A 252,236-nucleotide genomic window follows, 5' to 3' on the forward strand; every position below is an offset into this window, starting at 1 on the left:
AAAAAATAATAAAAATCCATTTTGTAGCACTTAGGAGGGCGCTAGCAGCACTGTGTTTACCACAGTGTCATATTGCTACGCGTGCAAGCATATACACGTCATAGTGAGATGCGAGCTATTAGCGTAATGCGGCACTGTCCATCGCGCAGTTCCACTGTTATTTATATGCAGTTTGCGCCAGTAGTAGAGTGTTCGTAGTGTTTACTCCAACTCTTTAAATATTTGGACATTACAATTAAAGATATAAGACTTTTTATGGTTTTTATTTTAGAACATTATTGGGATTATTATAATGGATTTTATTTTTAAGTAATTTTGAATTATACCAAACTGTATAATTTTATCGATAATAAACAATATTTTTTCATGTTTAATTTTTTTTATTTTTACCATAATTTTGATATTTTATCCAAACACCGCCACGATTTCAAGCCACGAGCTGCCACTGTGTATATCGTAGGTGGATGCTGTTTTGTAGGATATCTAGCGATATCAGATTATCTTACTTTTTTTTTTTTAAATTTTAACCAGAGGTCGAATTTGAATACACAAATAAATAAAAAGGAAAGAATAACTTATAGTTTTATTTTCCATATAAACATCTCCTAAATTTATAGCGAAAATGCAATATGTAATTAGAAATGTCTTTATTAATGTTAATAAGTGAAATCTTTGAATAGTTATGGCCCATCGGAAACTGTTTGATGGCGATATTTATTTGTAAAAAGGACACCTCTAAGTTAGTTCTTTTTATTTCTGTAACGTAACCTTGAGGGGGGGGGGGGAATATTGAACTTTCCGACGACGTGTTCACGCCTTAAAGAACGTAGTCTTGTTTACAACAAGCGATTTTTATCTCACCGCCATGTTGCTTATTGCATCAAACAGAAGTGCGCTTGCGCGAAGTTGAATTAGTGTGATTGGATAATTAAACAACTGCTGCATTGCTTAAATCAGAGACGTGCGAACTGCATGTATATGGTGTAGAGCAGTGATGGCCAATCTATAATGCAAACGTGAAAAGTGGCGCATTGGATCCCAATGATAATAATAAAAAAGTAAGCCTATTTATGCAAAAATATTAACCGAAAACCGATTTGTAGGGAGAAAAACCTAAAACTTTCACTTGTTTGATCCTGAGGCGCCACGTGTTTTATGCGTGAACATTTGCAGTTTTGTATTTTTTTGAAAATTAAGTCTTGTTTTTACTTTCAGTTACCCATCACAGTGAATACGAAAATGAGCAAAAGAAAAACAGAAGGTGATAGTAAGCGGTGGGAAAATGAGTTGTTATTAATAGAAATTCTTCAGGAAAACTATTTGTGAAAACGCTTTCTCATATAATAAAAGACACGATCTTAATAAGCACTATAAAACCCAACATCAGACTGAAATAGAAGAAAAATTGAAGGTAGTGCTTGGGCCCGAGTTACTGAGAGAGAGATTTTTACTGGGAGTTTTGTTAACAGTGTATGAATTCGCGCGTGAAAAAAATGGCGCATGAAAAGTAAAAGGTTGGCCACCCCTAGTGTAGAGTGCCATGGTCTTATTATATAAAGCTTCTAGTAAAAATAAATTTAACAATATTTAATAACAAATAAAAATAGAATTAAATATAAAAAGTAACAAATAATTATATTTAAGTTATTTATGGAATTTGTGAAGAAGTATTTCCATAAGAGACATGAATTGAGTCTGTCGTTTCTATTCAGATTCCGTCGATGTAGCAAACAACTCTCTTGTATAGACGATTATTCTTTTTATAGAAATCCTTAATTTTCTTCCAAAGAACCCCAGGATCTGGTAGTGACAACATGCTCTGCAAGTCCACATTGCTCCGTCTCATGGAACTTAACGTAGTCTAAATGTTCATCACGAGCACGACTAACAATCTACCTGTTTGGCCAAATTCCAACAGAACACACTGACGAAATGTTTGATACACTCCAGGGTGGTCTAAAGGCAGATGTTTATCTTTAGAGCCCAGAAAAGTAGATATCTTGTTGATAGGGCTGAAGGACACTTGTAGGCCCAATGGATCTAAGTGGTTGAGTTATGCCTTCGAGGCACCTTTAACATAAGGAATGGTAACACGACGACCACCTCGGCATCGCTATTTTGATTAGAAGCAAATGACAAAAACTCTGTAATTATTAATTGTTAAGTTGACATACGATTCAGTAAAGGCATTATCACTAATGCTTTTACCGAATCGTATGCACGTCAACATACGTGTGTCAACATCGATATGTCAACATACGAAGATGGACTTGATATCATTTATTTCTTGTAAGGGCAGCAATTCAACGGAACAAAGAAAGTGTTCTGAATGCATTGAAGTCTTAATGTGCTAGATTTTTGACAATTATGATGGTGTGCAAGAGGATTAATGTAAAGTCCAGTGTGTGTGTGTGTGTTCTCTTTTTCAATACTAAGAAGTGAAGGTTACCATGTGGTTGACAAAGCAACAAGAAATCTAAAAAGGCAATCCGTTTGTTTTCTTTTAACTCAAGAGTGAACTGGGTACGATGGTGAAAAGTGTTGATCTTATTGACGAACACTTGTAGGTCTGTATGGGACTCACGCCAAACTCGAAAACCTCATCGACACGTGTACCATAAGGATGGCTTAGGAAGGAGGCTATTAAGTATACGTTGTTCAAATCTTTCCATGAAGTGATTAGCTAGGGTGGGCAAAAGAAGACCACCTATTGACGTGTCAGTTCCCAAAATTTGTTCGAAAAAGAGAGTTATGAAACCTTTGCTACATCGAACAAATCCAAATAGAAACGATGGACTTAAATCGTTTATCTTATGGGAAATGGTTCTTCTTCAGAAGTTCGGGAATTAATTTATTATTATTATTTAATTGTTATATCTCTTGTTAAATTCATTTTTATAGGAACCCTAATATAATTAGACGATGACGCTCTACATCATGTAGATACAGTTCGCGCGTGCCATTGTGCTAAATATATCGGTTTCTGTTCTTGTTGTTTAATTTGAAAGTCATACAGAAGATACCCTCGATAGTAGGGAGAAGATTTTATACTAATAAAAAAATATATATACATAAGTTAAATTCGATTTATGTCATGTATTAAATATTAAATACCTACTTGTGTAAAAAAAAAAAAAACTACAACATCACCCAGTAAACGCAATGCATCCCTGCAACCTACCGTGTGTGTGTGTGTGTGTGTGTGTGTGTGTGTGTGTGTGTGTGTGTGTGTGTGAACTAATCGTGCAAGCTAATCTAGAGAGGCACGAGCAAATTACGAAATATATTGCAGCGCTTTCTACAATACATCTCACAAAAACGGATATATATTGTAGCTAGCGGTAGTAATGGAGTTATCAAATATCACCTTCAGATAAGCTTTCTGGTTTCCAGTTGCAGTTAACTTCCTCAATTCTTGAGGAAGTTAACTGCAACTAGAAACCAGAACAACATGAATTGGAGCAACGTGATGGAACTCCCAAATAATTGTACACTTCGAGTTTAATAACCACTGGCCCATTTATGAATGTTTAACCAAGCAGAACTAAATTATTATTATTATTATTATTATTATTATTATTATTACTACTACTACTACTACTACTATTTTATTCGCAGAATGGCTACACACTCAAAACAAGACAGTTAAACAACAAATTTAATGTAATTATTCTGTTTAGTTAAGTGATCTTGTTGCCTGAAGGTATTGCTTTGTCCATTCCCCTATAGCAGGGGTGTTCAACCCGTCGATCGCGGAGCGATTTTTGGTCGATCTCTTGTGTATTCCTCCTTACAAATTTAACTAAAACTGAAAACATGATATTTTATTATCATTATTTTGTATTATTTTAATTCGCTTTAAGTGTATTGCTATTGTTTATTTCTTTTTCGTTAAAATTGTCAAATCAGTAATTTTCTTATAAGTCCTGGTAAATGAATTAATTTGGATCCGTGGAAGTCAAACAGCCAGCCGAGTGAATACGATATTAAGCAAAGTGTAAAAACTCGGTTGCAGCTTAAATATTCCAAAGCACATTACATCCATTTTTTTTTTTACTTAGGTTAAGTCCCATGTGAATATTGTAAAAAAATAAACTTTGTCTCGGTGTAGTTTGTATTAGATGTTTTTGTAAAAACTCTTTTGAAGCTAACTGTATATACTGCTTTAATAAGAATATGGTAGAGTGCTAAAAACAAAGGCAATGTTTTTGTTGCCGAAGCTGTACATGGCGGCATTAGAAAGATTTTATTGAAACTTGTATGTATGAGAAAGGCTTGCAGGCTCTAAGTGTAAACATCTCTGAAGTCATTCAGAAAGAGTTCAAACAACTTTCCGATGGCCGGCAACTGACAATCAAAAGAAAGCGGAGGAGAACAAAAGGCGTGCCGAACTTGAAACTTAAGATGAAAGACTCATTCCGATTCTTTGGGGGTTGCCAAACTTCATGCGAGGTCTCAGAGGAAGCCTAATAAAAAGGGACTGAAGCAAGCAGAAGGGGTCCCGCTTCTAGAATTGCTGTCAGAGAGGAGGCCGCCCGGTCCAGAGTCACCGTCAGAGAGACTACCTGGATCCACGTTGCTTCAGAGAGGAGTTTCCCGCTTCCAAAAAGGAGCTTCTCGGTTCGAGTCGTCGCTAGAGAGCGAGACTACTTCTAGGCCGCAGAGGTTTCAAATTGCCGAAAGGAAGAGTTCCAATTAGCAAAGAAAAGTTTCCAGGCCAAGTTAATGTCAGACATTCACCAGTGTGTTGCGTTTTCATTACAATTTGATGAATCGAACGACTTCATTGATATTGCTCAGTTAATGGTATTTATTCGCATGGTATTTCAAGATTATTCAAGTAAAGAAGAACTTTTGAAAATTATACCATTATTGGGAAGGACTAGGGGAGAAGACATTTTTTCAGCATTTGATGAATTTGTGAAACAACACAAACTTCCGCTTTCTAAACTTGTGTCTATTACTGCTGATGGTGCTCCTGCAATGATGGGTAATAAATCAGGCTTCATTTCATTATGTAAAAACGATGACAAATATCCAGATATTTGTCACTCTATTATTCACCAAGTACTGTGTAGTAAAAAATTAAACACAAAAGATGTTTTGGATATTACATTTAGAATTGTAAATTCTGTTCGAGGAAAAGCCCCGCAACGGCGGTTATTTAAATTACAGGCAGATGATGATAGGGAACTTCTGTTGTTCAATAATGTTCGCTGGCTCAGCAGAAGTCAATTTTTAGAAAGATTTCTTGTATTAATTAACGATATAAAAATTTTTCTTGATGAAAAAGGAGATATTGATCCACAATTGAGCGATAAAAGAGGGTTGTTACACCTATCATTTTAGTAGATTTCAGTAAGAAATTAAGCAATTTAAATTTAGAGTTACAAGGTAGAGATAAAAATTTAATTGATATGTTAAGTGCAATAAAAACTTTCCAACAATACTTACTTTTATTAAAGAAAAATATAAATGGCCGCGAATTTAGACATCTCCTATATTTATTGAAATTTTTTGAACAAAATCAAGAAATGCTTCGCTATGATTTAAAAAAATTTATTCTTAAGTATAAAGAGCTAATAAGCTTCATTTCGGCAATGAAAACATTACTTAAATTAAGGGGATATTAAATCCCACATAGTTTTAAAACCGAATAAGAAACTCAAAGATTGGAATCAGAGAGTTTCTTGCCGAATATAGTAAACTTAAAGTATCGGCGACACTAGCGTTAGCCAATGCAAGTGATCCTAGTACGTAGTACAATACCGGACGACTCGTTGCAAAGGTGGGGGGAAGTTCAGATCGCTATTCTTAGGTATTTTCCATAATGTAAAAACACATTTCCTAGGAAATGTATGCTGTTATTACATTATGGAGGGAGGTCACTACCCAGACCGGTTTCAGCCTTTTTTGAGGCTTCATCAGTGAGTAGCTAGGCCTAATACCAAAGTGTATAGCGAAAAGAACTTATATACTCTGCGAACGAGTTTTCCAGACAGGTGCAACCATTAAGTTTTCCAAACTTAATGGTTTGGAAAACTCGTTCGCAGAGTATATAAGTTCTTTTCGCTATACACTTTGGTATTAGGCCTAGCTACTCACTGATGAAGCCTCAAAAAAGGCTGAAACCGGTCTGGGTAGTGACCTCCCTCCATAATGTAATAACAGCATACATTTCCTAGGAAATGTGTTTTTACATTATGGAAAATACCTAAGAATAGCGATCTGAACTTCCCCCCACCTTTGCAACGAGTCGTCCGGTATTGTACTACGTACTAGGATCACTTGCATTGGCTAACGCTAGTGTCGCCGATACTTTAAGTTTACTATATTCGGCAAGAAACTCTCTGATTCCAATCTTTGAGTTTCTTATTCGGTTTTAAAACTATGTGGGATTTAATATCCCCTTAATTTAAGAATTTATTCGTGAAATAGAATTAGTTGAAGAAGAAATAAATTCAAGATTTAAATATTTTAATAAAACTGAAATGATTGTATCTTTTATCAATAATTCATTTCAAGAAAACTTGAACATCACAGAAATTTCCAATAAAATTAGTGTGCTGTTTGATATAAACCAAGCTGAAGTAGAACTTGAGATAATAAACATTCAGAATAGTTTACATTTAAAATCAATAAACAATGAAGTCATTTGGAAATATGCACATGAAAAATTCCCAATATTCCCAATGATATTGCGCGAAAAATTGTGTCGTTTTTAGGATCGACATACTTGTCAGAATCCGCTTTTTTAAATATGACCGTCATAAAAAAATCAATTAAGAAACCAAAGTACAAATGATCATTTGGATGGTTGTCTGCGATTGGCCATTTCAACTCATATCAACTTCACTATGAAAATATTGCGAGGTCCAAACAATGCCAAATTTCACGTTAACTTTTTTTTTTAATCAACCAGCATTTCCTGTAACTTGTGAGTTTGTAATCAATTGTTGTTTTTTCTAACTTATGTTTTCCAAAATAAGAAATAAATATTTTATTCCAGAATTTTTTTGTTGTATTAAAATAATTAAAAGTGATAAATAAATTTTTAAATACACAAATAAAGTTTTTAGTTGTGTATTTTTTTTAGTTGTTTATTTTGAGTTGTTTATTTGTGCGTAATCAGATATCAGGTTGGGGGAACGTGATCGATATAAGAGAGTAGATCGCCGAATCACTTTTTATAGAAAAGTAGCTCGCGTAGTAAAAAAGATTGAACACCACTGCCTTATTAGACTCCGCGTAAGGATTTCTGATAGCTCATTGGTAGGCTACGTAACACGCATGCTATTTTACAAGCGTAAGATGACTTGACCATGTTAAAAATATTTACAGTTATTTGTATGAAGTGATTTTTGTGTTCGAATATGTTTTGAACATAGTATACATAAAATACGTACATAAGCGTGTACCTAACACACTTGTGTATATGTTTTATGTGCATAAGTGTATGTACACAGTTATGTTTAAAACTCAGTACGAGTTAAGTGTGTACATAACATACACACTTAACGCAAGTGCACATCATATAAAAAAATAGCAGAAAACCATAGGGCATAGAAGTTGACTTATATTTAAATCTGTTCTAGAGCTTCTGTAAGTAAGTCTAGTGATGAAAATTATAAGGAAAACAAACAACTATAATTCAAATGCTGTTTTATTTTATGCACAAAAATATTAAATGATTTACAGTAATTAAAGAAGTTTTGTTAGTTCATCACGATCAAATCTCCTTCTGAGATATAGTAAATTATATGTTCATATAACTGGGAAACATTGTATAGTTTAAAAAATACGATATATTCACAGTGTAACTGCTTCTTAGGCTATTTTATATTATTCTAAAAATACGCAGTAAATCAGGACACGAAGAACCAAATAATACATTAAATCCATTTCACACTGACTCTTAATGTTGATCCATTTTGTACAGATTAAACTACAAGAAAATAAAAAAATCTCGTATGGTTCAGCAGCACCAAAGGTTTTATTCTATCACCATCTTCGTCTATAATGAAGAACCAATCACAGATTTCTAAACACTGAGCACCTTTTGAAGAAATAACAGCGCGTATAAAAAACGACATTTTTCACTTATTTGAACAGGTATTGTACAAGGTTACCATAACAACACGAAATAGACGTTGCCTTAGCGACGAACAAAAATTTCACTCAGAGCTGCCACTTGGCGTCGCATGTCGTTAAATAGAAATAAAAGTTAGTGGTTGCACAAATATGGCGAAAGAAAAACAGAATCAAGCTGCAATCTCCAGTTGCTTCGATCCAAGAACTTCTACTAACTCTCTGGAGCTGAAATTCACGACCAGTTTTCTTGGTCCGGGACGCATTGGCATTAGACGTTCTGTGTGCTGTATACTTTCTCCTGGACGAATTTCCCTGCAAGTAAACAGATACAGATGTCTTTTTAGCAGTTTTCATAATTAATCAGTGAAAAAGTGTTTACAATTCTAGTATAATAAAGTAAGAATTTAAAGTATTTTAAAATTGGATTATTATATAGTGGTCTAGAAAGTTTACTTTGTTATATTAATGTTAGTTTTTGGAGCCTCCATAGCTCAGTTGGTGTAGACGAAGCCCTTTGGTCTGACAGTGATTCCCGTCAGTGATGTGAGGAACCTTTATCTAGTCTCCTTCGAAAGGTGAGTCAACCGGTCTCATACGGAGGTAGAGGGTTTTCTCCGTTTCGCGGGTTTTTCAACCTTTAAAATAGGCCAACCGGTCCCGTGAACACACATGGCTCAGCCATAAAATATACTAGGCGAGGAAGGCAATGGGAAACCACCTTGCTCATAATCATTTCCCTAGTATGGTAGCATAGAGCTATCCCCACCAACCGTATGGCTGAGGGAATAGGGATATTAGTTTTATTTTGAAAACTTTTGATGTTAAAACTTTTTGCTGTTTTTTATGTAATTATATTACAATTTAACAAAATCTGTTGTGTGTTGAATGATTGAATTGCTCATTATAAATTACTGTAACCCAGTTATGCAATAATCAGGGGTAAATGATTGGGGGCACTTTCTTTAGAAAGCTGTGTTTTCAGAAAGTCTTAGACGAATATTATTACTTAAAATGGGCCATCAAACAGTTCTAACTAGTAGTGTCATCTGAAAATGCCTTTGTATTACATTTACGAAGTACGCTTGTCATGTTTAAGATGGCGTCTGTGTCTGCTCTTTGTTTTTGTTTAGCTTGCAGTTTTTTTTTTTTCCGGAGACACTTGCATTTTCTGTTATGTGAATTGCAATGTCAATATTCTGACGTAAGAAATCGCAGAGAATTTGGGATTTCTTACAAATTTCCCCTTATAAGTTTGTATTGCTATCTAGATGGTCAGTGTTTATAATATTATGTGTAATATATGCAGATGTTGATCGCGTTGTATTTTTATTATTTTTATGTTACTCTCACCCATGAAAGGTTGGAAAGCTATAGCACATTAGTACCGAGGGCGAAGAGTTTTATATTTATTTTATTATTATTTTTTTACCTAATCCGGGAACCTTGCTCTAGAGACCAAACAGGGAACTTTTTCAAGTCACTTCAGGCCTCCAGTACGCTGTGGTCTTACAGGGGGGGGGGGGGCGATGAAATTCATCTCCTACCTAAGGCGCTCACAAACATTCATACCCAGATGGAACTCGAACCCACAGCCTGTTTGGAGAATGGGTATGCTATCCACCAACGAGGTTGGCCAAAGGTTACAGAAATAATAATAATAATAATAATAATAACCTTCCTTTATTTCCATAAATAAAGAACGGTTTAATAAATTAAATATTTTAATTTATTAAAAATTATTAAATTAAATTAAATTAAATTTAATTTAATAAATTAAAATTTCTAATTTAAAAAGATAACGAATCAATTTGTTACGCAACGTACCCCTAGAGATCAGTATTACATAGTAGCAATACTCCCCCTAGTGGTATTTTAATTTTCTTAATAAAATGCAATCTTTGTAAGCATGCTCGTTCCCATTATAGCTAATCCTAATCTTACCAATCTCTAACGCTTACTAATCTCTAAGACATGAAACGTGAAGGCACCAGAATTAAACTACCACTAGATGGCAGTATTGCTACTATGCTTGTCGATCTTTAGTGATAAGTAGCAAATCGTTTTGCTATATTTCTGGTTGCAAAATTTAGACAACTGGATAATATCAATTGATGTCAGTCACAGATAAACGAAGAACGAGAGAGAGGGTATGCGCGTGTGTACGCTATCACGTGCTCCTTGTCTCATTTACTAACGGTTCAAGGTAAACAAAAAAGCAGTGTCCAATTCCATGCATGGTGAATTGAAGTTTCCTTAGGATTTGTAGGAAACTTTGGAGCTTCCTATTTGTAGTTTTTCATTTTGAAATTGTCACCATTACTTCCTTTATCTGGATAATTAGATATGAAAAATATTAAGCGATAAGGTCACTTAAATTTTTAAAGCCTTGCTTCGTCTCAAAAAAAAAAAAAAAAAATCATATATTAAAACGTTCGCTTTGTTTTCAACACGTTTATATTTTCCTGTTTTCCTTTTCCAGACCTGATAAAATCAAAAACTAGAATTCTACTTGCCAACTGAATATCGGCAACATTGCTCGATTTCATTATTATTGGCTCCAAATAAGCGATGGATTGAGTAGCCCACGAAACGAGAGTGGCAATGTGAAGATTATTTTCCACCCCCTCCTTCCTCCGTTATACTGTACAGATTATCTTCGAAATATTTTTTCTTTCAAAAGTTTATGAATATTTTTCCCTTTCTTACCTAAACTTTGTCCTCCGTGGTGCAGTGAGTCCTGGTCCCTCAATAACAAATACACAGTCTCTCAGAGTCAGCTGGAGGGGGTTGGTAAAGTAGATGGTCACTTCGAATGGTTGACTCACACGAAGGGAGGGTGGAACCTGAAAGATAAGAAAAGAAAGAGAAAGATTAGCAACTTGTTAAAATAAAAGAAGGTGGACCTAGCTATTCCAGAGACACAAGTGAACGAATCCTACCTCCAATCGTAAGGTTGGCTTCTCCACAGCAAAATCATCTTCTTCAGCCCATGTCTGTTGGGTTTCTTGGACCGATGCGATGGCGTAGATCTTCATCATGGAGTAATCAACTAACTTGTCATAATAATCTTCTGCGGTTACTCGAATAGCCAACTCCTCCACTGTGGAAAAAAGAATGAAAGATTGTAATTTCTTTCTCTATTTTTCTCTCCAGCCACACGCAAGCACATGCATCGCTTTGCTCATTCATATCCAGCAATTTGTTCTTAATTACATAAGCAACTCAAATCCCGAACTGCTGTAGACCGTAAATTATGTAAAAATCTTTACCACGGACATTAAAAGTATAGGAAATATTTTAACGAACAAAGAAAAGGTGTTGACATATACTTGAATCATTTCTTACATCATTGAAATAAAGCGGCAACACGTGGTTTTTATTTCAGTGATTTTGTACGTTGAAATGTGAACTTATTTGAAGTATAAGTGCATAAAATGAACTAATAGCAATGCGCGGATGATTAATCTCTTCTATCTTTCTATTCTTAATTAATTAATAATACTGAGTTCTGATTGTCTTTCGCTTTAATTTGTACCGGCTTTAGTAAAAAGTATGAACAGAAAGGTAAACACCTTCCTCTTAAATACTTTCTGTTAATAAATTTATCCGATTTAACAATTTATAATCCGATCCCTAACACTTCATTGTGGACCTGCAGTTGGGGAAGTGTATACAATACTACTTGTTTTATGTTGTATCAAAATTACTGCATAATGTTGAAGTATTGAAAAATAGCATCTAGAGAAGAGCTAACAGTAGAATAGCGTAGCTATTCTACTGTTAGCTCTTCTCTAGATGGGGGGGGTCCGCCCTGGGGGCGCTTTGAACCTTATCCTATACGTCGTTTTGACTTTTTGTAGTATTTTTGGTATGTATTGAGAGGGGAGGCAAACTCAGGGATCTCCCTGGACGGCAAAAGCTCTAGTCACGCCACTGGCTAACAGACGTCAAAAGAGATGTCAGTAATAGGATGTCCATCCGATCAACCCTCGGTAACAGATGTATCACACAAAATGAACTGTGGACAGTATTATCAGACGGTGGCAATGCGAGAATGCCATCTTAGTGAAGAAATGCAGAAGGTCCTCGGAAAGGAGTTCAATTCAAAGTGAATGTGATCGACCTGGAGGTCAAAGAGTGTACATGAGTTCATGTTATCATTAGGACATGACGTAGAGTTCTCTCGTTTTTTTTTTTTTTTATTATGTTTGTATGTTTAGCTTGTGAGTGACAATCCTTTGGTACATAAAGTAAACCTCAACTATGACAATCAACAGCACTGATGTATGTCACACTGACTGGTCCAGATAGCATGGAAAGTACGTAACGATTTATTCTTTAAAATAAAATAAAAAATTAAATTAACTGAAAAGTTAAATAAATTATTTTAATTAAAATATGAATTTTAAAGCGGCAAATAAAGAAAATAATTAAAAACTCTGTAAAGAACTTTTAAAAATACACTGCTCAAAACAATTAGAGGATATTCTTGTTAAAACTATTCCACGCTAAAATGTATAATTTGTTAAATTTGCAATAAATATCGATTATTTAAACAACATCTCATCAGTTACACCCTACTATAAGTAAGAAACATTTATTCATGTATAACGTACCCAATAGTTATAATTATTTGCAGAAATTTATAATTATCCAACAGAAACTAAAATATCTCCTAATTGTTTTGAGCAATGCAGTTGAAGAAATAAAATGAAAATAAATGTCCGATGATGTTCCCAATCGTGACAACCAATAAATGAAATAAAGCACACATCCTCGAGCCACACTTACCTTGTCCTGGTTTCAGGGCGAAGGACCCTCGCTGTCTTCTCACCTTCCGTGCCAACACCCCCGTATAGTAAACGGTGCTGGCAGAAAGCACAGCGGAGATGGTTCTGACAGCCGAAGATTTGTTTTGCACTTTGACCGTGACGTAAAAAGGCTGTCCGATCATAATCTTGTCGATCTCCAGCAAGTCGAAGAACACATCCTCGGCTTCCGGAGCAGGAAGGTTGTAGATGGCGCTGCGGGTCGTGTCGTTTCCTCCAACACGTGCAGCGTTCAGCACGGCGAGTCGTTCCTCGACTGTACCTACACGAAACAAAATACTGGGGATGAGTTGGTTGCATTCCTAGCTTTTAAAACGCGGAAGAATTTTCTTAAAACTAAGATGAGGGGAGAAGAAGAAGACTGCTGAAGTCAATCCACATGAGAAGATCACTTAGGCTTTACGAGAGATAGAAAGATGAATCATGGACAAAGATCAGAGCCGAATTTAAGGTTATTGGTGCCACCAAGCAATAACTTTGAAGTGGCTGTCTCTATTGATTTTAGGTTATAATGAGACAAAGACCCATCGTAATCTGAGACGCTTAGCTGTATCTTCTCGAGCTTATTCGTAAATCGGGCCCTGACAAAAATCATCTGAATATACTGACTTATAAGACGGGTATTGTCAAAAATCTCTAGTGCAAGAGATATCTTGGAAAATGATTTGTTATTATTATTACGTGACACCTCAGGGAAGCCATCGAGGGAGCATCACCACTCACTCAATCCACGATCTACAACTACACCAACGCCATCTATCGCCCACCACCACTTTCCCAGACAATCACACACACACACACCCATGCCAAAAGCGGGATTCGAACCCGCAGCCTTTTGGCTGGAGAGCGGATTCGCTAACCACTCGGCCAACCAGGCCCTCTCGAAAGAGTTTTTCTCTAAAGAACCAAGATCTATTCTTTCTCATTATCAAGACATTCATTAACAATATCAGTAACATATGTAACCGGCGAGACGATACTTAAAATACGGAAGGTTATACACCCTCTGTCCAAAAAGAAACCGAAGTTTTCGAAAATAGAAGAAACGAGTGGCGCCACCTGTTGTATCTTTCTGTTGTCGAAAGCGGTAACCTTCGTTAGTGTTGTGTCAACTGTTTGTGACATTTGTCTCATTAGAAACCAAGTTATAGTGCCAGGAGTGACACTGTGTGTTGACGAACGGTCGGCAAATGAGTTTCAAACAGAGAGCTGCGATTGACTTTTGTGTTAAACTTGGTAAAATTTTACGGAACCGCATCAAATGCTTCAAAAAGCATACGGAGATTAATGCTTATCCCGTACTCAAGTTTACGAGTGGTTTAAGCGATTTCAAAGTGGTCGTGAGACGTTTGAGGATGACGAAAAGCCGATCTATTCAAAAACTGGACTGGGCGAAATTAATATCTAAAAAGTGCGTGCTTTCATCAAAGAAAACCGGAAATCGTCCGTGAGATTGATTGGAGATGAATTGAGGATTCCAAAATCAACTGTGCACAACATTTTGATCGAGAGTTTGGGCCTTCGTAAGTTGAATTCGCGATTTGTTTTCCACAAGTTTACCGACGACCAAAAAATATATCTTGAACAGTGCAAGAACCTCATTAAAACAGTTCGTAAGGACTCAAAGATCGTTACTGGTGACGAAACGTGGTGTTTTGAGTATGAGCCCGAAACAAAGCGCCAGAGTGCTGAGTGGAGACCACCAGAAGAGGGGCATCCGAAAAAAAGTCGCTTGGAGAAGTCAAAAGTAAAGACAATGCTTGTTTGTTTCTACGATTCCAAGGGCCTTATCCACAAAGAATTCCTCCGCCTGGGCAAACGGTCAATGGTGAGTTTTGAATCTCGAAGTTTTGAAGCGATTGATAGCGAGAATTCGTCGTGTAAGGCATGGATATCGTGACGAAGTTTATCCGCTGTTTCGACTCAGATCTTTCAAAAAAAAAGTGGAAGCATATTAATTTGGTACTCGAGAAAGTGTAATGTTTTTGCCAACAAAATCCAGTGATAAAAAAATTAGAAAGAACAAAAATTGACTCTCGGCTATTTAGTACAGTTGGTAAGGGCAACCACTATCAATCATCCCTCAGAAGCAATATCGCTAAAACTCCTTAGTAAAGAGCTTCCTGTCTCTACAAATAAAAACTTATTTCCTTCAATGTGGTGCAAACAAGAGTGTGCAAATTAATTTTACATGAGAACATCACTTGTTACTTGAGGACTTAAATATCGGTTACCTAATCAAAAAACCACCGATCTACTGAATGGCGAAGCGGGATATTTTTGCATTATGCTAGCATAGTGCAAAAATATCACGTATCAGAAATCTAGAATAACTGATATACAGGAATTAATAAAAGTCAGTATGATGCTCTCATAAGAGCAATGTGTTTATTAAAATAAAAGTTATAACTGAACTCACCTTCTTGATTCTTATATTCGCCGACGATATTTTCCGCATCTGCATCACCCTCGTCATCATCCATGCCAACTCGCTTGGTCAGGATGAAGGGACCAACACTACAAAGCAAATAAACAAAAGAAGAAGAAATCATTTGGGGTTAACTTTGTTGTTTTATCAGTTCGCAAGTGATGATTTCAATGCCAGGACTAAATTTGAAATAAACAATGAAATAAAGTAAGAAAAATCTATCATAAAAGACATAAATATACATACATTTAAGTATAGTTAGATTTGCGGAAACAAGATGGCGTTAGTTGTCTTCCATATACTAGTTGTGACACCTGCATAAAAGCTCTTCATTTAACGCACGCCTTTCATAAACTCGCCATAAAATGAACAGCGGGATAAAATAAGCCAATTTATTAATTTGTGTTAAAACTTCGCTTTTTTTTTAATCTAATACAAAGAATTTTCCTTAAATGCGTGTGATTACTAGTTATCTTAATAATTGTCTTAATAATGACGATAAAATAAAATAATTCGAACCTTCTCGTACAGTTCTTTTTTACTTTATTAATTAATCAATACACGGATTTAGATTATTATAACAATGAATTGTATGGGGAGCCTGTGTAGCTCAGTGGATGTGGCGTTTGCACACCACCGCGCTAGGCCGCACGAAGGAAGTCTTGGTTTCGAGTCTAGTCGGCGACTAGAGGAAATTTTTCTAAGCCTTTTTTCGACCGGTTCCCGAGTTAGTCGATCTCTGGCACGGGCAAGCAGGTTTTTCCTCCCGGAAACTCGGGTTTTTCGTCCTGTAAACTCAAGAAAATCGACCGTAGAACCCACATTATTTCAGACATTAAATATATTGTGTTAGGGTTAGAGACCACGAGATGGCGGCACATTTCAGCCGTCTCTCTTCACTGCGTACCGCTTAATTAGTGATAGCCTTGGGCCATCTGTCTCTGATTGGGTACCAGTGGAGATTGAACTGCCCACTCAGTCTCCAAAAGTTAGATAGGGCTAAATGGCCTCGCCTACTCCCGTATATACGGGAATAAAATGGCGTTAGCTGATTTTTTTTTTTTTTTTTTTAATTGTATGGTAATTACATGATCATGTAAAAAGAACGGTAAGAGAAGGTTTCTAAATATTTTTTGTCGTCATTATAAGATAATTCACCTCAACAAGCATGTAGTTGAGAAAGTTCCATTTTTGGATCGATTTCAGTTCACGCAAGAGTGATGGAAGTTAGTTCGATGTGAGCATCCACAGAAAAGGCACGAATTTTAAACAGATTGCTGTGAAAAATGATTGGAGTGTGTCTGTGAGTCAGACGGAGGTCATCAGCAGAACATATTTTGAATTGATATTGGATTGATAGCTACGAGAATGGAAAGGAACTTTTCTAGTGGTATAGAGGTAATGTCAAGTTCTCTGGAGGTTGAGGAAATTATGAATAGGATTAGATTGTTTCAGGAAAAGTTAGTTTAAGCCAGCCCATGAAAAGAAATAAATATTCTCAAAAGTAATGGAAATTGAACAGAGATCTTTCTTGAGAGAAATAAGACTGCACTGGGTTTTTATAGCACTGATGTTCACGAGGTTGTCCGTACCCCCACTGAAGAATAGCAGGAGGATTTTGGACATTGGTTACAGATGAACTTGAACTTGGAAATGTTGGAGCACTGAAAAGCTTGTCAGATGAACATTAGCAGTTCAGGTGAAGTCTTCTGCAAATCTATAGATGTATTTGAGGTCAGGGTGAAAAGTAAATTTACGTGTAAGAGAAAGAAGATGGACAAAACTATTCAGCCTTGCATAGTTGGCATTGAAGGGGGAAAATTGGAAGAGATGAAGCCAGTCCTGCACGACAAGTAATGGACAGAAGAGGAAAATCCAAAGTGGATGGTAGACCCTAAGGTAGTATTTCGTGAAAAATTTTCTGCCTATATTTTTATATATTTTTGTTGAAGACAAAACTCTCAGACCTCTTTGAATCAAGTATTTCCCATGCCACTTTTCTTACCTATATTTCTCACTCTTCAGTTTGACCAATCCGCCTTCGATGCTGTCGTCCACCTTCCAGTGCACAATATCAGCATTGACTTCAGCAAACACAAAGGGACAGTCGTACTGATGTCCGATCTCCCCACGACGAATAGCCTCTAGAGACGCAGGTCCCATCTGGAATACCTCTAAAAGAAACAAATACAATACTCATGAGTATAAGTAGGACAGTGGGGAGTTTAATTTTCGTCATTATTTCCTGCTAGATAGCTTCAAATGGTAACGTGAAGTTAAAGGTAAAGTTAATACGTAATTAACTTTCCAGATGAATCTATTATTTGTCAAAAAAGAAAACAAAGTTTACAGGGTGACTTTAGAACAGCACAGTTCGATGCAATGCAGATAATGCTTGAAAAAATTATCGGGTTTTAAATATTACTAATAAGCAAACAGTTGTTTCGTGTCAGAGTGATGACCTGTGTCACTGCTACAGAATAAAGAGCTGTTTGAATGATGCCAGAGTCATACGTACCTCCACTAGTTTCTTGAGGGGTGGCATCCACTGCTTGCCATCCTCCATATCCCTTAGGCAGATCAGGTCGGGCCATCCAACAATCATTCCACACGTGGAAGTTCCTGGAATTAACAAATCAATCAATAACTAAAAAAATAACGAAATCAACTGAAAAAGAAATTCTTCAAAATTAAAATCAATTGGATCGTTTAGGACATTTGGACCTCTTGCAGTGGATGTAGCCTCTGCAAGATTTCTCAATCAAAAAATGAAATAGCTAAGCGCACAGATCGTATAGTTTATCATCTGTCAACGAAACACAACCCAGTCGAAGAATAAAATTAAACATACATAACACACTGGACACATAGCCTTACTTGTTTCTGATGTACTTCAAACAACAAAAGTATTGTATTCATTTATTTTATAGCTGTTTCGTAATACATATAATGCTTACCAGATGGAGTCACCTGTCATCTCTTCGATTTCTTCGTTGTCTTCATCGAAATATTTATCTATGGTCAAACTACGATCAGTGTCGTGAGCAGAAACGAAGTTGGTTACTGTTCGACAAGGGATTCCTAAGGCACGGCAAACTAAGAAAAGTAACATATTCATATTTATTAGTTAACTAAATTATAATTGATCATATGTATTACTTGTAATTTAAAAATAAACATATTTATTGTAAATATTCGTCTAGTACCAAATATTAATAAGAGATGGCGCTACATAAAGAAAGGCTATAACACTCAGGTTGGTGCAGGAAATGTACAGAAATGTGAAGACAAGTGTTCGGACCTGTTTGGGACAGACAGAAAGTTTTCAAGTAACAGTTGGCTTGCATCAAGGGTCAGCATTAAGTCCGTTTCTGTTTAATATTGTGATGGAGGTGGTAACAGAGGAAGTGAGAGAAGATGCACCTTGGACAATGTTGTATGCAGATGACATCTTGCTGTGTGTAGATTCAAGAGAAGAAGCGGAAACTAAACTGGAAAGATGGAGAAAAGTACTGGAAGAGAGAGGTATGAGACTGAGCAGAAGTAAGACAGCGTATATGTGTTGCACAGTGGGCGGCGCACAGGAGACAGATCTGGAGCTGGAAGGAAATGTCATCAGGAAGGTGAGAGACTTTAGATACTTGGGTTCGACAGTGGAAGAAGATGGAGGAGGTGAGAAGGAAGTGGGATGCAGGATACAAGCAGGTTGGAGGAACTGGAAGGAGATGGCTGGAGTGTTATGCGATAAGAGGGTGCCGATCAATCTGAAAGGCAAAATTTATAGGACAGTAGTGAGGCCAGCTATGACATATGCTATAGAAACTGTGGCCCTGAGGAAAAATAACATTAGCAGGATGGAAGTAGCAGAGATGAGAATGTTTAGGTGGATGTGCGGTGTGACCAGAAAGGATCATCTGAGAAATGACTATGTCAGGGGAACAGTGAAAGTTACGAACTTAGGAGCGAAAATACAGGAGGCAAGGTTGAGATGGTTTGGTCATGTGATGAGGAGGGAGGACGAATATGTGGGAAGAAGGGTCATACAGATGGATGTGCAAGGAAGGCGGAAGCGTGGGCGGCCAAAGTAGAGATGGAGGGAGCTGGTAGAAGAGGACTTGAAGATGAAGAACTTGGATGTGGTGACAGCCCAAGACAGGAAGGTGTGGAGGAGACTCATAACAAACAGTGACCCCACTTAAGTGGGAGAAGCTGCAGACGAAGAAGAAGAAGAAGAAGATAACACCATGCGAAATAAAGTTGAAACTGAAATTTTAAAACTGTTTATTGAAATCAACAAAGAAACATAAATTGCACGTAAATATAGGACGAGTTGGAGCTGAAAATTTAATAACACTTAAAATTAAGAAAACAAACATAAATTGCACATAAAATGGTAAATAACCATCAATAATATTAAAAACAATCCTAATGCGAAGGATGAGCCCGGTGTGCTGCTACCAATTTATTGATATTTGGCTCAATATCTGTCAGCAGCGTTCTTAAATCACCGCGACAGCTATTTGCAGTCGGTTTCATTTTTTGTTAAAAGATTATCGATCGCAATGAACCCAGTTCCATTAAATATGATGATGGAAATGCGATTAAAAACTTTTTACTACAGCCCACAATCCAGGATGAAGTATGGGCATCTGCTTTTGCAACCAGAACTGTTGGTACCCGTTTTTGAATTTTAATTTCAATTCCTAATTTGTTGTTACTTGTATTAGTTTATCTTTGTAATTTATCTTCTGTGTTTGTACTCGAAAACGTGCCCAAAACCTAATCGGGTATTTTCATTTCAAGAAAATCTTTAAATCGTTGGTTGAAATCCCAATGAGCAGTCTACAAGTGCTGACAACAGCTGAGCACGTCTTCATCACATTTTTCCACTGTTGATAGATTTGGAAACGGGCTGAATTCCCCTCGTCCTAAATTTCGTTTGTACAGGACAAGTTTGGAGACAAACGCGGAAATAACAGCTTGTGTTTTTATTAAATTCACCTCATCTCTTTGGAGCTGTAGATTTGTTTCATTAAATGTGTTAAACAAGTCGGTCAAATAAGCTATGCCAATTATTTTTTACAAGAAATGGTATTAAAATACTCACGTGAAACCTACTGTTTAATTGGAGCAACAATCGTTTGTTTGGTGTGTAATCCATGTAAGGTACCGACTGGGTATCGAATATGCACTAAAATTTTTATGCACTACACCAAATTGCTAACTGCTTGTCACACAATTCAGAAACAATCTAAAACTGATTTCATACGTCTCAAGTCTTTATAGTTTATACAGTGAACAAGTCATAACATGCATATGCTCCTGACAACGCGTATTTGACTTGTAAAATCCCGATCACTTGAAAGTTCCCTCCCGCTAACACTTTGCATACTAAGATCTATCGTCGGACTTCAACTCCGATCGGCTGTAACTTGCATTTGGTACGTTTCCTTGGAAAATAAAGCAACCACTACGACCTTTACTTACGTTATACAACAGATATATCATCAAAATTTTCGATGCTATTTTTTTTCAGCACTTAATTTTTGTCGTTTATGCTTTCACCGTCCCCTTACTTCAATTCAATTCATGAGGCCCAACCCCCCCGGGTCGTTTCAGCGCCCCCCAAGCGGCGGTACTCCCCACTTTGGGAACCCCTGCTCTAGAGAATTTTTTAACTTTGTTAGAAATATTGAACAATTTATTGTAACTTAATTTATAGCCCAAATAATTTAATCTATAGAATTGCTGAATAATTTTATTGCTATTGCTATTTTAGTTAAGATGGGTAGTTTTCCTTTGAATGCCATAGTTTTCGTTTTTTTTTTCTTAAGCGATTGATCTATATTATTGTTTTATTATTAAATTCAATTTTATATACAGATTTTTGCAGACTGTCCTCGGTTGTTTCGTATATAACTTAATCATGTACAAAGAGTAACGTATCCAAGATAAAATCATTTCCTATTTGAATTCCATTTGAATGTGAAAAACAAAGGATCTTTCGGAGTTCGATAAAGGTCTTATTGCGGGTGCCCGTCTGGCTGGAGCTACGATTTTTTTTGAAAGCAGCCGAGCTCACTGGTTTCTCAAAAGATGAGCTATCCCGAGTAAAATAACCCACATGCTTGTCTAAGAGGCGTAAATGGGGGGTTCTAAGACAGTCTATCAGGAAAGAGATCGTTGTCGTCTGAGAAGGCTTACGGACAAACAGAAACTTCTTGTGTGCAGCAGTTGACCGAAGCATTTAACGAAGGCCGTTCTCAACCCATATCACACCGAACTATGCGCAGGGAATTGAAGAGGATCGTTATTGGCAATCACATGCCTACATGAAAATCGTTGTATTAAACGGAAGTTTCTGATTCAGTGGGTGTATGTGTAGCTCTTTGAACTTCGCTAGCAATAAGAGAAGAAAAGTAAACTAAATGACTTTAAATTGAAATTTTCAAGTGCAAATGAAAATGGATTATACAACATACACAGGCAGATTCTCTATTACTCTTGGTTGGAAAATATTCTTCTAGACAGCATAATAAGAAGCGAATGAAGAATTTTTTTCTTCTTTCCTACAGTCTCTACACGCCAATACCCCAATAGCACATTAGTTCCACCTGTAGTTAAGAAGCCTGTTGATGTGTTCTTAAATAGCTGGAGAGTAGTCGAGTCCTTGACAAAACAGTAGGAAGAAAGTTGTTCTGAAAACAGAAGTAAATGGAATGAAAGAAGAGGAGAAGTTACTTCAATAAATGTGAAGCTTATCTGTGTTAGAGAATTGTGATGAGCTTTTGTCTAGAAAAACCATTCATCACAAGGAAAAAGGTGCGATCTTGAATGGAGATGTAAATGTTATTGAAGGTGAGGGGAAGTGACGTGTGATTACCCACGTGCTTAAAATAATTTGTTCACCTTCTACTGGAACCAGAACGCATTCTTTTAGGTGCGTTCAACAAAATTGCTATCATCTATTTCGATTACTTCTTTGTACGTCATCTCTACGTTTCCAACAGCTGCAGAAGGATTTTATTCACATTTATTATGTCGAAATGTTTACTAAACTTTCTCGATCCTTCTCGGTTTTGGCTCCATTTTTGTGTCAGAAAAAGATTTAAAACGATTTCTAAATCAGGCTTCAAATATCACTAAACTGTCTACAGTTTATTGTTATGATGTCTTCACCACAAAGTCTTTAAAAAGGCCATAGGTTTAATAGTTGTGATAACGGTAATATCTCCAATAAGTTTCGTAGTATTTTTATAATTCTCAGTCCATTTTATCAAATTATACAACGGAAGTCTTTTATTTTACATACTTTCTTATATTGCTAACAATATTTGCATTTATTCCCATTCAATGAGCAGCCTTGTTTTCTTTGTTTTTCGCTCTTTGCGTATTGGTTCAAAATCCTTTCTTCAAAACGGCACCAAGCGAATGATCATTATGGTTGACTTTAATTTTCCAAACATTGATTAGGCAGAAGAGAAATCTCATGATCAGAAAGAACAGAAATTTATTGAATTGTTGGGAGATAACTTTCTCAAGCAGCATGTGAAAGAAGGAACTCGAGGTCAAAGAGTGTTGGATTTGCTCATAGCATCAGAAGGGATCTCTGTCAAGAATATTTACCATCAATTGGTGAGAGGGATCATGCTGTTCTTTCTTGGGAAGTATCTACTTGTATTGAAGCTCCAATTAAATCAGGCTACATGCTGAATTACAAAGCTGGAAATTATGATCAACTTAGAAGAATACTATCTTTGGTCCCATGGTATCAGTTACTGAATGGAAAAAATGTCAGCAATGCATGGGAACCTTTGAAAAAGTGCTTGAAAGAGGCGGTATCTGAATGTATCCCTAGTGTTCGAAGAATAAATAAGTTGGGAGTGAAATGGATGTGCAGCCTTATTAGGCAAGAGATCCACAAGAAGAAGATGATGTGGAAAGAATTTCGTGAGATTAAGAATGAGAGGAGTTATTATTATATATATATATATATATATATATATATATATATATATATATATATATATATATATATATATATATATATATATATATATATATATTGTGAGGACAGCTAAAACGGAGTATGAAAAGAAATTGGCCATGCAAGCTAAAGGCAATCCAAAAGAATTTTATCGTTATGCCACAAGCAAAAGAAAGAATGAATGTGGAAAAATAACTTTATTGAATGCAGATGGTACACGAGTGTCGGAAGCTAAGAAGATTTTTCAGTTAATGAGTGCTCACTTTGCTAAGATATATCAACCAGGAGTATGCAGCATGGTGCATGGTGCTACTACTACGTTAGATGAAGAGCTACGGGTTCATGAAAATGAGGTTGAAAAGCTTTTGCATAACCTGGATAAGAATTTGTCAATAGAGACAGATGGAATATCTGCCCGTTTGTTAAAGGAATGTTCAGCTGAATTGGCTAGGCCTTTCACACATTTGTATAACTTGAGTCTCAGCTCAGGAATGATACCACAGGAATGTATGATAGTTCAATTGCACAAGGGTGGTGCAAAAACTGATGTGTATAACTACCGACCTATTAATATCTCTGGCGTGGTAGTGAAGATTTTAGAGTTGGTAAGAACTCGCATACAGAAATGGGTAGACAAGCATTCTATACTCTGCAGGGATCAGCATGGGTTTACTAAAGAAAAGTCATGTTTTAGCAATTTGCTCATATTTTATAACAATGTTACGGCATAGTTTGATAAAGGGAATGGATACACTATGATAATGTTGGATTTTTCTAAGGCATTTGATAAGCTGTTGTGTAAACCACGCGATAGGCTTTGTGTAAACTGGAGAATATGGGACTAAAAAATAATCTATTGACTTGGATCAAGGGATGGTTGACAGACAGATATCAAAAAGTGGTATACAGTGGGTGTTACCTTAATTCTACCAGATTTAAGGAAACCAGTGGTGTACCGCAGGGTTCATTCCGTGGGCCATTATTGTTCAATCTGTACATTAATGACATCAGGCAGTGTCTAACATCAGGTGTGCAATTGTTTTCCGATGATGCGAAGAGAGGAAGGGCAATCAGGGATGTTACTGATATTCAGCACTGACAAAATGATTTGAATAGACTGGAAATCTGGGAAAACGAAAATGGCTGTCAGTTTAATGTTAGTAAGTGTAAAGTTCTGCACTTTGACGTGATTAGAGTTCCAGCGGCATATTATATTAGCGGAGTTATGCTACAAGAAACTGAAGAGGCAAGGATCATGGTGTATTGATGGATAAGAATTTAAAGTTCAAAGGTCACATAGCAAACATTGCAAATACAACTCAGAGGATAATTTCTATGCTGAAGCGAAACTTGACATGTAAGAATAAGGAAGTAATTTTGCCTCTTTATAATGCTTTGATAAGACCACACCTGGATTATTATGTGCAGATTTGGTCTCCTGGTTCCAAGGGAATAAAGAAGCTGTGGAAAGGGTGCAAAGAAGTGATACAAAGATTACATCCGTATTATAGGATTTAGATTATGAGTACAGATTGCGAGTATGTGGATTACAGACTCTGGTTAAAGGAGAAAGAGGGGTGATATGATAGAGGTCTATAAACTTTAGAATGGGTGTTATAGCATTTCAACTGATGAAATTTTTCGTTATATGGAAGGCGGGGAGAGAACACGGGGGCATCCATGGAAGTTAAATTTATTTGCGGTCAAGAAAGGGGTAAGAGCTAGGTTTTTCTCCCAGAGAGCAGTGAGTGAGTTAAATAATTTGCCCTTACAGGCAGTGCGTGCATCTAGTGTGAATGAATTCAAGGGAAGGTATGATAGCTGGGTTGGGTAATTTACAGCCTCCCTCGATGAGTCCTTGACTCCCTGGAGGGCTTAGATAATAATAATAATAATAATAATAAAACACAGTTAGTCATTATGAACCCTCTTCGTCCACTGCCCCTCCCCACCCTCCGAATGGCTATAATTACTAGTTCCGTCTATGAAAAGCTGAACTCTTTCATGAGCGAGTTACTGTCCAAAGTGCGTTTTACATTGCACACCACCAAATATATTCTATTTGTGTAAATGCTCACTATGAGCACCCTATCAGTTAGTGCTATTGTACCTCTGTCCTCTAGCGCAGTGCTTCCCAAACTTATGGATGTCAAGTCCCCTTTGGAAAAATTGAAATATTTCACTTCCCCCCTCGAAAAAAAATCGTAATACAGACATATATTATTATAATATTTATTGCATTTATATTCAATACAGTTTATATTCAAGATTTTGCGTTTGTAATCTTTTTTTGTATTTCTTATCAATACCTTTGAAATGAAACTTGTATGTTTATTCATATATTTACTAATATTCATTAATCGCCGAAATAAGCAGGAAGCAAAATTTGTGAACCAATGTGTGATTTTTTTTTATTAAAATATAAAAAAGAACAAAAGAGAAATAATAAAAATTAAATACGTTTCTTTTAAGATTAAAAAAAATCTACTTAGTCTTAAAACACTTTAAATTTGTTTTCATTATTTCACGGCCCCCCTCAACAAAACTTACGGCCTCCAAGGGAGCCCCGGCCCACAGCTTGGGAAGCGCTGCTCTAGTGCACACCCTTCGCATATTACAGAAACAGCAGTATCATCAAGAAACAGAACTGTCTTGCCCATGAATTGACCGAAGCGGTACAATCGCTGATTTCGTCTATGAAAAGTTGAAACTTTTCATGAGCGGATTACTGTCAAAATTGCATTTGTTTATTAGGTCGCATACTACGAAATGCCATTCGTTTATAAATGCTTGTTCAGTGGGCAAATCGAAAACGACGCCACAGGTAAATGGGAAACCCCACGTAGGCATGACGTTTTTAAATGGTGAACATGGAACTGCTTCTCACTTTTCAAAAATGAAACGAAAATAAGTAAATCTTCTAACGCGATTTCAATCCCAAAGGGGAAAGACACTTTTAGCCCACTCGGTCTCTACTTTTCACTACAGCTAGATTGAATGCACTCCTCCACCCCATCGTGCAAAATATCAAAGTTAATGTTGTTAATAGCACCGTTCTCATTACTCAGTTTAAATAAACGAAACAATTGTAAATGATCGATTCTTACAAGTAAACGCAACTTGCGTCGATGAGCATGCGAATGAACAACCCTCACGAGTACTCACCCGTAGTGCTAACCCCCGCGAAGACCCAACACTGTCCGTACTTCACGGGCTCCAACCCTTCTCCCAACAGGTACTTCTCCAATATCGCAGCACTTCCGGTCCACATCCAAGGTGCGATGCCATCCTCGTATTCTCCGGACCAGTTGCCCACCAGAACTCCCTTATCCTCGTCCTCACTGTTCACCTACAAACAATCATAAAAATAAAGCTTAGCTGTTATTCTCTGCGAAAAGAAAGCAATAACTTAATCTTTCTATTTATATTAAAGTTTTGTACTCTAAAGTTAATGAATTTGAGTAATTTAAATTACATTAATATCAATCTAAGCATCCTGGTTGTCGTTTAATTAAATTGACTACAGTTTTGAGATTTTTCGCACACCAAAATGATTTTTTGTTACATTCAAATTTAACAAATGTATAATCATCTGCTCGCTTAATGTGGGATATCCCAGAAACCTTTGGTGTTATGACGTAATAAAATTTCTTTGTTAGTACATTTTATGTCGAGTTTTATGACAATTAATAATCGAATTAAACGATTAACATTTCTGACCTAAAGGGTGAAGCAAAATGCTTCTCATACTCCCCGCTATCTGATAGGGAAACAGTGAGCGGAAAAGTTTATGAGCCAATTGCTCGCCCTGAGCAGGCTGGAAGATTAAACATCAGAATTACATGGCTTTTGGTCTTTTAAGTTTGAAGTAATCTGTTGTCTCGTAATTTGCAGCTAGTTGAACCAATTTGTTAGGATGCATAGATGCTTTTGAAAAGAACTTTGTTGCTATAGTCTGCAGGAAAGTGTAAATGTAGGGGACATCTGTGTCCCGATGAAGTTGCAAATTTCTGACCAACCGTGGAGAGTTTAGGATCATTCGTAGACATTTATTTTGCACTCGTTGTAACTTGAAAATATTAGTATCAGCGGTATGGCTCCAAGCCGGAGAAGCGTAAGTGAATATAGGACGAACCATCAGTTTGTAGATAAGTAGTTTGATTCTGGTGTTTAACTTACCGTTCCTGTTGATTAGAGGATAGAGTTGAGCAATGGCTTTTGAAGTCTTTACACAGAGAGCCTTGGTAGGGCAGCTGAAAGTTAGCCTTCTGTCCAGTAGTACACCAAGGTATTTGACTTCTGTTTGCCACGGGATTTTTGTGTTAAACAGGAAGATGTCCCCTTTAGGAAGAAGCCTGAGCAGGCTTGAAGATTACCCAGAAGAGCATGGCTATGCTCTTCTGGGGATTCACTTGCAGTCTCCATTTGGAGAACTATTTTTCAATCAGTAGTAGGTTTTCTTGCAGTTTTTTGATGGGAAGATGTGGCTGTAGAGATCTGGCTAATATTGCTGTATCATCCGCGTAGAGGGCCCTGATAGATGACAATGGATTGTGTGGGATATCAGCCATGTACATGGAAAACAGAATCGGTGCTATTAAGGATCTTTGTGGGACTCCAGCAAAGATACCTTTCTGTGCTGATACTGTACCGTTGATCTTGATTTGCATACGCCTGTCAAAAAGGTAAGATTTAATTAGGTGACCCATTTCCATCGGTATTCCAATTGAGATCAGTTTAAGCAGTAATCCGAAATGCCAAATTTTATCAAATGCACTGGCTATGTCAATTGAATACAATTGATGCCAATTGTATTCAATGGAGATGTATTCGACTAGTCCATGTATCTGTTGTGTGATACTATGGAATTGACGAAACCCAAACTGCTCTTTAGGAAGAATGTTTAACTTGTGTGTACGGAGGCTTGGAGCTGGTAAGAATAACTTTTTCTGCGATTTTACCCAATAGAGCCTTATATGAATTTCGATTATAAAATCATTTTACTTCATAAAAAAACAGAATAATATTTTTGTTTTATTTCTTTATTTGTTTTTATTTAATATTTAGTTTTATTTATTTATTTTGATTAAGGAAATAAAATAATTTTAAGAAACATTTATTAAATCTTATTAATGTTTATTATTAAATATAAATAAATAAAAGGAAAAGCAACCCTTAAATAAATAAATAAAATTGTCTTATTAATAAATTTCCTTGTGATCATTACATTTAAGTAATAGATATTATTAAATAAAAAATTAAACACTGAAATAATGGCAAAACATCACAGTTCATTCCGAAGTATTTTTAAAGCTATGCTTTCAGTGGAAACTTTTTCCACCGCAAGACAGACAAATCGGCCAGAGAATACGCTGCCTCCAACGCCTTGTTAATTGCTTCAGCCGTAATTACAATCTTACATGGCTATTAGAAGACAACAAAAATGTCTTCCCTTACCAGTTTCGATATTCCTCTGACCACCGTAACCGGGCTTGCTCTTCCAGTGCTGTCGAGACCCGTGTTCTCCAATATGAACATGGCTGCTGGCAGAACGCTGTCTGTAAACTGGAAAGAAAGAAGAGGCAGTTATTCTTCGGCGATTTAAAACTGAATGAGCAGTAAATAACACGCATTCTGCAGGAATTGCAGTTAGATTAAACAACGTGTAATGGAGAAAATGTATCATTCTAAAATAAACTTGGAATGGTGGAGTAAATGAAAGTTACAAAACTCATAAGAAACTTATAATGTGATTCCTTCTGTTTCGATTATTATCCTGCTATTATGTTTCCTTAATTTTCATTGACTTCTCGTAGTACTCTTCAAGGTCAGACGTAACACCAAATGTTAGTATTACGTTCGTATTGTTCACAATAGATGAAGCCACAATCGACCTATCTTTTGTTCGCGTTTTAAAGATTGGCAGGGAAAAGAAAACATTTTGATTTTTTATAAAGTCAGTTTTTACTGTCATGAAAATGAAAAGATATTTAATCAGATTATCTTCTACGAATCATGGCAACTGCACAAATAATTCAGAAAGGAATTTTGTAGTTGAAATTATGCGCTTAAGTTAATAAAAATGAATTCTTTTTTACTATAATATTATTCTATTCTCTTATATTATCTTCTTTAGACTTCCCTCGGAAACGCAGACAACAATCACGTGGTCTGAACTAAAAGACAAACAAATATGCGTGCACACATTAAAATATGAATAATGGCTCATCTTTTGAGAAGTATTGAATAGCGAATTAATAAACAGGATTTTGCTTGAAGAGTAGTGAATGAATACTATTCATTGAATAGTATGCATTTCGGGAGTGGATAGCGAGTACATTAACATTAAATATATTACAAAAGAAAGGTATCAAATACATTAGACAGTTAAAAAAAAATCGTCCTCCCATGATGAGTCTTTACTCTTTGGAGGAACCTAAAAATAATACTAATACTAAAAGCAAGTCAAGAACTGCAGCAAGTTACATAAGAGAATCAACAATAGCAATATGTAAAAATAAATACAACAATTTACTTGAGGGCGCTGTAATCGGCTTGTGAAGAATTTGTATAAAATTTTCAATTTCCTATATTTTGATTTTTTTTTTTTTTTTTTGTCAATAAGCATCTAGTTATTGAGATTTCTCAATTTTTTTAAAATATTCTCTTTTTTTTTTTTAGAAATATCTCAGTTCTGCAAGATTAAGTCGTTGTGTGTATGTGTGTTAAACGAATATATATATATATATATATATTATTATAAAAATTATATAAAAATATATGTAGTCTTTTACCTACTCACTGCTCTAATATGAGTATACTGTATATTTCACATAGATTATATGAAATGAAATATAGTGTATACTTCATTAGACATATGGAAAATACGAAAAGAGTTGTCTGTTGTAATTTCGTCACCCTTCAAGTCTAGAGATCGTCGGTAGAATAAACTCACCTATCAACAATGACTAAGGTTGAATATCGGTTGTCTGCTCATTTCCAAAATTTACCGCTAAAAACCAGAATAAAAGGAAGTTCAAGAATTTATTTATTTTATTTATTGCATATTTAATATAATTTATTAATTTTACTTTTCTTCAGTTTCGAAAACAAAGCAGGGTTTCCACTTCGAAGCAAAAGGGCTTAGTTTGGTTATACTATTGGGAAATTAGGAAAACCGAAGTAGGATCCGACATCAAGAAGTATAAAGATTAAATATATTCTCAAGAATGAAGTAAATGTATTTCTTTCTTCGATAAAATACAATTGATTAAATAAAATTTCTTTAGGAAGTCCATAAATAAAAGCTACCTGTCCATAGATCCATCTGCGACCTTTCGGTTGGCGCTTGGTGCCATAAAATATCTTTCCCACGTCATTTAAAACATATTCTCGTCTCCATTCTTCATTTTCCATATATACAGAGTCCTCTAGAAGACAAATAGACTTCATTGTTTAAAGTATTGAGAATATTGACAAAATATTGAGAATTAAGTTAAAAATCGGACTAATTTTGTTTTTATTTTCCGTCGCACCTTTGCACCAAGGGTTGAAGATAATGTAGACATTATCGTCACATCTTCTTATCTCAGTGGGGGCCGCATTCGGTGGGGAATCGGGTGAGTAAGAATTGATCTGCATCTTCCACACCCCCACAGCCACTGCAGCTGGAATCTGGATGTGGACTGTGAGAATGGCGCCGCTGTGATGATGGGTGCGTACGTCCCACAGGTGCTTGTCTTTGGTGAACGACTTCTCCTGGCTAATTGGTAGAATGATCATCGTCCCCTTGCTGATCGAATGAGGTTCTGGCCCTAAAAGTTAAAACAAAATGACGTTCATGCAACAATCTAGAATAATTAAATAAATAAATCCGCAAACATCTTTTATTTCCCAAGGGTCGTTTAGCCTTAACTTACTTTTTGAGGACTGGTAGGCAGCCAACTGATATATTTACTCAATCACTCGCTGCTGGTCCATGGTTAACAATGATTTTAATTGATACTCAGGGAGGAGAGTAGGGAAGACGACTGCTATCATCACTTGGTAAATAACCCTAACAATATATATTTCATACAGAATAAAATAGGTGGAGTTTTAAGTTCAATTTTCGAGAGTGAAACTCATTGTGATTTTTCCACCGCGTTTGTCAACGCGGTGGAAAAATTTTTGTTGCAAATTAATTCAACTGTTTGGAATTTCCTTAAATTCACAAATTATTTATGATTGGGGTTTTATATTGCAATAGACCACTGATTTATGTGTTTTACTCACGCTTTTAGATCATCTACACAATTGTTCAGATACTTATTTATCAAATTACTCGTGAGAATAACTGCTTAGTGAATGGTCATGAAGACTGTTTAGATGTACTGTTTAGAACAATTGTTCAGATGTACAGGAAATCATTTTGTTCGTATTCATTCATAACAACTCGGATGTGAACTTATTTGTATTCAGACAAACTAAGCATATTATTATAATAGGGTTTAATTAAAAATAATTAAAATAATTAAAAAGGTTTAATGAATTCTTCTGAATGATTTGTGAGTGAATCGAAGCGTTAGATAAAGTGTTTCGGTGTACATTGACCACAGACATGCCAAGTATGTGTTCAGGACTTTTTAGGCCTATTTCCAGCATTGGCAATCAACGCCAAGTTTCTTTTAAAGAGGAATCACGTGGCTACTTAAGACGGGGAAAAGAGTGGGGGGGAGAGGGGAGTAATACTGTAATCAAGAAACATCCTCTCACTCACCCGGAGAGGGGATAGTAGAAGGTTTTTTTAATTAACCTCCTTAACCTTGTGAATAATTTCGCTGCATGTGTTCCTGGTCTTGTAGCAGATATAAGAGACAAGAATGCAGTTTCCACTTTGGTAACTCCTCCAGATAATCTCATGTTTCTTAATCAGAGACGCGGGAATGACAAAAACAACTTCACCTTCTTAAATCACACTACTTGGGGATGTCACTCCGAGTGGAAACGCGTTCTTAAGACACGCGTGGCATCCTCAGTTAAGGAATGCTGTTTGCAGATAAGAGACAGATAAAAGGCACACAAGAACAGCTTTTGGAACGAACTTAATTACATGCTCGCCAAAGTACTTGATTAATGAAGTCATCAGCAGCTACTTTGTTTAATCTAATAGCATATGGAGGAACCAAAAATATTGAAATAGCCTTAATGCGTTTAATTCCGACATCCTGGCCCCCAAAAAAGCATTTCTCATTTAAAAAAAATGCTTAAAAGTATGAAGTTATATAGTTTCAAATAAAGGAATTTTCGGGGGGGGGGGGAGTGAGTTTATTCTACTCTTTAACTCTAAATATCTCCGTACCTCACTCGGTATAGGCGAAGCCCTTTGGTCGGCAAGAGCTGGGTTCGATTCCCATCCATGCCACGAGAAACCATTATCTGGTCTCTTTCGACTAATGATGAGTTAACCGGTCTCATACGGAGGTAGAGGGTTTTTTTTTCACCCGGAAACTCGGGTTTATCGTCCCCCCCCCAAAAAAAAACAGGCAAACCGGTGAACACACTCCGATCTACAATCAACAATGCATACTTAAAATCCCTCATAGGAAGGCTCAACCTGTTCTGAGGGACAACTAGGGGAACCCCACACGACAACAACACCAAATATAGTAACTCGTATCTCTTAATGCTAACTTTTTTGAAATCAGGCAACAGATGTTTTAGTTTTCATTATTATCGCAGTTCAATGAGTTCAATTGATAATTCTAAATAGTAATGTTTTTATGCACTTCTAGCGTGAGTTCTATGGTCGATATCCCTGCGTTATGGCATAATAAAACCAAAGTACCTTTAGACGATATATGATTCTTATCATGTACGATACCCCCAACCCTGCTTACTGGAGGCTCGAAGTGGCTTCTTTAAAAAAAGTCGGGTTTAATCTTTAAAGCGGTGTTTCCAGGTTATCTAACCCTTGTCCCGCTCATGATTTACTCATGTACTGTACTCCTACACGATTGCACTAACAATAAAAAAAAAAAAAAATGATGATAACAAGAATGGAATCCGATTGTCTCTGGTTGTAGGCGTCCAGAGCCTTAAGTTCTTCCACGGACACACATTAGGTAGCGTGCTGCAGAATCAGAAGGGCAGAAACGTCTACATTTCTGTGCCAAAAGGAAAACCACACTAACATGATACGTAACAAGGAATTGTGAATTGGTTATTTCGACGACCATCCCAAAATATTTCAACATTTTTATTTGATGAAAACACTCACCAAACGTGAACTGTAGTTTCACTTTATCCTTCTCTGGATTGTAGTTTCTTTTGAATCGGATGGCCACGTAAAACGGCTGACCCCTTCGCAAGATAAGGGCTGGATCGGGTCCGTCCACGAGGTCGTACACGTCTGTGTGATGTTCTTTGGCATTTTCTCGGGGGTAAAACTCCACCGTTTGCACCTGGATGCCCCGATCTCCGACTGCAAAGGAAACAGAAATGAATAATTAGTAAATATAGAAAAAGAAAGTAAGGGAGGGTGTGGTTTGAATGATTTTTAGTCCACTCTTCCGTGAATCTTAATTGTTTTCTAGATGGAAATACCCCTCGAGAGCTTAAACGTCTCAATCCCATCCCCCTTTTACCTTCTATCAGCCATACCTCTGCGGACTGTTACTTCAATTGGTCCTCATAGCTAAACCTTCCACAGTCTTGAAATTATTTTTGTCAATCGTCCTCTGCACCCTCCGGAGACAACATTTGGGTACAATAGTCCAGATGTGGCCTGATCAGGGCCTTATTTGCAGTAAGATAAGTTTGTATATTGTCCGTAGGAATTTAAATTAAGCAGATAATCAAACGTTTCGTTTTTCTGGACAATTATCAGGAATCCAAAAACTTAATAAAATAAAGATTTTGTATCTACTCTTTTAAAATAATTCCGAACAGAATAAGTTTGCAAGTGAAGACCACCACCAGTTGCAAATTTGTGCTCGCAAACACAAATCCATCGTTTATATATTTTTTAAACGATGTAAATGCTCAGTCGGGCAATCATCTGAAATGTATTCGCCATTTTCAACGAAATAATTTTCGATTTTATTTTAACTGAAATAAATGAAAATCTTTGAATTGCTTGAAAAATTTCCTCATAAGTTTGGGAAGTAATTCAGATTGAAAATTTATGCTATCGTTATGTAAAAAGTATAAAGATTATGCTTTCTTTACATTTTGAAAAATTATGGAGACAACTACCGTGTTAGAATAAAACTTTAGTTCAATATAAACCGAAATCAACACTCGACGTTTCGACCTTCATATCAAGGTCATCTTCTGGAGCATACACAATAGATACAGAGAAAAAACAGGCTGCACTACAATCTACATGGTTTGCTAAAGTTATTGACCAACTGTTACTACAATTATTGGCCTGACATCTGGTGAAAAAAAAAACTTTACTACATCAAAGTCCTAATTATTATTATTATTATCTATTAGGTTACAAAACTAAATTGGGCTGGAGAGCAACATGTTTATATATATATATTAAAAAAAAAACTATGTGATTATACATATAAATGTCAACCAATTGGTATGGAATATTTTCCAAATAAAAGCTGAAAATTGCTTCAAGTCCTAAAGTATGCTAGATATTAAGCAGACTAAATATGTGCCATCCAAATTCTTGAAATTTTTATGCCACCATTATTGTTGAGATTAGGGTGGTTAATCAGAATTTCACAGGCTTCTTTAAATTTTCTTTCATACCAGGTTTTTGTATGATGTAAAGAGCGGGTACTTTTCCAATCAATTTGGTGTAGGGTCTTGAGAGCGTGATCTGAGAGGCCTGCTTCACCAAAATTGTTATATTTAATGTGTCTTTTGTGTTCTTTTTTCCTTATAGGGATTGTACGTCCAGTTTCACCAATATAAGGTGAGTTACAGGTGCAGTAGATGGAATAAACTCCAAGATGTGCCAGTGGGAGGAGAGGATCCTTAGAGGAGTTGAATATGTTTATATAATTTTGTAGGTGGTTTAAAAGTGGCATTGAGATTATAATGGTGTAGGATTCTGTTAATTTTTGTGATGACCCTTTAATGTATGGGATGGCTATGGTTTTAATGTAATCTATATTCTTTTTTGTCTCCATAATTTTTCAAAATGCGTAAAGGATTATCGAAGTATGCGTCTTCTTCTTTCTCTGTTTCTTACTATATTCAAGCAAAAAATATCGAAATATTTCAAATCGTACGAATAAAGGAAATATAAAAATTACACGAGTATATTTTCGATAACGATAATACCTTTGAGTTGGGAAAAATCCGAGTTCTAATCCCATCTATGACACAAAGAACTTTTATTGGGACTGTTAGAGTGAAGATGAGGTAGCTCGTGTCACACGAAGGTGGGGGGCTTTTATCTGCGAACGAGCAGTTGATCGAAATCACCAAACTCTGCAAAATATACGAAGCCGAATGATTTGGTCTTGACAAAGCATTGAACCGAAGGTAAGTTTAAAATGAGGGACGAATTATACGCCTTGTTTCTTACCTAAACAAAAACAGACTCGCATAAATTATTTTTTTTAAATCATATCGGATGGATTGTTTTTGAATTCCTGCTGAAATAACCGAAGCTGTCTTGTAAATATAAAATAATATTAAGATCTTGGGGCCAGAAATGTTTTTAAAAATCATTTATAAACTCATCCCCGATGAATTTAGGGGAGAATCATCATTTGGCAGTTCTAATTTCAAGGCAAAACACATCGATGTTTACGGTTCGAAGTAGAGCCAACTTTCACTTCTGATCGTGTAACCCGAGGAGGAGTATTTGGGTTGTTTCGGGAGTATTCTAGTAGACAGCGAAAAAAAAAAAAAAGTATTGAAAATAAGCTTTTCGATGATGATTGGAGAGCGATGTTCATCCGTTTTTCCCTTCATTGTACAAGAGAGGGTGCAGAGCGATACCTCGAGAATACGCGTTTGACTTGGACAAGTGTGTTCTAATATTACGAATATTTTACATAATATTAGAACATTCCCCTCTCACGGAAATAAAATTTTTAAATATATAATAATGAAGCGGTTATATAGAGAATATTTTACGTAAAAATATCAATTTCTATGGTGATAAAAATTACTAAATTATACTTCAAAAATTAGAAAAGCATAAAGTTTAAAAAATTATTACGTAGTAAATACTGATTTGTTACTTCAAAACCAACTCCACGATCTCGATTTTGTAGATGATATCGCCTTACTTTCACAGAAGCACCCACATATAGAACAAAAAACAACAACACTTGTAGAAACAGCCAAAAAATGTGGTCTTAGGATAAATAAAAATAAAACAATGTTGATGAAAATAAATGCAAAACAAAATAAACCAATAACAATAAAAGAAACACCGCTTAAAGAAGTAGAACAGTTGATATACCTGGTTCAATAGTATCAATAAAAAAAGGAACTACTGAAGATATAAATAGAAGGAAACAGCTGGCTTATTCAACTTTCAACCAATTTAGAAATATTTGGGAAAACAAGAATTTGTCTATAAAGACTAAAATGAGAATATTTAACTCAAATGTAAAGGCAATACATGGATCAGAAACGTGGATGCTAAACAAAAAGATAGTTAACAATGTCCACCTCTTCGTTATCAAGCGTTGAAGAATGATTCTGGGAATATATTGGCCCAAACAAATATCAAACGAAGAACTATGGCAGAGAACAAACCAGAAACGCACGTTGCAACAAATACGTGAAAGGAAATGGAGATGGTTGGGGCACGTGTTGAGCTAAGAAGATAAAATAATAGCAAAACAGGCTCTAGATTGGAACCCCCAAGGTAAAAGACGACGAGGAAGGCCAAGAGAAACATGGAAAAGAACAATGCTGAAAGAAATAACAAACATTAATAAAAACTGGAACCAAATAAAAGCAGAAGCAAAAAACCGAGTCCCGTGGGAAATGGTGGTGGAAGACCTTTGCTCCCTGGTGGAGTGGAGAGGATTAAGTAAGGCAAGACCGATTTGTCTGTTGAATGGGCATTTGTTTAAATACAAATCTATCCAACAGTGGATACTTTCTCGTAGATAGGAGCGTCCTCTATATGTTTAGCTAAAGTAATGAATTGAATTGATAAAAAATAAGCCACAACAACTGAAGCACGTGTTGAAACATAAATTATAACTTCACACCAACAGAAATGAGAAAGAGCGAGTTGGTGGCGCGCTAGGATAACAAAGTCCCAAAACGTTCGCCAACACATTGAGGATGGATGCAAATCTATTTATAGACTTCTAAAAACAAGTCCTATTTTAAATGATGTATGGGAAATGTGCGTAGAAATCCTCCATACAGTTGTATTGAACCATCTGCGCCAATCTACACGTCGATCTTTTTTTGTTTGATGGAAGTTCCATTCTTCTTACGCAAATCTCCTCAACGGGAACAACATTCGCAGCTATCGGGGTCATGCGAGACAGGTCTCCAACAAAAGAGCACGTGTTACTCCCGAGGGGGAAAATCCCTCTGGGAAAGAAAAAAAAAATGAATACAAACTGACATAATACTGACCTGGTTGGTGTCCACGCCGTAAATCGCCGCCCACACGACGCCGACGTTCCCATTCGTTCCTCATGTTGGCGTTCATCCGCCTTCGATGGGCTTCATCGCCGACGGACATGTGTCGGGCGTAGCGACCCCCGTCGTGGCCCACGTAAACACCGTGAGCGCTCATCCCGTAGATTGGAGTGCGGGGTACTAAAAGATGGCGACGACTTTTAAGGAGCGAGAGAACTGCAGAAAGTAAAAAAAAAAAAGAAAAAGTAAGCGAGTAAGTACGTATAAGTGGCGCCGCCTGTTGGACAATTGCGAAAAAAAGAGAACGTTCTTTGATGAGGAATATCCCCGATGACTCGTTGATAAATTACGCAACTGCCTGTGAAGGAGGGGGTGCGGATGTCAGAGCGAGAAAGAGAGAGAGAAAATCTTCTCTGACTGTGAGTTGGAAGCTGTTTATGGAGTCCTAATGAGCTCTCGTAGAGCATTTTTTTTTCTTTTGAATTGGGCAAACACTAGATTTTATAAGAAATTTTATTTTGGTTTTCATGCTATTTTTATTATGCTATAGTGCATGCAAACCCATAGAGCATTAATTTGCAGTGGGTTCCGAAACCTCTGGTACGTGGAATAAGAGAAAAAAAGTTTGAGTCTTCACGATATAAGCATCGTAGAAAGCGCATTTTGTATCGTGGGATACGCAAGCGAACTTGTATTGAAGCTGATTGCTCTAATTACACAAACAGCTGAAAGTACGAATAGTGAAGATTCCACAAGCCAACTTTCATTTGAGTGCATCACATTAAATACGAAATAAATAAATAAATGAAACTTCTTGTCAACATAATACACAATGGCTCTCCTAATCCCAATTTTTAAAGATGCAAAACTGATCGAGTTTATGACAATTATAATCTCAATCCTGATAGAGGGTTATAATTTTGATCCATTTGAAACCGAGATCCATATATTCTAAAGAAACTGCAGTACTAATAAGATGAATTCGAGTTTCTCGTTTGAAGTGTATTAGCTTTCAATCCGATTTCAGTTATATAATTCTACTGCCGGTGCGTCACGTGCTAGTGGTGTGTTACCGGTTGTGTAAGTAGCCCTCAGAAAAGTAACACGTGATTTTGTTCGAAAGACCCGGGTTCAAATCGTCAAGGAAACGAGGCAAATATTTTCTAGGCTCTTTATTGAGAACTGAGTCAACTGGTTGTTTCAGAAGGAAGGGAATGGGATTATTTTTCTTCTGGCAACACGCTTCTAACCAATCAACGCATACATGTGACGTACTTGTTCTACTCCTCTTGTGCACTTTGCTACTCCTAGCTGTAAGTCGTTTTTTAACTTTTATCTCTTTTTTGTTTAAAAAATGAAATTTGTATCAGCGTAATAGTGAATTAACTCGCCCATCTTAGCTTATATACGCAATTTTCCTAAAAAAGACATCCGGCAGATTGTCATCTTTGATTCCCTTATGAGAGCCTCATAGCGCAGTTGGTTTAGATCAGGGGGTCGGCAAAGTGGTCGATGTGGCTATCCAAGGGGTCGATAATGTCTAGGGGTCAAAATAGGGGTCAGTAAACACCTAAAACCGATTTTGAGAGTAACACCTAGTAAACATGCAACGCCAACTGGCTAATCGGTTGAGCCAACGAGGGAGAAGGACACGCCCTCCCCGATGAAGACATCCAGAACGGAGACAACCAGGGCTAGTGGCATCATCGCCCATAGCTATCAGAGTGGTGTTCACTGATCTGATAACTTTGAATTCACTGCGTAATTTTTTCAAAGTTATAGCGCCCATGATGGTGGCTCCTGATAGCAAGAAGAGGTGCCGACAGTATTCGCAAGGGGATTTAAAATTTGGATATTTACCATCAATTACCAATGAAAAGGGTGAAGGATTATTATTTTTAAATTGGGAAATTTATTAGTGATAACATTTATTCATTTATTAACATGATGGGGGCAGATGAGGGATTCCATGAAGGGGTCGATGGTCTAAAACGTTTGCCCGATTCCTGGTTTAGACGAACCCCTTGGTTGAAAAGACAAGGATTCGAATGGCGAGTTATCCGGTCTCATACGAAGGTAGAGGGGTCCGTATGAGACCCTAAAGGAAGGACCTCTTGTAATTCACTCAAACAGGATGGCCCGTAAGTCGCGAAAGGGTTTAAACATTTGATAGCTTTTTTTTATTTATAAATTATTTTATTATTTTTGTTGGTGTTGTAATGAAATACAGAACCTGGTTTTTTTTTAATAGTAATGAGGGATTTATGGTGATTCGATAGGAAATTGAATTATTACAAAAAGTCCTTTAGCAAATCCAAAACAAAATTAAGAGTGGACAGAAATAGCCAATTATCTCAAAAAGCTATTGACGTCAACCAGCTGAAATCAAGACTGAAATATGGTCTTTATTCGTTCAACATAGTAACAGTAGCTTGATGACTAGTAATAGCGACAATTTATGCAAACCTACTTTTCCTTCAGCCAAGTATAATTCCCAATACAGCAGGACACGTGATAAAACGGATGTGGGACAAATAAGATCTAATCTTTCCCTTAAGAGCATGATACGATGACGCTGATAGCTCAAGTTTCCCTTATAAGAAAATCAAACACGCGGCAACGCGACAGCGGGGGGTCACAACAGTAGGGGACGGAAGCTGGAATTTCCCTTTCAAGAGGGGGTGGGTGATATAGCTGAGCAGTGTTCCATGTTTTTAAACAAATTCTCGTGAAGGTTTTCGAGTAATTAATTCCCTTGAAACCCGATATAAAAGCCCAGAAAAACATTAAAAGGAAAAGAATCTAAAGTCTTACAGTGTGGTAAAGAAGCATCACGTGTACTGGAATGGATATCCTTGTTTTCTAAGCAATTTTTAACACTATCAGAATAAGAAAACTGCATTCGATTTTTAGCTTCATGAGAATCAAAATTACTATAGTACTGCTCTTTTTTTTAACTGGATCAGGATCTCTCGTGAATACCTGCAATGAATGCAAATACCATCCAGAAGCAGACTTGGATAACTTTTTTTTTTTTTTCAAAAAGTTGATTCGCGTGAAAAGGGTAGGATGCGAATAACCTTAGTTCTTTCGGTATTCGAACCCAGGGTTTTCCAATTGGAAGCTCTCTTGAATATGCAAATAAGCTCTACATTTCGTTAAGGTTATGTACATATTGGATGGATTCTGATCCAATTGGAAAACCAGTTGCAGAAGAGAAGAGAGTAGTAACACCCAAATTCATGCATATAGTCACTTCTAAAACAATTCAGGGACAATGCTTTGAGAAGTCGGTCCCTTAATGTGTACGCACATTCCATACAACTTTTGGTTACAATAGCTAAGATCCCCCCCCCCCAAAAAAAAAAATAAAATATCACTAAATTTTAATAGACCTTCCTTCAAAGCACAGACTCTTTATCTGCAGGTTAGCATATCAACAAAAAATGAATGGTCACATGATCTCTAAACCCTTGTACAACCTCCGCTATTTTATATTTCTAGAACTATTAACCAGTTACTCTAGAGATGTTCTCCTTCAACTCTGACCTACCTAGACAAGATCAGAATATTAACCTGCAGAACCCTCCTGGGAATGTCGTGAATATTTGCAGACACCTTTGGACAGTCCCAGGAAGAACAAAATCGGACACCAGCCACGAATCTGCGGGTCAGCATTGTGACTGGTGTTATTAATTCCTATGTTATTAATCACGGCAATTTCCTTGAGACGCAGAAGGACCTCTAATTGAGAAGCGCAGTTTTCCTCTACCATGGCTGGAACCAGGAAGGAAGACGTTGGCTGACGGAAATGAGCTTTGTGGGTGGACCAAGCCCTTCGAGATAGTAATATCTGCATGTTACGTAATGAGTGTCTCCCGAAGAGTCCTGAGTGGTGGACACCAGGGGGCTCTGTCGTCGTTAGTCATTTTAGTGGAAATAGCGAAGATTGTAAAATGGAGAAAATTGGGGAGAAAAACGACTTTAACATTCTATCATTTTTCATATTAACGAGATGACCTTGTAGGTGTTTATGTTGTGGTTGTTGAGGGGAGGGTCTTGAGGGATGGTCAACAGGAAGAAATAGTCATTTACTGCCTGAATAGGAGGCACAAAGAATGAGAAATGGATAAAATGAGAATTTAATGACTATTCCGATTATATGTTGTAACCAGTAATTTATCTCACTTAAAAAAAATCTCCCAAAGTCATGTAATATCCTTATTTGGAAACTGTGAAACAATTTGGCATGGTCAGAACAGGAAAAAAAAAAAAAAAAAAAAAAAAGCCTCTATGCTACCAACACAAAATGTAAACTTAAAAAACCAGTGAAACTGGTTTTTTACACGCAGTATCTCGCACGACAAACCTTTTCGATTGTCTCTTTGGTTTTCCTTCATCGTGTTCTGATTATTTCTGGCATTATTTAATGGCCTGTTAATCTACCATTACAAATACGCAGTTGTGTAGTCAAGAAGAATCTATTTTGATTTATTTCAATGAGTTTTATAAATCTCTTTCGTTGTTTAACAATTTTTTTTTGAAAACGAGACAAGCCCAAACAAGATCTCTTTTTTTTTTAATTGATCTTCAAACAAACGTAATAGCACTGTGAAACAGGTTTTAAAGCGCGTATAAACGTTGTGCAAAGTAGGATTAATTCACAGGAAGAATGGTTGCTAAGGCAACACACTTCCCTGCTTCCTTTGCGCTATGCGTATTTGTTGTATAGAATTTGATATGGGCTTCATAAAGAAGTGTGTTTGACATTTCTTCTATCTACGTATTGGTTTTCATGCAGTTGATTTATGCATGAGATCCTTGTAGTTTGAATGAGTGATTAATGATGGTGTTGTAAGGCAAACCGGGTCTTCTTAATGCCACCGACTGTGATCATGTCTCTAGATCATGGTTACTGCGTAGAAAACATGATACATGAAAGACTCATTTTTTGTTTGTAAAATAAGTAATGTACCTACGGTGAACGGGCTGGTTAGCCCAGTTAGAAAATCATGAACCAAATCATAACCCAAATGTAGGATACTCAATGCACTAAGGCATGATGAAAGTGTTACAGAGACTTCCAAGGTTTTGTAGAAAAAGAAAAAAAAATCTAAAATAAAATTAGTTCAGTCTTTTAAATGAATCATTTGTTTTACCAAAAACGTTCTCTGTAATTCCAGCTATGCCTACTTCACTATACCATGACTGAAGGCGACAGAGAGATGGATGGACGAAAAAATTTTAGTGCAGTTTTTAGTGACAAAATTTTTGTCGACATTCTTTGACCGACGTTCGTTCATAACTTCAATACTGGAGTTATGAACGAACGTGAATTCATATCAAACACACTCTTAATACTCAAATTCACATATCAAATCCCCTAAAACACATTTGCCGAAAAAGGCAAATGATATCCCAAATGAAAGATCAGTAATGTGGGAAGAATTTGATTTAAATGGAATCTCAAAATAACAAAGTTGCCGATCGTAAATAGGACAAAAAGTCCTTCATACGATGAAAGACATTGTGTCAGACATTTTCCTGGCATGAGCACGTGCGAGGTATTCCAATACAGTATTAAATCAAGATTATATAAGGGTATCTGATAGACGTGATCAGCGTCAACCTATGGCCTAATTTCGATACTTTTCTAACAGCATAATCAGTGAGGTTAGTCTTAAGGAAACGGAAAAATATCTCCCACTAAACCTCGGACGAATATTACATAAGTATAAGTCCTTATAGAGCCTCCTTGAATATAGACGAAGGAACTTTTATCTTGTATCTTTTGACTAAAGGTGAGTTAACCGGTCTCATACTGAGGTAGGGGTTTTTTTCACCCAGAAACTCGGGTTTTTCGTCTCTCGGATCTACATTCATAAAATACATACTTAATCCCTCATTAGGAGGGCTCAACCAGTCCTAAGAGTGAGTGGAAGTACGGGGGAAACTCATATGGATAAAATGAACTAGCCTTCATTCCTGAAAGCGTGTAGTTTTATTAATGCAGTAAGAAAGCTATTATTCTGCATGTTTCGGAAATACCGTGATCACTGTACATTCATAACTATTCTCACACAAAAAGAAGCTGACAAAAACAGATATCTGAAAGAAACAATAAAATAAATTAATACTTGTTATTTCCACCAGGAGCCTCTGTAAGTGTACATCTTCAACAATTGTCCATATTTTGCGCAAATCAACTTTTATGGTTGATGTGGTGAAGTGTTCTACAATGTGCCATTTTACTGTACGAGTATTCCCCCCCCCCGTACACTTCTAAGATCATATCCTTAACATCGCATTAAAGAGCTCTGACTCTGCCACGATAGCATTTAGTTCAATTAGTCTATTTTTTAAAAAATTATGCTTTCACCGCAGGACTTACATCCCATAAAATATTTGGCGAGCTGATTGCAGTGCAATAGAAGCCATTCGTTTTTTATACAAGGGAGAAAATTACGAATTGAAGTAACCGGAAATGTCTGAACGATGGACATTATGGTTATTAACAGCTGTTTCTTTTTGATCCTGCGTCGTGGAGGTTGTCAGTAACTCAGCGACAGAGTCAAGTATTCGTGGTTAAGACGCGGGCAAAGTGTTTGTCCCAAGTGTCCATCCGAAGTGTGATACACCACAGAACGTTCACTTGAACTTTGGTCTGAAGACGGAAATATGAAAACATACAGTGCTTGCGGTGTGTGTGTGTGTGTGTGTGTGTGTGTGTGTGTGTGTGTGTGTGTGTGTGTGTGTGTGTGTGTGTGTGTGTGTGTGTGTGTGTGTGTGTGTGTGCGTGCGTGCGAAAGTGCATCAGGAATTCCACTTCTCCCGTCTGGTTGCCAAGGCCTTTTTATCTGTCTCGCCGTTTTGTGACTGGTTCCACTACAAATGAACGAGGCTATCCTAATAAGCACATTGGGAAATGAAAAAGCCATCTCTGATCACACTCACTGCCTTCAAAATAGTCCCAATTATCATCACTTTGTCATTTGACCACATAAGTGTAAAATCACAATTTTAAACCTGACTCTTTTAGAAGACTCTATCATATTACAAAAATTCGCAATGCGGTGGTCTGAGGAGTGGTGTGGACAAAGCAATGGTTTCGAGGTGGTCATACAGAGATTCACGAAATCGTAGATAAGAAAATGAGTATATGCATGATCTCAGTGTTTCTGAAAATCTTCGCAGATACGCCATACTTCACACTCGAAACCATCTAACATCTGAGAGCACTGTTAGGCTGGATTGAAATAATTTGTGTTCTATAGAAATAACAAACCAGCATTCAAAACGATGACGATCTTTTTACGCTTCTACGTCTAAAAGGATGGCTTCGTAGTGCAGTCTTAAGGACGGTCCGACATTTGCCCTTTGATCAAAAAGACCTGGGTTCAAATACTGTGCAGAATGGAGGGAGAATTCACCACTTGTACCTTCTATTCCAAGCTGTTTCGATGAGTAGAAAAAACCTGTCCCTTTGGCATTGAGATGGCTGATTATTTACTAAACTAATTGCCCCTGAAGGTTTGTAAATATTAAATCGACTATTAAAGTATTAATTAAGCCACACTCACTCTGTAGCAAATCAAGATTAAGATATCAATCTTTCAAAGATCTTAATCTTGGTTCCCGCAATGCTAATGCATATTTTTCACCTATCGGCTGTGATTGTATAAATTAATAACATCCTTATGAAGGGCTGGATTTACGCATAACCTAGCTACAACTTAGGGCCTCACATTACAAGGGCCTCAGCCTCGGTATAAATAATCTAAAATTTATGTAGTACAAGAGTGTTTTAAAAGTTATAGCTTAGGGCCACAACAACATTAAATCTGCCCCTGTCCTTATGAATTAGCACTCTTTTAATTAAAAAAAAAAGCTCTCATTAGCAAACCCCTGGTTTTCCCTCAGACAGCTGTACTTCCGACTATTGTACTGTCCCAACGGTATAGTATTTCGTTCTAGGTTGGCTTCTAACAAAAACAAAATAAAAGGGTAGCACTTTAGTCAAGGTTAAATTCTTCAAAGTAGGTGGCGTTGCTGCCGCATTCCGTAAACGAAATACCCCTCTATGTCCGTGAAATGTTTTATGTAATAGGAAGATCCTCGGTGGACTTCCGCTTTTCATTTGTCAGTTTTATTTATTTTCGGTTGTCACACAAAAATACACCGCTGCGTCGCTTCCTCGAACGAACCTCGCACGTGTGCATGCTCACACACACACACGTCTGGACAGAATATCAGTGTTCGCTCATTTGAATCTGACAGCTCAAAATGGAGCGAGTGCAATCCCAACTTTAACTTATTGTAACCGAAAACTAAAGTTATCTTAACCTTCTGCCATATTTGTTTAAGCGATGAATGAATTTTCGTTTTCGCAAGTGGGTCGAAGTGGAACCGGTGAAGTTCATGTAACGCGAGGGGCCTCTCAGATTTGACCTTCATTTACTGGTGCCTGGATTATGCGATGTGTGCCGTAAGTTTTCCTTCCTCCTTTCGGGACAAGGTCACTTTTTCTGTTGGCAGCAATGTTAAACACGTGACAGAGTCGGGGAGTCTGTGTATACCCGCCCTTGGTGCAATGCTGAGTAAAAATGGGAAAGTCATTACAAGGGAAAGTCTGTTCAGAAAGTATCGAACCAAACTAAACAACAACTTAAGGTATCAAAAATAACTTTATTTTTTTTGTCTGTCTATTCATCACTGTTACGATGCACGAAAATTCCTAAATGAGTGACTTCTAAATTTGAAGAGAGAGAGAGAGAAAAAAAGAAAGAGACCAAACACCTGACATTTTTCCCGCCTACAGTAAGCACTACAACCACTCAAATCTGTATCCAACTTCCCCCATAACTTAAAACATTCCTGGGATTTGTGATTTCGACTTAAAATGGGAGTAGTGTTAAAAAGAACGCCGACTGGATGGAGTTGTTGAGACTTCTAATTCCTGTGGTACTACAACAGCCTTCTGGGTCATTTCCATTGGTAACCATCATCTTCCAAGTGAGAATTTATTTTCTGTGAAGAACTAAAAGTCGTATTGAGAGAAACTGTCTAAGATCGTGGGTTTTGAAAACATGTAAGAGCCTGTAGATACGAAGATGCAAGGCTGTATGTTACGACACAATCACCAAACTAAACTGAATTCTACTTTTGGGAACTTGTGACATGAAATTAAGAGTGATCAACCCGTTAGTAGAAAGTTCTTTCAGTAACTGATGGGGAAAGAACTTTCCCCGTCAATTTCTCCTTTCTTACAGAAAGAACTTTCTATTATCAAACATTACATGAAGTTAAATGGTTTCTCCAAATGGACCACACAACTCCTGTTCGAACCCTACAAGCCAAACCAAAACAACAAAGAATCTATACGTCGAGTTCCAATCCCATATATCTCGAATTTCAGAACCAATTTCAATAATTCTGAAGAAATATGATCTAATAGCTACTTATACTCCTATCAATAAAATATCCACATATTTCCAATCGTCTAAAGATAAACGCTCTACTATGTCTCTTCCTGGTGTATACTAAGTTCCATGTGACTGCCATCTTTCTTACTTTGGACAAATCGGACGCTCAAAAGGAAAAAAGAATACAAGAACATCAATCTTATATGCTTCACAACAAATCCGATAAGTCTGGATTGGCGCAACACGTAATAGAGACAAACCACCAACATTCTCTGGTCTAAAACTCGCCTTCTACACAGATGTTGGAATAAATTCGAACGCCTATTCAAAGAGAGTGCTAAGGCCTTACTTCAATGCCCTAACTGAATAGGAATGACTGCCTATCCTTATCAAAATTATGGGAAAGTTTGATCCAAATAACACATTAATTTTTTTTTAAATTAATACCTTCTAGATACTACGTCTCTCTAATGATATCTTTAATATGATTTTAAAAATCAAGTAGTATGACATTATAAATTGATACATGTAATTTATTTCTTCACTCTTATGTTTACATTTCTCCAGTGAAATGATATCGTGATTATCGATGTAACATCACGTGGCTCGTTCTAATTTTGAATGAGCAATTGTTTGTATTCTACCTTGTTAAAAACTGTTTCCTGTCAAGCCACTAATAATAGTTTGTTATTTTCAAATTGAAACATCTGGCAATATATTAAATATACTTTTCTTGTGACTAAACTTCCATATGGAATATTCAACATTGCTGTCAGTTCAGTTTCCATTGATAGCTGCCCATCACAGAACTTTTTTTTCATATCCATTTAACTTTCCAGCCTAGAATTTATTTTTTTATTCGCATCCTCGAAAGGCTGTAAACTAATTGTACATTAATTAATGCACCACTCAACATTAAAACTGATGTGCTAAAGAGGAAGCGATCCAGAAAAATCCTAATCTACATGAGTTCGATAAGCCACTTCGGATTTTCAGTGTAGTGTGCCATGAAAATCGCCTATCACCTAAAGATTTTCATAGATATCCTTGTCACAGTAGGATTCAAACAGCAGGAGAACCTATCCTATCAGCCGACTAGGCTCACGTGTGGCTGGCCATATGCCAGCTCCATCTGGTTGACCAAATGGACCTGAAAAGTGAAAATATTTGCTTGTAACGAATTTTTAGTGTAGTTGGGGTTCTCCAATAACACCGTGAGTAGCCAAAGTGTTAAACATGGCCTAGGAATATTCTAAACTAAGACAGTCGGAGTGGTAAAGAAAACATATAGAAAAGAGAGTCATTCAACGCCCACCCACGATGTTATTTGTAACCGAAATGCACCCATTAATGAGAAAAGAGTGATAGCAGTCGTGAGTTCACTAAAGGCTTCGTGGAACAGATAAGGGAAGAGAAGAGATGAAAGATGTCTTAATAAGGAGAAAAGTGAAGCTCGAAATTTCGACATATCCGTTAAGAGGAATTGGATCTGTCGAAATAAGCAGCGGAGCAGATCATCAAGGAGCAAATGCTAGTGGGAGATGAATATCAATGCCTAGCGTGAGACCACTGGAGAGGTCCGTGTTTGGTCTCTGGGTTTGGGACTGTACGATGATTGTACTATTTCGGATTGTGCCCTAATAAATGCGCGTGATTACTAAACCTGAGGGCTGACTTCACATAAACTGATATGAACGAGAGGATAAGTGGAGACTGGGGAATGCAATTTTTCCTTGAATGATAGTTTTAAAATTGCCCGTGTTCATAGATGAAATCGGGTGTGATCACGTGTTACCCACGTGATCATGTTCGGTTTTTCGATTGGATTGTTTAGCAAACTCTAAGTACAGTAGCACATTTATCAGAAGCCACTGGTTAGCAAGCGAATGATTGTTGTTGTGTTGTCTGTCGATAGGGTGGTTCTTTAAGGGGTGGGTCCCAAGGTCTTCCTACTAGAAAATCTTCTCCCAAGATCCTTCCTCCCTCATTTCAATTTCGGCAGTCAACTCTCAAATTATCTTAAACTCACCTCAGTAAAAAAAAAAAAAGTACTTACTTGGCCTGTGGAGAAGGAAAAAAAAAAGCACGTGCTCGGAGCGACACTTCCAGTCTCACTGGCCGAGAAATCTCATCGCGCTCCTTTTTAAGTAGAGTATGACCTCACCTCTTAACCTCGTTAAACCGCTTACATTGCGGTCCACGTGAACAACACAAATCAGTCTCCCCCCCAAGATAGGAAAAGGTGGCACCGAGTGCTCACTGCGCATGCGTTTCAAGTGGAGCAATTTCCGATTCATGTTTGCCTTTCGAAAAAAAAAAAAAAAAAAAAAAAAACCTCACCTCAGGATTGCTTTAATTGGATTTCTTTTGTTTATTAACAGCAAACAGATTTGAAAGTATGATATTTTTCATTTATTTATTTATATATTTCATATTTGATATTTATTTAGATGTATACATATATTTTATATTTATTTGAATATATATTTATTTACATTTATATTTTCATATTTTTTTTTATTATTTCTGAATTATTAACAAATAATAATTAAAAACGCACTCAGGTTTACCTCAAAAGAAAATAAATAAATAAATAAAAATAAAAATAAAAACAAATAAATGCAATAAAAATAAGTAAATAATCTCGACGGTGTTTTTAACCAATGGAAAACACGATCTCCCTACGTGCTAAAATGTAATATTTCTCCTCAAAGCAACAGACATCGTGCATAAATTATTCCAATTCACATCCAATACCCGTAAAGAAATAGACCTTATTTCAACTACACACATTAATTCGATAATGCATATAAATTCGTAGTGTTCATGAATGTTCATATGAATTCCAACTAATTAACTTTGAAATTTGATGCTAATACACGCCCTTCTGAACGCTTCAAATGCATTTAAATTCGAAGACAACATAATACACAAGCTCTTAGAAATACACCCTCTACCAAACACAAACCGAACTTTTCTTAAATAGAAGAAACTAGTGGCGTCACCTGTTGTATCTTTTTTGTTGTCGAAAGCGGCAACCTTCATTAGTGTTGTGTCAACTGTTTGTGAGATTTGTTTCATTTCAAGCCGAGTTATAGAGCCAAGAGTGACAGTGTGTTTTGACGAAGGGTCGGTCGTCACGATATTCATGCCGTACACGTCGAATTCTCGCTATCAATCGATTCAAAACTTCGAGATAAAACTCATCATTAACCATTTTGCCAGCCGAAACGAATTCTTTGTGGATAATGCCATTGGAATCGTAGAAATAAATCAGCATTGCCTTTGCTTTTGACTTCTCCAAGCGACTTTTTTTCGGATGCCCCTCTTCTGGTGGTCTCCACTCAGCACTCTGGCGCTTTGTTTCGGGCTCATACTCAAAACACTACGTTTCGTCACCAGTAACGAACGTTTCAAGAAAGTTTGATCCTTACGAGTTGTTTTAATGAGATCGTTTTCAGTGTTCAATTCGATACATTTTCTGGTCGTTGGTCAACTTATGGGAAAAAAATCGCGAATTCAATTTACCAAAGTCCAAATTCTCGGTCAAAATGTTGTGCACGAGTGATTTAGGAATCCCCAATTCATCTTCAATCAAACTCATGGACGATTTCGGGGTTTCTTTGGTGACATCACGCACTTTTTGGATGTTAAGTTCTCTCGGTCCAGATTTTTGATGGCCCGGCTTTTCGTCGTCCTCAAGCGTCTCACGACCACTTTGAAATCTCTTAAACCATTCGTAACCTTGAGTACGGGATAAGCATTCATCATTGTATGCTTTTTGAAGCATTTGATGCGTTTCGGTAAAACGTTTACCAAGTTTAACACAAAAGTCAATCGCAGCTGTCTGTTTGAAACGCATTTTCCGACCGTTCGTCACTCTTGGCACTAGAACTCGGCTTCTAATGAAAGAAATGTCATAAACAGTTGACACAACACTAATGAAGGTTGAGGCTTTCGACAACAAAAAGATATAACAGGTTGCGGCACTAATTTCTTCTATTTTCGAAAAGTTCGGTTTCTTTTTGGACAGAGGGTGTAATCTTTTATATTTGAAAATAAATGTTGCAACAAAATTATAACCCAGTTAAGACATTTATTTTAGTCTTTTAAATTAAACACATTTTCTTTGCAGTTATGTTTATTTATATGAATGGTGGAACGAAGCATGGTACAATATCTAACAGATACTACTACAACAACAATATTTCTGTCTAGATGGGTGAAGCAGGAATGCTTTTCATATTCCTCGTTATCTGTGTAAGAAATTTGGGAGTGGGTGGGTGGGGGATTTTGTGGGCTTTACCCTCGCTCTTTGGAGATTGTGGAGTTAGCTGTGTTCAGCTGAGAGTAGGATTGCCTTGGGTTGTTTATGTTTGCAGTGTTCGGATTCATTGTAGTTGGCAGCTTGTCTGATTAGTGAGTTTTGGCGGTTGCTTGCCTTTGAGAACTTTTCTGCTAGGTCGTGCAGGAGCAATGTATGGGATTCTGGTCTCTCGGTGGATCTGGGTGTTTCTGATAAATCATGGGGCGTCCAATATCATCCGCAGGCACTTATTCTGTATTTGCTGCAATTTTAGAATGTTTAATAGCCCTATTCTGAGGAAGCGTATGTGATCATCATCGGGCATAATAGTAGCTTGTTTCGTGTATCTAGTTAACTGTGGCGCTTGTTTATGGGATAGAGTTGAGCTATGGCTTTAGAGGTCTTTGCACCTATGAGTTTGATGTGGCTGTTAAATTGAAGTTTTTTGCGAGTTGTGCTCCGAGATATTTGGTTCCTGTCTGCCATGGAATCTTTTCTCCGAAGAGCTGGATGTCGTCTTTGATGAAGGTTTTTCTTCTGGAAAATAGCATGGTTATGCTTTTGCGAGGGTTTAATTGGATCCTCCAGTCGGAGAACCGTTTCTACAGTGAAGTCATACTATCCTGGAGTCGTTGGATTGCCAGGTAGTGGCGGAGAGATCTTGCTGGTATTGCTGTGGCATCTGCGTATAAAGCTGTGATGGTCGTTCTCGGGTTTTGTGGGATGTCTGTGATACATATTGCGAATAATAGGGGGGGGGAACTCCTGCCAGGATTTTGCGCCTATTGAGACTGTTCCATTGATTTCTACCTGCATGGTTCTTTCGCAGAGGAACACTTTTATTAATCTTATTAGATTTATTGGCACATTTGCTTTTATAAGTTTATAGAGAAGACCTTGGTGTCAGATCTTGACGAATATCTTAGCGATGTCTAGGAATATCGGGCCGTTGTACAAATTCCAATTATATCCTGTCGTGATGTATACGGTGGATTTGCTGAGCTGTGCTGTGCTCTCTTTCGAAGCCAAATTGTTCATTTGGTATGATTCCTAGTTTATCTGTTGTTGCTTGTAATATTGAGAGGATGGCTGAGATTTCCAGGTTGGAGAGTAGACTGATGGGTCAGTAACTTTGGTGGCGCTGGGGGTCACTGCTTTGCTTCTTTATGGGTATGATATCTGCGATTTTCCATGCAGTGGGAAAGTGCTGCAGTATTGCGTTTGTTATGTTGACTTGGTGCACTATAGCCTGGAAGTAGCTTTATGATTTCGTTGGCGATGTCATCTGGACCTGGGGCTTTTTTATTGTTGAGATGCTTTATGATGTTCGCTATTTTTGAGTAGTAGGGGTGATGCGTTCTGAGTTGTCCTTGGATGGCTGTAAAGTGCGTTTAACCAGTTTATGAACTTTTTAAATGAGGTTAATGTTTATGCTTTCGTATGATGGACAAACTGCCCCTTGAGACTGTCCACGAGAGCTTCGACCTTTTCCATATCAGTGAGTGCAATACAGTATTTGGCCTGCATGGGGGGAAGAGCCTTATGTTTGGTACGAAGGGTTCTCAGGAATTTCCAGATTGTGTGATCCTCTAGGTTGAGTGCTGTTAGCCTGCTTTCCCATTCCTGATTTCTGTGGTTTTGAAGTGCTTCTCTGACTTGACTGTTCATATTGTTTAGGATTTTTGTCTTGTATTGGGGTATCTCTTCCTGGCTTTATTTTTTTGTTCTAATTAGGTCCATGATGTCCTCTGGAAGCTAGCTGGTCGTGTGGGTGATTTCAGTTTTGGTGACTACTGCTAGAACTTTGTTGATTTGATTTGTTAAGTTATTCACAGCTTCATCTATCTCTTCTCTGTGGATGATGGGCGCTGAGCCCATGTGTTCTTGGAGAATTTTGGATAGCTTGTCCCATGCTATAACGTTGGGGGAGAAGAGTTGATCTTGAGTGCCTAGTTTAAGCAGGCTGGAGTTGTGGTCTGACGATAGCTGGCTGATCGTCTCTAGTTGATGCTGATATCGGATGTTTCTGAAAATAACAATGTCTAGTATATCTGATCTGCCATGAGAGCTGCGATGGGGTGGGTTCAGTGGTTCCTGCTACTGCAACTGAATTTTGAGTTGTATAGTTGTTTAGCATGCGACGGTTTCTGTTGATAGTGGAGGTGAACCATTCTGTGTGCTTGGCATTTAAGTCTCCTACTATGATGGTGCAGTCTGTGGAGCAGAGGATGGCATCCGAGTCTGACATCAATAGAGGGTTGCTTGGTGTATTGTAAGCTGCGTATATCTTGAGTCTGCTGGCATTGTTGCTGTGCGCCTCTATACCGGTTACCTCCAGGTTGATGGTTTGTGGGTTGGTTATAGCATTGTGCTTTAGATAGGTTTGATGTAAATAGCGGTACCTCCGCCTCTGGTGCCGAGTGTGTCCGTTCGGTACATGGAGTACCCTCTTAGTTTCGGGTTGTTTGCAGGTCAGAGGTGCGTTTCATTGACTAAAATTATGTCGGGATTGCGTCTGTGTGCGAACTTTTGTAACTGCAGTATCTTGTTAAGAAGACCGTTGGCATTCCAGTCAGCAATCAGGAGGGAGTTCAGTTGATTTTGTTTTTATTCATGACTGAATTGGTTCCTTGCAGGAATCTTTTTGTGGAAGATGGTGACGGGCTGGTTTTACCAAATTCATGGAGCATGGTGGCTAACGAGGCAGTCAAGATTGCTGCTATGTTGGGTTCTTTTGGTCATCAGGAACTGTACTGCTTCTGCATAGGTTTTGATTGAGGTCTGCGTTATCGGGTTTTGGAATTCTTTGTATTGGGAGAAGATTGCTTCGAGTGGCATTGGATGGTGTGATTGGGTGATTCTTACCGCCCCACGATTTTTCGGATGGAGGTTGCAACCTTTATAATTGTCAGGATGAGGCCCGCCGCAGTTGGTACGTCTGGCCGGTGTGGTTCTTGGCTTGGTGTAGGTCATGGTTTCACCGCATTTCAAGTATCTAAATTCCGCTTTGCATGGCTTTTGGGGATGGCCAAGTTTCTGGCTTTGCCCTGATGAAACTCTTTTTCTGAATGGTTCTGTGGCGATTCTGAGACCGCACTGCGGTTAGCTTGTAAACCTGTTTTTGAGTGTTGCTAATTTCGACCAGCACTAGTGACATTTGACTTCTTAGCTGTTCTATACATCCTGCTTATCTTGATTGAGGTCAGAACCTGGTTGATGAGGTCTTTAGTGATCTCATCATGTGAGATGCCCTTGGTGTACCGCTTTTAGATATCTTTCGTTACTTAGAGCGAAGGTGTGGTGAAAAAGTTTAGAGTTGTCCATCATTTTGGTCATCTGTCCATAATCAGCAACAGTGGTAGGTTGGAGTTTTGCCCTTGATCTGTATTTTTGACCCGGGAGTAGGCGATCCTCAGGGAGACCGAGGTCCACTTTTCTTTATCTCGTAGAATTATCGGGGAGGACCTTTTCCCTGTTGCTTAGGACATCTTGTGTAGATGAATCCTCCATGTGGTCATCATCGGTTTTACATCTCTTGCTGGAGTGTTCCTCTCTGTCTGTTGGGGCTCCTTAGGTGGGGAGATATTTGTATTTTCACCCTCTTCACTCTCCTCCTTACCCTCAGGATCGTTTGCTTGTACATACAGGTTTAGGAAACCTGGCCACTCGGTCTCAAACTTCTTCAATAGCTTTTTGAACAGGTCAAGCGCTTGATCTCTGTTCAAGTGCTGCATCAAGTCGCTTAAGTTCTCCATATTAAGCGCGTACAGAAGTCCACCTGCTGGAACCCACAATCGTTAGTAGTTGGTTGGGGTTATTGGCGGCCTCGGAGACGCTTATGAGTTGCTCCGGTTCACAAATGATATCCACAAATTTTAAAATAACAAATTTAGTATTAGAAATACCTCAATTTGTACCACTAGAGAGGTTAGGGTTAGAGCTTATACTTTATAATATAATCATTTGAAGTCCATCAATATTAGATAATTATCATTCTCAATATCAGGAAACACGAAATTACCTGTAAATTCTCGTATTACTCAATTCGCTGTATCAATATTCTTGCAAAAATCCAATCTCGTTTGCAGCATCACGAACAAAAGCTGAACAAATAATGCTCTCTCTTAGAAAGAAAAAAAATCCCTCTACTTTATATACTTTTTTTTTGGCTAGATGGGTGAAGCAAGAATGCTTTTCATATTCCCCGTTATCTGTAGAAGAAAATGTATGGAAGGGGTGTTATTGAGCTATAAGCTCTGGTCTTGGCATGGTAGCAGCAATAACCTAGCCTCAGTTAAAACTTCATTGGCTATAACAGCATTTTCATTTATTACCCTCTGGTCTCATTATTTCGCCTCTAACAGGTACTGGAACTGGAACTTCTTTCGTTGATGGACTGAGTCCTTGACTCTTGGAGGATTTCGGTTTTTTATGTTTGAAACGAACTGAGGGTTTGTAGTCCGCTGCCTGTCGAATTAGCTGATTTGCGTGATTATCTGTGATTGTGAAGAATTTCTATGCAATGCCTATCATGTAGGTCTTGATATCTGGAAGATTGACTTCTTGGTAACTGAATGTTTCTGATGAACCACTGGGCATTAAATGCCATTCTTAGGCATTTGTTCTGAATTGTCTCTAATCTGTTGATGTTTGTCCCCAGGTTGGAGAGGCAAAAGTTAGTTGTGGTCTGATCACCGATTTGTAGAGGAGATATTTTGTTGATTATGCTTAGGAAGCTGTTCCTATTCAAAAGTGGATATTGCCATGCTATGGTCTGACTCGCTTTAGTGGCGACACTATCTATATGTGTCTTGAAATTTAGGCGTCTATCAAGATGAACTCCCAGATATTTGGTAGAATTGTACCAAGGAATGATTTTATTAAACATTTGTATGCTTGTATTCGATTCTGCTTTACGTCTGGTGAAAAGTACTGCAGAGCTTTTTCTTGGGTTGATCGCGATACGCCATTTGGTGTACCAATCCTCCAATTCATTGACTGCTCTCTGCAGCTTGATTGTGGCCGGATGTGGACGGAGGGATCTGGCTATAATGATTGTGTTGTCATCGGCATATAGAGCGGTGATAAATGAGGACAGTTTGGGGAAATCTGTCATGTATACGGAGAAGAGTAGGGGAGATAGCAGAGAACCTTGAGGGACTCCAAACGTGATTCTCCTCTCTGTGGATCTGATCCCATTGAGTTTTATTTTAAATTTTCTGTTATTTAGGTAGGATTTGATGAGTAGAATGAGTGGTAATGGTAATTTCAACTTGGTATAGTTTAAAAATTAGACCATGATGCCACATTCTATCAAATGCTTGAGTTTGGAGTGTGATAATTTACTTGTAATATCATAAAATGGAATATTTAAAGGTGTGGGAAATGTTTTTAGAATTTTAGAAAAAGTTCTCATTCCCAATTTTAATTTATAATCTAAACAAATAATAGAGCTTTAATTATATGTTATAAGAAATAATTACATTTCCATTTTTAAAATAGATGAAATAAATTACATTAACTGTGTGAAAGCAGTGGGCAGGATGTCACATGATCTCAAGCATAACTGACAGGGAGATCTTTCTTTACAACAAGCTAAAACGAGGTCAGGATGTTAATAAGACTCGCTTTTGAAGGTTTTTTTTTTTTTTTCATCTACCTGATTCCTACCCATGAAAGGTCATACATTGGCACCGTAGATAGACTAAAGGGTGATGATTCCACAACTACGGAAATTCGTAAACATTCGGGTACGGTGTCCAACCAGGCCGAAGTAATATCCAATACATAAGATCCTCCTCTTTTTGCGTGAATCTGCAGATCTCGGGATATGGATCTCAAAATTTAATAGAGTCCCGGAATTGAAAATGTCTTGTAATTTATTATTGTTACAGCTATATCTCGTGTGTTTAGTATGTTATTAATCCCAAAAATTACGTACTTATAACATTGGATTGTCAGAGTTGATAATATTGCTGACAGCTCGTGCAATTAATTAGCGTCAATAGGAATACTTATCTACTTACTATGTTCAAAAATCTGAACTTCTATGGGTTTCTATCAACGCATCATGATCCAACAATTTGCACAGTACTCCACCTTTTATTCATTCGACATGATTACATCCCGTATGGTCATCAGATGCTCAGTGATGTACCACACCAGTCCTTGCGAGGTGTTCCTGTTGTATGCTTTTCTGGAGGCTTCAACTCTCTGAAGATCAGTCATTCCACACACATCATCCGTCCATCTCATTGATAGCTTACTCATTCCTCCTTTTTTTCCAGTAACTTTACCTTCTATTACTGTTCTGAGAAGTCCCCTTCCATCCTTTCTATGTGTCCAAAATATTTTAACTTTCTTCTGTCAATATCCTTAAGGAGCCTTAAAGTTCTACTGATTTTTTCTAACAACACCCATTCATTTGTACGCCTTTTAGTATATGATATCCTTAACAGTCTTCTGTAACACTACATTTCAAAAGCAGCTATCCTTTTCCTATCAGACTTCTTTAGATTTGAAGTCTCGCATTCATAAGTCACTGTTGGAAAAATCCTCAACTTTGTTCCCACGGAAATATTTCCATCCTTCCAGATTTTAGACAAGTCTATGACTGTTGTTTTAGCCATTCCCAATCTTCTTCTGACGTCTTCTGAACAGCAATTCTTCACATTAGTAATGGATCCCAGGCACTTAAATTTGTTGACTTCCTCACTTCTTTCTCCATTAAGGTACACTTCTTTCTCAATGGTTTTTTAAGGTACAATTAAGGTACAATTGTTTCTCAACAACTGTTTCTCTTCCCTGGTTGTATTTCCTCTGAGAACCATAACTTTGTTTTGCTAGGTTTGAGTTGAAGTCCTCTGTTATTACTGATCTTGTTAACTTTGTCAAGAATTAGTCCTAGTTTTTCCTTGTCATTACGTATGAGTACTGTATCATCAGCATACCTCAGATTGCTGATCAATCTACCACTTATCCGAATTCCTGTCCTGAGCTCATCCAATGCTTCACGCACGATGTCCTACGCATATAATACTAAACAAGTGAGGAGAAAGTAAACATCCTTGCCTAACTCCCTTTCCAACCAGAAGCCAATCAGTTAATCCATCCAACACATGTTCTTACCGTGGCTTCTTGCTCCCTGTATAAGTTAGCTATCAACCTGATAGTGTATTGAGGAAAACCCATTGATTTTATTACTTCCCACAGTTTAAGATGTTGAACACAATCAAAAACTTTAAAGTAGTCTAAGAAACACATTACCATTGGGGATCTAAATTCTTTATATTTTTGTGATCTGTTTAAGGCGAAGGATCTGATCTCCGGTACCTTTACCTCTCCTGAAATCTGTTCCTCAGGGCATCTCTGCCTCAACTTTGGCCTCAATCCTGTTTACAATGATCTTTAATGTACAGTACTCGAAAGAGAAAATTTACTTTCATACCATATAACTCATACTCAGTGGCTTGAAATTGTGGGGGTGCTGCAAGTTTCGAAATATACATACACATTGTATATTTCGAAATTGTATATTGTTTATTATCAATAAAATTATACCGTTTGGTATAATTAAAAATTACTTAAAAATAAAATCCATTCCTTTAATTACAATTAAAGAAATGGATTTACGATTTTTGGACATTACAATTAAATGATTTAATTGTAATGTCCAAATATTTAAAGAGGCAGAGTAAACACGATAAGCACTACTAACACTCTACTACTGGCGCAAACTGCATATAAACGACAGTGGAACTGCGCGACGGACAGTGCCACATTACGCTAATAGCTCGCATCTCACTGTGATGTGCATATGCTTGCACGCGTAGCAAATACTAGCAATATGACACTGTGATAAACACAGTACTGCTACGTGCTACAAGATGGATTTTTATTACTTTTTATACGAAATAAGAGAATTGTATAGGATTGTTGATTATAAAATTAAATATTACAAGCAAATATAAATAAATTAATAAATATATATCGAGAAAAATTAGGGGTGCTGCAGTTCCGCAGAGCCTATGCACGAGCCGCCCTTGCTCTACTCTCGTATTAACCTCGCAATTGGCCAGCTATCAAGTGAGTCTTATTAGCATTAGTTTATGAAAAATTAGAATACAAATATTTTCCACTTGATTTCGTTAACATGAGTATAATAAGATTTTTAAGGCGCTCATGATTTATACGATGAGAGGTTTAAAAACAGGAAAAAAATGTTAGAAGTGTACACCAGGACTTCCGGTTCTTATTGTAATTTAATTATAAATAGAGTTTTATAAACCAAGTTACACCAAGTTTTATAAACCAAGGTGAATAATTAAAGTTTTGCTTACTTTTTACTTTTTAAAAACTCTTTTTAATTTGCAATGCTGAGATGAATAAGCCGCTTGACAGGCACGATACTAAAAAGAACTTCGTGTTGGCATTCCTTTTAACGTCTTGATTCATTCAATTTTGTTTTCGTTTTTAATGATAACATTTCGGTTGTAAATAAACTTAAATTTATGCAAATATATCCGAACAGTGAGTAATTCAGCAACTCAATTAAGACCTTTAGATTTCTATCACTGCTATCTACGTATTAAAAAGACCCATAAACAGGTTGTTGTTGGATAATATATTTTTTGTACACTTTAAATAGTATGTTTGTAGGTCTCAATTAAAGGGAAATTATATTTCCCCCCTCCCTCTATTACATGACCTCATCACTCAGAACTGGTTGAGCAGTTTTGACAGTTCAAGGGTGCTGCGAATAACCACCATACGTTTGGTGGTCGTTCGTGACATCCTTGAAAACATTTTAGGTTATTTAATTGGTGAAATAAGTGCTCCCTCAAGTGCTGGGATTTCTGGCGAAGATCCAGTCGTTTTTTTTTTTTTTTTCGACATAAAAATTCCTGTAGTATAACTGTTTCGATATTTTTTTATTTCAAAATGATTATAAAAATACGCTGGTCTTTTGTGATAACTTCTTTCAAGTTATCAATTACTACGAGGTATTTAGAGACATATGTTTTGTCGCAAAGCGTCGTGGCTTAGTTGGTTAAAGTTGCTGTCTAGTAAACAGGAGATCACGGGTTCGAAATCCCATCGGTGCCTTTAGGTTTCTTTTTTAACACTTTGCAAAAGTATACCATCCAGGTGGTGATGGTGCAAGAATGGGAGAACTGATGGCTCATACGGGAACGCAGGTGAATGAAATGGAGGTGAATAGCATATTACAAAACCTCAATGTGAATACATCTGTGGGATTGGATGGTATTCAAGCTCAAGTTTTACGTGAAGCAGCAAAGGAATTGTCAGTGCCCATGACCATATTGTTTAATTTAAGTCTCGGCTCTGGGTTAGTCCCGAGGGGGTGGAAAGAGGGGGAAAATAGTTCAATTACATAAAGGAGGGTCCAAGACTGCTGTTGCAAATTACCGACGGATCAGCATATCAGGAGTTGTTGTCAAAGTATTGGAGAAGTTGCTCAAAGAGCAAAATACAGGAAGGATAGATGGAAATGAGATACTGTATGGGGACAGCATGTTTTTGTGAAGGGTAAATCATTCCTCAGTAGCTTGCTCACGTTTTATAATACTGTGAGAGCTGAAGTGGATAAAGGTAATGGATTTACAGTAATACTGCTGGACTTTGCAAAGGCCTTTGACAGGATACCACATGGAATTGTAATCAGTAAATTGCAGCACATGGGAATGGACATAGGGTTCATGAGATGGACCGGAAGGTGATTGATGGAGAGATATCAGAGAGTAGTTTATTCATCAGTGGAATCCAAAAGAAGGCCTGTTACTAGTGGTGTGATGTAGAGTTCTGTTCTTGGACCACTGCTATTTAATTTGTTCATTAATGATATAGGAAAGGATCTGAGAGGTACTGTTCATTTATTTGCTGATGATGCAAAGATGGGTAGAGCAATAGTGAATGCACATGATGTCAAAATTTTGCAGGATGATTTAAAGAGATTGGCAGACTAAGCAAGCGAGAATGGATACCATTTGCCAGTTTAATGTGGCAAAGTGTAAGGTTATGCATTTGGGGGTGAAACATTGACGTGGCTAGAGCTTTTGCGGTCCGGGGCGGTCCCTGAGTTTGCCACCCCTCTCAATACACACCAAAAATACTACAAAAAGTCAAAACGACGTATAGGGTAAAGTTACCAAAGATTATCATTGGTATATCACATTGGTGGAACTGCACTCCAGGAAATTGACGAAGCCAGACACTTGGGAGTGTTAGTGAACAGGGAGTTAAAGTTTAAGGGGCACATAGCAAAAAAGTGGCTAAAGCAGCTCATCAGATCACTTGGTTACTGAAGAATACTTTGACGAGTAGAGACAAGCAGGTTATTGTTCCTCTCTATAGAGCCTTGATAAGACCCCATCTTGACTACTGCGCGCAGTTCTGGGCTCGAGGGTTTCTTGGTGGTGGTGGTGGTGAGGAGGAGGTGGAGAGGATCCAGAGGCAAGTGACCAAGACGGTAGCGGGTCTCGTAATACCTTACGAGAACAGGTTGAAGATTCGTGGGTTACAGAAATTGGGATTTTAGAAGATTAATTCAGAGCAAATTTTTCTGAACTGGTGTAGTGGGAGAATGAGTGCCCTTCCATGGAAACTGAGCAAGAGTGTAGTTAGCAAGGGTGTTAGAACTTGGTTTTTTACATGGAGAGTGGTGAACGAGTGGAATAAGTTCCCAGAATTTGTTGTGGGTGCCATGACTGTGAATAAGTTCAAAGCAGAGTATGAGAGATACTGCGCAAAAGTTTGGATAATCCTTGACATGATGTTTAGGGCCTCCCTCGATCAGTCTAAGGACTCCTTTGGAGTTTCCCATAATAATAATAATAATAATAATAATAATAATAATAATAATAATAAACATCCAACAAAAAGGCAAGCGATGCAAATATCATGGAAGTGTCTGTGCTGCGATTTATGTAGATGGCGCTGTAGAAGAATCTTATATAAAGGAGATATTGCTTTAAGTTTATCTGAATTAGAACAACACACTGAGCAAAGCTGACTACTTCGAACAGAATAAGAACAGTTCATATTCAACCACGATGCTTAAACCTCTAAAAACTAGATTATTGAGGAACTGAACTGCAATCTGTTTCCATACGGGAAAAAAAAAAATACATCTGACAGTAGACTAGCGAACGATACTCCGAGCAGGACTATTGTCCTTGATGGATAAAAGTCGGCCTTTTTAGATGGAAGCTAAGCAGATCGGTGGAAAGCAACGCTTCCCAAGGAATCATCCAGCAAAGAACTCGCCAACGTAAACTATGAAACGTTCTCTCAATGCTTTTGATGGCTTCAGATAACGGGACTCGATACGACTTCTGTGATTGTCCATAGAATACAAGGTGGAAACCAAAACGGAAAACATGGAGGTTGTAACCAACAGGATTCTTATAATTAAGACTGCCTGCCAGTCTTTCGGATGGCAATGGAAACTTGAAAGTAGGAAAAAACAAACTGAGATGTTGCTTTTTGCTCTGTCAAAGCAATTGAAGCTGTGATGCAGGTATATCCGTCTGTCACTTGCGTATTTTTTCTCGCCTGTTTTTCTTTTGGGGGCAGAGGGGGAGAACCTGAATTTCCTAGAGGCAAAAGAACTCCTTTTTCCTCTGGATGAAACCAACTAATTTAATTTCAATTGAAAATTCCTTATAAATTTTATTTTTGTACTAACTGGAATTCGAACTCAAGTTCCAATCAAAGGACGACGTTGCTACCTTCTGTTCTTCTATGGAAGTGCGCAGATACCAACAGGAAATTTTAAAAATGCATCTACTGAGAAAGTAGATAGGAAGATATTACCACATGCCAAGAAAACGTCCCAAATACTGCAAGATTAGTCTCAAAGAGGACTTTATAACAACCTCATCATTCATCATATTGTGCAAAATCATCCAAGAAAAGATTCTTCTAATGGGTTGAAGAGTGTTAGAATATCCGCCACATAGTCGGGAGGTTTTCAACATTTTTAAACGGAAGAGCTGAGGTAGGGAAGGTTCAACAGGAAAGTTTCTGTTGAACCGATTTGAAGACAGATGGTCCAAGATTTTTTGTCCTTTTATAATTTTGTCCAAGGGAACATTCGTCCGGTCGGACATTTCGTCCAATCTCAATTTGTCCCATCGATGTAAACTGACTATTATTGTCACCTGTGTCAACTGACCAACCTGACTAAACATGTGTCTACTAACCTAATCTAACCAAACGTGTGAGGGTGGACCATGCATATTGTCTTGCGCCTATCTCTTTTGTGCCAGCTGACTATTATTAATGATTACAAGTTACTTATAACTCCTTGGACTAATATCAAGAATTGGACAAATAGGATTCGACGAATATGATTGGGCGAAATGTCCTACTGGATGAGAAAAGTAATAGACGAAATCTAGGGATTGGACGAAAGTAATTGAACGAAATGCCCTGAAACCGTTGAACCATCTACACATGAATAAAATTCATAATAACTACTAAAACCAGGAGAGAGAAATCATTGTAATATCGCAGGTACCGTGATTGGGATATTATCAGGAGTATCCATTGGCATTCAACAGTTTAATGTACTCGTTAACAGAATACTGGTGCAAAGATTATCGCTGCTCACCGTGGTAGCTCTTGTTTTGAATTTCCTTCTTGTTTCAAGGTTGGATATTTGAATTGGATAGGAGTTCGGTGAGCTGGAAAAAAAATTAAAATCATGCAGTATTGCTCTTAACCCTTTTTTTTTTGGTGGGGGGGAGAAGGGTCTTTTTAAAATTTCTTTTATGCCACTCATGAATTTGAAACAGCATTAATGTCGCCTGTAAACTAAATTAGTTCATTGGGAACAAGTTAATTTGCAGGAAAAATAAAACAAATTAATATACAAATCTATTAACAAACAGAAATAGGTTAAAACCGTTGGGTGGGATTGGATGTAAACAGATACGACTACATGAAAGAGGTCAATGAAGTCTTGCCCAAACAGAGTCGAGTCTTTCGCGACGCAGTTGTATTTAAGATGCCAAAGGCGAGTTGGAAGGTTGGAATTTGGCGACGATGCCCGTAAACAGGAAATGACAATTGGTGGGAAACATCAAGTGTAATCTTAAACTAATGAGGTCGTGATAATTAAAAAAGTTATAAAATGAAAAGGAGTTTTCTGTTTAGATATCACAAAAAGGGAACTTTGGTAAGAAAACAAGCCATCTATTTCCTAACCTAGCTGATCCCGAAAACTCTAAACTGGACTGACAGATCATTACAGGACACTCACATGTGAAATCCGGATGTGAATCCTGTTTGGAAATTCCGTTTTACTAATTGTTTCATTAACATTATAATACTTAATATATTTATAGGTTCGATTCCGGTAATTTTCGCCGATTCTTTGAAAGGAGCAAGTAGGTTTTTTCCTCCTGAAAACAGATTTGTAATCCGCCCCTCAGGTAAAAAAAAAAAAAAAAATGTAGAATTTGTATAGACTCCTATGCTTGCATGTATTTCATTTCCAATTTGCTTTATTATTATTTTTTTTTTTTATATAGTGACCCGGATCACTTTTTCACTTGGAAATCTGGAAATTTGACCCCGCCAAAGGTCAAACGTCAAAAATCAAAATCAAAATTTTAATTTTTGAGCAACGCCCTATCTATCCACCAGTATTAACAACCGCAATCACCACAAAAAGCGCCACTGTCGCCCTTCATCACGTGACTGTGCTTCTTATCCAGACAATTTTGGTTTGTGTCTTCCATGAGTGTATAACATAAAATTGTCTCTGATAATGCTAACGTTGGCTTGTAAGTAATTAATTTTAGCTAGTAAATGAGTTATTTTCATTCCACGTCTACGTAGTTTCGACATGAATAATAGCATCAGCTACGGAAATTTAAACGTGGAACGGAACTGTTGATCAAAAAAAGAAAAGAAAAAATGAACAGCCACGTTCCAGAAATCCTTGAATTTTATGCTCCCTAATTTGGCCTCTTTGTTAATTTATTGCCACAATAAAAATAACTTAAATTGTTATTAATATACTTTAATGTCAAAACAGTCGGTTTGTGTGACCTTCACAGATGCTAGAGGTCACATTTTCCTTTCCACCGTAACCACAGACCAAACTTATTACGCAGGCATGCTGTTCCAACTTTATTCTTTATGCGAATCACCTGAGAAAATAATTATTCACTTATTGGCAAACGTATTTCCGTTTAATAATGCCGCTGATGTTATTACCATTGCAGTCTAGCTTTTCACTTAAATGCAGTAAACTGACTAATAATGATGGAAATGGTGGTGCATTGAAAGGGAAAATGCTAATTAAACAGTTCGTACTATTTTTATTATTGTTATTATTTTTTATTCTATCTAATTAAGTTTACAACTTCTTCCGTGTGATTAGCTGGACATTCAACAACACTTAAACAAATAATCACGTGATCAGCAGGCCTCATTAATGTTTTAACAATCTCGTCTGCATAAAATGCTAATTTTGTTGTGTCTTAATATTTCGACTTCCCATTTGCTAGGTGTATTCTGGCAGACATTGTGATAAAATAAAACAAATTCTGAGTCCGTCACTATAAGGGTATTTTATTTGATGAATGATTTCTTTATATGTTTATACAAATGGCTTGTTGAAACAAAAATATTTAGATTATTACAGCCATTTGCTGTTAAGTAGCAAGGTCCAAAGCAATTGTCATATGTAGTATTCACAAGAATAAGAGAAGGGAAACAATTTGCAGTTTTTGATAAGAAATAAAGAAATTCAATGTGCTATGTTGAATGATCACAAAGTATTTACAAGAAATATAGTGAAAAAACAGCTAGTAAACGATCATAATATGATATTGGTCATTAATAAACAGTTCATAAGAGGGCGCTGTGTAGGCATACGAACGGTCGCACGGTGATATCGCTGCTCCAGTTTTTTATAGTTTTAAAGTGGTTCCAACTCCTGTTTTAAGTTGAAAGTGCTCCCAAGTAACCCTACTCATCACGCCGAAGACAGTGACATAAAATTCAACGAGATCGTCTAAGAAGAAACCAAATTTTGAAGTGTTGAAAAGGGAACAGAGAGGACCGTGGTCAACAACCAACGAAGAACAAAGGACGTCGCCATCTTTATAATCACGCCTCACCGCCTAAGGGAAGAAAGGTGAGTCATGAAGTGTATCAAATGCCTGGAGGAGTTATCGTCCAACGGAAATAATATAACTTCTACGAAATGCAGTAGGACTCTACACTTAAAATGTGCCGGCTTTTCAGAAACAACCGGGTAACATAAATATGAACCCGATGTAACACGTGAAGAATGGAAGTGTGTAATCTGCAAGAGGAACAAAGAAACGCACGTAAGGCAACCACCTACGATGCAGCCGATTACACCGGAGGCGAAATCAGATGACGAACTGAACAGACAAAAAAACGCAGGTGAGTCCTATAATTTAAACTCTTTAAGTATACTAATAGAAAACGGTCTAGTGACTATAAAAGCCAGCTTAGTAGATCTTGTGCAAGAACTCTTTAAGAAACAGAACGAACAAATAACAAAAAAATCTAGCGAATATGAAGATTTGGTAAAACATAATAATTTAGCAGTTATAGAAGTGTTGCAAACGGTAAAAGACATTAAAATGAGCATTGACGCACTAAAAGACAGGCAACACAATTTGATGAAAGAGACATCCGAACTCCGTCAAGAACTTCATTCTCTAAAACTACAATACGAACGTTTAAATCAGCAACAACATAAAAAAGATCTTGTCATAAACGGTCTTCCTGAAACTGCACCTACAGAAAACCTCAGAGACGTGATTTTAAAATTAGGCCATGTAATTGATATCCCCCTACAGCTTAACGACATTCAGTCCGTAAATCGGATTCCTAGGAAGAGCAAAAACCAAGGCTTCTCACGACCTGCCCCAGTCATAATTCGTCTTAAGAGCAAGTCCACAAGAGACAATCTCATAAAAGCCAGCAGGCAGAAAAAACCAGTTGCCAAGGACTTGAACGCACAGCAAGACAATACACCAATCTTCCTATCCGAATATTTAACACCATTCAACCAGAATCTGTTGTACCAAACACGAAAAGCAAAAATGGAAAAAAATTACCAATTTTTGTGGACCAGAGATGCCAAAATATTCATAAGGAAGTCACAAACTTCAAAGCCGATACAAATTAAAAGCGCAGAAGACATAGAAAGGCTGCCACTGTGAAGAAAAAAGCCTCCTAAATAGTTCAAAAAGAAGCCCGCAATAAAAAAAGAACGTGAACCATCAAGACAGATGCAATAACACAGGATATATCGGCAATTTCACTTTGATCCGACATTTCAGATCATTCATTTGACCTCCCAAAGATCTGCCTACTTCCAACACAGCAACCAAATCAATAACAAATATATGTATATATAACCAGTATCACCCTCAGATAAGCTAATTACAAAGCTTCGAGGGTGCAGTTGAGTTATATCCCAGTAGTAGTATTTATCTAACATTATTCACTTAACATTCTGTAATGAATTCTAGTAGTAAACAGAAAATGTGATAGTAATACTTCAGTTATATATTTAAGTTTAAAATTATATATTTAATTTACAATTTAAATTTAAAAAAATTATTATTATGTGAACTGCAACATAAGTAATATTGTTTAACTTGTGAGTCATTAATAACAAACACCATTACCATGATTATTATTAATGGTAATAATACACACAAAAAAAAAAAAAAAATTATGTATATTCTAAAATCAAAAATTCTGTATAATCCTTATACTAATTACTGTAAATATTATTATTGTATGAAACTGAGACATAATAACTTTTTTTTTTTTTTTAAACAAAAAAAAATTAAAAAAATAAAAAATAAATAAAAAATTACTACTATTATACTCAAGATAACTATTGTATATAAGTATGTGTAAATATTTTAACAGTGAACAAAAATATTATTTATTTAAAAAAATTATTATAATTCAAAAATATTAATAACTCGCCAGTATTTGTCATTCACAATTGTAATGTATTATAAATATTATGTATATATATATACGTGTATATAAAACTATTGTTGTATCTATGTATGTAATTTATCTGAGACAATAAAATGTTTAAAAAAAAAAAAAAAAAAAAAAAAAATTATTATTATTATTATTATTATTATTATTATTATTATTATTATTTTCAATGACTTTTCCATAAAGTAATAAACATTTGAAAAGTAAATAAACAATTTATATTAAATAAACACTTGATAGGTAATACTCCTATTAAATTATTTAATATAGTTATTATATATTTGACTCATTAGTAAGCGTGGTGTTATTTATGAATTATTTGACTTTCAATAATTATGGTGATGAGCCATTATTTTATGTTTTTGTGGGTAGGATTATCATAAAAATAAAATATAAAAATAAATCCAGTAGTAAACGAATTGAAGAGCCGAAATGAGAAAGCCAAATCAGATAAATTAAGGATTTCTTAATTCGTTATTTTTTCTTTCAGGGTATAAAGAGTGATTGTCTGGTGAGACAATGGAGAAAGGCTATGGCGATTAAAAGAGGACAGAATGTGAGGAGATGATGGTTGGCACAAATAACCTGAGAAGCAGTATTAACAGGTAGCAAAAGGATTTAAGATCAGTGTTGTAGATCTTGAAGCAAAACACGTGAAAGGGAGGATAACGAGTGTACTGCCTCGTTTTACGATATTACGGGGTTGACTAGAAGCGCATGATTGCAAAAGAATGTAGAGGAAAAGCGAGTCTGGGATATGTTGATGATTGGAGTCAATTGGATGGCAAAAGAAAGTGTCCAAGAGATGAGTTGTACCCAAACATGAAATGTCATCAATGTTTGAAGAGGTGATTATCCTCGGAACAAATAAAAGTGTCTGGGCAGGGAAACTAGAACTCGGAAGGGTGAGAGAAGGAGAAACAGGCTGCAGGGAAGATGTTTCAGAAGTTCGGCCATTCATTGAGGGTAAATTAGAGAGGATAATAATAGATAGTGCCATTAACAGCACCCAAACAGCTGGCATGAACACAAAGTGTAAAGGGGGATTGGTAGCCTAAGGGGATGCTACAATTTATGTATACTGATGCTAAAAGTATTAGAAATAAGAGGGAGAAGTGTTTAACATTTGTCAGTGTAACCTCGCGAAATGTTCTAGGCCAGCTTTTCCCAAACTTTTCCTACGACGGAGCACTTCACAAACCCTGAAATTTTCACGGAACACCTTGGTTATTTTGTAATGTATTAATTGATAATTAATTGGTAATTTAGCTGATTTTATTATTAATTAATAATTGATTATTAATTATTAATTAATTAAACATCAGCTAAACATAAACATCATTAAATTAATTTGTGCTGATTTTCATTGATATATCCCATTCTGATCACCAATAATTTATAATATTATTATAAGTACTTACGAGTGAATGCAGACTTTTTCTCCTGTGTGCTGGTAGTTTTCCCCTCCTTTTGTACATCCTGGAGATCGCTTTGTAGGCTGGTGGTGGATGAACCACTATCTGTTGCATCACAAACACCTTCAGTAAGATATTTCTTAATACTAAAATTAAACAAAGTCCTTTGTCTCTTATTCGTATTAAAATTTAAATCTGTAGGCCTATTACTTTTAAAAAAATCACGGCACTACGGTTTCGAAACTTTCAACTTACAACACGATCTTGCGAAGAAAGTATTCAGTATTACTAGATTTGAGAACCGGATACAGACTACCTTGATCTTCAATAGTGGAAAAATTTTCTTTATACTTCCTTGCTGATTGGTCACTGACATTTGCTACACAGATGTAATTTCCTTAAGTTTTGAGAACAGAGGATACGCCGCCCATTGTTGTAATCCGCTTGTAGGCAATTTTTATGACCGCTCATAAACAGCGTTTTTCCCTTTCCCAAATGTTGAAAGGTTTGGATGTGTGAAAATTAACGATAATTCATGAATACTTCCACGTTTAAAAATACACGGCCTGGTCACTAACATTTGCTACACAGATGTCATTAGGCGTTCTGGTTCTGAGCTTTTCGACATATTCACGAATATTATTCTCCTCGGAATATTTCCACTATGAAATATTTATTCATGAAAAATGCTTAGAAAACTAAAATGACAAATTCCAGGAGAACTTCTCGCGGAACACCGTTTGGGAACCCTGCTCTAGGCATTAGTAAGTCTTGGCTGACAGTAGGTGACGTATTTACAGGATTAGAACATGAAATGTTTAGTATTTCCTCTGAGGATAGACAAAGATAGGACAGAAGAAGTGGTACTGCTGATGATTGCTTATTGAATTGTACCCAAAACGAATAGGGGATGATCAAGATGTGTGGACAGCAGTTCATTTGAAGTAATTTGCTTCAACCAGATTATTTTGAAGCAAATCTCATATTACGCACATATGTATTCTAATAATAAATATATTAAATATTAATCTTTCTGATAACCGCCTTCCAAATGCGAGAGCGCTGATATGGAATCATTTTTCGACCTTTATTGAAGTCTCATCAGGGGCAGACAGATTCCTGGGTTAAATCAATGCAGAAGTCATATATTTCCATATTCACAAAAATAAATAAATAAAAGTGAACTAAAATTAAATGAAGTAAATACTTTTACATGAGCATAACATGGAATTTTAACCTTGCTATCTTCTTGGGTCTGCTTCACTGTGATGAGATCTCAATACAGGTCGAAACCGGTCTGGGTAGTGACTTATCCCGTAATTTTTGCATTACTTAATACTGAGGCAATTGGTGTGCGATCAACAGCTGCTGTACAAGTAGACTAATCGTGAAGTTTTTTCATGCGAGTGGTCATAATTACTATTTGATTAAAATAACAATATAATTTCTTTTGGAATATAATATCCGTATATTGTAAAATAGATTAAAAACTTTATATAACTAAAATCAATTGAAAAAAATTAATAATAATTGAAAATACTTTTTAACTCATATATATAGAAAATATATTAACTGAATTTAGTACCATTTGTATTTATTTGGACCTGGCTCTCGTGGGATTACTTTCAAAAATCTGTTACGTGGGGAATGAAAATATTACATTCAAAGAACTTTTTTTCCAGTGTTTGCTTTCAAAGTATAGTTACATTTTATGTTTTGTTGTGGCTTATAAAAATGATTTATAATTCATTTAGCAAAAACAAAAAGTTTGTGTTTTTCTATTCATTTCAAAATTAATGGACAAACACATAAGCAGTTTAGACGATAATTTCTGAAGGAGATCTGAACCCAGAGTAATTAAAAATAAGACAACATACCATTTTATTTCTTGTATATGAAAAGTATATGATTTGCATTGAATCAAACACACGCACACACACACACATGACAGAATAAGTAAGACAACACCTATATTATCAACTGTTAAGAAAACAGACGGCACTTACACTAAAAACTTAGCAGAAACTGCAGACATTGTGATAACATAGATACTCCTAAGGAACACTTATTTACAACTAATGAAATGGAGTCAGTATTAAGATCAAGGAGTTTTTCTTGATCAGTCGATCCAAGAAAAACTCCTGGAGAGGACGGAATAACCAGCGATATACTCCTAAGAGCGTTTTTCGAATTCCCCGAATTCATAACAATTTACAACGAATGCCTTAAAAAAGATGACGATTTCCTTTAGTTTGGAAATACCAATAATCAAACCAGGAAATGAAACATCCGACGAAATTAACAAATAGAGACCAATCAGCCTCATAAACGTTCTGGTAAGCTACTAGAAAAACTCCTAATAAACCGAATAATGCACTATGTCTACTCAAGAAACCTATTAAGTAGCAATCAATACGCATTCCGACCTCAATCAAGCACAGTAGATGCAATTATGGAGGTTAAAAAGTTCATAAAAGACAATCTACAGCAAAAAAAAAAGACGTACTATTGATCTCACTCGATGTACAAGGAGCCTTCGATGCTGCGTGGTGGCATCGAAGCCATAATGAAACAGTTAAGAGATTTAAAATGTTCAAAAAAAAACCTTCTCTACCTTACAGTAAACACATGACATTAAAAGCCACAACTGTAACGAAAGAAGTCTAACGAGGCTGCCCGCAAGATTTCTGCTGTGGGCCAGGTTTCTGGAACATCCAGTACGACTCGACTCGCTTTTAAGACGTCCTTTCACTACTGAAACAAAAGTCAGCTTTCACCGATGATCCTGATTCGGGTACGCGATGGCTTACAACTAGAAGTAACGGCCAACGAAGAACTCTTTAAAATCGGTCGTAGAGTGGGCACGCGAGAAGAAAGTTACCTTCAATAGTACCAAGTCTAAAGTGCTTCACATCTCACGTAAAAAAACCAAAACAAGCTGTAACGGTCTTCCTAAACGGAGAAGTTCTGGAGGTAGCCAGTGAGCTAAAATACCTAGGAGTGATAATAGATGAAAGATTTACCTTCAGCAAGCACATTTCATATGTTGCGGGGGAAAAAACCTTCAAATTGTAAACCTTCTAGCAAAGTCGGCAAGGATTAAGTGGGGATTAGGCCAACGAGCGCTGAAAAACATATACCGGAGTTATGCTACCATTAATATCACATGCTGCACCAACCTGGAAACATTCACTAAAATCAAAGAAAAATCGAGAAAAGGTAAACAGAGTTCAACGCCTTATAGCCATACGTATAATTAAAGGATACAGGACAATATCTTTCGAGGCAGCTTGCTATTGCAGCTCTAACACCGACCTGCCTGAAAATACAAGAATTATCTCTAGTATATTATTATCGAATATTATCTCTGATATTCGGTGTAGTGGTTGCGACAGTTGTAGGTGTCCTCCCGCGATGAGTCTTCGGACTCCTTGGAGGTGTCAGGAATAATAATAATAATAATAATATACGAAGTCACTTCCGGAAGATATAACGGAAATTACAATTTGGATCATTTGTGCGCAGGTCTGGTCTCCTGGTTTCTGTTGTGATTCTGATATATTGGAGAGAGTACAAAGGAGAGTTTTAAAAATGATATGAGGATTGTGGAATTCTGATTATGAAGACAGATTTAGGCTGCAGACACTAGCAGACAGGAGAAAGATGGGAGATATGATTGAGACTTACAACTGCTGAAAGGGTCATACAGGATTTCACTTGATGGAATTTTTCAATTTATGGAGGGCGGAGAAAGGACAAGAGGGCATCCTTGGAAGCTGAGAATGAAGGCCGCCAAGAAGGGTGTGAGAGCTAGATTTTTCTCTCAGAGGATGGTGCGTGATTGGAATGGATTGCCATTGGATGTTGTGAGTGCAAGCAGTGTGAATGAAAGAAAGAATAAGTATGATAGCTGGTGTGTGTGTGTGTGTGTGTGTGTGTGTGTGTGTGTGTGTGTGTGTGTCCTCCCTTGAGGCCACATACATGAGTCCCTGCCTCCCTAGAGGTCTCTCTAATAGTAATAATTTTTTTTATTACATATGATACATACATTTACATACAATACATACATTTGATAACATATGATACATACTTTATTACATATTTTTCTTTTAAAAAAAATTCAATCCTTTTTTTATTACAATTATGATTAATATTGTGATTACCTATTTACAACAGGTTTAATTCTGGGTTTTTTTTGTAACAATGAAATTCGTACAGATTTTTTTTTCTTTCATTTTTTCCCTGTATAATGTATTAATAATAATAATAATAATAATAATAATAATAATAATAATAATAATAATAATACAGCATTTATTCATTTAACAATGAATTATATATATATTTACAATTTTGTTTTTTTTAGTATATTTAAGTGCTGTAACTACAGCAATGAAATGTAATTATGGGTTTGGATTTTTTTTTTTAAATCTTGGATGAGATGTAATTTCTCCTCTTTCATCCTCGAAGCTTATTTGTTAAGCTTATCTGAGGATGACAATAGTTAGTTATTATTTATTGGTTTGTTTGCTGTGTTGGGAAGTTGAGAAATCAAACCTATGTTTAATGGATTTGATTTCCACTGCAGCTGTTGATGTGAAATTCGCGCACGCCACGCACGCGCACACACACACACACACACACACACACACACACACACACACACACACACACACACACACACACACACACACACACACACACACACACACACACACACACATACGATAACTTGGAATGGCTTGATGTATCGCTGAACTGTAAGTATAATGAACTGGAATAATAATAATAATAATAATAAACAAAATATATGATTGATGTAAACGAACCCGAAATGATATTTTTAAAAAAAATGCGGTTTGCTGAATGGTAAAATTATTTTATATGCAGTGAGATTAAGAACTGTTATTTCTCTCTCTGTGTGTGTGTGTGTGTGTGTGTGTGTGTGTGTGTGTGTGTGTGTGTGTGTGTGTGTGTGTGTGTGTGTGTGTGTGTGTGTGTGTGTGTGTGTGTGTGTGTGTGTGTGTGTGTGTGTGTGTGTGTGTGTCCATATGTTGTTCGTATAAAATTGAATTGGCTGTGGTGGTCACTCTAATGACAATGGTGTTAATTAATGTTTAATTCACCACACTGTTTACATAAAAATTTCTTTCTGTTCCCTTATGGTTTCGTTAATATTCTCCACCCACCGCATGTCGTTGAATGCTATTTTAATCGATGCAAAAATTGTTCGAACTTTTGCCGCTTGAAATTCAGTTGCTAATTGCTCCAGTCCGCTACCAGAACAGCTTTTCCGTCATCAGGTACAAACTCGTTTTGTCGCTAATGTTCACGATTTTAAGGAGTTATTTACAAATGAGCGATACTTGCTTAAGGCAACTCCACAACTGGTTCTGACTTAATGAGTTAGTTGAGAAAGTTTTTCAGTAAATTGTCTCGTGAGATGTCATTAAGATCCCAGCAAAAAAGTGGATTCTTTACTTGGGTGAAACGAAAACATAACTTGACATCGATAATGGCATTTTGTAAAAGTGCTGCCTCATAATTAATTATAATTATGTGGGATCTTTCCTGATGCCGCAAGGCACGCTTATTCTTTTTTCGTCTTTCGCAAAAAAAAAAAAAAAAAGTAATAGTGAAATAATGTCAACCACTGAGACAAGAGAATAAGAAACGCACGCGTTAAAAGATTCTCAAATCGCGTTATCATCAAAGCGAGTGTCACATTAAGAAATTGTTTCATTTGTTATGTAAATAATTAGCAAGATACAAACCATCATAATAAGTTAAAAAATTGAGCAAAAAAATATGAATTGACTTTAATTACCGAGATGTCATAGAATCGAAAAATAGGCTTAACAAGTGTTCCAGAATAATTAGAAGCACTTTTTGTTGTTGGAGAAGAAAGGCTCCTTTGTCCATTATTTGAATACGTAAACCTCTTATATAAGAAATGATCTCAAAAGAAACTGAGTTAAGAAACTGAATAAAAAGATTGAGGTTAAAAAATTATCAGATATTTGGTCAATAAATATTATCCGATGAAATTTTTTAAGAATAACTACATTTCTGTAAATAATAAAAATACTGTGGCACATAATGAATTACCCTTTAACAAATACTTGACAAGAAATCTCCACTATTTCGTAGAAATATCTATTAAGATATTTCTAAGAAATAGTTTTTAAACATGTTGAAATATATAAAGAGCAAGGCAAACAACTTAACATGTTAAGAAAAGCTGAATTAGAATATGAAAAGAAATTGGCTATGCAGGGTAAAGGTGATCCAAAAGAATTTTATCGTTATGCCGCAAAACAAAAGAAAGAAAGAATGTGGAAGAATAACTTTATTGAATGCAGATGGTACTCTAGTGTCAGAAGCTAATGAGATTGTTCAATTAACGAGTGCTCACTTTGCTAAGATGTATCAACCAGGTGTATGTAACATGGCGCACGCTGCTACTGCTACATTCGATGAAGAGATGAAAAAAAAAAAAAATAGTGTGATTGTCTAGTTTAAGCCGACCCGAGTGTAGTGATATGTCTTTAAACCTTGAGCTCATAATTCAGCTGTGAATTGACATTCAAGAATCAAAGGCCAAAGTGACTGCGCTTAAGTTATCCGTCATGTGTATATTGATCGGGGGGGGGGGTCAAGAGGTATGCAACTGAGACTATATCTATACTGAAGCGACCTCCAAACTTTCCAGGGTCAAGAGCTGCTTCTCTTTGACAGACGCCAACGAGCTCCATTTATAGTATTGAATACATTCGCTGCATGGGGCAGGAAGTAAACTTAAATTAGGGAAAATAAACTGAAAAATATGAATGCTCCGAATCATAACGTAAGAAACATAAAATAATTAAAAACAGTGAAATGTTTTTTGTAATCCTTGCTTAGTTTAGAAATATAGAAATCCGAGACACTAGAAAAATAGTTATTATTTCACTATATGTGGGACAAACTGCCATGGTGAGAGACATATATGATACAACAGAACCAGGTATCATTGGACGAAGAGTAAGACAAGGCTGTTCTCTGTCACCAATTTTGTTTAACATGTATTCCGAAGCAATGTTACAAGAAGTACTGGAGAACTCAGAAGATGGAATAAAGATTGGAGGTAGACAGATATTTGCAATAAGATACGCAGATGACAAGGCATTGTTATTATCAAATACTGAAACAGGACTACAACATCTGTTGAGCAGATTACTGTAATCCTGTATCGATTATGGAATGAAAATTAACATCAGAAAAACAAAGGTGATTAAAATAGCAAGGAAAGAGGCAAATATCAGAATAAATGGGGAAAAATTGAATCAAGTAAAGACATTTAAATATCTAAGAAGTGTGATTAGCAGTGATGGAAGATGTAAAAGTGACCTAAAAGCAAGAATAGCGATGGGAAGAGATGCCTTTAATAGAAAATGGAATTTATTCAGAAATAAAGTGGACAGAAACCTAAAGAAAAGACTAATAAAATGTTATGTGTGGAGTGTTGCCCTCTATGCAGCTGAAACTTGGACATTGAAGAAAGAAGAAATTAAGATTTTGGGAAGCTTTGAGATGTGGACTTGGAGAAGGATGGAAAAAATCAAATGGGCAGATAAAATAACTAAAGAGGTCTTAAAAAGAGTAGAATAAGAAAGAAGTCTGTTAAGGAGGATAAATAGAAGCAAGGGAAACTGGATCGGACATATTCTGAGAGGGAATGGAATCATCACAGATGCCATCGAAGGAAAAATAGAAGGGAAAAGACCCAGAGGAAGAGTAAGGGAAACGATGCTAGATGATATGCTGAATGGAGACACAACCTTGAAAGAGAAGGCTCAGAACAGAAGAGAGTGGAAGGAAAGTTTTTGCTGCTAAGAGAAGAAACTGCTCAATTGTAGAATACTCAAGAAGACCATGAACTCACTATGGGTGATGAGCAACAGTTGAGACCGACTGCCCAGCGATTTCCAAAAATACGTTACAAGTAATTTCCGTTTTCTCCCTAGGGAAGTTGAAAGGAGTTATATGATTGACTTTTTTAATATAGAAATTACGTTACTTCATAGCACCAATTAACTTAATATATTTAAGACGAATTGCTATTTTACTGCAATTTTTTCTTCACTGGCATAACCAAAAACATGATGGTATCAAAAACAGGGTTACAATAACAGAACCCGTCGATTTCACTCCCACTATGAAATTAGAATCAGGGTTACTGCCGGAAAAACTGTATCAAAAACACGAATAAACTGCCCAGTAACTGTTAGATGGATTCCTGTGAGATGTGAAGAGCTCATTGAGATCTCTCGCTCTAATAACTTGGCCGGTCGACCTCTTTCTGCAGAATGAGGACTCAAATTCAAACAGTATTGAACTTCCTTGAACCATTTTCCACTACAGAGTGGTGAGAACTTCTTCAAAATGTTAAACAGTTTCATTTCGTTCGTATGCATAAAAGACATCTTTATTGGAATGCTGTGAGGCGATGTTATCGTGAAAGAAAATTCGAAATTTTCGCCGCCTCCTTCTGAGACCGTCGAAGCCTAACTGCGTTCATCCGAAATAGACAAGAAATGGGATTCCAACCCAGATCTTTCGGAATGTATGTAAATCGCGGATTTCCCTTTTCTGATGGTTTCCTTTTATTAATAAACATAAACCTGAAGACTTTTTTTATATTTAGCTTTACTTGATCAGGAAGTAAAGGCAGTTTATTCTCTGTTATATCTAGAGATGCAAAATGCACAAACAACTTCAATGTGAAATCGGTTCGCAAGCGTCTTGATAGCGTTGGAGAGAAAAAAAAAAGTCTTAGCTGTTTCTCAACCAACACTTTGACTTCGTCGAAAACCCCAAAAAAAATGTGAAAATCATTTGGAGGCTGCGGAATGTTTAGGTTGAGGTTCTTAAAGTCAGGGTTTCCCAAATTGTGTTCCGCGGAACACCAGTGTTCTGCAGAAAGTGAATAAGTGTTCGTGGACCAAGCCGTGTATTTGTAAACATAGAAGTAATTCGAGAAACGGAATACCGCTTTTTATGGCCGGTCATAAAAATAGCCGATTACAACAATTGGCGGCGTATCCTCTGTTCTCAAAACTTAAGGAAATAACATCTATGTTGCAAATGTTAGTGACCAATCAGCAAGGAAGTATAAAGAAAATTTTTCCACTAAAATTGAAGATCAAGGTAGTCTGTATCCGGTTCTCAAATCTAGTAATAGTGAATACTTTCTTCGCAAGTTCGTATTGTAGGGTGAAAGTGCTTGTTTCGAAACCGTAGTGCCGCGATTTTTTAAAAGTAATAGGCCTGCAGATTTAAATTTTAATATGAATAAGAGACAAGGGACTTTGTTTAATTTTGTTGTTAATAAATCTGTTATTGAAGGTGTTTGTGATGCAACAGATAGTGATTCATTCACCTACAGCCTACAAAGCAAACTCCAGGATGTACAAAGGGAGGGGAAAACTACCAGCACACAGGAGAAAAAGTCTGCATTCACTCGTAAGTACTTATTATAATATTATAAATTTTTGGGGATCAGAATGGGATATATCAATGAAAATCAGCACAAATTTATTTAATGATGTTGGCCTGAAGAAACTATAATATGCTACAAGATTTCATTAGTCCAGTGATTGATAACTGATTTAAATGTAATTTTATATTTGTCAACATGTCACACCGTATACATAAGTGCACTAATACTTTTTATGATTATGCCATAATTAATTATTAATATTGCAATGTATGAATAATTAATTATTAATATTGTTATTATTAAAATTATTAATACATTAAATATTAATTATTAATATTTAATGTATTAATTACTAATTAATTAATTATTAATACATTACAAAATAACCAAAGTGTTCCGTGAAAATTTCAGGATTTGTGAAGTGTTTCATCGGAGGAAAAATCTGGGAAACGCTGCTTTGAGTGGTCGAGCATTGTCTGCTTGCAAAAGAAAACACCTCTTCATAGTAAATCTACTTTTACCGTAAATAAATATAGGTTTCATCGTCTATTTTCAGCCATTCCACGCATTTATTACCATGATGTGCTAAGATCCATTCTTCTATAAATCTTGAAAAATTGGCCTCCACAAAAACAAATTCTAACCGCTGTTTCAAAGGTGCAATTTGAAAGCAGACATCGTATGTTTACGTCAGCAGCTGAGGATTTACGATCATAACCTTGCTTGAGAGCGCATCCTGTAGTTATCCTTCTTACACTCAAACTTTTTTTAAAAAATTCATCTAGACAAATAATAGTAAGAATGGTATTTTATAATCATTAATTTTGCTACTTGATTTAATCTTTTTTGCTTAAAAAGATTCCTAAAAAACGTCCTTATAGTTCTGCTGTTACTTATTGAAGAAAGATAAAATATCCACCCAGTACGTGCTATAGTGACATCAGTGTGCTGTTCCTCATAAGTGTGTCCAGCCAGTGTGGCGCCCCCATTTTTGGTCATCCATCTAGTACAGAGGTTTCACATCATTGCGAAATGCAGACTAAAAAAAAAAAAAAATCAGACGAGAAGGCCAAACGGAAATGCCAGCTAATATTGAGAGCTGCAAATAGAGAGGGGGGGGGGGGAGCATGAAAGAGAGAAAAAGGAAGTGGTTTTAAAGAAACTGGAGTGAAGAATGGATTACAAAAACCAAAGAAACGTAACACATTCGCAAGATGATATCATAAAAAGAAATGTAAAAGCAACTCGGACAGGAAATTGTTTTGATGTCATTTATCAGATTAGTCAAGCTGAACTTCTCACTGCTAACGAAGATAGAGCGAAGGAGGAAATAGATACAGATAGGACGACTCATTCAATAGTACGTCACCTGTCAACTGCACATAAAAATGTACTTCACTTGGGCATAATATTTTTATTTATTTTTTATCTTCTACTATTGTTGTTTATAACGTGGACTGAATATCTACTTGTATCCAGCATGCATTTTAATAATTGGTATGGCAAACGTTTGCGAATTAAAGAAACGCATTTTAATTATGTGATGTGACCTTTGACGTCGAATCCGTCCGGCTGATGTTGTTGTTTTTTTTTCGACACTAAAATTTTTAATTACGAAACCTTTTGAAATACCCTCTGGGCACAAATACCTCCTGTCTGGAGTGAAGATAGATTCTTAGCCTTGACAATTCCTCGGGTTGGAGACAGAGGACTCGGGCATCAAGCCAAAAACTAGTACTCAAGATCCCGTTGCAGATAGGTGCTCAAATCCTTGCAGCAATGACATGTAAAATATAATTCAAGTATGGGACACGGTTAGGATTTGGAAAATTAAACAAGGCAGTGTTTTAGAGTATTTTCAATTCATTTTTCCAAGGCACTTTTGTATCTTGAAAACTATGAAATGAATTGCAGAATGGGAGAATAACTGAGAGAAAAACTTCAGCCATGAGAGCCAAAAATACGTTGTCAAGAACTCTAGTATATGTGTATGTATGTATGAATTGCATGCTGAAGAACTAAAGCCAAACTGTGAATTATAATTTGATCAGGAAACATGTGAAGCTAAAACTTCTCTTTTGAGAAGTTCCCATGGGCGAATTCTCCGTGCTTGCTGCGCAAGCTCATTAATTGAGAAAGAAGTACTATTTATTTGTTAATAAATGCATGCATTTATAAGCATTCCATTTAGGCTTTTATTTTTGTAGACAGAAGACGTCTTGAGCTTGCGCTGCAATAATTGAGCTTTGCGTTGTGTATCGAAGGCCGATGCTTGCTCGTCTGGTCAAAGCTACCTTGGCTTGCTCGGTTGTAGGAGCTTCCAGGTCCTCGCTGCATCACTATGATTTCATGCGCGCCATAGCCATTTCCGCTCCCTTCACTTCGTCTTAAACACATGGCCACACACAGTCAAAGTATCTGTAGCCAGTGAGCTTCAGCCAGCCTTTACAAGTGTGCGTGTTGCTTGGGAAAATTAAGTTACAACCAACTTTTTATGACGATGTTATTGACCAGTTCATAGAGAAGAACCGGAGGGTAGAATTTGTATTCAAGTAGCTAAATTGAAAAAGAGAGAATATCATTTGTAAAATAAATGTTGTATTTGTACAATAAAATGTACTTAAATTTCAAAATCTATAGTTTTAAATGGTCAGTAATTCATTATTCCGCTAATCAGACTTCAATCACACCTCTCACTCTCTGAATGATAACAAGAGCAAGCGTGAATTTCAAGACCAGCATTCGCCCCTGGAGGTTCCAGTCGTCATAGCACAATATCGGAGCAACCCTTTGTAAAGATTAAGCTAGAATAATATGAGAAAGTTGAGAAGACAATTTGCGAAATTCTACAAATGAAAAATCAGACGTCCAAAAATCATTGAGGGGCTGATGGCGCTGCCACCAGCCACTGTTGACCATATTATAATAAGCCAAAGTTGACCATGTTATAATAAGCACTTGTTAGGCTAAATTTTTGTTCAGAATTCCACTCATGCGGCGGTTTATTTGTTGCTGTCCGGTATGAGGTTGTAAAAGTATGAGTAATTATGAACAAGACACTATACTTTTAATTTCTTTCCGTATGTTTATGACAAGGATACGCATGTTTTGCATTTGTCACGTCCATGTATGGTTTCTGGAAACCAGCCGCTAGGATTGCACGTGGAGATTTCTGAGAAGGAATTGCACGCTACTTGAGCACAGGGTCACCGAGAAATCCCAATTAGTTTGTTCCCAGCTGGGAGATGCGAACACTGTTTACTGTCCTGCCAATAAGAGAGAAGGAACGAAGTAATTAAGGACGGATGGACAGCTCGTATGACACAGATATCGAGATAACAAGGCCCACTTAAGGTGGCTGGCGGAAACGATTTGGTAACCAACTATGTTGGCCTTTTCTTCCGCGTATACTTAGCTACCACAGACACATGGCGACTCGTGACACAAAAGGTACTTCTGTGACTACACTACGACGACACAAGTAAACGAGTCCTTTCATAAGATAAACATCATCGTTAGGAGGGACAGAATAGTGAAGGTAATGAAGAACCTGTTGAGTAAAGAAGAACACTTTGGATAGTAGCAATCGACCTTTGACCCTGCACGACTTATGAACAGCTCTTTGTGTTGCAATAAGTTACGTCGTGAACCCCCCCCACCCACCCACCCCCCCACACACACACAGTTTCCTACTCATCTGTCTATGGCTATGTATTATCTATCCTATTTCTGATGACGTTTTTTTTTTTCCATTTTAACCACATCATGAAAACAACTTTTGCCATTTCTGAATTCTTTTGTTTTATTGTAATCTTGAGAATTTATTCTTTTTCCTCCCTTAAGTCATTTTTATCTACTTAATGAATTTTAAAAGTCTACATAATAACTTAATACATGAATATAGCAATGAAGCCTTCGTAACTCAGATGGTTGGAAAGATCTGGGTTCGACTCCTGTCTAAGACGAGAAGAGCCCTTAATCAAGGCTTTTCAATAAAAGGTGAGACAGTCGGTCTCTTACGAAGAGTTTTTTTCTCGGAAACTGGTTTGTTGACTTTCAAAACATGTAAGTGGGCACCGTTGCAACTAGGCAGGTGCAACGGGTGCACAGGCCCAGGACAAAGAGGGCCCTGAGTATCAAAAAAAAATAATCAGTACTGTATTTTCATTTTCAAATTTTAAATTTTGCGATTCCGTAACGTTTTTGGTTAAAGTTAAAAATTAACCGACCAAGAAGAAACAACTATTAAATAGGAATTGTATAGGTAACGATTTTTCCAAAAAAAAAAAAAAAAGGAGGGGGGGGGGAATAAAATCTTGCACAGGGCCCATGAAAGCTAGTTACGGCACCATGAACGCACATCTATAGACAAAAATATACTTATATGACAAGGAAAACAACAGGAAGCCATCTTGTTCTACAATAATTCCCTACTAAAATAGCATTGTTACCTCACCAACCACTAGATGGCAGGAAAACACACATAACATTATATAACGACAATACATAAACGTATGTTATGCGGTTTAAAAAATTAGATGGTTGGTTTTTTGTGTCTGAACAATGTTTAGCTGGTCCAGACAATAAAAAGATTGCATTTAAACGTAGTTTACCACTTTCCTTGATCAAAATCATGTTTATGCAAAGTTTGAGAAAATTTCTGCAACGTACAAACGAATATTGTTTTATATACAGACTAGCAAAATCAGAGTGACTCAGCCTGTTAAATAAACCATGTTTTTCTTACATTAATTGATAATAAATAGATAATCTTCATCGCCTGGTGTGAGATCACTGCACTGCTTACTGGAAGTTTGAAGTGGTTTGAAAAAAGTTCCACATTTGAGGTATAAAGAAACGTTTTCGGATTATGTAATCCACCTGTGGTGGATTACATAATCCGTTTACATAATACATTTTGATTTAGAACGTTTTGTGTGGAAATTACATAAAAAATGGAAAGAATCACAATATGAATTTTATGCTCACCAATAATTGTAGAAAATTATGTCGAATTAGACATAATTTTCTACAATTTCTGGTGAGCATAAAATTCTACATTCTACGTGAATTTCTGAAACATATTTAAAATGCAGAACGAAACAGTAGCCCACGCTATGCTGTGTGCATGTGCTTAACTCATTATTGCTTGGGATGCACAAGGGAATTTGAAAAATATATTAAACACACAAACTTTTTTAAACAAAAAATAAATAAATAAACAACACACAATAAATAATATCTATTTTTGATGATGTGGTCATTCCAAATGTCGTACGTGTATCAACTGTTCAGGAAAGGAACACCAACTGGAGAACATGGTGGTGAATTTTAATATCTACCGAGTTAAAAGTTGTACTTACTTCGTATCTTTGCGAACGATTTCACAAGGATATGAACTAATAAAGACATCTTAAATAGAATTGGACAGAACAAGCAGGCTATGAAACACCAAATTTAATGTTGGACAAATAATGCAGATGTGTGATCAATTAAATATACCAAGAGATTATATCTTGGTTTAATCCTTTATCCAAGTGTAAGCAAACACTTGGATAAAGGATTAAACCTGAAGTATTTTCAGGACTGAGGCAACTCGTGGTAAAGGTGGTATAGTATGCCTACAGATACGAGACCCTTCGACACTTCTGCGCATGTCAGAAGGAGAATCCATTCCGATAAGAGGGTAATCAATCCGTATTGTGGGAGGAGTGTTTATTATTACAGGTCGAAAAATTAACTTCTCTTTTATGATCATTGTAGTTTTTAAAGTGGTAACTATTTTGCTTGTATAACAGTTGGAAAGTTTTACGTATAAAGCACGTGATTTCGCGTGTTGGTGACCAATTCGTACATCGCCTTATTTCTTTTCTCCCTTCAGCATGATTGACTCTTCCAAGGACAGCTATCGCTTATGTGGTCGGACTATATGACTTCACGTCACTTGCCTTAGTATCCCACAATGCAAAGCACATCTCCTTGCCTCGGTCCTGAAAATACTTCAGGCGCAAACTTTGTTTGCTTATACTTGGATAAAGGATTAAACCAAGACTATAATTTCTTGGTATCTTTAATTTATGGCATAACCAAGTGAAAAAACTTCCAACAGTAGATGTATAATGTTTGATGACTGATAACATTTAGGAATGGCCCAAAAGACTAAAAACAGGTCGATCAAAAGCATATAAATTTGGCCACCGTATGGACATGGGGAACGTGTTCCATGTGACTAAGCTGGAAAAAGACTGACACAAAATGTACTGTTTTTTTTTTTTTTAAATATAAGTACGACTCATTTTGTTTTTATTACAGGGGACTTTTTCGGGTATATAAGAATCATGAAAACATATAAAGAAACAGTAAAAAAGAGGTCATGGTGCGAACAAGTGTATGTAGGATTTCGATTATTCAACTTCGATGTGAGATTGGTCTATTGTTAATGCATGCTTGAGGGTTTCTGTTTGCGAAGTAGATGGATATTAGCTAAGAAATATTCAAACTTACCTCTTACTAAGCAATGTGAGTTATTTCCATCGATTAAATCAGTGTCCATCCCCCCCGTAGCGTAATAGTCATCCAAGTTCTTAAAAAGCATAATATAAATGTATACTTTAAATAAAAAAAAAAGGTAAAACTGTTTTTAATTTGACTTTCTTCAATGAATTAAACTTTATATCACACTTTGTATATTATGAAACATAAATCGAACTGAACTCGGGAAAATAAAATCCAAGTTAATGCGATCCTTGAGCTTGATGTCTGCTGCAAAGAGGTTTTATTTGAGATACTAATTCAGTCATTTTCAATCTCAAATCCCCGTGGTTTGTAATATCCAGATGATTGCTTCTTTCAGTAGCAAGTCATTGACAGCAACATTCTAAAGCCACATTCAACTAAATATGACGAGAAAGGGCAACAGTATTTTTTTGCAAAACTAGTTGAATTTGGGTATTTCGTTTCTGTCTCTTCCTTTTATGTTGAATAAAGTTCTAACAGACTCATCATTTTGATTTTCTGAGAGTTCTTCTTGATACTGTATTTATGTTGACTGCTGTACTAGTGATGTCAGCTTTTTTTCTCGGAAAGTCAGGGTTGCAACATCGACAATTTATCGCCGACAATGGTGAGATTTTTGAGTATATAGGTGATGAGGTGACGAATGCAACATCATTTTCTAATTGCTCCCCAAAATATTCAAATTTCCCCCCTGTGGGGCGTACGCCCCACGTTGAGAAACACTGGATTAAATACTCGAGATATCGTACCTCTTGAGACACCAGTCAGCTCTGCTGATATTAGATGATTTAGGAGAAAACAATAACAAAGCCCATTTTCGAACTCGAAAAGATCCTTTAATTTTTCCCATTGTGATCGATACTGTTGACTATTACTGATCAGCAGCATTCTTAAATAGTTGCCTGGAATGCATGGTGATGCGAGTGACCAATTATACGCTGCGTGAGTGCCTTTTACCGGCATCTGCATAAAGGTTTCTAATTCATTGGCCGGGGTATTGTATTTCTTACTCGGATTGCAAAACCACTTATCACGTGGCTTGTGATACAACTTTTGGTGTGAATCTGAGTTCACATCAATCACTCACTAATTTATGAATACATAACGAGATAAAAGATAAAATAGAATTACCATAATTATGCACATTTGGGGAAGGTATCACATGGCGTACCAAGAAACGATTAATGTAAGCGGAAAAAATAATCTCAGAAGCGAAACCAGAGATGCAGTTATCAAGGAAAAGGATCCAGTTGCAAGAAATTGCATCTCATTTGCTGTGTTTAACAGAAATGTGTGAAAATGTACAGCTTTAGTTATTAGATCTGTAAGGAAACGTAGATGAGACATGCAAGCGACATTTAGCAGAAATGACAGTTAGTTACATTATGAACTATTATTGTTTCCCCATTTGTTAATACAATGTAAACTTTAAATATCCTTATAATTTAGATACGTCATATGTAAGATGCTTGTGTAAACATGTGGCAACTTCGCTTGCTCCATAATGCTAGACCGCAAGACGAAAGACAATTATAAGTTCGATTCTTGTCGCTGATTCGAGCAGATTTTTCCAGACAGTTTTACAGTCATTTTTCTAGTGCGTTTCTTTCTCTAGGGAAGTTGCTCTCCTGCAAGTAGGGATTTCCCTGGAAACTGGGGTTTTAATTCCGAATGTCAGAAAAATCAGCCGTAGAACTCCCTTTGTTTCAGACTGAGTTCAGTTTAGGATCACGAGATGGCGGCCATTTTCTACTATTCTCTCTCTCTCTCTCTCTCTCTCCATGATGCCTCTAAACTCATTGATAGTTATGAGCTCAGCTTTCGATGACAGCTAATAAGGGAGGTTAGTAGCATTCTTTTCCAGAAGTTAGGGTTGAAAATGTTTAGCCCATTCCCTTTGGGGGAATAAAATGCGTTACTATATTTATATTTGCAAATCATATTTATGGCTATTTTGTCTATTTTTTTAAGGAGTATTCCTTGTGTTACATCATTGGCTTTTTTACTCCAATTTACTATGCCCACGAGCTCTGCAGAGGGCACAGTCGAAACGGCTCTCGCCCCGTAACTCCCACTTTTAATCTTTATGTATTATATTTTATCTTTTTTTTTCATCTTCTAAAGTTTTTTGTACTTCATCCTTGATACAAGGCCATTCGGCTTTTAACTCGCATATATTTAATTTCCACATTTTTAGTTCCCGTATATTTTTATCTTCATATTTTCGGACTCTCATAGTTCCTTTTAATTTCTTTTTTTGTTTCAGTGATTACTGCTATTTTAAGATTTCTTTCATTTAATAGTTGGTCTAATTCTATTTCTTTATATGCTATTCCTCTTACATTCCAGTTTGCTACGTGTATTATATTTTGTCGTTTCCATTTTCGTTTTCCCTTTTCCATTCCAGGGTCGTTTCCCATAGATCCAATCCGATTATCTTTTTGTCAGCTTACAAGTAGGATTATGTTCTCCATGTCAGGGGACTAGCCTGACGATGAAATAGTTCAGTGGTAGGGCTGCTACCTTAAGGCTTCTGAACTCGCCTTCTTCCGAATTTAAACCCATAGGAGGAATAGGGTATGTTGAAGGGGAAAGGGTAGATTATAGAAGAAATATAGTAAGGTTTATAGAGAGGGCATAGTTGTAAGGCCAGAAATGAAAAGACTCCATGGCCCTCGAGTACTCTAATTGCATAAGGGTCATAAAATAAGAAGAGTTGGCTGATAAGGCCTTATAGGAAAGATTAAAGTAAGTGGATCTTCCTCAAAGTAGAAGAAGAAGAGGATAGATCCAGCTAGGGGTTCAGGGAGTGCCACTTCCCTTACAATCAAGATGATTGCCCCTTATGGCGCTATTGGTCCATGAGTCCTTATTCGGTATATTCGGACCACCCCCACTCCCACCCCACCACACGCACGCACCTACATACACATGGTGGGCTCCCCTATTCGCCATCCAGGGGACGCACTCTCTAGGGGTTACAGGGTTCCCCCGAACACTTTGAAAGTGAAAACAGAAAGATTACCAAAACAAGCCTTCAAGTACAAGCTATTAGGAAAAACGAAAACCAGGACGTCCTCTTAAACGATTCAACGATGACTTCTAAAGCGGAACAGGCCATGCTAGGTCTAAATCCTTGTTACGTTTGTGGCGTTTGCACACCACAGCATTTGACCACACGAAGGAAGACTTGGTTTCAAGTCTGGTCGGCGACTAGAGGAAATTTTTCTAATCCTTTTTTCGATCGGTTCCCGAGTTAGTCGATCTCTGGCACGGGCAAGCGGGTTTTTTCTCCAGGAAACTCGGGTGTTTCTTCCCGTAAACTCAAGAAAATCGACGCAGAACTCACATTATTTCAGACAATAAATATATTGTGATTGGGTTAGGGACCACGAGATGGCGGCACTTGTTGAGCTGTCTTTTCACTGCGTGCTGCTTAATGAGTGATAGCCTTGGGCCAGCTGTCTCTCATTGGCTGCCAGTGGAGATTGAGCTGCCCACTCAGTCTTCAAAAGTTAGATAGGGCTAAAACGGCTTTTCCTACTCCCTATATAGGAATAAAAAAAATGAAAAATAAATTTTAAAAAGGCGTTAGCTGTTTTTTTTATATTTTAAGTTAATTGGAGTAAAAAGCCAACGATGACATAATACAAGGAGTACGACTTAAGTAAATACGCATAAATACACATTAATATCTATTTTAGAGGAGTAGCATGGAAAATGTCCAGAAATAATAGTAATTTGCAAAGTAGGCCTGTTTCCAGGTGTGATTTGTAAAGTGCAGAGAGACACGAGAGGCACAAAATAGCATCTAAAGTAAAGAACGGTTTAACCTGGCAACGCTTTCTTTCTATTGGCTCATTTGTAATTTTCCATAATGTGAGAACTGTAGCCACTGTTTGATTAGTTGAATCAGCCCTGTACATTAAATAAGTTAGTTTGTGTGGACAGGCTTGTTTAGATCATCCAAGAACTGAGATTTTTTACATCCACTTCAAACAACTGCCTCGGCCAACGAGGCAATTGTTCGTGCTTTCAAGCAATGGCGTCAGCTCGCACACACAGAGAGAGTAATGATAAAAATAAACATAAATCCCCTTACACGTTTTAATTCTTGAAAAGGAGGAATGAAAACTCTTTTAGCCCTAATTAACTTTTGTAAATCAATAGGCAGCAGACTCAAGTGTTAGTTATCACTAGTAGTTGAGTTTGTGGCTACTGATGATTTTGAAGGCATTGGACGGGGGGAAAGAACAGCATACGAACGCACGGTTAAAAATTCGAGTTTTCAGGAGAATAAAAAAACTGCCAATGCCAAATATCTACTAACTCAATAACCAGCTGAATAAAGTTTCGGAAGTGGGCGACTAAAATCGAACTTATAAAGGACTTTTTGCTTAAAAGTCTAGCTTTCTGGAATAACTTTCACAAATTACTAAAAGTAATTAATTATTAAAATCATGCTGTTATCTTATGGTAAGGTAATTTTAATTATATTAAACAGGCAATAATTTGTCTGATTTAAAAATGTATAATTAGAAAAAAAAAAAAAAGAAAGAAAGAAAGAAAAAATCAGCTGACGCCTTTCATTCCCTTGTAGGAAGTAGTCTATCCAGTAGCCAGAGTTAGCTGGCCCAAGATTATCACTAATTATAAAGGTGGTATCGGATGAAGAGAGATCACGTGTCGCCATTTCATGGTCGCTAATTCTAACAAAATATGTTATTGTCTCTAATAGCGGGAGTTATATGGTCGATTTTCTTCAGTTTATGGGACGAAAAACTAGAGTTTTGGGGAGAGAAAACCCGGTTGCCCGTGCCAGAGATCGACTAACTCGGGAACCGGTCGAAGAAAGGCTTAGAAAAAGTTCCTTGATTCAGTGATTACACTTGAACTTAAGTCTTTCCTCGGGTAGCTGAGCACACAGGATGTAAACGTCACTTCCACCGCGCATTCTAAATACAATAATAATGATGATGATGATCAGCAATACTTAGAGGCCTACGAACTCTCTTGATTGCTTTCGTAGCTATGATTTTAGGATGCGGAGGTGTCTTATTTCTAAACATGTATGTTTGTGTGTTACTTCACACAAACATACTGTACATGATTGTGTGAAGTAATACAAACATGGCGTTTGTGTTACTTCATAATCAGTTCTTCATTCTTCTAGTTGAGGGAGGATGAAAAATCTTTCCAGGAGGACGAACCTTACTTTAAAAACAGATATAGCGGTGACATGATGCACACATGAAGGATGAACAACTAAAAATTGAAATCAAAGATAAAACTAAAAATACGCCTTTTTAAGGTGTTTTTATATTATTTTTGCACATTTTTAGTTTTATCTTCAATTTCAGTTTTTATTTGTTCGTTATGGTTTCAGAGCTCCGTTTACATTTTAATCAATTTTATATTCGGGATGTTGCTTCATATTACTTTTAAGCTAACACGAGGATCCTCCAAAGGTAGGTTAAAAATTACTTTTTTCGTGTTATTTCTTTTTCAACATATGTTTGAAACGTACCTTTCATGTATTAATTTTAACCACAGTAAAAAAAAAAAAAAAAAAAAAAAAAAAGACGATGCTTTTATACTAGGGGTGTAAATAAGAAAATAAGAAAATAAGCAAACGTACTATAAGTACTGATGCTCCCTTATCTCTGCATGTTAGTGTGTTCTTTAGTAACCAAGTAATCGTGTGAACTACCTTGGCTATTTTAGCCATGTGTCCTTTAAACTTCAACTCTCTATCTATCTATTATTCTTTATGATCTGACATTCTTTCTCCGAGCCTTACCTGGAGCTTTCCAAAATCGCTGGCAAACCTGGAATACAGGAATAAGGCTGAGCAGATACACGCTGTAAAATCCGCTTTTTTAGCTGCTATGCCTGATAGCATAACGGAAGAGGGCTCAGCCCTCCTGACTCAGAAGATCCAGCGTCTATCTTTCTGATAAAAACCAACAGTGCATGGGAGAAACCAAACTTGCAACATAAACAAAATCTACGGCACTCTAACACAACAGTCGATCGAAAGCGCTTCATTGAAAAATCCCGTATCATTCCACCAAACACAGTTTCACTGGGATCTGCCATATCGCCAAGAGCCACCAAACCCGACGCAGGTATTCAGTGGAGAATGTGGCACAACGCACTACCCACTCCAACTATATTACGAAAATTTAACTCAAACGTCTCAGATAACTGCCTGTTCTGCTACCGATCAGGAACAGTCCAGCATATCTACTTGGAATGCCCAGTCAACACCCAATTAATCCGTTTGTCTCGGGAAATGGCAACCTACTTTTCAATCTCGTCCATGCAGAGTCAAATAATCATTCATTCTGCAATACCTCTTCATTACTGCGACAGCTGTTGTACACCGCTTCTATTTTCGACATACAAGACCACACAGCACAACAGCTTCACCGAGAGAGAGAGAGAGAGAGAGAGAGAGGCAACTGAGCAACTCCTTGTAGCCTTCAAACAAAAGGTGAGAAGTCGGATCCTACACGAGCGTCACCACCACAGCAAAACAACACCTTAGATCTTTTCCACCAAGACTGGAATCTACGGAATCAACTCCTGACTGAGCAGGGCGACTGCATCATAATCCACTTTCCAACATAGAAGTGACATCATTGCCCCCTCTCCCCCAAAGAAAAAGGAAAGAAAAAAAGTTTTTTTTTTGTGCTCAACAGTGTGAATAATGACCATCTGTTACTTTCACGTAAATATGTAATATTGTCCTGTAACAACTGTTATGTTCTTACAAGATATAGTATCCTGTCAAAATAACTGTTAGTGGCATAGAAAAATGTAATTCACCTTATAACAACTGTTATTCCTATGTAATATACCTCAACAAAGAATGAGCATTCAACCTCTCTGCCTGACACTGCAGAGAACCAAAAACCTGTTAATCCTGAACATAAGATTGTATTTTTAAAATAAAAAAAAATCTATTATTATTATTATAAGAAAACCATTACTCTGAAAAAAAAATTTCATTCCTCAAAGATAGTCAATCATCTTCTTGGGAGTGCTTGTCAGACAAATTATAAGAAATTAGCGGGTTGCTTTTATATGCAAATTCACAAATTCAATAATCTTTCTCGGAAATATATCCATAGATGGCAGCACATTCGCTCTGAATTAGTATAACGGTACAAGTGACAGGAATGAGGGGTTTCAAAATAGTCCTAATTTCCAACAATCACCTTCAAAATACCATATTTAATCAGTCATGCATTTCCCCCCCCCCCCCACACACACAAAAAAAGCGAGTGTAGGTCCACGACGCCACATTGTACGCTACATCCGTAGAGTGCCTTGACCTCTTCACTGAAGAAACCTTGACATGACACTTTATTTTGGGGAGGAAACAGGCGTCAGAACTAGAGGCGAAGGTGGAAATGTCAGAGGACGTTCGGTGATTTTTGCAAACATGTAATTCCATCTTTACACACATCACAGACTGTCATTCAATGTTGATCTTTTTCGCAGAAGAAAATATCTTAAACGTTCCGACACACCTTTGTGGAAACAAATCACGAATTGCATGGCCTTCTAAATCAAATAAGTTGCAGTATTTCTTCAAGCAATACCCATGAAATATTTCAGCGCACGAGAATCCTGCTTGAATATTATATATATTTACTCGGCTATATGACATGATTAAATAAATTTTATGACTAGTAACGGAAATATACGAAAATAAAAAAAATTATTATATATTATTTATTATATATAAATTATTATAAATTATATATTATAAATTATCATCATCATCATCATCAAATTCCTGCCATGTACCCTCAAGGGGTGTACAGGATATGACAGTACTACATGAAAAAATTACATCATTACTAACTTCCTGTCTACACTTTTCCTCCAGATCAGTCTGTTACTTGTCAAGACTCCAACATTATCAGATCTTATATTTCTATCGTCTAAGGCACTTTGTACCGTATCAATCCACCTATATCTTGGTCTTCCTCTGGGTCGTTTTCCTGCCAACCTGGCAGAGAACACTTGTTTTGCTAATCTTTCCTCTCCCATTCTATTTAAGTGACCATAACACCTAAGATTAGCTCTGCTAACGCATTCCTGGATGCTGACAATGTCAAGTTCTTTCCTAATATCCTCATTTTTAATATGATATTGCCATTGATGCCATCTGTTCACGCCTCTAATCTTTCTCAGGACTCTCATATATGCGGTCTCTAGTCTTTGGTCAAGTGTTTTACTTCTGACCCAGCTCTCAGATCCATAAGTTAAAATTGGTTTGAACACTGTCTTGTATACAGCTAATTTAGTGTTCCGACTAATTTCTCTCTTATTCCATATGAATTTATTCAATTGACTTCCCACCATACCAGCTTTGCTGATTCTGTTGTCTATTTCTATATTTAATTTACCATCTTCAGTAAAAATCGTGCCTAAGTAGCTGAAATGTTTTACTTGTTCCACAGGTTCTCCATTCACAACACAGTTGACATTTTCAATGATTCTGCCTATTTTCATTGTCTTTGTCTTTTTACTGCTGACCTTCATACCATATCTATTACAACAGCTATTCAATTTAGTCAGAGAATCTTGCAGACTTGTAGCGGATTTATTTAGAAGTACAACATCATCCACATAAAGCAAAGAGCTGACATTAACATCTCCAATTTTGATATCACATTTTTGATATTATAAATTATTATTATATAAAAGCAGAGCTAGAGACGTCATCTGGTATATAACAAGAAAAGAGAAATACATAAAATATATATTACAAGAGACAGCTATAAATTAACTTGCAAACATATTGCTGTCGTTTGAAGCATTTCTGGATGCCATCGCATTGTTGGGCACGCGGGCAGGATCTCGTGTACTCCAATGCTGGATAGCTGAAGAGTGAAGGCTCGGCTTCTAGTCATTAAATTGATTTAATCATATATATATATATTGTTCAAGAAGAATTTTGTCCACCAGTAACGAAAAAAAAGAAAGAAAATATCCTGATACTGATGTCGTTTCTCTTGTCATGTTTAGGTTTATGTTCAAGAATTGGCCTCTAATTCCATTTTACTTTTTTTTTTTTTATTCTCTTATTTCGCTGGTATTTTTCCATCACAATTCGACAACTCTTTGCAATCACATTACTGTCCACTTTTTCTCGCTTCAGTTCTTTTTAAACTAACAGAGCAGATCATTAATATTCTGTGCTAATTAGAACCCCCCCCCCAACTAATAAATGATCGCAAATTGAAATCCCGCCACTTTGGAATGATAGAGGATCTTCTTGTTTATGTCGCCCTACTCTGGACAAATGACATGAAAAGTTTGAGAAAACTCAAGTAGTGGCTCTTCTAGATCAAGTTTGGAACAAAGCCCTATTGAGCGTCATGAAACATCTGCACAAATTTTATCCATTGATGGATGACGTTGGCAAAGTAATCCAATGTCCACTGAAAGTAGCGGAATCCAAAATGTAGTCACCGATAAACTGGTGAGCCTGGAGATGAAGTTTAATGCTGATTATTATTAGGATATATTAAAGATGAGTACGAAACATTGTAACGACGAAATGCACGTTTTAAGCACAACTGGAGGGATACCTAGAGAAACAGAAGATTTGTTATCTAACCTCTTCAGGATTCTTCTGAAGTTTTCTTGATGAAAGATCGGGAGACATAGTGGACAGTTCTTAATAAAGTGTTGGGAATACTTTTACCTCATCATCAATGTAGGATTTGGGGAAAATAGATGACGCCAGCAAGTCAGCCTTATCTTTGGGAGATGCCACGACAGTGTGGTCTACATGAAAACATCAATGGGAAGAAGTTACTTAAGGTCAATGACCTCAGTAAGATGGACCAGTGGTGGCCCCGCTCTCACATGCACAGCTCATCGTACCTCGACTTAAATGCGTTCATTGTCCCTGCACTCACCACATTCTCAAGCAATGCATTCCAATCAAAACGACTCTCAATGCAAAAAATCTATTCCTCACTCCCTCCTTATACAGCATTCAGGGATGGCCCTCGTTCTTTCCCTGTCTCCAGATATTCTATGAAAAATCTCATCCACGTTAATCTGGCGATTACCAACTTATACGTCTCCATCATGTCTCTCTATCCTTCTGTTATTCTCTGTTCCTTCTATCCACTAGGCTGTGTAATTTGCATTCTTTCAATCTGTTCGCATATTCCACATTCCAGAGGCCAAAAACTGAACTCAGTCAATCGTCTCTGAACCCTCTCCAACAACTCATCATCCTTCTGAAAACCAGGTGACCAAATCTGCGCACGGTAATCTACAGTAGCGAAAATTAATCCGAACAAGCCGAATTTTTGTCAAGTTTTTGGTTTTCAGTTCACAATAATGTTGGTTTTGATTTCGGTTTGGTTTACTATTTTGGTTGAGTGCTGTGTATGTTAACTCTCTCTACGATGTTTATTAATAGTGTTATACGTTTGTAATAATGTAAAAATTGATATTCATATTGTTTTCTTTTTTTTTTTTTTTTTGTTTAACTATAAAATGGATACATCGCCAAGAAAGCGTTCAAAAATATGTACTCTTTCCTGGCACACATCCATGACTCAATTACAAACCGCGAATGAGTGAGGTGTTGATTTGGGTAGTGTTAATGCGATTTTAAAGAGGTTTATGGAGACAGGTGCCTTTTCTTCTGACAGAAAAGGAAAATTACATTTATTCAAGATTGTTTACTAATTAGGAAAAGCAAAATGAATCCAAGATTGTCTGTTGTAGACTTATAAGTCTCAATTTAAGACTTAGCAGCTGATGGAATTCATGTTTCTGCCATGGCAGTCAGTCAAAGATTGTTGAAAGCAGGGAGGACTACCCATAAACTAAAAAAAAAACCAACAACTGTTGACGAACTGAGAAGTGGAAGAAGGCTCTCATATTCTCAGATGAAAGCCATTTCTTTGTCTAAGGAGAGTGGATACCCTATGTTCACAAATCAGTGGCTGAGAAGACACCTTCAAGCTCCTAAACACACAGATGCAAGATGTTCTGAGGCTGTTTTACACGACGGTCCAGGATCATTTGTGTCTGTTGATTGTACTCGTATGATGAAAAATGACCAATACGTAAAAATTCTTTTTATGTATTGGCCAATTCTTTTCTAACAGAATCTCACTAGATTCCACACTTTGAAAAAAGTAAAAGCATTTCTACACAATCACAACATCCAATTTCTTCAGTGGCCAGGTAACTCTTCTAACGATGACCCAGTAGTGTGGGTCACATTGAAAAAGAAACTCGGAAAACTAAATTGTGATACAAAGGATAACTTAATACAATCCATTATAAAAGTATAATTTTGCGATGCAGAAATAAGAAAAATGTGTTTTCTACGTTGGTAGAATCCATGCCGAAGTGAATTAATGAACTTATTAGGAACAGAGGGGAACATACAAATTATTAGGTAAATTTGGAGTTTCATTTTGTACTTATTTTCTTGCGAAATTAAAATAATTCTTTAAAAGGTGACTGTACGGATTAATTTGTTCGCTACTGCATATGGGCCTGATCAAGCCTTGTACAATGGAATCAGAACATCCTTACTTCCCACGTCAGTGTTCTCTGCATTTTTCCCATAATCCGCTGTGCTGTCCTCACAATATTATCAAAATGTCAACGAAATTTCAATTCTGTATCCACCATCACCCCCAGATCTTTCATCTCCTCTAAATATCCCCCCCAGTCCTATACTCTGTATCCCATCTTTTCTTCCCAAATTTTAACACCTTACACTTCTACATGAAACTGATATTCTCATACACTCGCCCATCCAGACAGTCTATTTAGATCCTGTTGCAAAGCTACAACATCAGATCTACTTATAATTTTCCAACTTTGCATCATCTACAAACAACTGTCTATTACTATTTAAATAAACCCTTTCTGATGTTATTTACATACAAATTAAACAAGAACATACCACTAGTGACTTTCCTCTTCTGGGATATCACTACCCCATAGTCCGCGCGGTTAGCCTAGTGGCTTTGCGCTTCACAACCATATGCCTGGGGAAGGAGTGTCCTAGGTTCGATTCCTGTCGACGACGTGAGGAGCTTAAGGATCTTCCTCAGTCTTGGGCGTGGACAGCAGGGTTTTTTCCACCAGTTTATCTGGTGTTTTTCATCCCGCAAGCAGGCAAACCGGTCTGAGGACACACGGATTACAGTCAGGAATACTGACCCAACCATAGGTCTTATTCGTCAGCCTACGCACGTTCCGGAGCCCGGATAAAATTTGGGGGGGGGGACTAGATGGTACCGTGAACTCCCGTAAAAAGGGGGAACGCAGTATCATCACACGAAATTTATTTATTTTACTACCTCATACATAATCTATTGATACCTATCGGACAGCCAATCTCTAATTCCACACACTAATCTGAATCCAATCCCATCTGTTCCAGTTTAACTAGTAGTTTGTCATGTCTCAACCCATCGAACGCCTTCGCAAAATCTAAATACTGTATGTGAATTCCCCTTGTCCAACATATGTTGTTGAGCATTGCTGAGAAGGAATATCTATGCATCTTTTCCAGGTCAAGAGAACTGGAGAAAGGAAGCCGGTCCAAGTTGTAAATATCGAAGGCACCAAAAAGCAACTTCATTGATTGGACTATTCAACTGTAGATTAAAAAGAAGTAACAAAAAAAAAAAGTGAATATTAGAATGAGACAAGGAAATTTTGAACGGATTCAAGACTTCTCTGTCATGGGTTTGTCAGATTTCTCAAATATGCAGGCTCGGCTGTGGCAGAAGGAATTGAGAAATGTATTGAAGAAAACTGATTTGAACAGTAGTAGTTGAGGCAGATAATTGGTGATCTGTTAAAAATAACAGATCAGGTTTAGATGTCTATTGTGGTGGTTCACGTCGCCTGTACTGCAATCAGACCACGAATATTGGTGGTCCATGTGGATTTTTTTTTATCACTATTTTGTCACAGTTCCAAGGAGTCCAAGTACACATCGCTGCAGGGTATTTTACTGTACACACAACTCACTGTCTCCACCATTATTCCGTCAAATACACACAACGCCATCTACTACCCGCAATTTTTTTTTTTTTTTGTCAGTAAATTGTGTATTTACCTGTATGAATAAAACTCGAGTTTCAGGAAGAAAAATATCTGCATCCCCCATATGAAATCAGCTAACTACCTTCAACTGAAAAAGTTCATATAAAGCTTTCTCTCGTCACGACGAGAATCGAACTCGGGTGTTTTCTAATAATAGAAGGGTGCAATGTATTGTCGTGCTTCTTTCCTTTTTTTTGTCATTTTTAGGAATTTTTTTTAATCCACAGAATTGACGATAATAGTCACATTGATTGAACAATATTATCCAAACACCCCTTCGTAACAGGGGATATGACTGTATACACCACAATGGTGTGGTGTATACAGTCACTTCCTATCATACAGGTATAATAGGAAGGTACTGCTTATAAGGAAGCACAGTCTTGCAATCTTCACAGACAAACATTAATAAAATGAGCCGTAATGAACTCAGTGACGTGGCACATTATCATCGAATGTCATGCATCTTTGCAACAACTCAGTTCGGAATATTTGGGCCTTGCTGAAGCTACCACGATAAGTGAAATTATTGTGAAGTGGAAACGCGTAGGTGCAACAACAGAACAATCGTGGCCTAATAGGCCACATAAAATCACGCAGAGGGACTGCCGAGTAAAGGACATATAGGGGCGAAAATATCACCCGCTGAAACACTCGCTACCGAGTTCCAAAATGACTCTGCAACGTCAGCATAAGTTTTTCCCGAGCTGAAGAACATGGAGTTCATGGGCGCGCAGCTGCACAACACAAGCCTATCATCAGCAAGAGCATCGAAAAAAGTTGGGTGGAGTGCTTGCCATCACTGGACTTTAGAACAGTGGAAACTCTTCTCTAGAGTGATAAATCAAGCTTCACCATCTGGGAGTCCAATGAATGAGTCTGGATTCCTACTTTCAATGGCAGGGAATCTTAACGCTGTAGTCTATAATAACATGGAAATAATTCCATCCTTCCCACTTTACAGCAATAGTTTGAAGGTCCTTTCCTGTATCAGCACAATACCCCCCCCCCCTTTTAGCAATTTACGAAGGGAGATGTTTGCATGAATGGTTTGATGAGGGGTATTGAAGACTTGACTGGCCTGCACAGAGCCCTTCTTTCAACTTGCTGGAACACCTGAGGGATGAATTGGAATGCTAATGATCTTCTGGAAGAATAGTAGGGAATTACCACAGCAGCATATCAAAATCTAGTGAAAATCAGTCTTTGTAGAAAATTGAACACAATAGCAGCTAAGGGTGGACCACCTAAATATTAATACCTTTCGTATTAATATGGAGCAAACATCCAAATATTTTTCATCAGATATATATATAGCCTATTAATTTCTATAAATAATTCATCGCGAAAAGAATTTGAAGAACAGGGTAATCCAGTGAGAGTGAGAAACTCACAGGTGTATTACTTCCCATGGAGAAAAAGAGCACCAAATCCCAGTTCATTGCATGGCTTTGGCAGTTGCTCTCCCTTGCAAACCACCATATTCATACTCCCTCCAGGCAAGATTTGGCAGGGTACACAGCAGTGGTTAGTTTTTTTTTTCCCCTGCTAGGTGGTCAGGCCTGTAAAACATGATGCCCCTATTCTTCAGCCGAAAGTACCAACTTATTCAAATACTTTTGCAACATTACTATATCAAAATTTCACATTGTTCTTCCTAATTTAGCATGACTAGTAAATAACTGAATATCTTCTCTCACAGCCTGAACTATATGTGATTTATCATCATCATCATCAAATTCCTGCCATGTACCCTCAAGGGGTGTACAGGATATGACAGTACTACATGAGAAAATTATATATATATATATATATATATATATATATATATATATATGAATATTAATGAATTTTTAACTTGGGGATATTGTATATTAGGAAAACCAAGTAATTTTATAAGCTTGGTTATTTTACTACTAATCCCAAGTAAGCAAACAGTTAAGTTTGCACCTGAAACGTAGTTCAAGTCTAAATATGGTACAATACCAGGGCAACTCATTGTAAAGGTGGGTAAAGCTCTGATCACTATTCTTAGTATTTCCCATAATATAAAGCACATCTCACTAAAAGAACAAAAAAACAATAAAAACTCTTTATGTATATTGATATAATATGATTATTATAACAAAATAACCTGGTGTTGTACCATCTTTAGACTTGAACTACGTTTCAGGCGCAAACTTAACTGTTTGCTTACTTGGGATTAGGAGTAAAAATAACCAAGCTTATAAAATTACTTGGTTTTCCTAATATACAATATCCCCAAGTTAAAAATTCATTAACATCTATATCTCCTCCAGAGATTTTTATTAAAAATAAAAACACCTTGTGGCAACTTGTATAGCTAAAGTTGATAAAGCTCTGTATTACTAAAACCTTGGTATTTAATTCAATCCAATACCCTTGGAGGGTAATGGATGGCAATGCTGTAGCTAATGAAGTTCTAACTGAGGCTCGGCTATTGCTGTTACCTTCCTGCCATGATCAGAGCTTCAATAGCTCAATAACACCTTATCCCTACACTGTCCTCTACAGATAACGGGGAAGATGAAAAGCATTCTTGCTTCGCCCCTTTAAGCCAGTCCTTATAAGGATAAGGACCTTGGTATTTAGGGTCTAGCTACTCACTGAGGAGACCTCAAAAAAGGTTGAAACCGGTCTGGGTAGTGACCCCACCTATAATGTATTGCAGTGTACATCTTTTAGTGAGTGAGATGTGCTTTACATTATGGGAAATACTAAGAATAGTGATCAGAGCTTTACCCACCTTTGCAATGAGTTGCCCTGGTGTTGTACCATCTTTAGACTTGAACTACGTTTCAGGTGCAAACTTAACTGTTTGCTTACTTGGGATTAGGAGTAAAAATAACGACGCTTTGAAAATTACTTGGTTTTCCTAATATATATATATATATATATATATATATACACACACACACACACACACACACACACACACACACACACAGACCATATATATAAATTAAAGGGCATTCCCAGAACAGAACACTGTGGTAACTTCACTAGTCATCTTCATCTTCCAGGACACTGCACCCCATAGACAACTTGCTGGCTCCTATCAGTCAACCATCCCTGTAACTAAGCTACCAACTATCAATCACCATCCTGCTCAATTTCTCATAAGTCAAAAAGGCTGTAAGTTCATTAGCATATGAACCAGTAAGGATATGTTAAAATTAATCTGAATGAATGTTAAAATGTGTAGATCTATTTTATTATAGTTTTAATTGATTTTATTCATTCTGTATAGTGAAAAAACATACTGTACAAATCAGAACATAAAATAACTATTTACACAACTGTACTGAAATAAATAATGAAACACGAGTTAACAATGCCTCTGTGAGCTCATCAATAAGATAAAGGGAACACATGGAACATGGGTAAGTAAGAGTGATCATTCACAACATATTCTTCAAATTCAGAATTTGAAGATATTCAAGGCATTCTAAGGATGCTCACCAAATGCATAACTTGCGAAAGATCTGGGCTTATGAGTGAGGAGAGAGAGTATGGATGTCTTTAAAACTTCTTACATTACATCCAATTAGTCTGCACAATGATGCAAGCCACAAATGTAGCTTGCATCATTCTGTTTGATAAATTTCTCTCCATGTTAGGTTCCATTTCTTCAAACAACTGAACTGCCTTATTTAGAGGCAAATGCCTCTGCCAATGCTTTCACTATAAAATTTGATTGCCTGGTCTCCTCCCTCCCCACCATCTCTTCTACAACTGTCTGTGATTCTAGTTCTATAAGGCCTTCATCTGATGGTTCTTCTTCCACAACTGTTTTACATCTTCATTGTGAAATCTCCAAGTGTCTAGCTAGAGGTACTATCTCAAATGGATGAACATATTCAGCAGCTTCTTCCAAACTCCATTCATGCACTCTGCTGCCACCTCACTCCATGCATCTGCAAGATATATTCTTTCCAAAAGAAGAAGATTTCCTCACAATCAGTAAGCAGCCTGAGAAAAAGCATTTCTTAAATACCCAGAAGGCAATAACACCCTGGTCCATGAGTCAGCTTGTATTCAGTGAATGTGTTAATGAGGGATGATATGACAAAAGTCCTTTGAAAAGGTGTTATAGAGTATCAATTGATGACATTTTTTGTTATATGGAAGGTGGAATAGAATACAGGGACATCTGTGGAAATTAATTTTTTTGCATGATTAAAAAAGGGGTAAGGAGCTAATTTTTCTCTCATAAAGCAGTGAGTGGAACAGTTTGCCAAGTGGAGTGGTGAGTACATCTAATAAATGAGTTTAAAAGAAGGTAGCTGATGTGGGTGATATATGGCCTCACTCAACAAGTTTTTGACTCCTGGATGTCTCAGATAACAATAATAATAATAATAAAATAAGAATGTTAATATTACTGGAAAATTCATGTTGTTAATACATGATTAAGGATGCCTTATTTTTACCTTTTAGAAAATAGTCACTTTTGAGATGTTATATCCAAATTATGATAATGCTAATGTGAAATGGAAATAATAGTCAATCTACCATGATTACCAAAATATTTTAATAGAAAGTTGAGTTGAAACTCAATACAGCTTAATGACTAGGGCTACAATGATACCATCACAGTACAAGGTGCTACAGTATGGCTTTATTATAAGATCATTGATGCTATTAGACATTGTTAAGAATATTCAAACAACAAAAATACATACTTTTTTTCAGCCCTTTCATGGATACAAAAAAGATAACCTTGAGATATATTAATTCAGTGGAGATATGAAAACTCCGACAACCTTCCATTAATTTGAAATCTGACGAGATGGGGGAAATTAAAATGGTAACAAAATACAGCATTCTTCACTGCAGCTTAATTAGGAAATATAAAAATACTTCTAAGTTATGATGCAATCAGATGCGCAAAGAGTCCTGACAAACAGCATAAATAAATATTCCTACATATATACTAACATCTCAATTAAACATTTCCCAATGGACTGACTCGAAACAATTAACAAAAGTCCGCAAAAAAGTTTTTAAAAAAAATTAAACCAATCCCCAGACCGCTTTATCTACACAGGATGCTATACATTCTTCATTTTTACAAGATCCAGTCTAACTGGAGGGTAAAACTCAGTTCACCTGAACAGGTAAGGGTTGTTCTGGAATTAATGAATAGAAGAAGCTAGAAATAAAAGTCCATGCTGTGGTAAATGGAGAAACTCCTTCAGTAGTGTCTGTTTCTTGGAGCTGTCTTGAAGTAGTAGGTTGATTGTTATCAACTTCTGTCTCCTCCTGGACTGCTGGACCCTGATTTAAATACAAAGAGAATGAATTATTAACATTCCTCAGAATTACTTTTATAATTTTTTACTTTACTAATATTTATTAGTTTTATAATTCTAATTATAAAATAATATGCTCACCAGAAAACTATTATATTTGAGGAGCAGACAACAAAGTTATACTTTGTGGATGAACAAGATTTTATGTGAATAGCAAATTCATGAGGATAACAAGAATTTATGTGAATCCCCACTTTCATGAGTTGGATTTGCATAAAAATAAATAAATAAAAATATAAAAAAATCACATAGGTGGTAAACCTACCATATATTAGTACTATAAATGGGATATGGATTAGATAATTCAGAAATCCTGCCTCTTGAAATCAAGCACGGACTACTACAAGCCTGCAAGTAGTGGTCTCACTTAGCATTGAAATTCATCTGCCATCAAAAGATGTTTGCAACATCTATGCCAGTAGTGAGATTCAAACTCAGTGGCTACTGGCTGGAGATCAGAAGTGTTATTTGCTTGATAAAAAAGGGTTAGCATTTAAATGAATTTAAACAAGGAATTGTTATCAAAGTATCACAGACTCACATTATGGTTCCAAAAGAAAAACTTTAGGCTTCCAATAAGCAAGGTGGTGATTTCACAGTGGGCAATGCAATTCATCTACCATTTAAAGGCATTCACAAAACAACATTCATGCCTGCAGAAGAATTCCAAATCCATAGCTTATTGGAGGGCGATGATAAATCCAATAGTATTCACAGCTAAGCAAACCATTTAGTGAATATTCAAATAAAATAAAAAAATAAAATTTAAAATAATGAGATGAAAAGAACATATAATATATATAAAATCAGAAAACATATTTTTCTGACTAAATTTTGCTCTTAAATAGTTCTGAATGAAATCAAAATTGTAAATTATTATTATTACTACATGTTACCTCCAAGGAGTCATGAATATCGACACAAAAATATTGATAAATTTTAGTAGCAAGCAAATAACACTTCTGATCTCCAGCCAGTAGCCTGAGTTTGAATCTCACTACTGGCATAGATGTTACAAATATCTTTTGATGGCAGATGAAATTCAATGGAATGAATTTCAGTGGAGATCCTAAATACTGAATTTCGTTCAATTTTTCTAGGGTAGGCTTCCATATCAGCTAGCAAATAATTTTGCTGTCAATATTATGTTAAATATGCCCAGAGGGAGTCCATTTAATGATATGTATGGAAGCTGCTGAGACCATAATACACAAAAAAGTTGGGTGAGGTTATCCCTGCAGAGAGTTTCGTAAAGAATCCATTTGTATCACTAAACAAACACATGTCATAACCACAGTGATAAGTTTTAATAAGTAAATATTTCATCCTAAGTATCGTAGGACATCGTCAGTACAATTATTGTATATTTCAGCGTACAAGTCGACCTGGCGTATAATTCGATATTGGAATTTTTTGAGTTTATTTGAGTTTTTATAGTATACTCGTCGTATAAGTCGACTCGAAAAATTTCTTTTTCATATTGACCAGTTGACCAATAGTGAACTAAAGTGCAATGGCTCCTTTTAAAAGAATGAAATATGATGCGAGTTTTAAGTGCAAAGTGATTAAATTTGCAAAAGAAAATACTAATTGCGTTGCTACACATCAGTTCGGAGTAAACGAAAAACTAGTTCACGATCGGCAAACTAGTTTTCGCGACATAAAACCAGACACAGTAATAAAATCTTTTAAAAAATGTGCTATATCTAACAAATTAGATGGTTCGGAAGATGATTTTGTTTACAATGTTGATGAAATTGATGCTAAATCTGATGGAGAAAACGAATACAATTTATATGACGATATACCGGAAGAAATTACAGAACCAGAGTACAATGAACTTTTCATAGATTTAGACAGTGAAAATTAAATTTTAATTACGTAGCTACCTACCTATTTTCTTTTGTAAGTAAATAATTATATAACATGTAAATAAATTTGATATAAGTTGATATATTTTTACTTATTTATCCTTTTTGTATATTGCTAATAAATTTAACAGAATACGATACGTACTAGTTTTTTCTTGGAAAGCAATCAATTTTTGACCCGAATTTCTGGCATATAAGTCGACCTAAAAAATGTAGTACTTTTTTTCAATGCTGAAAAGTCGACTTATAAGCCAGAATATATGGGTAATTCAAACAGTACTAGGAATAATATACAGTTAGGGCGCATTATTACAATGGAATCCCAATATTCGTGCAGTAGCGTGTTATAGAATTAAATTAAAATATATCTGGAGGAAAAAAAATTATTTTACACAATTTTGTATGCCAATTTCCCATACTTTAGGAATAGCAAGAACATTATTACGGTTTAGATTTGGTCTGTGAAGTATAAATGTGGAGATTCTTTTTCTGGCATAAATTTGATGCAAGGATGAAGGAGGTTTATTTTATCTAGAAACAGGTGTAATTCGTGTTGGGAATGACCCCAGACAGCAAAGACGTCATCGACATACCGTAGCCAAATTTTTGGTTTGGGTTTAAATGTGAAATTTTTTTCTTCAAGTTATTCTAGAAACAGGTTTCCTAAGTTCAGTGATAAGAGAGAACCCCATTGCTGTTCCTTCCTCTTGCTTGTAAATTTTTTCTTTCTAAGTGAAGTCATCAAACGTAATAACAAATTTGATTAATTCAACAATATCAGGTGGAAATTTTTGAGTTAACAAGTCTACCGTTTCCTTATGGGGAATATTAGTGAAGAGGGAGACAATGTCGAAGCTAATTAGCATGTCAGTTTCCAACAGTTGAATGTCTTTTATTTTTGCATGAAACTCTGTGGAATTTTTAATTGACGAGGCTGAGTGGCCTATTGTGAGGACAGAGAGGGTTAGATAAAATAATAGCCAAAACTATCTATGATGCCAAACCTTCGGTTTACCGGTTTATATACGGTTTACCTAAGCTCTACAAGAATAACGTTACACTCAGACCTGTCATGGATTCTATTAGCAGCCCAACTTAGAAGTTATCAAGATTTTTATCGAACCTTCTCCATCCTCACATAGGCCACTCAGCCTCATCAATTAAATATTTCACAGAGTTACACGCAAAAATAAAAGACATTCAACTGTTAGAAACTGACATGCTAATTAGCTTCGATATTGTCTCCCTCTTCACTAATATTCCCCATAAGGAAAAGGTAGACTTGTTAACTCAAACATTTTCGTCTGATATTGTTACATATATTCAAATTTGTTATTACGTCTGGTTACTTCACTTGGAAAGAAAAAATTTACATGCAAGAGGAAGGAACAGCAATGGAGTCTCCCTTATCACCAAACTTAGCAAACCTGTTTCTAGAATACCTTGAAGAAAAAATTTTCAAGTTTAAACCCAAACCAAAAATTTGGCTACGATATGTCAATGAAGTTTTTGCTGTATGGGATCATTCCGAACATGAATTACACCTGTTTCTAGATAAAATAAACCTTCTTCATACTCGCATCAAATTTACACTAGAAAAAAAAACCATAATCTCCACATGGTATATGCTTTCTGGATTTACACATCCAAAGAAAAGAAGATGGTTCCATCTCCACTTCTGTTTATCGCAAGCCCGACATTTTCAGGTTGCTACATTCACAATTCTTCTGCTCATCATTTATCTCAAAAATTTGGCATCGTTAAAACATTAGTAACCAGAGCATACAGCCATACTAAATGGATACAATCTTAAAACAAATGAAAAAATCATCAGTCACTTTTCCACACATCAACTAAGACAAGAACAATCCCACAGGATTCCCATACCTTATGTCAAAGGCATGTCCAAATGTCTTTCAAAAATTATGAAGAAATACAAACTTGCTACTACCTACAAACCCATCAACCAGATCTATAACTTGTTACCTTCTGCTAAAGACAAATTCTCACCTCTGATGCTACCTGGCGTGTATGAGGTTCCATGCTCCTGTAAATTGTCTTACTATGGACAGACAGGATCTATTCATAAACGCATTTTGGAACATCAAGACCATATCCGTCTTATCAAACCACAGAAATCTGGCCTCGCTCAATACGGAGTTGAAAACCCAAACCATAGGATCCATTGGGAAAAGACTAAACTTCTACATAGATCTTTATATAAAGATGAATGTTTATATAAAGTGCTGAAGCCCTACTTCACAGACAAATCTAAACCATAATGATGTTCTTGCTATTCCTAAAGTATGGGAAATTGTCATACAAAATTGTGTAAAATAATTTTTTTACACAATTTTTGTATAAAAAAATTGTGTAAAATAATTTTTGTAAAATAATTGTGCCCTAACTGTATGTTATTCTTAGTACTGTTTGAATTAACTGTACTGACGATGTCCTAAGATACTTAGGATGAAATATTTACTTATTAAAACTTATTACTGTGGTTATTATGTGTGTTTGTTTAGTCATGAATTCTCCACAGGTTTCATTGTATAATAAAATTCATTTGTATATTCCAAAACCCTTCCAATTTTGACTCGGTAAACAACAGTATGAAAAGTCAAGCAAAGAGAAACAGATTTACATGGAAGAAAAGACAAACCTTCCATACTCACTTCAAAAATATACATGATCTTAGTTCTATGCTCAACAATGGTTCCTTCCCCTGCAATCTGCAAAACTACACCTATGTGTCTTAACAAATGTTGAACTTCAGCTTTATCTGCTATTCATCTCAGTTTTTCCCAGCAATGCACTCAACTTTTCATCTTGAAGACTGGATTTTAAACATGTTCATACAAAATATGACTTCTGCATTGCTTCAGCCTTGGTATCACTTCTGGGTCTGACTCCCACTGATGAGACCTCAATAAAGGTCGAAACTGATCTGGGTAATGACTCTGCATAATACACAGCATTATACATGTATGTAAGGATATGTACATTGCATTATAGGATACTAAGGCAACTGATGTGAAGTCATTATGCTCTATATAAACAGTAGTGTGGTTGTGAAGTGACTTCATGTGCAAACTTTGATTGCTTACACTTGGATAAAGGACGAAACCAAGAATATAATTTCTTGGCATCTTTAATTTATTTTCTATGAGTTAGCATTTTTAGAATACCATGCTGTTGAGCTGGATAATGGTGTGAATGTTTGTGCAAATATCTCCTTGTCTGCATGGGTTTTCTATAAACAGAAAAAAGAATAAACCATCAGGAAGCTATGTGATTAGTGTATCTATGAAGGAAAAACAGTCATTAACTTCCTGTTCCATTGTGATGTGGATTTTAGGATGCTGGCTATTTGATGATGATGTGTATGGATCATGTGGCCAAATAGCAAACACATCATCAACATAGCAGAGCCAAACCACTAGTTTGAGAGTGGCTGTATTCATAGCTAGATTTTCTAACTGTTCTATGTAGAAATTGGCTAAAGGAGAGAAAGGGGAAACCAACTGCTGTCCCATCTAGTTGTTTGTATATTGTCCCTTCCCAGGAAAAGTAACCTGCATGTACTGTAAATTTAAATAATTCAAATATATCTGGGAACAAAATGTGACTAACAAATCAAGGGTTTCAATTAACAGTACATTGGTAAATAGTGAAGTAAAATCAAAACTAACCATTATGCCTGAACCTTTTAAGATATGTTTTTTTTTCTAATATACTTTTTAGTGAATAGAATTTTTAACAAAGAAGGAAGAATTATTTGTGAGAGAGGCTAGTAATTTAGCTAAATGTTTAGCGAGTTTGTATGCGGGACTGTTTCTACTATCCACACTTGTTTGCGAATGTTTGGTGCTCCATATATTCTTGGTGCTTTAATATGAAAAGGCGTGAGTTTGTTAACTGTTTCTATTAGCCAGGAAAGTGACTTTCCTCAATAATTTGCGAATTTTATTATTTTGAGAGGTAGTAGAATCATGATCTATGATGTAGTAGCCCAATCTTGTAAAAGTATGTGCATTTTGCATATTATGCTAAATTTTTGGTAATCAACAGCAGCTTAAAAACATATTCCAACAAGTATGGCTATATCAATTTACCAAAAAATCTGGAAGAAAGTCATTTTAAGATCTAATTAATACTTGTATTTTCTCTTTACCCAACAATAGATGGCACCAATTAGGACTTTAGTTCCTTGTGTTGTCTGTTACAATTTTTTTTTAAAAAATAGTGCCACTGTTACACTAAACTGTTGTTGTTTCATGTACCATGACAAACTGTTCTTGGGCTCTGAAGATGCTGGACATAATCCCAATAAAATATCAGCTAATAAGTTAACAAATATTATTTTCTTATCATTCTGTGTTGTGAATCAATACTGTTCAACTAACAAATAAGTAACATAAAACGGATTTCTTCTTCGGCACTACAGCCCATGTAGAGCCTTGGCCTCCCATTTTTGGGTTTCATAACTCACTACGAGGTGGGGTCGTTACCCCCCACGCTCAACCATGTGTAATTGTCTGTGAAGCGTGTGACTGGTGTGCCTGCTTTGCAGGAGGAAAAAACCCCGCAGTCCACGCCCAAGACCAGTTAACTTGGCTATGTCTGAGAAAGATAGCTCCTCACATCAGCGACGAGAATTGAATGCAGGACGCTCCTTTCCCAGGCATATGGATGCAGAGTCCGTAACCACTGAGCTAACTGCGCAGAAACATTACATATATATTTTTATTAGTATAAAATTTTCACCCTATTATCAAGGGTATCTTCAGTATGAACAGAAACTGGTGGATTCAATAATGACAAGCGCAAACTTCAAACATACAGGATGTAGAGTGTAATGGTCTAATTATATTAAGGTTCTAGTAAAAATAACTTCAACAAGATGAAATAAATATATAGGTGTGTGTATACACATAGATAGATATATATAGATAAATTTAATTATCTATATATATCTATCTATCTATGTGTATACACACACCTATATATTTATGATGCATTATATAAGTCTCACAGCTCTCTAAATAGAAACAATGGACTTATATCAACCCACTTATGGGAAATAGTTCTTGTTCATAAATACCTAGAAATAATTTAAATTTAATTATCTATTTCTATATATATCTTCTTCTTCTGCAGCTTCTCCTACTTAAGTGGGGTCACTGTTGATGATGAGTCTCCTCCACATCCTCTTGTCTTGGGCTGTCACCACATCCAAGTTCTTCATCCTCAAGTGCTCTTCTACCAGCTCCCTCCATCTCTTCTTTGGCCACCCACGCTTCCACCTTCCCTGCACATCCAACTGCGTGACCCTTCTTCCCACATATTCGTCCTCCCTCCTCATCACATGACCAAACCATCTCAACCTTGCCTCCTGTATCTTCGCTCCTAAGTTCGTAACTTTCACTGTTCCCCTCACATAGTCATTTCTCAGACGATCTTTCTGGTCACACCGCACATCCACCTAAACATTCTCATCTCTGCTACTTCCATCCTGCTGATGTTATTTTTCCTCAGGGCTACAGTTTCTATAGCATACGTCATAGCTAGCTTCACTACTGTCCTATTGATTTTGCCTTTCAGATTGATCGGCACTCTCTTATCGCATAACACTCCAGCCATCTCCTTCCAGTTCCTCCAACCTGCTTGTATCCTGCATCCCACTTCCTTCTCAGCTCCTCCATCTTCTTCCACTGTTGAACCTAAGTATCTAAAGTCCCTCACCTTCCTGATGACATTTCCTTCCAACTCCAGATCTGTATCCTGGCTGTCACCCACTGTGCAACACATATATGCTGTCTTACTTCTGCTCAGTCTCATACCTCTCTCTTCCAGTACTTTTCTCCATCTTTCCAGTTTAGTTCCCGCTTCTTCTCTTGAATCTGCACACAGCAAGATGTCATCTGCATACAACATTGTCCAAGGCACATCTTCTCTCACCTCCTCTGTTACCACCTCCATCACAATATTAAACAGAAAATGACTTAATGCTGACCCTCGATGCAAGCAAACTGTTACTTGAAAACTTTCTGCCTGTCCCAAACAGGTCCGAACATTAGTCTTCACATTTCTGTACATTTCCCGCACCAACCTGACATATTTCTCTGGCACCTTCTTCTCCCTCCGACACCTCCAGACTTCTTGTCTTGGCACTCTATCGTATGCTTTCTCCAGATCAATAAATGCCAGATGTAGCTCCCGTTGTTTCTCTCGAAACTTTTCCAATATCTGCCGTAACCCAAAGATAGCATCTGTTGTTGATCTACCAGGCATGAAGCCAAATTGTTCCTTTGCAATCTCCACCTCCTTCCTCAATCTTCCATCAAGAACCCTTTCTAGGATTTTCATTGTGTGGGACATCAACTTTATTCCTCTGTAATTTTTACAGTCTTGTGCATCCCCTTTACCCTTGTAGATGGGGACAAGAGTACTCTCCCTCCATTCCTCGGGTATATTTTCCTGTTGGCAAACTTTCGTGAACAGGTCCCACAGCAGGTCAATTCCCTCTCCCCCCCAGTGCCTTCCATGCCTCCACTGGAATCCTGTCAGGGCCCACTGATTTTCTATTCCTCCGTCACTTCCACTCTACTGATGTTCTGCACCATCCCCTCAGAAGGATGCCCATCTTCTCTGTGAGTCCTTGCATTTTCCTCATTCAAAAGTCCCTCAAAGTATATTCTCCATCTGTTTCTTATGTCCACATCCCTCCATAATACTCTTCCTTCAGCGTCTTTGATCTGCCTCACATGTAAGATGTCCTAGATGTCCTTTGCTGCTTTATTTCTACATTTCACTAGTTGGTAAATTTTTCTCTGTCCTTCCTTTGTTTCTAATTGATCATACAGATCTTGATATGCCATGGCCTTTGTCTGTGCCACAACTCTCTTGGTTTCCTGCTTTTTCTCTCTGTCCTCTTCCACTCTTGACTCATCCCACTTCTGTTTTTGCCTTCCTCTTAGCTGTCACTGCCACTTGTACATTATTATTCCACCACTAACTCTCCTTCTGCTCTCCAATTTTTCCAGATGTCTCACCAAGCACCTTGATTGCATCTATATATAAATATATATTTTTTTTTTTTTTTTTATCTTGTTAAAGTTACTTTTACTAGAACCATCATGTAATTAGACCATTACTATCTACATCATGTATGTGCAGTTCATGTGTGCACCACTGTTGAATATACCAGTTTCTGTTCTTGTTTAATTTAAAAGTCAAACTGAAGTTGCACTTGATACTATAGCAACAATTTTATAGTAATAAAAATATATAAGTAAGGTAAATTCATTTCATGTTACTTATTAATTATCATGTCTTACGTTTTCATATGTCACATTATTAAAGGAGAAATCAGTCAAACCACTGAACTGGTTGTATACAGGACAGTGTTCAAACTAATTTTAACTTATGGATCTGATAGCTAGGGTAAAAGTGTGTCAGCCTGATTGGCTGAGTAGTTATGCTAACTTTCCAACTTTTTTATGTCCACTTTCCAACAGACAGGCTGGGTGTTTGAATATCACCTTGGACATGAATATTTTTAGGTGCAAGATGAATTTCTTCAACTGATATGAAACTACTACCCTGCTTAGTGGAGGCCTCAAGTGAATTTGAAAAAAAGTTCCATGTTTTGTAAAAACAGGCTGTCTGGAGTATGTAAAAAATCATTAAGCAATACAAAAAAATTATAACAATTAATAAAAAGAGAAAATTGTTTTGTCCACTCATGATACTAATGTACTATAGGCTTACAATCTTTCCTGAGTGGAAGTCATATTAAAAAGTAAAACACAGTTGATTAAAGATTACAAAAAATCTCTGATAACATACTAAGATCACAGATATGAGAAAAAAATTAGAGAAGTGCACAGATGGCATCAATAGTAGAATCATGTGAAAAATGAAGATATTAGAAAGGAGCTTGACATTTTGCATTCAAGCATGTGTGAGCAGAGCTGATCTAAGTAGTATGGTCACTTAAACAGAATAGCAGAGGAAAAGTTAGCAAAGATGTTGCTAGTGTCACAAGTAAATGTAGTGGTGTTTTTTTCATCAGTGCTGAGAAAAGTGTTTTTAAGTAGCGTATACTGTGGCTCTTTATCATATAATTGTGCTTCATTTTTTCCATACTGGATACAAGTGTCCTTCAATAGTGTTTGTTATTGAAATTTTGTTTATTTGTATTTTGCTACTTGTTTATTCCTACAGCTTCTTCTTTCTAAAAATGGCATGGAAAGTTTCAGCACAAAGATCAAATTCTGCTGATTTTTTCCCAGTGAATGCATTGTGACAATTGCTTTATGTATGCACAGAAAAATGTGAAAGATTTATGGACTTTTAGAGTAAAGAAAAGAAGGAAAACCTTAATGTACATGAAGTATTGATAAGTTTGAGCATTTTGAAATCAGAGCTAGCATCAGGATCATAGTAGTTGGTGAAAATGAAAAGAGAAATGAAGCATCTGGAAGATAAAATAAGCACCTAAAGAAGAGATGAGCAAATGTGAATAAGAAGAAAGAAGTTAATGTTACAAAAAAAAGTCAAAGGATAATCATATATCACTGTATGGAGACAATCATTAGAGGTGTGATCACTAACAAAGTACACAAAACATGCTTTCCTGGTGGAACACTGAAACAAATACTAATGCTTTTCAGAGAAGAGAAGACTGGGTATCAGAATCAGTGGTAGAAGTCAACATGACTGACTTAGATGGTGAAAAAAAGAACGTTGATAGATTTGAAGTTGTTGGGGGAGATAAAGGATAATAGTGTTGTTGGAAAAGTTGTAGTGCCAGATATGACAATAGTGAATTGAGAAGGAGAGCAGAGATAAAGAATAGCAAAAATGGCTGACTTATGTGAGGCAAAGGGGATTCACAGTTTGTGAATCTGTGGGGTGAATTTGAAGGAAAACTGGAATGGTTTAAAGTTGATGCATTTAGAAAATGCTATTTTTTTCTGAGAAGGCGCAAAATCAAAAAGTTAATGAAGCTAACAATCAGAGGATACTTGTGAAGCAGAATAGCATAGTCAAACGGGTTGTATGACAGAAGGGAGATGGATACAAGTTTGAAAATGTGGTATTGTGGAAAGGAATGATGGAATGCATAAAGGTGAAAATGAGCTAGGTATGAATGGCAATCAGGATCAGAGGAAGTGGTCTGACCAAAAAGGAAGGTGTAGTATAATGGCTAGAGTAGAGAATATTGGTGCTGTTAGAATTGGCATCAAAGACACAGGGATTGTTATGTTTGCATGAAATGTAAGGAGTATTTGAATAAGAGAGATGAGTTTGTTGCACTGATTGATATAATCACAAAGATAATCAATAATTCATGAAAAGTGGGGGGGGGATATTGTTAATGATCGCAGAGGAATTGTGTCCACAAAGTGTGGAAGTTGTTAGTACATGTGCAGATTTTGAATCCATGTGATGTGAAATTGAAAAACAGGCTATACTTTGCCTAAGCATTTTGCAATACTAATGATTGCAAAATGCTTAGGCAAAATGATTGACATGTAAAAAAAAGGTGATCGTGATGGGAGACTTAATTACAGGAATACAGAATAGAAGGAGGAGATAGTATATGGAAACAAGGAGAGTGAGTTTATTAATTTTATGAGGGATAAATATCTTAAGCAGCATGCAACTAAAACAACTAGAGGCTTTAGTGTTTTGGATTTGGTGATAACTTCACAAGATGTAGTTGTTAATGAGATTTTAACACACCAGTTGATGAGTGATCGTGAGGTACTTCTTTGGGAAGTGGTGAAACAAGAAAAAGTTACTACCAAAAATGAATACATGTGGAATTATAAAGTAGGTGATTATAGGAAGCTTTGTACACAACTCATCTATCTTAACTTATTGATAAATAGTTGATTACAAAGCTTCCTATAATCATCTACTTTATAATTCCACATGTATTCATTTTTGGTAGTAACTTTTTCTTGTTTCACCACTTCCCAAAGAAGTACCTCACGATCACTCATCAACTGGTGTGTTAAAATCTCATTAACAACTACATCTTGTGAAGTTATCACCAAATCCAAAACATTAAAGCCTCTAGTTGTTTTAGTCACATGCTGCTTAAGATATTTATCTCTCATAAATTCAATAAACTCACTCTCTTTGTTTCCATACACTATCTGTTGATGTTGAGAAAAGACAGTGCATGGAAATTCATAAGGCAGTATCTGATACAGGCAATGCATAACTGCATTCTAAAGATTAGGTGAGTAAATAGAGTAGAAGTGAAATGGATGAACAGTGAAATCAAGAGAGCTGTGTTGGAAAAGAAAAAGTTATAGAGGAGGCACAAGACAGTTGGTGGTGACCAGATCCATTAAGAGTATAAAGTGCAGGCTAGGAAGGTGACAAGCATGGTAAAGAAATAAAGTGCAGTATGAGAGGAGATTGGCTGGCCAAGCCAAGGTTAATTCAAGGGACTTCTTTCACTATATGGCAAGCAGGAGGAAAAATAATTATGTCAATGTTGACACTGGTGGATGGCCTTGACCACTTTGTCAGTGTATATCATACTGGTGTAAATGATGCCATGCAATGTGTAGAAGGGAGACAATTAGGAGGATAGGAAGTGAAAGAATTAGAGATGTATCCAGGTGTTGATTGGGCTAGATGTTAATAAGGCTAGGAATGGATGATATATGGTTATTTAATGAAAGTCTTGCAGTAGGTAGGGTTCCTAAGGAGTGAAAAGAAGGCAAAATAATACGACTCCATAGTTCTAGGACAGAAGTTTCCAATTATAGACCAATCTGTATAACTGCAGTTGTAGTCAAGGTGTTGGAGAGATGGGTCAGCAACAGAATACAAGATTGAGTTGATGAAGATAGCATTCTTTATGATAGTCAGAATGGATTTGTGAAGGATAGGTCTTGTATTAGCAATTTACTTGCATTTTATGATAAGGTAACAAGTATTTTAGATAAAGGAGAATCATATAGTGATATTCTTGGACTTTGCAAAAGTGTTTGATAGATTACCACATGATAAGTTGCCACACAAGCTGCAGAGGATGAGAATAAATAGTATATTAGTTAGATGGATTGATGATTGGGTCTCTAAACGACACCAGCAAATTGTGTATGATGGAGCAGTGTCTCAAAAAGGAGCATGCTCCAGGGATCAAGAATATCTATTCTTGATCCCTGATTTTTAACTTGTTTGTAAATGATATATCATGTGGACTGACTGAGGATCTTCAGTTGTTTGCTGATGATGGAAAGTTGGTGAGAATTATAAGTAGCACTGCTGATGTTAATTCCCTTCAGTTGCATGAACCGCCCATGATGAGCCCGCTGACTTCATGGAGAGTGTAGTAAATATAATAATAAACAACTTTTAAATGTCAGAATAAAAGACTCAGAAGAACACTAAGATCTGGGTAGGGTAATGCAGTTAGAAATGTCTTAAGAGGCCAACTAAGATCCAACAATATTGTGGATCTGACAAATAAACTGATTTGGAGAAAAAGTGATGATAAGAGGTTAGTAAAAATGTAAACTTAATCAATATAGTACTGCACTATCACATTATCATTCATGTACACTCCTAGGATATATATATATATCAGGAAAACTATTATGGAATATGAATTGTATAAACCACAGAATAACAAATTAAGTAATTCTTTTTATATATTTGTTTCTTAGAAAATACCTGTTCTTCCTGATCCTGTGTTACATGAACATCTGACTGGTTAGAGTTGTTTTCATTAGCAGAGTCTTCCCTGGCATTATCTGGTTGGTTTTCTGCTGACTCCCTTTCATTCTGTGCCTGTATATCTCTCTGCCTATTTTCTCTTACCCTTTGTGGTCTTCTTCTTGCATGGAACCTAGAATTTTTTTTTAAATGTCTTAAATTCAATAATTTCATCTTTTAATAAAAGAAAGCTAGAAGAATACCATGAAATTAGAGAACTGAGTGGACCAGTGCTAAAAATGGCTTTTAGTAACATATATGTTCATATTGCAACCCACATTAATGAAAACGAATTTGGGTTCAAGGCACTTTACATGTACTCATCTGGTTCTGTCAATGTTCAGAAAAATTAACCAAAGTTTCTAGAGCAACACACACCCTGTTACTATTGTAAGACCAGTTAACCTTCAGCTTTAAGATGAAAAATTGTAGATGTTTGTGTAATTGTAAATGATATAGGATTTGAATCCAGGTTTTTCTAACCAAGAATGCATTGCTCTTCCAACTAGGCTATCAGAGAAGCATGTAATGAAAAAAATAAAAAGGTATGGATTATAATTTTCATCATAGTCTTCTACATACTGCAATATTAGATCACCTTATTCAAATTCCCAAAATATTCATTTAAAGTAGTGAAATGAGTATTATGGGAATCTAAATAAGATGACAATCTTAACAGGACAATGTGATAAAGTCATATGTTTACAGACTGATTTACCTATTTGCAAATGGAGGGGATTTTCATTCTCTTGAAATTTCATTTCAAGACAATGAAAGAGAACTCTGTCACCTCTGCTAACCATGTTTAAAAAGAGATATATGAAGTTTTTTGAGATTAACAAGTTTATAACATATGATTTTTTTTTATATAACTCTTACTCATGAAAGTTGTGAATTATAGTAATTTAGTATACTTGCTATAGTAAGTATACTAAATAAAAAAACAAATAAAATAAAATAAAAAATCCTCCAAAGTATCTCCAAATCCTCTAAAGTAGCAGTAGGATTTTTTATTTTCCTTTTTTATTAATCGTATAAAAATATGATTAATAAAAATGTAATATATATATATATATATATATATATATATATAAAATCTAGAAACCCTGCTATAGAGACATACAATATATAGTCCTACAGTATGGAGGATGGTGGTGGTGGTAATGGTCTCCCACCAGGTAATGAAATTTATTTTCACCTAAACACAATCACAAATTATGCTCATGGCAGGATTAGAATCTACAAGCTAAGAATTATAGACAAGTTAACACAAGAATATTTTAATATTTGCCAAATATTTCAGTCTAAAACTAACAGACTATCTTCAGTGGCTACATAGGAACAGTTTTTAACAAGGTGGAATATACTAACAATTGATCATTCAAAAGTAGAACGAGCCGCGTGATGTTACATTGCTAAGCATTAAAAACAGGAAAAATTTCATCTGAGTGATGATTAAATTATAGGTATTAATTCACAATTACATATAATAATCTTAATTTATAAATAACAGACTAATGTAGGAATTAAAAGTCTCAATTAAAAAAAAATAAATGTGTTATCCTGATTAAATCTTCCCATATTTTTGATAAGGATAAACAATCATTTCAATTCAAGTCAGGGCGTTGAAGTAAGGCCTCAGCACTCTCTTTGAATAGGCATTCAAATTTATAGTGACATCTGTGTAGAAAGCGTCTTGGACCAGAGGATGTTGTGGCTTGTCTCTATCCTGTGCTGAGCCAATCCAGACTTATCGGATTTGTTGTGCAGAATGTATGATTGATGTTCTTGAATTCGTTTTCTATAGAGCGTCCTGTTTGCCCAAAGTAGGACAGATTGTATTTACAAGGAACTTGATACACACCAGGCAGATACATAGTTGAGTGTTTATCTTTAGAAGAGGGGAAATAGGTGGATAGTTTGTTAATAAGTGGCTGTTAAATCATATTTCTTCTGAATTCTTGAAATTGGTTTTGAAATCCAGGAAATATATGGAATTGGAACTCGACGTATTGATTGTTTGTTGTTCTGGATTGAATTGTAGGAATCAAACAGATGTTGTGTACTTTTTTCGAAGAAGCCATTTAATTTCATGTGATGTTTGATAGTTGAAAGTTCTTTCTGTAATTCACGAGGAGTTGAACAATTAGTTCTAGCTCGTTGGATTAAACATTTTATGATTCCTGTTTTTTAATAAGGATGACGAGCAGATTGTTTGAGAATATAATGTCCAGTGAAAGTGGGTTTTCTGTAAACTGTTGTTGTTAGAATACCTGAAGGTGAACGGATGTCTATAAAGGATAACTTGTTGTCTTTTTCAATCTCCACGGTAAACTTAATACGAGGATGTAAAGAATTGAGTCTGGTCAGTCAGGAATCTCTGTTATGAGGCCACACTGAAAAGATGTCTTCTATATATCTCACCCAAAAGGATGGTTGAGGGAATATAGATGAAAACAGGACGTCTTATAGATGTTCCAAATAAAAGTTGGCTAGAGCAGGTGAAAGTGGACTTCCCATGGCCATTCCTTCCACTTGGTTGTAGAATCTGTTTTGACACAAGAAATATCCAGAGTGCATCACGAAATCAAATAATTTTATAACATCTTGATAACTAATAATTAAGGAATTGACAGCATACACTAGAAATATAAATTAAATAAACTTTAATATATACTTTCCGATATTTCGGCAAACATCACATTGCCATCTTCTTGGGAACTTATTACAAAGACAAGTGCACACAAGTACTACATAACAGCAAATGAGAACAGAAGCTAGGAAGTTAACGTTTTCCTAAAGTCCTGAGTGCCCCTGGTGGGCTATATTGGTAGTTCTTGGCCTTTGGGCTGAAGTTCTTCTGATAAATGTTTCCCAAATTTGGAGCAGTCTCATGCATCCAAATTTGTTGAGGTTTGGCATGTTCCTAAGGGCTGAGGCTGATTCCATGAATAGTCTTTCATATTTGAACTTGCTGCAGTGTATTACTGTGGCTTTCTTCCATCTTATTCTGTGGCGAGTATCCAGAGCGTGGTCTGCAAGCCCAGAGTGGCTGTACTTGTGAAATCGGATGTAATCCTTGTGTTCTGAGATTCTGATATTTGCTGTCCTGCCTGTTTGGCCAAAGTAGGACAGTTTACAGCTGCAAGGGACCTGGTATACACCAGGTAGATCTAAGGGAAGTGGTTGGTCTTTAGTGGAGCGGATAAGGGATGCCAATTTTCTATGTGGTCTGTAACAGGTGGTCAAGTCATGTTTTTTTAAGATTTTGTTGATTTTTTCCGAGGTGCCTCGGATGTAGGGAATGGTGATGGATCTAGAGTAATCTTTTTTGTGAAGGGGAGGGGGTGGTGGGTTGTGGATAACTGGGTTAAGTATTTTTTGGATTCTTTTGGGAGGGTAGCCATTGGCTGAGAAAGTGTCACGAATGTGATTTAGTTCGGTAGTTAGGGCTTGATCATTAGAACAGATTATTTTTGCCCTGTTGAATAGTGTCTTAATAACTCCATATTGTTGTGAGGGGGGGGGGGGGGGTGATGGGATTGTTGGTGAATGTATGGGTGGGTTTTCTATAAACTGAGAAAACCAAGGTTCCATCAGGTTGGCAGGTGACTAGTGTGTCTAGAAAGGGGAGGTTATTAATTGCCTCTTTTTCCAGGGTGAACTTGATTCTTGGGTGTTGGTTGTTTAAGTGTGTTAGGAAGGAGAGGAGTGAATCTGGGCCATGTGGCCAAATAGCAACAGTTTTTAACAAGGTAGCGAAGCCATATGGTAGGTTTTTGTGGGGCTGAGTTTAAGGCTTTCTCTTCTAAAGTCTCCATAAAGAAGTTAGCCAAGGGTGGGGAAAGTGGTGAACCCATGGCTGTCCCCTCTATTTGTTTGTAGAATTTTTCCTGCCAGACGAAATAGCCTGAGTTCATTGTAAACTGAAATAGGGTTGAGATATCGGGAGGAAATTTAGCTTGGATTAGCTCTAAGGTTTCTTTGAGGGGGACATTCGTGAATAAGGAGGAGACATCAAAACTGACCATTATGTCATTATGTTGGAATGTGAGGTTTTCTATATTGGCTTTGAAGTGGGCTGAGTTTTTTTATGTGTGATGGTGTGTTGTCAGTACAGTGTGAGAGCGCTTTGGCTAAATGCTTGGCTAGTTTGTAAGTGGTATAGCCTGCCAGGGGGCACCATCAGGACTTTAGGAAAACGTTAACTTCCTTGCTTCTGTTCTCATTTGCTGTTATGTAGTACTTGTGTGCACTTATCTTTGTAATAAGTTCCCAAGAAGACGGCAACGTGACGTTTGCCGAAATATCGGAAAGTATATATTAAAGTTTATTTAATTTATATTTCTAGTGTACGCTGTCAATTCCTTAATTATTAGTTATCATGTATAACAAGCGTATAAGCCTCTCAACAAGAATTTATAATATCTTGCAGGAAGATGTTAGCAAGTAATTGTAAAGTCTCTTTGAGAGGTACATTAGTATATAGAGATTCTACATCGAAGCTCACCATAAGATCAGTAGGTTGTAATGAGATATGTTTTAATTTATTTCGGAAATCCGAAGGTTTTCAGAAAAGAGCATTATTTGCCTATAAACGATTTCAATAATTTCGCTAAATATTTGGCTATGTGATAAGTAAGTGAATCAATACAGGCCACTACAGGATGAAGAGGAATATCTGTCGTGTGGATTTTAGGTAGACCATAAAATCTAGGAGGTCTTGCGAAATGTGTTTTTAGCCTTTCTATCGTGTCTGCATCCAAACTTATTACCTCCTCTAGAAGGGAATTTAATTTCTTCAGTTGCCTATTGGTGGAATTATGATCAAGTTCTTTGTATGTTGAGCAATCTCGAAGTAAAAGAGAAATTTTTCTTCTATAGTTTGAAGAATCCATAATTACTGTCACTTTTCCTTTGTCTGCTTTAGTAATAACAAAGTGACTGTTGCTTCTTAAGGAATATAACGCTTTGATGTTAGCAATGTAACATCATGCGGCTCATTCTACTTTTGAATGATCAATTGTTGGTATTCCACCTTGTTAAAAACTGTTCCTATGTAGTCACCGAAGACAGTCTGTTAGTTTCAGACTGAAATATTTGACAAATATTAAAATATTCTTCTGTTAACGAGTCTATAATTCCTAATCATAATGTCACAAGTGTCTCTCAAGAGTAAGAATTTACAGGCTGTTGAGTGGAGAGCAGATATGCTAACTACTCAGCTAACCAAGCCTGCTAATAGTGTGAATACTAGACATCTTGTAAGTAAAACTGGATAAAGGAAGAAAGCTACATAATAATTGTAATTACCCAATAGATTTCTGTTCAGGAACTGATTACTTATTACTGATACCACACTCAAAGATATGTGCATAAATTTATATAGAGAATATATACAAGCAAAGAGAACTCTTATTGACTATGTTATTGTTGAAAGTGATATTTTCACAATGGTTCAGGATATATACATTTGAAATGGGAAGTGATCATCACTTTGTTTTGGACAGGATACATACAAAAATTCTAAAAAAAAAAATCAAAGTTGAATAGCTTTTAGAAGTGAACAGCAGAATCAAATATACAAGTATTACTGGAGACAAAAAAAAAGTTTGAAAACAAATTCTGGAAACAATACTTTCTTCAAACTGAAGAAAAACAGAACTTCATAGTGGACTAAAGAAATTAAAGAGGCAATCCTAGAAAAGAAGAAAGCATAGCAAATGTTTTTAAGAATAGCAGGTACCCTTGAAAGGATATAGAAAAATAGATATGAGATGGGATAAACAAAACTCACAGAAACTTTGGTAAGAATATAGATAACAAATATGATTATGGTGGAAAGTAGAAAATGGGAGGGGTGGGGAGACAAAGCTTAGAAATTGAAGGAATAGTCCAGTAAAAGAAAATCAGAGATGATAAATTTGAAGGTAAAGATAATCTGGATGTTAGCATTAATTACTTTGAAAGATTATCATGAAGCATGCTGATAGGTAGAAAAACTTAAGAAATCTGAAATATGGAAAGGCAGCTAGAGTAGATGATATTTTACCACCAAAAATATGGAGATATAAACGTTTTGCAGTGATTACATAGCATATGCAAATCTTAGTCAGATGAACAATTCTAGATGATTGCAGCAGGTTTCTTATAGCATTCCATCTATTAAAAAAAAAAAAAAAAAAGAGCACTAAAACAATGCAAGAATTACAGAGCAGTCTTTAAGAATAGATTATGTAAGACATTCAGAAGGGCAATTTCTCTGTCAATGTATGCTTGCATGAATCTTACATGACATGCAAGCATGCCGGAGAAGAGGCTATGAAAATGTGTGAAAGAGAAATTTCGGTAAAATCAAGCAGAGTTCAAGCCAAATATAGGTTATCAGATTCTTCAAAAGAAAAACTTAAGCATCTATGTTTACTTGATGAAACGATGTTCTCCTCTGATGTGGTATCCTCATTACCAACATACCACTCACAGTAATTCATTTTAGAAATTATGGATTTTACAACCATGTTATAAATAACTATTTTAATTTCCCGAAGTTTCTATAAATAAGAAAGAACATTTCTCTCATGTTATCTTAAATAGAATTTAGCTTTGATGTAGCTTCTAAATAATTAATTAATCTGTAATTTTATCTTTATTTTTTTTTTTTTCCACTAGAGTTCATGCCAGTAGAATAACCAGTGATCAAATCACTGTTTTTTTTAGCTTACTGTGCTAAAGAAACATTCATATTCGACCGTCGATATTAAGGTTCATCATCTGAGTATATACAAGGACAAGTTGAGTTACATTTTACACAGTAAGCTAAAGAAAGAATGATTTGATCACCGGTTATTCTACTGGCATGACCTCTAGTGAAAAAATAAATAAATAAATACAGATAAAATTACAAATTAATTAATTATTTAGAAACTACATCAAAGCTAAATTCCCTTTAAGATAACATGAGAGAAACATTCTTTCTTATAGATTGGGATTTTTAGACCATCATTATTGTTCAGATTGGGGTGGTTGATAATAATCTCACAGGCTTTCTTAAATTTGTGTTCATACCATGTTTTGGTGCGATGTAAACAACTGGTGCTTTTCCAGTCAATTCTATGTAAAGTGTTCAGGGCATGATCAGAAAGGCCAGCTTCACCATAGTTATTATATTTAATGTGTCATGAATGTTCCTTTTGTCTGATAGGAATTGTGCTTCCTGTTTCCCCTAGATATGGTAGATTACAGGTGCAATAAATAAGGTATACTTCAGGATGGCCAGCAGAGGGAGTGGGTCTTTGGATGAGTTGCGTAAGCTTTTTAATTTCGCAGGAGGTTTAAAGGTGGCTTTGAGGTTTTATTTCTGTAGTATTCTGTTTATTATATCTGATGTCGCTTTAATGTAAGGAATGGTTATAATTGAATTTTGTTAACAGTGTTTTGGCTGTAACCATTTTTTAGAAAAGTATTGCTGATAACTTTAAATTCGTCTTTCAGTGCTTGTTCATTGGAGCAGATCTTCAAAGCCCTGTTTGTTTAGAGTATTAACGACACCTAGTTTTTGCGTTGGGTAGTGGTGGTAGGAGTTTATGTGTATATTGGCCAGTATGTTTTGGTTTCCAGTAAAGAGTGAAGGAAAGACTGCCAGAAGGAAGACATTGACAAGTGTATCTAGAAACATAAGTGTGTTCCGTTTTTCAATCTCAATGTGAACTGTATGCCTTTGTGTTGTTTGTTTAGGTGGCTGAAGAAAGTGTCTAGTGTCTGGCAGCTATGGGTCCAGATTGCGAAAACATCGTCAACGTATCTAAGCCAGACTTTGAGTTTTAAACGAGAGGAATCTAGAGCATATTGCTCAAAATGTTCCATATAAAAGTTAGCAATGGGGGAGGGGGGGAATAATGGCAAGCCGATGGCTATGCCTTCTTTTTGTAGGTAGAAAACGTTTTGCCATACAAAATAACCAGAACGTAATACATGTGCAAAGACAAAGAGCGGCATGATATCTGGAGGGAATTTGTTCTGTAAAAAAAGACTTGTTCATTGATGGGGACATTCGTAAAGATGGCAGAGATTTCAAAACTGACTAATAAATCATCTTTTTCTAACGTAATGTCTTTGATTATTTTTATGAAGTGTTTTGTGTTTCTGATATAGGAGGGGGAATGACCTACCAACTCCTTGAGTGTTGTCGCTAATTTCTTGGCTAGGTGATAATTCGGGCTGTCTATACCTTCGACTATTGGCCGGAGTGGTGTGTTTTGTTTGTGTATCTTTGGTAGACAGTAATTCTTGGGGAACGAGCATAGTGCGGAAGTAATTTTCTGTATCTTCGGGCCATGTATTAATTGATTTAAGTAGTTTCTCTGTTTTCTTTTTTATTCTATTGGTTGGGTCATAGTTAACAAGTTGGTATGTACTATTGTCTGAGACTAGCAGATTCATTTTTTCTAAATAAGTGGTTCAGTTTACAATAATTGTGGCACTTCCTTTATCAGCTCTAGTTATTACGATGTTCGGATTTGATTTTAATGATTTCACTGTTGTTAATTCGTTTTCATTAAGTTCCTTGTTATTGTTTTCTTATGATTTATATTTAAAATGTTGGCAGTTTCTAAACATATTTTATCTGCTATATTATTTGGGATGAATCATAAGCCTCTTTCATTTTACAAATAAAATACAATTTGTTCAATGATCTGGGTGCTATGGCAAAATTTAGACCTTTGCTGAGTAGCGAGAGTTCATCTTTGTTTAAGGTGTGGTTGGATAGGTTAACGACGTTACTGTTACCTGCAGGCGATTGATGGCTCCTGTTGTTCCTTGCTTCTGGTTTGTTGTTAATGTTCGCTGTGAAGAAATTCGAATATGGCCATTGGTTTTGTCGATCTACAAAAATAAGGCACAGCCATATTTTTGTAAATCGAAAATCTGGCCCCATGGCTGCCAGACACTAGACACTTTTCTTAGCCACCTAAACAAACAACACAAACAGTTCACAATTGAAATTGAAAAACAGAACACACTTCTGTTTCTAGATACACTTGTCACAAGTCTTCCTTCTGGCAGTCCTTCCTTCACTGTTTACCAGAAACCGACACAAATTAGCGGCAACAGTCAACGAGTTGGTAGGTCATCCTTCCCTCTTATATCAGAAACACACAACACTTCGTAAACATAATTAAAGACATTACATTAGAAAAAGATGATATATTAGTCAGTTTTGAAATCTCTGCCCTCTTTACAAATGTCCCAATCAATGACATAATCCTTCTTTTACAAAACAAATTCCCTCCAGATATTACAGTGTTCTTTGCACATGTATCACATTCCTTTTATTTTGTATGGCAAAACACTTTCTACCTACAAAAAGAAGAATAGCCATGGACTTGCTGTTATCTCCCCCCCCCCCCCATTGCTAACTTTTATATGGAACATTTTAAGTAAAATGCTCTAGATTCTTCTCCTTTAAAACCCAAAGTCTGGCTCAGATACATTGACGATGTTTTCGCAATCTGTCCCTGTGGCCACCAGACACTTTCCTTAGCCACCTAAACAAACAACACAAATGCATACAGTTCACAATTGAGATTGAAAAACAGAACACACTTCCATTTCTAGATACACTTGTCACACGTCTTTCTTCTGGCAGTCTTTCCTTCAGTAAACCGACACATACTGGCCAATATATACACATAAACTCCTACGACCACCTAACACAAAAACTAGGTGTCATTAATACTCTAAAAAATAGGGCTTTCAAGATCTGCTCCAATGAACAAGTGTCAAAAGACAAATTTAAAGTTATCAGCAATACTTTTCTAAAAAATGGTTACAGCCAAAACACTATTAACAAAATTCTCTACAAGACCTCAGTTAAAAAACAAATATAAACCAGACTACAATAAAACTATAACCATTCCTTACATTAAAGCGACATCAGATAAAATAAACAGAATACTACAGAAATACAACCTCAAAGCCATCTTTAAAAACCTCCTGCAAAATTAAAAAGCTTACTCAACTCATCCAAAGACCCACTTCCTCCGCTGGCCCAACCTGGAGTATACCGTATTTATTGCACCTGTAATCTACATATAGGGGAAACAGGATGCACAACTCCTATCAGACAAAAGAAACATTAAATATAATAACTATGGTGAAGCTGGCCTTTCTGATCATGCCCCGAACACTTTACACAGAATAGACTAGAAAAGCACCAGTTGTTTACATCACACCAAAACATGGTATGAATGCAAATTTAAGGAAGCCTGTGAGATTCTTATCAACCATCCCAATCTGAACAATAATGATGGTCTAAAAATCGCAAGCATATGAAAGGCACATATTCTACCCACGGAACCTTTCTCTCTAAGAATTAACTGTAAACAGGACTGTAGATAATCCAGAATCTTAAATCTAATATAACAATTGTAATGTTAAAAATAGGACATCATTGTTACTGTAAGAAAATTATTTATAAGAAAGAATATTTCTCTCATGTCATCTTAAATAGAATTTAGCTTTGATGTAGTTTCTAAATAATTAATTAGTTTGTAATTTTATTTGTATTTTTTTTTTTTTTTTTTTCACTAGCGGTCATGCCAGTAATCAAATATATACTCCAGATATGAAGGTCAAAACATTGGGAAATTAAAATAGTTATTTATAACATGGTTGTAAAGTCCATAATTTCTAAAATGAATGCTGCTCACCATGCAACACTGAAAGAAAGGACACTCATAGTAATATTTCATTTTACAAGATTTCCTGAAAGTATAGTTTACCTATTTAAATCTAGAATTAATAATAGTATTTTGTTAGAAAAACAAGTCAGACCAACTGAAGGAAATACTATGATGTCCTATCTCCTCCTACTTTATGGAACATTTGGAAAGTTTTTAGTACTACATTCCCTCAATCTTGCATTTGGCTTTATTTGATGGGTGACATTTTTGAACTCTGGTTACACTCAGAGACTAGCTTACTAAAGTTTTTAAATAAAATAAACTCCTTATACAGCAGCATTAAGTTACTACCGAACATAGTTCAAGTAACTGCCCTCCCTTCTGAATACTTTAATAACCTGTACTTTTACTTGTAACATTGACTTTTTTTTTATTTTTTTATCAGAAACCTACTGTTATTGGACAATAACATCCATCTTTACATCATACATCACACAAAGCAAAGGTGATATCAACACTGCATGGAGCTCACTTCAGCTATTTTACAGAAACCCATCTATTGGAGGGAACTAAGCAAGGTAGAAGTAGAAGGCACTACAATTGCTAATAGATATGACAAGGCCTCCGTTCAGCAAATCCTCGATAAATGTCAACCCTCAACTAGACTACAAATCAGATGTTAAAAGGGATGCTATACCCTACCTTAAAAGTACACTAGAACAGAGAGCATGGGTTCTGTACAAATTTAATCTATATATCATCTTCGAACCATTTTGTAAATCATCTCCCTTTTTACCCACAAAGACAAAAAACAACCAACCTCCTATCTCTGCTTGATGTATACCAAGCACCTTATTCTTGTCAGCTATCCTACTTTAGACAAACTGGCCATCAAAGGCTACATTAAATTGGAATCTCATAAATGTGGTCTGCTCAATGTGTTTCTTAGTAATCCTTAATATACATTCTGATGATGTACTGTAATAAGATATGTTACTAATATGGAGTACTTGCAGAACAATTTGAACAGGCTGGAATTGTGGGCACGTGAAATGGCTATCAGATCAATGTTAATAAATGTAAGGTGTGATTAGATATCACAATGTCTTATTATATTGGTGGGATTATTCTAGAAGAAACTGATCAGGCTAGGGATCTTGGAGTTTTATTAGACAGGAAGTTGAAGTTGAGAATCATATAGCAAAAATTATAAATACAACTTCGAGACTAATTGCAATACTGAAACGAACCTTGACATGTAAAGATAAGGAAGTCATTTTGCCTCTTTACAAGACCTCACTTGTACTATTGCACACAAATCTGGTCTCCTAGTTTCCGTGCAATTCTGATACAGAGTGCAAAGGAGAGTGTCAAATATTATATCAGGATTGTGAAATACTGATTTGAAGATAAATTGTGAATTTGTAGGCTGCAGACACTAGCAAAGCCACTTTAGCAGAACCCAGCCACTGTGGAGGGCAAATGAGTCTTCTCGGTGCCTGTCCCAAGCCTGGATAAATGGGGAGGGTTGGCGTCAGGAAGGGCATCTGGCCATAAAAAAAATCATGCCAAAACCAAGGATGAAATGTTGAATAACAGAGAAAGGACCACGGCTAGGGCGTACCTCGTAAGCGACGCGCAGTTCTGTCACCCGAGGACTGTGAGAAGTGGGCTAGGGCTACTGAACCAAGGATAGGCTCGGCTAAAGAAGCAAGTCCAACAGAAAGAGAGTGTGTGTAAAGGAAGAATCGAGTCGCTGAATGTGGGTACGATGAATGAGAAGAGTAGGGAGATAGTGGACACGATGAGAAGAAGGTAGCTGAAGATCTTGTGCATGCAGGAGACAAGGTGGAAGGGCAATAAAGCAAAGGAGCTGGCGGAGGGATATAAACTGTTTTATAGCGATGTGAATGAGAAGGGAAGAAACGGAGTTGGAATTATCATCGATAAGGAGCTGAAGGGTGGAGTCTGCGAGGTGTACCGGAAGAATGATTGGATTATGAACGTTAAGCTTGAGATGGGAGGAAGTGTGGCTACACCCCACAAGTAGGTTGTGATGAGGAGGAGAAAGAGACATTCTGGAGAGAACTTGATCAAGCAGTAATGGGAATCCCTGATGGTGAGAGAGTGATTGTCGGAGCAGATCTGAATGGGCATGTAGGAAGGCTACGAAGCAGTGAAGAAAGGGTACATGGGGATTGGAGTAGTGGTGAAAGAAATGAAGAAGGTAAAAGAATCATAGAATATGTTGTGGCCTTCGATCTGGCTATAGCTAACGCATGGTTCAAGAAGAGAGTTGGGTATCTGATAACCTATAAGAGTGGGGATAGAATGAGTCAGATTGACTATATTATGTGCCGTAGGAAACATCTGAATGAGGTGAAAAACTGTAAAGTGATTAATGGAGAAAGTGTAGCGGCACGGCACAGGTTGGTTGTGGTAGACTGTGATATAAAAGGGGAAAAGAAGAATAGACAGAAGTGGTGGATACAGAGGAGAAAAAAGTGGTGGAAATTGGAAGAAGAAGGCCCAAGGAATAAGTTTAAAGGTATTGAAAGAAATGAAGTTACCAGAGGATGTGGAAGAATGGTGAGACATTAATAGTCGAAATATTAGAAAAATTGGAGAAGAGGTGCTTGGTATAACATCAGGAAAGGGACCGGCTGAGGATAAGGAGGCATGGTGGAAATGAGGAGGTGCAGTTGGAGATCAAGGAAAAGAAAGAGGCAAAGAAAAAAGGGACATGACTGGAACTAGAGCCGGCAAGGAGGCATATAGATTAGCAAAGAAAAATGCAAAGAGAGCTGCGGCAAGAGCGAAAGCGAGGGCAGTTGATGAGGTTTATGAAGAACTGGAGAGAAACGGTGGTGAAGCTCAGTTGTTGAGAATAGCGAAAGCCAGAGATAAGGCCTCAAGAGACATAACATCAGTCAAGCAGATAAAAGGATGCCTCAGGAGTAGTATTACAAGAGGAGGACAAAATCAGATGAAGATGGAAAGAATATTTCCTGTAAACTACTAAATGAGGAGAATCCAAGAGAGAGGTGTGAGGATGGAGAGGCAAACGAGAGACCGGTGCAAGACATAAGTAGAGAGGAAGTGGATTGGGTACTGAGAAAAATGAAGAATGGCTGTGGGGGCAGACGAGATACCTGGGGAAGCGTGGAAAAGTTTGGGCAGTGAGGGCGTGGATATGTTATGGGATCTGATGAGGAAAATAGCCCAACAGGAAAACCAGAGGAATGGAGGAAAAGTATTCTTGTCTCAATCTACGAAGGAAGAGGAGATGTTCAAGACTGTGGCAATATGGAGGGATTAAGCTGATGTCACACACATTGAAGATATGGGAAAGAGTAATTGTAGGGAGGATATGGCAGGAAACGAAAATAGGTGAGAAACAGTTTGGATTTATGCCAGGAAGAGGGACAATGGATGCAATATTTGCGCTAAGGCAATTGATGGAGAAATATAGAGAGATGCAAGTGGAGCTGCACATGGTATTTATAGACCTGGAAAAGGCATAGGACAGAGTGGCCAGGCAGGAGGTATGGAGATGTATGAGAAAGAAAGGGGTGTCGGAGAAGTACTATGAGGGAACAGAAACTCAGGTCAGGTCTAGTGTCGGCATGACAGAAGGGCTCCCCATTGTCGTAGGGCTACACCAAGGGTCAGTTCTGAGCCCCTAACTCTTTGACCTGGTCATGGATGTACTATTGGAGGATGTCAAGAAGGAGGCACCAAGGAGCATACTGTTTGCCAACGACATTGTTCTATGCGAATCATCCTGAGAGACGCTTGAAAATACCCTGGAAGAGTGGAGAAAGGTACTGGAGGAGAGAGGCATGAAAATTAACCGGGAGAAGACTGAATATATGTCAACGGGGAGTGACGAGGATATGATCATACGACTTCAGGGTGAAAGGCTAATTTCAGGGAAGAAATTCAAGTACCTTGGGTTGGTCGTCAAGAGGAATGGTGACCTGGATGAGGAAACACAGCGCTGAATAACATGCGGCTGGATGAACTGGAGGAAGATGAGCGGGATCCTATGCGAAAAGAGAGCGAGTTGTAAGAGGAAAGCTGTATAAGATGGTGGTGAGGCTGGCGATGCTTCATGGCGCAGAGACGTGGCCTATAACGAAGGCACAGGAAAGGAAGATGGAGGTAGCGGAGATGCGGATGTTGAGATGGATGAGTGGTGTGACAAAGGACAGGATAAGGAATGACTACATCAGAGGGACGGCTAAGGTGGGACCAATTGGCAAGATGATACAAGAAAGTAGGCTGAGGTGGTTCGGACATGTAGAGAGGAAGGGTGAGGAGTATGTTGGTAAACGAGTGGAGTATATGGAGTTGGAGGGAAGGAGGAAAAGAGGCAGGCCCAAGCTCAGGTGGAGGGATAAGGTGACACAGGATCTAAGGGAGAAAGGATGGAGTCTGAAGGACACCCCGGACCGGAGAACTTGGAAGAGGAAGGTTAAAGATCGGTGTGCCGACCCCATTTAACACGGGATAAGGCATAGTGAAAGAAGACCCTAGCAAACAGAAGAAATACGGGTGGCATAATTGAGACTTGCAAACTTCTGAAAGGATTATACAGAATTTCAGTTGATGGAATTTTTTTAATTTTATGGAGAGTAGGGAAAGGATGTAAGGGCATCAGTGGAAGTTGAGAATGAATACTGTCTAGAAGGCGGGTTATGACTAGACTGGAATGGATTGCCTTTGAATGTTGTGAGTGCAAGTAGCATGAATGAATTCAAGAACAGGTATGATAGATGGTGCAAACAGTATAGACTTCTTCCATGAGTTCCCTCTCTTAATAAGTGGCAAAAATCAGCTAATGCCTTTTATTTCCTTAGTAGGCAAGGCTGTTTCATCCCCATCTATGAAATGAGTGGGCAATTCAATCTCCACTGGTAGCCAATCAGAGGTGGCTTACCCAAGACTATCACTAATTATAATAGGTATCTGATAAAGAGATAAGTGACATATGCTGCCATGTTGTGGTCCTAACACAACATATTACTGTCTGAAATAGTGTGGGTTCTATGGGTTTTTAAGTTTCTGGGAGAAAACTCAGTTACTGGTCAAAGAGAGGTTTAGAAAAAGTTCCTCTAGTCAATGACTAGACAAGAACTTAAGCCTTTCTTTGGACAAATCAGAGGATGCAAAAGCCACTTCCACTCAGCTATCATAGACCTTAAAAAGTGGCAAAATATTAGAAATAATTAAATTTTTTTTACATCACATACCGTTTCATTTATATAAGTATGTCTGAACACGCATGCATGTTTCAATTAAAAAAAAAATTAAACTAGAGTAGTTAACAAATTAAACCAAACACTCATATTTTAATTTCGTAAGAAAATAAATACCAAAATTAAACTCCAACTTTATGTAATAATTTATATGTACTCCTCACTTCCTAATAAATTCATTAATTGCTTAGGCATGGACTCTACCAACACCATCACCACAGTTTATTCACAATATGATATAATGTGAAAAGAGATTTACATTAAAAAGTAAAGATTGCAAATTATGGTCTTCCAAGTTTCTCTATCTTGATCTAACTGGTAGATGTCAGATGGAGTTTTACAGTTCAGCATATTGATGGATTTACATATGTACTGCCAAAATTGTCATGGTCTTCCTCTACTGTGATTGCCATCTTCTGGTTTGCACAGGATTTCTACCACCACAGAACACATTTTTCTTATTTCTGCATTTCAAAACCATACCTTTATAATGGACTGCATTAAGTTATCCTTTGTATCATAATTTAATTTTCCAAGTCACTTTTTTATGACTCATAAATTTTCTATTGGGTTAATGTTAGGAGAGTTATCTGGCCACTGAAACAATTGGATGTTGTGATTTTTGAGGAACTCGTTCACTTTTTTTTAAGTATTTCATGAAGCAGATCTTGCTGGAAATGAGTTCTTTGTCTTTCTGGATCTGTGGGACCACTTGTTTCTCCAATATTTTTATGTATTGGTCACTTTTCCTCATACCATCAACAGACATAAGTGATCTGGATTGCCATGTGTAAAACAAGCCCAGAATATTTTTAGTTTGGTATTCAGCAGCTTGTTGAAGGTGAGTGGAGAAGCCTTCTCAGTGGCTGATTTGTGAACATAGGGTACTCACTCTCCTTGAACAAAGAAATGGCTTTCATCTGAGAATGACCTTCTTCCACTTCTGAACAGTCCAATTTTTATACACTTTTGGCCACTGGAGACTCATTTTCTGCATAGCCTTTGTCAACAGTTGTTTCTTTTTTGGTCTGTGGACAGTCTTACCTGCTTCCAACAATATTCCATAGGCTGTCATGTCAGAAACATTAATCCCAAAGTTTACAGCAGACAATCTTGGATTCATTTTGCTTTTCTTAACTAGTACACAATCTTGAGTGTAGTTCTCCTTTTTCACCAAATTTTCTTTTTCTGTCAGGAGAAAAATGGTACCCGTCTCCTTAAACCTCTTTAAAATCACATTAACGGTACCCTAACCAACATCACACTCATTTCCAATTTGTCTGAGTCGTGGATGTGTGCTGAGAAAGAATACAGATTTTTGAACGCATTTTTGGAGATGTATCCATTTGATAGCTACACAAAATGAATAAATCATTACGAATGTTGACCTGTTTATACAATTAAAAGTGCACAACACTATTAATAGTGTTGTGCATTTTTAATAGTGACAGTTAAAATACGCAGCACTCAACTGAAATAGTAAACTGAAACCAAAACTTGTATATTGAACAGAATTTTACACATTATTTATAGACATGCAAATGAAGGTCAATTACTATAAAAATTACCATAATTAAATTCTAAATTAATTAAAAAAATTAACTTACATATGGAGCAGTAATCCAATCCCAGTGACTAACAAAATCCTTCCCATAGAAGAATAAAAATACAATACTACTGCTAAGAGCATAATTCGACTGAACACATAAAGATAATCAATAAAATCTCTATTTGCACGCAACCCATCATCATCATCTTCTTCTTCTTGTAGAGGAGCTTGGACATTTACCGGAACATTAGCTTGAACATTTACTGGAACATTTTGGTTGGCTGGTCTCTCTGGGACAACATTAGGAGTTACTGCATTATTTGTGCTTGCATTAAGGGAATCACTGCTAGGAACAGATGCCACAGTACTAGTAACATTTTGAATTCCAGAAGTCTGAGCACTGAAAAATTAAAATATCAAAATACTAATATAATGTTGATATAAACTGCATTTCGTGTCAAAGTATTTGATACAATACCATGTTATTTTCAAGTTAAAATTTTACTTATGACATTTTCACAGATTTGAATTATGTTCTTTAAACAAAGAAAAATTTCTCCTAGTTTTTTGAAATGTAAAAAAAACATTCCAACTCCTATTCCATTTCCCAAAATGAGTAATTTTAAGAAGTATTTATTGTTATGCAGCTTACTTCAAGGAATTGTGTTGTTTAGAAATAAGTTGTAAATTTCATATACCAACATATAAAAAAACATTCCCTATCCTAAATTAGGCCTATTGTAGAAAACAAAACATTACAGTTCAGCATCAGGTTTTTTTTTTCCACCAGTACTGCTCACATAACTGCATGTTCTTGCCTAGTGCCATGTGCATTTAGGTTTTGTGTTGTCAGTTGTAGTTTTCATTTGATAGGTCATTCATCATCATCAATTTCCTGCCATGTACCCTCAAGGGGTGTACAGGATATGATAGTACTATATGAAAAATTTACATCATTACTAACTTCCTATCTACAATTTTCCTCCAAATCATTCTGTTACTTGTCAAGACTTCAACATTATCAGATCTTATATTTCTATCGTCTGAGGCACTTTATACCGTATCAATCCACCTATATCTTCCTCCGAGTCGTTTTCCTGCCAACCTGGCAGAGAACACTTGTTTTGCTAATCATTCCTCGCCCATTTTGTTTAAGTGACCATACCAGCTCAGATTAGCTCTGCTAACGCATTCCTGGATGCTGACAATGTCAAGTTCTTTCCTAATATCATCATTTTTAATATGATATTGCCATCTGTTCACACCTATAATCTTTCTCAGGACTCTCATATTTGCAGTCTCTATTCTTTGATCAAGTGTTTTACTTCTCACCCAGCTCTCAGATCCATAAGTTAAAACTGAACAGTTTGAACACTGTCTTGTAAATATATAGAGCTAATTTAGTGTTCCGACTAATTTCTCTCTTATTCCATATGAATTTATTCAGTTGACTTCCTACCATACCAGCTTTGTTGATTCTGTTGTTCTATTTCCATATTTAATTTACCATTTTCACTAAAAATCGTGCCTAAATAGCTGAAATGTTTTACTTGTTTCATAGGTTCTCCATTCACAATGCAGCTGACATCGATGATTCTGCCTATTTTCATTGTCTTTTTATTGCTGATCTTCATACCATATCTATTACAACAATTATTCAATTTAGTCAGAGAATCTTGCAGACTTGTAGCGGATTTATTTAGAAGTATAACATCATCTACATAAAGCAAAGAGCAGACATTAACATTTCCAATTTTGATATCATGTTTAATATCACTTTCCTTCATAATGTACATCCTTGTCTCACACCAGACTTAACATTAAACCATTTTCCTGTACTTCCTTCAATTCTAATTGCTGACTTACAACTCAAATAAAGACTAAGTATTGCTTGATATAATGCCCCATTAACACCATATAACCGTAGCGTATTGAATAGCTTCTCTCTTCGCACCTTGTCATATGCCTTTTCCAAATCGACAAAAATTAAATATACATCTTTGTTATATTCCCATGATTTCTCCACTATTTGTCATAAATGGAAGATCTGATCCTGACACCCTCTATTTGACCTGAATCCAGCTTGTTCTTCACCAGGCTTTTCTTTCACATTTCTTCTCAACCATTTCTCAGGTATACTTGCATATATCTTACCAGGAACACTCACTAGGGATATAGCTCTGTAATTCTCACATTCAGTTTTATTTCCCTTTTTATAGATATGGGTACTATCAGAGCTCTACTCCAATCATTGGGAATTTGTCCCTCTTTCCAGGCATTCTGAATTATGCAGTGCAGCCACTGTAAGACTTTTATACCACCATACTTCAGCATTTCTGGCCGAATATCCTCTACTCCTTCTGCCTTTCCACATTTCAAGCCTTTGATGGCTTTTTTTACTTCAAGTATGGATATGTATTCCTGACTGCATGCCTGGTCAGTGTTTTTTTTATTACTGTGCTGTCATCACTGCTTGTTTCATTTAGCAGTTTTTCAAAGTAATTATTCCATACTTCAAGAATATCTTTTTCTCCCATTTTCATGTCACCTTTATCATCTCTAACTCCTTTTACAGCACTCTTTCCTCCATTCCTAAGCTTCTTCAACAACCTCCAGAATATTTTGCCACCTTCTTGATATTTATTTTCTATGTTCTTGCCAAAGTCCTCCCATGACTTTTGTTTAGCTAGTTTTACACACTGTTTAGCTTTCTTACATTTGTCTCTGTATTCTCTAAGGGCACAAGCTGACTTATTTGCCAGGAACTTTTGATATGCTTTCTTCTTTTCCTTCATTGCCTCTTTAACTTCCTGTGTCCACCATGGAGTTCTGATTTTTCTATCCTTTTAGACATCCTCACCACATGCCTCTCTGGCTGAATCAATCAGGATTTTCTTCAAGGCTTTCAACTGAATCTCCAAGGAAAAAAGAAAGATTTTGGTTCCTGTTCTCGAAATCTTTCATTTTTTCTTCAATAAGCAATATTTTAGTCTACAGTCCACATTGTCTGAGAGCTGCTCAACTTTTATTCGTTTTAGAACTTTCTTGCATGTTATTCTTTTCAATATGAAATTCAATTTTATCCTGCTCAAGACTAAATAGTGATCACTTCCAATTTCAAATCCTCTGTACACTCTGGTGTCCTGCACCAGGGAGAAAACATCACTATCAACAATAACAGTCAATGAGACTTTTCTTATTCCTTGCCTCTTCTCTCCATGTGAATTTGTGCACATTTTTATGTTGGAATATGGTATTAGTAATAACCAGTCCATGTCCTGAGCAGAAATTCAACAGGTATTTGCCATTATTATTAGCTTTGCTCTTTTGTCCAAATTTTCCCAAAACATTTTTGTATGTCTGACATTCACTTTCTAATCTGCTATTTAGATCCCATTCTGATATTTGCCCAAATCACTTTACTTAACACTGCCTGCCATTCAAGAAGATGAGCCTCGTATTTTGTATTGAATACTATGGCTACTCCTTCTTTTCCTTGATTGTCATTGCCTGAATATAACATTTTGTATTTATTGCTCAGAAAGATCTCACCAGTTTTTGTCTTTTCTGTTTCAGTCACCCCTATTATGTCGATCTGGTACTTATCTAATTCCTCAGCTAGCTCCATTTCTTTGCCATTCAGGCTTCTTATGTTGATAGTACCGATCTTTAACTCTCGTGATGTTGAGTTGGGGTGTGTTTTCAGATTTGTTCCAGTAGCTGACTTTTCACTGTTTGCCCTGGCGAAAACAATGGGGGCCTTGTTTAACCGGGCGACACCTGAGCCGGCATGAAATTTGTTTATGTTGTACCATCATTTTGTATTTGATAGGTGTATGTTTTAAATTTTAAAAAATCATTAAGTCTAATTATTAAAGTGGTATGTAATTAAATCCTGTATGCTTTTCCCATAGGTAGGGTTTTATTATTATGATGGCAAATTCATTAGCTTAAGAGTTGAAAGAGTTTGCCTTTCATAGTGATTATGTTCAGTGTATGAAAGAGGTACTGTCCAATTCTATTAATTCTAGTAGAAAAATGCTTCTCTCTTCCATCTGGGAACTAGAGTTGATAAGAATTGTACAGAAAGCTCCCAGGTTACAAATATTGCATTTAAAATGTTTATTCTTATATAAGAACTGAATTTTCCATGGGTATAATATTATAAATAATTGTAAGATTTCAAAACCAAGCCAATTCAGAAAAGCTTATCTCATCTTCGTTTTAGGCTCAATAGCCTATCATGCGCTAACTTGGCTTTCTAGAAACCTGATACTTGGATAGGGAATAATCTTATCTGCTTATTGTGTTTTGTCTATTAATTGCATATTCTCTGGATAGTTTGTCTTACCGGTACTCATACAAAATGAAACTGGCTTGTATGCCTTCAGTTAAAAAGCCCAGGTCTTTCCAAAGAGCATATGCCAGATGAGTATGATATGTGATACAGAATGGGTGTTAATTGTGGAGCACAAGTTTTGAGTATGACTAGATGGAACATGAGACTTATTAGTATCAAGACTACTCAGATTTTTGTGATGTCTTTCTGGTGATTGATCAGAGGAAACATGTAGTGAGCAGTTGGTGGTATAGCAGACTTTTTTTTTTGGTCATCTATATAAGATATGAAGAAAAAGAATGATGCCGAGATGTCTATGTTATCAATGGGTAATATCATCATACCATCAGGATAAGGGACAGGGGAAAAAAACAAGAAATTCACTAAGTTCTTCAGAATTTTCACCTATGTGTCAAAGGCATCTTCAGTACAGAACTGAACAGCATCACATACAAATAACATCAAATTAATGGAAGGATTCTTAAAAAGTTCCTCAGTAGCTTTACCGAGGTAACAAAATGGTCCACCAATTCCTAATTTAAAAAGGAAAAAATATACCAATATATTATAATTAAAAGAAATTAGGAAAGGTTAGCAGATTAATAGCAGTTACTATCTCCCATACAGGAAATAAACAAAAGTCATAGATCTATTTAAGTTTAGACAATGAAGTAATTTCACAAGTGTCCTTATAAAGGCATTTCATAAAGAATTCAATCTTAGGTAAGATTTTAGTCTTAGTAGAGATGGTAAGTTCTCCAAGGTCAAATTGTTCAAGCTCAGATTTATGTTCCTTACAACAGACAAAAGGCAGCTCTTCCAGATTATCCAAAATAAAAGAGCGAGGAATCTGGTAGATCTCTGGAATATATACGTGAGGAACTTCACTAGAACCTCTTACCAAAGTAAGAGGTTGTAGTGAAGATTTTTTTGACAAGAAATGCCACACAGATGTAGAGAGGCCAAACTCTGCAACCCACATACCTTCAATTTATCCTCATTAGGAGCATTCCACAGACCTATCACCAGTTTGGTCACTCATCTCCGAATTCTTTGCCTGAATGATATTTCCAGACAAACTGTTTACATCAACTGATTTTGTTTATATGCAAAAAGTCTGTTTTGAAGTTCAGGACCAACTACATTTTGGTCTTTGAATGTACATCTTTCTTCCCAATTTGAATAAATACTGTTTCTTCTGTTGATAGATACTAAATTTCATCAACTCAACTCTCTTGCAACTTCTGGAAATGAAAAATTTTTCAGATAATTTAAATTTCAGTTCAAGTAGAAAATGTATGGTTTCTTGAGCAGTGAATTAAATAGTTCAGATGATAAACTATTTTCAATGCCTAAAAGACCAAAAGGAAAACTAAGAATAAGATGGAAAGATACCATTAGTCAAGATAGTAACATATTGCACATCCAAATTGGAGAAGTAAGTTTTGGATAGGCAGGAATAGAGATAACAAATCCTAAAGGAAAGGCTCAATTTGGGATGTAGAGCCACAGGATGAAAAAATGTAAAATCATCATCATTACCCTGTTTAATGAAGTCTGACGCAACTTGGAAAAGTACTTACCTGTTCTCTAGAGAAAGATTACTTCTATAGAAAAGAATCAAATACTGAAGTGTTTATCTATTGGTATAGCTACTATAGGGGAGGGGAGTGAACATCACCTTATTACAACTATATGCTACAACAGATCTCTCTCTCTCACACACACACACACACACACACACATTGTATACTGTTATTACAGTAAGTTCAAGAATGGGCTTAACCACACTTGCTAAGATTTTAAAATTTTTTTCAGCACATGCTTAGAGACCAACTTCACATACTTTTAGATCACCTCTGACAGTTTTTTTTTAACCACAATATTTTCATCCAAAACACACTAAATGATAAATATATATATTAACCTAATAATAAAACTCTACTGCATTAAAATATACTTACTACCAAAAATATTGATTTAAAAACTGAGCATAAGCCTGTTGCATGGCAACCATATGAGATGCTACATCTGCAGCACTTCCATTGACAGGTACCTGGGGATAATATTGGGGAGTGGCTGTTCTGTAAGAAGTTTAAAACAGTCAGTTAGATAGATAGATATTTTGACACACACACACATGTATATAAGAGTCATCAAGTAACATACCCACCTTTTTATTCATTTATTTATTCTTATGGTGAAAAGAATATAGTGCAACTATAGGTCAATGTCCAGTGCAGAAAGCCAATCCAGGGCCTCGTCCATCGCTTCATGAATGTCCCATGAAATTGGCACCTTGGGGCAGTCGTTCACAATATGAGTGATCATCTGGGCTATGGAGGAACAGTCATAATAAGGATGGTCCGACAGTTTTCATTTGTGTAGTAGGTAGCCACATTTTCCCTGGTTGGTTCTGATCTTGTTGACAGATGACCAAATCTTCTTAGGAAGGGCAAAAACTACAGAGCACAGGGAATCTTCAACCAGGAAGCAATTCGTTGGACCTGTGCTCTCTCCATATGTCAGATATTGATGGTAATGTGGGTGAAGAGAGTTCATCCATCGACCAGAAAGGGTTTCTTGATTTTAAGAAAGAAGACTAGGTGGATCTTTGACAGTCCAGTGCAAGGGAAGGAGCAGGTTGTTCATTACTTTATTAAATTCTTTAATCGAGGCTTGTCTTCTCCATATATTTGGTGGAGAAATATTGGATAGGACAGGCAGTCAGGAGAGAAAGGTGTTTTTCAGTGTCCCACTAATTGTGCACATGGTAGAGTTTAGCTAGGTATCTATGATGTTAGTGTGTGATCCCAGATGGGGGCACAGTATTCTGCTGCAAAGAATGTGAGGGCTAGTGCAGACGACCTTAGAACTTCTTCCCCACAATCCCAAGTTGTTCTAGCATGCCTTGAGATGATATTATTTCTGATTTTAATTTTGTTCGATAGGTTGGTGATGTGCCTTTTATAAGTTAGGCTTCTGTCCAGACTCACTCCAAGGTATTTTGGGTGAGGCTCATGTTCTACCATCTTGCTGCAGAAAGAGAAGTCGAGGTGTCGATTTGTTTCTGCATTGTTTAGGTGGAATGCTGTGGACATAGTTTTTGTTGGATTTGGCTTCAGGTACCACATGAGCTAGTAAGCACGTTGTGCATGCTTATTAGCTCTTGTGTACTTGAAGTGCTCTTCGAGGATGTTTAGGTCTGTGTTCAAGGTTGTTTCCAGGTTGGCAAAGGAGATAGACTAGTGTAGGATCACTAGGTTATAGAGGATTGAGACAGTCCTACTGATCCCCTCCCCGGTCAGTAGTGTTCCCTCATGGTATATTGTGGTGCTTCAGACACACGAAGCCCACGATGTGTAACACTGGTAGCATGAAGCTAGTCTCTAACCAGGTGTCCAAAGGTACCATGCCTCCTGGATCACATGCAGCATCCATGGAAAATACACACCACCTAATTTTAGCATTTAGGATATTTTGTGCTGTAATTCAAAATTTATTTTTAAGATTAAATATTAATACAGTAATCAGGCTATAAAAATTAGTGGTCATATAACTATCTGAGAAATGTAAGTAATATCAATAACCAACATTGCTATCAGTAATAACAATACTGGAGGAAGTTGTCTGGAATTATGACTGAAGCAAAGAAGGCTAAAAGGACAGGATATCATTTTTGTTAATTGCGTAGGCTCTCTGATTGGCTTGCCTGAACTGTAAGAGGAAAAACTTATCACCTCTACGTGAGACAATACAATAATGTTCTAAAGTGGGCCGAAGAAAAAATTAATTATAGTACAAAATTTGTTAGGATGAATTTAGGTGAAAAGCATCTCATCCTGAAGATATTCTTGGTTATAAATACTTCAGAAAGTGTTGGTGTTCAAAGAAATAACTGATTTTTGTGGCCATGATTTCATAACCTAACAGATGTACAGTTACCCATGTAACTTCAAATGATTAGTTAGTAACATAGCAGCAACAACAAAAACTTATGAGTACTATTATGTTGGAGGTTTAATGGACTTTTTACAGCACTCACAAAGAATTAAAGTTTTATCTATAACCAAGATTTATAACCAAGAATTAAATACTCAGCCCCACTCAAACCTTCTATCTGGCTAAGATATGTAGATGATGTGTTCTCTATTTGGCCTCATGGCCCAGACACGTTAGATTCCTTCCTTGGTCATCTCAATAGCCTACATCCAAGAATCCAGTTTACTATGGAAAAGGAAAAGAACAATTGTTTACCCTTCCTAGACACCTTAGTCACGCGCCTGCCTAATGATACACTTGCCTTCACTGTATACAGAAAACCCACACACACAGGCAGATACATTCACAAACTCTCCCACCACCACCCCTCACAACAATATGGCATCATTAAAACCCTTACCAAGAGAGCCCACAATCTTTGTTCCAGTGGAACCGCCCTCACTACTGAGCTTAACCACATACACAGAACTTTCCTCTCCAATGGCTACAGCGAACACAGTATCAAAAAAATAATCAATTCCTCCCCCATTCCCCGTCCCTCTCATCAACAAGAATTTAAAAATGCCATCACCATACCCTACATCCGTGGCACTTCGGAAAAAATAGCTAAGATACTAAAAAAGTATAACCTACACACAGCATATAAGCCCTACCGCAAACTGGCTACCCTTATCCGTTCTACTAAAGATCAGCTCCCTCCTCTCTCTCTGCCTGGAGTTTACAAAGTACCCTGTTCCTGTAAGCTTGCGTACTTTGGACAGACAGGCAGATCAGCATCCATCCGCCTAGAGGAACACAAGTCGTACATCGTTAAACACAACTATGGCCATTCAGGCTTGGCTGACCATGTTTTGGACACCACCCACAGAGTATCATGGAAAAAAACCACCATGCTCCACCACAGCAAATTCAAGAAAGAGAGACTTTTCTTAGAAGCAGCAGCAGCTCTCAAAAACCAACCAAATCTTAACAAATACGGTTGCATTAAGCTTCCGAAGATTTGGGAAACAGTCATCGCCAGAGGTCCCACCTTACATTCCAGGCCACCTACAACTGCCCTTAGAGGGCGCTCCACCTAGATAGGACTTTATTGTCACCCACGTGGTTGGGCTTAGTATTGTAAGTTTTTGTGTGCATGTTACATTAATTGTCTTTGTAATCCCCGTAGATGTCCTAGTGACTAGGACGAAATATAGGAAGTATTAAATTCTATTTTAATTCTTTGTGAGTGCTGTAAAAAGTCCATTAAACCTCCAACATAATGTCCTCACAGCACTTAAGCCTCTACACAAGAATTATGAGTACTATGGTACTATTCCATTATAACTATCACCTTTGATGGTCTTTTAAATCCACTTTTATTGTACACACCTGATTTTTAAATAACAGAACCATGATTCAATAATATTATTATCATCATCATCATCATCTGGGACCTCCAGGGAATCAAAGGCCCATCAAAGAAGGCTACAAATCACCAAAACCAACTGTTACACTTCTCTTAAATTCATTCACACTATATGCACTCACTACCTCTAAAGGCAAACTATTCCACTCAATACACTGCTCTGTGAGAGAAAAACCTAGCTGTTACCCCTCTTCTTGACTGCAAACAAACTTCCATGGAGCCCCCCCCATGTACTCTCCCCATTTTGTCAAGGCCACTGGGCACAACTTCTGCCCATCCAGGTTTCCACCACTCTCACATCCAGATGGTACTGTAGTCACCTCACCAAAAACAAGGCCAACTTACTTGAATCACTCTTCTCTTCCAATTCCTGCACTGATGACCTGGGCAAAGTTCCCTCCACTCCACAAAGAGCAGTTCCTTTCAAATCCAAAGAATCCTTAACAACCTGAGCAAAAACAAGGCATCTGGTTCTGATGGTATCCCACCTATTGTGTTAAAAAATTGTACCTCAGAACTAACACCTATCCAGTATCACCTCTTTAACCTATCCTATTCAACTGGCATCTGCCTAACAACATGGAAACAGGTCCACATCCAGCCCACCCCAAAGAAAGGTGATAAAATTCAATCAATAAACTACCGTCCAATTGCTCTCACTTGTATTCTCTCAAGAATTATGGAGAAAGTCATCAACAACAACTGTTGAACCATCTAGAGACATACCAACTAATCAGTGACCAGCAGAATGGATTCCGCCACACAATCTACGCCTGATCTTCTTGCTTTCACTACTCACCTATGGACTCAAGCCATGGAGAAATTTGGAAAAACTCATGTGGTTGCCCTCAACATCTCACAGGCATTTGATTGGGTTTGACACAGGGGCCTACTCACCAAACTGCCATCCCATGATTTAAAAGACCATCTGCCTTCCCCACTCTGCAACTGGATCACCAACTTTCTCACTGGTCGCTCACTATGTGTCATGGTGGACAGCTTACTCTCCTCAGATTTTCCCACCAATGCAGGAGTACCTCATGGTTCTGTTCTTTCACACACTCTTTTTCTCTTGAATATAAACGACCTGCTCTCACAGACTTCTAATCCTATATATAGCCTTGTTGATGACAGTACTCTATTTCTCATTTTCATTCGACAAACCCGTTAGTGCTCAAGTATTAGAGAATCCTCAAGATATATCACGACCAGGAAACTGAACTCAGATCTCCTAGCTATACCCTGGTGGGGCAAGGACAACCTTGTAAACTTCAATGCCACCAAAACTCAGTTCTGTCTGATCTCTTGCAACAAAGAGCTCATATTACTGAAGGGGGGGGAGAGACACCCCCCCCTTCAGTAATACTGAGATATCCAAACATGACCGGATTTCTCTTCTTGGACTGACTTGCACCTCTGATCTTTCCTGACATAACCATATTTCGACTATAGCTTCTGCAGCTGCTAAAAACTTTGTGTACTTTTCCCAAATTTCCAGCCTATTCAAATCATTTTGTAAATGCTGGATATCAGTAGCATCCCTGATTGCTCTGCCTATCTTCACATCATCGCCAAACAATTGCACATCTCCTGTTAGACCCTTCCTAATATCATTAATGTATAGATTGAACAACACTGGCCAAACCGAACCCTGAGGTACACCACTGGTTACCTTAAATCTGGCAGATTCACACCCACCATATAGCCCTTTTTTTGATATCTGTCTGTCAACCATCCACTGATCCAAGTCAAGAGTTTATATGTTTATATTCCAATCCCATGTTCTCCAGTTTATGCAACAGCCTTTTGTGTGGTATCCTATCAAATGCCTTAGAAAAATCCAACATTATCATAGCGTATCCATTCCCTTTATCCAACTCAGCCATAACATTGTTATAAAATATGAGCAAACTGATAAAACATGATTTTCCTTTAGTAAACTCATGCTGCTCCTTGCCAACTATAGTTTGTTTCTCTACCCATTTCTGTATACGAGTTCTTACCAACATCTCTAAAATCTTCACTACCATACACAATGGGACTATCATACATTCCTTCCATTCTTATGGCATCATTCCTGAGCTGAGAATCAAGTTATACAAACATGTGAAATGCCTAGCAAATTCAGCTGAACATTCCTTTAGCAAACGTGCTGATATTCCATCTATTCCTATTGACAAATTCTTATCCAGGTAATGCACCTCTAACTCTTCATCCAATATCGCAGTTGAACTATGTACCTTGTTACATACACCCGGTTGATATATCTTAGCAAAGTGAGCACTCATTAATTGAACAATCTCATTAGCTTCTGACACGAGTATCATCTGCATTCAATAAAGTTATTCTTACACATTCATTCTTTCTTTTACTTGCAACATAATGATAAAAATTCTTTTTTATCATTATGTTCATTATTATTCTCCCACATTGTTTTAAAACCGAATAAGAACCGCATAATACCCTTAGTATTATACTTTGGTCTAGCTACTCACTGATGAGATCTCAATAAAGATCGAAACCGGTCTGGGTAGTGAGCTCCCACAATAATGTATAGCATCATACATCTCCTAGGAGATGGGTTTTACATTATGGAAAATACTAAGAATAGCAATCAGAACTTTCTCCACCTTTGCAATGAGTTGCCCTAGTTTGTACTACGTACTTGAACTACATGCTTTAGCTTACTCTAGTAGTCGCCGATACGTTTATATATTCGGCATGAAATTCTGATTCCGATCTTTGGGTTTCTTATTTGGTTTTAAAACAATCGAGGATTTAATTTCCCCTTAATTTAAATAATGTTTTACATCGCTGAAATGAAGCCTATTGGCTCTTTATTTTAAATAATTTATGGGTGCACCTTTTTGACAACTGGTATAGCAGAGTATATAAGTTCTTTTCGTTATACCCTCAGTATTATACTTTGGTCTAGCTACTCACTGATGAGATCTCAATAAAGATCGAAACCAGTCTGGGTAGTGAACTCCCACCATAATGTATAACATCATACATCTCCTAGGAGATGGGTTTTACATTATGGGAAAATACTAAGAATAGCGGTCAGAACTTGCTCCACCTTTGCAACGAGTTGCCCTGGTTTGTACTACGTACTTGAACTACATGTTTTAGCTTATGCTAGTAGTCGCTGATATGTTTATAGTTACTATATTCGGAATAAAACTCTTTGATTCCGATCTTTGAGTTTCTTATTCAGTTTTAAAACAATGTGGGATTTAATATCCCCTTAATTTAAATAATGTTTTACATCGTCGAAATGAAGCCTATTGGCTCTTTATTTTAAATAAAGGATTTAAAAGAACTTTTCCATTTGTGTTAAAAAAAATTATCTATATATATAATAAGTTTGCTTTATTGACAATCATTTAAATAGATATTTTATCAGAATTTACCACAGTTAATTTAGTCAAGTGGTCAATTTTGCACATTTCGGTAATATACAGATATTGAAATAGACAGGCAGTTAATTAGAAATTACTGCCAATTATTAGAATTTCTTTATAGTGAAATATATTAAATGTCTATATATATCATAGCATGCTTACCTCTGTGGATAGAACCTGTTTCTAACATTATCTGTATGTGTTTCACTTTCTGGAACTTGGAAGGATTGTGGAAAAGAACCAACATTAGTCTGTTTTAAAAAAAGGAGACCTAGATATTATATTTTATCTGTATCAGAACGTTCATTATTTTATTTACAGAATGCTTTTGCTAATATTAAATCAGGATAAGTTATTAAAATTCATTTTAGTAACTTATCTTATACTGCACAAAAGACAGGTCAATCTTTGCAAGGTTTAATTTGAAACATTTAATCTGGAACTATTAGTATTTTATTACTGCTAGACCTCAAAAGTCACATTAGCAAGAAATCATGTATTCCTTACAGGATATATGATCTCAACAAACTACTGAAAATTCATGACAAGTCTCATTACAACCATACTAAAAGAAATTCACTTAACCAGGGTATTTGCTATAACAAACTATGTCTGTTACAACGAAAGTCGATAATTGTTTTCTGATCCGATATCCACTTTTGGGGTGCTTAAGGGTCAAAGTTATATAACTGAGAGGACACCTCCACATAGTCTTTAAAGGAATGCAGAGAACCGACCAGGGCTTCTGACCTAATGTCCAATCCTCACCTTCTCGTGGTGCACCCTGTTGGGTATCGACCTGGATACTGAACAAACAAGGATGGGCTGGCAATTTGGAATTTAGCCAACCAAACTGTATTCCCATTGGTTAAACCAAAATACAAAATGATGGTACAACATGACAAAATTTTATGCCGGCTGGGGCATCGCCCGGTTAAACAAAGCCCCCGTTGTTTTCGCCAGGAACCAGGGCGAACAGCGAAAAGTCAACTACTGGAACAAATCTGAAAACACACACCCTAACTCAACATCACCAGAGTTAAAGATCGGTACTATCAACATAAGAAGCCTGAATGGCAAAGAAATGGAGCTAGCTGAGGAATTAGATAAGTACCAGATCGACATAATAGGGGTGACTGAAACAAAAAAGACAAAAACTGGTGAGATCTTTCTGAGCAATAAATACAAAATGTTATATTCAGGCAATGACAATCAAGGAAAAGAAGGAGTAGCCATAGTATTCAACACAAAATACGAGGCTAATCTTCTGGAATGACAAGCAGTCTCAAGTAGAGTAATGTGGGCAAATATGAGAATGGGGAACTGGACAATGAGACTTATTTGTGCCTATGGTCCCACAGAAGGTTCTACTAAGGTAGAAGTGGAGGAATTTTTTGAGGCTTTAGAAAAAGCAACTGACACAATGAAAAATGAAAAGTTGGTCCTTGTTGGGGATCTAAATAGCAGAGTAGGAAATGATTGTGAGACATACAAAAATATTTGGAGAAAAGAGCAAAGCTAATAATAATGACAAATATCTGTTGAATTTCTGCTCAGGACATGGACTGGTTATTACTAACACCATGTTCAAACATAAAAATGTGCACAAATTCACATGGAGAGAAGAGGCAAGGAATAAGAAAAGTCTCATTAACTATGTTATTGTTGATAGTGATGTTTTCTCCCTGGTGCAGGACACCGGAGTGTACAGAGGGAGTGTACAGAGGATTTGAAACTGGAAGTGATCACTATTTAGTCTTGAGCAGGATAAAATTGAATTGGAAAGATTAGCAAAACAAGTGTTCTCTGCCAGGTTGGTAGGAAAACGACCCAGAGGAAGACCAAGATATAGGTGGATTGATACGGTACAAAGTGCCTTAGACGATAGAAATATAAGATCTGGTAATGTTGGAGTCTTGACAAGTAATAGACTGATTTGGAGGAAAATTGTATATAGGAAGTTAGTAATGATGTAATTTTTTCATGTAGTATTGTCATATCCTGTACACCGCTTGAAGGTACATGGCAGGAATTTGATGATGATATCCACTTTTTATCCAGTAACCTTGATAAGTATTATTCAAATGGTTACAGGATAAATCATCATGAAATTCCTGATATGTATACTCAAGGGGCAAATTTGGTATTAGATGATACTACATAAGTACATTTACATTATTACTAATTTCCTATCAACTATTTTCCTGATATATACCAGACTTGGTATATATTAGGCCTCCAATATTCCAATCCTTTTTAGTCTTGTAATACACTGCTAACTTTCAAACCTTTCTAACAATTCAACCTTCTCACCAGCCTTCTGATTTATGTAGCCACTGTACAATTATTATTCTTACAATCACCAATCCACCTACATACATTCTCAAATGCATTCCTTTTAAATATTTTCTACTTCTGTTACTAGCAATAGAAAATATTCAAGAGGGATGAATAAATGAAAAAGAATATGGTTTATTGTTTAAAAGACAATTTGGAAGTTAGTCAACGAAAATGTATTTTTATACTGCTGCAAGCAGTATTCATTATGACAGTTATGTAATTAAAATGCATACAACTGAAGCACAACCCGTTAACTAAGACATTTACTCATTTTTGTCAAGAAATGGGGTGAAGCGAAGCTTTTCTGAGTTGTTTGTTGATAAAATGGACTAAAATGCAAAAGTAACATTTGACTGAGGCAAATGAAAAATGAATGATTTATTCTCTCATCGGTAGTCTGAAAAATAATACATCAGTGGTCCGAAAAGTTCTTGGCCTCAACCATAGATGGCAACACTATCGGCACGATTATTTTTTTTTTCTAAGTTGGCACATCTATCATAAGCATCCATGTGAAATTGCAAGTCATTCTATCATGTAGTTTTTATTATAAAGCCGTATGAAGCAAAAGTGTTGTCTGTATCCCTTGAAATGGATAAAACTGAGTATCGTGCAGTGATAAAATTCTTTGTAAAAGAACATTTAATGCCAAAAGAAATTCATTTGAAGTTCATAAAAGTTTATGGGCACACTTCTCCTTAGTTTTTGACAACTAAGAAATGGGCTGCTGCTGAGTTTAAATGTGGCCATACCAGCCTTCAAGATGATCGACGTGAAGGATGTCCAGAAAGTGTAACAACACCAGAAATCATTCATCAAGTGCACGATATGGTATTGGATGACCAGTGAGTCAAAATGCATGAAATTGCTGAGACTATAGGCATTTCAAAAGAACGTGTTGGATATATTTTGCATAAAAAATTGCAAATGAAAAAGATTTGCGCAAGATGAGTGCCACGCTTGCTCACAGCAGATCAAAAACGCACTCACATGAAACTCTCTGAAGAGTGCTTGGAACATTTTAATAAGAATAAAACTGATTTTGTACGTCGATTTATTACTATGGATGAGACTTGGATTCACCATTACCCACTAGAATCCAAGCAGCAGTCAAAACGGTGGACAGAAGCCAGTTGTTCAGCGCCAAAGAAAACAAAGTCGGTTCCATCAGCAGAAAAGGTTATGGTATAGGTGTTTTGGGATGCTAAAGGCATTTTGTTGATTAATTATCTTGAAAAGGGTAAAACAATAACCAGGGAATATTATTCCGATCTTTTAACCAAACTAGACGAAAAAATTCGTGAGAAAAGACTTGGTTTGCAGAATAAAAAAAATCATATTTTCAGGTCAATGCATCTGCCCACAGAAGTGTTTTAGCAATGGGAAATTAAGGGATCTGCACTATGAATCGTTGGAACATCCACCCTATTCCTCAGATTTGGCCCTCTCTGACTTTATCTCTTTACAAAACTAAAACTCTTCCTCGCTGGTCAGCATTTTTCTTCGAATCAAAAGGTGATTGCAGTTGTAGAGGGATAACTTACTAAGATCTTACTAAGAACCACTATAGGGACAGGATAATGGCGCTGGTGCATCGCTGGAATAAGTATATTAGTGTTAAGGGAGATTATGTTGAAAAATAAAAATAATTTCGAAATTATAAATTCGTTTTTTCATTGTTAGGCTGAAAACTTTTCAGACCACCCTTGTAGTATTAAAAAAAAAAAAAAAAAAAATTAAAAACATTTAATATGTGACAGAAGAATAATATACTAACCATGTGAATTTAAAGAGAAATTCTATTTTGATCTTTCATCACTTGATTAAAAAAAAATTATTATTATTATTATCATCATCTAAAAATTCTAAGAGCAGTCAAATGTTTTGAATGGTCATTTTTCAGCTAAAACTCTTAAGTATGATTAGAAAAAAAATTACTTTTGCCCCCTGAATCTCCCAGTTTCAAAGGAATGGGAATGTATTACAGATTGAAATAAATAAATAAATAAATAAATAAATAATATATTAAAAAAAATCAGCTAACACCATTTATTCCCATATAAGGAGTAGGTAAGGATGTTTTAGCCCTATCTAACTTTCTGGAGACTGCAGGGGGGGAGGGGTCAATTTCCACTGGTTACCAATCAGAGATAGCTGGCCCAAGATAACTATCACTAATTATACATATCATCCGGTGAAGACAAGTGACTCATAAGTGTCACCATCTCATGGTATCTAATCCTGACACTATATATTTATTGTCTGAGATAGGTTCTAAAGTCGTTTTTTTTTTTTTGAGTTTAAGGGACAAAACACCCGAGTTTCCAGATGAAAAAACTTGCTTGCCCATGCCAAAAATCGACTAACTCAGGAACTGGTCGTAAAAAGGCTTAGTGAAAGTACCTCTAGTAGTCAACTAGAATCAAACTTACGATGCTCTCTATTCAGTGATTTGGCACCATGCAAGGCACATGTCATTCCCACCGAGCTACACAGGCACACCAGATTGAAAAACAATAGTAAAAAAAAAATAATCAAGTTGGTTTCCATGTGGTTTCTTCCAAATATTACCTAATGAATGAGTTTCTTTGATCTGCATTTGGGGATTACAGAGTAAATTCTATCATGTTTTTGTACTCTAATTCATATGTTTCATTTATTTATCACTAAATGTGCATGGTCAAGAAATTTTCATTAAAATTAATTTGTAATCAACATCTGGGGTACTTAAGGGTCAAAGCTGTATACCTGAGAGGAGACCTCCACATAGCATTTAAAGGAATGCGGACAACAGACCAGGGCTTCTAAATTAATGTCCAATTCTCACCTTCTCGCGGTACCCACTGTTGGGTATCTACTTGGATACTGAACGAACGAGGATGGGCTGGCAATTTGGAATTTAGCCAACCAAATTGTATTCTTATTGGTTAAACCAAAATAAAAAATGATGGTACGACATTACAAAATTTCATGCCGGCTGCGGCATCGCCTGGTTAAACAAGGCCACCGTTGTTTTTCACCAGGGAACCAGAGCGAACAGCAAAAAGTTAGCTACTGGAACAAATCTAAAAACAAACCCCAACTCAACATCACGAGAGTTAAAGATCGGTACTATCAACATAAGAAGCCTGAATGGCAAAGAAATGGAGCTAGCTGAGGAATTAGATAAGTACCAGATCGACATAATAGGGGTGACTGAAACAAAAAAGACAAAAACTGGCGAGATCTTTCTGAGTAATAAATACAAAAAGTTATATTCACGCAATGACAATCAAGGAAAACAAGGAGTAGCCATAGTATTCAACACAAAATACGAGGCTAATCTTCTTCAATGGCAGTCAGTCTCAAGTAGAGTCATGTGGGCAAATATGAGAATGGGGAACTGGACAATGAGACTTATTTGTACCTATGGTCCCACAGAAGGTTCTACTAAGGTAGAAGTGGACGAATTTTTTGAGGCTTTAGAAAAAGCAACTAACACAATGAAAAAGGAAAAGTAGGTCCGTGTTGGGGATCTAAATAGCAGAGTAGGAAATGATTGTGAGACATACAAAAATATTTTGGGAAAATTTGGAGAAAAGAGCCAAGCTAATAATAATGGCAAATATCTGTTGGATTTCTGCTCAGGACATGGACTGGTTATTATTAACACCATGTTCCAACATAAAAATGTGCACAAATTCACATGGAGAGAAGAGGCTAGAAATAAGAAAAGTCTCATTGACTATGTTATTGTTGATAGTGATGTTTTCTCCCTGGTGCAGGACACCGGAGTGTACAGAGGATTTGAAATTGGAATGATCACTATTTAGTCTTGAACAGGATAAAATTGAATTTCATATTAAAAAGAATAACATGCAAGAAAGTTTTAAAGTGAATAAAAGTTGAGCAGCTCTCAAATGTGAACTGTAGACAAAAATACACAAAGATTATTGAAGGAAAAATGAAAGAGTTTGAGAACAGGAATCAAACCTTGGAGATTCAGTGGCAAACTCTGAAGTAAACATTGATTAAGCAAGAGAGGCATGTGGTGAGGTTGTCTGCAAGGATAAAAAAATCAGAACTCCCTGGTGGACACAGGAAGTTAAAGAGGCAGTGAAGGAAAAGAAGAAAGCATATCAAAAGTTCCTGTCAAATAAGTCAGCTTGTGCTCTTAGAGAATACAGAAACGAATGTAAGAAAGCTAAACACTGTGTAAAACTAGCTAAACAAAAGTCATGGGTGGACTTTGGTAAGAATATAGAAAATAAATATCAAAAAGGTGGCAAAATATTCTGGAGGTTGTTGAAGAAGCTTAGGAATGGAGGAAAGGGTGCTGTCAAAGGAGTTAGAGATGATAAAGGTGACATGAAAATGGGAGAAAAAGATATCCTTGAAGTATGGAGTAATTACTTTGAAAAACTGCTAAATGAAACAAGCAGTGATGCCTGGTGAGTGTTTTTTACCAGCACAGTGGTAAAAAACACTGACCAGGCATGCAGTCAGGAATACATATCCATACTTGAAGAAAAAGCCATCAAAGGCTTGAAATGTGAGGCAACAGGAGTAGATGATATTCGACCAGAAATGCTGAAGTATGGTGGTATAAGAGTCTTACAGTGGCTGCACTGCATAGTTCAGAAAGCCCTGGACAGAGGGACGAATTCCTGATGATTGGAGTAGAGCTCTCATAGTACCCATATATAAAAAGGGAAATAAAACTGAATGTAAGAATTACAGAGGTATTTCCCTACTGAGTGTTCCTGGCAAGATCTATGCAAGTATACTTGAGAAACAGTTGAGAAGAATTGTGGAAGGAAAGCTTGGTGAAGAACGAGCTGGATTCAGGCCAAATAGAGGCTGTCAGGATCGGATCTTCACTTTACAACAAATAGTCGAGAAAGCATGGGAATATAACAGAGATCTGTATTTAAGTTTTGTCGATTTGGAAAAGGCATATGACAAGGTGCCAAGAGAGAAGCTATTCAATACGCTACAATTATATGGTGTCAATGGAGCATTATATCAAGCAACACTACGTCTTTATTTGAGTTGTAAGTCAGCAGTTAGAATTGAAGGAAGTACAGGAAGATGGTTTAATGTTAAATCTGGTGTGTGAGACAAGGATATACGTTATCCCCTCTGTTATTCATTATCTATATGGATCACATTATGAAGGAAAGTGGTATTAAAATTGATATCAAAATTGAAGATGTTAATGTCAGCTCTTTGCTTTATGCGGATGATGTTATACTTCTAAATAAATCCACTACAAGTCTGCAAGATTCTCTGACTAAATTGAATAGCTGTTATCACACATATGGTATGAAGGTCAGCAATAAAAAGACAAAGACAATGAAAATAGGCAGAATCATTGAAAGTGTCAACTGTGTTGTGAATGGAGAACCTGTGGAACAAGTGAAACATTTCAGCTACTTAGACACGATTTTTACTGAAGATGGTAAATTAAATATAGAAATAGACAACGGAATCAGCAAAGCTGGTATGGTAGGAAGTCAATTGAATAAATTCACATGGAATAAGAGAGAAATTAGTCGGAACACTAAATTAGCTGTATACAAGACAGTGTTCAAACCAGTTTTAACTTATGGATCTGAGAGCTGGGTCAGAAGTAAAACACTTGACCAAAGACTACAGACCGCAGATATGAGAGTCCTGAGAAAGATTATAGGCGTGAACAGATGGCATCAATGGCAATATCATATTAAAAACGAGGATAATAGGAAAGAACTTGACATTGTCAACATCCAGGAATGCGTTAGCAGAGCTAATCTCAGGTGGTATGGTCACTTAAACAGAATGGGCAAAGAAAGATTAGCAAAACAAGTGTTCTCTGCCAGGTTGGCAGCAAAACGACCCAGAGGAACACCAAGATATAGGTCAATTGATATGGTACAAAGTGCCTTAGATGATAGAAATATAAGATCTGATAATGTTGGAGTCGTGACAAGTAACAGACTGATTTGGAGGAAAATTGTAGACAGGAAGTTAGTAATGATGTAATTTTTTTCATGTAGTACTATCATCAATTTTTATCCCCATTCCAAAAAGGACGGGAGTTTTAGACTGTAACAATTTTAGAACGATAAGTCTTATAACTCACACAGCAAAAATTTTTTTGCAAATAATTTTAGAGAGAATTAGGAATAAAATAGAAAAAGAAATGAACGAGGAACAGTTTGGATTCAGAACCAACAGAGGAACTAGAGAGGCTATAACTTGTCTAAGAATTATTGGGGAGAAAACACTAAACCACGGTGGAAAGTTGTTTTTGGGATTTCTGGATTTTGAAAAGGCATTTGATACAGTGAAACATGAAAGGCTTTTTAACATTCTAGAAAATACTGATATTGACTCTTATGATTTGGAAATTTTAAAGAGATTATATTGGTCACAAATAGCGTCACTGTGAGTAAATGGAGAGGAAACAGGAGAATTCCCAGTGGAGAGAGGAGTCAGACAAGGATGCAAGTTATCACCATTATTGTATAACTTTCGTAGTGAACAAATGTTTAGAGAGGCACTTGAGAATGTAGAAGAAGGAATAAAAATAAACGGAAGAATCATTAATAACTTAAGATATGCGGATGATGTTGTAGTGATGGCAGAAAGTGAAAATGGGTTACATCAAATTATTCAAAGAATTGAAAACTTGTAAAGAGAATCATCTTCATCATCATCAAATTCCTGCCATGTTCCCTCAAGGAGTGTACAGGATATGATAGTACTACTTGAAAAAAATTACATCATTATTAATTTCCTATCTACAATTTTCCTTCAAATCAGTCTGTTACTTGTCAAGACTCCAACAGGATTATATCTTATATTTCTATCATCTAAGGCACTTTGTACCGTATCAATCCACCTATATCTTGGTCTTCCTCTGAGTCGTTTTGCTGCCAACCTGGCAGAGAACAATTGTTTTGCTAATCTTTCCTCGCCCATTCTCTTTAAGTGACCATACCACCTGAGATTAGCTCTGCTACCGCATTCCTGAATGATGATAATGTCAAGTTCTTTCCTAATATCCTCATTTTTAATATGATATTGCCATTGATGCCATCTCTGTTCATGCCTATAATCTTTCTAAGGACTCTTATATCTATGGTCTCTAGTCTTTGGTCAAGTGTTTTACTTCTGACCCAGCTCTCAGATCCATAAGTTAAAACTGGTTTGAACACTGTCTTTTATACAGCTAATTTAGTGTTCCGACTAATTTCTCTCTTATTCCATATGAATTTATTCAACTGACTTCCCACCGCTGATTCTGTTGTCTATTTCTATATTTAATTTACCATCTTCACTAAAAATCGTGCCTAAATAGCTGAAATGTTTTACTTGTTCAACAGGTTCTCCATTCACAACACAGTTGACATTTTCAATGTTTCTGCCTATTTTCATTGTCTATGTCTTTTTATTGCTGACCTTCATACCATATCTATTATAACAGCTATTCAATTTAGTCAGAGAATCTTGCAGACTTGTAGCGGATTTATTTAGAAGTATAATATCATCTGCATAAAGCAAAGAGCTGACATTAACTTCTCCAATTTTGATATTGTTATTTATAATGTGTATTATATATAATATTTCATTTACTAACAATTATTTTTATTTTTGACTCCGAGTGTCCCTATATGTTATTATATTTGCACAAAGAGTTCACTCCAATTGGTGCAATGACTTTAATTCACTCTTTCAGAATCCAACTAATCATTGACTCAATACCAAGTACAAAATAAACACATTTAATAAAACTTAAAACAACATATATACACTTCTAGTAAAAATACATAACTATAATTACAGATTATATGGATCCAAGGCCTTATTAAAAAAATATAAACTTACTCTTAAGACAAAACACTTTTTCTTTCACAATCAAAAAAAATGTTCATAGTCTTTTTCTCTTCCTGTTAAGGCTCTTTTCCAGAAGTTACAAGGTTCTGTACTTCATTTTCAGGATCCCTTTAAAATTCTTTTTTTACTGCCTCACACAAAACAAAATCAAGCTCCTTCCTACTTGAATATATCTTGACCAGTTTATAAAAACTTAGTTTCAAGATTTCCTTTTTCTTTACTTATTCCTTCTTGAAACATATTATTTCCACTATTCCTTTTTCGGAATACAATATGAAATTTCCTTTGACTGCCGCACACAAAAAAATCAAGTTCCATCCTACTTGAATATATCTTGGCCAGTTTATAAAAACTTAGTTTCAAGATTTCCTTTTTCTTTACTTATTCCTTCTTGAAACATATTATTTCCACTATTCCTTTTTCGGAATACAATATGAAATTTCCTTTTAACTGCCACACACAAAAAAATCAAGTTCCTTCCAACTTGAATATTCCTCGGCCACTGTTCTAAAAAAAACTTTCCGAACGCTCTCTTGTTTACCACTGTAACTTGGATACGCAACGCTTTTCTTGTCAGCTGTCAATCAAACATCAAGTTCACTCCGGGAGCATGCGCACTTCGACAACGTCAGAAACTACGCATTGTAATAATATGGCTGACTCGCTGTATCCACCAGCGCTGAAGAAAGTCTTTCACAAACACAAAATTCAACATTTTAAAATACAACAAACTTTCTTATAAGTAACACAAATAATCAATTTAGTAAGTACTTCAATATTTTTACTTCTTTACATATTACTTCTAACATAATATTTTCATAACGAGCACATCACAAGTGCAGACACTGCGTGTATGAAAACAAAAACTAACAAGCAAAATTAATACGTAAAAATATTCAGAATTTTTAATATGATTATTTTTACAATATCATGTTTAATACCAATTTCCTTCATAATGTGATCCATATAGATAATGAATAACAGAGGGGATAATGTACATCCTTGTCTCACACCAGATTTAACATTAAACCATCTTCCTGTACTTCCTTCAATTCTAACTGCTGACTCACAACTCAAATAAAGACTAAGTATTGCTTGATATAATGCCCCATTGACACCATATAACTGCAGCGTATTGAATAGCTTCTCTCTTGGCACCTTGTCATATGGCTTTTCCAAATCGACAAAACTTAAATACAGATCTTTGTTATATTCCCATGCTTTCTCGACTATTTGTCGTAAAGTGAAGATCTGATCCTGACAGCCTCTATTTGGCCTGAATCCAGTTTGTTCTTCACCAAGCTTTTCTTCCACAATTCTTCTCAACCGTTTCTCAAGTATACTTGCATAGATCTTGCCAGGAACACTCAGTAGGGAAATACCTCTGTAATTCTCACATTCAGTTTTATTTCCCTTTTTATATATGAGTACTATAAGAGCTCTACTCCAATCATCGGGAATTCGTCCCTCTGTCCAGGCTTTCTGAACTATGCAGTGCATCCACTGTAAGACTCTTATACCACCATATTTCAGCATTTCTGGTCTAATATCATCTACTCCTGCTGCCTTTCCACATTTCAAGCCTTTGATGGCTTTTTCTACTTCAAGTATGGATATGTATTCCTGACTGCATGCTTGGTCAGTGTTTTTTACCAATGTGCTGTCATCACTGGTTGTTTCATTTAGCAGTTTTTCAAAGTAATTACTCCATACTTCAAGGATATCTTTTTCTCCCGTTTTCATGTCACCTTTATCATCTCTAACTCCTTTTACAGCACTCTGTCCTCCATTCCTAAGCTTCTTCAACAATCTCCAGAATATTTTGCCACCTTCTTGATATTTATTTTCTATATTTTTGCCAAAGTACTCCCATGACTTTTGTTTAGCTAGTTTTACACAGTGTTTAGCATTCTTGCATTTGTCTCTATATTCTCTAAGAGCACGAGCGACTTATTTGACAGGAACTTTTGATATGCTTTCTTCTTTTCCTTCACTGCCTCTTTAACTTCCTGTGTCCACCAGGGAGTTCTGATTTTTTTATCCTTACAGACAACCTCACCACATGCCTCTGTGGCAGAATCAATCAATGTTTTCTTCAGAGTTTGCCACTGAATCTCCAAGGTTTGATGGAGATTCAGTGGCAAACTGAATTCTCCATCAAACCTTGGAGATTGAAGGAAAAATGAAAGAGTTCTCAAACTCTTTCATTTTTCCTTCAATAATCTTTGTGTATTTTAGTCTACAGTTCACATCTGAGAGCTGCTCAACTTTTATTCGCTTTAAAACTTTCTTACATGTCATTCTTTTCAATATGAAATTCAATTTCATCTTGCTCAAGACTAAATAGTGATCACTTTCAATTTCAAATCTTCTGTACACTCTGGTGTCCTGCACCAGGGAGAAAACATCACTATCAACAATAACATAGTCAATGAGACTTTTCTTATTCCTTGCCTCTTCTCTCCATGTGAATTTGTGCACATTTCTATGTTGGAACATGGTGTTAGTAATAATCAGTCCATGTCCTGAGCAGAAATTCAACAGATATTTGCCATTATTATTAGCTTTGCTCTTTTCTCCAAATATTTTTGTATGTCTCACAATCATTTCCTACTCTGCTATTTAGATCCCCAACAAGGACCAACTTTTCATTTTTCATTGTGTCAGTTGCTTTTTCTAAAGCCTCAAAAAATTCCTCCACTTCTCCCTTAGTAGAACCTTCTGTAGGACCATAGGCACAAATAAGTCTCATTGTCCAGTTCCCCACTCTCATATTTGCCCACATTACTCCACTTGAGACTGATTGCCATTCAAGAAGATTAGCCTCGTATTTTGTGTTGAATACTATGGCTACTCCTTCTTTTCCTTGATTGTCATTGCCTGAATATAACATTTTGTATTTATTGCTCAGAAAGATCTCACCAGTTTTTGTCTTTTTTGTTTCAGTCACCCCTATTATGTCGATCTGGTACTTATCTAATTCCTCAGCTAGCTCCATTTCTTTGCCATTCAGGCTTCTTATGTTGATAGTACCGATCTTTAACTCTGGTGATGTTGAGTTGGGGTGTGTTTTCAGATTTGTTCCAGTAGCTGACTTTTCGCTGTTCGCCCTGGTTCCCTGGCGAAAACAACGGGGACTTTGTTTAACCAGGCGACGCCCCAGCCAGCATGAAATTTTGTCATGTCGTACCATCATTTTTTATTTTGGTTTAACCAATAAAAATACAATTTGGTCAGCTAAATCCCAAATTGCCAGCCCATCCTCGTTCGTTCAGTATCCAAGTATCCACGAGAAGGTGAGGATTGGACATTAGGTCAGAAGCCCTGGTTAGTTCTCTGCATTCCTTTAAAGGCTATGTGGAGGTCTCCTCTCAGTTATACAGCTTTGACCCTTAAGCACCCCTGTAAAGAGTATGGACTAAGAATTAACACAAAAAAGACCAAGATAATGATAATAGGTAAAAAAATAGGAAATAATGTAAAAATAAGATGTGGAGGAAAGATTCTAGAAGAAGTGGAAAGATTTCAATATTTAGGTAGCTGGATCTCGGAGAAAGGAACTTCAGAGTTGGACATTAGAAATAGAATAGACAAAGCTAAATCGGCATTTATGGAAATGAAGAGAATTTTAATAAACAAGAACACTAAAATAGGCATTAGAATTGGAATAGTTAAAGTTTGGAGTATTGCAAGTTATGGAAGTGAGTCATGGACACTAAGAAAAAAGATGGAAAAGATTAGCTATACAGAAAGAATATCAAATCAAGAAGTTTTAAGATGAGTTGGGATGGAAAGAACACTGTTAAAGAATATTATGCAAAGAAAGACTAGATTTGCAGGACATCTTCTGAGAGGTTCTTCGGGACACCTGACAAGAACTATATTACAAGGGAAAGTTGAGGGGAAGAGAAGACGTGGAAGACCAACTAGAGAGTGGTTTAATGACATCGTGGAATGGACTGGTTTAAGAATGATGGAAGCGACAGACAGAGAGAAATGGAGAAGAGCTGCCCATCTGCTGCAACCCTCTTGCTAGAGGATGCTACCGAACGATGATGACGAGTACTATCATATCCTGTACACCCCTTGAGGGTACATGGCAGGAATTTGATGATGATGATGATTGTAATCAACATTTAATTTGCGACATTTGAATTATTTGTTAATAATATTCTTCTTCTAATTGATTTGTCTGTTTTGGGGGATGAAAAACCTTAGCTGCCAGTAGGAAAACAACAAAATCAAGAAGAATGCACCTTTGCAGTCTGATCCCAGTTAACTGAGAAACAAAGAAAAAAAACAAGACTACAACACCAAACATAAGACAAATCACACATAATAAAGAATTTATTGAGTATAGTTACTCAATTAATTATTTGTTTTGCAATTCTTGTATCAGGTGTGATAACTTGATACATGAGAATATTAACTTTTATGCTGTCCCATAAACAGTTTCTGGATATTATATGACTAACCGTGTTTTTATGTGTTTAAAGAAGCTGAAACAAATTATCAAAGCATGCAAATGAGTGAGATGAGATATGATATGATACTGAAGGACTTGTAAGCTAACTTTCATTTACAGATTCAACTCACTCAAGTGAATCATTTGTAAATTACCAATCATGGTATAAGAATACATAAGCAGAGCATAAAATAAAAATTATATATTGAGAAATTTAACTTCCTACCAGCAACGACATAGGTAGATAGTGAGCAAAACATGGAATCGTGGTATACAACTGAAATAACATGATACCACTTGGGCAAGCTACATTTGCTCAAAATGACATGCGAGTGATATAAAGACTACAAGGTGGTTTCGTACATGGACATGTATGAAACATGTATAACTCACTGATTGTTATACATTAGTGAATACACTGATGTATAACAATCAGTGAATGACAGCAATTCTTTTTGAAATATCTGATGTTTAAGTCATCAAGAAATATCACCTTCCACTTAATTTCTCAACTATAAAAAGATATCGTAATACTGAAAATACTCTTTGGCTGGAAGAGTATCATTAATAGTGACTGAATGAGCTATGGACACTTTCTATAGATCAGTCTTTAAAAGTATGAGTTACCAATTTCTTAGTGAATCTCCCTATTCATCATTTTTGATAGGGATTAGTTTCCCTATCAAAAACTTATTTGTTTTTGATAGGGAAACCAATGAAAACAAATAAGTAGTCTGTGTACACTAAGATAGGACTTGGAGGTTCTTATGACGTGAAGGAAAAACAGGCTTCTCTGTCATATGCTAATTCATGAATCTCTGATGTTGAGCATTGGGGAGAATATTGCTGATGTATTTCCAATATGGAGTTCGGGTCTGCCTCTTTTTCCATCTTTAGGGACATAGATGAACCAGAGCATCAAAGGGTGCAGAGGGTGAATGTCCGAGTTGGTGGCCGAGCCATTTTTTTTCTTTTCATCTAATATAGTAGAGTTGGGAATGTGGTCTTCCTAGGAGTAATCCAGGATATTTCTTAGACAAGTAGTTCCAAAGCTATTTATAATATTGGTTGCTGCTTTTGTCAAGATGTTCCAGGTCTGGGAGCCATACAGAAAGATAGACTGGCTGGTGCTCTTGTAAAGAGAAATCTTCGTCTCCTTTGAGATGAGGCTCGACTTCCATACTTTATTAAGACCTGTGGAACTGCAGTACTTTCTGTTTTCTTGTTTTAATGTCTGTTAAGGAATCTGAGATGTGTGATCCAAGGTATACGAAGTCCTCTACTTCTTCAAGGTGATCATTTTTATTTATATAGATGTGCCCATCTATCTGATTTTTTAAGGGTTTATTTTTAGTTTATCTCCTTATTATAGTTCTTGAATTCTGGACGTTTAAAACTGTGGCTTTATGGAATAAATATCATATTCAAACATCGAGGAAAAGCTAGAACTGCCAGAGCACAAGGACAAAGAACTATCCAAAATGTCAATACATGATCTTACAGTTATTCTACATTATGAGTACATTATTAAAAAACCAAGACTATGCAATTTAATGTCCTACAGAAAGTAGAGGATTACCTAATGATTTTGAGTAACACTCACAGGCATCTAGAATCCTAATCTCATAAGGATGACACAACTTTCCTCTTCAGGGTTTGATGACCATTATTAAATTCTATTCAATTATTTCTTAACTACTATACCTCACTTGATATCCTCCATCTTTTTGAATCAGTTATTACAGAGTGTGAAAGGTTCAAACAGATTAATTCTGTTTGAACCTTTAAGGCTGAAGCAATTCTATAATACTTGTTATTCTTTTCAATCTGACTTCTGAAACACAAAGAAGGTAAATAAAGGCAAATTACTGATATGGTATCCTAGGTTCTTCACAATTAAAGTCCTATATGGACACTTCTTTAACTTATACTTGTTCTCGTCTTATGCACATATTTGAATGCCAATGTTTTACTACTTTTTTTTTAAAGAAAATTTCTAATATTTTAAAAACGCAGTTATGTGCAACATACAATACAAAATACACTGCTTTGAAAAAAGTCAACAGACACCATAGTGTGAGGAACAAACAGCTATGGCACCCAACTTAATAAGATGTAGGACAACCATTCACTGCAGTGACTGCAGCAATCCTATGGGGTATACTTTCCACAGCCACATGATAGCAATCAATGGGAATTTTTGACCATTCTTACAGTAAGCAGGTAATGAGGTCCTAGACTGTTGTGGGGACACATGCCCTTTGACCTTACCCAATGTTCCAGTTCACTACACAGATGTTTGATAGGGTTGAGATCACGGCTCTGTGGAGATGTTCATATCCACAAACAACGGTGCATTGTCTATCTGAAAGAGACAATGGTCAGTTTTGGAAAAAAGTAAGAAGCATTGCATTGTTCAGAATTTAATGTTTGTGGCACTACAAACAGAAGTCAAAGGCCACACAAAGAAAAACAGGACCATACCATCACACAGCCACCTCCAAATTTGATAGTTGGGATTACACTCTATACATAAACTTATAAGCATAACTTTACATACATCTGCTTTGTTTTCAAATTTTTCAGGAGCATCTGGACTCGGAGAAACGCATACAAGATGCAAAACATGAAACTGGCCTTCTTCCTAAATAAAATAACATTATATTAAATTATTACTATGGTAAGAGACATTCACTGGATATCCACCATGACCATCCATCTTCTTAGTAGAAGGCATAGTGTAATTCGTCGCTCCATAACTAAGCTTTCCAAGCTTCCATTTACCATTTTACATGCTCTTTGCACCAATGAAGATACACATTACCCAAACCAACTGCATGTTGGTTTGGGTAATGTGCAGCTTGCATATTGCAGTCCTACCATAGAGACCCAAGTTGCGAGCCTCGGTTCTGAATGTTTTCACGTAGATTCTTGTTCCAGTTGGTGCCCAGAATTCTGCATTTAATATGTCAGCTAATGGATGGCAATTTTTACATGTTATCCTTCATAGCAATCAATAGTGACATTTGGTGGCTGTGGTGGGTCATCCATTGCGAGTAGCACTTGCAGCAGACTCCTGTGCTTCCACTTCAGTGTAGTATCACTGATTGTTAACCTAGGATGGCCCAATTTCTCAACAACTTCCCAAACATATAGGCCTGCAACATAGCATCCTATCACAACACCTCTTACAAACTATGCCAGTTTCCTTCTCGCAGCCATTTTGCCCAAACACACACACACACAGTTGCACTGATTTGGGAGCATCATATTCTTCCAATTTATACTGGCTACAAACATGTGACTCATTACATAGTCAGATGTAATGTGATGCACCTTGCCCATGGGAAGTGTCTGTTGACTTCTTTCCAAGCAGTGTACATTAACACATGGATAACAATCTATACATAAACTATAAGCATAACTTTACATACATCTGCTTTGTTTTCCAATTTTTCAGGAGCATCTGGACTCGGAGAAACGCATACAAGATGCAAAACATGAAACTGGCCTTCTTCCTAAATAAAATAACATTATATTAAATTATAAAATTTTGCCTTCAAATTGGTGTAATTATGATTTACTATCTTTCAATATCTCACACACACACACACACACACACACACACACACACAATTATTCTAAATTCTCATTACTTATGCTATAATCAACTCATGCAATAAATAGCATATTCACATTATCATAGACTTTCTGGCCAACATCAGTATTTTGCTGAGAATTTCAGCAATGAATTGTCTTATGACATTATTAGTTTGTTCTTTGGCAAAAAAAAGTAAAATATTCAGAGAGAATATCAAGGAATCTATATTTTTCCTTTTTGTTTTTTTTTATTATTTTTGTTAAATAATTCCATGACTCTGCGATTCTTCCTTAAACTACACAGATGATATTGCTATACTATTTATTGAAGACTCAGTAAACTGGAAATTACTACATTTAGTTTTCAGAGCAGGGTTCCTAGATTATCTAGCCCATCTAACCCTGTACATTTTGATTTTGCAACCTTTGTAAAGAGGAGTGCCATTAAAAAAAAAAAAAAAAAAAAAAAAAAAAAAAAAAAAAAAAAAAAAAAAAACACGTTGTGATTTATATCAACAGTTGTGGATAATTCAGAAGTTCATACTCTAGGAGTAGAAATAATAACCAGTAATTATTATTATTAAACCACTGTGTTAAAGTTTCTTTAACTACTGAACCATCGGGGAAGTCTTTGCAGACAACTTTGTGATATATTTCCTTCGATGAATATATCAAAGTTTTCTTCCAATTGTTCCATTCAGCCACTAAGGAAAAGATTCTTTATTTCCAAATAGTTTGTGTTTCTCCCAAATTATATGTTAATCTGCAGCCAATATCAAAAAGATGTTCAACCTTAGATTATTTTCTTAGTATAACACTGAGAAGTATTCAGTGCAATACTGATTAGCATTCTTCTCATAACTAGGTATTTCCATTTCAAATCAGCTATGTGTGTGTGTGTGTGTGTGTGTGTGTGTGTGTGTGTGTTTATATATAGCCAGTTTGAAGATATATTTTTTAAATGCGATCACAAAAATATAATTCATCAATTGCATTTGATGACATGCAATGTAATTATAAATGACGAGGCAGTGTAGCCAAATTGTCAAAAGCGCTGCGTTTAGGCACCTGGCTCAATGAGATCTGGATTTGAAGAAGCTTTAACATAGTGGTTTAATAATAATAAATTTTTTTTTTAAAATAAAATAAAATAATAATAAAAGTTATGGATAATTCATAAACGACTACTTTTTTTTTTAAATGGCAATCCCTCTTACAAAAGGTTGCAAAATCAAAACATACAGGGTTATGGACTAGATAATCTGGAGCGTATGCAAAAATGTGTGTTGAACGTACCGACAAATAACCGCCGGAAGTCTGTGACGGCAAAAAATAGAATGTACGTAAACGTCAATAAAATGAAGGAGCGAGTGCTGTATGGGGATTCGCTATTAAGAGGCGTAATAATTGAGAGTTTAACGAAGTCATACCAGCCGGGTGTGAACATAAAGGACGTCAGCGAATCTATTCGACTGCAAAAACAGAGGGTGAAAGAGATGATAATAGTGGCAGGAACGAATGATTTGAAAGAGGACAAAATGGAAATGATAGAGGATGTGAGGGAGTTGTTTGAGGTAGCAAAAGAGAAGAGTGAGAGAGTTAGGATGGTGAGTATCTTACCGCGGTATGACAGCGAAGTGTTTAGAAGGAGGGCCATAATTGCCAATGACTTTATGCGTGGGTTATGCATGGAGAGTGGTGTGGAATTTGTGGATGTGTGGAATGAGTTCGATGGGCGAAAGGACTTATATAAGATGGATGGGTTACATTTGAATGGAGTTGGTGTACGGAGACTTGAAAGAGTGTTGATGAATGATGTGGAAGTGGATGTACAGACTCAGGGAAACTAGATTTATTAAGAGGGGGGGGAGTAGATATGCAGACTTTAGGGGGGGCAGTTAAGTGTATGAATGAGTATATTATGCCCGGGCGAGTACGACGGACAACAAATCAGAATGGGATAATTAGTATAAGGAATCAAAGTAGGGATGGGACAAATGGGCTTCTGCGATTCATGTACACTAATGCCAGGAGTATTAGGAACAAGAAGGAAGAGTTTTTGGCCATGGTTGGCACTTCCAGGCCACAGGTTGTCGGTATTAGTGAAACATGGCTGACAGAGGATGATAAAGCTAGTGGGATTGAATGCGATGGGTATAGCGTGTTCAGGAGTGACAGGGTGAATAAAAAGGGGGGAGGAGTGTTATTGATGATAGCTGATGAGCTTCAGCCAAGGAGTATAGAATTTGAACTGCAGGATGGGGAAAAAAGCACATTTGAGGCTGTTTGGTGTGAGATACAATCTAGCAGAACAAAATATACAATTGGGTGCTGCTATAGACCGGGTGATGGAGTGGATGGTGGGAATAGTATGCATAAGCAAATAGAAGAAATGAATGGAAGGAGGGTAATTATTATGGGTGATTTCAATTATGGTAACATTGACTGGAAAGAGGAGAGGGCACATGGGAGGAAGGAATTGGATTTTATGCAGTTATTAAGGGACAACCATCTACGGCAACATGTATTGGAAAATACCAGGGGGCAGAGAGTGCTGGACCTAGTAATTGCAACTGAGAATGTAGCTGTAACGAACATGACCATGTTGCCACCAATTGGTGAGAGTGACCATAAGGTCATGACTTGGGAGGTGGCTAAAGGAGTCGAATTTACAATTAAGACAGGGTATATGTGGAATTACCGGGCTGGTAAGTATGACAAGCTTAGGTGTGTGCTTGGCTCAATGCCATGGCATGTAAAACTGCAAGGGCTGGATGTTGATGGTGCATGGGAGGTGGTTAAGAACTGTTTGCAGGAGGCAATGGTTGACTGTATACCAAGAGTCCGAATAATAAACCAGGTAGGGGTTAAATGGATGAATAACACTATTAAGCTTGAGCTGCAAAAAAAGAAACAATTGTGGAGGGAATTTAAGGAGAAGGGTGACCATCAGGTGCATGAACAGTATAAAGCTCAGGCCAGGATGGTAACAAGGGTGGTAAGAAAAGCAAAAGCAGATTACGAAAGGTAATTGGCCATGCAGGCTAAAGAGAATCCCAAACAGTTTTTTCAATATGTTGCAAGTAAAAGGAAAAATGCTCATGGTAGAATGATCTTAAAAAATGCTGAGGGTAGGGAGGTAACTGAATCAGTCGATGTTGTGGAATTACTGAGCGAGCACTTTGCAAGAGTATATCATCCAGGTGGTGGCTTTGCGGAAATGGAGGAACCAACAGCTTATACTGGAATTGTGATGAATGAGGTAGAGGTAACTAGTCTATTACAGAACCTCAATGTCAATACATCTGTGGGATTGGATGGTATACCAGCTCGTGTCGTACGTGAAGCGGCCAAAGAATTGTCAGTGCCCTTGACCATTATGTTTAATTTGAGCCTCAGGACTGGGTCAGTCCCAAGGGGGTGGAAAGAGGGGAAAATAGTTCCACTGCACAAAGGTCGTTCCAAGGCTGCTGTTGAAAATTACCGGCCAATCAGCATAACAGGAATCATTATCAAGGTCTTAGAGAAAATAGTCAAGAGGAAAATACAAGATTGGATAGAAGAAAATGGGATACTGTATCGGGGACAGCATGGTTTTGTGAAGGGTAGGTCATGCCTCAGTAACTTGCTCACGTATTATAACACAGTGACGGCTGAACTGGATAAGGGTAATGGGTTTACAGTGATTCTGCTGGACCTTGCTAAGGCCTTTGACAGGATACCACATGGAATTCTAATCAGTAAATTGCAGCATATGGGAATGGACATAGGGTTGGTGAGATGGATAGGAGGGTGGTTGACGGAGAGATATCAGAGAGTGGTTTACTCAGGAGTAGAGTCCACTAGACGGCCTGTGACTAGTGGTGTACCACAAGGATCTGTTCTTGGACCACTGCTGTTTAATTTGTTCATAAATGATATAGGAAAGGATCTGAGAGGAACAGTTCATTTGTTTGCGGATGATGCGAAGTTGGGTAGGGCAATAGTGAATGCAGATGATGTCAAAATTTTGCAGGATGATTTGGATAGATTGGAGGTCTGGGCTAGGGAGAATGGATGTCAATTTAATGTGGCAAAATGTAAGGTTATACATTTTGGGGTGAAAAGATGGGAGGCAGTTTACTGCATTGGTGGAACCGTGCTCCAGGAAATTGATGAGGCACGAGATTTAGGAGTGTTGGTGGATAAGGAATTGAAATTTAGGGGACACATTGCAAAAGTGGCCAAATCAGCTCATCAAATCACTTGGTTGCTGAAGAATACGTTGACAAGCAGAGACAAGCAGGTTATTGTTCCTCTGTATCGAGCCTTGATAAGACCTCATCTCGACTACTGTGCTCAGATTTGGTCACCTAGGTTTCTTCTTGATGGGGAGGAGGTAGAGAGGATCCAGAGGCGAGTGACCAAGATGATAGCAGGTCTGTGGAATGAACCGTATGAGAACAGGTTGAGGATTTGTGGGTTGCAAAAATTGGTTGATAGGCGGAGGAGGGGAGATATGATTGAGACATTCAAATTACTGAAGGGTTTCTATAAAATTAATTCAGAAGATATTTTTGAGAACAGGGCTGGTTGTGGGAGGACTAGGGGACATCCATGGAAACTGGGCAAAAGTGTTGTTAGTAAAGGTGTTAGAGCTGGGTTCTTTACTTTTAGAGTAGTGAATGAGTGGAATGCGCTCCCTGAGTCTGTGGTGGATGCTGTGACAGTGAATGAGTTTAAGGCGAGGTATGATAGATACTGTATGAATGTCGAATAGTTGTGATGAAAATGATTTGGGGCCTCCCTCGATGAGTCTAATGACTCCCTGGAGTTGCCCGTAATAATAATAATAATAATAATCCTGCTCTGAAAAATAAATGTGGTACTTCTTTAGGCGATTTTAATGTGAATGATTATGTTTGCAGCAGCATGCATGAAATGTAAGCTCTTCACAGAGTGAGAGCTTTATGGAAGGAGAACGAAACAGGAGAACATGTTTGCCATAAATGTTTCATGACTAAATGCAAGAAGTGTGAAGAACATAAGATGAATGATAGCAACCAGCTGAAAGATCAAATGCGTGATAATGAGATTGCTATAGTGTTATAAGCAATATGAGTGACTGCATGAATGACAGTGGAAAATGACCAGATAGTAATGGAAAAGATACTGCACTTACATGAAGTTCTCCACAGAACAAAATGAGGCTGAGTGGTTGGAGAAATGTCTGGAGGATGGTATGACACAGAAGTGAAAGACAGAGGAAGAAAGCAGAGTATGAAAGAGAGAAAGCGTGCAAATAAGGAGCAAATTTCGCATGGCGATTCATTCATAAGAAGAGTGCTTAAGGAGTGTGATTAAATCATGCTAAGATGAAATCCTGGTAATAAGATTAAGTATGAGTGATGCCGTAAGGATACAGAAAGAAATGGTGAAAGATGTTTTATTTTGGCTGGTACAAATGATAAATCATTTGTAGCATCCAAATGGTATGCAAGAAGATATGAAAGAATTGCTAGTGCAAGCAAAAAAAAAAAAAAGAAGAGTGAGAAAGTAAAAGTTGCGAGTATGTTACTATGGTATGACAGAGGTCAGCTGAGACAGAGAACTACGATGGTGAATAAGTCAATGTGCAGATTTTGCAGGTGGGATGATTGGAGTGAGTTTGATGGAAGAAAGGATTTATATTATAAGGCCTGCATTTGAATGGATTTGGTGCCACAAATCTTAAGAGAGTTTGTTCAGTGAAAGTCTGGAATTGCAGAGTCAAGGGGGAGGGGATTGCAGGTGAGCATGGGTTCAGGCAATCTAAAGGTCAGTTAGTGGGAAAATGATCACATAATGCTAAATGTAGAAATCAAGTGACGCCACTAGTAACCACCATGAAGATCAGTATGTAGGCACTGCATAGGAGATGTGCAAGACCCTCGCATTCAAATATATTCCCCACAGAGACTTGCATATCCAGTTCACTAACATCCATTGCTTCAACTCCAACCTTAATACTGTCCACTTCCACTCAAATCCCACCTATTCTTTTTGGCAGAAATGCAAATTCCACCTCCCACCAGCACTATTCATCTCAACCTTTCAAACTACATACCCTTAACTCCTTTTGACCCAAGGGTGGCACATCTGCACATATATCCACTTTGACATACCTTGCCAGAGAGTACCCAACCTAGAATCACCCAACTCTGACCTTTTTAGTGAAAATCTTCCTTCCCCACTCAGCCATATTCATCTGCTGTTTCTATCACTCTCTTAAAATTACACAGCAGGTAATTATGACAAGCTGCAGGAAAGCCATAGAATAAGAATTTGGAGGAGAAAGATGTTTGTGGTGAATAGGTGATCAAGAGGTGTTTGAAGAAAGCAGTATCAGAATGCATACCCAGAGTCAGAAGGTTAATCAGATGAGAGATACTCAGATAGATGAATAGCTGCATTAAGCAAGAGCTGCAGACAAAGAAAAGGTTGTGGAGTGGAGTGATTATATAGATAAAAGGTAAGCAACCACATGAACAATTCAAGGCACAGGTAACATGGCAATATTCCATAAAATGATGATGGAGTTGAATAAGGGAAATGATTACTCAGTAGTACTGCTAGACTTTGCAAATGCATTTGAAAAGATTCCACAGAGAACTCGATTCCATAAATTGGAGCAAGTGAAGATGAATCTAATGATTTGGTCCCCTGCAGTTTCATTTGTGAACATTATTCAAGAAAAAAGGAAACATATTGAAAACAAAAACCAAACTTTGGAGTCTCACCGCAAAGTCTGAAGAACACAAAAATAATAACACCATGGAGGACACAAGTTAAAGAAGCAGTCCTGAAAATGAAAAAAGAATACCAAAAGTTTCTAGCCAATAATTCGGCAGATGCCCTAAAAGAATACAGAGAAAAATGTAAGAGACCTAAGCTGTGTGTAAGAGTTATTACAATGAAAAAATTGTAATTACTTTGAAAGACTGTAAAACAAATCAAGCAGTGACAGAACCATACTAGAAAATTTTCAAGAGTAATGCAAAGAAGAGTACATATCAATACTTGAGGTAGAAAAAGCAGTCAAAATTTTGAAATGAGGAAAGGCAGCTGGAGTAGATGATATTCAACCAGAAATATTTAAGTATAAAGGTATAAAATTTTTTTTTTTCAGAGGGCTTGGTCAGAAGGTTGAATTCCAAATGATTAGAGTAGAGCTCTCATAATACCCATCAATAAAAAAGAGTAAAGGAATTTCTCTACTTTCCTGGAACCACACTTAGTAGAGGAATTTCTCTACTAAGTGTGGTTCCAGGAAAGATTAATACAAGCCTACTTGAAAAGAGGTCGAGAAACTTGGAGAAGAACAAGCTGAGTTCAGGCTAACAGAGGTTGTCAAGATCAGACTTTTCCCTTTAAGAAAAATAATTGAGAAATTGTGGGAATATGATAAGGATCTGTACTTAAGTATTGTACATCTGGAAAAGGCATACAACAAAGTGTCCAGAGAAAACCATTTTAAAACATTACAATTATATGGGATGAATGGAACATTATACAGAGCAATACATAGTCAATATTTAAGTCGTCAGTCAGTTGTTAGAATTGAAGGAAATACAGGAAGACAGCTTAATATAAAATCATATGGAGTAAGACAAGGATGCACATTATCATCACCACCTATTCACTGGACATCCACAGATGCTGTATGGTCACTTGATGCTCGGTGGTGTGCCACACCAGTCATGCACATTATCTCCACTCTTATTCATCATCCATATGGATCACATTAAAAAAAGAAAGTGGTATCAAGCTTGATATTTGAATTGGAGATGTCAAACTTAACTCTTTGCTTTAAGCAGATGATGGTATACTCCTAAACACATCTAGTGCAAATCTCCAGGATTCACTAACTAAACTGAATAACAGCTGTAACAAATTTGGCATGAAAATAATAAGACCAAAACTATAAAAATAGGCAGGAGCATAGAAAACTTCAGGTGTGCTCCGAATAGAGATCCTATAGAACAAGTAAAATATTTCAACTAATTAGGCACAGTTTTTAATGAAGATGGTAGGTTAAATCTGGAAATAGACGACAGAATAAGCAAAGCTGGTATGGTGGGTAGCCAGCTGAATAAATTTATATGGAATAAGAGAGAAATTAGCCAAAACACCAAACTAGCAGTATACAAGACAGTGTTTAAACCAGTTTTAAGTTATGGATCTGGGAGTTGGGTTAGAAATAAAGCACTTGATAAGACTAGAGAAGAAAAATATGAGGGTTCTGAGAAAAATTAGGGGAGTGAACAGATGACATCAATGGCAGAATCATATTAAAAGTGAAGATATTAGAAAGAAACTTGACATTATTAGCATTCAAGAATGTATCAGCGGAGCCAATCTAAAGTGGTAAGGTCACTTAAATAGAATGGGTGAGGTTAGCAAAACAGGTGTTTGATGCCAAGATAGAGAGAGGAAGACTAAGGTCTAGGTGGATTGATTCGGTCAGAAGTGCCTTAGAAGCATGAAATATTAGATATGACAATACTGGAGTGCTCACAAGTAATAGATTGGAAAATTGTTGATAGGAGATTAATAATAATGTAAACTTAATCATGTACTGCTGTCATAGTAACCTGAACACCCCTTGGGGATACACATCAGGAAATTGATAATGATGATGTATAACAATGATATAGGAAATGATTTAACTGGAAATATTCAATTGTTTGCTGATGTTAAACTTGGAAGAGCAATGTCAAATGAAGATGATGTAAAATCCCTGCAGGAGGAGTTAAGTAGACTAGCACAGTAGGTAAAGATACTTGGATGGTCTGAAAAGTTCTCGGCATCGACCATAGATGACAACACTATCGGCACGATTTTTCTTTTCTAAATTGCAAGTCATTCTATCGAGTAGTTTGTTTTATACAGCTGTCTGAAGCAAAAGTGTTGTCTATATCCCTTGAAATGGATAAAATTGAGTATTGTATAGTTATAAAATTCTTTGTAAAAGAAGGTTTAACGGCAAAAGAATTTCATTTGAAGTTCATTGAAGTTTATGGGCACTTTTCTCCTTCCTGTTCGACAATTAAGAAATGGGCTGCAGAGTTTAAACATGGCAGTACCAGTCTTGAAGATGATCCACGTGAAGGACGTCCAAAAAGTGTAACAACTCCAGAAATCATTCATCAAGTGCACGATATGGTATTGGATGACTGGCAAGTGAAAGTGCATGAAATTGCTGAGACTATAGACGTTTCAGAAGAACGTGTTGGATATATTTTGCATGAAGAATTGCAAATGAAAAAGCTTTGTGCAAGATGGGTGCCACGGTTGCTCACAGCAGATCAAAAATGCACTCGAATGAAATCTCTGAACAGTGCTTGGAATGTTTTAACAAGAATAAAACTGATTTTGTGCGTCGATTTATTACTATGGATGAAACTTGGATTCACCATTACACACTACAATCCAAAGAGCAGTCAAAACAGTGGACAGAAGCAGGTTGTTCAGCGACAAAGAAAACAAAGTCGGTTCCATCAGCAGGAAAGGACATGGCATTGTGTTTTGGAATGCTAAAGGCATTTTGTTAATTAATTATCTTGAAAAGGGTAAAACAATAACCAGGGAATATTATTCCGATGTTTTAACCAGACTAGATGAAAAAATTTGTGAGAAAAGACCCGGTTTGCAGAAGGAAAAAATCATATTTCATTTCAGCCCAGACCTCCAATCTATCCAAATCATTTTGCAAGATGATTTGGATAGATTGGAGGTCTGGGCTAAGGTGAATGGATGTCAATTTAATGTGGCAAAATGTAAGGCTATACATTTTGGGGTGAAAAGATTAGCAGCAGATTACTACATTGGTGGAACTGTACTCCAGGAAATTGATGAGGCACGAGATTTAGGAGTGTTCGTGGATAAAGAGTTGAAGTTTAGGGAGCACATTGCAAAAGTGGCCAAATCAGCTCATCAAATCACTTGGTTGCTGAAGAATACGTTGACAAGCAGAGACAAGCAGGTTATTGTTCCTTTGTATTGAGCCTTGATAAGACCCCATCTCGACTACTGTGCCCAGATTTGGTCACAAGTAGTCAAGATGGTCACTAGGTTTCTTCTTGATGGGGAGGAGATGGAGAGGATCCAGAGGCGAGTGACCAAGATGATAGCAGATGTGTGGAATGAACCTTATGAGAACAGGTTGAGGATTTGTGGGTTGCAAAAATTGGTTGATAAGCGGAGGCGGGAAGATATGATTGAGACATTCAAATTACTGAAGGGTTTCTATAAAATTAATTCAGAAGATATTTTTGAGAACAGAGCTGGTTGTGGGAGGACTAGGGGATATCCATGAAAACTGGGCAAAAGCGTGATTAGTAAAGGTGTTAGAGCTGGGTTCTTTACTTTTAGAGTGGTGAATGAGTGGAATGCGCTCCCAGAGTCTGTGGTGGATGCTGTGACAGTGAATGAGTTTAAGGCGAGGTATGATAGATACTGTATGAATGTCGAATAGTTGTGATGAATATGATTTGGGACTTCCCTCGATGAGTCTAATGACTCCCTGGAGTTGCCCGTAATAATAATAATAATAATAATATTTCATCAGGACAATGCACCTAGCCCACAAAGGTGTTTTGGCAATGGGAAAATTAAGGGATCTGCATTATGAATTGTTGGAACATCCACCCTATTCCCCAGATTTAGCTCCCTCTGAATTCTATCTCTTCACAAAACTAAAACTCTTCCTCACTGGTTCAGCATTTTTCTTCGAATCAAGAGGTGAATGCAACTGCAGAGGGGTATTTTGCAGATCTTACTGAGAACCACAACAGGGACGGGATAATGGCGCTGGAATAAATGTATTAGTCTTAAGGGAGATTACGTTGAAAAATAAAAATAATTTTGAAATTATAAATTCATTTTTTCATTGTTAGGCCGAGAACTTTTCAAACCACCCTTGTAAAAAGCTGCCAATCTGATGTAGCAGAGTGCAAGGTGATGCGCTTTGGGAGGATGAGATCACAAGCTGTGTACTATATTAATAAAACTGAACTGCAGGAAAATGATGTAGCTAGGGACATGAAGGTGATTGTAGACAGAAAGTCATCATCAAATTCCTGACATGTATTCTCAAGGGGTGTACAGGATATAATTGTACTACATGAAAAATTTACATCATTACTAACTTCCTATCTACAATTTTACTCCAAATCAATCTGTTACTTGTCAAGACTCCAACATCATTACCAGATCTTATATTTCTATCGTCTAAGGCACTATTTACCATATCAATCCACCTATATCTTGGTCTTCCTTTGGGTTGTTTTCCTGCCAACCTGGCAGAGAATACTTGTTTTGCTAATCTTTCCTCGCCCATTCTGTTTAAGTGACCATACCACCTCAGACTAGCTCTGTTAACACATTCCTGGATGCTGACAATGTCAAGTTCTTTCCTAATATCCTCGTTTTTAATATGATATTGCCATTGGTGCCATCTGTTCACGGCTCTAATCTTTCTCAAGATTCTCATATCTGCGGTCTCTAGTCTTTGGTCAAGTGTTTTACTTCTCACACAGCTCTCAGATTCATAAGTTAAAACTGGTTTGAACACTGTCTTGTATATATACAACTAATTTAGTGTTCCAACTAATTTCTCTCTTATTCCATATGAATTTATTCAGTTGACTTCCTACCATACCAGATTTGTTGATTCTGTTGTTCTATTTCCATATTTAATTTACCATCTTTACTAAAAATCGTGCCTAAGTAGCTAATATGTTCCACAGGTTCTCCGTTCAAAACACAGTTGACATTTTCAACGGTTCTACCTATTTTCATTGTCTTTGCCTTTTTATTGCTGACCTTCATACCATATCTATTACAACAGTTATTCAATTTAGTCAGAGAATCCTGCAAACTTGTAGCGGATTTATTTAGAAGTAACATCGTCCGCATAAAGCAAAGAGCTGACAAGATGTGGACAGAAAGTTGAAGTTCAAAAGGCATATTGTGAAGGTAATCAAAGCAGCACATCAGATTACATGTTGAAGAATGCACTAACAAGCAGGGATAGAGAAATTATTGTTTTTCTATATAAGGATACACCTGGACTACTGCACACAGACCTGGATACCCAGATTCCATGGGAATGAAAAAGTGGTGGAGAGGATCCAGAAGTGAGTGACAAAGATTGTGGAGGTCTATGGAATGCTTCTCAATGAGGCTTCAAAAACTACCTGATAGGCAAAAAAGAGGAAACATGATAGAGGCATATAAGTTGCTAAAGGGGATTGATAGGACTGATTCTGAAAACTTTTTTTTTTCAGTATGTGGCAGGAAGGGAGAGAAAAAGTGGTCACAATTGGAAATTGTGTAAAAGGGTGGTTAGCAAGGGTGTTAGGACTAGATTTATTTGCTTGGAGGTTGGTGAATGTGTGGAATGAGTTACCAGAGATGGCTGTGAGTGCTTCATCAGTGAATGAGTTTAAGGAGAGGTATGATAGGTATTGTGTGAATAATGGATCTCCAAATATGAGTCTTCTAACTCTATTGAGATGACTGTATAATAATATTAATAATCTCAATGTGAATTTCTCTCACACAGCATTCTCTTTTTGTGAACATTAATATATTTTCTATGGAATATGCTCAGAAAATTGAATTTGTTGGAACGTAAAGCCAAAATGTATTTTAAATGTATCACTAACTGAGAGGAGACCTCCACATAGCCTTTTAAGGAATTCGGAGAACCGACCAAGGCTTCTGACCTAATGTCCAATCCTCACCTTCACGTGGTGCACCCTGTTGGGCATCTACCTGGATAGTGAACGAATGAGGATGGGCTGGCAATTTGGGATTAAGCTGACCAAATTGTATTCCTATTTTTTAACCAAAATACAAAATGATGGTACAACATGACAAAATTTCAAGCCGGCTGGAGTGTCACCCGGTTACACAAGGCCCTTGTTGTTTTTGTCAGGGAACCAGGGCGAACAGTGAAAAGTCGGCTACTGGAACAAATATGAAAGCACAACAAAACATCACCACAGTTAAAGATTGCTACTATAAACATAAGAAGCCTTAATGGCAAAGAAATGGAGCTAGCTGAGGAATTAGATAAGTACCAGATTGACATAATAGGGGTGACTGAAACAAAAAAGACAAAAAGTGGTGAGATCTTTCTGAGCAATAAATACAAAATGTTATATTCAGACAATGACAATCAAGGAAAAGTAGTAGTAGTCATAGTATTCAACACAAAATACGAGGCTAATCTTCTTGAATTGCAGTCAGTCTCAAGTAGAGTGTTGTGGGCAAATATTAGAATGGGGAATTGGACAATGAGACTTATTTATGCCTATGGTCCCACAGAAGGTTCTATTAAGATACAAGTGGAGGAATTTTTTTGAGGCTCTAGAGAAAGCTACTGACACAATGAAAAAGGAAAAGTTGGTCCTTGTTGGGGATCTAAATAGCAGAGTAGGAAGTGATTGTCAGCCATACAAAAATGTTTTGGGAAAATTTGGAGAAAAGAGCAAAGCTAATAATAATGGCAAATACCTGTTGGATTTCTGCTCAACATGGACTGGTTATTACTAACACCATGTTCCAACATAAAAATGTGCACAAATTCACATGGAGAGAAGAGGCAAGGAATAAGAAAAGTCTCATTGACTATGTTATTGTTGATAGTGATGTTTTCTCCCTGGTGCAGGACACCAGAGTGTACAGAGGATTTGAAATTTAAAGTGATCACTATTTAGTCTTGAGCAAGATGAAATTGAATTTCATATTGAAAAGAATGACATGTAAGAAAGTTTTAAAGCGAATAAAAGTTGAGCAGTTCTCAGATGTGAACTGTAGACTAAAATACACAAAGATTATTCAAGGAAAAATGAAAGAGTTTGAGAACAGGAATCAAACCTTGGAGATTCAGTGGCAAACTCTGAAGAAAACATTGATTGATTCTGCCACAGAGGCATGTTGTGAGGTTGTCTGTAAGGATAAAAAAATCAGAACTCCCTGGTGGACACAGGAAGTGAAAGAGGCAGTGAAGGAAAAAAAGAAAGCATATCAAAAGTTCCTGTCAAATAAGTCGCTCGTGCTCTTAGAGAATATAGAGACAAATGCAAGAATGCTAAACAGTGTGTAAAACTAGCTAAACAAAAGTCATGGGAGACCTTTGGCAAGAACATAGAAAATAAATATCAAGAAGGTGGCAAAATATTCTGGAGGTTGTTGAAGAAGCTTAGGAATGGAAGAAAAAGTGCTGTAAAAGGAGTTAGAGATGATAAAGGTGACATGAAAACGGGAGAAAAAGATATTCTTGATGAAGGATATCTTTTTCCTTCAAGGAAGGAGTAATTACTTTGAAAATTTGCTAAATGAAACAAGCAGTGATGACAGCACAGTGATAAAAAAACACTGACCAGGCATGCAGTTAGGAATCCATATCCATAATTGAAGTATAAAATGCTATTAATGGCTTGAAATGTGGAAAGACAGCATGAGTAGATTATATTCGACCAGAAATGCTGAAGTATGGTGGTATAAAAGTCTTACGGTGGCTGTACTGCATAGTTCAGAATGCCTGGAAAGAGGGACAAATTCCCAATGATTGGAGTAGAGCTCCCATAATACCCATATATAAAAAAGGGAAATAAAACTGAATGTGAGAATTACAGAGGTATATCCCTACTGAGTGTTCATGGTTATAGAGGTATATCCCTACTGAGTGTTCCTGGTAAGATATATGCAAGTATACTTGAGAAAGGGTTGAGAAGAATTGTGGAAGAAAAGCTTGGTGAAAAATAAGCTGGATTCAGGTCAAATAGAGGCTGTCAGGAACAGATCTTCACTTTAAGACCAATTGTTGAGAAAGCATGGGAATATAACAAAGATCTGTATTTAAGTTTTGTCGATCTGGAAAAGGCATATGACAAGATGGCCAAGAGAGAATCTACTCAATACGCTACAGTTATATGGTGTCAATGGAAAATTATATCAAACAATACTTGGTCTTTATTTGAGTTCTAAGTCAGCAGTTAGAATTGAAGGAAGTACAGGAAGGTGGTTTAATGTTAAATCTGGTGTGACACAAGGATCTACATTATCCCCTCTGATATTCATTATCTAAATGGATCACATTATGAAGGAAAGTGGTATCAAACATGAAATCAAAAATGGAGATGTTAATGTCAGCTATTTGCTTTATGCGGACGATGTTATACTTCTAAATAAACCCGCTACAAGTCTGCAAGATTCTCTGACTAAATTGAATAACTGTTGTAATAGATATGGTATGAAGGTCAGCAATAAAAAGACAAAGACAATGAAAATAGGCAGAAGCATTGAAAATATCAACTGCATTGTGAATGGAGAACCTATAGAACAAGTAAAGCATTTCAACTACTCAGGCATGATTTTTAGTGAAGATGGTAAATTAAATATGGAAATAGACAACAGAATCAACAAAGCTGGTATGGTAGGAAGTCAATTGAATAAATTCATATGGAATTCATATGTATATATACAAGACAGTGTTCAAACCAGTTTTAACTTATGGATCTGAGAGCTGGGTCAGAATTAAAACACTTGACCAAAGACTAGAGACTGCAGATATGAGAGTCCCGAGAAAGATTAGAGGCATGAACAGATGGCATCAATGGCAATATCATATTAAAAATGAGGAAGGATATTAGGAAAGAACTTTATATTCTCAGTATCCAAGAATGCGTTAGCAGAGCTAATCTCAGGTGGTATGGTCACTTAAACAGAATGGGTGAGGAAAGATTAGCAAAACAAGTGTTCTCTGCCAAGTTGGCAGGAAAACGATCTATAGGAAGCCCAAGATATAGATGGATTGATATGGTACAAAGTGCCTTAGACGATAGAAATATAAGATCTGGTAATGTTGGAGTCTTGACAAGTAACAGAATGATTTGGAGGAAAATGTAGATAGGAAGTTAGTAATGATGTAAATTTTTCATGTAGTACTATCATGTCCTGTACACCCCTTGAGGGTACATGGCAGGAATTTGATGATGATGATGGTAGGAAGGTCAACATTAAAAAGACAAAGACAATAAAAATAAGCAGAAACATTGAAAATATCAACTGCATTGAGAAGGAGAACTTATAGAATGAGTAAAACATTTCAGCTACTTAGGCATGATTTTTAGTGAAGATGGTAAACTAAATATGGAAATAGACAACAGAATCAACAAAGCTGGTATGGTAGGAAGTTAACTGAATAAGTTTATATGGAATAAGAGAGAAATTAGCAAAAACATTAAATTAGCTGTATACAAGACGGTATTCAAGCCAATTTTAACTTATGGATCTGAGAGCTGGGTCAGAAGTAAAACACTTAACCAAAGACTAGAGACTGCAGATATGAGAGTCCTGAGAAAGATTAGGGGCATGAACAGATGGCATCAGTGGCAATATTATATTAAAATGAGGATATTAGGAAAGAACTTAATATTGTTAGCATCCAGGAATGCAGTTAATCTCAGGTGGTATAGTCGCTTAAACAGAATAGGAGAGGAAAGATTAGCAAAACAAGTATTCTCTGCCAGGTTGGGCAGGAAAAAGACCAAGATATAGGTTGATTGATACAGTAAAAAGTGCCTTAGAAGATAGAAATATAAGATCTGATAATGTTGGAATCTTGAAAGGTGACAGATTGACTTGGAGGAAAATTGTAGATATGAAGTTAGCAATGATGTAATTTTTCAAGTAGTACTATCATATATCCTGTACACCCCTACCCCTTTGCACTCAGTGGAGAGGCGAATGTGATCTGAGCACATGGTTCTAACTCTGTTCATTACGGTTTTTATAACACCATACTGTTGGGAGGGGTGGTAGTGCGACACACTGGCGGATATATATGAACTAGTGCAGTTGGGTTTTCTGTAAAAAAAAAAAAAGGGTAAGGATCAGTTTAGTAGCCAGGTAACTAGTGTCAAGGAAGGCCAGACAAGTAGTTTTTTATTTCATTGGTGAAATGGATCTTCAGGTGTTGGCTGTTATTTTAGTTCACAAAATCAAATCACACAAATCATACCATGTAATTTTATTGTAAGAGCAAATTAATCAATATTAATGTGGTTATATGGCTATCTTTTGTTAAATAACTCACATGATGCAATGCATCTTTTAGCAACAGATGATTAGGAAGCAAACGTCCACAGTATATCAATTTCTGATGTTCTTTCAACTAAAAAAAAAAAAATTGCTAGTGAATCACACTCAATGATTACATAATGCTAATAAGAAAAAATTCAACTATCATACATTTTACCTCTATAAGCTCTAAATAATAAAATTTGGTTTGTTGACTAAACACAGTAGTTCTGTCTGTGCACAGCAATCAGAGCATAATTATGTATTACTGAAAGAATCATCAAATAAATTATTCTCTGAGGTACATTTTTGCAAATATCATCCTTAATGAATAACAAGAAATACTAACAAGAAAAGAATTCAACCATACATTTTACTTTTATAATATCTTTCTTTCACTCTCCAATAATAAAAAGTTTTTTGTTTGCTTGTCAGCTAAGACTGCATAAGACAATGTTCCCTCTAAGCTATGTGGGTGCACAGCTGCCACAGTGACTGAGATGCTCTCTCTCACACACACACATACTGAATTGTTGCAGTGCAGCTGAAATTTTCTTTTAAAAACACAGTTTTCTTGTATATTACAAGAGAACTAAGATAACAGTTGTCAGTTTGTGCAAAAATTTTCTGCTCAGAGGTAAAGTCTATGCAGCTGTTAAAAAATTAGAAGAAAAATTAGTGTAAGGCCATGTTTTATCATGGCAACAATAGTTCTACCTTGTTGCCATGATAAAACATGACCTTCCACAGAACATCATTTATTAATGATATCTTTTGAATGACCACAGAAATGATGTTGGGATTATGAGGTGCACTTTTGCAAAAATGCAATGAAAAAAATAATAATAAATTACAAATGATAGCATTTCTTGGCTTTGAATAGTTTATTGAAATTCAGTACTTGGAATGCTTACACATTTAGGAACAACTCATTTTTGTTACAATCAGACTATTTTTGCTGGCAAAACAATTCAGAATTATAGCAATTCTGATCTGACTGGATGGAATTTAATGAAATATACTATTTGGAATCTTGAATAAATCTGGACTATGTTTTATTAGCAATGAAATTGATAACATTATGTGAACCATATTAAAAAATGGTTTGGAGATCAGAATTGAGTGTTGTGGAGACTGATGCTCTATAAGGTGTGGTGATTTGTGTATTGCAAGGTTTGCCAAATGAAAAGTACAACATGCTGTCATAGGTGAAACAGTGTACTAGGATAGACAGTCAACTGAAGTAGGTTGTTGATATATAGAAAAATGAGGGTAGATGAGAGAACAGAACATTGTGGACCCCATTATCATTGGCATAGTTCAAGGATAAGGAATTGTCCACTATCACATGTCATGTGCATCCTCTCGTAAGCTGGCAACCTGATTACAGAAGTGTAATGACCTTTGTGCCAGACCCATTCAAACACCTTGGAGATATCAAGTGCAACCACTTGAGATTTGCCAGACTTTTCCATTATATTGCCCAGAGATGGGTGATATATATAAGCAGATCTTCTGTTAATTGGCAGCAGAAGAACCCACACTGGCAGTCATTTATTAGTTGGATGCCTTCAAAGTAGTGTAAATTTAGTGTTACATTACTTTGGAGGAGATAGAGTGAGAGAAAAAACAGAAATCACACATAAGACTTTTCTGTGTCAGTGACATCTAGCATGCAACTGTAGTACTTTGTATTGTTGGTTTTGTAAGTATTCAAAAGCGAGACCTGAAGTTCTCTGTTATTGTTGGGCTTTGTTGCTACCATCTTTGCTTCATGCAGTAGGCTAATGGATGCTTACCCGTGGCTGATATTAACCTGGCAAGAAAACTGTTCTGAGACATGTTAAAGTACTTATGGATTACATAAAAATATTCAGTCTTCTAACCTTCTGCTGTGATTTTGCTTGGTGGAGATTTTGAGGGAAAAGACTTGAAAAAACAAAATATGGAAGAACTAGTTTAGAAGGAGAAGTACAATTCTAATGCACTGCCTGTTTCCTGCCATTTATAATAAAGTAACAGGAGAGGTTGATGAGGGAAAGGATCTTAAGGTGATAGTGATAAAAAATTGAAGTTTAGAGAACATGTTGCAAAAGTGGTGAACTCAACGGATTGCTGCAATATAAAAAGGACTTTGACAGAGAGGAAAAGAGTGGAAATTACACTGTATAAAGCTTTTATCAAACCACATGTGGATTACTGTACTGAGATCCAGTACTGGGATTTGAAGAGAAGAAATTAATCTTGGAGGGAAGTACATATTGCAGATAACAAAATCAATATCAAGACTGTACAAATATTAGCTATGAGAACAAACTGAGATCATACAAATTACAGTTTGGGACATGATTGACACATTTGAGAAGTATTTACAGCACTGATTAGGAGATTTTTTATATAGTACAACAGGGAGAAGCAACAAAGACAAGGGGAGCGAGCATCCCCGAAAATTGTAAAAGGAGAGTAAAAAGTGGCTTGGTTTTTTTTTTTTTTTTTTTTTTTTTTTGCATAGAGGGTGGATAAACCATGGAATAGACTGCCTGATAGGGTAGTGAATGTATGGACGGTGAACAGGTTTAGGAGCTGTATGATAAACTTTGTGTCATCTAAAATGGACCTCCTGCAATTGCAGGAGGTCCATCTCAAGATCTCCATGACTGCCATGTCATGGGGATCTTGAATAGTGATAATAATATAAATAGGACCTTTCTCAGAAATGATGATCCTATATACAGTTTCACAGTTTTGGAACTTTTCAACAGGTCAGAGATTCATGAATTCACTTTCTCATAAATGCTTTATTTCTGCTTTATGCATGTGGAGGTGGATTTTTTCCCTCCAGAAAACTTTTGTTTTTTCATCCTGCAACACAAACGTTTGAACCTCCATAACTCGGTATAGACGAAGCCCTTTGGTCGGAAAGACATGGATTCAATTCCTGTCAGTTATGTGAGGAACCTTTATCTGGTCTCTTTTAAAGGAAGGTGAGTTAGCTGGTCTCATACAGAGATGGGGGGTTTTTTCACTCGGAAACTCAGGTTTTTCATCCCCCAGAACAGGCAAACTGGCCTTGTGAACACACATGGGATGCATAGGGATAACCACCTTATCCTCGGGACAGGTATGGTTTTGAAGGCAGCTCTGTAACAGGCCACTAGGTCTAATATGTAAAAAGGAACAAGAAGACAAAACTTTTTTCACCTGAAAAACACATTTACAAACATATGCTGGCCTCAAAGTCTTAGTTACTTCATCAGTAATTTCAACAATTAACCAATCTGCTTTATACTTTTTCTGTGGATCTTTTCATGAGCAACAATCTGCTAATTGACCACTATTATTCCTTTAAAACATGAGCAGTCAACATTCACATATAGCTTAATTTTCAAACTTGGAACAGCTATTTTCACACTATTTTTTCAGGATTACCAACATCAGCAGTTCAAGAAAAATAACAGGTTTCTTCTTTCCCACACATCCACATTGATGTATGATAGGTTTTGTAACCTCTCATTCATGAGATCGGTATATCAAAAGATGCATGATATCAATAAATTATATTAGGTCAGCCATTTGGAAGAATAACATTACTCACCAACTTTGCAAAGATAACTCATCTCAACCTTATATGTGTTCATTAGAATACTAATAAAGTTGATAGTTCCAATGAAACAGTAACAATAAATAAAACTGGGAAACTTACCATGGCCTGAGGAAATGGAAGTGCAAAAGATCAGACTGGCCAGCACAGAGTAATGATAATGATGTGCTGGTCATTTCACTTCAGGTACATTGTTCAGTCAATATTCATTTTTAACAACAAAATTTAATCAGTACTATGAGATACTGAAAAGATCACTACGACTGATTTTCAAGAAAATGAAAGCAAATTGGAGCAAATCTAAATCTTTAGCTATTAGTATCAACCAGTGTTCAACAAACAAGCAGCACACTTATACTCAAACTAGCCCATATGGAAACTACATATTATTCTCCATTACTCTCACAAACTAAGTTTCACAACAAGCTCATCACTTGTTTTCATCTTTCACCACTGATAATTATGATGTGATGTGAGACAGCAGCATATGATACTGACTGCCCACGTGCTGTCAGTATCATGTGCCTGTACAGTACAGGTTTTCTGTTTCCTTGTTTTGTTTACTGTATCATATTTTTGCTTTTACAGATTCTATATAAACATGTGTATTGGTTCTGTATTTTTAATGTCGACCTCATGACTTGACTTTAATGCTGAATAAATTTAAATAAAAAATCTTTCATGTAAACAACTTAAAAAAAGAGTAACAGATATGGCAATCATCTTTCCATCTAAGAATATTTGATATGCCTTTCAGTAAACATTCTTTTTAATAATAAAATTTAATAAGTAATGTTATACAGTAATCCCTCGATTAGTGCGCTTAATGCATTCTTTAAAACAGGTGCATTAATCAAATATAATAACCTATAGGAAAAAGTATAATTCATTCCTCAAATTTCTTTTTTGAACCTTAATTTTTTTATAAAACAATTAAGTCGGAATGGATTCTCCTTTTTGTGACATGCACAGAAGTGTCGAAGGGTCTCAAATCTGTGGGCGTGCTATAGCAGACAACATAAATTTTGGCAGTAAAAATTTGGAACATAGTGTATGGAAGTAGTGTAGTATGCCATTAAAAATAACTTTGTAAAATGTTTTAAATCGGTAACTAAATTATTGCATTCTGGTGAATGATTTTTTAAAATAGTTAGCCATAAAAATGTATATAGAAAAATTTCAAAATCTGTAACATTTATTTTTAAGATGTATGTAGGCACACTAATTGAATTTGGGTATCGAAAAAAAATGACGAAAAAGCTATATAGCTTTTTCGTCATTCCTCAGCAGAACTGAGGAAACCACTAAGTTGGTTAAAGAGGAAGTTGAGCGTCTGCAAAGACCCCTTCTCGATAGATTAGACTCAGTTATGCAGAGACTATCCGAAGTCGTACCACAACAAGAGACAGTTATTTCTCAAAATCAAGGGAGAGTTAGTGACCAAAGAGGTGGTAGAGAGCCCTCAAGATGTTTCAGTTGTAACAAACTCGGACATTTTGCTCAAAACTGTTACTTTAACAAGAAGCGCTTTGGTAGAGTTCATGACAAAGACTCAGATTCACATACATATACTAACAGAGTATGGAAAAAGGGACAAGGAAGAAAGGAGCATCCTTACGAGATGGAAGTGAGGGCAAGTGCATATGGAAAATACTGCAATGCTTTGCTAGACACTGGGGGCCCAAGCATCTATCATATCGGAGGATTACTTTAAAATAATGGAACCTCATGCCAAGGATAATATCACTCATCTTAAACAACGAGTGAGAGTGTCAGGTGTCACAACTTCCATGATTCGTGCTTCTAGGTCTGTGAATCTAAAGTTATACCTGCCTGAGTTCAAATTATGTGTTTGGCAGAGTTTTTGATCCTACCAGGATCCCCTCTTCCACACATCAAGCTGATCCTAGGCAGAGATTTCCTATCAAGGTATGACTTTAAATGTGATTACATGAGGAAAGAAATATACTTATTGGGAAGGAGACAATTTACAAGGAAGGAGCAAACTCCAGAGTTACTTAAGGAAGAGAGGAATGAGTCTCAAGAAAGGAATCGTGAGTCCCACGTAAATAAAGTGAAGAAATCATCACATGAGGAGTTAGTCTGTGAAAGGAAATCACAAGTAGTTAAGGTTAAATCAGAGGTAAATTTCTGCAAGGTTAGAAAAGGGAAGAGAAATAAAAACCAAATAAATTAAGTACATCAGTTATGAGTATACGGATAATGAATACAAAAAAAAAGGGGGGGGAAGGGAAAGAGGAACACTTAAAAAAAAAAAAAAAAAAAAAGGGAAAAATTTCTCTTAAAGAAATTTTTTTGTTTAAAGGGGGGACCTTTGTTACACCCTGATATCTTAAGAATGTAAAATTCTCAGTTATCATGGTGTAACATGAAGAATAAATAAATTAAAAACCCTGCATAAAAGATAATAGATGAATTATTTAAAAGAAAAAGAAATATTCTTGCATCCAATAAAATACATAAAATATAAAGGTGTTTTTTGAACTAACTAACAAATAGAAAGAAAGAAAGAATATATTAATGTTGTAATATGATATAAAAGAGAAAATTTATCTAAGTAGGACAGAACAGGATTAGTCATAAGAAATCGTATGTGAGAGGTTAGAGATTAAATTCATAGAAAAATTTTGGAAAGGGGATTAAATTAGAGGCTAGCACAAGAAAAACAACAGACAATCGCTTAGGGTCAATTCCCGGATTGAGACTTCGTTACGGGCTCACCGATCAAATGACGTTTGGCAGAAAAACGCCACCCTAATTGGTCGGTAAAGTCAAGTCAAAAAGGGGAGTGGAGAAAAGAAGTTAGAGAAGGTGCCGTTAGGAGAGAGGGTATAAAAGGGTTAGAAACCCCCCCCACCCAGGAGGACTCTTTTTGGCTTTTGGTTCTGTTCCAGGAGAGTTCGTCGCGAGCTCTTTCGTATGGATTTCACGGTGTTTTCCTGAGTGGCGAGATAGGGGTTATATCTCCGTCGTCACAATACGGAAACGAAAGTGAGCGGGATTTCAATTCTGTACTTCCTATGTAAGAAGTGAGGAATGCCATATAGTCAAAGAAAAGAAAGCATATTCTTTGTGTTTCAACTCCAGTGACAACTATGAGAAAGGGAAAGAAGTAAAGAAATCGATGTCTACGTCGCGAGTTGTACAGCCATTATATAGATGATCCAAAGTGTGTCCTAAGTTACGAGAGGTTAAGACCACGTAAGCATAGTTCAATTCCAAAAGGAACGTAGGAGAAACAGATTATCGGAGAGGTTATACCAAGATAGTTCGATCGGAAAAAAGGTAGAGGTCCATATGGAAAATTCAAGAAAGAAAGGTACTGTAAAATATATCTCGTGTTAACTAAGATTCGTCTGTATTAGTTATCATTATTCTAATACTGAACTGTTAAAGTGACCAAGAAAACAATACTAGGACTTTAGTATATGACAGAATATAATGAAAGTAAGCTTACTAATGTTAATATTATATGAGTAATTAAGTGTCCTGAGAATTTTGCATGTCTAATATATTGTATAAGAAAGTTTAAATGTCATAGTTATGTGTCAGTGCAGTAAATGGTTTAGTTAATCTACTTAAGTTTGGATAGTTAAATAGTGTGAATTAATCTTATATGTCCGTGTCAAATGAATTTATGTGTTGAATGTGTATGGCAGCATGATTGTAATACCCATTATTGGATCATAGCTTAATTATTTATGATAAGCTAATGTCAGTTTGTAAATATTTAGTACAGCATTGAATTGAGTAATAACTAATATTTGAATTGTACCTTGTTAAGGAATTTAATAAACCTTTTGTGCAATGATAAAACAGTTGTCTGAAATTGCTGTCCAATGCACCACTTGAAAAATTACGAACCTAATCACGCGGGAAATTAATGTGTTAAGAAACGAGATAAAGTGTCATGACTGCAACATAGTTTCACTTTCAAACATATTTTAGTTCTTTCTCCTTGTTTTTGTATATAATATCTTAAACTAAATGTCCCAAAAGGTGCAGCATAATACAAATATTAGGGATACTAAGGGGAGAAATAACTTAAGTATTACTAAATTTTTTGGTGATATCTCGAGCATAGATAATAGTAGAACATAGATGAGAGGAAATTGCTAGTTAGAATAAAAATAATAAAATTGGGACGCAACAAGATAAATCAAGATCTGGATGGATTAATGCAGTTGGTAGTGCCCTTGAAAGCAGAAATGTAAGGTATGACAATACTGGAGTCCTTAGAAGGGAAAGGAAACAGCTAACAAGAAGCTAGTAATGCTATAAAATCATATAGTGCTGTCACAGTATCTTGTATATCTCTTAAGGGCATTATGAAGGAGAGATGATCTAAAATTGGTTCCATAAACAGAATGGAAAGTGAAAATGCAAAGTACACATTTGAAAGGGGAAATGGCAGTGGTTGTAGATTTAAAACTTTACACAGTTCCTCATTCAGGACACCGAGAGCTAGATTTATTTTTGAAAGCTCTGTGCAAGACTTGCTCCCACGTTAGTGCTAGAATAGTCCACTTATAAATGAGTTGGGTCTTGACCAAATGAAACTTCTGTTTAAATTTGATGCAGTTAGGGATGATATTAGTGCCCCTGAATCTACTTTTAAGAAGACTACCCTATTTAGTTGTCAAGGCAATTTCAATTTTCACTTGCCAAATTGTCGTGCTTTGTATACAATATGATTTCCATGAAGTATCATCAGATGTGTAGATAAGCTTAGAGATGAACAACTGTCACACTTAAAAAAGTTAACGTCTGTTGACTTCTTTCTAACACTGCTTAGAAAGAAGTCAACAGACACCCCATGGGCAAGATGCATTGTGCCATGTAATGAGTCATGTTCGTAGATGGTATAAATTGAAGGAATATGATGCTCCCAAGTCGGTGCAACAACTGTATCTGGGTGAAAGGGCTGCAAGAGGGGAACTGACGGAGTTTGAAAGAGGCATTGTGATAGAATGCTATGTTGCAGGCCTATCTGTTCAGCAAATTGTTGACCAATTGGGCCATCCTAACTCAACAATCAGTGATATACTGAGATGGAAGCACAGGGGAGTCAACTGCTATCTGCAGTGGATGATCCACCACACTCGCCAAATATGACTGTAAGGTGCTACAAAGAATAACATGTAAAAACTTCCATTCGCTGGCCGGCATGTTCAACACAGAGTTCTGGGCATTGATTGGAAATGAATCTGCACAAAACCATTCAGAACTGAGGCTCACAACATGAGTTTCCATCGTGAGGCTTGCGATATGCAAGCCCCACATTACCCAAACCAACATGCTGCATTGTCTTCAGTGGTACAAAGAGGATGTATAGTGGGATGTGGAAGCTTGGGAAAACTGTTATAGAGTGACGAATCATGCTACACCCTCTACCGACCAGATGGTGTGGGGGTGGTAAACATCTCTTACCAAACCGCAAATATGAAATCTGGAGGTGGCAGTGTGAAGGTATTGTCCTTTTTTTTTTTTTCCTGGTTTGGCCTGACTGTTTGTGGTGCTGTGAATATTAAAATCTCAGAGGTATCTGAACATTCTGGACAATGCAATGCTTCCTACTTTTGTGCATTTGTACAGAAATGACCACTGTCTCTTTCAGCAAGACAATGCACCATGTCATAAGGATGCTATTGCTGTAACTGCTTGGTTTGGGGATATGAATGTTACCACACTTGACTGTCCTCTAGAGAGCCCTGATTTCCATCCTACTGAACATCTGTGAGATGAACTGAGGCATCGGGTGAGGTCAAGGAATGTCTGCTCCACAACAGTTGAGGATCTCATTACATGACAACAGGAAGAATGGTCTAAAATTTCCAATGATCGCTATCATATGCTTGTGGAAAGTATGCCCTCATAGGAGTGCTGCAGTCATCAGAGTGAAAGAAGATCCTACATCTTATTAAGGTAGGTGCCATGGCTGTTTGATCCTTACACTATGGTGTCCATTTACATATTTCTAAGCAGTATCTTCCAAGACACTCTTAAACTCCAGCAATCCACTCAGATCTTTGTCATCCATGGATCTTTTTTCTTATCCTGGCACCAAAACCCACTTTGGACTTAAATTAGTTCTGTTTACACATTTATGAATTCTAACAATGTCAAGTTGCTTTGTAATATCTTTATTTTTAATGTGATTCCTCCACTGATACTATCAGTCCTAATTTTACTCAGAACTATGTCTATTGTCTGTAGTTTTTGATCAACTGTTTTTCTTTTACCCATTTCTCAGATCTGTCTTATTCAATTAGTTCTCTACTATAATCAGCTTTGCTTATTCTATTATTTCTTTCCAAATTTAATGTCATCTTTGTTAACAATTAAATTTAAATAGCTCAAGTATTTTGCTTGTTCTACAGGTTCTTGACTGAAAATGGTGATGTAAAAGCATCAGTAACAATGCTATTCATTCCATCTTCTCTTTTTTGTTAGTTCAATGGCCTATCAGGACCAAGTGACTTGGCTTCTAGAAGCCTAATACTGCTAACGATAGGGCAATTAATCCTATCTGCACTGAATGCTATGGTCAATTTGTGTGTGTGTGTGTGTGTGTGTGTGTGTGTGTGTGTGTGTGTGTGTGTGTGTGTGTGTGTGTGTGTGTGTGTGTGTGTTCTTCTAGCAGGCTTGCCTGTTTTGTGGGATGAAAAAGCTAAGTTTCCAGAAGGAAAAGTCCTGGCTAATTCACCTGCAGTTGAAATTTCCTGATAAAGTTTCCTTAGAGAGGATTCAAATCAGGTCTTTCCAACTAAAGGGCTTTATCTATACTGAAAGCGATATAGAGGCTAATGCTATTCATTTTAGATGAAATAAATAGTATTATAAATGTCATTATTATTATTATTTGACACCTCCAAGAAGTCCAAAGACTTATCAAGGGAGGGCACCTGCTCTACAGCTCTGTCTCAACCACTCAATTCACCAACTGACCGCAACTACACCAGCCACAGCCACTAGTATTTCCACAGCCAACACAAACATTCATGCCCACAGTGGGATTCGAACCAGCAGCCTTTTGGCTGGAGAGCAGATACGCTAACCACTCGGCCAGACTGTCTGGCCGAGTGGTTAGCATATCCATGGATTTATTATTATTTTTGTTAATACAGTGTAATCGTTTTCACCAACAGGTTATTCCATTTCATTTTACCAATATTCATTCTTTATGTTATAGTTATTTTTCCCATTATCAATAGGAAAAACATGCATCCATGCAAATAGCAGGCAAAGTGGCCAGAAGAACAACTCCAATTTATAAACATGGCACGTGCACACAGAGCTTAGATTTCTGTTATATACAGAGTACTATGCATCACTTCATAACATCATTTTATTTTACCATAAGAAAAAAAAGTAAATCTAATAATCATTATACTAATGTTTTCATTAGGTTTCAATTATCATCTTTCTGTAGTGTGCATATATAAAAGCTATATTATTCTGAAAGATCAAGTATACCTTATATCCCATTGAACAGTATGTACATCTTTCTTCGCACAAAGTTATATATTTTAATATATAGCATTTATAATTTATTGTAAAATTATATAAGTTAAATTCTATATAATTCTAGCATAGATTGCACATGCAATTAATATACTAACAATAATTTCTAAGATCCTCTACAGCTCAGTCAGTATTAATTAACAATGCACTTTGGTTGTGAGACCTGGGTTCAAACTCAATCTATAATATGAAGAATTCTTATCAGTGCTTTTCAACAAAAGGCGAGTTAAGTGATCTCATTTGGATATAGAAGCATTTTCCTTCCAAGAAACTCAAGCTTTTCATTGTGCAAAAAGCAGGCAAACTGACTGGAAGAACACATTCAATTTATAAACATGGCATAGATTGCAGATAGGTTTGACCATCCTATCATAAGCAGTAATCAGCTTTCAAAGATGCAAGTTACTTGGCTGCAACATGTGACTGAGAATACACACCCACACAACCAAAAAAAAGGAAGATGGTAATAGTAATTTCTATTTCACTGTCAGAGATCATCATCAAATTCCTGATATATACCCTAATGAGGTTTACAGGATATGATAGCACTACATGAAAAATTTACATCATTACTAACTTCCTATTTACAATTTTCCTCCAAATCGGCCTGTTACATGTCAAGACTCCAACATTACCATGAACTTATATTTCTATCGTCTAAGGCACTTTGTATCGTATCAATCCACCTATATCTTGGTCTTCCTTTGGGTCGTTTTCCTGCCAACCTGGCAGAGAACACTTGTTTTGCTGATCTTTCCTCGCCCATTCTGTTTTTAAGTGACCATACTATCTGAGATTAACTCTGCTAATGCATTTCTGGATGCCGACAATGTCAAGTTCTTTCCTAATATTCTCGTTTTTAATATGATATTGCCATTGATGCCATCTGTTCATGCTTCTAATCTTTCTCAGGACTCTCATATCTGCAGTCTCTAGTCTTTGGTCAAGTGTTTTACTTCTGAACCCAGCTCTCAGATCCATAAGTTAAAACTGGTTTGAACACTGTCTTGTACGCAGCTAATTTAGTGTCTGACTAATTTCTCTCTTATTCCATATGAATTTATTCAATTGACTTCTTACTATACCAGCTTTGTTGATTCTGTTGTCTATTTCCATATTTAATTTACCATCTTCACAAAAAATCGTTCCTAAGTAGCTGAAATGTTTTACTTGTTTCATAGGTTCTCTTTTCACAACGCAGTTGAAAATTTCGATGATTCTGCCTATTTTCATTGTCTTTTTATAGCGGACCTTCATACCATATCTATTACAACAGTTATTCAATTTAGTCAGAGAATCTTGCAGACTTGTAGCGGATTTATTTAGAAGTATAACATCGTCCGCATAAAGCAAAGGGCTGATATTAACATCTCCAATTCTGATATCATGTTTAATACCACTTTCCTTCATAATGTGATCCATACAGATAATGAATAACAGAAGGGATAGTGTACATCCTTGTCTCACACCAGATTTAAATTAAACCATCTTCCTGTACTTCCTTCAATTCTAACTGCTGACTTACAACTCAAATAAAGACTAAGTATTGCTTGATATAATTTCCCATTGACACCATATAACTGTAGCGTCTTGAATAGCTTCTCTCTTGGCACCTTGTAATATGCCTTTTCAAGATCGACAAAACTTAAATACAGATCTTTGTTATATTCCCATGCTTTCTCAACAATTGGTCTTAAAGTGAAGATCTAATTCTAACAGCCTCTATTTGGCCTGAATCCAGCTTGTTCTTCACCAAGCTGCTTTTCTTCCACAATTCTTCTCAACCGTTTCTCAAGTATACTTGCATAAATCTTGCCAGGAATACTCAGTAGGGAAATACCGCTGTAATTCTCACATGCAGTTTTATTTCCCTTTTTATATATGGGTACTATGAGGTCTACTCCAATCATCAGGAATTCGTCCCTCTGTCAAGGCATTCTGAACTATGCAGTACAGCCACTGTAAGACTTTTATACCACCATACTTCAGCATTTCTGGTCGAATATCATCTATACCTGCTGCCTTTCCACATTTCAAGGCTTTGATGGCTATTTCTACTTCAAGTATGGATATGTATTCCTGACTGTATGCCTGTTGAGTGTTTATTTACCACTGTGCAATCAATGCTTATTTCATTTAGCAATTTTTCTAAGTAATTACTCCATACTTCGAGGATATCTTTTTCATGTCATCTTTATCATCTCTAACTCCTTTTATAGCACTCTTTCCTCTGTTTCTAAGCTTGTTCAACTACCTCCAGATTATTTTGCAACCTTCTTGATATTTAATTTTTTTTATTTTTTGACAAAGTCCTCCCATGACTTTTGTTTAGCTAGTTTTACACAGTATTTAGCATTCTTACATTTGTCTCTGTATTCTCTAAGAGCACAAGCTGACTTATTTGCAGGAACTTTTGATATGCTTTCTTCTTTTCCTTCACTGCCTCTCTAACTTGCTGTGTCCACCATTGTGTTCTGATTTTTCTATCCTTGCAGACAACCTCACCAAATGCCTCTCTGGCTGAATCAATCAGGGTTTTCTTCAAGGCTTGCCACTGAATCTCTAAGGTTTGGTTCCTATTCTCAAACTCTTTCATTATTTCTTCAATAATCTTTGTGTATTTTAGTCTACAGTTCAACTTTCATTCTCTTCAAAATTTTCTTACATGTTATTCTTTTCAATATGAAATTCAATTTTATCCTGCTCAAGACTAAATAATGATCACTTCCAATTTCAAATCCTCTGTACACTCTGGTGTCCTGCACCAGGGAGAAAACATCACTATCAACAATAACATAGTCAATGAGACTTTTCTTATTCCTTGCCTCTTCTCTCCTGAATTTGTGCACATTTTTATGTTGGAACATGGTGTTAGTAATAACCAGTCCATGTCCTTAGCAGAAATCCAACAGGTATTTGCCATTATTATTAGCTTTGTTCTTTTCTCCAAATTTTCCCAAAACATCTTTGTATGTCTCACAATCATTTCCTACTCTGCTATTTAGATATCCAACAAGGACCAACTTTTCCATTTTCATTGTGTCAGTTGCTTTTTCTAAAGCATCAAAAAATTCCTCCACTTATACCTTAGTAGAACCTTCTGTGGGACCATAGGCACAAATAAGTCTCATTGTTCAATTCTCCATTCTGATATTTGTCCACATCACTCTACTTGAGACTGCCTGCTGTTGGATCCTACTTCTAAATCTTTACCTTGGATCCGACATGTTAATCACTATGATGTTCTTAAACAATTGATAAGTTGTAAGTTGATTTCTAATTCAAATATAAAGAAAATTTATATTTAAAGACTGTGTCACTTTATATCTGAATTAGTTCAAGAATTGAAGATAAACCAACTCACAACTATCTCTCCTTTTAGGTGTTAATATTATATATACTGGCCGAGCATATTTAACTTATCACTCCCGCTTTGGTTTGGATATTTTATGAAAGGTGCAGTAAAAGAGATTCAGGCAAAATACTACTTTTGATTAACAAAATAAACATTTAATTTTATAATCACAAATTATACACTTAAGATCAAAATACTAAATAAGTTATTATAAACTTCAGCCTTTCTGATAATACTGTCATACAAATTCAGACAATGGTAAATCTGTTATCTCTAATATAGTCTTCACACAGTTCACTTAACACTTAATAAAGCTTAATGTCGTAAAATTCCTTAGTGATCATTCACATTAACATCTCATAGTTTTTTTTAGTTTCAAATACAATTTATTGGTGGCAATACTTTTTCACAAGCTTACACTTTTAAATCTACGCTTCAGCTAACCTCCGCAACAGCTACTGTTAGTATAGGGATATTCTAGGAAGAAACACACTCATATCTCTGCATAGGAATATTAATGGTTGGAATATTCTTACCGACAATTTTCCTTCTTCATATCCTTATGTGCGAATACTTTTTGTAACTGTATACGCTTTAATCAATTAACGGCACTCATTTAAAAAAAATATTCTTAGAAATAACTGGATTAATTAACGGTCACAATACACACAATCAAATTCTTGCATAGATCAAACCGCTTGCACTACATTTGACATCACTTAACTAATTCAGTGTTCTACTAACAACTATTGTACTAAGGTAACACACAATAATTCCTTAACTTGAAGTTTAGTATGCACAGTTGCCTACTCCTTCGACATCAATTTAATCTTTTAGGTACCATAATTCTTAACACCGCTATCTTTAAACTCAGCTTTGTTGCCTCTAATTATTCTTTAGTTACTTCGTGCTATGCTTCAAGTTACCGTGTGTCCTTGAAAGGTCGGCCCTGAAATTAAATTTCAACTCAAGTATTGCTAGTCTATTTAGTAGTCACTCAGCTGTTTTCCGTAGCTATAATTGTTATTCTACAACTTATTAGCTAACCGCCCTCGACTAGTAGACTTTATTTAGCTGCTTGAGTGACTTGCCGACTCGCTATTATCGCACTGTGATTCCCGAATGCTCTGATTCCAACCTAAATGCCAATCTCTCTCTCTAATAAATCACTAATGTTCCACCTTTTCCAGCGTTCCTTGCTTTTTATATCCATTCTTCCCGCCTAAATTGTTCTCGTGATCTAAAACTCTTTTCAATAAACCTTCACTTTACGTGGTATTCCAAAACTCGCTTACATACGTCTCCATGACAACCAAACAAAATATAATAAAATTGAGCTATTACATAATGTTAAACTTTGCAAACAGGAATAAATAGAGAATATTTACATTTCAAATAATGCGCAGTTAAATTATCAAATACAAGTTCTTATAATATTAACATAGTAATAAATAAAATAGCTTAATAATATTTAATACAGTCTTTTCTTTATTGATACATATATCCTTGATTAAATAATTAAATATTAAATAAGGTTAAAGGTAGTTATATGAATATTAAATTATAAACAAGTGAATTACATTAAATAATATTTACAAGTCTAGCCTATGTGATGGAAGATCATGTTGGATTCTGAAACAAATAATAATTACTCCAATCTCTATATAATCAGAATCTAACACTGCCATTCAAGAAGATTAGCCTCTATTTTGTGTTGAATACTATGGCTACTCCTTTTCCTTGATTGTCATCGCCTGAATATAACATTTTGTATTTATTGCTCAGAAAGATCTCACCAGTTTTTGTCTTTTTTGTTTCAGTCACCTCTATTATGTCGATCTGGTACTTATCTAATTCCTCAGCTAGTTCCATTTCTTTGCCATTAAGGCTTCTTATGTTTATAGTAGCAATCTTTAATTCTGGTGACGTTGGGGTGTGCTTTCATATTTGTTCCAGTAGCTGACTTTTCGCTGTTCGCCCTGGTTCCCTGACAAAAACAACAGGGGCCTTGTGTAACCGGACGAAGCTCCAGCCGGCATGAAATTTTGTCATGTTGTACCATCATTTTTTATTTTGGTTTAAGCCAATAAGAATATAATTTGGTCAGCTAAATCCCAAATTGCCAGCCCATCCTCGTTCGTTCAGTATCCAGGTAGATACCCAACAGGATGCACCACGAGAAGGTGAGGATTGGACATTAGGTCAAAAGCCCTGGTCGGTTCTCTGCATTCCTTTAAAGACTATGTGTAAGTCTGCTCTCAGTTATACAGCTTTGACCCTTAAGCACCCCTGTGTTAGAAAATAGTACACTATAATCTTAGAGAAAATTTAAAAATTTGAAACAGCTTCACAAAGGGGTCAAAGAAGATTCACAAAAGTTGTAACAAGTCTTTGGAATGGAAATATGAAGATGGTGGGGGATGTAATTTGCAAAATTTCATGAATAGCAGCAGGAGGAGAGTGATATGATTGAGACATATCAATTGGTCAGGAATTGTTACCAAGTTAACATAGAAATTTTTCACAGAATGACTGAGAAAAAGAAATAATAAGAGGAAGAATATTGCTGGAAATTGTATAAGGAAGGTATGAGAGGAGTGAGAGGATTCTTTGCATGAGTGGGAGGAAACGTATTGCCCGAGTGAGTGTATTGTGAATGCAGACACATTGAATGAGCTTAAAGCATGGTTTGATAAGCTTTTTGTGTGATAGTATGTACCTCCCATGAAGATGCCATCTCCATGGAGGTCTGATATGAATAATACAATATTATTTATTAGAATACATAATATTTTAAAATTAATTTTTCATCATCATCATCATCAAATTCCTGCCAAGTACCCTCAAGGGGTGTACAGGATATGACAGTACTACATGAAAAAATTACATCATTACTAACTTCCTATCTACAATTTTCCCTCAAATCAGTCTGTTACTTGTCAAGACTCCAACATTATCAGATCTTATATTTCTATCGTCTAAGGCACTTTGTACCGTATCAATTCACCTATATCTTGGTCTTCCTCTGGGTCATTTTCCTGCCAACCTGGCAGAGAACACTTGTTTTGCTAATCTTTCCTCTCCCATTCTATTTAAGTGACCATACCACCTGGGATTAGCTCTGCTAACACATTCCTGGATGCTGACAATGTCTAGTTCTTTCCTAATATCCTCATTTTTAATATGATATTGCCATTGATGCCATCTGTTCACGCCTATAATCTTTCTCAGGACTCTCATATCTGTGGTCTCTAGTCTTTGGTCAAGTGTTTTACTTCAGACCCAGCTCTCAGATCCATAAGTTAAAACTGGTTTGAACACTGTCTTGTATACAGCTAATTTAGTGTTCCGACTAATTTCTCTCTTATTCCAAATGAATTTATTCAATTGACTTCCCACCATACCAGCTTTGCTGATTCTGTTGTCTATTTCTATATTTAATTTACCATAGTTCAGAAAGCCTGGACAGAGGGACGAATTCCCGATGATTGGAGTAGAGCTCTCATAGTACCCATATATAAAAAGGGAAATAAAACTGAATGTGAGAATTACAGAGGTATTTCCCTACTGAGTGTTCCTGGCAAGATCTATGCAAGTATACTTGAGAAACGGTTGAGAAGAATTGTGGAAGAAAAGCTTGGTGAAGAACAAGCGGGATTCAGGCCAAATAGAGGCTGTCAGGATCAGATCTTCACTTTACGACAAATAGTCGAGAAAGCATGGGAATATAACAAAGATCTGTATTTAAGTTTTGTCGATTTGGAAAAGGCATATTACAAGGTGCCAAGAGAGAAGCTATTCAATACGCTGCAGTTATATGGTGTCAATGGGGCATTATATCAAGCATTACTTAGTCTTTATTTGAGTTGTGAGTCAGCAGTTAGAATTGAAGGAAGTACAGGAAGATGGTTTAATGTTAAATCTGGTGTGAGACAAGGATGTACATTATCCCCTCTGTTATTCATTATCTATATGGATCACATTATGAAGGAATGTGGTATTAAACCTGATATCAAAATTGGAGATGTTAATGTCAGCTCTTTGCTTTATGCGGATGATGTTATACTTCTAAATAAATCCGCTACAAGTCTGCAAGATTCTCTGACTAAATTGAATAGCTGTTGTAATAGATATGGTATGAAGGTCAGCAATAAAAAGACAAAGACAATGAAAATAGGCAGAATCATTGAAAATGTCAACTGTGTTGTGAATGGAGAACCTGTGGAACAAGTAAAACATTTCAGCTACTTAGGCACAATTTTTACTGAAGATGGTAAACTAAATATAGAAATAGACAACAGAATCAGCAAAGCTGGTATCGTAGGAAGTCAATTGAATAAATTCATTTGGAATAAGAAAGAAATTAGTCGGTACACTAAATTAGCTGTATACAAGACTGTGTTCAAACCAATTTTAACTTATGGATCTGAGAGCTGGGTCAGAAGTAAAACACTTGAACAAAGACTAGAGACCGCAAATATGAGAGTCCTGAGAAAGATTAGAGGCGTGAACAGATGGCATCAATGGCAATATCATATTAAAAATGAGGATATTAGGAAAGAACTTGACATTGTCAGCATCCAGGAATGCGTTAGCAGAGCTAATCTCAGATGGTATGGTCACTTAAATAGAATGGGAGAGGAAAGATTAGCAAAACAAGTGTTCTCTGCCAGGTTGGCAGGAAAACGACCCAGAGGAAGACCAAGATATAGGTGGATTGATACGGTACAAAGTGCCTTAGATGATAGAAATATAAGATCTGATAATGTTGGAGTCTTGACAAGTAACAGACTGATTTGGAGGAAAATTGTAGATAGGAAGTTAGTAATGATGTAGATTTTTCATGTAGTGCTATCATATCCTGTACACCCCTTGAGGGTACTTGGCAGGAATTTGATGATGATGATGAATTTACCATCTTCAGTAAAAATCGTGCTTAAGTACCTGAAATGTTTTACTTGTTCCACAGGTTCTCCATTCACAACACAGTTGACATTTTCAATGATTCTGCCTATTTTCATTGTCTTTGTCTTTTTATTGCTTATTATTACAACAGCTATTCGATTTAGTCAGAGAATCTTGCAGACTTGTAGCGGATTTATTTAGAAGTATAACATCATCCGCATAAAGCAAAGAGCTGACATTAACATCTCCAATTTTGATATCAGGTTTAATACCACCTTCCTTCATAATGATAATGAATAACAGAGGGGATAATATACATCCTTGTCTCACACCAGATTTAACATTAAACCATCTTCCTGTACTTCCTTCAATTCTAACTGCTGACTTACAACTCAAATAAAGACTAAGTATTGCTTGATATAATGCCCCATTGACACCATATAACTGCAGCGTATTGAATAGCTTCTCTCTTGGCACCTTGTCATATGCCTTTTCCAATTCGACAAAACTTAAATACAGATCTTTGTTATATTCCCATGCTTTCTCGACTATTTGTCGTAAAGTGAAGATCTGATCCTGACAGCCTCTATTTGGCCTGAATCCAGCTTGTTCTTCACTAAGCTTTTCTTCCACAATTCTTCTCAACCGTTTCTCAAGTATACTTGCATAGATCTTGCCAGGAACACTCAGTAGGGAAATACCTCTGTAATTCTCACATTCAGTTTTTTTCCCTTTTTATATATGGGTACTATGAGAGCTCTACTCCAATCATCGGGAATTCGTCCCTCTGTCCAGGCTTTCTGAACTATGCAGTGCAGCCACTGTAAGACTTTTATACCACCATACTTCAGCATTTCTGGTCAAATATCATCTACTCCCGCTGACTTTCAACATTTCAAGCCTTTGATGGCTTTTTCTTCAAGTATGGATATGTATTCCTGACTGCATGGCTGGTCAGTGTTTTTTATCACTGTGCTGTCATCACTGCTTGTTTCATTTAGCAGTTTTTCAAAGTAATTACTCCATACTTCAAGGATATCTTTTTCTCCCATTTTCATATCACCTTTATCATCTCTAACTCCTTTTACAGCACTCTTTCCTCCATTCCTAAGCTTCTTCAACATCATCATCATCATCAAATTCCTGCCATGTACCCTCAAGGGGTGTACAGGATATGACAGTACTACATGAAAATATTACATCATTACTAACTTCCTATCTACAATTTTCCTCCAAATCAGTCTGTTACTTGTCAAGACTCCAACATTATCAGATCTTATATTTCTATCGTCTAACGCACTTCGTACCGTATCAATCCACCTATATCTTGGTCTTCCTCTGGGTCGTTTTCCTGCCAACCTGGAAGAGAACACTTGTTTTGCTAATCTTTCCTCTCCCATTCTATTTAAGTGACCATACCATCTGAGATTAGCTCTGCTAACACATTCCTGGATGCTGACAATGTCAAGTTCTTTCCTAATATCCTCATTTTTAATATGATATTGCCATTGATGCCATCTGTTCACGCCTCTAATCTTTCTCAGGACTCTCATATCTGCGGTCTCTAGTCTTTGGTCAAGTGTTTTACTTCTGACCCAGCACTCAGATCCATAAGTTAAAATTGATTTGAACACAGTCTTGTACACAGCTAATTTAGTGTTCCGACTAATTTCTTTCTTATTCCATATGAATTTATTCAATTGACTTCCCACGATACCAGCTTTGCTGATTCTGTTGTCTATTTCTATATTTAGTTTACCATCTTCAGTAAAAATTGTGCCTAAGTAGCTGAAATGTTTTACTTGTTCCACAGGTTCTCCATTCACAACACAGTTGACAATTTCAATGATTCTGCCTATTTTCATTGTCTTTGTCTTTTTATTGCTGACCTTCATACCATATCTATTACAACAGCTATTCAATTCAGTCAGAGAATCTTGCAGACTTGTAGCGGATTTATTTAGAAGTATAACATCATCCGCATAAAGCAAAGAGCTGACATTAACATCTCCAATTTTGATATCAGGTTTAATACCACATTCCTTCATAATGTGATCCATATAGATAATGAATAACAGAGGGGATAATGTACATCCTTGTCTCACACCAGATTTAACATTAAACCATCTTCCTGTACTTCCTTCAATTCTAACTGCTGACTCACAACTCAAATAAAGACTAAGTATTGCTTGATATAATGCCCCATTGACACCATATAACTGCAGCGTATTGAATAGCTTCTGTCTTGGCACCTTGTCATATGCCTTTTCCAAATCGACAAAACTTAAATACAGATCTTTGTTATATTCCCATGCTTTCTCGACTATTTGTCGTAAAGTGAAGATCTGATCCTGACAGCCTCTATTTGGCCTGAATCCAGCTTGTTCTTCACCAAGCTTTTCTTCCACAATTCTTCTCAACCGTTTCTCAAGTATACTTGCATAGATCTTGCCAGGAACACTCAGTAGGGAAATACCTCTGTAATTCTCACATTCAGTTTTATTTCCCTTTTTATATATGGGTACTATGAGAGCTCTACTCCAATCATCGGGAATTCGTCCCTCTGTCCAGGCTTTCTGAACTATGCAGTGCAGCCACTGCAAGACTCTTATACCACCATACTTCAGCATTTCTGGTCGAATATCATCTACTCCTGCTGCCTTTCCACATTTCAAGCCTTTAATGGCTTTTTCTACTTCAAGTATGGATATGTATTCCTGACTGCATGCCTGGTCAGTGTTTTTTATCATTGTGCTGTCATCACTGCTTGTTTCATTTAGCAGTTTTTCAAAGTAATTACTCCATACTTCAAGGATATCTTTTTCTCCTGTTTTCATTTCACCTTTATCATCTCTAATTCCTTTTACAGCACTCTTTCCTCCATTCCTAAGCTTCTTCAACAACCTCCAGAATATTTTGCCACCTTCTTGATATTTATTTTCTATATTCTTGCCAAAGTCCTCCCATGACTTTTGTTTAGCTAGTTTTACACACTGTTTAGCTTTCTTACATTTGTCTCTGTATTCTGTAAGAGTAAAAGCTGACTTATTTGCCAGGAACTTTTGATATGCTTTCTTCTTTTCCTTCACTGCCTCTTTAACTTCCTGTGTCCACCAGGGAGTTCTGATTTTTTTATCCTTGCACACAACCTCACCACATGCCTCTCTGGCAGAATCAATCAATGTTTCCTTCAGAGTTTGCCACTGAATCTCCAAGGTTTGATTCCTGTTCTCAAACTCTTTCATTTTCTTTTCAATAATATTTCTGTATTTTAGTCTACAGTTCACATCTGAGAGCTGCTCAACTTTTATTCGCTTTAAAACTTTCTTACATGTTATTCTTTTCAATATGAAATTCAATTTTATCCTGCTCAAGACTAAATAGTGATCACTTCAATTTCAAATCCTCTGTACACTCTGGTGTCCTGCACCAGGGAGAAAACATCACTATCAACAATAACATAGTCAATGAGACTTTTCTTATTCCTAGCCTCTTCTCTCCATGTGAATTTGTGCACATTTTTATGTTGGAACATGGTGTTAGTAATAACCAGTCCATGTCCTGAGCAGAAATCCAACAGATATTTGCCATTATTATTAGCTTTGCTCTTTTCTCCAAATTTTCCCAAAATATTTTTGTATGTCTCACAATCATTTCCTACTCTACTATTTAGATCCCCAACAAGGACCAACTTTTCCTTTTTCATTGTGTCAGTTGTTTTTTCTAAAGCCTCAAAAAATTCCTCCACTTCTACCTTAGTAGAACCTTCTGTGGGACCATAGGCACAAATAAGTCTCATTGTCCAGTTCCCCATTCTCATATTTGCCCACATTACTCTACTTGAGACTGACTGCCATTCAAGAAGATTAGCCTCGTATTTTGTGTTGAATACTATGGCTACTCCTTCTTTTCCTTGATTGTCATTGCCTGAATATAACATTTTGTATTTATTGCTCAGAAAGATCTCACCAGTTTTGGTCTTTTTTGTTTCAGTCACCCCTATTATGTCGATCTGGTACTTATCTAATTCCTCAGCAAGCTCCATTTCTTTGCCATTCAGGCTTCTTACGTTGATAGTACCGATCTTTAACTCTGGTGATGTTGAGTTGGGGTTTGTTTTCAGATTTGTTCCAGTAGCTGACTTTTCGCTGTTCACCCTGGTTCCCTGGCGAAAACAACGGGGGCCTTGTTTAACCGGGCGACGCCCCAGCCGGCATGAAATTTTGTCATGTTGTACCATCATTTTGTTTATTTTGGTTTAACCAATAAGAATACAATTTGGTCGGCTAAATCCCAAATTGCCAGCCCATCCTCGTTCGTTCAGTATCAAAGTAGATACCCAACAGGGTGCACCACGAGAAGGTGAGGATTGGACATTAGGTCAGAAGCCCTGGTCGGTTCTCCGCATTCCTTTAAAGGCTATGTGGAGGTCTCCTCTCAGTTATACAGCTTTGACCCTTAAGCACCCCAGAGCTTCTTCAACAACCTTCAGAATATTTTGCCACCTTCTTGATATTTATTTTCTATATTCTTGCTAAAGTCCTCCCATGACTTTTGTTTAGCTAGTTTTACACACTGTTTAGCTTTCTTACATTTGTCTCTGTATTCTCTAAGGGCACAAGCTGACTTATTTGCCAGGAACTTTTGATATGCTTTCTTCTTTTCCTTCACTGCCTCTTTAACTTCCTGTGTCCACCAGGGAGGTCTGATTTTTTATCCTTGCACACAACCTCACCACATGCCTCTCAGGCAGAATCAATCGATGTTTTCTTCAGTTTGCCACTGAATCTCCAAGGTTTGATTCCTGTACTCAAACTCTTTCATTTTCTTTTCAATAATCTTTCTGTATTTTAGTCTACAGTTCACATCTGAGAGCTGCTCAACTTTTATTTGCTTTAAAACTTTCTTACATGTCATTCTTTTCAATATGAAATTCAATTTTATCCTGCTCAAGACTAAATATTGATCACTTCCAATTTCAAATCCTCTGTACACTCTGGTGTCCTTCACCAGGGAGAAAACATCATTATCAACAATAACATAGTCAATGAGACTTTTCTTATTCCTAGCCTCTTCTCTCCATGTGAATTTGTGCGCATTTTTGTGTTGGAACATGGTGTTAGTAATAACCAGCCCATGTCCTGAACAGAAATCCAACAGATAATTGCCATTATTATTAGCTCTGCTCTTTTCTCCAAATTTTCCTAAAATATTTTTGTATGTCTCCCAATCATTTCCTACTCTGCTATTTAGATCCCCAACAAGGACCAACTTTTCCTTTTTCATTGTGTCAGTTGCTTTTTCTAAAGCCTCAAAAATTCCTCCACTTCTACCTTAGTAGAACCTTCTGTGGGACCATAAGCACAAATAAGTCTCATTGTCCAGTTCCCATTCTCATATTTGCCCACATTACTCTACTTGAGACTGACTGCCATTCAAGAAGATTATTCTCGTATTTTGTGTTGAATACTATGGGTACTCCTTCTTTTCCTTGATTGTCATTGCCTGAATATAACATTTTGTATTTATTGCTCAGAAAGATCTCATCAGTTTTGGTCTTTTTTGTTTCAGTCATCCCTATTATGTAGATCTGGTACTTATCTAATTCCTCAGCTAGCTCCATTTCTTTGCCATTCAGGCTTCTTACGTTGATAGTACCGATCTTTAACTCTGGTGATGTTGAGTTGCGGTTTGTTTTCAGATTTGTTCCAGTATCTGACTTTTCACTGTTCGCCCTGGTTCCCTGGCGAAAACAACGGGGGCCTTGTTTAACCGGATGACGCCCCAGCCGGCATGAAATTTTGTCATGTTGTACCATCATTTTTTATTTGGGTTTAACCAATAAGAATACAATTTGGTGTGCTAAATTCCAAATTGCCAGCCCATCCTCGTTTGTTCAGTATCAAAGTAGATACCCAACAGGGTGCACCACGAGAAGGTAAGGATTGGACATTAGGTCAGAAGCCCTGGTTGGTTCTCCACATTCCTTTAAAGGCTATGTGGAGGTCTCCTGTTCAGTTATACAGCTTTGACCCTTAAGCACCCCAAAAAAAATTAATTTTAAATTCATTAAAATTAATTTTTAATGATTTCAATTATAATTGTATGAATAAGACATACATGGCTTACTTTAAGTTCTGCAAATGCCATTAGAAAATGATTTAAAACAATTAATAAAAAAAGAAATTTTTTTTATTACATATACACTATCTCCAGACACTTTAGCTTACAATTCATACCAGCAGGTGAACCCTAGTATCGAGTATGTCCACCTTTGGAAATGATTATCTCCTACACCCTTTGAGGGAGGCTTTCCAATATGCGGCAGACATCAGATGGTATTTGTCTCAATTCCTCCTCCATCAAAGAAGCACTGAGTTCAGTGACAGATCAAGGATGTGCTGCTCTGGACCTCAATCACCACTCCAATTCATCTCACAAGAGTTCAATGGGGTCAAGACTCTGTACAGGCAGTCATTTAACATCCGTCTCTTCATACATTTCATAATAGCTGCAGCTTTATGGCATGGGGTATTGTCGTCTTGATAGTAACACAGGTCCATAAAAACACCACATTGTAGGCAGCACCTGATTATCCAGAATATCATGGTATTGAATTGCCTTCATGGAACCACAGATGACCAGTGGTCTCCACTCCAAACCAGCTGAATGCACCCCACATCATTACTCCTCCACCACGAAACTTTACTGTGGTGACCAACATTCACCAGATTGCCTCCACATCCTGCCATGAGACTAGAAACAGGTGAACCTTGATTCACTGCTCCAGAACACTGTTCTCCATTGGTCAATTGTACAGTTCACATGCACTTTGCACCAGGTCAGACGAGCCGCCTGTTCATTGTTGTGATGTTTGGCTCATTGTGTGCTGCTGCTCTTCTGTGGAAACCCAGTAAATGGGGTTCTTTTTGTACAGTATTAGTGCTCACCATCGTTTTACTGGTACTCTAAAACTCATCAAGGATGGTCTGTTGATTGTAGCCAGTTTTTGTGTGCCACTTGTTTTATCACCCTCCTGTCCCTGTCAGTCATTCTTGGTGGCAGCTTTAGGTGTTTTCCTGCACTAGTGATGGCAGAATGTCTCCAATTTTGGATGCTCCAGTTGAGCAGCAATGGCACATATTGACATGCCACCAATGTGACAGCCCACGATGAATGTTATGATGAATACTGCTTCCTACTATCTGTAGGAAGCAGTATTCATATTTTGGTATAGTTATTAACAAACCTGGAATGTTCCATAACTTCAAATAACAGGGGGTGTCCAGACAATTATTGGTTGATACAGTGTGTGTGTGTGTGTGTGTGTGTGTGTGTGTGCCCTCTGTCCAAAAAGAAACCGAACTTTTCGAAAATAGAAGAAACTAGTGGCACCACTTGTTGTATCTTTTTGTTGTAGAAAGCAGCAACCTTCGTTAGTGTTGTGTCAACTGTTTATTACATTTGTCTCATTAGAAGCCGAGTTATAGTGCAAGAGTGACAGTGTGTTTTGATGAATGGTCGGAAAATGAGTTTCAAACAGAGCTGCAATTGACTTTTGTATTAAACTTGGTAAAAATTTTACGGAAACATATCAAATGCTTCAAAAAGCACATGGTGATGAATGCTTATCCCGTACTCAAGTTTACGAGTGGTTTAAGTGATTTCAAAGTGGTCATGAGACGCTTGTGGACGAAGATGAATTGGCGATTCCAAAATCAACCGTGCACAACATTTTGAACCGAGAGTTTGGGCCTTTGTAAATTGAATTCGCGATTTGTTCCCCACAAGTTGACCGACGACCAAAAAAATGTATCGAATTGAACCCTACAAGGACCTCATTAAAAAAGGCTGGTAAGGACTCAAATTTCCTTGAAACGATCATTACTGGTGATGAAACATGGAGTTCTGAGTATGAGCCTGAAACAAAGCGCCAGAGTGCTGAGTGGAGACCACTGGAAGAGGGGCATCCGAAAAAAAGTCGCTTGGAGACAGTTTTTGAGCAAAAACCAAGTTTGTCTGTAGGATCACTCACCGTATTCGCCTGATTTAGCACCCTGAGACTTCCTTCTCTCCTCCCGACTTCATTTGCCAATGAAAGGAAAGCGATACAACACCATTGAAAATGTTCAAGTGACAGTAATCATGACCCTCAACAGTATCCCAAAAACTGATATAAAAAAAACTCATTTAATGAATTAATTGACCGTGCCAAACACTGTATCGAAGCTGAGGGAGAGTATATTGATTGAAATAAATGATTTGAATAATTATAATTGGCCTGTGTTTTATTTTCTATCAAAAGTTCGGTTTCTTGGCATCTAGTGGTATGGCAACAGATGTGTTGCCATACCACCTGCATTCAACTGCTATCATGAAATACTGCTTCCTGCTAACCATACACTAGTTTTTATGTTATTAACAAACCAATGTTCCATAACTTCAAATAACAGGAGTGTGTGGACAATTATTGGTAGATAGTGTGTGTATATATATATAAAATTATAAATGATATAACTAAAATTAAAATTCAGAAAATATAATTTCACTCACAGGTTTCGTTGGATAAACTTCAGAAATGTGTTCCTTAAGTTTTTCCACTGTCCACAGCCTTTCACAAACAACATTTTGGTCTCCGATAGACTGGTTGGGAGACTTTATAATCAATTTCAGTGACATCTTTGGTTATTTCTTTTACTAGAAGAAAACTGTAAACATAATCATTTGTTACCATTTCTCAATTGGTATAGTTTTTGAATCAAATTATTTTACACAATGGAATAAATCAGTTAATTAAATTAAAGGGATATTAAATCCCACATTGTTTTAAAACCAAATAAGAAACTCAAAGATTTCTCAAACACATTTCCTAGGAAATGTGTTTTTACATTATGGAAAATACCAAGAATAGCGATCAGAACTTTCCCCACCTTTGCAACGAGTTGCCCGTGTTTATACTACGTTCTAGGACCACTTGCATTTAGCTCACGCTAGTATTCGCCGATACTTTTATAGTTTTTTATACTATAATCGGCATGAAACTCTCCAATTCCAATCTTTGAGTTTCTTATTCAGTTTTAAAATAACGTGGGATCTAATATCCCCTTAATTTAATTAATGTTTATATCGCCGAAATGAAGCCTGTTCGCTCTTTATATTTAAGGAATAAATCAGTTTTCCTTCTGCAATTAGAGTAAAGAAACTGAGTAAATTTGGACTGCTAATTTAAATTTATTTAAAAGCACCTGTAAAACTGCATGAATGTTACTAGCACATATGTGGCAACAAAAAAAGATAATCAAAATTTTTCCTGTTATATATTTTAGTTGATTTCCATGAAAAGGGTATAATATTTTTCGACTCTGAGAGTACTAATGTTTACTCCAACACTCCCCACTCCCTGCATGAACAATATATACCTGCAATAATCAAACCACACTATGATTAGAAAGTTTCTTGCTTGGTATAACAAGAACCAAGAGAGAAAAAAAAATTTTATCTGCCTAGAATAAGGCTTAGAACCGGCTTGCATCCAATGTATAGTATATAATTTGGATGCAATATCAGCTCATTGCTTACCGCAAATACTTCTGCATTCCCCCTGGCTCAGGTGGTGTTGGGAAAAAGAAGATGAAGTTATGGTCACTTAGGAAGATAACCTCACTATTTTGGATTGTATTGGAGATATACAGCTTTAGAAATAAAAAAGTTAAGAAGTCAGCATAGTTTCAGGAATTGGAGAGTGATGAAATATAACAGATGAATTTAACTGAATGCAGCAAGAAAACCTTAAGACAGATTTTCTGGTAAGGAATGGCTGATCTCACAAAGGCACAGGTGTTGTCCTTGTGGTAAAAGGAATCATGCAGTGTGTAATTTGGACATCAAAGATGGACTATGGTTGCTGTAGTATACAGCAACCATAGTCCATCTACAAGAATAGTAGCTCTGATCTAGATGTCTGTAAGTCATGTTGATTGTTATTTATGTTATGCCACAGATTTTGGTAAAATCAGACGTGAAGCATGTTTTATATATTTTGTTTCACTTATATATTGTTGTTGAAAATTTTTGGAACTGATCCTTTATTTATATTATACAAAAGAATATTACAGTAATTCTATTAATGTAACTCCACTTAACACTTGAGGTATGTAAAACATAGAAAAAAATATGTACATTATGTTTCCATAATTTTTGAGGTGAACAACATCACTTATTTTAAAACAAATGCTTTATTTCTGTTTGTTTTAGGAGAGAATGCTGGAAAAGCATCAGTAAGATTAAAAGTGTGCTATGTAATCTAGACAGTCTTCATCTTTCTGATATTTTCCTGCACTTCCCATTTGAAACCAAATTGCTGCTCCTCCTAACTTTTCTCAAGAGAGGAAAGTTAGGTGCAACAGACTCTTGTTCTGTATGAGGTTAAGTTAATTTACGCCATGGATGCTGATAAAGCAGATGAAAAGGAAGTTTTTTTTTTTTTTTTTTTTTTTAGAGATTTTGATGTTTTGTATATTTTACTTTGTCATTTTTCTGAATTGGTTTATTTTAATCACAGATGTATCACTGTTGTTGTATATCTCATTTTGGATTAGCAAATAAATGAAAACAGTAGGGTCATAAAATGAGGAGACAGACTACTTTGTAGCCATCTATATCACCTCTAGCTTAACTATATTATGCACAACATTTTAACATTAAGAGATGAACTGAAAAACTACTGCAACAAGGAGGTAAAAGAAAAGAATGACTGCTTATCTAACTATTCATCACTCTTCCTTTAAAAGTTTTTCCTGGACAGATCATCATTAGTAACAATCATTAAATAGTCATTAGTAATAATCATTAAGTAGTCATTATTAATGTTACTGAGACAGAGTGTCTCTTTAAGGGAAGACAATAAACATGATATACAACCAGCTTCATCAAAACAGGACCAACATTGATTGAGATGCAGCATATACAACAGCATGATAACCATAAATAGAAAATGTAACATTTTTTATATCTCAAGATGGACATCAAATCATTTTGGTATAGATTTGAATTACATAGGAAAGCTTTAAAAGATTCCTTAAATAGACAAATAAATTATTAAATGGCAATGCAAAGAAGGTCATGCATTCTCAAAATAATCATGTGGTCTATAGGCAAGGCATGATCTGCAAGTGTAGACTTTCTAGGTTACTGAAATCAGATAGAGTGTAATGCCACTGTTTTTTTCCTGAAAAATGACCAGCCTATTCATAATAACTGAAATTATATGGAAAAGAAATCCACAGACTGAGAGAAAAATCATTGGAGAATTTTGTCCATAGTACACACAAAGAAAGAAGCCAACTTTTGAATTAGAGAAAGGGAGAATTAAACTTCTTTAAAACTAAGGTGATATCTGAGATGTCATTCACATAAGGAATGATTATGTGATGGATGATGACCATTTTTGATAGAGCTTGTCTGAGAGTGTAATTGGAAGAATGCCAGTATGTTGCATCCTTCGACTGGAAAAGGCCTAAGTTCAATTCTCCTCATGATGGCAGGAATCGTTATGTTTTTGTTTTTTTCCTCAATTGAATATGAGTTACCGATCTCATATAGAGGTAGCAGGGTTTTTTCCTCCCAGAAACTTGGGTTTTTCATCCCAGATACAGATAAATCAGTCTTCAGAACACACACACAATTTACAGACCAAATAAATAAATAAATACTAGCGGTGGTGATGGGCAGTAGATAGCATTGATGTATATGATGATAGCAGTAGTGGTTCAGTGTAGTTGGTGGATGAAGTGGTGGAGATGGAGAGTTGTAGAGTAGGTGATGATGCTGATGAGTCTTTGGACCCCTTGAAGGTGGCACAAAATAATAATAATAATAATAATAATAATAATATATCATTAAAAGATGCTATAATGAATTCATATTCTTTAGAGATAAGATATGTATAAAGTGAATTATATTCACTGAATGAGCTGTATTTTAATAACACGAAACTTCTGATTAACTGAATGGTGAGAATTATTAAAAATGTATTTTCTTTTAAAAGTGAGGTTTATGTAAACTGAAAAACTAGGAAAGCCATCAGCAAGCTAGTTGATTAATCAGCTAAAGAACTATAATGGTGAGCCAACCAATCTCATATGGAGATAGACAATATTTTTATCTTGAAACAAGCAATTAACAGACAAAAATATTATGTAGTGGATGGAGGATGGTGTAGCATGATGTAGTGTAGAGTGGCCTCTTGGGATGAATCCTTGAACTCTAAGGAGGTATCATGTAATAATGACAACAAACTAAAACCAACAATGAGGTTAGGAGAAATACAGGGCGATTGTTTTTCAAACTGTTTATAATTCAGGAGTAGTTATCAATCTTAGTTTAAACCAAGTCTGTCAAGGAATGCTACTCATCTTTCATGCAAGTATTAATAATAGCACATGATTAATAAGCACATTAATAATTCCTGGTATGTACTATGTAATCAAGGCTTTTTTTTTTTAATGTTGCTTCCATCCATGAAAGATTATTTGTAAACTTACAGTACAGTGTGGACCATGGGTAGGCTAGGTTTTTTCCCCCTATTTTTATCGCTTTTTCTGTATTTTTCATTTATTTTTACATAGTCTGGGAAACCCTGCTCTAGAGACCAAACCGTGAACTTTTTCAAGCCACTTCAGCTCTCCAATAAGTGAGGTGATAATCTTAAACCAGGCAAGAGTATGTTCCAAAAAATGCTACTAGCTATTCATCTTTTAAGTATGTACCTGAAATAATTTCATTTACTTGAGGCATATTACTACAAAATTATTAATCATTATTATTATGTAACACCTCCAGGGAGTCCAAAGACTCATCAAGGGAAGGCACCTACTCTACAACTCTTCATCTCCACCAATCTTCATCATCCACACCAATGCCATCTACTGTCGACCATCACCACTAGTATTTTCACAGACAATCACAATCATCCATACCCATGGCAGGATTCGAACCTGCAGCCTTTTGGCTGGAGAATGGATACACTAACCTGAGTGGTTAGCGTATCCATTCTCCAGCCAACCAACTCAGCCAACCAGGCCAGCATGCAAAAGTAAAGGAAAATCAATAAAACTGAAGTATGGCACTTTTTTAAATCAAGTTTTTATTCTGAGATATAAGCAAAGCTGTGAAAGATTGCACGCATGCATAAAGAAAATCAAAGAATAAAATGAGGTGGTGTAGGGCTGATTGTTGGATCCTCACAGCATTCATATATAACACTAAAAAATCATGATGACAATTCCATCTCACAAAGTATTCTTTCCTCTCCTCCATGCACATTAGATCATTGTTTATCATGAGGATTTATGTTCTGATGGATCAAGAGAAATAACAGTACCCCCAACAAGGGTAGTGAAAGTTTCAGAATTGGGAAATGTTCCAAGGGTGCAAAGAGGAAAAGCAGGTTCTATTACAAAAAGGAGATTCAGAGACTGAGGTAGCAAATTACATGTCAGTTAGTATGTTAGGATTGATAATTAAGACACTGGAAAAGTTAATTAAGATGGAATTCAGGAATGGGTGGATAGGAATATGATACTATTGTATGGCCACACATCATAGAACCAAGCTTGGCAATGTGCCAAAAATAGTCAATTCATGCTGAAGGGGAGAAAGAAATAAAAGACGTACGAATTGGTCACCAACATGCGAAATGACATGCTTTATACGTAAATTTTCCAACTGTTGTACAAGCAAATAGTTACCACTTTAAGATATAGAATTTTCATAAAAGAAAAGCTAATTTTCTGACGTATAATAATAAACACTCATGCCACAAAACGTATTGATTACCCTAATATCAGAATGGATTCTCCTTCTTCTGGCATGCACAAGTGTCAAAGGGACTCACATCTGTGAGAGTACAGTATATGGATGGATTAATGATTATCTTACCTTAGTAACTTATTCACTTTCTATAATAAAGTGACAGTTGAGCTGGATAAAGGAAATGGCTAAACCATGATGGTGGTGGATTTTTTTTTAGAAACTACTGAACAGGATAATGCACAGAAACTATTATATAAGCTGAAGCAGATGGAGATGGGCAGCAAGATAGAGATGATTGAAATGATGTCTGTCATTAATATAACAACTTAATGGCATTTCTGTATAGTAACCTCATCTATTTTTAACAATCAAGCAACAGTTTGACCATATAGGAGCTTTAGAAGTAGAAAGTATTTTTAACTTGGGTATAGTTATGTTAAAGATACCAAGCAATTTTAAACCTGGTTTTACTCCATTTTTTCCAAGTAAGCAAACAGACAAAATGTCAAGTTTGCACCTGCAATTTATGCAAGACTAGCTGATCCCACAGGTAGTGCAAGACCAAGGCAACTCGTGGTAAAGGTGGAGCAAGCTCTGATCACTAATCTTAATATTTACCCTTAATGCCAAAACACATCTCCAAGAAGGGGATGTATGATGTTTTGTATTAAAGGCAAGGGGCCACTACCCAGACCGGTTTCGACCTTTATTGAGGTCTCATCAGTGGGAGCCAGGCTAGAAATACCAAGATTTAGTAATGCAGAGCTTGTAAGTATTTTACCAAAACAAGTTACCATAAGGTGTTATAACCTTATTAAATAAAAATCTCAGGAGGAGATATAGATGTAGAAAGTATTTTTAACTTGGGTATAGTTATGTTAAAGATACCAACCAAGCAATTTAATAAGGTTATAACACCTTATGGTAACTTGTTTTGGTAAAATACTTACAAGCTCTGCATTACTAAATCTTGATATTTCTAGCCTGGCTCCCACTGATGAGACCTCAATAAAGGTCGTAACCGGTCTGGGTAGTGGCCCCTTGCCTTTAATACAAAACATCGTACATCCCCTTCTTGGAGATGTGTTTTGGCATTAAGGGTAAATATTAAGATTAGTGATCAGAGCTTGCTCCACCTTTACCACGAGTTGCCTTGGTCTTGCACTACCTGTGGGATCAGCTAGTCTTGCATAAATTGCAGGCGCAAACTTGACACTTTGTCTGTTTGCTTACTTGAAAAAAATGGAGTAAAACCAGGTTTAAAATTGCTTGGTATCTTTAACATATAGGAGCTTTATTTATTTTATTTTATTTTTAATTCATTTTTTATTTAAAAATTCAAAAAAAATTATACATTTTTTTTATTTGCAAAGAGTTCAAAAATGCACATCAGCAAAATATTCTAACAGGTCTACACTTCTTTGTCTTCACCATTATTGCCTATTTCACTTGGGATGGTTCCTAGCCCATAATCACCAGGATATTCTGTCTCTGTACGGATTGTCAATGTCTCCAAGTAGATTTTTTTTTTTTTTTTTTTTTTTTTTTTTTGTAAAGGAATATCCATATTAAATGGATACTAGCACATCCCCTCAGTTTCAGGCACACTGCCTTTGTGACATGACACCTTCTGTGTTATGTGATCAACATGATATTATTGTTAGGGACATTTGAAAAATCACAGCACATGTACTGTCATCAGCTAATTTGCAAGCCACCACTTTCCTGTCTACTCATTAGCAAAAAATACTACACATACATTAACCACTTTACTATATGGTAAAGGGCATCATGTCGACATGAATAAGTGCATGGCAGACACCAAATGATAGTATATGGTGAAGAAGAATCAGCCCATACAGAGTACGTGTGCCACGGTACTCTGTATGGGCTGCTGCTATTTAATTTGTACATTAACGATATCAAGAAGAACATCCATTAAACAAAAGTGGGTAAAATATCACAAAACATCACTTGGATGCTGACAAGTAAGGATAAAGAAGTTATCCTCTTTACACAATAATATCTAAGCTATTCTGCATGGATTTGGTTGCCTAGTTTCTTGGAAATGAGAAAGTGGTGGAGAGGATCCACAAGCAAGTGACTAATTGAATTATCCATGGCAAAAGACGGCCTGTGACTAGTGGTCTGCCGCAGGGTTCTGTTCTTGGACCACTACTGTTCAATTTGTTCATTAACAACATAGGAAAGGAACTGAGAGGAACGGTTCATTTGTTCGCTAATGATGCAAAGTTGGGTAGGGCAATAGTGAATGCAGAAGATGTCAAAATTTTGCAGGATGATTTGGATAGATTGAAGGTCTGGGCTAAGGAGAATGGATGTCAATTTAATGTGGCAAAATGTAAGGTTATGCATTTTGGGGTGAAAAGATTAGCAGCAGTATATCACATTGGTGGAACTGTACTCCAGGAGATTGACGAGGCTAGGGATTTGGGAGTGTTGGCGGACAGGGAGTTGAAGTTTAGGGCACACATCGCAAAAGTGGCTAAATCAATTAATTATACTCCAAGTTAACTTCCAAATTACAAATTAATTATACTCATCAAATCACTTGGTTGCTGAAAAATACTTTAACAAGCAGAGACAAACAGGTTATTGTTTCTCTGTATCGAGCCCTGATAAGACCCCATCTAGACTACTGTGCCCAGATATGGGCACCAGGGTTTCTTATGGATAGGGAGGAGGCGGAGAGGATCCAGAGACGAGTGACCAAGATGAAAGCAGGTCTATGGAATGAACCTTATGAGAAAAGGTTGAAGATTTGTGGGTTGCAGAAATTGGTGGATAAGCAGAAAAGGGATGATATGATTGAGACATTCAAATTACTGAAGGGTTTCTATAAGATTAATTCAGAAGATATTTTTGAGAAAAGCTGCCAGAGTCTGTTGTGGGTGCCATGACTGTAAATGAGTTCAAGGCAAAGTATGAATGATACTGTGTGAATGTCGAATTGTTGTTCTTGACATGATGTTAGGGCCTCCCTTGATGAGTCTAAGGACTCCTTGGAGTTGCCCATAATAACAACAATAATACTCACTATGAAGACAAATTAAAGGTTTGTGGGTTATCAAATGTGAATGACATGCAGAAAAGAAAGGATATGACAAAAACACATAAATTTACATAAGTTACTGAAGGAGTTTTATAGGAAAGATGCTGAAGAAATAGTTCAGTACATGACATGAGAGAGAGAGAGAGAGAGAGAGAGAGAGAGAAAGCAAGGAGCAGATCAAACCCTTGGAAGTGTGCAAGTGCAGTTGGCAAGAGCATGAATACTAGGTTTTTTTTTTAATTTTTTTGTCTGGAGGGTGATAAATGTGTGGAATGGTTGGAAAAGGCAGTTGAGCATGTTTTGTCAATGAATGAGCTGAAGGATGATTGTGTGAATAATGAGTGATGTGTGCCTGCTGCTATGAATTTTCTGAATAATCTGTTTGGTTTGTAATGATTACATCATCCAATTTTAAGAGTATTAATTATCTACAATTAAAAGGTATCTGACCAATAAATAAATTAATACTGTTATAAATAGAATTGTTATTCAACTGTTGTGGATGATGCAAATTACGATTGTAATAGAAAATAATTTTTGATGTGTTGTTGGCAAGCAAATGGAGAGACGAGTTGAATGATGTCAAGTATATGTTATGCACTTTTATCAAGGTCATGTTTTTGATTTATGGAAAAATCACATGCATTTTGAATTTTCGATGTACAAACACCAAACTATCCACTGTAGGAGAATAATAATCATATCATTATTAGGTACTGCAGATATCAGCAAGGGAATACAAGATATGAGGCCAGGTGTATAACAGAAAAAAAAAAAACCTTATCAATTATGCTTTAACTAAGTACAAGAAAGTTAATTATCTGAAAGCATATAATGCAACCAGCGGAAACAATGTTTAATTAGCACACTGAACAATAACCTGGAGTATACTAAAAATACAAAATGTAATCTTATAACAACCACTACACTGAATCGTTTCAAAGAAGTCACTTGATGGTATTCTTCGCCGCTCATCGACTGGCACCCATCGCACCATACGATCATTTAGATGACGTACACGGCTAATATTCTTTTTCATTAGTATTTGTCGATCAACACGAAGATGCTTAAACAGTACATCACTTTTTTTTTTTTTTTTTTTTTTTTTGTAAATTCATCCTCTTTCAAATAAAAAAAAATTAGGAATACCATATAAATCAGAACTAATTAAAATAAATAGGTACATTTTGTTGTATAAACCCAAATTATTCAATAACCCTTATCATTCTGGAAATTTTTTGATTTCACGCTTTCACATAGAATACATAATTTAATAAAGAAAAGTTCACTGGCTAAAATAGAATTATGGAATCGTTGAGAAACCATACATTTTCCTTACCTCATTAGGTAATGGCAATAAATTATTTAAAAGTGTATATCCAATGGCATTCGCTAATAATACAGAATATTCTCCAGGAATTTTCATATCATACTAATTCCTTACGTAATGCAATTAAGCTTTTTTTTTCTTTCCTGAATAAAAATTCGTGTTATGGATAACTTACCTTAAAGAGAGCAGCAAGCTATTTGTAACGGTTTCTCAAATCATGGACAACCCTATTACAAACAAAAAATAACAACAGAAATATCTTTACACTGTATAACAACACCACCACTCATTTATTTACATCTACTACGAGAAAACTGAAAGTTTCTAATGATGTTCTTTACACTTCCGTACACGATTTCATCAGTCGGAATATTTGTCGCTTTCTAATTGGCTGAACTAATGAATGTTCCACACAAGAAACATCATTTTCTAATCTTCAAGCCCATTGGCTACACAAATCGCGAATTGACTCTGACGTAAGTGATCTTCTTTAACCTCTCGTAATTATAGAACTGATGTCATTTATTTGTTGGCAACATTTATTAAGAAAGTGCATTCATAAAATAAGTTATCCATGATAATGCCAACCAGATTAATGTCATTACTGTGCCAACTAGGCCAAGATTTTCCCTTTCTTCGGAAAAGCATACTGCGGAAAACATGTATGACGTCATAAAAAAGGTAAAACACGTGTCCGGATGTTTTTTTTTACTTCTGCCAGTTTGGATAAAAAAAACATTTTAACACAGAGCACAGGAAGCAGCTGTTATTTAAATAAATGAAATAAATGAGTAAATAAAACTAGGCAACCAAAACATGCCAGTTACACTAATTATAGTCAAAATATTTAACCGGAATATGAATGCTGAAATCATTAAAAAGAAAAAAAAATTGTTGGAGAATGTCGAATCCAAATGGCATAGAAGGGAAGAGAGAAGAATTCCTCTATTATTGTGAAATAAATCAGGACTGGATTTGTCACAGTCACTATTTGACGAAATGGATAGTCAATTTGCCGATATTAGATTCCATGGAAAAGACATTATCATGTTTGAGAATTGATTACTTTTATGGCCTGAAACTGCAATCCCACCTTGAAATTATTGATCTTCAAGCAAAACTTTGCATCATCTGCAAATAACTGCTTACGAAAATAAACTAGTGCAGGAAGTTGTTTGTAGGTGATACAAAAGTAGGAAGAACTATGAGGTACGGATAAGATTAGCTTTGCAAGACGACTTAATTACACTGGGAAAGAAAGCATGTGAGTGGAGCTAGCAGTTTGTAGTTCAATGTTTCAAAGTGTAATGCTTTAAAATTCTACAAGCAAAGATAGGATGCAGAGCATACAATTGTCGGAGATATCTTAGAAGAGGTGGAAGAGATGGCAGATCTATAGTTAATGGTGGATAAGGAACTAAAGTTTTGGGGACATATTGTTATTATTGTGAGGACAGCACAGACGAATGGGTTAATGATGTGTGAGGACACTGACGTGTAAAGAAGTTATAGTTCCGCTGTATAAGTTTTGGATTTAGACTACATGTAGATCATTGTACACAGATTTGGTCATCTGATTTTAGGATGAAGGGAGTTGAAAAAGTTCAGAGACGATTGAAAAAAGTGTTTTCTGGTCTCTGTGACATTGAGAATGAGGGAGTATTGAGAAGTGGGGGAGAGCAATCTGCAGGCTCCAGCGGACAGGAGGATGGAGGAATATGATGTAGACATAAGTTATTATGGGATTATCACTGGATCAATATGGATGAGGTTTTACATAGGATGGGGAAGCAGAGAAAGACAAGAATCATCCCTCAGGATATCATGAGTAGGAGAGTGAGAAGTGTTTCTTCGCTTTGTTTTTGAATGTAGAGTGGTAGAATTGGAAAGCTTTGCTTGAGAATGGGGTGAGTGTAGAGAACAGTAAATGCCTCTATCACAGACTGTGATCAACTGTGGGAGTGATAGTGAACCTCTCTCTCGATAAGTCTTCGGACTCCGTGGAGACGAATAATAATAATAATAATAATAATAATAATAATAATAATTTGGTTTGGATAAATGTGCAGTTTTATCTACCAAACGAGGAAAAATTAATGACCCTAGCAATTTTATACATCTAGAAATATATAAAAGCAATTTCAGCTAACAAACACTATAAATATCTAGGAATATTAGAAGCGAGTGATATTCTCCACTTGAAAGTTCAGCAGTAGCAGAATATATCAAGGGTTAGGAATATTCTGCAAACAAAACTTAATGGATTGAATACAATTCGAGCAATGAGCTATACCGGTGATCCGATTTAGAGCTGGCATAGTAAATTGGACAAAAGAAGACCTGAATAAATTAGATTGCAAAATTAGAAAATTTATGACTATGTATCATGCATTACATCCTTCTTCTTCTTCTTTGGCACTAGCTCCATGTAGGGCCTTGGCCTCCCATTTTTGGGTTTCATAACTCACAACGAAGTGGGGTTGTTACCCTCATGCTCAACCATGTGTAATTGTCTGTGAAGCGTTGTGTTCTTAAGACCGGTTTGCCTGTTTGTGGAAGGAATAAAAACCAAATAACCTGGGGAGAAAAACCCTGCAGTCCACGCCCAAGACCGGCTAACTTGGCTATGTCTGAGAAAGGTCCTTAGCTCTCACCTCAGCGAAGAGAATCGAACGCAGAACACTACTTTTTCCAAGCATATGGTTGCGGAGCACGTAAACACTCGGCTAACCGCGCAGATGTGCATTACATCCACGATGAGATAGACTGTTGAAGAAGAAGAAGAAGTTAGTTTAGAAAACTACATCGACAATAACACTAAGCAAACCATTTCACAAGAAGACCTAAAAGCAATTGGAAATAAATCCGATTACAGAAAGGAACAGCAAAATAACCGACATGTGCGCTGGAAAAATAAACTCTTCCATGGCCAATTTCTTCGAGGGAAAAAAAATGGCGTGACCAAGACGACAATGGCTACATTATGAGTACATTAAAAAAGAAACAGAGGTATTTATTCTAGCCGATCTCGAACAGGCATTACGAAATGTTGCAATCAAAGTTAAAATTTTGAACATCAATAATAACAGCAATGTAGATTATGCAATCAGAAAGACAAGACTATGGGTCATCTGATCGGTATCTGCAACATGATAGCCCAACTAATTAGAAATACCCACATGATCAAATTGCGAAAGTAATTCATTGGAATGTGTGCAAAAAATATGGTTTTTCCTACTTCTGGCGTTTGCACACCAAGGTGCTTAACCGCACGAAGGAAGACTTCTTGGTTTCGAATCTAATCGGCGACTAGAAGAAATTTTTCTAAGCATTTTTTCGACCAGTTCCCGAGTTAATCGATCTCTGGCACGGGTAAGCGTTTTTTTCCCTCCCAGAAACTCGGGTTTTTCGTCCTGTAAACTCAAGAAAATCGACCTGTAAAACCCACATTATTTTCAGACATCAAATACGAGTGTTAGGGTTAGGGACCACGAGATGGCGGCACTTGAGAAGCCTCCTCTCTTCACTGCGGGCCGCTTATTTAATGATAGCCTTGGGCCAGCTATCTCTGATTAGGTACCACTGAAGATTGAAGTGCCCACTCAGTCTCCAAAAGTTAGATAGGGCTAAACGGCCTCGCCTACTCTCTATACAGGAATTAAAAGGCGTTAGCTGATTTTTTATTATTTTTTTGATTACTTCTGATAACAGGTGGCAGCATAAAATAGAGACTGTATTGAAAACGAAACAGTAAAAATTCTCTGTGATCTTAGAATACAAAGAGATCTGCTTATTGGACACAATAGACATGCCATTAAAATTATCGAACATCGACAGGTTTGGATTATTTATATCGCAGCACCCAGTAATTACAACATTACCAACGAAGAACTGGAAAAAATTACTAAATATCGAGATCTGGTAATCGAAGTTCGCCGGCTGTGGCTTAAAAACATCAGAGTCATCCAAATTGCTATCGGTGCACTTGGTGCAACTTTAAAGAAGTTGTCCAACTATTTACAAGAATTAAACATCAACAAAGTAACCACATATGGTCTACAAAAAAAAAGAGCTCTACTCGGAACAGCCCATATTTTACGACGCTATCACAGACTATTCCTAGATTCATGGGTAGACTCTGAATTGCTGTGTATCACCAGTCAAATTGTTGTTTGAATTATATCTTGTTTTGACTGAGTTTCAGTTGTGTGAATAAAGTCATAATAATAATAATGTGGAGAAGACTGGAGAAATTGTGAAGATTTTTATATTTTTTCCAATATTATGAGAAATTTAGAATATCGGAAGTATGGATTTCGTAATTGCTAGTCAGGGTAGAGTAGTTGCCACTACCTTACAAAACATTCCTATTACTTAACATTAGTAAAATCTCCTGCCAGCTTTGAATCTGATCCTTTGCATTGCGCAACAACTAGGCTCCTAGCTTGTAGTCAAAAATGCTCAGTTTCGAAACTTAACTGAAAGACTGGCATATTTGAAACCAAATGGGAATTTAAAAATATAACTGAAATCAGCATGTTTTTGTTTACTGGTTTCAGTTTCATTTTGTTGAATGCATGTAAGCTGGTAGAGGTTCTTCTTTGAATAATATTCAAAGTATGTTTTTATCATTTCAGCGGTTCTTACTAATAAATTTAAATTAAATTAAATGTTGAATTAACCGTTGAAATCAAAATTTTCAATAATTTGCATATATAATACGGTTTTCAACCACCAGGCGGTACACAGCCAAGTGGTGGAAACAATAAATAAATAATTTTTTAGATCGCATTATTTGCTTTTATAAATAATCGCTAAGAAATGCATTAATTAAACGAAAATAAATACTACATAGAGCCTATGTAGCTCAGTGGATCTGCTATTACCATGGTACTACATGGTAATAGCAGAATTTCAACCCCCTCACAAGGAAAAAAGAACAAAATTCGTCAACAGAAATTTCCCACTGTATAAATTTAATCAGAACTTAACGAAAGATGAAGAATTCAACAAAGAAGTACAAAATATAATATCAGACGTAGAAAAAATAGTCAATCCAATAATAGCCTGGGAAACTTTCAAAAGAAAAATTAAAAACGCAGCCATAAAAATTAGCACTAAAAGAAAACACCAGCAAAACCAAGAAAGAGAGACAGATCTAAAGAAACTATCCAGCCTGTACTACATGGATCGGACCAAACCAGAAGTTAAACAAGAAATAAATCTAATTAGAGAAAAAATTAAGGCGCAACAACTTCAGGAAATAGAAGGAGCATGGCTCCGCTCCCGGTTAAGAACCATAGAAAATGATGAGGGCAAAATATCCACAGCTTGGATTTTCGAAAAAAGGAATTATGAAAGAAAGAGAATAGAATGTTTACACTACGATGGGAAAATCATTCAAGAAGATGCAGAACTACTGCATGCTATTCACGAATACTTCGCAACACTGTTTTCGGAAAAACAAAGCGAGGAACGGGACAGAAACAAATTCCCCCCCTTCATACCTAAGATAACCCAGAAAGAGGCGGAAGAAATTGACATCCCGATAACAGCAGCAGAATTCAGGCAAACAGTAAGGCATTTACCAGACAAGAAATCCCCAGGAGAAGACGGTCTTACAAACGAATTTTACAAGCACTACTTCCAAAAATTCGAGCATTTATTTATGAGAATGACGCAAGAAATATACCAAACACAAATAAAACCAGACAGATTCAGCACAGGGTACATCATACTTATCCCGAAAACTTCAGACACAGAAAAATTAAAAGACATAAAGCAATGGAGAGGGATAACACTTTTAAACATCGATTACAAGATCATCTCAAAAATCCTATCCAATAGAATACAGAAGTACCTACAGAAATTAATATCTCCCGCACAGACTTGTGCAATTAAGGGCAGAAATATAGCAGACACAATTACTCATTTAAGATCAGTATACGAGTACTACAGTCTGACTGACAAACCCTGTGTCCTACTAGGCTTGGATATAGAAAAGGCGTTTGACACCATAAGCCACGTATATATATTCAAAGTTGTAGAGGAAATGGGATTTGGCCCAAAATTAGGAACTGGCTGCAAACTTTCTACGAGAATGCAGAAAGTCAAGTAATCGTGAACAGGAAGCTATCCGCATCTTTTAAAATGAAATGCTCAGTGAGACAAGGAGACCCCCTCTCTATGGCCCTCTTCGTCCTTGCACTAGAACCAGTCATCAGAGCGATCAACTCCAACAAAGAAATCAAGGGAACAAACATTCACGGGGAGAGCCAAGCAAAAATATTGGCATATGCTGACGACATCACATTAACCCTAGAGACGGAAACATCCATTGAAAAGTCAATGAAATTACTAGACGCCTTTGCAAGAGCTTCTGCCCTGAAAGTAAACCTAAATAAATCTCATTGCAGGCTAATAGGAAAATGGGAAAAGAACCCTGAGATTCCTCAAGGCATGAGAACTCAGGAATATTTACCGGTTCTGGGAGTTAAAATAGGCGGCCCAGAAACGTATGAAAAACAGTGGAAAGAACTCCACGCATCTGTTGCGTGGAAAATAAATACTATGCGCCCAAGGAAACTATCTGTAAGAGGAAAAGCGCGAATATGCAATATATATTTATCCTCTCGCATCTGGTACAAAGTGAACAACATCCCGTACCATGGGCAATGGGCAGACAAGATCCACAGGCTGTGCGCCACCTACATCTGGGGCTCTCGGTACGAACCGATGAGGAGAACAACGCTCTTTCACGAATTAGAAGCAGGAGGTCTAGGTCTAATTGATATCCACTTGAAAACAGTTATCAACAGAGCGAAGACTGCAGAAACAGCAAACACCAAGTCATACCACGGATATGCAATAGCATTCCTACAGAAATGCCTTCCACACAGAATAATCAGCACAATGCCAGAGATTCACGGAAGAGTTCCCAGAATGTTTACAGAGATGGCGGAGGGATACGTATTTGTAACAGAGCGCATCAACACTGAAACCTTAATAAGTCAAAAAACAAAAGCAACATACTACAAACTAAGCAGAACAACCATTCCCATACCACAACATAGAGAATTAAGAAGAGCACAAATCACACTCAGTCCGGTATTAAACAATATCTTCAAGCTCCCAATACATCCAAGGTATAAAACCTTCTTCTTTAAAGTACGCCATGCCTGCCTACCAACCAAGATGAGGATAGTGGCTAAAGGTATAACCCTTGAAGGGAAAGCAACATGTCAGTTTTTCCAGGAACCGGAAACACTCTACCACCTAATGTTATATTGCAAGGAAGCAGAAGTAACTTGGAAAGTCGTTAAAAGATGGCTTCCAGAAATCAAAGTAATCAATGAAGAAATGTTATTCTGGCTAAAAGGAAAACATATAAACAGGGTGCAAACAATTGTTCTAATCCTAACGATGTACGCAATTTGGGCTCACAGGTGCGACCAAGCGTATGGAAGGGAAGACAGTCCCGGAACAATATCGAAATTACATCACTACATTCAGGAGGAGATCACCAATTCGGTCCAGTCCAGAAGAATGACTACAGAAGAATGGACACACTTAACCTCCAACCTTACATCAGATGAACCCTCCAACCAACAACAGAACGACACCTTCATCACTCCTAGTGGAAATGGGGCAAATCGGAAGTAAATTCGGAAGGATACTAACTCTCCACCTCCACCAGAGGAAAGAGCACCTGAGTCACTTGGAACAGATCTCCTACCGCAGGAAAAAAAAGTGCTCTCCTACTTCATGCACGCGAATGTTATTTCGCTGTACAGATGTATATATGATTTATCTTGTAGAATATATAGATTGTTAAATATATAATAAGTGTGATATATAATTATATATATGGTATGTAAATAGAATACTGTATATTTAAAAAAAAAAAAAAGCTGAATTATATCTTAATTGATGTAATAGAGAAAATAATGTGTATGTAACTAACAGATGAGATTCCCTGTTTATAAGTAAAGGAAGTTAAGGCATTTTAAGAGAACAGTAATGTAACAACTACATTATAACATGATGATATAATATAAAATGAAACTTCGATTGAAATAATGATATAACAAATGTATATATTATATATAGAATTCATTATGATGTAAATAATTGCAAAAGTTTATAATAAAGTTGTTAAAAAAAAAAAGTAGCTCAGTGGATCTGGCGTTTGCACACCACAGTGCTTGCCTACACGAAGGAAGACTTCTTGGTTTCGAATCTAATTGGCGACTAGAAGAAATTTTTCTAAGCCTTTTTTCGACGGTTCCGGAGTTAGTCGATCTCTAGCATGGGTAAGCGGGTTTTTTCCCCCGGAAACTCGGGTTTTTCGTCCCATAAACTCAAGAAAATCGACCATAGAACCCACATTATTTCAGACATTAAATACTAGAATATTAGTGTTATGGTTAAGTACCACGAGATGGCGGCACTTGTTGAGCCACCTCTTCACTGCATACCATTTAATTAGTGATAGCTTTGGGCCAGCTATCTCTGATTGGCTACTAGTGGAGAATGAACTGCCCACTCAGTCTCCAAAAGTTAGATAGGGATAAAGGGCCTCGCCTACTCCCTATATACGGAATAAAAATTTTATATATATATATATATATATATATATATATATATATATATAATATCATACAGAGCCATCTTGAAGATGGCGATTTCAGATGATTTTTTTTTAAATGAAAGATAAAATAAAAATAAAACTCTAGAATTATATATAAATATTTCAATGAAAGGATATTAAATATTTGCTTTGCTTTCCTATTATTAAATATTTGCTCTGCTACCCAGAACTTCTGCTCGGGAACTCTTATATAACTAAAGACAACTGTTGGTGATTGTCAGAGAACAGGCTGAAACTTTACAATAGCAAAAACTCTATTTTCGATACGGTAATAATCAGAAAGTTGTATTATGCATGATGTTGGAAAGTCGTTCAGGTACACCACCGATTTTAGGCAGGAAATGGTCCGGTGCTTCTGTTAGTCAGGACAAAATTACGATAGGGCACTTGAAATTCCCGCGACCACCCAATTAATTCACTGGGTCGTCAGTGGTGTTGCCTGTGAAGTGCGCTAACTTAATTGTTTACATCTCAATTCGCAGCTCATTTTGTTTGCCATAGCTTGGCTTCTGAGCAAGGTCTAACTCACGTTGGTGTTGTCAAGCTGAAGCACAAGTCCATGTCGATACAAGATAAGATAGAAGTATTCAAACAACTCGATTAGTGGTTCCTTGAGAAGCTGTGTGATTAGTATCGTATTGATTCATCAACAGTTTATACTGTAATTTAAAGAAGCAAAAGGATAAGATAGTGGAATTATTTTGCAGACAGCGTATTGAGAGTATTGGTAGGAGTACTAAGCAAGACCAAGTGGTTTAGTCATCGCCAGAGATCACTCCAGGGTGAGCTTATCAGATAGTTTGTTAATAAAACAGGAGTAAATTATTCCATAAATAACCTAAATTGAGCATGAGGGTGACCATAGTGAATGGTATATTCAAATATTTAAAAAGTGGTATGCAATTTCCATGCATAATGTGTGTGTGTGGGGGGGTGAAAACTGCAAATTGGGAAGGAACTACTTATGGACAAATTTGCGAGTCTAATAGCTGACAAGCACCTCAATCCCGAGGGTATATATAACGCGGGTAAAACTGCGTTATACTGAAGATAATACATACCGTGAAGAACACTAACAACGAAGGATGAAAAAGGTTCTCAGGATTCGTGGTCAAGGGAATTACTGTCCAAAGGCACTTCAAACACATTACAACGCACAAATGTAAGCTACTGGCAAGTATAAAAACTAAATGTTCTAGGGCTTTGGAAGGCGTTAAAATTAACTAATATGCCATGTAAACAAAAATGGTTAGGTCATAGACGAGATTAGATTAGAACAGCTTGAAAAGCTGCTTCTGCCAAGCATAATGCATATCTGTAGGCTTGAAGGAAGATGAAATATTCTTCTCGTTCCAGGCATCTGTAACCCACCACAAAGCAGAATTCCTGTGTAAGAAAAATGCTTATACATTGTATTTACCCACAAACTGTACATCTTTTATTTTTTTTTAAAAAAAAAAACCCAAGACCAAGGAATGTTATGCTCTAGGAAGGCATCAGAAACAGAAGACTTTTAGTGACCCAGTTAATTAGTAATTTTACTCTTTTTTGTTGAAAAACTACAGGAGGAATACGGTGCTCCGATTCGGATATGATACTGAACGATTTCCCTTGGTCGTCTAAGCAGGAGTTCGAGGAAAAGAAAGATGCTACGAGTTCATCTTTATCTTTCGATAAAAATAAAGATGATAAAGAAACAGTGGCGCCATCAGGATGAAAGAGTAGAAGTAAACAGGTGAACAGAAGTTGCATCTAACGCTTTAGCAAAGGACCAGAAATCATGGCTTACATTAAAACAGAAAGCAAGATTTCTGCTGTTGGGCTTTACTTTATAAAATCTGAATTAGAACTGATGGTAATTGTTTTGTATTTGTTACGTGCTTTACTATAGACTGAGTATGAAACTGAAGTTCTTGATGTAAGCCACTTGCGGTATGCTGAACTTTTTTAATTCGGCTGCTTTAATACATTTTATATTGAACCAAGGCTTGGAAAGCACTGGCAGGGATTTTGGATGGAATAGAAGATGAAGGCCTTCATGCCAGTAGATGATTTCTGCGATTCATTTGGACAGGTGTTAGGGATGAAAGGAAGTAATAGTCAGAGCATGGAAAGGAGGAGCAGAAATTCCAGAGGTCATCCCAATTTGGCACGTTTGTAGTGACAGAAGATGCAAGGTCTGGAGTGACTGGATGAAGGGCGTTCTGTGAGAGACGAGACGCACAAAATTGTGATCTGAGTTGCTAAGAGAGAGGTTATCTCTGGTGTATTCTGGAAGGAGAACTGGTCAAAAAGGGATCCAGAGTATTTGAAGAGTGAAAAAGGTTTTTACGAATTTGTGTAAGTAAATTTGCGTTCAGTCAGTACTTATAGTCAAAACTATTATTACTTCTTGTCCAGCTTGACCGGTGGTGTTGAAAACGGGAGTTAGTTGGAAGGAAGACGCCCTCACTATTGATATATCTGGATTGCAGATAGCCGACTTTCGTGGAAAGGAATGTGAACAGGTCTGCATGTTTATCAAGTTTGGATTCCGGTAAGTGCAGAAAATTAATGTTACTAAATAGGACAAGGAAACCTTGAGCCAGAGATGGTCAAAAGAGAGAGAGGATTCTAAATTCATCCTCTGGTAGGGTTTGTCGGCTCTCACAAAGGTACAGCTGGCACCCTTGTGAAAAAATTAAAGTGTGTAGTTTGGGCCTTGGGAAGGAGAGTAGTGGATGTAGCTACATTCTGGGTTTATGTCAGGAGTAAGATGCTCTGGACGACTGCAAGTAATGGAGAACGTCATTTATGTTTGTGTTAATGCCATGGATTGTAAGTAAAGTGGATGTGCAAATGAGTTTCTATTGAGGAGATTCTAACTTGATCTGTATGTAGTGATTGGCTGTGATGTGTATTTTTTTGTTGGGATTAGTTTATGATGGGAGATTCAAATTTGTGGCAGTGTCACTCTCGTTTTTTGCAAGATTCCTTATAAGTTTAATTATAGTTAGATGGACGGATGCAGTGGGTGCAATGAGACGAAACATACTCTTGGACTTGACATCCAAACAGAGAGTGACCGGTCTCCTTGCCATAATGTAGCCTAAAAGTGATATTGACGACCTGGTAAGTATGTGGCAGCAGGATTATGCTCCAATTGACAGGGAAGCTTCAGACAGGAACCTATTGACAGCAGGCTCGTGCACTAATTGGCAGTACCACTATTTTAACTGATCTACCTTAGAAATGGAAGAAGTTTGGCATGACCTTGAAGGGTGTCATTTATTCACACTATAGGGAGAAGAGTAGGTGAGCAGAAACTGCAATCGTTGCTATAGAGACTAAATATAAAAATTGCCACTTCAGAACTCCAGTAAGTGGGTGGTGGTATTTCACATGTCGATGAAAGTCATCAGAGCCGGCGCTAGGGTCTTTGTCCCCCGCATGCAATGTCTATCTAAGCGCCCCTGTAACGATCCAGGCGTGTGTGATTCTTTTATGATAATAAAAATTTAAATTATTTGAAATTTCTTAAATAAATTTTGACAGAACAGCCACACGTTGGTTCGCTAAATGTAACGAACCGGGAGTGTTGACTAGGCAGGATAATCATTAAAAACCCGAATATTGAAAAAATTCATAAAAGTTAAAGCAAATTTTGATACAGCCACTTCACTTTAATCGTTGATTATAATGATACAAAGATTATAGCCTTCTCATCGACCCGAATCGCTAACAAAATTAAAATGAATTTTAATTAAAGTTAAAATTTATTTGAACTAAAGTTTAAAAAATTCTTGCATTTTACTAAATTCTTAGTAAGTTGTAAAATTTTTTTAATAATTTTTATAAGTGGAACTATCTTTTAGGAAAATAAAAGAAACTCAAGATAGATGAGAAAATAAGAAAATAATTCAGAAATAATCATTAGAACATTTTATTAATATTAATATAAGTATTCAAAAAATAGAATCTTGACAGAATAACAGAAATAAATTAAATTACATAAATATACTTGACATTTTTTTATTAAAATTTTAGGATTCTTTTCATATTCACAAAATTAGAAATAATGGTCTTAACGTCTAATTCCTCACATACATAATTTTCAATAGCTATTAACGCCAAACTAACAAACCTTTTTTGTGACATACTTGTTCTTTAATAGGTTTTAATCAATTTCAACTTGGAAAAGGAACGTTCACCGCTCGCTACACTAACAGGTAAGGTTGATAGTATTCTTAGTTAGGGAAAGATACATTATTAGACACAATAAAATTAAGAATATCGAAAGGGCTTTTGAATATTTAAATTATCCTTTAGAAAAATATCCCGAAAACTACATAACTCGTCATATAGTTCTATTGAATTTACGTCTTTATTGTCGCCGTCCATCAAGAGAATTTCTAAATCGTCACAATTTTTTCGTAAATCTTCGTTATTAATTTGTAGTAATCTATACAATAAATTGAAATTATCATATCTTTTAGTTGTTCAAAACGTTCTATTAACGAACTCATTGCAACGTCTAGAAGTGTATAAAACACATTCACTCTAAATTTATCTTCTGGCGATTGTGACGTTTCGTCATGATGCTCGTAGTCAAATTGTCGTGTCTTCTTTCGTCGTCGAACTTCCGTACTACTTTTAAATTCTTGTTCTTTATCCACCTCTTCACTCAGTTCTTTTGTCGTTTTTAGAACCTCTTTAAAATTTGTATCTGATCAATACTCTTGTAAGAATATTTTTAAGTTTTCGATAGATTCTAAAGCAAGTGTAATGTTCATATTTTTGTCTTGAAGCATTTTACTCACAGGGTTTATTCTGTTAAGTAATCCTTCATTTTAGCACATAATGTTTTTGCTTCATGCAGAGTTTCTTTATTAAAATTTTCATTATTCAAAATTTCAATGTAGCTCAGTGGATGTGGTGTTTGCACACCTCGGCGCTTGGCCGCACGAAGGAAGACTTAGTTTCGAGTCTAGTCAGCGACTAGAGGAAATATTTCTAAGCCTTTTTTCAACCGGTTCCCGAGTTAGTCGATCTCTGGCATGGGCAAGCGGGTTTTTCGTCCCGTAAACTCAAGAAAATCGACCGTAGAACCCACATTATTTCAGACATTAAATATATCATGTTAGGGTTAGGGACCACGAGATGGCGGCACATTTGAGCCGTCTCTCTTCACTGTGTACCACTTAATTAGTGATAGCCTTGGGCCATCTATCTCTGATTGGTACCAGTGGAGATTGAACTGCCCACTCAGTCTCCAAAAAGCTAGATAAGGCTAAATGGCCTCGCCTACTCCCGTATACGGGAATAAAAAGGCGTTAGCTGATTTTTTTTTTTTTTTTAAATTTCAAAAGTGCATCGTAAATTTCTCGTAACTGATATCGTAAAGGGCGGATTGCATTAATTTTATTTTCCCATCGCATTTCTGATGGTTGTTTCAATGTTAAATTTTTTTACGAACTTTAAAAGGATTGCCCAACGTTTGTAAGAGAATGAAAAGAAATTGTATATTTCTTGAATAATTGCAAAGAAACTAATTGTATCTGTATTCACTTTGGTTGCATCGTTAATGATTAAATTTAGAGTATGAGCAGCACATGGCACGTAAAAAGCTCGAGGACTTTTGTTCAAAAGCAAATTTTGAAGCCATATTTCTTCCCTTTCATATTTGCCCCATGGTCATACCCTTGACCTCGCATGTCTTCAATGGGAATATTCCATTTCTCCAGTTGTTCCACTATTGTTGCACATAAACCACGTCCTGTGAAATCTGATATATCTGCAAAACCTAAAAGGTTTTCCTTGATCTTGACAATTCCATTGTCACAGGAAACAAAGCGAATAATAATGGTCATTTGTTCTGTTTTACTTGCATCAGGTGTGCAGTCAAAAATTATGGAATAATATTTAGATTTTCGAATTTATAATAAAATTGTATCCCTGATTGCGCTACTTAAAGTTTCCAATATTTCATTTTGACTGTCTTTACTCAAATAGTGTACTCTATTGTTTCGTTGTAGGATCCTTTCAACATGATTTTCCATAACGGGATCAAACTTCGCAAATAGTTCGACTAATTTTAAAAAATTGCCGTTATTTCTTTCATATAATTTATCAGATGATCCGCGAAAAGCTAAATTTTGGCTACGAAGGAATTTTATAATTTCAATCAAGCGTTCTAAAACACTCGTCCAATGTTTCTTTTCCATTTCATACATGCTTTGAGTCTGGCAATCAATAGTAGTTTTGTTTTTTAAATTTTTATCAAGTTCATTCCATTTTAAGAAATTTTTCACGCGAACTAAACTAGTCTCATGTCTATGCAAAGTTGTACTTACATTTCTCCAATCGTTATAACCTTCTACAAGACTACTTGATTCAGTAAGTGCGAAAAGTTTGCAACAAAAGCAAAAAACAGAATTTAAAGTTTCGGAATAAATGAGCCATGTTTTTGGCAAGAGCTCCTCGTTTTCCATTTTTCTATTATAATACGTGTCGCCAAATTTATGACCATATGTATCTCTGGGATATATTATATTTTTCCTTTGAACAAGCCCCATTTCAATTAAAACAACTTGTAATTTTTCATCAATATTTCCCCATTCACCTGGATCTTCTAAATTTACAGAGACTAACAATGTTAGTAGTTTATTTTATCCCTTTAATAGACTAACAATGTGTTAGTTTCATGGTCAACTACCACTAAATCTTCTCCTAACTGTTTTTCACTTGAATCCTGCATCTTGTTATCTTGTTCAACAGTTGTAATAGTACTTTCATTCAATCTGGATGATGTGCACGGTTCGTCAACTCTGATTTCTGATGTATTGAGTTGGTTACAATCTGCATCAGAATATTTTAATATTTTAACGAATTTATTAAGAGCCCCAGTTTGTTTCTTAATATCTGCTTCTTTCGCAGCATGATGCTTACGATTTTGTGCACCAGATAACTTTTTTTTAATTTTTGATTCCATTTCTATTTTATACCCACAAGAAATTATTACACAACACGACACAGAAACGAAACAATAGTCCGCACTGCGCTACTGTCAGTAGCCTATTGAGATGCGTACTGTTATCAATCTACTGTTGCTATCCTGTCATTACTGCGACATTGTAAAATTTTATTATTATTTTAACTTTGTATACTTGTAGTTTCTATTAATTACTTGCGATGTCTTTTTTCTTTACTTTATATTTTCTCCGTTATTCTAATATAGCTGTGCACGCTTTCTCTCTCTCAAAATCTCTCTTGTTTATATTATTACGTGCTATGTTTACAAGAAAGTCAAATAACATTTAACTTGAAATGTACACGAATTTAAACATTAGGGAGATTACTTTCTCTATCCTTCTATAAAAACTTTTTAGCAAAATTTAGAACCTTTTTTCTTCAACTTTAAAATACTTTTTTTTACACAAAACATTATCTACTCTCAGTTTACAAATTTTACTTATTAAACTCCAAACTTACTCGCAAAGAGGTTACCTAAATCTCTCTGTTAAGTTATCTTTACAAATTTGATATCAACTTCTAACATGCCAATTGATTCTCTTAAGGACACTTCTTAACCTTATTAAACATTAAACATATATCTTAAAAGTCTTTCTAATACAACTATAAGAGGAATTATATAAAAGTTTTGAACTTACAAAGGCTGTGTATCACAATTAGTCAAAAGTCTTTCACTACAAGTTCTATGGCAATTCTTTCATCTCAGATCTTCATCTGGAATTTTGGCTTTGGCTATATCAATTGGGAATGTAGCGGGACTCGTACAGTTCCGGAAAAATGTTATTCTCCCACGGCGAAAAGAAAAACTTACGAGCGAAGGTACTTCGGGAAATTTGCCTCGCCTTTTCTCCTCTACTTGGGCTCGCCGAAAATGCCTGGACGACTGCCGTCTCAAGTAGCTTGAATTGCCGCTTCTAAGAAACTGAAAATGCCACCTCCAAGAAAAATGAAACTGTTGTCAACTGTCAATCAGGATCCCTCTGGACTGGAAACTTTTCTCTTCTACGGCGTTCGGGACTTCTCCTTTCGGCAATTTGAAAGCCCTGTCTGTGGCCTAGAAGTCGTTTCTCTCTAGCGATGTCTTGAACCGAGAAGCTCCTTTCTGGAAGCGTAAACCTCCTCTCTCAACCAACGTCTGGATCTGGGATGCTCTCTGACGATGTCTGGAACCGAGCAGCTCTGTCACTCTTTGGCAAAGTGGGACCGGGTAGCTTTAGCAATGTCTGGAACCGAGCTGCCTCTTCTTTGACAGCGTCTGGAAGCGGGCAGCCTTCCCTTTCTCTCTGTGAACGTCTCTGGAACCGGGTCCCCTCTACTTCTGCAGCAATCTCTGGATCCGTGCAGCCCCTTCTGTTTGCTTCAGTCCCTTTTTATTATACCTCCTCTGATACTATGTATGAAGTTTGGCAACCCCCAAAGAATCAGTATGATTCTTTCATCTTAAGTTTCAAGTTCGGCACGCCTTTTGTTCTCCTCCGCTTTCTTTTAATTGTAAGTTGCAGGCCATTGGAAAGTTGTTTGAACCTTTCTGACTGACTTAGCAGATGTTTACACGTAGAGCCTGCAAGCCTTTCTCATACAAACAAATTTTAATAACAATCTTTCTAATGCCATCATGTAGATCTATTACATGCGGCTTAGGCGATATAAACATTGCCTTTGTTTTTAACACTAACATATTCTTATTAAAACAGTATACACAGTTAACTTCCAGAGTGTTATTTACAATACCATCTAAAACAAACTATACAGAGACAAACAAAGTTTATTTTTACAATATTCACATGGGACTTAACCTAAGTAAACAATCGAATGTAATGTGCTTGGAATATTTAAGCTACAATCGAGTTTTTACAGTACCATATGACTGGTTACGTAGCAACAAATGTTTTGTACGAAATTTAGTTTCTGCGCATATAAACCATTCACCGTTTCACTTTAGATTCTGGAGGGAAGCATTTAGCCTGCTCTCGTTACAAAATTGTAAACAGCTGGCAATATACAATTTTTTTAAAAATTTTTATTCGGTGTATCCGGTCTTATTAATTTTAATATTGATCATTCTAAGAATTTCTTTTTTATGATAAAAATTTTGTTTCTTAAAAATGAACTTATGACCCGTGCCCAGGCTCCCCCTTCGTAGCGGCGGCCGCATGTATCGCATGCTAGCTTCCGTCGGCCATATAGGTCATCTACCAGTTACATCTAGAACAAAAAATAACCTTCACAAAGACTTTTCTGCTGAAGACGAGTTAGCTGATTTCATGAGGTGAAGGGCATAAGAAACTCGGGGTTTTCATGCCACGAACTGTATGCCGGTATCGGCAATGGTGTCTGAATATTCTTTGCACGCTGCTCCCAATTTTTATATATCACTGTTAAGATGTTATAATTTATATAATTTTCTATAATTTATATAACTGATTATCTGATAGGCATTTCAGACAATGATATTATAAATTCAAAGGATAAATTGAACGAGCATAAATATGCGTTTGGTTTTTTGATTTCTCAAGTATTACATCTGATGATGAAGATAAGACGCCGGATTTTTTAAAAAATATATGTATTTACTGCAATTATGCATAACGAATTCATATCCTAGAGCCAGATTGGAAGGCACATTTCTTCTCTTCAAATCTTTTGTAGCTTCTCTATGAAGACGTGTGCCGAAAACAACCTAAGAGGTACCACAGCAAACTCGAAATCATCTTTTCCACAATCACAATTCTTCTGCTCAGTCTACTTTGTCTGCGCAAGAACTAAAGCGGTACTTCTGCTGTAGTTTTTCACCCTGCATACTTTCCATACCTGACAATCTGTGGTTCTCTTCACTTCCTGCACCGGATATGGTCTCTAAAATAAGAAAGAAAGAAAATGCGATGAGGTCATCGTGATTAGCTTGAGAAATACTTTGAAGAGAGACAACAAGGAATAATGAGATAAGGCTATTATCTTAGAGGATAAAAAAAAATAGATGAATAGAAACTGCATTTTCGATTATACCTTGTGTAACTGCTCAGTGTCCGCCATTTCTAGCACGTTATCTGTGTGTGTGTGTGTGTGTGTGTGTGTGTGTGTGTGTGTGTGTGTGTGTGTGTGTGTGTGTGTGTGTGTGTGTGTGTGTGTGTGTGTGTGTGTGTGTGTGTGTGTGTGTGTGTGTGTGTGTGTGTGTGTGTGTGTGTGTGTGTGTGTGTGTGTGTGTGTGTGTGAAATATTTATAATAATCGAAAGAAATACCATGAAAAGATTAATAGTTGAATTTAAAACTTAAAATATTATGCTTACTACAATCAAACATTCAACATTGAAGTTGCCTTGGTATTGCACCACCTCTGCCAAGGAGCATTATGATCGCCTGTGATAGTACTAATTTATTAGTGCTATCATGGTGCTTATCATAGTAGTTTCGTTGTCGTACCAGCTGTTTCGAACTGCTAGTTCTCGTCAGAAACTAAACAGAAATCTCAAGAGGGCAAAATTCTTTTCAATATGTAAAGCAATCCCAATTTTTGTATTTTCATAAGTGAACTCTCAATCGGTGCGTAAATTATAATAATTTATGGATAACCCTAGTAAACTTCAACTTTGTACAGTAGTGTTGAAGGACTTAATGATAGCAATGAATGCAAAGAGCGAGAGTGGAAAGATCATTAGTGTGTTACCACGATTTGGCAGTGATGAATTAAACAGAGGAGCGATTACAGTAAATTGAACGGGGGCGGCTTGAGCATAGCCACTGAGGAACTGCAGCACCCCCATTCTCGATATATAAATATATTTATCAATTTATTTATATTTGCTTGTAATATTTAATATTATCATTAACAATCCCATACAATTCTCTTATTTTGTATAAAAAATAATAATAATCCATCTTGTAGCACTTATGACGTGCTATGCATGCACGCTTAGTGAGATGCGAGCTATTAGCGTCAAGCGACACTGTCCGTCGCGCAGTTCCACTGTTGTTTATATGCAGTTTGCGCCAGTAGTAGAGTGTTCGTAGTGCTTATCGTGTTTACTCCGTCTCTTTAAATATTTGGACATTACAATTAAAGACATAACATTTATTATTATTATTATTATTATTATTATTATTATTATTATTATTATTATGTGACTCCTCCAGGGAGTCCAAAGACTCATCGAGGGAGAGTGTGCCAACAGCATCGAACGATTGAACCCCTTCAACTACTAACCGCGCTCAAACTTACTTAACTTTTTGCGTGAGCCATTAGTAGCAGAGGCTCTGACAATCGACCAACCTTAGTTTTTATTATAGAACGTTATTGGAGTTATAATAATGGATTTTATTTTTAAGTCATTTTGAATTATACCAAACTGTATAATTTTATCGATAATAAAAAATATTTTTCTATGTTTAATTTTTTTTAAATGTTTACCATAATTTTGATATTTTATCCAAACACGTATACACCGTACTTACAGTGTGTATGTATATTTTGAAAGCTGCAGCACCCCCACGACTTCAAACCACGAGCCGCCACTGAAATAGAATGATGTCAAGATTGTGTAAAAGCTTTTGCAAAGAAATTAAACTGAATATTCATTTTATGAATGTCTGGAATGAATTTAATAAAAGGAATTTTTTAAGTGCGATAGTTTGCAATTAACGTCTAGGACGCATGGCATTTAGAACGTTTATTGATCAAGGACTGAGTAAATGGTCAAAAACAGGGAAATTGGATTTGCTATAGAGCCAGCTGTTAATAGGGCTAAGGTCAGTAATCGCTGTGAATATGGGATTAATCTCTCTCGTAAAATAAACTGTATACATAGTGAGCTAATTCACACGCAAGGAGATTATGGGAGGGAGAGTATTGAAGTTTATGTATACCAATACGTTACCAGAGGTGGTTGTGAATGCTTCGGCTGTTAATGAATTTAAGGAGATGTATGATACGTATTGCGTGAATAATGATCAGTGTGTCAATGTAGGATCTCCCGCAAGAGGCTTCTGACTCCATGGAGACATCGTTATAATAATAATATGCATTTAATGAATTTCTACAAGATTTTCTTCTCCTAAACTGGACTGGCTATTGTTGAAAACCTTAAAATGAATTAATAAATGAATAAAATAAAAAAGGTCCAAATTTAGAAAAAAAATCCATCCATATTTTAGAGACAAATATATAAAGCTTTGAAATTTACCAGAGAGCTAACACGTATGAATATAATACAACCTTTGGCATCCGAGTATTTACTGGTATGCACTACTTAAAGGACACGAGCTCTGGCCAAGAGCTCGTATCAACGGTTGTTTCAAACAGCTAGTTCTCATTAGACACCAGGCGGAAGCCCAAAGAGAGCAAACATCCTTTGATCAATACTAAGGCAACTCCGATGCTGAAATTGATATTCTCTCTCTCTCATAAATTTGGAAACTTTTAAGTTTATTTCTATAGTTGGCTATAAATTATGGTCCATAATATCTAATATCAAGATCTTGATGAAAGAACAACAAAATTCTCGTCTGAGGGTTTTTTTTTCTTTTCTAACTCTGTGTTTTTTTTAATTTATTTATTTCTTTTTTAAAGACTAGACGTTAACGGATGAGTTATGATGACAGCAGGCTATTAGAAACTAAGGAATGCGAGAAAAAAAAGTACAGGGTTGACTAGCAAAGATGAGAGAGGGAAATCAATTAGGGGCAGCATCAATCATGTGAGATATATAAAGACAACAAAAACGTCGGGGGAGGGTTGTTTGTTTGTTTGTAATATATGAAAGTATTCGGACAGCATACTTTTGAAGACTGTTGAATGAAAAAACATGCCAAATATACCATCCAAATACGATCATTTACACTCTGGACCTGAACGAAATGAAGAATTGAAAAGCCTTTGACTCTATCGCAACATCTGAATGCAGAAGTCCATTACCTTATTATATCATTTGAACAAATAATGAAGATAGACAAGATATCATATGATTGCCGAGAAGATGAGTTATATTTGTAAGAACAATGCCATGTTCAAAAATAATGTAATTATAGAAGAAAGGAATTTTAGAATTTTCTGAACAGATCATTCGGAAATCGTTGTGCCCATCCACAATGCCAACGTGCCCTACGTTCGTATATGGCTTCTCCATTAAAAATAAAAAAATAATAATTATAAAAGGCATAGACTTACTAAAGGAATCGGTAAAGCATAATAACTCGGCTGCTCTTCAAATTTCAATAAATTCTTAGTGTCGTGTCCGTTTTTCGAATTTTCGATATCCTTCCTCCTCTTCGTTTTTTCTTTTCTTGTTCCAACCCCCCCCCCCATCTCCTCTATTCGTTCTCTTAAAATCGTTTCGCGACCTTGCGAATTGTCATATAAGGGATCGCTCTTAGTTCTCGTGTCTTAAACACTGCACTTCTCCACCCCAGTTCAGCTCTTGACTTGAGATTGCTGCAGTTTGCTCGAGTGTGAAGACATGCTTTTCCTTTCATGTGTAATAGAAAGCTTTTAAGCGATTTCACCATGCAGCTGCCTGTGAACAAATATTCCTGTCAGGGTCCGCACATTTTCGTATCAGTTCATGATAGTGCAGAAATCACCGTTGGTCATCTGCTATATTTATCTTTATGTTCCAAATTAACACTACTGCAAGTTGATATGGGCTCAAGAGGAGATAAACCATATATATATATATGGTGTGTGTGTGTGTGTGTGTGTGTGTGTGTGTGTGTGTGTGTGTGTGTGTGTGTGTGTGTGTGTGTGTGTGTGTGTGGTATTACTGCTATGGTATTACTGTAATAAACTTGACAGACTTACTATTATTATGCACTCTTATAGAAATATATTGAATTATGACTGAAGTAATTAATGCTTCGAAACCATTGGCTATTGCGACTTTCAGCCGAAGCAACAAAATCTATGAGACACTTTGTATGAGACCTGATAATCAGGCCAGTTTATTATGTCTGAAAAGTGCTAGCCTACGTTTCGAAGACTTTAGTAACTTCTCCAAGTATCCTAAACAGACTTATAACTTGCTGGTTATATTTAGCCAGTGGTGGCTCGTGACTTGAAATTGTGGGGGTGCTGCAACTTTCGAAACACACACACACACACACACACACACACACACACACACACACACACACACACACACTGTAAGTACAATGTATATGTGTTTGAATAAAAGATCAAAATTATGATAAAAATTTAAAAAAAATTAAACATGAAAAAATATTGTTTATTATCGATAAAATTATACAGTTTGGTAGAATTCAAAATTACTTAAAAATAAAATCCATTCTCATAATCCAGATAACGTTCTAAAATAAAAAACTATATCAAATGTCTTTAATTGTAATGTCCAAATATTTAAAGAGACGGAGTAAACACGATGAGCACTACGAACACTCTACTACTGGCGCAAACTGCATATAAACAACAGTGGAACTGCGCGACAGACAGTGCCGCATTACGCTAATAGCTCGCATCTCACTATGATATGCTTGCGCGCGTAGCAATATGACACTGTGGTAAACACAGTGCAGCTAGCGTCATTCGCCCTCCTAAGTGCTATAAGATGGATTTTTATTATTTTTTACACAAAATAAGAGAATTGTATAGGATTGTTGATGATAAAATTAAATATTACAAGCAAATGTTAATTAATATATTTATATATCGAGAAAAATTGGGGGTGCTGCAGTTCTGTAGTGACTATGCACGAGTCGCTCCTGAATTTGACTCTTCCTTCCACTCGTTTGTTTCTGCGCCAGATTCAAGACGAAAACTTGCCAAATTTACTACAAATTCCTTTGCGTTTTCATTGAGAGTTTTGCACATATTTAAAATTTCCACCTTATCCAATCAGATGGCGCACTTACAGATTTAGTATAAAATTTTGCTCATGCGCAGAACAGCTATGTAGTTCTGCATGAAAGAACTAACGAATTTGTGGCATTTAAAAAAAATTGATCTCCTTAAAAAAAAAAAAGAAGTTTAATTTTTATTCTATTTGTTTACAGCAAATAAATATATTACGATTGCGGCGGGAAGGAATTCCACTTTTTTTGAAAGGAAAAACTCGCTATTTCCATATGAGGCCGTCTAAACGACCTTCATTCGAAAAATCACGACCCTGCGCGTTCCAGACAGAATTCGAGCGAACCTTTTACCAACCGAAGCAGTGGCGGCTCGCACATAAGCACGGCGACACCGCAGCACCCCCAACGAAAAAATGAAAAAAAAAAATTGTTTATAAAAAATAACAATGCTTACAACATTATATAAATACATTATACAAATGCAATAAACAACGTGTTAAAGGCCACATCTTATGTTTTCACATTGATTGAATAGTTAATAATTGGAATGTTTGATTAACGCTTTAATTATGAAACGAATGCACTGCGATCTAACGCAGTGTCGGAATTATCACGTTAGGCCAATCGCAGCTAGACTCGCCGATATTCATTTGCGCTTGTCACTGCACGTAACAAGTGAATCCGACTGCTCGTTTGGGCAGTGTCGCTTACAGATAAATTGTATGCTTACGCACTTGATTTCTGTGAGATACGAAACTTGTATTATTGGTGTGTGTTCGTGATGGGGGTGAAATATTTTTAGTAAAACAATTTTATTTATTAATAAATTGGTTACTGTTAGGAAAAAAATAATTCTTTATTATTTTTATTTTGTACAGCACCCCCACTTAAAATTTTCACCGGCCGCCGCTGCCTACAACGAACTTTTTTTGCGATCTAGAAACGTTGCCATAAGCTGCACAAGTGTCTATTCACTTGATATACTAAATTAAGAAACAAATTTAAAGAAATGAATAGTATTGCAGTAAGAAACAAACAATCAAAAATCTATAAACAAATAAACTCTCTAAGCAGTAAAATAGTCAAAATAGTTGATAGTGACGCAGTAATTTTCTATTTTAGTAAAATGTCATTTCTATATTTGATTACGTACTCATTTTTTCCTCCAGTGGCCTTATGGTCATGGAATGGCAGAACAATTGGAAACGAACATATCAGGCATAATGGAAAACTGGTGGAAATATTCATATTTCATGGTCTCTTCACTTCCCGGTTTCAAAACAGGTTTACTTGGAACTATGAATATGTCCCATCTTCAATTTGTCATTTACAGAAAATAGTTTTATGGAGTTGTGTGAGTTGAGTACCGTCTGGAGTTCAGATGTAAGCCCATCCAATCCTTTACAGTGTTGATTCCTCACCGCTAAAGTAAACACTAGTATCTAGTTGATGGCATGTCATCAGCACGGGACACATTGATTGGTTGGTTGGTTGGTTGGTTACTTGATTTAAGGTTTATTAACACAAGGATAGCAAAGTTCATCCTTCGCTATAGCAAAGATTACAGCAGTACACAAGGTATAGTCAAAAGGAGATAAATTAATAGATATGTATGTGCTGTATGCACAAAATATTAAGTTAAATGCAGAATCTACATATGAGTTGGTATTAGTGAATTCTTTGTCAAAAGTTAAAAATAGCATGCAATTTGTTCGAGTCTGATAACATCTGTCTGAGTGTATGTGACAAATGGCAAGACGAGCGTTGTAGTTTTCACACATTAGTGGATCATCATCCCTCAGTAAATAGCAATGACCTATGAGGAGCACAGAAAGAACAAATTTCTGTCTTCTGTTTCTATATTGACTGGACTGTCAATGCTTATTTTCAAGCTTAATATCATGCAGTTTGTTTGTCGGTACTTCCAACGATGATGACTGCCACTAGGCAATTACCTTTGATCTTATAAACTGTCTGCAGTCTGTATAGCGAACTGTCAAACAGCAAGTGGGAAAAGTATGAGCTGATCTAGCAGCTGTAGCCGCAGTCTCATTTTCCCTTAATTCCAATGTGGCTGGGAATCCGGCACAACCGAACATCAAAATTAAAGGTTTTCATTTTGCACAACAGGTATAACACCTCATAAAGTACTGGATGTGGATTATACACAGGAGAGGAAATAGCCTGAAAAGAGCTTAATGAGTCTGCACAAGTGCAAGGTGAATGGAATGCAACTCTGCCGTATAATTACTGCAGTCAGGTGGGATCTGGTTGGAGATAGTACTGTCAGGAAACACAGAAGCACAGAGGTATCAGTTCTTGAATCATCAGTATAGATGAGCAAGAAAAAAGAGCAGGGGGGCTCTTTGTGTATTAAACAACTGCAGGTAGACACATGATAGACTATGAGACTTTTATAGTTGACAAAGTGAGAGGTTGCAGGATATTAACAGAAGGAGATCCATAAAAGATGAATGGCAGATGTCATCATTTTATAATCGATGTCGTAATGAAATGATGTCTCACATCCTACTCTGCACTGGGGTGAGACAAAAAAGAGCTCTTTTTAGTTCCTCCTTAACAAATGGCTGATAGCTGTTTCTTTTGTTGCTCCTTTCAATATTAAAAACTCGACAGAATAGGAAGCTGTTGCTGAGATTTTGGACAATTTTTTCCCAAAGCGTCTGTAATAGCTTTGGCATCAGCAACAATACGTCCATTATGGTCTGAGGTAGAAAGACGGTGAGTTTTACATCTACTTTTCATTTTCCGAATTTTTTCCAATGCAGTTTTTGCGGTGGTTGTTTGAGTAATCGAAGTGGTAAAATGGATCCAAGATGGTTTCACTATGACGCCTCACATAACTCGCTCTTGTCCAAACATGCTTAAAAGATATGAAACTTGATGTGGTGGAGTATCTACTTAATATACCCCATGATCTGCCTTGTTGTTTTGGGCTGCCTGCTACTTTGGGGTTTACCAAGCTTTTGGCTGAGTGGGAATCGACATAATGTTTATGGAATGTGAAATTGTTGCTGTCCGAACAATACAAACTGTTACATACTTTTACAGCTTTATTGATAAGTGTTTGACTGATTTATCAGCATGAAATTTAGCAAGACGGTAAAAAAGCATTCCAGTCAGCCTGACATATTTTCCACATAGGGATCCGTGTAGAAGAGCATTCTCGTAAAGACATTGTGCAAAATAACAGGAAAATGTCACTTCCATGTGTTTTCCTTAACATCCCATGTGAGAAGTAGAAAAACGGAAGGGAGAGCAGATTGCAAGATCGATTGCAGTATATGAGCGGATAGTTATATGGAAGAAGGTATTCAATGCATCATTCAAAAGGAAGAGGTCGTTAGTGTCAAGGACTCGCTCAAGGTTACGACCTCGTCCATTTCTGTTGGCATTACCGTACAGAGTGTTGTGCCTAATAAAAAGTAGAAGTACGGGCTCATGTAGTTGCAATATATGATTATCAAATCCAATCTCATTTATCTCGTAACCAGGTAGTAAATAAACTAAACATACTGTAATTAGAAATCCTACATATAGGCGAATCGCTACTGCTTCCCGAGCAGTATTAAGCTGGACATGATGGAAAGCAGTATGGCTACCCACTGGGATTGCTATTCTGCCATGAGCAGGACCACCTCCAGTTCTGTCTTTGCATGCAAAAGTGAAACAACAGTTCTTTAAGCTAGGGTAGGATAAGGTAAGACAAGGGTCCTCACAAGGTTTTGGACGTTTCCTACAGAGTAGGATCACGTTCAGTGATGGCCCTTAAAGCAGAGTCATCAATTGAAGTGATTTTGCTCCATAAACACAGGCCTTTTATGTTTCCTACGAACAGAAATGCTGTTGTTCTTGCGTTTCTGCAGCAAAATCTTAACATCATTACTAACGAAACTCACGACAAATTAATTGTAAAAATTTTCCTACTTTTTTGAGTTCGTAGACTTTTCCGATTTCGAAAGGTTGAGGGCCACCTTTTATCAGGATTTTATCTATCTGTTGATTTTGGGAAGTAAGGACGGACAGTAACCTTCTGTTCCTCTGGGTAAAAAGTTCAATATTCAATTCATCATCTGAAGCAGGAGGATCATTAGACACTGGACATCCTCAGCAAAAAAGGAAGGAAGTTTAATTTACGTTCAGTTGATACCGAAGTGTTTTTTTCAGTGGGGGTGTCTGGTGGTTTATCTTCAAGTGATATCCTTGCCATAATTTATTTGACAAGCGAGTTCTCATCGAATGGAACCATTTTAGGAGTTGTGTCGGGAAGGAGTTCTTAGGCCATTCGACTAATTCGCTAAACAAGGAATCACTCGCGATCATAAAGTTCAGGAATGGTGAAGCCATCAGATGGCGGAAGAGACATACGAGTTTGGGTTGCTGTTGACATTTTCTTTATTGCCACCTTCTAAGCATCAGAGGATCTCAAGACATGTGTGGTGGTGGTTATCTTACTTTCTGCATCCTGTGGTGATATATTTTGTTCAGTTTTAATCTTTTATATTTCTTTTTTTATCTTTCAACGTCTGGCAGTCTGGGAACATGCTGGATCACCTCCTTGGCAATTCACCCATTTTCACCGATGTGAAAGATGGGGGAGAGGAGAAGAAAGTATCGGTGGAAGTTATGTTCTTGTGAGGTTAAGAGAGGAATGAGAGCTAGATTTTACTCTCAGGCAGCAGCGAGTGAGTGGAACAGTTTGCCTATTGAAGTCGTGAGTGCACCTAGAATGGATGGGTTTAATTGAAGATATGACAGCCGGTGCGAATGATGTGTAGCCTCTCTTGAAGAGCCCTTGCTCCCTGGAGGTCTGATAACAACAAGAACAACTGCAACAATAATAATAACATAATTTCATAAAAGCAATTAAAAACTTCTCTTAAAATACCAAACTTACGACTGACATAACAACGCAAAATATACTACAGTTTGCCGGCGCTCACCTTCACTATTATATATTTTTACTCTCTTGATTCATCACTGCTTCAGCTAATCCATACAAAGCGCTAGTTTACTCGGTAACCATGCCTCGTTCTTAGAATTTGAGTTGGAAAGACTAGGGTTCGTACCCCATCTCTGACTCAAGGAATTTCTGAAGTATTATAGTTGAAGGCAGAGTTCCTCTTTCTCCAAAAATCTCGGATTTTTCATCCTTCAAAAGTCCGAGAATGCATGTAATTGAGAGATATAATATGCTGGTCTCATTGCTTCACATTCAAGGCATTCTTGCAGTTCTCAGGACGATGCTATTCAATTAGCACCCCATTCATATCAACAAAAGGCCTTACGGCTAAGTAGCCTGTCACTTTATGCACATCATTTTAAGTGGCAGAGTTTGGTTACCCAGCAGTCTTCAAAAAATGTGTCTTGCGACTAAAAGTGTGAGTTTGATTCTCCCTCCCTTTTGGGAGGGAAAAGGCATTAGCTAATTCATTTTTATTTAAAGTGCTATAAGCAGGGGAGGCTCGTGCACAGGCACTGCGGAACTCTAGCACCCAAATTTTTCTTCATATATAAATATATTTATTAATTAATTTATGTTTGCTTGTAATATTTAATTTTATAATCAACAATCCTATACAATTCCCTTATTTTGTGTAAAAAATAATAAAAATCCATCTTGTAGCACTTAGGAGGGCGCTAGCAGCACTGTGTTTACACAATGTCATATTGCTACGCCCGCAAGCATATCATAATGAGATGCGCGCTATTAGCGTAATGCGGCACTGTCCGTCGCAGAGTTCCACTGTTGTTTATATGCAGTTTGCGCCAGTAGTAGAGTGTTCGTAGTGCTTATCGTGTTTACTCCGTCTCTTTAAATATTTGGACGTTTCAATCAAAGACACAACATTTGTTATAGTTTTTATTTTAGTACATTATTGGGGTTATTAACACACAAAATAGAGCAGGAAATTTGGAAGTGCAAACAAGAGAAATGGGCGGAACTTTGCAGTAACCTGGATCCAAGAAAAGACAGCCAACACTGGAATATTATTAGAATCCTAGACAATATCAAAAAAGAGAACCAACAGAAAACAAACTTCATCATAAATGCTGGCAAACAAGCTATTACAGATCAAGAAATTGCAAACACACTGGCAAAAACCTATTCAAACAACTCCAAACTTCAGTATAACAGAGAGGACAAGCCCCTCAATAAACTCACAAGTCAAATGCTAAAACAAGCAAGAACATACCAAACTAATGACATCTTCTCCGAAGAATTTACACTAAGTGAACTAAATTCATCAATCGAGAAAACTGCACCTAATAAATCCCCTGGTAATGATCTTATCTTTGGTCATATGGTCAAACACCTTGGCAAAAATGCCAAAGAACAACTTCTGGACATTCTCAATACCTCTTGGCGAACGGGCAAACTTCCAAAAGAATGGAAAAAATCAGTTATTGTACCCATCCTGAAACCTGACAAAAATGCTGCAGAATGTCAAAGTTACAGACCTATCGCATTAACTAGCATACTTTGTAAAATTACTGAAAGAATCATACACTCCAGGCTTATGCACTGGCTGACAAAAAATAAGAAAATCAACTACTACCAAACTGCTTATAGAACTCGTCATTCGACAACAGATCAATTATTCCATTTCTGCCAAACAATAATAGACTCATTTCAGGAAAAACCAACAAAAAAGACAACTGCCATATTCCTTGATATGACTGCTGCTTTTGATCGTGTTTGGATCAAAAAATTAATACAAACAATACATGATATTGGAATTAGAGGAAACGCTTTAATCTGGATTGCTGATTTCATCAGAGGAAGAAAGATCAAAGTCAGAATCAATACAGCAATATCAAAAGAGCGGAGAACCTGGGCTGGTGTTCCCCAGGGCTCAGTACTCAGTCCCTTACTATTCCTTCTATATGTCAATAATATTCATCCCTACCTTACAGAAGACACAAAAGTAACTTGCTATGCAGATGATATAGCC

The 252,236-nt window shown here is 36.5% G+C and overlaps 2 protein-coding genes across 3 annotated transcripts; both read right to left on the reverse strand.

Annotated features, from left to right (window-relative positions):
* Positions 1-7,645: 7,645 nt before the first annotated feature.
* Positions 7,646-49,502, reverse strand: LOC150103628 (hemocyte protein-glutamine gamma-glutamyltransferase-like). The gene is made up of 15 exons (XM_090397692.1): positions 49,382-49,502; positions 37,898-38,119; positions 33,594-33,797; positions 30,871-31,149; positions 30,647-30,765; positions 28,793-28,900; positions 26,501-26,684; positions 18,306-18,444; positions 17,867-17,970; positions 17,354-17,522; positions 15,340-15,437; positions 12,883-13,182; positions 11,031-11,191; positions 10,798-10,934; positions 7,646-8,403 (listed from the first exon to the last, which is right to left on the reverse strand). Exons 2-15 carry the CDS (start codon positions 38,058-38,060, stop codon positions 8,262-8,264), a joined length of 2,307 nt encoding a protein of 768 aa, XP_090253818.1. The 5' UTR covers positions 38,061-38,119; positions 49,382-49,502; the 3' UTR covers positions 7,646-8,261.
* A 54,233-nt stretch (positions 49,503-103,735) lies between these two features.
* On the reverse strand, positions 103,736-238,956 carry LOC150103629 (homocysteine-responsive endoplasmic reticulum-resident ubiquitin-like domain member 2 protein). Of its 2 annotated transcripts, none has more exons than XM_090397699.1 (9): positions 238,100-238,956; positions 212,139-212,293; positions 184,196-184,273; positions 166,902-166,985; positions 148,965-149,053; positions 141,953-142,072; positions 135,708-136,049; positions 118,116-118,290; positions 103,736-104,503 (listed from the first exon to the last, which is right to left on the reverse strand). In XM_090397699.1, exons 2-9 carry the CDS (start codon positions 212,262-212,264, stop codon positions 104,327-104,329), a joined length of 1,191 nt encoding a protein of 396 aa, XP_090253825.1. In that variant the 5' UTR covers positions 212,265-212,293; positions 238,100-238,956; the 3' UTR covers positions 103,736-104,326. The 2 variants fall into 2 exon arrangements, with proteins under 2 accessions (XP_090253825.1, XP_090253823.1); XM_090397697.1 differs by lacking the exon at positions 238,100-238,956 and adding an exon at positions 221,976-222,182.
* Between the last annotated feature and the right edge of the window lie 13,280 nt (positions 238,957-252,236).

This window comes from Typopeltis vanoorti, chromosome 9, assembly GCF_054136105.1.
Source record: "Typopeltis vanoorti isolate ZY-2024b chromosome 9, IOZ_Tvanoo_1.0, whole genome shotgun sequence".
NCBI classification, from domain to species: Eukaryota; Metazoa; Arthropoda; class Arachnida; order Uropygi; family Thelyphonidae; genus Typopeltis; species Typopeltis vanoorti.

Bases quoted from the DNA above. Each gene is read 5' to 3' on its own strand.
- LOC150103629 (XM_090397699.1), bottom strand. From the start codon at position 212,264: ATGTCACTGAAATTGATTATAAAGTCTCCCAACCAGTCTATCGGAGAC. The intron at 166,986-184,195 runs GTGAGTTATTTA...TATTTTATTTAG, and splicing joins TAAAAGATGCATTGCATCAT to GAAGAAGGCCAGTTTCATGT. The intron at 142,073-148,964 runs GTAAGCATGCTA...AACTTCTTACAG, and splicing joins AACAGGTTCTATCCACAGAG to AACAGCCACTCCCCAATATT.
- LOC150103628 (XM_090397692.1), bottom strand. From the start codon at position 38,060: ATGAGCGCTCACGGTGTTTACGTGGGCCACGACGGGGGTCGCTACGCC. The intron at 15,438-17,353 runs GTAAGAAAAGTG...TTTGCTTTGTAG, and splicing joins CTGAAGAGTGAGAAATATAG to TGTTGGTCCCTTCATCCTGA. The intron at 13,183-15,339 runs GTGAGTTCAGTT...TGTTTCGTGTAG, and splicing joins CGAATATAAGAATCAAGAAG to GTACAGTCGAGGAACGACTC.